Source organism: Pseudophryne corroboree, chromosome 10, assembly GCF_028390025.1.
Source record: "Pseudophryne corroboree isolate aPseCor3 chromosome 10, aPseCor3.hap2, whole genome shotgun sequence".
Lineage (NCBI taxonomy): Eukaryota > Metazoa > Chordata > Amphibia > Anura > Myobatrachidae > Pseudophryne > Pseudophryne corroboree.
The window spans coordinates 85,349,790-85,638,147 of record NC_086453.1 but is presented as its reverse complement, the minus strand read 5'-3'; the positions used below and the strand labels follow the sequence as shown (position 1 = coordinate 85,638,147).

Genomic DNA, 288,358 nt, shown 5'->3' with positions numbered 1-288,358 from the left:
CACCCCTTTCGTGATTGTCACTGACAATAACCCCTTGGCCCACCTATCCACAGCCCGGCTGGGCGCGATGGAGCAGAGATGGTTGTCACGCTTGGCCAACTTCCGCTACACCGTGACATATCGCAGCGGCAAATCCAATGGAAATGCGGACGCCCTGTCCCGTCTGCCCACAGCGGATGTTGAGGAGGAAGAACGAGATGGGGATGAGGACGTCTAGACTCCGGTCTTCAAGGTTCCCAAAACACAGAGACGCATGGTCACCTCCGACCCTGTTGTTGTCACCACAGACCCCTCGCCTGAACCAAGTCTACAAGACGAGAGAGGTTTCGATTGGGAGTCAATCCAGGAAGAAAGTTCGGTGATTCGAAACCTTAAAGCACTTCTCTGCCGGAATGGTCGGCTGACCAGAGTACAGAGAACTAATGCAGAACAAGAGTTAGTCAAACTATTGAGATACTGTGATCGCTTGAGTCTTCGAAGGGGACTCATCATTCGAACAAGTCTTGACCCTGGGACCCATCAGCCCATCCATCAGATCGTGGTACCAAGAGAACAAGCCCGCTCCTTGCTCACCGCTTATCACGACCAGTCCGGCCACTTCGGGACACAGAAAACTGAGGCAACTCTGAGGAGGCGGTACTTCTGGATTAGAATGCGGGCTGATGTAGAAAGATGGTGCCGCGACTGTGCGAGTTGCAACCTGAAGCGCCCGGCCGAAGCCACCCAGAAAGACCCCCTTCACCCAATTCCCAGTAGCCGTCCGGCTGAATTAGTGGTGTTAGACCATGTAAAGTTGGAACCAAGCTCTACCGGTGTCCAATACGCCCTCACGATCATGGATCACTATAGCCGCTTCTTGGTGGTAGTCCCAGCATGCGATCTAACCGCAAAGACGACGGCCGAACTCTTCATGAAGCATTTCGTCCGGCCTTACGGATATCCTGATCGGGTCCTGACGGATCAGGGCCCTGCCTTTGAGTCTCAGCTATGCTCCATGTATGGATGCCGAAAATTGAGGACCACAGCCTATCACCCGCAGGGAAACGGTCTATGCGAGAGAGCCAACCAGACCGTCATAGGGATGCTCCGAAGCCTCTCAGCAGAAGCTAGGGCCCGGTGGCCCACTCTCCTACCAGAAATGGCGTACCTATACAACAACATGGAACACTGTTCAACAGGATTCACGCCATTCTATCTGATGTTTGGAAGGCAAGGCAGACTCCCCAAGGATCTGGAGTTGACTCCAGAGATGGACGAATCCAGTACTCCGCAAAACGGTTGGGTGCAAGAGCACCAACACCGCATCGAGACCGCCAGACAAGTTGTTGAAAAGCGACTGGAAGTCGTACACGCACGGCAAGAGAGAGACTTCAATGCTAACGCACGGCCGGTGCCTCTACAGATAGGCGACAGAGTGTGGAGAAAGAAGAACCGCCGAACCAGTAAACTCGACACCATGTGGGAGGCTGCACCTTACACCATCACAAGAGTCCCGACTGATGACAGATATACTTACCAGATCGAGGGAGAAGATGGTCGACTCAGTACTGTACCACATGACCAACTGAAGTTGTGCACTTCCGAAGAACCTGTACCGCAGAGGGAGAGGAGTCCTGTGGCGGAGGGATGGGAGCCTCAGGGAGGGATACCACTTGATGACCCCATTAAGTTGCTAATGTTTATGGGGAGTGCCATCCCCTACCCCATTGCCCGGAGCACGGCTCCAGAGTCGTCTGATGACGGTCTCACCAGTAACGCCCAATGTTCTCCTTCAGGTGTTTCTGACGCTGAAAGCAAAGCTAATGTAATCGGTGTCAGGAGGTCGGAACGCAACACAAAAGGCGTTCCGCCCTTGCGCTACCGAGAATAGAGTATGTGATGTACTACATGTAAATATGTTCATGACTACGTTGTTCACCTTTTAATTGTTGAAGTTCTTGTCAAGGACTGTTACTCAGGACTGTTGAGTCACTTAAAGAAAATACGTGAGGACACGCATCCTTCCACTAGGGGAACATGTGATACCCTGTGGGGGTATCCCTGCAGCATGTCATGCAGCCCTAACGGCAGCCAGGACTGCCTGAGGGACTTTTACGTGGCAGGCACTTTTAGGGTTAAAACCCCTTCCCTGGTGCCTGTAATAGATGGGACATTAGGACCCAGGGCCGGCCGCCGGATGCCAGAAAGCGGGAAACCCTGGAATCCTGCAGGATTAGCCGCTTATGGCGCGGAAGCAGAGAGGGGAGGACCCATTTAAAAAGAGCAGCGTTGCTGCGCTGCCAGCAGGGCTGGACTGACCTGCGTGCGGAGGGGATCGGAGGGAGCCGCCAGGAAGAGAAGGAGCCCAGCACCGCTGACCGCTGCAGCAGCGAGTGAGGAGAGCCGCTGGCGGGGAGGCAGGACCTGACGCTGCGCACCGCCGCGCTGACAGCGGCTGGAGAGAGAGAGCCGGGACCCGACTACAGCCGCCGGCCTTGCTGCTGCTGGAGAGAGCCGCCGACGTCACGTGGCCGCCGGGAGCCGGGGAGGTCACACTGCCGGGAGCCGAGAGGAGGAGGAAGCAGAGCCGCCAGCCGCAGCTGAGACCCGCGGATCAACTCCGCTTGTCAGCCGTTATCCGCTCACCAGCCGCAGACATTACCCGCGGGCCGGGACCCGCCAAGGGAGAGAGCTACACTGAAGGGAGAGCCCTGCCCGGTCGGACGCTGCAGCCGTAAGTGTGGAGCCACCTGCCTGCCTGAGACTTGGGGTAAGCCAGGGGAGTACCCCACCTACTGACACTCAAGCTAGCTAGGCCCTCATTCCTCACCCATGGGCCCTGATAAGACTGAAAACTTCTGGCATGCCTCATAGTAGCCCATGCAGAAGGGCCTATTTGCATTACCCTCAAGGATAAAGCCAGTATTAGTGCCCTAACTATTACTGAGGCACTTCATATCTCATGCCTCACCCCCTGAGAGGAAACCTACACTAAAGTTATATTGAGGCTGGTACAATCTCACCACGCTGGTCCCCCTGCAGTCGGGTCATTCACATCACATGACTCTTGTAGTCCGCCTAAACAGAGACGCTTAATAGATCTCTCCGGATTGTGTTTCAAGTTAAAGACTGTCTTTTATTCAAGGTTCTATCGCCATCTAGTGGTGTGTTAATATACGGTCTGGACATTCCTGCACCCTCCTAGTTAAAAGGACATTTGGGATTTCTTCTGAGCTTTAGAGAGCGTTTATGCTAATTATGCAACTGATATGTGATAAAGGTTATCTTGATTATGCAAATGATATGTGATCACGTGTATGCTATGATGCAAATGTTATGTGATGCGCCGCAGTGTGCCTTCTGAAGCATGATTGACTCGCTGAACGACACGCGAGGTCATTAAAAGGTGGTTGTCCTTCTTGGTTAAATAAACATGCTGTCACCGCCCATTTGCTTTTCCTTTTATCGGTGGGGTCCTCCTTGGGGTGATCATTCTTCTGCCACAGGCTCCTAGAGAAGAAAACGGGAGAAGTCCCAGAACCGCAGGCGTCGATTGAAGAAAGCAGGTACGATTGCACTCTCACACACAGGGGGTCTATCACACAACCAAGGAATAATAAAGTATTGCTCAGTCTGTAATAGAAAATGTAAGCAACAGGTCTAACAGCAACTGCAGGGTAATTGAGAGAATCAATCCCTACAGTAAGGACTCAATAAAGACAGTGGTCAGGGCAGGCAGCATACAACAGGTCAAAGAATGAAATCCAAGGTCAAATGTATAAGCAGTATGTGGAACTCAAACCAGAAGCACAGGTAAAAACCACAGTAGCAAAAAGAATCACCGTCAAACCAGGTTATTTTTTCATTGACTTCTGAAATTCCAGGACTCAATGAACACATACCCACACTGGGGTGTACAGAGGAGCAAAACAGTGGTTCAGTCATGTGACTAATGTGGTGCAAGAACTACCTGATTTTTATGTTAGTGCCCAAACATTTTCCTAACCAAGGGAACTAGAGAGCAAAAGGACGTAACCGGATGACATTGGCTGTACACAGAAAATACTACACATAAAATGGGGAGATACTTGAAGCAGGGGGCATTATTATACGCAAACTCTGCATGGGAGTTACTCTGATGAAGGACTACTGTCTGACGCGTTAAGCGTAACGCTCTCCCACTTTTACTATCCCGTTGAAAGGCTGTAACCTACTGCTGTTGTGGAGGTCCTGTGCTGGAATCCGGGGCCGGAGCCTGTTTGTCCAGTGAGCCCAGGTCCATTAGGGTGTTTCCAGGACTCCACTATCGGTTGCAGCTATTGCCTGAGGGGATTTTTCTATATGCACTTATGTCTACTATGTTTGTAAGTGTGATGCATTATTAAATCTGTGCATTTTTAAAACAATAATTTGCACTATGGTATTTTTCCTTGTGTACCCCTTTATGAGCTAAAAAGCTCTTATGTACATGAACGGGACACAATTTGTTGCAGATTCTGCTAAAAAGAATTATTGGATTACCAGCTGATGTCTGGACCTTATCTGTGAATGTGAGATACCCGAATACGGTATTTTCTTTATTTTATTATTCACCTTTGTGGTGTGTTGTTACATAGAAACATAGAATGAGACGCCAGATAAGAACTACTTGGCTCATCTAGTCTGCCCCTTTTTTACTGTATTTTTACTAGTGATGAGCGGATTCGGTTTTACTCGGTTTTACTCGGTTCTCAAAACCGAATCTTATTGGCTCACTGATGTCACGTGTTTTGGATAGCCAATAAGATTCGGTTTTGAGAACCGAGTAAAACCGAGTAAAACCGAATCCGCTCATCACTAATTTTTACCTCAAACCTTATTTGATCATTATTTCTTTGTAAGGATATACTTATGTCTATCCCATACATGCTTAAATTGCTCTATTGTCTTAGCCTCTACCACAGTGATTTTCAACCTTTTTTAACTCGCGGCACACCAAACAATATTTTAAAATTGGCAAGGCACACCATCAGTTTCCCATGGAAAAAAAACACACACATTGGCCCTCAGAGTAAAAAATAATCCACACATACATTGGCTTACACATACATTGGAAAAACATTGCCACCCACATAAATCATGTTGCTCCCTACATAAATCCTATTGCTCTCCACAAAAATCAATCACATTGCTCCCCACATAAATCATGTTGCTCCCCACATAAATGAATCACATTGCTCCCCACATAAAGCCTATTGCTCCCTACGTGAATCACATTGTTCCCCCTATAAATCCTTTTGCTCCCCACAGGAGAAATAAAATAACAAATATTGGCCCCTTCCTGTCAGCTGCCCTCCTCCCTGTCTCTCAGGGGCGGGGGTTGTTCATAGTAGAGTGCTGCGAATACTGAGCAGCAGATGGTCGGGCAGGTGTGGATGTGGGTGGACAGGGAAAGTGGTGAACGCGGGAAGGAACTGAAAGATGTGTATGCAGGCGGGTGAGCTGGCTGGGTGGTGAGACGATGCGGCCGTGACCTATGATGTCACACCGCCGCATCTTCAATGCATCGGTCACACCCGGGGCACGACTGATCCTCTAAGAAGAGTCTGGGCCACAGTTTGCTCTGAAGTTGCAGGCAGTGACTCTGACTCCGCGGCACACCTTGCAACTGGTCGCGGCACACTAGTGTGCCACGGCACACTGGTTGAAAAAGCCTGCTCTACCACCTCTGATGGGAGGCTATTCCACTTGTCCACTACCCTTTCTGTGAAATAATTTCTCCTCAAATTTCCCCTGAACCTTCCTCCCTCCAGTCTCAGTGCATGTCCTCGTGTCCTATTGCTTCTCTTCATTTGGAGAATGTTTCCCTCCCAGCAGGGCCGTTTCTTGGGGCAGGCGAGCAGTGCAACCGCACTGGGCGCCCGCCGCGGCACTAACTGTGGCTCCCTGTTTCCCCCTCCTATTTCTCCCCGACTAACCCGCTCGGGGGGCGGAGTTTCACGGAATGACGCGGTTGCGTCGAGGTGGCTTGGGCCTAACGCCCAAACCACCGACTATGAAGAAGACCCCCAACCTCCTATCTGCGCAACAGGCCTAGTGCCTGAATTGTGCCCCCGGGCCTAATGCCCGTCCCTGGTGGTCTAGGGAGGAAAAGGGAGGGGGTGAAAGTTGCCTCACTGAGGCCTCACCTGATCCAGGGATCTCCAGCGCCCTCTTCTGCCGCTGACCCGTCCTGGCCAGCGGCGTCTCCTCCGCGTCCAGCCGCCGCTGGACATCTTCGTTCAGGAGCCCGACGTCTTTTGGCCTCTTCAGCGGCCGCCGTCTTCTTCCTCGTCCACGGCGCCTCGGCTCCCCGACCGGATCCTCCGCGCTCTTCCGCGCGCTTCCTCGCTTCCGCTCCCGCCCGGCGTGTCTTCTCTTCGCGCTCCTGCGCGCGGACCTCTCTTCAGGCTCTCGCCCGGCGTCTGACATCAGACGCCGGGGGCGGGGCCTATGACGCGGCGAGCGCCGATTGGCTCGCCGCGCCCCTCTCCGATTGGCTGCCGCTCTGGGAGCCACGATTGGCTCCCGGAGGGCGCCAACATTCAAATGCCCCCGCAGCCTCTGGTCCGGTGCAGGGAAAAGGGTAATCCCTGCACCGGACACCCGCCGCCACACACTGACAGGCGCTGGGGACAGACAAGCTGTCCCAGCGCTGTCAGCGACGTTGTCCCGCAGGGGACACAGGCTGCCTGGCTGCTGCAGCTGGAATGTGTCCTGTAAAACAGGACACATTCGGCCTTTCGGATCGTATGTGGCATTGTCTCTGTCCTCAGGGTGTGGTACCGACCACCACCCAACAGTGGAATCCTCCGGGGCATCCGTTTCCTCCCGGGCAACAACCACCATCTGTCGCATCCCCTCGTGGGGCATCTCCAAAGGTCCCATGTCTTCCTCTGGAACGGGTCCTCCCACGGCATCTCGATCCTCTCCCCGCACGTCCGTCCATTTCGGCACTTCCGGCAGGTCTTCTTGCTCCAGGACCATCTCCTCCTTTTCACGGAGGGCATTCAACTGGGAGCACGACTCCACCCGATCCTGCCAGTCACTCTCGTCGGCGCTTCCGATGCCAGAGTCGTCCTCCATCTGTTCTTGGAGGGATTCGTCGGCGGACAGCTCACCGTAGTCCTCCTCCTCCTCCGATATCTGGACTGGGGTATTATTTTTCTCCTCAGCGTACTTAGTCTCTTCCGCTGGCACCTCTGCTTCCTCAGCGTACTCCTTCGCTTCCGCTGGCATCTTTACTTCCTCAGCGTACTCCTCTTCCGCTGGCATCTCTAGGTACCCAGGACACACCTGTTCCGCTCGTCCTGGTCGTGGACATTTCCATCGCGGGGAGATTCCGGACGTCTCCGTCACTGGGTCTTCACGCTTTTCTTCGCAGCGTGGTCTCTTCACCTCCCAGTCGTCCACCTCCGCCTGATGCGGGAAAGGATTCTGCCTTACTGGGGTCACTTTCTTGGGACAGAGTAGGTCCGCGGCATCTTCCCAGGGGCACTCACTGGCCGCATGTCCTGGTCGCCGACACTTCCAACAAGGGAGGGCCACTGCCACCTTCTCCAAGACGTGTTCCTTGTCCACCTCCTTCACTGGGGTATCTTCACCCGTTGGTTCCGGCTCAGAGGAAATGGGCACCTGCGAACTAACTTCAAGCAAGTTCTTCCGCTCCATTTCCCTGGTTTCCTCCTCCCATCTCTGGGCACGACCATCCGCAATCATCCGGTCTTCATTCCACGGACAATTGGGAAGCGCATGTCCTCTCGCCTCGCAGAGCGCACACACAGGCTCTGCAGCCACCCGGTTCCAAAGTTGCTGACGAGACTCCGTCATCTGCTTCACCGTGGCCTCGTAGTCCCTCCTGTCTTCAGTCCATGGACATTCCAGGAGCCGATGTCGGGGATCTCCACAGCTTTCACACCAGGAATCAACCTCGTCTTGGCTCAACTCTTCGTCCCAGGGACAACTGTTATGCTCATGCCCGTAGTTTCCGCAGAGCAAACACCAGGACTCCTTCTTCGCTTGGCCCTTCTGACGTGTCACAACTGAGGGCTGGTGCTGACCAGGGGGAAGCCTCAGTTGTAGGGGCTGAGGTATATGTGTACCTGGGAGGCAGTACAGGGTTCTTGGACATGCAGGGAACCTTTAGAACAAATGCCCGAAGGCGTGACCACGACAACAAGGGAAAGTTCAAAGGTTTTATTAAACACAGTTCAGAGGAATACTGATGACTTGGTACCGGTAATAGGAAACACAGTTCAGAGAAATACTTGGGATCGATGACGGAACACCGATGGTGACTTGGAATCGATGATGGAACACCGATGGTTACTTTGGGATTGATGGCGGAACACCGATGGTTACTGGGGATCGATGGCGGAACACCGATGGGGACTTGGGGAACACCGATGGTTACTGGGGATCGATGGCGGAACACCGATGGAGACTTGGGATCGATGGCGGAACACCGATGGAGACTTGGGATAGATGGCGGAACACCGATGGTTACTGGGGATCGATGGCGGAACACCGATGGTGACTTGGGATCGATGGCGGAACACCGATGGTTACTGGCAGGGCAGGGCACCGCTGGAAGCCGGTGTCAGGTAACTGCCAGTCGCAAGGTGCAATGTTGAGACACTGCAGGCTGTACTGCAGAGAAAGTCCATGGAAGGACTGCACACTGGGATCACTGAAGACAATTGAAGCACTGACCTCTTTCCACCCCAGGAACAAGATATTTATACCAGCTGGGAAACAGGGATTGGCTGGCTGATTAAGCAGAGTCTAGAGTGCAGCTGCTGGGTAATTAGGTAGAAACCAGAGTGCAGCTGATAGGCTGAAAAGCAACATGTGATGAAAGCAAACATGGCTGCACCCATGTTTGCTTTTGGAGGGAAAGATTGTTTGTAACTTGCATGTGAGCTTTAACCATGAAGCTGCCAGAATCACAGTGAAGAGTTTTGAGACATTGAGATGCAGCGTGCTGCACGCAGACAGTGCAGATGGAATCCAGGCTTGGAACACTGGGACAGTCTCAGGATGCATTTGGAAGGTAAATACTGATAAGGAATTACCTGGATCGTGACATGACGTCTTCGATCCGCTTCCTGGACCACCTTCTTTGGGGACGTCTCTCGCCAAGTACACTTGTCGGCAAAGTGCCCTGTTTGCCGACATTTCTTGCAGGGCGTCACAGCGGCCTTCTTGCGCCCCTTCTCCCTGCGCTCTTCCTTTTCACGCTGGACCGACCGCTGCACCATCTTCATGAGGTCTGCCCCAGACACCGTCACCCAGTCGCTCTGGTCCGCACGCGTCCGTGGGTGAGTCTGTTCCGGAGCCGTCCGCAGGGAGGTCTTCTTGGTGGCGTTCCACATCGTGTCCGTGATCCGGTATCCTTGATCCTGCCGACTACGCCAAAATGTAAGAGGTGCGGCTGCGGTGCGTGTGGTGGTGCCTGCTGCCGTGCAGGTGTAGAGTCGGTACTCACCAGGCGCCGCTCTCCCTCACCTTCAGGTACCGGAACCTTCGACGGACCTGGCAATCTTCAATCGGATCCGGACACGGCGATTCCCTCTCGGAGCTGACCGACGACCGAGCTGAGGAGAGAATAGTTTACCTTAAAGGGGGTATATCAACCCTTCTTCCACTGGAAAAGGGGATACCCCAGGGGTGACCGCGACCTTCACCGGTTGGGTGAAAGGTCATCACTGGCACAAAGCCTCAGTCACCCAGCATTCACACACTCGCACTCACGCGCGTAGTGTGATGAAGGGGATTATCACGTCCGTGAGCAATCCCTATTCCGGCGCTCGGGGACAGACAAAGGGACAAACGTACACGGATGCTACTCACCGTCACAAGTCTTGCACTCCGATCTTCTCCACTTACAGGTCCCTGTAAGGAGGCAAAGAAACAAACAGCCGTGCAGGGCCAAGAACTACCCTAGTGTGCGTCCGCTACACTAGCTACATAAACAGAGCCCTCAAACTAGCTCGTGTGAGTGGTGCAACACAACTATGCACAACTTAAACAAACAGACACTTTGCCCTGCACGGTAACAACATACATCACAATATCGGAATACAAGATCACACGGTGCTGTCCCTTTAAATCCCTACCTCTGGAAAGGGGGTGGGCGCCGCACGGCCTGCCCACCTCCTGTACACGACCTTCTATGAGGCTCAGGTCCCGTGGACCTGCCTACCTAAACACCTCAGGGTGGCCTGGGCCTAGTGCCCAGTGCCACCTTTACTCACCTCGGGGGGGCACTTATTCCCTGGGCCTAACGCCCCCTAACTGCACACAGGCCGGAGGCCTGACTTCACCCACGGGCCTAGCGCCCGCCTAACTTGTCACCCTTTGGGTGACCTGGGCCTTGTGCCTGTCACCTTATATATACCTACTGCCCAGAATACACTAGGGCCTAACGCCCTCTAATGCCCCACAGGCCTATTGCCTGATCTGCCCCTCCGGCCTAATGCCCGCCTACGGCGCCGTCGAGGTGGCTTGGGCCTAACGCCCAAACCACCGACTATGAAGATGACCCCCAACCTCCTATCTGCGCAACAGGCCTAGTGCCTGAATTGTGCCCCAGGGCCTAATGCCCGTCCCTGGTCGTCTAGGGAGGAAAAGGGAGGGGGTGAAAGTTGCGTCACTGAGGCCTCACCTGATCCAGGGATCTCCAGCGCCCTCTTCTGCCGCTGACCCGTCCTGGCCAGCGGCGTCGCCTCCGCTCCTCCGCGTCCAGCCGCCGCTGGACATCTTCGTTCAGGAGCCCGACGTCTTTTGGCCTCTTCAGCGGCCGCCGTCTTCTTCCTCGTCCACGGCGCCTCGGCTCCCCGTCCGGATCCTCCGCGCTCTTCCGCGCGCTTCCTCGCTTCCGCTCCCGCCCGGCGTGTCTTCTCTTCGCGCTCCTGCGCGCGGACCTCTTCAGGCTCCCGCCCGGCGTCTGACGTCAGACGCCGGGGGCGGGGCCTTAGACGCGGCGAGCGCCGATTGGCTCGCCGCGCCCCTCTCCGATTGGCTGCCGCTCCGGGAGCTGCGATTGGCTCCCGGAGGGCGCCAACATTCAAATGCCCCAGCAGCCTTTGGTCCGGTGCAGGGAAAAGGGTAATCCCTGCACCGGACACCCGCCGCCACACACTGACAGGCGTTGGGACAGACAAGCTGTCCCAGCGCTGTCAGCGACGTTGTCCCGCAGGGGACACAGGCTCCCTGGCTGCTGCAGCTGGAATGTGTCCTGTAAAACAGGACACATTCCCACAGATGGATGGTAAATAGAATCTGATTGGTTGCAATGGGCAACAACTCCACAGTTGAAAGCACTTTGGGCCTATGGGCGGCACTTGTTTTGGGGCGGCACTTGGATACATGTGGTGGTACTGTCAGCCCATAAAGTACCAGTAACTGGTAAATATTTCCACTGTACTGTATCATATGCCATTTTGAATGGAGTGTAAACAGGCAGTACATACTGCCCCTGTAAGCTGTCCTACTTAGTAAATATCTCATATATAATAGCCCAGATCTGTGACTCTGTGCCTGTGTGTATAACGCTGGGTGTGGCTAGGCGCTCTCATTGGGTTAGCAGCAGGTCTATCACACCCAGTCCACAGCTGATTGGGCGAGACACGCCCTCCCACACAGCTTACATCCAATGGGAGGCTCTGCCCTTTGGCTGCTGTGTTTTCCCAGAGCAGGATTAACAATGGGGCTGATGGAGCTGCAGCTACAGGTCCATACCCCAAAATAGACCCACTGCATCTGCAGCAACATACCCTCCAACAATTTACACAGGAAAATTGGTACAAATTCAAAAAGGGGGCGTGGCCATGGGCAAAGTGGCGCTTCCACGCCCCTTTCCTATACTTTCAATGGAAGTCTGGAGAGCCAAAAATCGGTACAGACCATAAAAAAAAGGGACTGTACCTGCCAAAAAGGTGCAGCTGGAGGGTATGCCACTGCATCTGCAGCAAGTCTCTGCGCTGTAGATAGGGGAGAAAAAAACTTTTACTGCAGCATCCTATGTCCTGCTACCAGTCCTCCTGCCCACTCCGGCATCAACAATCCCCACTCCCTAGCCGGGGCACAGGTGGAACAAAAGCTGCTGCGGCCACCGGCATAGATGTGTATGAAAGCGGTGCAGCGGGAGGCTTTCATAGCCCTCCCTGCGCCGCATACTCTCTGAGCCCCGGAGCCTCCTCTGCGCATGATGTCACAGAACTGCCTCCCCGCCACAGCCGTGCCCAGATTCCCAGAGGCCCTGACTCCGCAACACAGCACATGGGCTGCCGGCCTGGAAGCCCCGAGATGGCTAATTTAACGGATAGAGTGGGTGATATCGCGGAGGGTAATGTCTGTACGCTGAATCAATGTAAAAGGTGACAGTGCTGTGCAGTGCAGTGGGTGTGCAGTGTCAGTGTCACTGACACTGCACAGCACTCTCACCTTTTACAATGATTCAGGCAGTCAGTCAGTTCTGCCAGCCAGTCACTATTGTTAACGCTGGTGTCCCAACGCGCCACATTACAGGGAAGTACACGCACTAAATAAACTACAGCTCACAGCAGCCCTTAGCATCGAAACTAGTGCCGTAGTTTATTGAGTGCATCTTCTTCCCTGTAATGTGGCGCGTTGGGATGCCAGCACTAACAATAGTGACTGGCTGCTTGGCTGCTGTTCGAGTATCAGGGAGAGCCACTGCCAAAGGGAGGACAGCTGCTTAGCTGCTTCCAGGAGGAGAAGCATTACCCGCCCCTCCCCCACTCGCAGTACCTCTGGGCCCCATCCATGGCACCCCCACCCCCCCTCCACCACCTGCGGTGGCTCTGAACCCCCTTCCCCACCCACAACACCCATGCACCCGGCCCTCCCCCACCCACCACACCCACCCCTCCCCCACCCGCGGAACCACCACACCCTCCTCTCCCCCACCCGCGGCAACACCGCAACCGCTCCTCCCCCACTCGCGGTGGCTCCGGACCCCGCCCGCTACACCCGCCTCTCCCTCACCCGTGACACCACTGCACCAGCCCCCCCACCCGTGGCACCCCCGCAACCGCCCTCCCCCACTTGCAGCACCCCCGCAACTGCCCCCCCCCCCATCCGCGTCTCCCCCGCAACCGCCACTCCCCCAACCACAGCACCTACTAGCAAGGGGCTACGGCCCCTTAACCATCGCACACCCTTTGTACGTGCAATATTTCACCATTCACACAATTATGATTGGAGGTAATATTCCATATAATACAAATATTGCACGCCACAATGGTGTGAAGATCGCCCGTAGGGCGCGATGAATCACCTAGTGTATACATAATTAAAAATAAAAAAAGTCATAGTTAGTGGATTTTTATTATTATTCTATTAAACTGGCAAAAATCAAATGAGGGCTTATAACCAATCAATAAAACTACTAAAATTAGGCAGGTGGGGGGCACCCTCGCCCCTTAAATGTGCCCCTGGCAATTGGCAAAACCATGTTGCACTGCAGGGAGGACAGAGATAACATGTGCAGAGAGAGTTATATTTGGGTGGGGTGTATTCAAACTGAAATCTAAATTGCAGTGTAAAAATAAAGCAGCCAGTATTTGTCCTGCACAGAAACAAAATAACCCACCCAAATCTAACTCTCTCTGCACATGTTATATCTGCCCTACCTGCAGTGCACATGGTTTTGCCCAACTGCTAAAAAATGTCCTGCTGCGATCAACTTGGAATTACCCCCATGGTTTTGCCCAGTTGCTAACACTTTTGGTTTGCTAACATACCTGAATAGCCACCTAATTTTGTATAAAATATAAAATGCCTTTTTAGACTGAACAAAACGAGAAACAAAATAAGGAGGTAATTCAGACCTGATCGCTGCTGTGCGTTTTCACATAGCGGGCGATCAGATCCGAACCTTGCATGCGTATGCACCGCAATGCGCAGGCGTGACGACGGCTGCACAGGGGATCGGCGGTCAGCGATGGGTTTGAGCGAAGGATCCACTCGCACAGGCGTTCGCAAGGAGATTGACAGGAAGAGGGCGTTTGTGGGTGGCAACTGACCGTTTTCAGGGAGTGTTTGGAAAAACGCAGGTGTGTTCAAGCGTTTGCAGGCGGGTGTCTGACGTCAAATCCGGTCCCAAACAGGCTGATGTGATCGCAGCGGCTGAGTAAGTCCTGGGCTGAGCAGAGACTGCACAAACTCTGTTTGTACAGCTCTGCTACACATGCAATCACACACTTGCACAGCGAAAATACACTCCCCCTGTAGGCGGCGACTATCTGATCGCAGGGCTGAAAAATTAGCTGCCTAGCAATCAGGTCTGAATTACCCCCTAAATTCCTTCTTCAAGCCACAAGTCTCACCAAACATTTGATCGTTCCTATTGCACAATATTAGGGACTGGGAATCCATGTAGCCCATCACAGCTACGGAGATATGCATACCTCCCAACTTTCGGATATAGAAATTCGTGACTCTCGCGTGGGCCGAAAAGGAGGGGTGGTGTCGTGTGGCAGGGGGCATGGCATCTGCAGAGTGGGCATGGCCTTGCGGCACATACCCTTTTTCGACATTTTGGGGTCATGCCCAGCACTCCAGCTGGGCAGCCCCCTACTCACCTCCCAGCACTAAATACATGCAGTGCGGGTGCGCACAGCATGTATTTAGCGACCACTCGCTGCTTTGCGGAGCAAAGCTGTGGGTGATCAAAGGATCCCTCAACTGCAAACTCCCCCCACCAGCGGACACTGCGGCTCACGGACGGGACAGTGTCCAAATAGCAGGGCTGTCCCGCTGCAACCATTAAAGCCACCTTTAAGTCGAACCCGATGGTGTACATACAAATCCCATGGTGGGGGAACTGCACAAGCAGGTTGACATGCTGCGGTATTTGGAGGGCAGAGCAGGTGCGACTGGGACATTCTACAATACGTGGGAGTGTCACCCTGGATGCAGATTTTGAGGACCCAACGGCCAGTCTGAGTAAGCACTCTGATCGCAGATGCTGGCAGGATGCGTTTATTTCCTACAGACGCCTCCTGCAGCATTTTTATTTTAGTTGTTCGGTATTGCACACAGCCACATCCCCGCTTCACTGCAGCTGTGGAATACCCTACAGCTATGAATCAGGCCCTATGAGGATACATGCTCGGATGAGCAAACAGTAAAGGGGGGTACACACGGGCCGATGTGTCCCAGAGATGTGTGCTTAGCGTTCTAGCACAGATCGCTCAGCACTCATCTCAGGACGCTCAGCACACAGCGCTTTGTTGCGCCCCCTCACCAGGCAGCTTTCTGTTGCCGGGATCCGGTGTCAATGGGGGTCATTCCGAGATTTTCGCAATGGAGCGATTAAGGCAAAAATGCGCATGCGCATGGTACGCAGTGCGCATGCGGTTAGTATTTTAGCACAAAACTTAGTAGATTTACTCACGTCCGAACGAAGATTTTTCATCATTGAAGTGATCGCAGTGTGATTGACAGGAAGTGGGTGTTTCTGGGCGGAAACTGACCATTTTCTGGGAGTGTGTGGAAAAACGCAGGCGTGCCAGGATAAAACGCGGGAGTGGCTGGAGAAACAGGGGAGTGGCTGGCCGAACGCAGGGCGTGTTTGTGACGTCAAACCAGGAACGAAACGGCCTGAGCTGATCGCAATCTGTGAGTAGGACTGGAGCTAAGAATTTTCTATTCGCAATTCTGCAAATCTTTCGTTCGCTATTCTGCTAAACTAAGATACACTCCCAGAGGGCGGCGGCCTAGCGTGTGCAATGCTGCTAAAATCTGCTAGCGAGCGAACAACTCGGAATGACCCCCAATATGCGGACCACCGGAATCCCGGCAGCTGGCATTACATACCCAATACATAGGTGACACATGGATGGAGTCCACCATCCTTTTGATTATAGAAAAAAAAAATCTGCTCCTACTGGAGATTAGGATGGGTTTATGAATCATTTCCTAAAGTTTTCAGTGATGTACTCTTTGATAGACTTCAACACTGAAGCCAACAAATGAGACAATCTTCCTTTGTGAAGTTTAAAACTGACTGTAATATCAATCCTAAGGGTGATAAAGAGGTTGTTTATAACAATTACATCCTCAAACCTTTGAAATGTGCTCAGTAGAGGTGTGGATCATTGAGTCGATCATATAAAGGTTGACAGTGTCTAGTCAACCCCACAAGGTCGACACAGAAAAAGGTCAACATGTTTTGTATTTTACTTTTTTGAGTGTCATTTACTCCGTATATGACCGGGAACCCCAATTAGTGCACCGAGGGGGTAATTCCAAGTTGATCGCAGCAGGATATTTTTTAGCAGTTGGGCAAAACCATGTGCACTGCAGGGGGCCAGATATAACATGTGCAGAGAGAGTTAGATTTGGGTGGGTTATTTTGTTTCTGTGCAGGGTAAATACTGGCTGCTTTATTTTTACACTGCAAATTAGATTGCAGATTGAACTCACCACACCCAAATCTATCTCTCTCTGCACATGTTATATCTGCCTGATCTGCAGTGCACATTGGCCCTCATTCCGAGTTGTTCGCTCGGTAAAAATCTTCGCATCGCAGCGATTTTCCGCTTAATGCGCATGCGCAATGTCCGCACTGCGACTGCGCCAAGTAAATTTGCTATGCAGTTAGGATTTTTACTCACGGCTTTTTCATCGTTCTGGCGATCGTAATGTGATTGACAGGAAATGGGTGTTACTGGGCGGAAACAGGCCGTTTTATGGGCGTGTGGGAAAAAACGCTACCGTTTCCGGAAAAAATGCAGGAGTGGCCGGAGAAACGGAGGAGTGTCTGGGCGAACGCTGGGTGTGTTTGTCACGTCAAACCAGGGACGACAAGCACTGAACTGATCGCACAGGCAGAGTAAGTCTGGAGCTACTCAGAAACTGCTACGAGGTGTGTAATCGCAATATTGCGAATACATCGGTCGCATTTTTAAGAAGCTAAGATTCACTCCCAGTAGGCGGCGGCTTAGCGTGAGCAAATCTGCTAAAATCCGCTTGCGAGCGAACAACTCGGAATGAGGGCCATGGTTTTGCCCAACTGCTAAAAATTTCCTGCTGCGATCAACTTGGAATTACCGCCATGTCCCCTCGCTACCGATGCGCTTGGCACAGGTTACTATTCCCAATCGTAGCTCACGTGGATAGTAAAGTATAAAAAAATTTTTACATTTAAAAAATCTGTAAAGAACTAAAAATAAAAAAAGAGAAGTAAACAATACTTTTTTGTGTGATGTTTTATGATGTTTCGCCTGTAGTTTTTTTCGGGCAATCCAATTTGGCTGCCCCCCAAAAAAGACCTTTTCTCCTGAAAACACACAGGTTCACACAGGTTCCTAAGACAGGAGAAACATAATCCCTGATAAGGTGCGGCTTGCGCTGGCAGGGATAAATGGATAGCCATGGGTGAGACAATTACCCCATTATAATGGCAGACAATGGGGGTTGTCCTATGAGGTATATGGGGAATTTGTCTTATTGACCAGGGCATCTTCCTCTAGCTATAACAATTGAACTATTTACTTATGGGGGTCATTCCGAGTTGATCGCTAGCTGCCGTTGTTCGCAGCGCAGCGATCAAACTAAAAAAGGCACTTCTGCACATGTGTATGGTACGCACTGCGCATGCGCAACGTACTTACACAAAAGCCAAAGTAGTTTAACACAAGGTCTAGCGACGCTTTTCAGTCGCACTGCTGATCGTTGAGTGATTGACAGGAAGTGGGTGTTTCTGGGTGGTAACTGACCGTTTTCAGGGAGTGTGCTGAAAAACACAGGCGTGTCAGATAAAAACGCAGGAGTGGCTGGGGAAACGGGGGGAGTGGCTGGCCGAACGCAGGGCGTGTTTGTGACGTCAAAACAGGAACTAAACAGTCTGAAGTAATCGCAAGGTAGGAGTAGGTCTGCAGTTACTCTAAAACTGCACAATTTTTCTCTCTTACGTCCTAGAGGATGCTAGGGAATCCGTAAGGACCATGGGGTATAAACGGGCTCCGCAGGAGACATGGGCACTCTAAGACTTTAGATGGGTGTGAACTGGCTCCTCCCTCTATGCCCCTCCTCCAGACCTCAGTTAGATCCTGTGCCCAGTGGAGACTGGATGTACTGCAGGGGAGCTCTACTGAGTTTCTCTGAAAAGACTTTTGTTAGGTTTTTCATTTTCAGGGAGCACTGCTGGCAACAGGCTCCCTGCTTCGTGGGACTGAGGGGAGAGAAGCAGACCCACTTTCCTGGACTGATGGGCTCTGCTTCTTAGGCTACTGGACACCATTAGCTCCAGAGGGTCGGAATACAGGTGTCGTCCTTGCTGTTCGTCCCAGAGTCGCGCCGCCGTCCTCCTCACAGAGCTGGAAGATAGAAGCCGGGTAAGTATAGGAACCAAGAAGACTTCAAAGGCGGCAGAAGACTTCAGATCTGCATGAGGTACCGCGCAGCGGTCGCGCTGCGCGCCATTGCTCCCACAACACACACAGGAACAGCAAGGGTGCAGGGCGCAGAGGGGGGCACCCTGGGCAGCAATTTTTACCTCACATAAGCCTGGCACAAGTATATAGACACTGCAGGGGCAGTATATAATAAATCCCCTGCCAGTATAAAGAAAAATAGCGGTACCGAAGCCCGCCGTTGAAGGGGCGGAGCTTGATCCCCCAGCACTAACCAGCGCCATTTTCTCCACAGCACGCTGCAGAGAAGCTGCTCCCGGACTCTACCCTGCTGAACAAGTAACAGGGGACAAAAACGAGGGGGGGGGGGGCACATTTATTTGGTGCTAAATTGTGTATATAAAGCGCTGTACAGGCTGGGACTTTGTTTCAGTATCTAGTGGCGCTGGGTGTGTGCTGGCATACTCTCTCTCTCTCTCTCTCTAAAGGCCTTATTGTGGGTCTGTCCCCATATTCATATATCCCAGTGTGTGGGGGGGTGTCAGTACGTGTGTGTCGACATGTCTGAAGCGGAAGGCTCGTCTAGGAAGGATGCTTTGCAGATGGTGGTGGTGTCTCCGGCGGCACAGCCGACACCTGATTGGTTGGACATGTGGAATGTTTTAAATGCTAATGTGGCTTTATTACATAAGAGATTGGACAAAGCAGAGTCCAAGGACAAAGCAGGAAGTCAATCCATGGCTTTGACTGTGTCACAAGACCCTTCAGGGTCCCATAAACGTCCCTTTTCCCAGATAGCAGACACTGATACCGACACGGATTCCGACTCCAGTGTCGACTATGATGATGCAAGGTTGCACCCAAGAGTGGAGTATTTTATATATGATTATTGCAATAAAGGATGTTTTGCATATCACAGAGGACCCCTCGGTCCCTGACACGAGGGTGTGCATGTTTAAGGAAAAGAAACCTGAGGTAACGTTTCCCCCATCTCATGAGCTGAACGCCTTATTTGAAAAGGCTTGGGAAACTCCAGACAAGAGACTGCAGGTTCCCAAGAGTATTATTATGGCGTATCCTTTCCCCTCAAAGGACAGGTTACAGTGGGAATCCTCGCCCACGGTGGACAAGGCCTTGACGCGCTTGTCCAAAAAGGTGGCACTACCGTCCCCGGACACGGCGGCCCTAAAGGATCCTGCGGATCGCAGGCAGGAAACTACCTAAAAATCAATTTATGCGACTACGGGAGCCCTGCTCAGACCTGCAGTAGCGTCGGCATGGGTGGGTAGCGCAATTGCAGCGTGGGCAGATAACTTGTCATCTGACATTGACACCCTAGATAAAGATAGTATTTTGTTGACCTTAGGTCACATCAAGGACGCAGCGTTATATATGAGAGAGGCTGCGACAGATATTGGGCTGTTGGGTTCAAGAGCCAATGCCATGGCAGTTTCTGCTAGAAGGTCCCTATGGACCCGTCAATGGACAGGTGATGCTGATTCAAAGAGACATATGGAGGCTTTGCCTTACAAAGGTGAAGTTTTATTTGGTGATGGTCTCGCGGACCTGGTTTCCACAGCTACGGCGGGTAAGTCTTCTTTTTTGCCTTACATTCCCCCACATCAAAAGAAAACACCTCAATACCAGATGCAGTCCTTTCGGTCGCATAAGTTCAGAAAGGGTCGTGGATCTTCCTTCCTCGCCAGAGATAGAGGTAGAGGGAAAAGAACACCAGCTACGGCTAGTTCCCAGGAACAAAAATCCTCCCCGGCCTCTACAAAATCCACCGCATGACGCTGGGGCTCCGCTACGGGAGTCCGCACCGGTGGGGGCACGTCTTCGACTCTTCAGCCAGGTCTGGGTTCAGTCGGATTTGGATCCTTGGGTGGTAGAAATTGTATCCCAAGGCTACAAACTGGAGTTCGAAGATGTGCCTCCACACCGATTTTTCAAATCGGCCTTGCCAGCTTCTCCCCCAGAGAGGGAAATAGTTTCAGCTGCCATACAAAAGCTGTGTCAACAGCAGGTGATTATCAAGGTTCCCCTAGTGCAACAGGGGAAAGGGTTTTATTCAACCCTATTTGTGGTCCCGAAGCCGGATGGCTCGGTCAGACCAATTCTGAATCTAAAATCCCTAAACCTATATTTGAAAAGGTTCAAATTCAAGATGGAATCTCTCCGGGCAGTGATCTCCAGCCTGGAAGGGGGGGATTTTATGGTGTCACTAGACATAAAGGATGCATACCTTCATGTCCCCATATATCCGCCGCATCAGGCGTACCTGAGATTCGCTGTACAGGATTGTCATTACCAGTTTCAGACGTTGCCGTTTGGGCTTTCCACGGCCCCGAGAATTTTCACCAAGGTAATGGTGGAAATGATGGTGCTCCTGCGCAAGCAGGGCATCACAATTATCCCATACTTCGACGATCTCCTGATAAAGGCAAGATCGAGAGATAAGTTACTAAAAAGCGTGTCTCTCTCCCTGAGACTACTACAACAACACGGCTGGATTCTAAATCTACCAAAGTCACAGTTGGTTCCGACAACTCGGCTGTCATTTTTGGGCATGGTTCTGGACACGGAAAAAAAGAGGGTTTTTCTTCCAATGGAAAAAGCCCAGGAACTCCAAAACATGGTCAAGGACCTGCTGAAACCACAAAGAGTGTCAGTTCATCAATGCACTCGAGTATTGGGAAAGATGGTGGCGGCCTACGAGGCCATTCCGTTCGGCAGGTTCCATGCGAGAACTTTTCAGTGGGACCTTCTGGACAAGTGGTCAGGGTCCCATCTACAAATGCATCGGAGGATAAGACTGTCCCCCACGGCCAGGGTCTCTCTCCTATGGTGGCTCCAGAGTGCTCACCTTCTAGAGGGTCGCAGGTTCGGCATTCAAGATTGGGTTCTTGTGACCACGGACGCGAGCCTCCGAGGATGGGGAGCAGTCACACAAGGTAAAAATTTTCAGGGAATATGGTCAAGCCAGGAGGCTTGTCTACACATCAATGTGCTGGAATTAAGGGCAATATACAATGGCCTGTAACAGGTGGAGAAGCTTCTTCGCAACCTACCCGTTCTGATCCAGTCGGACAACGTCACAGCCGTGGCGCATGTAAACCGCCAGGGCGGGACAAGGAGCAGAGCAGCAATGGCAGTAGCCACCAGGATTCTTCGCTGGGCGGAAAATCATGTAAGCGCTCTGTCAGCGGTCTTCATATCGGGAGTAGACAACTGGGAGGCAGACTTCCTCAGCAGGCACGATCTCCATCCAGGAGAGTGGGGCCTTCATCAAGAGGTGTTTGCAGAGGTAACAAGTCATTGGGGACTTCCTCAAATAGACATGATGGCGTCACGCCTCAACAGAAAGCTTCGGAAGTATTGTTCCAGGTCGAGGGACCCTCGGGTAGTGGCAGTGGACGCCCTGGTGACACCGTGGGTGTTTCAGTCCGTCTATGTGTTCCCTCCACTTCCAGTTATCTCAAAAATATTGAGAATCATAAGACGAACAAGAGTGCAGACAATACTTATTGTTCCAGATTGGCCTCGAAGGGCCTGGTATTCAGATCTTCAGGAAATGATCACAGAAGATCCGTGGCCTCTTCCTCTCAGGGAGGACCTGTTGCAACAGGGGCCCTGTGTGTTCCAAGACTTACCGCGGTTATGTTTGACGGCATGGCGGTTGAACACCGAATCCTAGCTAGGAAAGGTATTCCGGGGGAAGTCATCCCTACTCTAATCAAGGCTAGGAAGGAGGTAACGGCGAAGCATTATCACCGTATCTGGAGGAAATATGTGTCTTGGTGTGAAGCCAAGAATGCTCCTACGGAAGATTTTCAGCTGGGTCGTTTTCTCCATTTTCTACAGACAGGAGTGGATATGGGCCTAAAGTTAGGCTCCATTAAGGTGCAGATTTCGGCCTTATCTATATTCTTTCAGAAGGAATTGGCTTCTCTCCCAGAAGTCCAGACTTTTGTAAAGGGAGTGCTGCACATCCAACCTCCTTTTGTGCCCCCAGTGGTACCGTGGGACCTTAACGTGGTGTTACTGTTCCTTAAATCACACTGGTTTGAACCTCTTCAAACATTTGAATTAAAATTTCTCACTTGGAAGGTGGTCATGTTATTGGCCTTGGCATCTGCGAGGCGGGTGTCCGAATTGGCGGCTTTGTCTCACAAGAGCCCCTATCTGATTTTCCATGTGGATCGGGCAGAGTTGAGGACTCGTCCTCAATTTCTGCCTAAAGTGGTTTAGTCGTTTCATATGAACCAACCTATTGTGGTGCCTATGGCTATGGGTGACTTGGAGGATTCCAAGTCCCTTGATGTAGTCAGGGCCTTAAAAATTTATGTAGCCAGGACAGCTCGGGTTAGGAAAACAGAGGCACTGTTTGTCCTGTATGCAGCCAACAAGGTTGGCGCTCCTGCTTCTAAGCAGACTATTGCTCGCTGGATCTGTAACACGATTCAGCAGGCTCATTCTACGGCTGGATTGCCGTTACCAAATTCAGTAAAGGCCCATTCCACTAGGAAGGTGGGCTCTTCTTGGGCGGCTGCCCGAGGCGTCTCGGCATTGCAGCTTTGCCGAGCAGCTACTTGGTCGGGTTCAAACACTTTTGCAAAATTCTACAAGTTTGATACCCTGGCTGATGAGGACCTCATGTTTGCTCAATCGGTGTTGCAGAGTAATCCGCACTCTCCCGCCCGGTCTGGAGCTTTGGTATAAACCCCATGGTCCTTACGGAGTCCCCAGCATCCTCTAGGACGTAAGAGAAAATAAGATTTTAAACCTGCCGGTAAATCTTTTTCTCCTAGTCCGTAGAGGATGCTGGGTGCCCGTCCCAGTGCGGACAAATTCTGCATGGCTTGTATATAGTTGTTGCTTACATAAGGGTTATGTTACAGTTGAGATCAGTCGCTGGCTGATGCGGTTTTGTTCATGCTGTTAACTGGTTTAGTATATACCATTTTGTACGGTGTGTATGGTGTGGGCTGGTATGTATCTTGCCCTTAGATTAACAAAAATCCTTTCCTCGTACTGTCCGTCTCCTCTGGGCACAGTTCTATAACTGAGGTCTGGAGGAGGGGCATAGAGGGAGGAGCCAGTTCACACCCATCTAAAGTCTTAGAGTGCCCATGTCTCCTGCAGAGCCCGTCTATACCCCATGGTCCTTACGGAGTCCCCAGCATCCTCTACGGACTGGGAGAAAAAGATTTACCAGTAGGTTTAAAATCGTATTTTTTGTGGCAATGCTGCGATCCTTTCGTTCGCACAGAGCCGGCCCTAACCAATATGATGCCCTAGGCAAGATTTTGGCTGGTGCCCCCAAGCACCACCGCTGGTTCTGCCTCTGACCTTGCACCTCTTTCCCAGCACCATCACCACTCACCCATAGCAGTCCTTGTACCCCCTATATTTTAAATAGGAAAAGTTTGCACATTTGATGCACCGCCCAAAAAAGGGGCATCTTCTTGCTGGGAAGGGGCATGGCCACACAATAGTAACCCCAATTCCAATTACGCCACACAGTACTGCAACTTTATTCACATTTTATCTTGCGAGAGTGTCCATAATTCATATTACATCCCACAGTAGTATCACTTTACCTTATAAACATTACTCCTCACAGTAGAGCCCCTTATTCACATTACATCACACTGAATTGCTCCTTATTCACATTACACCACACCTTATTGCTCTTTATTCACATTAGACGACACAGTAGTGCCCTTTCTATATGCAACGCCACATAGTAGAGCACCTTATACACAAAATGCCACACATTAGTAATGCATTTATACACAATTCCACACAGTAATTCCCCTTACACATATGAGACACATTAATGTCCTTATAAACATAATGCGCCTTACACATTATGACAACCTTTATTAATGCCCTTTTACACATAATGTCCCTTACACATATGGTGCACATTAATAATGCCCTTATACACATAATGACACACACAGTGCCCCCTACTCATTTGCTGCACATTATTAGTGCCCATATACACATAAGGACACACATACAGTAGTACCCTGTAACACATATGCCACACATTATTAATGCCCTTATACACATAATGACACATATAGTGTCCCTTACACATATTCCGAACACTACTGCACAACCAACCCACTCACATGCACACAACACTCACACTGCCACTAACACTGTGACCTCTGCCTCTGCTTGGATACAGATGTGTCCTCACAAATCTTGCATCAATGCTAACGTCGGGCACATTTTTTTTAATGAAAATGCAGCTTATTTGCATTGCTATGTGGCTAGGATGCACAAGCAGCTTCTGCTGATTAAAATTATATGCAGTATGCCTATATACTGTGTGAGACTGTGGCTGTATCTGCATATGAAATGCTACACATAGAATATAGACATGCTGCATATCATTTTAATCAGCAGAAGCTGCTGATGCCCCTAGGCATATCAAATGCCCTAGGCAATTGCCTAGTTTGCCTATGCCTATGGCCGGCTCTGCGTTCGCACTTCTGCTAACCTAAAATACACTCCCAGAGGGCGACTTAGCGTTTACACTGCTGCTAAAAGCAGCTAGCTAGCGATCAACTCGGAATGAGGGCCTATGTGCGAAGAGCCTGGGACTCACAGTTCTGTTTGGAATCATTGGAATAATTTTGGCAAGAGTGGTGGGCATAGCTTTCTTCTAGCGTTGAGCAATTACTACTCTAGTAGCTATAAAAATATGGCCTAACATATAGCTATCATGTTTTGCAATATGAGGGGTGCAGAAGGAAGAGAGCTTCTATCAGCAAAGCAGGGTTTCTTAGTAAATTTAGACGTTATAGTAAAGACTTCCTTGCACAGAACTTGAATCATTGGGCAAATGATGTGGACAATATATCCTACCTCTACACAATTCCTCCAGCAAAACTTGGACTGAGAAAGTCCCATTTTATATAGTCTGAATGGCGTAATATATAATCTTCTTATACATTTAACCAACATCTAAGCATGGTTAAGGCTCTTGGTCATTCTATAGACATTTGTAAATATATTTTCCCACTGGTCTAGGGAAATGTTATATATAGATCTGCTTCCCATTTTGTTGGGGTAGGTGACTTCTGCAATTGGTGGGGTTGAGGGTTCTGCTGAAGTCCTGAAAACAAATTGCCTCCTTGTCACCAACCCTTCACTACCCAGGAACACCCAACACATTTTCAATACACTTCTGCCTACGTCTAAAATCGCTACTGCAACTCTGTACGAACACAATCAGGACGCACACGCAGTGACTGTGACACTTAGGGGGTGATTCCGAGTTGTTCGCTCGCTAGCTGCTTTTAGCAGCATTGCACACGCTAAGCCGCCGCCCTCTGGGAGTGTATCTTAGCTTAGCAGAATTGCGAACGAAAGATTAGCAGAATTGCGAATAGAAATTTCTTAGCAGTTTCTGAGTAGCTCGAGACTTACTCACACATAGCGATCAGTTCAGTCAGTTTCGTTCCTGGTTTGACGTCACACACACGCCCAGCGTTCGGCCAGCCACTCCCCCGTTTCTCCAGACACTCCCTCGTTTTTCCCTGACACGCTTGCATTTTTCCGCACACTCCCAGAAAATGGCCAGTTTCCGACCAGAAACACCCACTTCCTGTCAATCACACTCCGATCACTTCAACGATGAAAAATCTTCGTTCGGGCGTGAGTAAATCTACTAAGTTTTGAGTTAAAATACTAACCGCATGCGCACTGCGAACCATGCGCATGCGCACTTTTGCCTTAATCGCTCCGTTGCGAAAATCAGCAATGAGCGAACAACTCGGAATGACCCCCTTAGATGCATGCTCAGTAGGAAAAAATAGCTCAACTGATTCCGACATCAATATAGCGTGCAACCCAGAATCAAGTCCTTAATATGGTAATTCCCTGATGAGACACAGAGGGGGGGGGGGGGCTGATGAGACAGAGGGGGAGACTGATGAGACACGGAAGAGGAGACTGATAAGACACAGATGGGGAGGCTGATGAGAGACAGGGGAGGGGGTGATGCTGTGAGAGACAGAGGGGGAGGCTGTGAGACAGAGGGAGGCGGTGAAGCTGTGAGAGACAGAGGTAGTGTCTGTGAGAAGCAGGGGGTAGCTGTGAGATACAGAGGTGGGGCTTTAGGAGATAGAGGGGGAGGCTGATGAGACACAGGGGAAGGGGGTGAGGTTGTGAGACACAAATGGGGAGGCTGATAAGACACAGGAGGAGGATGTGAGAAACAGACGGGAAGGATGATGAAACACAGCAGGGGAAGCTGATGAGACTCAGAGGGGCAAGCTGATGAGACACAGAGGAGGGGGTGAGGCTGTGAAGCCACAGAGGGAAGAGGTGAGGCTGAGAGACATGGGGGAGGCTGTGAGAGACAGAGAGGATGGCTGTGGGACACATTGGGAGGGGCTGAGGCTGTGACACAGAGGGGGAGCCTGTGAGAGACAGAGGAGGTGGCTGTCAGAGAAAGAGGGGGAGGTTGTGAGAGACAAGGGAGACTGAGATACACAGGTGAGGATGATGAGGTACAAGGCTGGAAAGACTGGAGGCAGGAGACACAGTAAGCAGTAAGCTGGAAAGACAGGCGACTGGTGACCTGAAAGACAGGGTCAGTATGCTGTAAAGACAGGAAGATTAGAGAGACACAAGAGGTAGGAGGTGAAACAGGGAGCACGAGTCTGGTTGAACCTCTGTTGTATTATGGTGACATTAGTTATATTCCAACACAAACAGGCATCTTATTTATTATTTATTTATTAACAGTTTCTTCTATAGTGCAGCAAATTCCGTTGCGCTTTACAATTGGAAATAACAATAACAAACTGGGTGATAACAAACAGTCATAGAGGTAGGAAGGCCCTGCTTGCAAGCTTACAATCTATAGATCTATCTTCCGGACCATGTGATCTCCTACATGAATAGTGAATACTGACTGAAGACACTATCTATCCAGACCCTCCAACATGACCCCTCCCGCCAGGTACAAAATACTCTGCTCCTGGATCTCCCACTTAATTTATGATTGCAGTCACCTGTGTTAAACTAGTTAATTGATGAGAACTATGTTTACGCACAGGTGACTGCAATCATAAATTAAGTTGGATGTCTAGGTCCAGAGCATTGTACATGGTAGAAGGGGTTACAGTGGAGGGCATGTCGATACTGGGAGGATAAGTTTCTTCAGAGGTTCCCCGTTACAGATGTTATGTCCTGATGTACATCTCTTTATTTCAATGAATCATACAGTATGAAGATTATGTATTTTATTTCTTATTGGTAAGTAGTACTTGCATGGTTATAGATAGACATCAACTCCACATGCTGCTCTCCTCCTTACTCTCCTTCTACTTCCTACTTCCTTCTACTTCCTGATCACATGTTCATCTGTGCAGCCAGATTCTTAAAGGTACACTACCTCATCTAGCTAATGCACATAAACTATTTACATAGATACTACATCTCCCCCTTCCTTTCATATATGTAAATTAATATATTTCTTTAAAACACATAAAATTGATTTTACGTTCAACCAATTAAATATACAACAATATGCTGACTGAATTTGAGCATGAACATTAACCCACAATATACAATACACATTAAACTGGAAAAGATTTTTGAACAACAAATTATGAGCTTTAAGATGAAAGCCATATCTGCTCAATAAGCCTTGAAGGAGGTTTAATGACTCTGCCTGCTTTCGTCCGAGTATATGATCCTTCACTCAAAGGAACAGACACAATAGAATCACTTGGTGCTGAGGATGTTATAGGTGGTATGTTGACATCATCTTGACTTGGTGCATCAGAAGATAAGGATGGGAATATCTTCTTGAAATGGGACACATTCCTTGTCACAGTGTGATGGTCATTTCCTGCAACAACCATTGTTCCTTTCCTTTTCACTACAGTCAGTGGACTTGGGTGAAAAGCAGTCATGTCCTTACGTACTACTTTTTGTTTCACCAGAACACGATCTCCTTCTTGTAAGTCCGAAACAATAGCTCTCCTTTTCCGGTCTGCATATTGTTTAGCCTTTTGTTTATTGGCAGAGTCCTTCTGTCTAACCTGATGATCTCTAGATGAAGGAGGCAAATGGATTTCTGGAAGAGTGGATCTGATTACTTTTCTTTGAAACATTAATGTCTGAGGAGGGACATTTGTTGTGGAATGAGGCACTGAGCGATATTGTCTGAGAAATTGATTTAGAGATTGTTGAATTGGAATTCGGGATACTTTACAAATCTTTATTTGCTTTCCCAGATTACGCATGAAACGTTCAACAAGACCATTAGCCTGTGGCCACAGGGGAGTGATTTTTTGATGTCGAATTCCAAAATGTTTTATGTATTTGCTGAAATCATCACCTTGAAATGGCGAACCATTATCAGTCTTTATTGTTCCTGGAATTCCATAAGTAGTAAATATTCTATCCAACACTGGTAAGACAGATGTGGCAGATGTTGAAGATATTATTTCAAGAACAGGATATCTTGAATATTCATCCACAGCCACTAGTACGTATTTACCATTGTATAATGGTCCATAGAAATCAACATCGACATTTTCCCAGACATTGTCAGGTAGATTAGTCATCCGCAATGGTTCACTGCTAGTTTGCGTCGAAAGAAGGGTGCATGTCATACAGTCACGGATTTCCGATTCAACAAGTTGCTCCATGGAGGGAAACCATACCTTTTCACGTAAAAGTTGTTTGGTCTTTACGATTCCTACATGACTGGCATGGGCAATATCAATTACCCTCTTTCTCAAAACAACTGGAATAACAATTTTGTCACCTCTGAGAACTATTGAATCATCGTGTACAGTAAGTTCTTGACAATGTTTATGAAGTGTTCGGAATTCTTGTTCCTCATCAGTTGAAAATAAAAACTGTCCCAGTCGCCAATCATTGGAAATAATGCAGTGTTTTACTGCTGACAAAACTTTATCTGAGGCAGAAGTCTCTTTGATGTTGGCACTAGTAAGTGAATCAGGAATTTAATTGTTAATAATAAAGTTCACATATTCCTCCACTGAAGTAGACTGCGATATGTCAGACGGCAGAGGATGTCTGGACATGTAATCTGAGGGATTGTCAGCACCAGCTCTATGAATGATGGAGAAATTGTATGCCTGCAAACGTAAGCCCCATCGCTGTATCCTAGCTGGTTGTTTGGATTTTGGATTTCCAAAAAGTGTCACTAGGGCTTGATGGTCAGTCTGGATGGTAAAGTCAATGCCGTATAGATAGAGATTAAAGCGTTCACAACCCCAGACTACTGCAAGAGCTTCCCTTTCTGGTTGAGAGTAACGTTTTTCCACCTCTGTCAAACTGCGACTTGCACATGCTACAATATGATGATTCCCATGTGCATTCACCTGAGTCAAGATAGCTCCGAGCCCCACAGGACTGGCATCCACAATAAATTCTGTTTTCCAGTCAGTGTTGTAATATGACATTGTGACACTATCCTGCAGACATCGTTTTATGTCATCAAATGCTTGTGATTGAGAGGAAGTCCATGTGAATTTTGCATTTTTCTTTGTGAGTTCCCTAAGTGGGGCAGTCAGAGTAGCGTAATTTGGAATGAATTGGGAGCAATAGTTAGTCATCCCAATAAACGACGTGACCTCACCAGCATTAGCAGGTTTGGACATATTTGTGATAGCCTGGACTTTTTGTGGATCAGGACCAACTCCATCTTGAGAAAAGATATGCCCAAAAAATTTGAGCTTCTGTTGAAGAAAGACGCATTTATCTTTATTCAGTGTTAAGTTTTTGGCTTGAAGACACTGCAACACTTGACGCAGAGCTACATCATGTTCCTGGCGTGTTGCTCCAAAAACCAGGATATCATCACTGTAATTGATGGCATTTGGAACTGACTGTATAACCTGACGGATAGCATTTTGAAACACCTCTGCTGCAGATACGATTCCAAATGATAGTCGTTTGTATCGTCGTAACCCAACATGAGTTGAGAATGTTGTTATTTGCCGTGACTCTTCATCAAGTTCCAGTTGATGATAACCTTTATTTAAATCCAATTTTGAAAAGAAACTTGCACCTGTGAGTCGATGTATGATATCATCCATAGTAGGAGTTATATGGCGCTCTCTTTTAATGGCAACATTAGGACGACGCATATCAACACATATTCTCACTGCATTTGGTTGACCTGGTTTGGGCACCACCACAATAGGGGATATCCATGGTGTCGGACCAGATACCTTTTCAATTATATCTAAGTCTTCAAGGGCCTGAATTTCTTCTTCCACTTGCTTCCTTATGTTGATAGGAATACGCCGATGTTCTTGAGCAATTGGGATAACTGAGTGATCAATGTGAAGATGAACTTGATGGCATGGCAGTCTTTAAGTTTTCCAATGCCATGAAAAAGATGATCATACTCCCGTAGTAAAACATCCACATCACTTTGTAGTGGTTTTGGGTCATGTAGGACAGGAGTGAGATTGGGAGGGTCATGTAAGACATGAGCGGAATCATGAGTGTGTGCCACAATTTGTATAAGACCCAACTCTGATGCAGTATCCAATCCCAAAAGATTACCTCTTGCATACTTAGTGACATAAAATACAGCTTTTGTCATTTTGTCATTTTTGCGTGCAATTATGTCAAAAGAACCCTTTAGAGGAAGAGGCCGTTTATTATCATAGGTGAATATTTTCACAGATGTTGGATTCAAAATTACTCTGACATGCAGCTTCTTGAAACTGGTAGCATCCATTATATTTACAGAAGCACCGGAATCTATGAGAAAGTCGACAGAAGTGTGTTCTAGAGTGATGGCAGTTTTTGGACTGACCTTGTTTTTTCCAACTTGATGAATCATGTAGATAGATCCACTGTAGAATGTTGATCCACACAACGCACTGTCTTTCGCCTGGATTTAAACTGCTGTGAAGATTGTCTAGGTGTAGACTTGATTTCCTTAGATTTACAAACAGAGGAAAAGTGATTAATTTTGCCACATGCAGTGCAAATTTTACCTGTGGCAGGACAGTCTCCTGAATGTGGATAGGAGCGTCCACACCTGTAACATGATCTAGATTTCCCTGTCTCCGGAATGGTACTTGTGTCAGTGTGTAATTTATTGCACACTTGCAGCTGGGTCATGCCCCTCTCCATGTCTTTAGCATGTGTCTCTGAAAGTTCTAGACTTCTAGCATATTGCTGCAGCTCAGTCAGCGTCATTTCAGATTTAAGAGCACGTCTGCGCAACTTTCCACATGTGCCAAATGCGATTAGCTGCTGCTTCATTTCATCCTCTACATCATGGAACTGACAAGTTTTGGCAAGAATCCGTAATCTAGTAATGTATGCATCAACAGATTCAGTTTGCAGTTGCATAGCTGTCCTGAATAGGTATTTTGAATGTGACAGGCTGCATTTTGGGGCAAAATAAGTCAGAGAGTCCCTGCATTTGTTATAATCCCTGGTGTCTGCCTCTGGCAAAGTATCATACAGTTCATAAATCTTGGAGCCAGCAATGAGAAGAAGCATGATTTTCTTTTTGCTATCAGAAGTAACCCCCATAGCTTCAATATAGTGATCAAACTGGGCAAGCCAGTTTCTCCATAACTCTGCTGCATGAGAGGCATCAGTATGCAGAAACTGAGGGATTAATGCTAGCATGTCAGCCATGGTGACTAAGAGGAATGTACAGTAGCTGAGTGTAAGTAGTTAAAAGTTTATCCTCATCGCCAGTTGTTATGTCCTGATGTACATCTCTTTATTTCAATGAATCATGCAGTATGAAGATTATGTATTCTATTTCTTATTGGTAAGTAGTACTTGCATGGTTATAGATAGACATCAACTCCACATGCTGCTCTCCTCCTTACTCTCCTTCTACTTCCTACTTCCTTCTACTTCCTGATCACATGTTCATCTGTGCAGCCAGATTCTTAAAGGTACACTACCTCATCTAGCTAATGCACATAAACTATTTACATAGATACTACAACAGAGAAACCACCACATTGGCAAGGTGTATTTGGAATGGAATAACATGTGGCCACACCCATCTTCTGTGTGCTTCTACAGCACGCGCTTACATTACCACTGAGAATTCTATTCTAAATGCACCACTGCATCAGCCCATCTGCAAAACACCATGGACTACTCCTCTACAGTTCCAGAGTGACTAGAGAAGTGCCTTTGCGGATGTCACTGTGGGTGATCATAAAACACTCCCAGGGCTGTAAAAATAAAAAAATGAGCTTATAGCAGAAGATGTAGGAAGCAACTCAAATGCCCAGGTCCGAGAATCATCCTGCAAAAGTGATATAAGTATTCTTTGTTGCTCTGTACCAGATACCCTAGGTTTCAAATGAAAATATAATTACAGCAAGCAGAGTGATAGGGGTGGTAGGGCTGTTATCCACATTTATTTCCGAGTATTCAATGTGGCTGCTTTTGGATCCAATCTGGGGGAATCATCCACTTTTCCTCTTGAATTAATTAATTTTTAATTAGCGCATACATATTCTGCAGTGCCCCAGTGTAGTTACCATCTATATACATACACACTAGGGTTAATTTTTGTCAGGAACCAAGTACATCATACTTACTGATATTTTAAAAGTTAGAGAGGTGAAGCAACTAGGGACTTCAGAGGGTGGGGAAGGCGTTCACATCATTTGGCCATGCCCCCATGATGGGTAATCCCGCAAACTTGAGGAAGGGGTGGGGCTAAAACTATAGCGATTTTCATCATTGTAGCGCTTTCCCTTTTTTGATCCGCGATTCCTGGGGTTATCTGCCTATCCGCTCCACTTCCCTAGTGGGCGGGATGCGGGAGGAGTACCCACTCTTAAGCCGCATACACACAGGGCCTAATTCAGACCTGATCGCTCGCTAGTTTTTTTTTTGCACTGCTGCGAGCATATAGTCACCGCCCATAGGGGAGTGTATTTGTGGTTTGCAAGTGTGCGATCGCATGTGCAGCCGAGAGGTACAAACAAGTTTTGTGCAGTTTCTGAGTTGCCCAGAACTTACTCAGCGGCTGCGATCACTTCAGCCTGTCCGGGCCCGTAATTGACGTCAGACACCCGCCCTGCAAACGCTTGGACACGCCTGCATTTTTCCGACCACTCCCAGAAAACGGCATTTGACACCCACAAACACCTTCTTCCTGTAAATCTCCTTGCGATCGGCTGTGCGAATTGATTCTTCGTACAATCCATCGCACAGTAATGATCAGCTTTGTACCCGTGCAACGCGCCTGCGCTTTGCTGTGCATATGCATGCGCAGTTCTGACCTGATCGCAGCGCAGCGAAAAAAACCTAGCGTGCAATCAGGTCTGAATGACTCCAACAGTGCAATGCAGGCTACAGCCGATATTGACTAAGCGATCTGGCCGAAGGCATAAACCTCCGATATAGTTAATATTGGCCTGTCTATTTTACCTTGCGATGCCGACCCCGCGGTACTGTGCATCGGCATCGCAAGATGTATACACATGGGCCCTCATTCCGAGTTGTTCGCTCGCTAGCTGCTTTTAGCAGCATTGCACACGCTAGGCCGCCGCCCTCTGGGAGTGAATCTTAGCTTAGCAGAATAGCGAACGAAAGATTAGCAGAATTGCTACTAAATAATTCTTTGCAGTTTCTGAGTAACTCCAGACCTACTCACAGATTGCGATCACCTCAGTCCGTTTAGTTCCTGGTTTGACGTCACAAACACGCCCTGCATTCGTCCAGCCACTCCCCCGTTTCTCCAGACACTCCCGTGTTTTTCCCTGACACACCTGCGTTTTTTAGCACACTCCCGGAAAATGCTCAGTTACCACCCAGAAACGCCCCTTTCCTGTCAATCATTCACCGATCAGCAGAGCGACTGAAAAGCGCCGCAGGATCCACAGCAAATCTGCTAAGTTTTTAGTTAAATAACTAAGCGCATGCGCCCTGCGTGCCTTGCGCATGCGAAATTAGCAACAAATCGCAGCATAGCGAAAATCGGCAACGAGCGAACAACTCGGAATGAGGGCCATGGTGTGATGCACTTTGTTTTCTACCGATATAGATCAAATACTGTAGTCCATATCGGTAGTTATATCGCACCATGGGCTTTCGAATGTCCTCACAATCTTCATAGTTGATTCAATCCTCAATGGGTCATGATCACATGGAAACAATATAACAAAAACGCCAATGTGTAAAACTGTTTATGAGTCCAACACTAGAATTCCAAATGTGTAAGAAGCAGAAAGGTGATGAGTCCTCTCCCCAGCGTACACCATAGAGATCCCTCAATAGATATTCCACACCCGAGGTGCATGAAAGGTATCAAATCAGTGCTCACATGTATGCTTACATGGATATTGCAGGAACTTGCACATAAAGGTTTCTTTCAAGGTCCCTTTTATGACTGAAGACATCCGATCAACTCCACCATAGGTCTCAAAACAATATACAAGGAAACGTATTTGTAGTTTCCATAAAAGAACAATAATTTTATTGAGAAAAGTAGATTTATGGTAAAAACTTACCTTTGTTAAATCTCTTTCTGCAAGGTACACTGGGTTCCACAGGGAATAACATCGGGGTGTAGAGTTGGATCTTATTCCGATTTCCGAGGCACCAACAAGCTAAAAGCTTTGACTGTTCCCAAGATGCACAGCCGCCTCCTCTATAACCCCGCCCCCGTGCACGGGAGTTCAGTTTTGTTAACCAGTCCAAAGCAGTAGCAGGTAAAAGAGACGACAACCGTTAGTAGCCACATATACCACATTCTCGCGACTGGAGAAGGTACCAGCGGCTAATGCCATACAAACCCAAAGAAGCTAAGTGCGTCAGGGTGGGCGCCCTGTGGAACCCAGTGTACCTTGCAGAAAGAGATTTTATAAAGGTAAGTTCTTACCATAAATCTCCTTTTCTGCAGCGGGGTACACTGGGGTTCCACAGGGAATAACATCGGGGATATCCTAAAGCAGTTCCTCATGGGGGGGATGCACCGTAGCGGGCACAAGAACTCGGCGTCCAAAGGAAGCATCCTGGGAGGCGGAAGTACGAAGGCATAGAACCTTATGAACGTGTTCACTGAGGACCACGTAGCCGCCTTGCACAATTGTTAAAGGGTCGCACCACGTCGGGCCGCCCAAGAAGGGCCAACAGACCAAGTAGAATGGGCTTTGATGGTAGTAGGAGCTGGAAGACCAGCCTGTACATAAGCATTTGCAATCACCATTCTAATTCATCTGGCCAAGGTCTGCTTATTAGCAGGCCAGCCACGTTTGTGAAAACCAAAAAGGACAAAGAGGGAATCAGATCTCCTAAGAGAAGCTGTTCTCTTCACATAAATATGGAAAGCCCGTACCACATCCAAAGACCGCTATTTGGAGGATAAACCTGGAGAGGAAAATGCCGGAACCACAATTTCCTGGTAATGGGGAAAGACGACACCACCTTAGGCAAAAAGCCAGGATGAGTTCTAAGAACCGCCCCGTCACGGTGAAAAATCAGAAAGGGAGACCTACAGGACAAGGCACCCAAGTCTGAAACCCGTCTAGCAGAGGCAATAGCCAGCAAGAACAAGACCTTAAGAGTAAGCCACTTAAGGTCCACAGACTCAAGAGGTTCAAACGGAGACTCTTGTAAGGTGTCCAGAACAACCGACAAATCCCAAGGAGCCACAGGCGGGACATAATGAGGTTGAATCTATAAAATACCCTGAGTGAATGTATGAGTCGCAATTTTTCTCTGAAACCATATTGACAAGGCAGAAATATGAACCTTGAGGGAGGCCAGACGAAGGCCTAAGTCCAGGCCCTGTTACAGGAAAGCCAAAAGCTTGGCAGTACTGAACTTATATGCGTCATAATGGTTCGTCGCACATCAGGTGAAGTAAGAATTCCAGACCCTATAATAAATCAGAGCAGACGCCGGTTTACGGGCCTTCAACATAGTTTGAACGACCGCCTCAGAAAATCCTTTGGCCCTCAGTACGGAAGCTTCAAGAGCCACGCCGTCAAAGCCAGCTGGGCCAAATCCTGGTAGACACAAGGGCTCTGAGCGAGGAGGTCTGGGCGCTGGCAGAGCCGGCCCTAACCAATATGATGCCCTAGGCAAGATTTTGGCTGGTGCCCCCTAGCACCATCGCTGGTTCTGTCTCTGACCTTGCACCTCTTTCCCAGCACCATCACCCCTCACCCATAGCAGTCCTTGTACCCCCTATATTTTAAATAGGAACAGTTCGCACATTTGATGCACAGCCCAAAAAGGGGCATCTTCTTGATGGTAAGGGGCATGGCCACACAATAGTAACCCCAATTCCAATTACACCACACAATACTGCAACTTTATTCACATTTTATCTTGCGATAGTGTCCATAATTCATATTAGATCCCACAGTAGTATCACTTTACCTTATAAACGTTACTCCTCACAGTAGAGCCCCTTATTCACATTACATCACACTGAATTGCTCCTTATTCACATTACACCACACCCTATTGCTCTTTATTCACATTAGACAACACAGTAGTGCCCTTTCTATATGCAACGCTACATAGTAGAGCACCTTATACACATAATGCCACACATTAGTAATGCATTTATACACAATTCCACACAGTAATGCCCCTTACGCATATGAGACACATTAATGTCCTTATAAACATAATGCGCCTTACACATTATGACAACCTTTATTAATGCCCTTTTACACATAATGTCCCTTACACATATGCCACACATTATTAATGCCCTTATACACATAATGACACACATAGTGCACCCTACACATTTGCTGCACATTATTAGTGCCCCTATACACATAATGACACACATACAGTAGTACCCTGTTACACATATGCCGCACATTATTAATGTCCTTATACACATAATGACACACATAGTGCCCTTTACACATATGTTGCACATTATTAATGCATTTTTACATGACACACATAATGCTCCTTACACATATTCCGAACACTACTGCACAACCAACCCACTCACGTGCACACAGCACTCACACTTCCACTAACACTGTGACCTCTGCCTCTGCTTGGATACAGATGTGTCCTCACAAATCTTGCATCAATGCTAACGTCGGGCACCTTTTTTTAATGAAAATGCATCTTATTTGCATTGCTATGTGGCTAGGATGCACAAGCAGCTTCTGCTGATTAAACTGATATATAGCATGCCTATATACTGTGTGAGACTGTGGCTGTATCTGCATATGAAATGCTACATACAGAATATAGGCATGCCGCATATCATTTTAATCAGCAGGATCTGCTGATGCCCCTAGGCATATCAAATGCCCTAGGCAATTGCCTAGATTGCCTATGCCTATGGCCGGCTCTGGGCGCTGGGGAAGTAGAAGAGGATGCACTATCGAGAGACCCTGCAGTTCTGAGAACCAATGCTGTCTGGGCCACGCTGGAGCGATTTCAAGTAGTATTCCTCCTTCTTGCTTGAACTTCCTTATCACCCTTGGCAGAAGTGACACCGGAGGGAACACGTACGGTAGCCGAAAGTTCCATGGAATTGTCAGTGCGTCCACAAACGCTGCTTGAGGATCCCTTGTCCTTGCTCCGAAGACCGAGACCTTGTGATTGTTTCGAGACGCCATCAGGTCTACATCTGGTAGGCCCCACTTGTCCACTTGGAGTTGAAAGACTTTTGGATGAAGGCTCCACTCTCCAGCGTGTATGTCCTGACGACTGAAGAAGTCCGCATCCCAGTTGAGGACTCCCGGAATGAACACCGCCGATATGGCTGGCAGATGGCGTTCCGCCCAACAAAGGATTTTTGACACTTCCATCATTACCATACGGCTTCAAGTGCTGCCTTGATGATTTATGTACGCCACCGTTGTGGCGTTGTCTGACTGTACTTGAACAGGCTTGTTCTGTACTAGAGGCAGGGCTAGTGTCAACACATTGAACACTTCCCGCAATTCCAGAATGTTTATCGGGAGGAGAGATTCCTCCCTGGTCCACCGTCCCTGAAGAGAGTGTTGCTCCAACACCACTCCCCAGCCCCGCGGACTGGCATCCATCGTCAGAAGGACCCAGTTGGAGATCCAGAAGGGACGACCCCTGCTCAGTTGCTGGTTCTGTAGCCACCAGCTCAGTGACAAGCGGACCTCCGGAGTCAAGGAGATCATGTGAGTCTTGATCCGGTGAGGCAGGCCGTCCCACTTGGAGAGTATCAACCACTGCAGAGGGCGGGAATGAAATTGAGCGTACTCTACCATGTCGAAAGCTGACACCATGAGGCCCAGTACTTGCATTGCCGAGTGTACCGACACACGTGGGCGAGAGAGGAAGCATCTTATCTTGTCCTGAAGTTTCAGGACCTTCTCCGGAGACAAAAACAACCGCAACCAGAGAATCCGGCGAGCCAGAATTAACGTGGTAGACACCTTGGCTGCCAGGACACCTGCATCAGATGCCGCCTCCTGTATATAATGAGAGGCTGTAATAATATATCAAAGACACTGTCTAGCATTATCAGGAAAATCCGACGGTAGTTCCGCTTCAACTCCCTGAACCAAGGCTTCAATAGCTTTTGCCGCCCAAGAAGCCACGATAGTGGGCCTATGCACAGCTCCACCAAGAGTGTAAATGAACTTCAAACAACCCTCCATGCGCTTATCCGTCAGTTCCTTCAGTGAGGTGATGGTAGTGACAGGCAGAGCTGAGGACACCACTAGACGCTCGACTTGTGAATCCACCGGCGGAGGTGTTTCCCAATTTTTACTTAACTCTGCAGCGAGAGGATAATGAGCTAGTATCTTTTTAGACAGGGAAAATTTCTATCCTGGATTTTCCCAGGATTCATGACGAATGTCAACCAAGTGGTCAGAATGAGGTAAAACTAATTTAGTAACCTTCTGACGTTTAAACGTATCTGGTTTCTTTGAGGTAGCTGGAGGCTCTTCGTGATCATCAGTTTGAAGAATCAGCCTGATAGCCTCCAAGAGGTCAGGAACATCCACTTGTGTCAGAGATTCCCCATCAGAAGCATCTGCATCAGTGTCTGAAAGGTCAGTGTAAGCGCCATCTTCATCAGACGAGGTATCCAAAACATGTGTGGATTGTGAGGAAGAAATGGCCCGTTTAGATGACCCCTTGGTTTTAGGCGGGCGAGAGTCAGGATTTTGCTTAGCCAGAGACTGATTTAATTGCTGTAATTGAGAGGACAGTGTATCTGCCCATGGCGGATTAACTACAGGGACAATATGTGGCTGTAATGGCACAGGAGGTCCCATAGGGGGCACAAGTCTAGTTACTAGCATAGTCAGTAAATTAGAGAAAGTAGCCCAAGGTGGGTCTTGATTTGCCCCCATTGCTGCAGACTGACCATGGGGTATAGAACCCCCAGCACCTGAACCCTCAGCTGCTATGTTTTCTTCCAAGCAATCTGTGGCCTCAGCACTGCATGGTGCAGGATCAGCCATGGATCTACCACCCTGTTTAGCAGACATTATATGTAAGCGTAACTAAGGGTGAAATAGTACAAAATAAGCAGACAAATTACCTGACAAAAAAACCCCTGTATAATGTGACTGCAAAGCAGAGCACAAACAGAGGATTTAAGAGGTATGTGGGCCCTCATTCCGAGTTGATCGCACCAAGCAACTTTGTGCTGCTGGTGCGATCAACTAATCTCCGCCTATGATCAACTAATCAACTAATCCGTGCTTGTGCAGCCCAGCTATGCTAAAAAAGTTTCCCGCAAAACAAGACCAGGGTAAGAGTTACTTACCCTGTGCGACGGATCCAGCGATGAAGGTCCCGGTCCTGACGTCAGACATCCACCCTCCAAACGCCTCGACACTCCTGTGTTGGACTCACCACGCCTGGAAAATGGTGAGTATCCGCCCCGGAACGCCTCCGGCCTGCCCATCTTCTTACGATCGCCGCTGCGATCACATTTGTCACTGGCGGCGTTGCCCGGCGATGATCGTCGCCAGGCAATGACGCACATGCACAATGCGTCCGCCGTGCATGTGCATTTCCGACCCGTTCACACTGCAGAAAAGAACCGCTGCGTGCGAATGGGTTGGAATGACCCCCCAGGTGGCTGCAAAACACAGAGAAAAAAACCAAGGTAGTATATATATCCTGTGAAACACTATATTATATGATAACCCTGATGCACTTAGCCCCCCTCAGGGTACAGAATATAGGGATAGCAATATGTGTGAGATACACGAAATAGAAATCACACAGCGGCTACTGGCACAAACTCAGTCACATATACAATGCAGAAATGATTACAAACAATAAAAATGCACTGGACTAGCAATACTAAGTACAAACTGTACCACTAAGTAAAGCTATATAGGTATATAGATATAGCAATGCACAGTAAAGACTGGATGTATATCACAGGGTACTTGTACTAACTATCCCTGTAGTAATGCACTTGTTCTTAACTAACACTGTCTAAATCAGCAGTGGCCAACCAGTGGCTCTTGAGCCACATGTAGCTCTTTCTTTATTCAAATGTGGCTCCCAACACTCAAAATCATGTGATCACAACAGATACAGAAACCGCTGCACTCCAGCCAGACACGCAGCAGCACTGCAGGGACTGAAAACTGAAGGAGCCAGATACTAGAGGTGAGACACCCACCAGCAAACAGAGGACACATTAGGGTCTGCTGCAATGGCACGAGTTGGTGGGGGGGCTGTAGTGATACATGAGAGTGTGCTAGAGTGACACATGGCAGAGCTGGCTGGAGAGACATAGGAGGGTCCTGGCAGGAGTGACGTGGGAGGGTGCTGGCAGGAGTGACTCATGGTAAGCTGGCTGGAGTGACATAGGAGGGTGGTAGCAAGAGTGACACATGGGAGAGCTGGCTGGAGCGACACAGCAGGGTCCTGGCAGTAATGACACAAGGGAGAGCTGGCTGGAGCGACACAGCAGGGTCCTGGCAGTAATGACACATGGGAGAGCTGGCTGGAGCGACACAGCAGGGTCCTGGCAGTAATGACACATGGGAGAGCTGGCTGGAGTGACAGCAGAGTGCTGGCAGAAGTGACTCATGGGAAGCTGACAGGAGTGACATAGGAGGGTGTTAGCAGGAGTGACACATGGGGGAGCTGGCTGGAGCGACAGCAGGGTGGTGACTGTAATGACATATGGGAAAGCTGGCTGGAGTGACAGCAGGGTTTTGGCTGGAGTGACACATGGGAAAGCTGGCTGGAGCGACACAGCAGGGTCCTGGCAGTAATGACACATGGGAGAGCTGGCTGGAGTGACAGCAGAGTGCTGGCAGAAGTGACTCATGGGTAGCTGACAGGAGTGACATAGGAGGGTGTTAGCAGGAGTGACACATGGGGGAGCTGGCTGGAGCGACAGCAGGGTGGTGACTGTAATGACACATGGGAAAGCTGGCTGGAGTGACAGCAGGGTTTTGGCTGGAGTGACACATGGGAAAGCTGGCTGGAGCGACACAGCAGGATCCTGGCAGTAATGACACATGGGAGAGCTGGCTGGAGTGACAGCAGGGTCCTGGCAGTAAAGACACATGGGAGAGCAGGCTGGAGTGACACAGGGGGGTGCTGGCAGGAATGACTCATGGGAGATATGGCTGGAGTGACATAGGAGTGTTCCAGCAGGAGTGACACATAGGGGAGCTGGCTGGAGTGACAGCAGGGTGGTGGCTGGAGTGACACATGGGGGAGCTGAAATTTATCATGTGAATCTGGCTTTTTCAATTATTTTATGTGAAAGTGGCTTTTTCAATGGATATGGCTTTAAAAAATGTATTTTATGTCATTCTGGCTTTTTCAATGTATTTTATACCAGGGGCATGGTCTAGCAAGCACAAGGCCACATTCCATTTTTGCATGCGTGCCGTTGGCTCGATGTCGGCTCTTTGACGTACCTAACAAGGTTTATTGGCTCTTTGTCACTGACTGGTTGGCCACCCCTGGTCTAAATGAACAGGATGTGCTCTGCACCAGCTGAATAATTAATATTATCTTGAAGAGGGAACCCCGACTAATGTCCGTCAATGAATCATCTACTGGATATTCGGGGGTGCTACCAGAGACAAATTGTATGGGTATGACATGTAGAATACTTAAGTGTCCTGTAAATACACAGCGCTGATGATGCAGGCGGCTTTACAAAGGAGACAATGGAGGTCATTCCGAGTTGATCGCTCACTAGCAGTTTTTAGCAGCCATGCAAACGGTATGCCGCCGCCCACTGGGGAGTGTATTTTAGCTTAGCAGAAGTGCGAACGCATGTGCATCCGAGCTCTGCAAAAACAGTTTGTGCAGTTTCAAAGTAGCTCTGAACCTACTCAGCGCTTGCGATCACTTCAGCCTATTCGTGTCCGGATTTGACGTCATACACCCGCCCAGCAAACACCCAGCCACGCCTGCGTTTGTTCAGACACGCCTGCGTTTTTGCAAACACTCCCTGAAAACGGTCAGTTGACACCCAGAAACGCCCCCTTTCTGTCAATCTTCTTGCGGCCATCAGTGCGAAGGAAAACTTTGCTAGAACCTGAGCACAACCACAAAGAGCTTTGTATCCGTACGTCGCGCGTGCGCATTGCGGGCCATACGCATGCGCATAAATGCTGTATTTTCACCTGATCGCTGCGCTGCGAAAATCGGCAGTGAGCGATCAACTCGGAATGACCCCCATTGTCCAGCAGTCCCAGAATCAGCTCAGCATGTGTGTAAATGTAACCCCCCCCCCCCCTTTCTACCTATGATACGGGGAGTAAAGGGGTTACGATACTACCTCTTAAGGCGTGCCTCCACCCAAGGATTAAACATCAGCAGGCTTGCTTGGGAACGAAATACAATATGAGAGTGCGCTTTTCAAATCCAATGTAGAATTTATTAATTTTAAAAAATTATTGTATACACACAATTATATATAATCTGCCGGCCGGCTACATAAAAAGCTTATTTCAATTAGATATAAAAGATATTTATATATAATTTGTTAAAACTTCATTTCAATAACAATCCTAAATGCTTATATTCTCATTGTGCTGAGTTTTTATCCAAATACTACAATCACTTTTCCCAAGTCACTCTGCCCAAGTCCATATATTTGTAAGAACATTTAGCAACTTATTGCACCAGTTGTAATTGATAGCAATCTGTTGAGCAAGGCCATACAAATTGAAGCCAAGCAAGTGGTTAGTAACAATGTAAACCACAGCCTTTCTCACGGCTGAGCAGTTCCATTTAGGCAGTTCATAAATTGATTTTGTTACAGCTGTAACTGATTAGAAATACTATGTATCAATTTAAGATTTGTATACCATACAGGATGTCTCTGTTGTCCACCTTGTATACATGCATACGGCGTCCCTCCTGGTTAGTGTTTCTCGTCACTGTCTGTTTTCTCTGGAGGGGAATCAATTTGTATATCACTCGCCGCTCTTATCCTCCCGGCACTTAGCCGCACGGCTGGTATTTTTCCTCGTCAGCCTTACTGGAGGTTCGTGGACTGATGTCGGGCAAAGAAGGCACACGCTTCCCCTCGCCTTCGGGGTGTTTGCGTTCGCCGACCAGCTGATGTGCAAAGTGGTGCTGTCTGTGTGAGAGTATGTGACAGACACATTTCCCCGCCTACTCAAGAGCATCGGCGGCTTCCTCAGTGTCAATATCCTTACTCTCTGCTACCTCCTTTAAATAGCAATGTGAATGATATATGCATGTGCAGTGAGCACATTTCACAAATATTCTTTCTCATTAACCTATGCTTCCCTATTAACCATATGTATTCACTAATAATAAATTATGCATACCTGCAGCAAAACAATTAATTAATTAATTACTTTAGAGTCACAATATTAGAATTACATTTATATAGAAGAACCGTTGTGTATAGGAACCACTATATATAAAAAACTAGAGACACGCATACATGTGATCAGAATCACTATCTCCAAAAATAAATAAATAAATAAATAAACACAATATCGATCACCATTACTATTTATCTGAATCAAGCTTAAATTTTAATTTTCACCATAATTACATAGCGACGCCTAATATGCGTCCCATACTTGTGATCAGAATATTATATATATGTATTCACCTCACATTAAATATATATATATATATATATATGTATAATTAACCACACCATTCATGTAATCAACCATACATATATATAACGATTCCTCATATTCCTCTCATTCCAGATATCATAATATTCTCTGATATTTTCCAAAAATTAAGTACATTTAGAACATAAACATTCATAAGTTCATAAAAATACCTTCTAGACTATGATTATAATGGATTGGCCTACCTACTCATAACCCTCTATTTTACGACAAAATTATGCAAATATATATATATAACAAGAACTCAAACAGATATATAATTATAATATAATATATATTGCATATATTATCATACCATGTATGCCACGTACTAGGTATTCAGATTCCCTATCATGATTTTATAACCTTTATATGTCAACGGACTACAAGACTAACGTATATATTCCTGAAAGGAGACCATATGTATATAACCCTCTCTATACCCCATTTAATTCAACAGTATCGTTGAGGCCCGATGGGACCATGGTGTCCATTCTAAATATCCAATAAGCCTCTCGCCTACGAAGCCTATTGAACCGGTCCCCTCCTCTATTCGTCATTTTTACTTGTTCAATACCTATCATGGTCATATTTTCCCATTTCGCATTTTGGCATTGTATAACGGGGTCTGATAAGGGGTGTTTTGCCCCTTTCATTATATTCCTCCTATGTTCCATATACCTTACATGCAAAGTTCTCGTAGTTCGTCCGACATATTGTTTTCCACATTGACATGAAATTAAATAAATAACGTACGTGGACATACAATTAATAAAATCTTTAATGGCAAAGGACTCCCTTGTTATAAAGGACTGAAAACTAGTACTCTTTCTAGGTATATTGTTACAAGACTGACAATTACTTTTTCAACACTTATGATATCCTAATGGCCTCACAGGAAGCCAGGTGCTAGGTACATCTGAAATAGAGGAGGAAATAGTATTGCTTGAAAAAGGCCTTAATTATGCACCTGCGGCCAGGCCGAACCTGTTCCAATTATTCGTGGATCTAAACCGTTATACCCGCACACTTAGTAGAAAAAGATATTTTGCACTTAAAGGTTTAAAAAAGAACCAAAGTGATGAGGTTCCTATAGTACTTGATGCGGATGATGATCATGTAAGGGGGATCCTCGAGTGCTTGGGACAGGAGGGCGCTATTGATGGAGGTGATCCAGAGTTAGCAATCCCAATATTCGATGTAAGGACAAATAAGTTTAAAAAGAAAACAGATTTTTACCCTTTATCATATAAGGGTCCTTTTGTGGATAGTTTTTACAAATCCACACTTGCTAAATTTAGGGATATCTGTGAGAAGTCGGATGATGGGAAATATTGGGACAACCTGACCCCTGGGGAGCGTAAGGTCATGAAATCACTGCAGGGGGATTCATCAATCATAATAAAATCTGCGGATAAGGGCGGTGGGGTTGTAATCCTAGATACGGAGGATTATATCTCAGAATGCTTTAGACAACTGCTGGATGAAAAATTCTATGTTAAAATGGATGCAAATCCCACCGTCCTGTTCCAAAAACAATACATGGGATTACTTGATCAGGCAATGGAAGATGGCTCTATATCCAAGGAAATATTTGATTTCTTACTTTGTGCACACCCCATTACACCCACATTTTAAGTTTTACCTAAAATTCACAAGACACTTATTAATCCACCGGGGCGACCTATAATTTCTGGTGTGGGGTCACTTACTAACAATTTATCATTTTTTGTCGATCATCATCTGCATGGACACGTGGAGAGTTTGAGATCGCATATAAAGGACACACAGCATTTTTTAAACCTCATAAATAAAATTACATGGAAAAAACATTACTATTTAGTTACGTGCGACGTAGAAGCACTGTATTCAAATATACCACATTTAAAAGGGGTTTCTGTGGTAGACCATTATTTGAAGCAAGGTAATCTCTCGGACTCTCTACGTGTCTTTGTAGTGGAGGCGATAAAATTTATATTATCGCATAATTATTTTATGTTTGACACTCAGTATTATTTACAGACACGTGGTGCGGCTATGGGGGCCAGATTCGCTCCGAGTTTCGCTAACCTATACATGGGAGCCTTTGAGGACGAACATATGTGGGGGGGTGGGCTCGGGGCGGATCTGGTCTACTATGGCCGCTATATAGATGATTTATTTATTGTTTGGGGTGGCACGTTAGAAACACTTCACAGTTTCACTAATAGTTTGAATAATAATAAATATGGACTTAATTTTACATCTCACTATAGTACCACAAGTATCAGTTTTTTGGATATAGAGCTATCTATTGAGAATGACACTTTGGTCACAAAAACTCATATCAAGGAAGTGGATCAAAATAGATATTTAAATTATAAAAGCTCCCATAAGCAGTGTTAGAAGGACAACATCCCCAGGGGTCAGTTTGTCAGATTAAGACGTAATTGTACGTCTGTTCTTTCATATCAGGTTCAAGCAAAAAAACTCATGGAATCATTCTCCGAACAGGGCTACCCACAAAATTTGTTGGATAAAGCCTATTCAGAGGTGGAGAAAATGGAAAGAGCTACATTACTTAGGCCAAAACCGGTAGATGTAAGAAGTGAAAATAAGAAAGATAGAAGTTTAGCCTTTATTACACAATATAACAGTAGTGCACATAGAATCAGTCAGGTTATAAAGAAAAACACTTCATTATTACTTTTGGATGATGTATTAAAACCATATATCAATCCAACAGGGGGTACCATTTTCAGAAAAGCGGATAATTTACGTAAGATCTTAGTGCCCAGCCACTTTGTGAAAGGGAAGAAATCTATTTCAGATGTACCTAGCACCTGGCTTCCTGTGAGGCCATTAGGATATCATAAGTGTGGTAAAAGTAATTGTCAGTCTTGTAACAATATACCTAGAAAGAGTACTAGTTTTCAGTCCTTTATAACAAGGGAGTCCTTTGCCATTAAAGATTTTATTAATTGTATGTCCACGTACGTTATTTATTTAATTTCATGTCAATGTGGAAAACAATATGTCGGACGAACTACGAGAACTTTGCATGTAAGGTATATGGAACATAGGAGGAATATAATGAAAGGGGCAAAACACCCCTTATCAGACCCCGTTATACAATGCCAAAATGCGAAATGGGAAAATATGACCATGATAGGTATTGAACAAGTAAAAATGACGAATAGAGGAGGGGACCGGTTCAATAGGCTTCGTAGGCGAGAGGCTTATTGGATATTTAGAATGGACACCATGGTCCCATCGGGCCTCAACGATACTGTTGAATTAAATGGGGTATAGAGAGGGTTATATACATATGGTCTCCTTTCAGGAATATATACGTTAGTCTTGTAGTCCGTTGACATATAAAGGTTATAAAATCATGATAGGGAATCTGAATACCTAGTACGTGGCATACATGGTATGATAATATATGCAATATATATTATATTATAATTATATATCTGTTTGAGTTCTTGTTATATATATATATTTGCATAATTTTGTCGTAAAATAGAGGGTTATGAGTAGGTAGGCTAATCCATTATAATCATAGTCTAGAAGGTATTTTTATGAACTTATGAATGTTTATGTTCTAAATGTACTTAATTTTTGGAGAATATCAGAGAATATTATGATATCTGGAATGAGAGGAATATGAGGAATCGTTATATATATGTATGGTTGATTACATGAATGGTGTGGTTAATTATACATATATATATATATATATATTTAATGTGAGGTGAATACATATATATAATATTCTGATCACAAGTATGGGACGCATATTAGGCGTCGCTATGTAATTATGGTGAAAATTAAAATTTAAGCTTGATTCAGATAAATAGTAATGGAGATCGATATTGTGTTTATTTATTTATTTATTTATTTTTGGAGATAGTGATTCTGATCACATGTATGCGTGTGTTAGGCGCCGGGGTCCGCTCGTCGGTGCGGCCCGGCGCCTAGCAACCAGGGACGCCGTACGCGTACAGCCGCCAGCTCCCTGGCAACGCTAGACGCCGGGCGCACTGAGCCGCACGGACCCTAGCAACGGGGACGCCACTGGCGGACCGCGTTCCCCGTTGCTGGGTCCAGTTAAAATGATTGTGCACCTGTTTCCTGGCCGTGCAGCAAGGCAGCTGCACGGCATTTGTGTAATCAGCCCTGTCAGCAGCTGATTGGAGGACTCCTGTTTATATGCACTCTCAGGGCTTCTCACAGACGCCGGTAATAGCTTCCTGCATGCTGTCCTTGTTTGCTGAGAGTCTGTTTCCAGTCTTGCTGTATCCGGTCGTTCCAGTCTCCAGTAGTCCTGTACTCGGAAGTTGTCATCTTGTTCCTGGAGTCCTGACTGATCACCGTTTAACATCCAGTGGTGTTCGTGAGTCGCGGCTTTGCCGTGTGTTGCGGCTTGGCCGCTTTACCATTTATTATTTGTGTTTTGGAGCATTTTGCGGAGGGTTCCGCTTCCACAGGTCCACTCTGGTATCCGGCGGTGCTGGGTAGGAGTATTGGACAAGTGGATTTTTGGTTGTCCTTTTCCCTAGCGGTTTTTCCGCACATACTTCAGGTCTTTGCTAGTTAGCTTGTTGCCCCTGGCCTGTTGTCAGTCAGAGGTCCTCTTGTTATCATCCTGCCTCGGATTTCCCTTTGTCTCTCATTAAGACCGGGGGGCACCGGAGTTGGGCAGACATAATCCGCCCTTCAAACGTGGCTGCCAAGGGCTCAAGAAACCATAGTCTCGCAAGGGATTTCCGATAGCACGGGTGAGACAATAGAGTTAGGGCGCCAGGGGCAACTAGTCTTTCCTGCTCCCGTTACCAGCATTCCATTCCAGCGCTCTGGTCATTGTCATAAGATCTCCTCTGGTCAGGAGTGCTGGAATCATAACATTATTACCGGCCACACCAAAACTTAAAATTAAACGGGGTTTCATTTTTTTCTCATTCAGTTTTGTAAGAGTTTATCGGCCTCATGAATCCAACAGGTTTAGGGCCAAATCCTGGTCAGCTCTTAGTCAGCCAGATTCAAGAACTTACTCAGATGGTTCAGGATCTTTCCCTTCGGGTGAAGTCGCAGGAAGATCTTTTGCGAACTTCCCCGAAGGTAGTCCCTGAACCAAAGATGCATTTGCCTGACCGTTTTTCTGGTGATAGGAAAGAGTTGTTTAATTTTAAAGAATCCTGTTAACTTTATTTTCGTTTAAGACCGATCTCCTCGGGTACTGAATCTCAGCGGGTTGGGATTATTATTTCTTTGCTCCAGGGGGACCCTCAGACCTGGGCATTTGGTTTAAAAGCAGAGGATCCGGCCTTGTTGTCAGTAGACGCCTTTTTTGGGTCTTTAGGGCTATTGTATGATGACCCTGATAGAGAGGCATCCGCTGAAGGTCAGTTGCGCGCTCTCAGACAGGGTAGGAATCCTGCAGAGGTTTATTGTACGGAGTTTCGCCGTTGGTCGAACGACTGTGGCTGGAATGACCCAGCCCTGCGCAGTCAGTTTCGCCTCGGCTTATCAGAGTCTATAAAAGACAGTCTCCTTCAGTATCCCGCTCCTGAGACTCTCGATAAACTTATGGAGCTTGCTATTAAGATTGATCGTCGTCTCAGAGAGCGGAGGGCTGAAAAAGGAGCACCTGTCAGGTCAACTCCATGTGTATATTCCATTCCTGAGGACGTAGAGGAACCCATGCAGATGGGTCTCTCCCGGCTGTCTCCTGAAGAAAGAGCCAGAAGGCAAAACTCTGGTCTTTGTTTGTACTGTGGGGGTAAGGGACATTTTGCTCGTAATTGTCCGAACAAGTCGGGAAACGCCTCGACCAGGTGAATTGTGAGGGGGTTCACCTAGGTCTGCAGCTTTTCTCCTCGAATAACTCCCTTTTAGTCCCAGCTAAAGTTTCCTTTGGCAGCCTCAGTTCTTCGGTGTCGGCTTTTGTTGACAGTGGAGCTGCAGGAAACTTTATGGATTTAACTTGGGCTAAGGCCTTAGGCATTCCTCAGTTATCTTTGGGTAGGTGTGTCACCATGCATGGCTTAGATGGGAGTCCACTGTCCAATGGGGTTATTTCCCTCTGTACACCCCCTGTACTACTTACGGTAGGAGCTCTTCATTCTGAAAAAATCGAGTTCTTCCTTACCCATTGCCCAGCAGTTCCAGTGGTTCTGGGTCACCCTTGGCTGGCCTTTCATAATCCCACCATTGATTGGCGGTCGGGGGAGATTTCACAATGGGGTACCTTCTGTGATAAGGAATGTATTACGTTTCCAGTCAGAATAGCAGCTGCCATTCCTGAACTCATTCCCGTGGAATACCAAGAGTTTGCTGATGTGTTCTCCAAGGGCAATGCAGACATTCTGCCTCCACATCGGCCTTATGATTGTGCTATTGAGCTAATTCCTGGTGCCGCATTGCCAAAGGGAAGGTTATATGCTTTATCCGGGCCAGAAACTGCGGCCATGAATGATTATGTTAAGGAGAGCCTAGGGAAAGGATTTATTAGGCCATCAAAATCTCCTTTAAGTGCAGGCTTCTTCTTTGTGGAGAAAAAGGATGGCTCGCTTAGACCTTGCATTGACTTTAGAGCCCTGAATAAAATCTCAGTAAAAAATACTTATCCTCTGCCGCTGATTTCTGTCCTCTTTGATCAGCTGCGTTCGGCTGTGATTTTTTCTAAAATTGACCTAAGAGGAGCGTATAACCTCATCCGAATCAAGTCTGGAGATGAGTGGAAGACGGCCTTCAGTACTCAGTCGGGTCACTACGAGTACCTGGTGATGCCGTTCGGCTTGTCTAACGCTCCAGCAGTTTTCCAGGACCTCATTAACGATGTGCTCCGTGACTTCCTAGGGAAATTCGTGGTCGTTTACTTAGACGACATCCTGATTTATTCTGACTCAATTGAACAACATGTTACCCAGGTGCGTCAGGTTCTTCAAAAGTTACGTGAGAATCATCTATATGCCAAGCTGGAGAAATGTGAGTTTCATGTCACGGAGGTATCTTTTTTAGGGTACATTATTTCCCCTCGGGGATTTTTCATGGAACCTAAGAAGCTCCAGGCCATCCTTAGTTGGGCGCAACCCACCAATTTAAAAGCAATTCAGCGCTTTTTAGGGTTTGCGAATTATTATAGGAGGTTCATTCATTCTTTTTCCGACCTGGTTGCTCCCATTGTGGCTCTGACAAAGAAAGGAGCGGATCCTACCAACTGGTCGCGTGAAGCTGAGTTGTCCTTTCGGGCCCTGAAACAAGCTTTTGTCTCGGCTCCAGTCCTCAGACATCCCAATCCAGAATTGCCCTTCGTTGTGGAGGTTGATGCCTCGGAGGTTGGAGTGGGGGCTATCCTATCTCAAAAGGATCCGGAGTCTCTGGAACTACATCCTTGTGCCTTTATGTCCAGGAAATTCTCCTCCGCTGAATCCAACTATGACGTTGGTAACCGGGAGTTACTGGCAATAAAATGGGCTTTCGAGGAGTGGAGGCATTGGCTGGAGGGAGTAACACATACTATTTCAGTATTGACTGACCATAAAAACCTGCAATACATCGAATCAGCTAAGCGGCTGAATGCCCGGCAGGCTCGTTGGGCTTTATTCTTTACTCGTTTCAAATTTATTATCACTTTCAGGCCAGGTTCCAAGAATACCAAGGCGGATGCCCTGTCACGCAGTTTTCTTCCGGTTCACAATAACAGTCCTGTTACTCCCATACTTCCATCTTCAGTCATTTGGGCAGGCCTCACACAAGATTTATTTACCCAGTTAAAACAGCTTCAACACCAAGCTCCTGGAAATACTCCTGCTGGTCGTCTTTACGTCCCTGAGTTTTTGAGAGCTACTGTTTTGACTGAGTTCCATGATAACAAAGTTTCCGGGCATCCGGGGATCTCTAAGACTTTGGAGTTAGTCTCCCGCTCAGTATGGTGGCCTGGTCTTTCTAAAGACGTTAAGGAGTTTGTTTTTTCATGTCAGGTTTGTGCACAGCATAAGGTTCCCCGTTCCTTGCCTATCGGGCAACTTATGCCCTTAAATGTCCCCTTCAGGCCATGGTCTCATATTTCCATGGATTTTGTGGTAGACCTTCCCCTTTCAGCCGGATTCCGAGTCATATGGGTGGTAGTGGACCGTTTTAGCAAGATGGCTCATTTCATTGCTCTTCCCCGACTGCCATCTGCCCAAGGATTGGCAGTTTTGTTTCTCCGCCATGTTTTCAGACTTCATGGGTTGCCCACTGATATTGTTTCTGATCGGGGTCCACAATTCATTGCACAATTCTGGAAGTGTTTTTGTGCTTCATTAAAGATGAAATTGTCATTAACATCCGGTTACCACCCCCAATCCAACGGGCAAACCGAGCGAGTTAACCAATCATTGAAACAGTATTTGCGTTTGTACTCAGCCAAACTCCAGAATGATTGGTCCGAGTTTCTTCCATTGGCGGAGTTTGCTTACAATAATTCTTGTCATTCCTCCACTAATGTGTCTCCATTCTTTTCAGTTTTTGGTTTTCACCCCAGAGCTAATTCTTTTTTTCAACATTCCTCAGTTTCCTCGCTAACCTTAACCTCCCATCTCAGAGCCATTTGGAAAAAAGTGCACCTTGCTCTCAGAAAAGCGGCCTTTCAAGAGAAAAATTTTTCTGACAGGCTCCGACGTCCTTGCACTTTTAAGGTGGGAGATAGGGTATGGTTGTCGACTCGTAACATTAGAATTCGACAATCCTCGGCTAGATTGGGACCCAAATTTATTGGACCATTTCATATTATTAAAAAAGTCAACCCAGTTGCTTTCCGGTTACGTTTACCAAGATCTCTCCGGATTGGAAATACGTTTCATTGCTCCCTGTTGAAACCATACGTTTCTTCCAGTAGATTTCCTCGGAAGATCTCTCAGGGAAGATCTCCAGTGGATGTACAGGGACAACAGGAGTTCCTGGTGGAGAAGGTTCTCGATTCCAAATTGTCCCGGGGCAGGCTTTATTTTCTGGTTCACTGGAGAGGCTATGGTCCAGAGGAAAGGTCTTGGGTCCTGGATAATTTCGGGAATTTCCTCGGAAGCCTGGATTTAGGGGTTCCTTGACCCCTCCTCAAGGGGGGGGTACTGTTAGGCGCCGGGGTCCGCTCGTCGGTGCGGCCCGGCGCCTAGCAACCAGGGACGCCGTACGCGTACAGCCGCCGGCTCCCTGGCAACGCTAGACGCCGGGCGCACTGAGCCGCACGGACCCTAGCAACGGGGACGCCACTGGCGGACCGCGTTCCCCGTTGCTGGGTCCAGTTAAAATGATTGTGCACCTGTTTCCTGGCCGTGCAGCAAGGCAGCTGCACGGCATTTGTGTAATCAGCCCTGTCAGCAGCTGATTGGAGGACTCCTGTTTATATGCACTCTCAGGGCTTCTCACAGACGCCGGTAATAGCTTCCTGCATGCTGTCCTTGTTTGCTGAGAGTCTGTTTCCAGTCTTGCTGTATCCGGTCGTTCCAGTCTCCAGTAGTCCTGTACTCGGAAGTTGTCATCTTGTTCCTGGAGTCCTGACTGATCACCGTTTAACATCCAGTGGTGTTCGTGAGTCGCGGCTTTGCCGTGTGTTGCGGCTTGGCCGCTTTACCATTTATTATTTGTGTTTTGGAGCATTTTGCGGAGGGTTCCGCTTCCACAGGTCCACTCTGGTATCCGGCGGTGCTGGGTAGGAGTATTGGACAAGTGGATTTTTGGTTGTCCTTTTCCCTGGCGGTTTTTCCACACATACTTCAGGTCTTTGCTAGTTAGCTTGTTGCCCCTGGCCTGTTGTCAGTCAGAGGTCCTCTTGTTATCATCCTGCCTCGGATTTCCCTTTGTCTCTCATTAAGACCTGGGGGCACCGGAGTTGGGCAGACATAATCCGCCCTTCAAACGTGGCTGCCAAGGGCTCAAGAAACCATAGTCTTGCAAGGGATTTCCGATAGCACGGGTGAGACAATAGAGTTAGGGCGCCAGGGGCAACTAGTCTTTCCTGCTCCCGTTACCAGCATTCCATTCCAGCGCTCTGGTCATTGTCATAAGATCTCCTCCGGTCAGGAGTGCTGGAATCATAACATTATTACCGGCCACACCAAAACTTAAAATTAAACGGGGTTTCATTTTTTTCTCATTCAGTTTTGTAAGAGTTTATCGGCCTCATGAATCCAACAGGTTTAGGGCCAAATCCTGGTCAGCTCTTAGTCAGCCAGATTCAAGAACTTACTCAGATGGTTCAGGATCTTTCCCTTCGGGTGAAGTCGCAGGAAGATCTTTTGCGAACTTCCCCGAAGGTAGTCCCTGAACCAAAGATGCATTTGCCTGACCGTTTTTCTGGTGATAGGAAAGAGTTGTTTAATTTTAAAGAATCCTGTAAACTTTATTTTCGTTTAAGACCGATCTCCTCGGGTACTGAATCTCAGCGGGTTGGGATTATTATTTCTTTGCTCCAGGGGGATCCTCAGACCTGGGCATTTGGTTTAAAAGCAGAGGATCCGGCCTTGTTGTCAGTAGACGCCTTTTTTGGGTCTTTAGGGCTATTGTATGATGACCCTGATAGAGAGGCATCCGCTGAAGGTCAGTTGCGCGCTCTCAGACAGGGTAGGAATCCTGCAGAGGTTTATTGTACGGAGTTTCGCCGTTGGTCGAACGACTGTGGCTGGAATGACCCAGCCCTGCGCAGTCAGTTTCGCCTCGGCTTATCAGAGTCTATAAAAGACAGTCTCCTTCAGTATCCCGCTCCTGAGACTCTCGATAAACTCATGGAGCTTGCTATTAAGATTGATCGTCGTCTCAGAGAGCGGAGGGCTGAAAAAGGAGCACCTGTCAGGTCAACTCCATGTGTATATTCCATTCCTGAGGACGTAGAGGAGCCCATGCAGATGGGTCTCTCCCGGCTGTCTCCTGAAGAAAGAGCCAGAAGGCAAAACTCTGGTCTTTGTTTGTACTGTGGGGGTAAGGGACATTTTGCTCGTAATTGTCCGAACAAGTCGGGAAACGCCTCGACCAGGTGAATTGTGAGGGGGTTCACCTAGGTCTGCAGCTTTTCTCCTCGAATAACTCCCTTTTAGTCCCAGCTAAAGTTTCCTTTGGCAGCCTCAGTTCTTCGGTGTCGGCTTTTGTTGACAGTGGAGCTGCAGGAAACTTTATGGATTTAACTTGGGCTAAGGCCTTAGGCATTCCTCAGTTATCTTTGGGTAGGTGTGTCACCATGCATGGCTTAGATGGGAGTCCACTGTCCAATGGGGTTATTTCCCTCTGTACACCCCCTGTACTACTTACGGTAGGAGCTCTTCATTCTGAAAAAATCGAGTTCTTCCTTACCCATTGCCCAGCAGTTCCAGTGGTTCTGGGTCACCCTTGGCTGGCCTTTCATAATCCCACCATTGATTGGCGGTCGGGGGAGATTTCACAATGGGGTACCTTCTGTGATAAGGAATGTATTACGTTTCCAGTCAGAATAGCAGCTGCCATTCCTGAACTCATTCCCGTGGAATACCAAGAGTTTGCTGATGTGTTCTCCAAGGGCAATGCAGACATTCTGCCTCCACATCGGCCTTATGATTGTGCTATTGAGCTAATTCCTGGTGCCGCATTGCCAAAGGGAAGGTTATATGCTTTATCCTGGCCAGAAACTGCGGCCATGAATGATTATGTTAAGGAGAGCCTAGGGAAAGGATTTATTAGGCCATCAAAATCTCCTTTAAGTGCAGGCTTCTTCTTTGTGGAGAAAAAGGATGGCTCGCTTAGACCTTGCATTGACTTTAGAGCCCTGAATAAAATCTCAGTAAAAAATACTTATCCTCTGCCGCTGATTTCTGTCCTCTTTGATCAGCTGCGTTCGGCTGTGATTTTTTCTAAAATTGACCTAAGAGGAGCGTATAACCTCATCCGAATCAAGTCTGGAGATGAGTGGAAGACGGCCTTCAGTACTCAGTCGGGTCACTACGAGTACCTGGTGATGCCGTTCGGCTTGTCTAACGCTCCAGCAGTTTTCCAGGACCTCATTAACGATGTGCTCCGTGACTTCCTAGGGAAATTCGTGGTCGTTTATTTAGACGACATCCTGATTTATTCTGACTCAATTGAACAACATGTTACCCAGGTGCGTCAGGTTCTTCAAAAGTTACGTGAGAATCATCTATATGCCAAGCTGGAGAAATGTGAGTTTCATGTCACGGAGGTATCTTTTTTAGGGTACATTATTTCCCCTCGGGGATTTTTCATGGAACCTAAGAAGCTCCAGGCCATCCTTAGTTGGGCGCAACCCACCAATTTAAAAGCAATTCAGCGCTTTTTAGGGTTTGCGAATTATTATAGGAGGTTCATTCATTCTTTTTCCGACCTGGTTGCTCCCATTGTGGCTCTGACAAAGAAAGGAGCGGATCCTACCAACTGGTCGCGTGAAGCTGAGTTGTCCTTTCGGGCCCTGAAACAAGCTTTTGTCTCGGCTCCAGTCCTCAGACATCCCAATCCAGAATTGCCCTTCGTTGTGGAGGTTGATGCCTCGGAGGTTGGAGTGGGGGCTATCCTATCTCAAAAGGATCCGGAGTCTCTGGAACTACATCCTTGTGCCTTTATGTCCAGGAAATTCTCCTCCGCTGAATCCAACTATGACGTTGGTAACCGGGAGTTACTGGCAATAAAATGGGCTTTCGAGGAGTGGAGGCATTGGCTGGAGGGAGTAACACATACTATTTCAGTATTGACTGACCATAAAAACCTGCAATACATCGAATCAGCTAAGCGGCTGAATGCCCGGCAGGCTCGTTGGGCTTTATTCTTTACTCGTTTCAAATTTATTATCACTTTCAGGCCAGGTTCCAAGAATACCAAGGCGGATGCCCTGTCACGCAGTTTTCTTCCGGTTCACAATAACAGTCCTGTTACTCCCATACTTCCATCTTCAGTCATTTGGGCAGGCCTCACACAAGATTTATTTACCCAGTTAAAACAGCTTCAACACCAAGCTCCTGGAAATACTCCTGCTGGTCGTCTTTACGTCCCTGAGTTTTTGAGAGCTACTGTTTTGACTGAGTTCCATGATAACAAAGTTTCCGGGCATCCGGGGATCTCTAAGACTTTGGAGTTAGTCTCCCGCTCAGTATGGAGGCCTGGTCTTTCTAAAGACGTTAAGGAGTTTGTTTTTTCATGTCAGGTTTGTGCACAGCATAAGGTTCCCCGTTCCTTGCCTATCGGGCAACTTATGCCCTTAAATGTCCCCCTCAGGCCATGGTCTCATATTTCCATGGATTTTGTGGTAGACCTTCCCCTTTCAGCCGGATTCCGAGTCATATGGGTGGTAGTGGACCGTTTTAGCAAGATGGCTCATTTCATTGCTCTTCCCCGACTGCCATCTGCCCAAGGATTGGCAGTTTTGTTTCTCCGCCATGTTTTCAGACTTCATGGGTTGCCCACTGATATTGTTTCTGATCGGGGTCCACAATTCATTGCACAATTCTGGAAGTGTTTTTGTGCTTCATTAAAGATGAAATTGTCATTAACATCCGGTTACCACCCCCAATCCAACGGGCAAACCGAGCGAGTTAACCAATCATTGAAACAGTATTTGCGTTTGTACTCAGCCAAACTCCAGAATGATTGGTCCGAGTTTCTTCCATTGGCGGAGTTTGCTTACAATAATTCTTGTCATTCCTCCACTAATGTGTCTCCATTCTTTTCAGTTTTTGGTTTTCACCCCAGAGCTAATTCTTTTTTTCAACATTCCTCAGTTTCCTCGCTAACCTTAACCTCCCATCTCAGAGCCATTTGGAAAAAAGTGCACCTTGCTCTCAGAAAAGCGGCCTTTCAAGAGAAAAATTTTTCTGACAGGCTCCGACGTCCTTGCACTTTTAAGATGGGAGATAGGGTATGGTTGTCGACTCGTAACATTAGAATTCGACAATCCTCGGCTAGATTGGGACCCAAATTTATTGGACCATTTCATATTATTAAAAAAGTCAACCCAGTTGCTTTCCGGTTACGTTTACCAAGATCTCTCCGGATTGGAAATACGTTTCATTGCTCCCTGTTGAAACCATACGTTTCTTCCAGTAGATTTCCTCGGAAGATCTCTCAGGGAAGATCTCCAGTGGATGTACAGGGACAACAGGAGTTCCTGGTGGAGAAGGTTCTCGATTCCAAATTGTCCCGGGGCAGGCTTTATTTTCTGGTTCACTGGAGAGGCTATGGTCCAGAGGAAAGGTCTTGGGTCCTGGATAATTTCGGGAATTTCCTCGGAAGCCTGGATTTAGGGGTTCCTTGACCCCTCCTCAAGGGGGGGTACTGTTAGGCGCCGGGGTCCGCTCGTCGGTGCGGCCCGGCGCCTAGCAACCAGGGACGCCGTACGCGTACAGCCGCCGGCTCCCTGGCAACGCTAGACGCCGGGCGCACTGAGCCGCACGGACCCTAGCAACGGGGACGCCACTGGCGGACCGCGTTCCCCTTTGCTGGGTCCAGTTAAAATGATTGTGCACCTGTTTCCTGGCCGTGCAGCAAGGCAGCTGCACGGCATTTGTGTAATCAGCCCTGTCAGCAGCTGATTGGAGGACTCCTGTTTATATGCACTCTCAGGGCTTCTCACAGACGCCGGTAATAGCTTCCTGCATGCTGTCCTTGTTTGCTGAGAGTCTGTTTCCAGTCTTGCTGTATCCGGTCGTTCCAGTCTCCAGTAGTCCTGTACTCGGAAGTTGTCATCTTGTTCCTGGAGTCCTGACTGATCACCGTTTAACATCCAGTGGTGTACGTGAGTCGCGGCTTTGCCGTGTGTTGCGGCTTGGCCGCTTTACCATTTATTATTTGTGTTTTGGAGCATTTTGCGGAGGGTTCCGCTTCCACAGGTCCACTCTGGTATCCGGCGGTGCTGGGTAGGAGTATTGGACAAGTGGATTTTTGGTTGTCCTTTTCCCTGGCGGTTTTTCCACACATACTTCAGGTCTTTGCTAGTTAGCTTGTTGCCCCTGGCCTGTTGTCAGTCAGAGGTCCTCTTGTTATCATCCTGCCTCGGATTTCCCTTTGTCTCTCATTAAGACCGGGGGGCACCGGAGTTGGGCAGACATAATCCGCCCTTCAAACGTGGCTGCCAAGGGCTCAAGAAACCATAGTCTCGCAAGGGATTTCCGATAGCACGGGTGAGACAATAGAGTTAGGGCGCCAGGGGCAACTAGTCTTTCCTGCTCCCGTTACCAGCATTCCATTCCAGCGCTCTGGTCATTGTCATAAGATCTACTCTGGTCAGGAGTGCTGGAATCATAACAGCGTGTCTCTAGTTTTTTATATATAGTGGTTCCTATACACAACGGTTCTTCTATATAAATGTAATTCTTATATTGTGACTCTAAAGTAATTAATGAATTAATTTTTTTGCTGCAGGTATGCATAATTTATGATTAGTGAATACATATGGTTAATAGGGAAGCATAGGTTAATGAGAAAGAATATTTGTGAAATGTGCTCACTGCACATGCGTATATCATTCACATTGCTATTTAAAGGAGGTAGCAGAGAGTAAGGATATTGACACTGAGGAAGCCGCCGATGCTCTTGAGTAGGCGGGGAAACACGTCTGTCACATACTCTCACACAGACAGCAGCACTTTGCACATCAGCTGGTCGGCGAACGCAAACACCCCGAAGGCGAGGGGAAGCGTGTGCCTTCTTTGCCCGACATCAGTCCACGAACCTCCAGTAAGGCTGACGAGGAAAAATACCAGCCGTGCGGCTAAGTGCCGGGAGGATAAGAGCGGCGAGTGATATACAAATTGATTCCCCTCCAGAGAAAACGGACAGTGACGGGAAACACTAACCAGGAGGGACGCCGTATGCATGTATACAAGGTGGACAACAGAGACATCCTGTATGGTATACAAATCTTAAATTGATACATAGTATTTCTAATCAGTCACAGCTGTAACAAAATCAATTTATGAACTGCCTAAATGGAACTGCTCAGCCGTGAGAAAGGCTGTGGTTTACATTGTTACTAACCACTTGCTTGGCTTCAATTTGTATGGCCTTGCTCAACAGATTGCTATCAATTACAACTGGTGCAATAAGTTGCTAAATGTTCTTACAAATATATGGACTTGGGCAGAGTGACTTGGGAAAAGTGATTGTAGTATTTGGATAAAAACTCAGCACAATGAGAATATAAGCATTTAGGATTGTTATTGAAATGAAGTTTTAACAAATTATATATAAATATCTTTTATATCTAATTGAAATAAGCTTTTTATGTAGCCGGCCGGCAGATTATATATAATTGTGTGTATACAATAATTTTTTAAAATTAATAAAATTTACATTGGATTTGAAAAGCGCACTCTCATATTGTATTTCTTTTGGTCTATTTTGGGGTAAATGACCTATTACCCCTGAGAGAGCTGCTTTCAAAACCGACAATTGCAGCGCCAGGAATACTGTGTTTGTTGCTTGGGAAAGCCAATAAAGATAGAAGAGTTATACTTCTACGCAAGAATATTACAGGTCCTACTATTAATACCTTTTGATCTTCTGTGTCTTTCAGCTCTTCTCTGGATGAAGTCCCCTGGATCCACCTCCTGGTAAGTATGTGTAAACAATGAAGTAGGACTCTCTCTTAACAGTATAATTCGAGATATCTATTATGATACACGGTTCCGGTATGAATGGTCGACCATGTTATGGTCCACAGTCATTAGGTCGACCACTATTGGTCGACATTGACATGGTCGACATGGACACATGGTCGACACATGAAAATGGTCGACACATGAAAGGCCGACACATGAAAAGGTCGACATGAGTTTTTTAAACTTTTTTTGGTGTCGTTTTTTGCGTAAAGTGACTGGGAACCCCAATTAGTGCACCGCGTTCGCTCGCCATGCTTCGGGCATGGTGCCTTCGCTCCGCTACCGCTTCGCTCGGCACAGATTACCGTTCCAATCGTAGTCCACGTGGATCGTAAAGTATGGAAAAGTTCCCCAAAAGAAAAAAAGGTTAAAAAACGTATGTCGACCTTTTCATGTGTCGACCATCTTCATGTGTCGACCATGTGTCAATGTCGACCATGTCAATGTCGACCAATAGTGGTCGACCTAATGACTGTCGACCATGACATGGTCGACCATCTGAACGGATACCATGATACACATATGCTAAATTAACAATTTAACTTTTGGCCTATACAATTTCATGTGCATGCAGTACAAAAAAATATATATAGTTATACCTTGGTACCAATAAAAAGCTGAGCTCAGTGTTTACTCTTAATATTTAAATCAAGTTACCTTTGGGGGCTGGAAATAGTCTATGTTAATTACCCAGGTAACGTTGAAGTCTTAACTCGTCCTCCTCCGGCAATCAAATGACTCCAGAATATGTCCCACTCCTGTTTTTATCTGCGGTGAACCTCTCTCGTACTTGGGTCGAATTTAGCAGGATGTTATGGATAATCCTCACAAATTAGCTGGCTGGTGTAGAAGCTTGTCGCAAATCGTGCAATGTCTACAACTGTCTACTGCGTTTTGACCCGCTTCCTTAGTCGAACTCTATTTATTCACTTCGGAGATGTCCCGCTATCTTCCACTGAGGCAGTTAACTGATAATATCAGTGACAGTCTTTAGGGTACGTTCCCAAATCAGTCCATAGTGTCAGTAGATAATAAGGGTGATTTAAACTCATGACAGCTTAAGCAAAAGTAGGTAGTCCTGTCATCTCCACTCTCATCTAATTAGACTATTCCAATGTATAGTTAGGTTCCAGACTAAATTATAGCTAAGTTATATATATAGGATGCGAATAGGGTTCAGCAACACTCACCGGCCATACTATAGTCTCTTCAACTAAAGCGTAATACACTGTATCCCACACTTGGTTACTAGTCTTACCCAGTGTTTAGTATGAACTCTTCAGTAGAGGAATGGGTTATAATGGGCACTAGCTCCCTCTTAAATGTCCTCCAAATGTTTTACCACACTGCCCAATATATTGTGGTATTAGAGCTGGGCTTGTGATCCTCAGGTACTCTCCCCCAGCAGCAGGGTGGATTCCGTTAAGAAGGGATTACTCAGCCCCTTCCCCCAAGTCTATGGTACTAATACTGTTGCTTATAAGCGATTAGCGCGGCTCTCCTCTCTATACTGGACAAAGCACCTCACCTCAGCACTCTCCCAATTGACAGTCCTCCTAACTGCTCAGTTATCTTCTCATTTATAGTTGCTCTGATAGTGATATAAAGTAGCAATCCATTACCTACAGCGGAGGCTTTTCCTTTTCATTCAGACAAACTCTCCCGGCTCCTCCCTCGACTATGCCCCCTTGTTAGTTATACGCTATCAATCTACGTGTGATGCTCCCTTCCCTCTGAATGGGAGGGGGACTCAGTCTCTGGGTGGAAGACGCGGCGGCTCTCTCTCTAACCGGGGGCCGGCTTACCGAGGGTCACAGACCGCTGTTTCCGTGTGCGTTGCTATGACGTCTGCAGTTCCACAGCACTGCTCTCGCTGCCGGTGTACCAGCATCACGGAGGGGGCCAAAGCTGCATCCGTAGCCCACGTAAGTCTGCTCACTTCGGCTCCCAGTAATACGCCTCGGGACCCTGGGATCACACCGGGAAACTATCGCTACACTTTATACCGTGCAGCAACTCACGTTGTTCTCTGCTCTCTCTCTCTCTCTGGCTGCTCCGTCTCCTCTCTCTTCTCGTCCGTTATTCTCATGCGTCGGCCCTCCACCCGCACATCCAACAGTTTTTTTTCATTGCCTCGCGGCTTTCACTCTGGCTTTCTATGTCCCCGTGGGCAGAGCACCTGGGTCCCTAGAACCTTCCATCACTAGTTACCATCTCTCCTAGCCACCTATGTTATGGCTGTTATGTCCAATATTTATTTTACCCATAGGGTTACATTCTCCCCCTGGGGATTCCGAAAATGCACCACATCGGTATCACCATCCATATAGTATGAAGATCCTTTATATATACTTGTTCCTCATCACTTCAGATCCCACATCAAAAATAAGGCCACGGTATTATCACCCTAGGATGTATTATCCGGGGTACCTCTGTAGGTAAGCCTAATTTTTCGTATGTAAGTATTCTGGGCGGTTTCCTTGTCCTCTGGGGCCTTGGAAACTGGAGTCCGCCCCCTATTGTATCAATGTTGGTACGGTCTTCATCACTGGTACTGACTTCACTTACACAACCTGTATTATCCTTTTCTGGAACAGTATATTCCTCCCACTCAGATTCCAAGCTACTACCCATATCTTCTATCCCCCAGTCTTGAGTGGTTAAAGGCACTTCTGACGGCTCGTGGTCCAGCTTACTCAACTTACTATGGTCCATACAATCATTCTCCTTATAATACACCCCATGTCCAAACTGTTCCGCTTCCAGCTCTCCTTCACTATCCTCAAGATTGGGAGTCTCAGTCATAGAGGGTGAAAGAGGGATTCTGGATTCTCCCCCGTGATCTCCGAGCGGCTCTGACTCATTCCACCTGATGTCTTGCGCAATGGGCAAAAGGTGCTGTCTATGATAGGTCATTACCGACCCCTCTCTGTTCTCTGGAATTAGCTGATATACAGGAATATCCGGCAGTTGTTTCAATACTATATAAGGTTCATCCTTCCATCTATTCCTGAGTTTCTGCCGTCTAGGTACACCTAGCATTTTAAGCAAAACTCGATCTCCTGGCTGTAAGCAATGCTCGATTACTTTCCGGGCATGCCTTTTTTTATTCCGCTCCCCCATCTTTTCGGCAGTGTTTCGTGCCAAGTTGTAGGCTTCGTGTAATTGCTGTCTGAGTTTCCGCAAGTACTGAGAATGAAAACCCCAGGAAGAAGAGTTAATTTGCGTCGGCAAACATACGTCAATGGGTAACCTGGCTTCTCGGCCAAACATGAGTAGATAAGGTGAATACCCAGTAGCCTCACTCCTGGTGCAATTATAGGCATGAACCAGATAGGTTACATGCTGTCTCCATCTCTGCTTCTGTTGTTTATTCAATGTTCCCAGCATGTTTAACAAGGTGCGGTTAAACCGTTCAGGTTGGGGATCCCCTTGTGGATGATATTGGGTGGTCCGCGATTTTTTTATACCACAGCAGTGACATAATTATTTGATAAGGCGACTTTCAAAGTCTCTTCCTTGATCAGAGTGGATCCGCACTGGTAGCCCGTAATGAATGAAGAATTTCTCCCACAGGGTACGAGCTACAGTCACTGCTCGTTGATTAGCTGTTACATATGCCTGTGCATACCTAGTAAAATGATCGGTGACTACTAATATTTGGCTGTCGCGTCCATCCGGTCCTTCCAGTGATAAGAAATCAATGCATACTAAATCGAAGGGTTCCGAGCTCTTGATGTTGACTAGAGAAGCTGCAGCCCGGGGTATCATTTTCCGCAACACGCAATTTCCACAGGACCTGCAAAAATGCTCCACATCACGATTCATGAATGGCCAAAAGAATCTTTCGGTGACTAGTCCCAGGGTTTTCTCTGGCCCTAAATGACCATGATTATCATGTAATGCCTTTAATACCATTGTCTTGTACTTGGAAGGCAATACAATCTTCCATCTTGTAGTGCCCTCAGGCCTTTTAGTGACGCGATATAGCAATCCTTTCTTTACCCGTAGCTTATTAATCTGTTGGAACAGTACTTTAGTTTCGTAAGAGAGGCTAGAACTGAGGACAGAGGAAGATGGTTTCTCCACATGTTGTAGAATAGGACCAATATGTATATCCTTCCGCTGCTCTTGGGATAATTTATCTGGCCGTACCATTTGCAACCCGTTCAAGGCAGAAGGGTTCAACCAGCAATAGGAGGCAGGGATGGCTTGTACCGAGGCCCTGGTGGTCACTATAGCAGCCACTGGTACCTGAGGGTTTGCTCGAACCTGATGACATAGTCCCCTCACCATAGCAGCAGGGACCTCAATCCATTCATCAAAAGAGGTAGAGACTTCATTATCGGCCCTCCTGGATAGTGCATCCGCGTCCTGGTTGTTCACACCCGCGCTGTATTTGATAGTAAAGTTGTAATTAGAGAGAGTTGCCAACCATCTATGACCCGTGGCATCCAGTTTAGCAGTAGATTGAACATAGGTCAATGGATTATTATCCGTATGTACAGTAAATACAGCGCCATATAGGTAGTCATGAAATTTTTCACTGACGACCCATTTAAGGGCCAAAAATTCCAGTTTATGTATAGGGTAATTCTTCTCGCTACCGGATAGGCCTCGACTGCCATATGCAATAGGTCTAAGTTGTTCCTCCCTCCATTGGTACAGTACTCCCCCAAGGCCCTCAAGAGAAACGTCGATGTGAACTTCATAAGGGAGCTCAGGGTCTGCATACGCTAACACGGGCGATTGAGACAAGCTCTCTTTTAAAGTAATAAATGCCTCCTCACACGCGACATCCCACCTATCTCCAAATGCTTCTCGAGGACAGAAGTATTCTTTTGACTCTGTTGATAGTTGCTTTCTTTTCTGAACAATCGGGGGATACCCTCTGGTCAGGTTGGTTAAAGGTCTAGCCAACTTAGAGTACTATGGCACAAATTTCCTGTAATAGCCGCAAAATCCCAAGAAGGACCGCAGTTCTTTAAGATTTCGGGGTCTGGGCCAATTGCGAACCGTGGCCACTTTGACGGGATCAGTGGCGACCCCCTCTCGGCTGACAATATGTCCTAAGTACTTCACGGTGGATCGACAAAGTTGGCATTTATCTATAGAGAGCTTCAGCCCTCTACATTGAAGTCGCTCCAACACCTTTAAGAGTCTTTCGCTGTGTTCTTCCAGGGTCTTTCCGAATACTATGAGATCATCTAAATAAACGAGGACTTCTCGGTAGCACATATCGCCAACCATCTTCTCCATTGTCCTCTGAAAGGTGGCTGGTGCTCCGGTAATACCCTGCGGCATTTTTAGGAATTCAAAGAATCCGATCGGGCAGATGAAAGCGGTCTTAGCTCTATCCTCGATATTCATAGGGATTTGGTAATAACCGCACCGAAGGTCCAAGACAGAAAACCACTGGCTGCCTTGTAAACAGTCCAATGCTTCTTCAACTTTCGGGACTGTATATTGATCCGACACCGTACGCCTATTTAAGGTCCTATAGTCAATGCATAACCGGATCTCCCCACTCTTCTTTCGGGCCACTACAATGGGAGACGCATATTGACTTTCAGAGTCTGCAATTACTTTGTTCTCTAACAGACTTCGGAGATGTGCTCTCACATCATCGAAATCCGCGGGAGCCAATCTCCGCGACCTCTCCCTGAATGGGGTATCATCGGTTAACTTAATATGATGTTCTACATCCTTGGCCGTTCCTAAATCCCACTCGCTTTGGGAGAATACATCTTCTCTCAACTGTAATTGTTCCAATAACAGACTCTTGCTTCTTGGATCTATGTTGCTACCTTGGAAACATGACTCCAGCTTATCCACCCATGACTCAGAGAGTGGCGCACTAATCTCGGATTTAGCTTCCCCTTGTCTACACTGCGTTGTGTGAATATCTATCTGTAGTTTCAAATCATTAGAGTTTTGTCTATCACACCATTTGCTGAGACTTTTGAACATATTGGTGTTCGTTCCTACAATTACTGGCAGCTCTCCATTATCTCCTGGGGAATCCGGACAAACTAATGCCACAAAAGGGACCATTTCATTGGGGGATATCAACCCAGGATCAAAAGTAATTTGAGTGCTTATATATCCTAAATAGGGGTATTTTTGCTCACTCAGCCCCCAGATGGTAAGACCACTCAGAGGATGGATGGGTACATCAGTTAAATGAGCCTGATACCAAGATTCGAACACAATAGATATTTGTGAGCCACTGTCCAGAAGGACCGTACAAGCATGTCCGTTGATCATGGCCCTTATTCTAGGTGCTTGGCCCATCAGGCTGTCTGGAATTTTGGTGGACCACTGAGCACTCCCCATAGCGTGTACTGTAATTATTGGGGAGTCTGTGAGGGGTTCACAGCGCTCCCATTGGAGTTTTCCGGTGGGGAGGGTCTTCTCCGGTAACCGGGATTATTACCACTTCCTCTCCTGCTGTTTCCATACATTGGACACTCAAATGACCGATGACCCGACTGTCCACAACTATAGCAAATTATGGAGAATCTACTTTCCCTCCTTATTCCCCTCCCGAATTCAGAATTCACCCCTTGACTATAAGGAGGATTAGTCTGGAGCGCTATGAGCTGCTCGATCTTTTTATTTTGCTCCTCTATTAACTTCACCAACCTTTCATCTATAGAGGGTTGCTCAGTAGCCGGCAAAACTACTTTGACCTTTTTTATGGTTCTTTCCCGGTTCTCTATTTGCACCTCCTCCAGCTTCACTTCTCATACCAGCTCATTCATGGAAGGAGGCTGATTAGCATTCATGGTGCATCGAAGCCTTTGCGCTAAAGTACTGCTGGTTAATGCCCCCTTTAGCACCTGGATCAGTCTCCTTTTGTCCACCGCGTCTTTTTCAATACCTCCTTTATCGACAATCTTGTAAATTAACCTATCAACTCTATACACATAATGAGTCAATGTTTCTCCGGGCTCTTGGTAGGTATGGTTGAGTCTCGCCAGTAAGTCACCTACGTCCTCCAGAGTGCCGAAGGAGAAATCTAGTGCCTCTATGTAGTCTTTCAAAGTAGCCGTAGGGTTGCTCCTCCGGGTGGCTTGAATAGCTCCCATAGCCGGCCCTCTGAGACTTTCAACCACCCGCTGCCGTTTAATATGTTCAGGGCATTGCCATTCTTCGGAATGTTGTGTGGCAGGCTCCCTCCACAGCTCGTAGGTCTCTTCTCCAGCTGGCACAGGGATGATTCCCGAGTAGATTCTAAGATGACGATATCCACCCTCGAAGTGCCACCTTTCTATATGACTAACCATCTTGCCCACGACGGTTTCCACCTGATTATCCATAACTTCCTCATTATGGGTGGGTGTCTCCGTGTCATTACTGGTAGTATGGAAACAGCCTCTAGGCTGTGGCTCCCCGGTTCCCTGTTCCTCACTGGCGGGACAATCCTCTTCCCCACTATCTTTCCTTTCGGGACATATCAGATGAACTTTCCACCCCGGAACTCCATCAACTACCACCATGCTTGGGAGCAACGTCGGGTCTAGCGGGTTCTTGTTTGTTATTAAAACAGCCGTAATAGTACCTTTTGACCCTTTCCATCTGTCCACAAGACTTGGCTCACTAACTCCATAAAGAAATTTGACAGCGTTAATTATACCGTCTTCACCGGCGCTGGTCAAATTTCCGCTTAACCCGAAGCTACATTCGACATCTATCTCCTTCTCACTACACCAACGAAAAATATCTTCCTTACTAACCCCCTCCATCATACCCTTCTGTAACAGGAGACCCCCGTTCCCAAATCTCAGCAGTGCCTCCAAATGTAACCCCCCCCTTTTCTACCTATGATACGGGGAGTAATGTGGTTACGACACTACCTCTTAAGGCGTGCCTCCACCCAAGCATTAAACATCAGCAGGCTTGCTTGGGAAAGCCAATAAAGATAGAAGAGTTATACTTCTACGCAAGAATATTACAGGTCCTACTATTAATACCTTTTGATCTTCTGTGTCTTTCAGCTCTTCTCTGGATGAAGTCCCCTGGATCCACCTCCTGGTAAGTATGTGTAAACAATGAAGTAGGACTCTCTCTTAACAGTATAATTCGAGATATATATTATGATACACATATGCTAAATTAACAATTTAACTTTTGGCCTATACAATTTCATGTGCATGCAGTACAAAAAAATATATATAGTTATACCTTGGAACCAATAAAAAGCTGAGCTCAGTGTTTACTCTTAATATTTAAATCAAGTTACCCTTGGGGGCTGGAAATAGTCTATGTTAATTACCCAGGTAACGTTGAAGTCTTAACTCGTCCTCCTCCGGCAATCAAATGACTCCAGAATATGTCCCACTCCTGTTTTTATCTGCAGTGAACCTCTCTCGTACTTGGGTCGAATTTAGCAGGATGTTATGGATAATCCTCACAAATTAGCTGGCTGGTGTAGAAGCTTGTCGCAAATCGTGCAATGTCTACAACTGTCTACTGCGTTCTGACCCGCTTCCTTAGTCGAACTCTATTTATTCACTTCGGAGATATCCCGCTATCTTCCACTGAGGCAGTTAACTGATAATATCAGTGACAGTCTTTAGGGTACGTTCCTAAATCAGTCCATAGTGTCAGTAGATAATAAGGGTGATTTAAACTCATGACAGCTTAAGCAAAAGTAGGTAGTCCTGTCATCTCCACTCTCATCTAATTAGACTATTCCAATGTATAGCTAGGTTCCAGACTAAATTATAGCTAAGTTATATATATAGGATGCGAATAGGGTTCAGCAACACTCACCGGCCATACTATAGTCCAGTGATTTTCAACCTTTTTAAATTTGTGGCACACTAAACAAAATTTTTACATTTCCAAGGCACACCATCAATTTTTTGGGCTTCGCAGTAATAAAACACATTGGCTCCCACTGTAATAAAACAGATTTATATTAATGCCACACACCTACCCAAGAGTAATTTCACTCATTACCCCCCCAGTAATGCCACACACCTGCCCCCCATAGTAATTATACACACATGCCCCATTCTAATTCCACACACCTGCCCCCCCATAGTCAAGCCACACACTTGCCCCCATTGTAATTCCTTACACCTGTCCCACCCATAGTAAATGTACATACCTGCCCCCCATTGTCATTACACACACCCTGCCCCCATAGTAATCATACACATATGCCCCCTATAGTAATTCCACACACCTGACCCCCTTACAGTAATATAACACACACCAGTCCCCCACCATAGTAATTCTTTGCACATACTTATGTGAGTTTTATATATATATATATATATATATATATATATATATATATATGCAGAATGGAGGGGAACGGCGGCACTCAGAGACTTTCACCTGGATGTGAAAGTCTCTGAGTGCCGCCGTTCCCCTCCATTCTGCATATTGGGGCTACCACACCCCTAGGAGGGCACCAGAGCGATACCCCACCGGGGATAACGGAGTGCCGGGCTGTTTCTATGGACTATGTATATATATATATGTATATTTCTAACCTTAAATCTTTTCCTCTCAGTGGGGAGCGCTGGGACAAGGAGCAGCAGTAGCGTTTGAGTGTGCACTGCAGGTGGGGAGATCGGGCCAGCTGATGCGGAAGTGCAGCGCTGCCCGGTGAGCACAGGTACATCTGGCTGGTGGCAGCGGCGGGTCTGTGACACAGAGCTGCCGCTGCCACCAGCCAGATGTACCTGTGCTCGCCGGGCAGCGCTGCTCTGTGTGCGGGAGCTGCTGCAGCGGGTCTGTGTGCAGGCGGCGGCGCCGGGTCAGTGTGCGGGCGGCAGGCGGCAGCAGGACTGTGTGGCAGCAGGCATCTCTGGCTGGCAGCAGTGGCGGCACACCTGGCAACTGCCTGCGGCACACTAGTGTGCCGCGGCACACCTGTTGAAAATGGCTGCTATAGTCTCTTCAACGAAGGCGTAATACACCGTATCCCACACTTGGTCACTAGTCTTATCCAGTGTTTAGTATGAACTCTTCAGTAGAGGAATGGGTTATAATGTCCTCCAAATGTTTTACCACACTGCCCAATATATTTTGGTATTAGAGCTGGGCTTGTGATCCTCAGGTGCTATATAATGGTACTCTCCCCCCAGCAGCAGGGTGGATTCCGTTAAGAAGGGATTACTCAGCCCCTTCCCCCAAGTCTATGGTACTAATACTGTTGCTTATAAGTGATTAGCGCGGCACTCCTCTCTATACTGGACAAAGCACCTCACCTCAGCACTCTCCCAATTGACAGTCCTCCTAACTGCTCAGTTATCTTCTCATTTATAGTTGCTCTGATAGTGATATAAAGTAGAAATCCATTACCTACAGCGGAGGCTTTTCCTTTTCATTCAGACAAACTCTCCCGGCTCCTCCCTCGACTCTGCCCCCTATGTTAGTTATAGGCTATCAATCTACGTGTGATGCTCCCTTCCCTCTGAATGGGAGGGGGACTCAGTCTCTGGGTGGAAGACACGGCGGCTCTCTCTCTAACTGGGGGCCGGCTTACCAAGGGTCACAGACCGCTGTTTCCGTGCGCATTGCTATGACATCGGCGGCTCCACAGCACTGCTCTCACTGCCGGTGTACCAGCATCACGGAGGGGGCCAAAGCTGCATCCGTAGCCCATGTAAGTCTGCTCACTGCGGCTCCCGGTAATACGCCTCGGGACCCTGGGATCACACCGGGAAACTATCGCTACACTTTATACCGTGCAGCAACTCACGTGGTCCTCTGCTCTCTCTCTGGCCGCTCCGTCTCCTCTTTCTTCTCGTCCGTTATTCTCATGCGTCAGCCCTCCACCCGCACATCCAACAGTTTTTTTTCATTGCCTCGCGGCTTTCACTTTAGCTTTCTATGTCCCCGCGGGCAGAGCACCTGGGTCCCTAGAACCTTCCATCAGTAGTTACCATCTCTCCTAGCCACCTATGTTATGGCTGTTATGTCCAATATTTATTTTACCCAAAGGGTTACATAATGGCACCCAAACGCTGACAGGGAGTGAAGGAGACAGAGAGATGCAACTCCAGGGCGGGAACATTTGCAGTAAGTGGCGCCTGGGGCTGGAGGAGGGGCTACAGGTCAGAGCCTTATCCCCTTGCTGGACTTCACCACCAGGTACGGCGGGGCCTATTAAAGTGGATTATGAGGTAATCCGACCTGTGCCCCTTGCCCTGGTGGTCCCGCTTGGGGGACCCTCTTACCTCCTCCCTGTAACACGGCCACGCGATCCTGGAGAGCAGCGGCAAGTGTGTGTGCCTGAAGAGAAACCGGAGCCCTCCGCTGTAAGTACCCAGCAACCAGGGTGCGGGGGTATACTGCGCCGCTGGGGGAGGTGAGGGAGCCGCAGCACGATATGTCAGAATGACATATAGCACTTTTAAGTGCCTGTGCTGCAGCCCTTGAAGTCTTCTGTCTTCTAAAAAAGCTCTTTTCAGGGCTGCCTAGAGCAGCCCTCCCTGTTAGCTGCCTGCACTGCAGGCACCAACTTACAAACTGAGCTACTGTGCACGGAGGCGGGGTTATAGAGGAGGCGTCGCTGTGCATCTTGGGAACAGTCAAAGCTTTTAGCCTGTTGGTGCCTCGGATCAAGATCCAACTCTACACCCCGATGTTATTCCCTGTGGAACCCCAGTGTACCCCGCTGCAGAAAATAAAATAGGAACCATCCCTACCCTGACAACATGTGTGAATGATGGTACCCGGGTTAGATAACACAATGTTGGTGGGGAATGGATGGCGTCTGCACTCTAATACAACGCGTTTTGACGCACTGCAGCGTCTTTGTCAAGTAAAGTGCTAGAAATTGAAACACTCTTGTAAACGCTGACAGCCTTTGTCCAGTCCAGCAGCTTCCTGCTGTGCTGAAAATCAAATCTTGATTTGATTCCCCACCTAGGTTCTTAATAGGTTGTATGATATGATCACCCAGCAATTTTGGCAAAGGGTCAGGAGGGTGTGAGAGTAAAGAAAGACAAAGTATGTGATGTTATGTGTATTGTACAGAGGGGATGTAATTAGATAGGGAAGCATTGAAGGTTTATGCGGGTGGGTCTGGAATTTGATAGGCTTGTCTAAAGAGGTGAGTTTTCAGGGAACGTTTAAAGGTTTGGAGACTAGAGGTGAGTCTTATTGTCATAGGAGGGCATTCCACAGAGTGGGTGAAGCTCAGATTAAGTCCTGTAATTTTGAGTGTGAACAAGTAATGTGTTTGGATGAGAGACGCAGATCTTGTGCAGAGCGAAGAGGTCGGTTAGGAAGATATCTTGAGATGAGTGAAGAGATGTATGTTGGTGCAGTTTGGTTAATAGGCTTGTATGTAAGTAAAAGTATTTTATATTTAATACGGTAGAATATCGGTAACCAATGGAGGGACTGACAGAGCGGATCTGCAGATGATGAACATCTAGCATGGATGATTAGACTCGCAGCTGCATTCAAAATGGATTGTAGTGGTGACAGCCCAGTGTTGGACTGGGGCATGGACGGCCCACCGGGGGAATACAGAGGTAAAGGCCCATGCTTAGGAGTGTGGCCAACTGCCACAGAGGCTTGGCTAACATGGTATGGGCCCCATGATAAATATATATAGTAAATACTGCTAGTGCATGAATGATAATGTACCAGATTAATAACTACAGTACACTGTAGATAATATGTATAATGTACAATTCAAGTGCACAGTCGGGACCTAATCCATAGAGGAGGAAGTGGTCCCCTAGGCAGTGGGGCCCACCGGTGGTTTCCCCTGTACCCCTGAGGGCCAGTCCAACCCTGTGACAGCCTATGTTTGGAAAGACCAGTCATGAGACTATTACAATAATCAAAGTGGGAGATAATGAGAGCATGGATTAGAGTTTTTGCTGTGTCTTGTCTAAGTTATGGTCGTATTTTGGATATGTTTCTTAGATGTATGTAACATGATTTTGAGACAGATTGACACTATTGGCTGGTGGAAATATAATGAATTCTGTTTTGGAAATATTAATTTTGAGGTGGCAAGATGTCATCCAAGCATTCAGTGACATGGCCCAATACAGATGGTGACAAATCTGGGGCGGATAGGTAGATTTGAGTATCATCCGCATACAGATGATACTGAAATCCGAAAGAGTTGATTAGTTTGCCAAGAGATGTGGTATAGATAGAGAAAAGCAGAGGACCTAAGACTGAGCCTTGCGGTAGTCCAACTGAGAGAGGTAGCGAAGGAGGTGGAATCAGAGAAACGAACACTGAAGGAGCGATTACATAAGTAGGATGAGAACCAAGAAAGGGCTGTGTCCTGAATACCTAAGGATTGGATTGTAGTGTTTGTATGAGGACAGAGTGGTCAACAGTGTCAAAGGCAGCAGAGAGATCAAGGAGAATAAGTAGTGAGTAATGGCCTTTAGATTAAGCAGTGACCAAATCATTCACTACCATAGTCAGTGCTGTCTCTGTGGAGTGTTGGGCACGAAATCCTGACTGAAGTGGGTCCAGTAAGCTGTGTGAGTTAAGAAAGTGTGTGAGGCGAGTGTAGGCAAGTCTCTCATGTAGCTTGGAGGGGCATGGGAGCTGAGAGATGGGACGGTAGTTTGAGAAAGTGTTCGGGTCAGAATTTTTTTTTTTTTTTTTTCAGAATGGGAGTAATCACTGCATGCTAGTACAGAGAAGGAAAGATACCATCAGACAGAGAGAGATTACAGATTTTAGTTAAGGTTGGGATGAACACAGCAGACAGAGCTTTACTAATTTGTGAGGGTATAGAATCAAGAGGAGAGGTAGTAGAGTAGGCAGATGAGAAGAGTGCAGATAATTCATCTTCACTTGTGGGATCAAATGAAGAGAAGGTGTTAAGAGGGTTCAGGAAGGGAACTGAGCAGGTCACTGGCTGTGGAAGAGCATACCATTTCATTTCGGATCTTATCAATCTTTTCCTTGAAATAGGATGCAAGATCTTGCGCACTGATAGTGGCTGGTGGGTTGGGTGAGGGAGGGAGGGACAAGAAGTGATTTAAATGTATTAAAGTCGCTTGGGGTTAGAGGCTTGAGCAGAGATGAGGGATTGGAAATATGTTTGGTAGTGTCCAGAACACTACGATAGGAGTGGTACACGGTATTATATGTGAGTCACTTGAACTACGAGATTTACGCCACTGGTGTTCTACTTTACGTGAGAGTTTTTGCAGGTGTCTTGTGTTTTTAGAGTGCCACGGTTGACATCTAAGTCTACGTGGAGTGTAATGGGTAGCAGGAGCTGTGCAGAGATGTGCGCTAATGCCACCACAGCTGTGAATGTGTATGCAGTGACCATTCGAAAATATGCAAATGCTGCAGCCGCCAGGATTTGTATTGAGATGCCAACCATTGGCTGTGTACATGGATGCAACGGCGGTTGCAGAAAATATTCATGCACGCCTGCAATTTTGCCGCCACTCCCTGTAACCGCCCCCGAATTGTCCCCAACTGTCAAACACCAAGTAAACCCATTCAATCATCCAGGATAACAAGAACATCAGCAAAGGGTTGGTTCTATATTGGAGTGGGAGAAGGGACCTTCTGACGTATCTAGGGGAGGAGACACGTCACCAGGGGGAGGAGCTACGGGCGAACAGGGTACCCGAAAAGTACCCTCGCAGGCTCGCTTCGATCGCCACGCTTCGGGCTCGGTGGCTCGTTCCGCTCCGCTCGCCACCTGATTACTAAAGGTAATAGTTGGTGGCGTGGATAGTAGAGGAACTATCCCGCTGGCCTAGCTCCTCCCCCTTGTGTCGTAACTCCTCCCCCTTACGGAAAAGGTCCCTTAGCCCACTTGATTCTAGCATCTACCATCAGCAAAGTCTCTCCATCAGCTGTATAACTTCAAGTACCAGTATGTTCTGGCACGGCATTATACAGATTGTTGCCTCTACACTACAAATCCCAGTATGCCTAACGCACTTTGGCAGTGGCACGTCTCCTTTCCTATCCGCTTTAACGGTTTGCATGATGGGAATAGTAGTACGTTCGCCCCTTAATGGTTCCATTAGACGCCTCGCCCTCTCGTCAACTAGAACTACATCTCCCGGCATGCACTTCGCACGCAGGGTGACTCCGGCTACCACTTTGCACTCTGGGATATGTAGTGTAAAGTCCTGCCGCGGTCCCCCGATCTGCGCAGCGGCCAGCTACGCAACGGGACTACAACGCCCAGCATGCCGCGCATCTGCTAGGAGCCGCTGGAGCAGCGGGGTAAGATGGCGGCCGCTGGAGGGATGGGGAAGCTCCTTTTGTTGTAGAGCCGGGGAATTCCTGTAACTCGCCCCTAGCCGACCTAGGCCGCCCCCAGCGAGACCGACATCCAGTGCCTGGCGCCGGCGTGACTCGGTAAGTGCCGGTGGTGAGCGGTTAGGTGCAGGGGAGAAGGCCGGGGGGCTAGGAGGGGTCTTCCTGCTGGGGGGGCTGGCGGATGGGGCACCGGCTGCACCGTCAGGGGGTATTTCAAGTGCTGGGAACCCTCCATTTGTCCTCGTCATTGTCGCCACTGCTTGCTGGCCTGTGGAGTGGCTCTGGCCTATGCATCTACACATGCATTCTGCATTTCTCCTGATGTATTCGTAAATGACACCCACACTCCCTCCCTATGCACACAATTCACTATGTATATTATTACTATTATATGTAACATCTGTCATTTTCAGCCAGTGTGTGTATATCCCTCAGCAGCCCCCCTGTATGTGTATATCTGTATTGCACAGTTGTGATTTACGTGTGATTAGTTGCATTTGGTACATGACTTTTCTTTTTATTGCAATTTAATAATTATAACTTATGCTGTAGTCTGTGTGTTCTAATGGAGATGTAACACTGAGGCGGTTATTCAGCGGCTTCTTCCGTGACAGGGGGTTCACAGTGGCAAATGCAGGATTTTTAGAGGGGGGTTTCCAAGTGCAATCCACGATCTCCACCTCTGCGGAACATGGAATACCGTATTAATATTTAACACTATAGATTGGCTGTATCACACATTTAAATAATATAAATAAGTGGTCAGGAAAAGGTTAAACATACTGTAATCAATACACAAATATAACAGAACCAGTACTGCACTTTCTAAGCACATATTCTCCCACCTCAGGATTAGGTTCCTGTCTCTTCTTCCTGGTAGCAACTCTCCGGTCCATTGCACTGATTGAGGACTGAGAACCACATGCACTGACAGGGCATGTGCAGCCGCTCTGCTCTGTCCGTTACACTGCATGTAGTGTTCACTCTAGGCTGTTTTAGAAGGCAAAACCCGCCCTGCCCCTTTTGCGGCGCCTGGCTAGAACAGCCTCCCGCTTCCTGCCCTCCCAGTCTGTAAAGATGCCGTGCTCATGCGTGCGGCATCCATTCACGCATTGGGAGAGAGCTGGGGAAGCGTGCTGGGCACGCCCCCAAAAGTGACGTCGCCGGCCACAGACGCCCTCTATAGTAGCGTCTGTGGGCCGCACCGCCCACTAAAATGATGGGGGCGTTGCCACGCCCCATAATTTGCATGGCCGTGCCCACGTTTCGGCGCGCGCCAATGTGCCCCCGAACTCCGACGCCCTGCCCCTGCCTCATCCTAGGGGGAACACTAGCATGACGTGGCAGCAGCTCTAGTAATTGTATTATATACCATTGCTATTGTCCTAATTTGAGCCACTTTCCAAGAGGAGGGGTGTTTCCAGGCAACCGGAACCCTCCCTGCGTTTGCCTATGGTTCATGTGAGCTGCCCACCCCTCACACACAGAGAACCAGGTCAGACAGTGAGTCCCATTGCTGGGCGCTGGAAATTGGCAACTCTGCTATGTCACAAACCTGGTGTCACAGCGCCTTGGCCAAATAAGGAACATGGATTTTCCTGCTGTCTTGTCCAAAGCTGATGCTACACGAGGGCCAGCCATATGGACATGGTTAGGTTATTGCGTTTTAAGGTTAATAAAATAATGCATGTAGTATTGTATTCAGTGACCTCTGGCAGCCAGCAAGATACTAGGTGAGATCAGTCCAGTGGATTTTACGTTGGGTACACGCTTTGCGATACGCAGATCGTTCAGCCAACGGACAACATATCATGTAGGACATCTGTCCATGTGTACAGACAACCTGTGAACAGTGTCGACCCTGCAGCATCGGGAATGACAATATATCTTGCAGATATTTTTGTACATCACGTATGTACGGCCGATTGCCCCATATGCTGGCCGCAGTGACATCACAACTGGGTGGGCAGATTTAAATGCCCACCAAGCTGTGATGTATGGCTAAGCACTACGAGCGGCTGTTCAATATGTGTGTATACTTACTAGAATCGGCTGTTTGGCTAGCGGATCCATGGGTCAACAGGCAAGTCAGTAAAGTGTGTACCCAGAATTGGACAGATGAAGGTTTTCATGTCACTGCCAGGGATTACAATGGATTACTGATATTTGCATCATAATTGTTCAATATGTCAGTGTCATCCTGAGATTGATTTCTACTAGGCGCAGGCTCCAGGTTGCAGTAATGGCAGAAGATCATCAGAAACCTAACCCCAGAAAGCAAGATGGTGATGAGGAGGTAACACTGAGATCAGAGGATGAAAGCGAGGACTGCACCAGTATCTCCGAACATGATCCATCAGAAGCGTTGTGCCTAGAACACATCATTCTGGTAATTCTTCCCAAATCCTAAATAGTGCGGGGAGACATTTAGGAAATCAGATAACTCTTGTAAATAAGGATAGCATATAATATTGAGGAGCCAGTAGAATTGTTTTGTTTTAGTGCCAAGGGCAATGTGTCTATTCCTTGCACCAGTAGAAAAGACTTTTAACAGTTTATGCACCAAAAATGTTTTTTTTTTTTTTTTTTTTTGGCACATTGACTGATGGGGTTTGTCCGGCCCCCACTATAACCTATAGCAACCCATGTGATTCTAGCTGTACCTTTACTTTGTTTCCAATGCATGGCTCAGTCTAATTATGTGTGATTTATTTCATTCTAGAAAGCTTTGCAGCAAGTGGCGAGTGAAAGGAAGAAGACACTGTACAGAGTTACAGGTACTCGGCTCTGCAGAATCCCCTATTTTCCTTACATTGCACTAATTTGCTTATAAAGTATATATTTAGAATGTATGTGTAGGAGATAACTTTCTTATCTGATGAATGTTGGGGTAGCTGTTTATTTGGTATATTGCTGAGTTTTTACCGTGTCAGCCCGGTTTGAGCTGCAATGTGAAAGCGCCATTATGAATTTACAACAACCCGGTATGTCAACCCGTGTAAAAAGAAGGATCCTACATGGTTCGGAACCGGTTCATTTGGCAGTGTTAAAGCCTCAGACCCGGTATATTCAACCCGGGAATCTTAAAAAGGAGGTGATAGGTTGTCTCCATGCATGATGTCCCCAGTCTGGACCTGGAAATAACAGGCAGCAGTCTGTAAAACAGTCTTTATTTATACAGGTTGAGTATCCCATATCCAAATATTCCGAAATACGGAATATTCCGAAATACGGACTTTTTTGAGTAAGAGTGAGATAGTGAAATCTTTGTTTTTTTGATGGCTCAATGTACACAAACTTTGTTTAATACACAAAGTTATTAAAAATATTGTATTAAATGACCCCCAGGCTGTGTGTACAAGGTGTATATGAAACATAAATGAATTGTGTGAATGTAGACACTTTGTTTAATGCACAAAGTTATAAAAAAATATTGGCTAAAATGACCTTCAGGCTGTGTGTATTAGGTGTATATGTAACATAAATGCATTCTGTGCTTAGATTTAGGTCCCATCACCATGATATCTCATTATGGTGTGCAATTATTCCAAAATACGGAAAAATCCGATATCCAAAATACCTCTGGTCCCAAGCATTTTGGATAAGGGATACTCAACCTGGGTACTGCATTCACAGTGCTACAGTGCTTGGACAATATGGCAACCTGGAGTGATGATGAAGTTAGGGAGTTGTTGAGGATAAGAGGGAGGCTGAAATCACCAACCAAATTACAGGGACTGTAAAGGATGCAATAACCTATAAAAACATCACAAAGATGCTTGCAGCCTCTGGTTTCCAGCGTACCTCACAGCAGGTAATCAATAAATTAAAGGGCCTTAAAAGGAATTTCAATAAGGACCACAACTGAAACAGAAGTGGTGCTGCCCATATGGAGTGGCAATATTACGAGCAGTGTGCCACCATATTTGGCCACACAGCACTTACGACACCTGTTAGTTTATCCTCCAGCCACATGTGCTGTGTCGGCCATGATGGCTGCACTACTGAGCACTCTCCAGCCCCTCCTTGTAATACCTTTCAAACCTCATCAGTGTGAGACAGAAAAGTCTATTTAAAATGACATCACACTGTTTTCAATGGGTGAACCGGGTTCAGTGTGAAAGGTACCAACCCGGGAATAACGGCTCCAAAATGCAATGTGAAAGGGGTATAGCGTGTTCAGAACCGGGTCGGAAGCGTGTTCAAAAGCCGGCTCATTACCGGGTTAGCGATGTGAAAGCTGTATCAGTCTTCTGTTACACAGGACAGCTTGTTGAACTAAGTAATAATGACTATGCCCCTGACATGACAGGGAACTAATTAACTACAGTACTATCTGTATCCCACATATTCGTAAATATGCTGCAATATCCACTAGAACAGTAGATTAGAGTTATGGGCTTGTGTGGTCCTAGTTCATCTATGGAAAGTTGGAGTCTAGCTTTAATGTAACTGTGGCACAAATACAGTCATTTACCAACCTTGGATAATATGAGAGACTTTGCATGTCTCCCTTTTGTAAGTTTCCCAAAATAATAATTGGTGGCGCATAATATTACCATTGTGGATCCCTCTGTTCTGAGAAATGACTGGACAATGCTGCAGACTGTGACAGAGGTGACAACAGCTGACCTCCCTCCCGTCCAGGAATTATACCAGTCAATGGTCAGGAAGCGAGCTGAGAAAATCGGGCAGATATGCAGCACTCAGGTCACAAACTGTTTGAACCGCTTCCATCAGGCAGACGCTACAGGTCCATTCCCGCGAAGTCGACCAAATCCATTAAAAGCTTCTTCCCACTAGCTGTCCACCAGCTGAACAATATATATAAAAAGTCTAACATGTATAATATGTCTAATATGTCGAGTCTATCGTACAGTTGCAATGTGCAGTATGAACTCATATGTGCTATGTATGCTACGTTTTCCCCCCTCTTATGCTATGTATTCCCCCTTCATGTTGCTGCTTGGCGATGCATTGTACCGCAAAAAATTCCTAGTGTACATGAGTGCACCTGGCTAATAAAGCTGATTCGGATTCCTCAAAGTAAAGGCAGATTTTGAGCTCAAAGTACCTCACTTTTGGCGTTTTGAGCTACTTTGAGCTCAAACGCGGCTAGTGTGTATGGCTGTGCGGTGAGCGCTAATGCGCGCTCCATGCATCATTGCTGGGCGCCGCCATCCGTCGGGCTGTGTTACCAGCTGAGTGAACCACTTTCCATAGTCTCCTACTGTGGAAAGTGGTTCAGCCCCCGTGAACATCGCTGGGCACAGTGAAATTCGCTCAGTGTGTATGCACTGAGCGTTTTTCCTGTCAGCGATGTTCACATCATCGCTGTGCATACACGCTGGGCAGAAACGCCTAGTCTGTATACACCTTAAGAGAAAGAAAAGACGATTTTTTTTCATTGAGTTTTAGTACACCAGTAGCTACATTTCTGAAGCCATCCCATGAAAATATGGGGCATGTTGTTAGAGTGTAAGCCACTGGCAGGCTGTAAGAACCAGCTTTGTCATTTCATTTTTTCATTGGTTTAAGTCTTCAAACTGCTGTTGATGATGTGCAGTGCGCAGAAAGTTTTACAAAACTCCTTCAGAGCTCGATTTTCACTCATCCAATCTTCCATTTCTGCCTTCACACAATATGCTGTGAGTCTGCCTCTGTGCCTGGCAGCCACATTATTTATTGTGTGTCATCTCTGTGCACTGTGACATCCTCCCCATCTTCACCAGTCTCCCATCACATGGTATGCTGAGAACCTATGGCAGCTGTACTTATTTTCCATCCAGTTAGACAGTTAAAAGGAGATGCTGATGTTTGAGTACAGCTAAGAGCTAAAGCTATCACATGCTTTAAAGGTACTTAACTTGTTACAAACGCACACACATGCTTCATATCATTTAATTGTACTTTCATTTATTTCTGTCAAAAGAACATTTGAAGTTTAAATGAGAAAGATTGTTTAGAGCGGAGGTTCTCAAATGCGGTCGTCAAGGCCCCCCTAACGGTTCCGGTTTTAGGTATATCTATGGTTTAGCACAGATGGTTAAATCAAATAGACTGAGGTGCTTATTAAGGGGGTCATTCAGATCTGATTGCTGGGCTGCTGATTTTGCTGTCCTGTGTTCAGGTAGTCGCTGCCTCCAGGGGGAGTGTATGTTCGCCATGCAACACTGCGATGCTATGTGTACGCTGAACTGCTAAAATCCAGTGTGTGCAGTCTCTGCGCAGCCCAGGGCTTACTCCTACAGTGCGATCACATAAGGTTGATCGGGGCCGGAGCTGACGTCAGACACACTCCCTGAAAACATTTGGGAACGCCTGCGTTTTTCTGGATACTCCTCGTAAAGTTACGACCCACAAACGGTCTCCTGTCAGTCACCTCGCAAACGCCCTCGCGATATGATTTTTTGCACTATGCCGTTGCTGACCAGCGATGCCGGTTGTTAATGGCCGACGCGTGTGCGCATTGTGGTGCATGCGCGGTTAGTACCTGATCGCCCGCTGTGCGAAAATGCACAGCAGCGATCAGATCTGACTGACCCCCAAAGTCGCCTGTGTCCAAGTATGCATAAACCTAAAACCTGGACCGTTGGGGTGCCTTGAAGACTGCGTTTGAGAACCTCTGGTTTAGAGTATAGAACTAATTTGATTGGACCTACAGGTCTATAAACAGTGTGTAACAGCATTGCAGAGTTTATGAATATGTACATGCCTTTTGATACATGCAAGTTCTAGTTAAAGAATGTTTATCTTTTTATGTTCCTAATCCCTGTCAAATAAACACATTGCCACAGTTATCAGTCACACACAGCTGGTATCAAGTAATTGTATAGCTTTGAATTGAAGACCCTGATAATGTGTTAATGGCCTTATCCCCTGTTTCAGGTAAATGTGTACAAGACCCTACAGAGTGCTCTAGATATTCCCAGGGACAGTTGATTGACAAACGCTAAGAGAGCATATATATATATTTAAGGACCTGTTTCCCTAAGTTACGGTACACCTTTATGGCTTCCCAAACTCAGAAACATCTGTACAACAGTGCTGGGGAATACAAAGTCCTATTATTTGGGTTAATATTCTCTGCAGACAGTTTGCACACACTTATTAATTTGTATCTTTGGGGGTCATTCCGAGTTGATCGCTCGCTGTTTTTAGCAGCCGTGCAAACGCTGCGCCGCATGCGCATAAGTGCTGGATTTTCACTTAATCGCAGTGCAGCAAACATTTTCAGCTAGTGATCAACTCGGAATGACCCCCTTTATCTCCTGACCTTAGCAAGTATCCCTGTGTTGATCTACCATCTGTTTAGCACTAACCTCTGTTGTTAGTTTTTGATATGAAGCTCCAGTGACTCAGTAAAGGGAAAAAGTATTTGGATCCTCTTCAAAAGGAAAAGGGCCCCGTCTTTCCCCATCCCCTCTAAGCCAAAAGGCACCAGTGATGGGAAAGAGGAATCTTCAGGTTCCTCTTAGCTGAAGCTTTTAGGGATCCTTTGACGTTCTTGACCTCCGGAGCCAGCTGTTTATGGAGTAAGAGTCTTCAGGCTTTCATCTGCCGAAGGCTCGTAACCCCTTTCTCCTCAGTGGTGGCAGAAGCTTACCTTTGAGGGACCTAATTCTTCAGCTCAACCCAGAATGATAGAGCCTCAGATGACTTGATTAGAGAGCTGCCCATTAAGGCCCCCATACACAGGTGCGATTTGGCCTGTTTTTATCCGATTCCGACGGATCGTTCTCATAAATCGGATGAAAACTGGCCAAATCATCTGTGTTTGACATGAGGTCGGACACGAGAACGCGCATCGGAGCAGACCCTACAGATCCTATGTGCAGCACATAGGATAAATCGGATTTACTGCCATCAGCTGCACATCGCGGGTGCTTTTTCAGCACCTCCGATATATCGCATGCATACCCACACAGGATCAGGAAGTGACGCAGCATCGGCTGCTGCTTTTTAATTCACTGTTAAGCCACCCTCCCTTGCAATGAGGGCCAGCCCATCACGTAAATCTGATGAGATCTATATGATGCAAATCGCATGTAAAAATGGCACATGAAGTGCCAGATCTGATGTAGCCCTCCCAAGCAGCTGCCGGGGAAATCGGGTCAGACTTGTTGCTTAGACAAGTCTGACCTGTGTACGGGGGCCTTTAGGGTCAGCACACAAACCGCCCTAAAAAATGGGAAACCTACACAAAAAATTGCTCAAAAAAAAAGGGGGGAAAAAAAAAAGGTGTGGTGAAGGTGCAAATATGAAAGTGCAAAATAGGTGCCATAAGGGTACTAACCTCTGTAGCCATACTCTGCATACAGTTCCACATTTAATTTCCCTTGCATTCTCCTGACTTCCCTGCTTTATTACAGTGAGAGAGCACCTGCTGTAGCAGAGTTCAGCGCTGTGCTGTACAACATTATAATGAAGAAGGAATTCCCCATTGATGTTTGATCTGTTGTGTCGGCTGTGATAGATGTTACTGGTGCTCAGGATGCCGGTGGTCACATGACTGACACCTGCATCCTGACAATGAGAATGTCGACAAGAGATGGGGTAATTATTTTACCCATCCCCTGTAACCTTCCCTAACCCTAATCTGCCTAGATTGGTGGCTAGGGTTAAGACTCCGGAGACTTGAAGGCCCATACACACTAGACGACGTCGCTCTATGAGCGACGTCGTCTAGTGTTTCCCGAGCCGGGCGGTTGGAGGCTGCCCTTACACACTGAGCGATGTGACTGCTCATATCGGTCAGTGACGTCACGCAGCTGCCAGCTGTGTATGCAGCTCCTGGATGACAGTCCAGATCGAGCTTGTATGCACTGCCGACAGCGACTATCGTTGCCATCCCACGGGGCCGCGCATCGATTGTTGCTGGCGGCATGCACACTGGCCGACAAAATGAGCAATGTCGCTCAGGAAGGGGGGAAAATTAGTGACGTCGCTCATTTTATCGGCAAATGTGTATGGACCTTAATAGTTGGAGGTTGGCAGTTATAACTAACCGCCCTCCCCCCTTGGGCCCTAACCCTAGTGTGGCTATGCTGCAGGTCTGGAAACTGTATGCCACATCTGGTATCACTAGACGGTGAAGTGGAATTAATGATGTACTAACTTGGGGTTTATGATAGTGTCCTTAACCACATAATGCAGGAATCAAGATAAAAGGGATGCATTTGAGCAAAACAATTCTGCCAGTGCTGGTGGGAATAGTGTAGTACTGTCTGTGATTGTGCTTATAGCTTATGAATTTGCACTGGGATCCTAGCTCATCCTGTAATTGCTGGCACAAATAACAAGTCGACCAATTGCTGGTTCTACATTTACCACTGTGCCATACTCCCCTATCTGAGTGTAATTTCCCCTCTCCTTGTTTTGTTAAGTCTGTTTTTTTTTTTTTTTTTATGAATTCATGTCAAGTCAATAAAATGTTATAAATATTAAGGGGTATATTTACTAATTATCTGGTTTTAGAGCCAATAAATTAGCTATTTGTGGCAATAAAAAATTTAACATTCCTCTGCATGTACTAAAAATCACATTCAGCGACAGAGGCTCTTAAAGGAGCCCATCCTGCGTTGGTGACCACAGCGGATATCTGCTGCAGTAATGTCACTTCTCCTAAGGGAGCTGCTGACCATGCATGTGTGGTGGTTATTGCCCTGGCAGCCCGCGCGTGAAAGCCCTGGCAGCCCGCGCGTGAAAGCCCTGGCAGCCCGCGCGTGAAAGCCCTGGCAGCCCGCGCGTGAAAGCCCTGGCAGCCCGCGCGTGAAAGCCCTGGCAGCCCGCGCGTGAAAGCCCTGGCAGCCCGCGCGTGAAAGCCCTGGCAGCCCGCGCGTGAAAGCCCTGGCAGCCCGCGCGTGAAAGCCCTGGCAGCCCGCGCGTGAAAGCCCTGGCAGCCCGCGCGTGAAAGCCCTGGCAGCCCCACACTGGGAGGTGTGATAGATATATATATCTATATCTATAAGTTTTAGAAGCCGCTAACCATATTTCTCTTTCATCCACTAGGGGATACTGGAGATCTCAGACAGCTGGGGTGTGAAGGATGCAGACCGGAGGTGGCACAATCTAATAAAAAAGATGATGCACAGCTGGCTCCTTCAGTTTGAAAAATTGTGCTGGAAGTAGCAGCACAGACAGGAGCTTTTAGCTCCATGAGGAAAATATTTTTCTAAATCTTCTTCCTTCTGTGGCCGATCCAACCTGCTTAAAGGAGGGTGAAGACTCCCATGAACTGTATTAACCACTTAACTGACGATTTTCCCCTAAAAAAACGCTCCGAAATTGTTGGGGTTTTTTGATGAGTGAATTAGGTGAAGAACATGAATATAACCCTATCCAAAATGATTTTAGTTAAATAAAATAAAAATGAAAATCGGCAGCATGGCAATCAGTAGGGGAAAGTGCAGGGAGGCAGAGGGACCTTCCGGTCCCTCTGACAGCAGCAGCGGAGGGAAGTTTTCCTTCATTGCCGCTGCTAACACTGGTTATCTGACTGGTCGCATCCTGTGCGACCAGGTCAGATAAAGCATTTGCAGGCATGGCCGCATCTGATGTTACCATGCCAGGCAAGTGGTTAACAGTTCCAATGAGACAAAGAACCCGTTGGAAGGGATCAGCATCTCACTCAGAAGATTCCTGAAGTAAAGTGAAGTGAGTAATATGATATGGATAGCAGTAGTAATAGCAGCTTTTCTCTCCTAACGGTGCTGTGTATCATTCTCCCTGCGCAGCAGAAATTAGTCACGCTGTATAGACTTACAGGGACCAGGCGGCGGGGCGACGCTTGCAGGGAGGAGGACACTGACAGGGCTCCGGAGTGGCGGTCAGCCTGCGTTTAGTGAGGAAACCCCACAGGGTCTTGCTGGCAAGTGAGCCACATGCGCCAGCGGGAGAGCTGTGGAGCATATAGGCCTGTACCGCAGGCGGCGGAGGACGTCTCGCGGCGGGCCCGCTGAGTTAGTAGCGGACGACACGCGGGGGGAGATGGGGGCTACAATGTGTTGACATTTTCAGTGGCGGACATTTTGATTTTACCAGGTAGACGTGCATTTAGAGCAGGCAGTCCTTTCTTAGAGGGGAGGACTATAGAGAGTATAAGGGCTAAATTTAGGAGTACTCTACTTCAGCATTCTGTCTGGACGCTTCTAGATCCCCAAAAAGTTCAGTTAATTGTCCAATATCCAAGGTTGTCATGTCTAAGTGGGAGGTTCTGCCGATTGTGTATGCCTCCCTGACTAGATTGTCAAAAAAGACAGTTTTAACGATTCCAAACGTGACAACACTAAAGGATGTGCCAGATCGTAAGTTAGATACTGCCTGTCCCAATTTGGAACCCGCACCAAGCCTATTTACGATTTGCAGTGGGTAAGACGCATTATCAGTTCAGAGCTCTCCCGTTCGGCCTATCATCAGCCTGGAGAGTCTTCACAAAGATCATGGCAATAATGGTAGCAAATTTGAGATTGTTAGGGATAACGATTATACCGTATCTGGACGTCCTTCTTATCAAGGCTCCCTCTCAGGACCAGTTGATCCGGGATGCTCAGATCACTCACAAGTTTCTGATTTGACACGGCTGGATCATAAATGTCAAGAAATCCAATCTGCAACCAATGCAGAGGCTTCAGTTCCTGGGCCTCATTTTAGATACGATTCAAATAAGGGCGTTTCTTCCAGAAGACCAGATTTGAGACCTGAAGGAGATGGTACGTCAGGTTCTACAAAACCAGACGGTCTCTCTGCATCTTTGTGTACGCCTTCTAGGGAAAATGGTAGCATCCTTTGAAGCGATCCAATACTGCAGGCTAAACTCCAGACCTTTTTAGCGGAGTCTAATTGCTCAGGGGGCAGGCATGCATTTACTTCTTCACCGAAGGATTCGCCTGTCGCCCCAGGCCAGTACCTTCTTAATTTGTTGGTCGGTCCACAAGAATCTAGCGGCAGGGAAGAGGTTTGGAATCTGGGATTGGAAGATTTTGACAACAGATGACAGTCTCAGAGGTTGGGGAGCTGTATTAGACAGCCATCAGTTTCAGGGAAGATGGTCACCGCAGGAGAGCAGTCTCCCAATAAATGTACTGGAGCGAAGAGCCATTAACAATGTAATTCTGATGGCAGAAGACCTAGTAAGGGCTCAACACATGAGAGTGCAGTCGGACAACGTGACGGCGATAGCTTACATAAACCGTCAGGGAGGAATAAGATGCCATATGGCTTTTAAAGAGGCGACAAAGATTCTGTCTTGGACAGAAAATCGCAACATAATCCTGTCAGCAGTCTTCATTTCAGGAGTGGAAAATTGGGAAGCAGACTACCTCAGTCGTCAAGATATGCACCAGGGGAGTGATGTCTACACCCACAGGTATTCGAGGCAGCAATACGAAGGTGGGGTCTACCGCAGATAGACCTGATGGCCTCTCGGAACAACCATCGGCTGCCAAGATATGTGTCCAGGATGAGGGATCCAGCAGCAGTTGGACGCGCTGATGATTCCCTAGACATACGAACTGGTGTACATCTTTCCGCATTTCCCCTTTTACCAAGAGTGTTGAAAAAGGTGAAACAGGAAAGAGCGTGGGGGATTTTAATAGCACCAGACTGGCCTTGCAGAAGTTGGTACTCGGACCTGAGGGAAGACCTGTTGTCACAAGGCCCGTTCCTTCAGCCAGACCTGAACCGTCTACGTTTGATGGCGTGGTTCTTGAGACCAGAATTCTAAGAGACAGAGGTATCCCGAAATCGGCTATTCCTACCATGTTAGCTGCAAAGAAGCCAGTCACTGCAGCACACTGCTATAGAATATGGAAGAAGTACATAGACTGTTGTCAGCCTAAGGGTTGGAATCCCAGAGAGTTCCGCCTTACTAGACTTTTGAGGTTTCTCCAAAATGGTTTGGAAGGAGGTTTGAGACTGGGATACTTGAAGGTACAAGTCTCGGCCCTCTCTATTCTTTTCCAGCAACGTCTGGCGTCATTGCAGGAGGTCCAGACATTTTTACAGGGTGTGTTGAGGATGCAACCACCTTTTCGTCCTCCCACGGCCCCGTGGGATCTAATTTAGTGCTAGAATTTTTTAAATCAACAGTTTTTGAACCTTTGGAGAAGGCAGATCTGAAACACATGAGCTGGGAAGTAGCCTTGCTCCTAACTTTGGCTTCAGCGAGTAGGGTCTCAGAGTTAGGGGCTCTGTCGTGTAAAACTCCCTTTCTAGTTTTTCATGAATACAGAGCGGAGATCCGTACAAAAGCGGAGTTTTTACCTAAGGTGGTATCCGGTTTCCACATAAACCAGACGATTGTGGTCCCCTCCTTCCAGGGAGATGGGTATTAGCCTTGGATGTGGTCAGATCCTTATGGATGTACTTATAGGCCACAAATTCCATTAGGAAGTCAGACGCTTTTTTTGTTTTGTAAGATGGTCCCAGGAAAGGCTGGCCGGCTTCGAAACAAACTTTGGCCAGATGGATACCATTAGCCATAAAGCAAGCTTATCATTCTAGTGGTAAGAGAGTTCCATCTCGGATAGGTGCTCATACTACCAGATCAGTGGGTGCTTAATGAGCTGCTGCTAAAGGAGCCTCCACTTCCCAACTTTGCAGAGCGGCAACGTGGTCATCAGCACACACGTTTACTCGTTTCTACAAGTTTGATACACTTGCATCTAGAGATGCAAGGTTTGGACAGCACTCCCGCCTATGGAAGTATCAACTGTCTGAGATCTCCTCCAGTGTTCCCTACTGGATGAAAGAGAAAAGAGGATTTTGGTACTTACCGATAAATTCATTTCTCTGAATCCACTCGGGGACACTGGACGCCCACCTCGGTGCTGTCAGCCTGCGTGTATCTTGTTAAATTTAATTCAAACAGTTTGATATTATATTCATAGTTCTTGGTTGCTTTTTGATGTGTTGGTACGGTTTGTTCCTTCCAGTATGGCTTTGATTTTCATGTTCCCTCTTCTCTCCGTAAATTTTTCAAACTGGAGGGATTAGGGGCGTGAAGGGGGAGGAGCCAGCTGTGCATACTTTTTTTATTTAAATTAGTTTGGACTACCTCCAGTCTGCATCCTTCACGCCCCAGCTGTCCGAGATCTCCAGTGTCCCCGAGTGGATTCGTAGAAATGGATTTGTCGGTAAGTACCAAAATCCTCTTTTAAGTTGCTTAAATAGATGGCCTCAACCACCAGGGTTGGGTACAAATTAATGGGAAACTTGTTAAAGTTTATATTTGCCAGTTTTCTAAAATGGAAAACCAAAGCCACACATGCATAAAGAGCGGTGGAGCCTCCTCTTAATCGGAGGGAACGTTTGAAGGCAATTTTTGTTCTACCATTGCCTCGTTATTCCCCTAGCTTTTATAGGCTGCTTTTATACATGTGGATGTTTTGCGGTTTGCTCCCTATGTACGTTATACTTTATTTTTGTTTTGTAGACCTAAAATCGAAGTGTCCTAAGCCAAAAAAGACGTGTAAGAAGAAAGCGGGGAAGAGGCCTGCAGACTTAGAAGAGCCAAGATTCCTCTGTGTGGAGAATGAGAATTCTGTATGTATTGTGACTGCTTACTGATGAGATAGCCTCCTGGTTGTAAGACTGTCCCTGTAGTACTTGCTCATAGACAATACATTGTGTACCTGACATACTCTTTCCAATGCTGTTGAATAATATCCTACTTCTGTAGTTTGTGTGGTTTGGAATACTAATCGTTGTGTTTCCTCTTTAGATTCCTGAAACAACACCAAGTCTGTCGTCTGGTCTGGAGAGTGCACTAGAATATATGGAGAAGACCTATAGTACAATCACACCATGGTCTCGTCTCTGCTCCTTTGTAGAAGATCATTTAGATTTTGGAGACATGTGAGTAATAATGTCTTTTGATATAGGAAACCTTTTCACACACTAGGGCATTGTAGGTGACTCCCAGGTATTGCTGTAACATAGTTTCTGAGGCTGAAAAAAGACAATTTGTCCATCGAGTTCAACCTGTTAATGGTCTCCTACACTGAAATATTACATCATCTTTACTTAGCGTGTCTATGTATGAAAAAGTGTAAATAGGCAACACAAATAGTACTTTACCTGCCGTGGTTACTACTGGGCAGAAACTGATGTCATTTGGGGAATTTTTTCCAAATGGCCAATCTATTTGTTATGTCCTCCTTGTCCCCTAAGTCCTAAGAACTCACCATTCTAGCATGTTACGCTGCAGCTACCTTGCCAGTGATCCTGGCATGGTTTTATGGGACAAATGACAAAGCTGAACACTTCCTCATCCAGCAGCAGGGGGGTGCAGAGAGGATACGTTTACCCATGGTGGCAAGGCTTAGGAAAGCAAGAACTGATTCCACCTACTCGCTATAATTCCCCTGATCCTTTTTTAGTTGACAATATGCACAGCAAGGAGATCATAAATGGGGGGAATAGTCCTATAAACAGAAGACAACATTCATTACTGGGTGGTTTGGTCTGTGTTCCCCTTTGGCCTCAAAGGAATTTAATGGAGATGGCTACTCCACAATCCTTGTTCGATAACTGTCTATGGCATACTGCCCAAGACAACCGGACTACCCTGTTTGAGTGCGCTGCCAGCTCAAATGTTTCTCGTTGATAACCATAAACAGGCCTAGGTAGGAATGAGTGAACCATACTCAAGAAGATCAGCTAGTCCTGATAGGGCAAGACCTGAAAAGTTTATGGAATAAATTACTTGATTGTTTTCCAGATTTCCCTGGAGTATCCAGAGAAATGCTTCTGCTTGTGCAGCATTATCTTAGAATCTGGATTGGCATGGTTATTATGCTGTGAATTGTGGAGCCAGTGCTGTGAATGCCATATCTTAGACAGAAGAGTAGGGTGACTGATGGATAGGTAACATGGGAGTTGTACGGAGTAGGAAGATGCAGTCTTTGCTGTGTTTCTTCTGACACCAACTGATGAGCACACACAGTGACCAGCAGAGAATGTACTGGGATTGACCTACAAAGATTCCTGCAGTGTTTACTCTAGCATCCATAAGGGATATTGGGGGAGACTTAGTACGATGGAGTACAGACGGGGTCCAAAGGAGCCAGTGCACTTTAAATTTTCTTCACTGGGTGTGCTGGCTTCTCCCCTTTATGCCCCCTCCCACAGGCAGTTTAGAAAAAAAGTGCCCTCAGGAGAGGATGCACACCCTGCAGCTCCAGAGAGTTTTCTTCAATCTATTTTTATTGTTTGTTATTTTCGGTATGCTGTTTGGGCAACAGTATACCTGCACCATGGGTGTTGGGGGGGTCACCATCCTTGTGAGGTGCAGAGCCACTTCCTCGCTGAGGGGTTGTTGTTCAGCGGGGCTGTCACAGCCGCAGCACACCGCATACCCCTAACACTGCCTAAAGGTGACGTCTGTGGTGAGTACAAACCGGGGGCCCCGCTAGGGGGGGTCCCCTAGTTCAAAGTGAGGCTGAACGCGGGCGCTGCATAAGGGACACTCCTGGGGGGGGTCCCGCTAGAGCCTCTTGGGTAGACTGGCTATCAATCGCTTGAAATAGCACTTGTGAAATGTTTTTAAGCTGAATGGAGACATTGCCAGTATAAATATTCACTGTAGCGCCGGCGCTATTGGGGAGGGGGGAAACGGAGCTACCGCAGAGCGGGACCAGAGGCATTTTGGTGCCTTCCTCTGCTTAATGCAGCCACACACAGCGCTTCCTGCCTCACAAGACACACTGGAAAACTGGTACAGGGTGTAGCAAAGTGGGAGAGCCGCTATTGTACACTATCTGGGTCCTCTGTAGGACAGAATTTATTAGTGTTTACTGTGAAATAGTTAACTGACAACCTCACTGGGGCTGTGCTGGTGTCCTTCTCTCTCTGTGTCTCCTCTCACATACAGTAAGGCAGGCTTGCTAATATTACTGTCTGTGTGTATGTGTATGTTATTGTGCTTACTGTGAAACATGGGTAAACACAAGCTGTGCAGTGTATGCCACACCAGATTCTCTCCATTACATCTGATTCTGTTTCATGTGAAAAATGTAGCCAATCTTCACAACTCAGTGAAGAGGCTGGGGGAGAGTGTTCAGAGCCCACATGGCTAGGGTCTCTTAAAAGTATGATGCCTGATATGTCATCACAAATCACTGTTAATGTGCAGAAAACTCAGCTACTACAACAGGCTGTTGCAGATTTAGCTGCTAGGGCAGATGTTACACAGCCCCCCTCCTCTCATGCAGGGCCACTAAAGCGTGGTTTGCCTGCTCTACTATTTGACATAGATGACGATGTACAGGAGGATGGGGAGGACTTGGACCCTGTTAGTGGGGATCCTTATTCTGCTCAGGCTATTGAACCCCTGACTCTGGCTATTCGGGACGTGTCAAGCTCCCTCTAGAGAACGCTGCTTCACAGCAGTCGTTTTTCTTTACACAGAACAAGCCTAATGTCACTTTCCCTGATTCTGCATGACCTATTCAAGCTGGCCTGGAAAAATCCAGACAAAAAATTTCAAGTGTCAGAAAAGTTTTTGCACACTTTCCCATTTGCTCCTGAAGGTAAGAAATTTTGGGAGGAACCCCTGGGGGTTGATGTGTTAGTCTCTCGCCTGTCCAAAAAGGCGGTGCTGCCTGCCCCGGGCTCCTTCACCATAAAGGATCCTGGGGATAGGAAAATAGAAACTACGCTCAAATCTATTTAATTGGCAGCGGGTGTCTTGCAAAGACCGCAAAGGTTGCTGGATGACCAATGCCATTTATTCCTGGGCCACTCAAATTCAGAAGGGCCTCTCCGGGGCTATGCCTCTGGTCACTATGGTGACCCTCCTTAAGCACATTCAGGACACTACACGCGTCCTGTGTGATTCGCTTAAGGAGATGGCTAATATTAATGCTAGGACTTCTGCCATGGCAGTGTCGGCGCGCAGGGCCTTGTGGTTGTGTCAGTGGATAGCGGACGTTGAATCCAAATGCAGTGTGGAAACCCTCCCCTTCTCAGGGGAATGGCTCTGGGGCCCGCCGGCGAGACGCTCCTACCCGGGGCCGTCTTTTCGGTCCTTTCGGTCTAAAAGATTTCGATCTAAGACCAAAGGTGCCTCTAATGCGGCTAGTGGCACCAGAGGTAAGTCGAGAAAACCTACCAGCACCAGCTCTCAGGAACAGACCACCAGTTCTGCTTCCTCTAAGGCCTCAGCATGATGGTGCCCACTCACCCCGAGGAGATCTCGAGATGGGAGCTCGACTGCGTCACTTCAGCCGAGTCTGGGAGGCTTCCTGCCAGGATACCTGGTTCAGGGATCTCGTTTCTCAGGGCTACAAGCTGGAGTTCAACAGTTCTCCTCCCCATCGATTTTTCAAATCAAGCTTACCAGCTTTGGAAGATATGCTTGTTACGTTGCAACAGGCCATCCTAAAGTTGGTCCAGTCCCACGTCATTGTTCCAGTACCAATTCCACAACCAGGCAAGGGTTATTACTCCAACCTGTTTGTGGTGCCGAAATTGGACAGTTCGTTAAGGCCCATTTTGAATCTAAAGGCCTTGAATCCTTACCTGAAGGTGTTCAAGTTCAAAATGGAATCCTTGCGAGCAGTGATTGCGGGCCTGGAAGACCAGGAATTCATGGTTTCCTTGGATATCAAGGATGCCTATATCCATACTCCGATTTTGCCGCCTCTTAAGGCGTACCTGAGGTTTGCCCTGCTTGACAATCACTACCAATTCCATGCACTACCTTCGGCCTGTCCACAGCTCCGAGGGTGTTCACGAAGGTGTTGGCGGATATGATGTTCCAGCTCCGGGTCCAGGGAGTCCATATTGTTCCTTACCTGGACGATCTTCTGATCAAAGCAAGATACAGGGAGCTTTTGTTGCTCCATATCGACCGCACTATCCAACTTCTGTCACGCCATGGTTGGATCCTCAACTTCCAGAAGTCCCACCTGGAGCCGTCTCAGCGGCTTCTGTTCCTGGGGATGTTGCTGGATACTGTGGCCCAGAACGTATTCCTACCAGAGGACAAGGTGAGAGCACTTCAGGAGATGGTCCGCATGGTGCTCCGACCTACTCGAGTGTCCATCCATCTTTGCATAAGATTGTTGGGAAAGATGGTCGCCTCGTACGAGGCGATCCAATATGGGAGGTTCCATGCTAGGACTTTTCAGCTGGATCTCCTGAGCAAATGGTCCAGATCACATCTTCAGATGCACCGGATGATGCGGCTGTTGCCTCAAGCCAGGATTTCCCTCCTGTGGTGGCTGCAATCCTCCAATCTCCTGGAAGGCCGGAGTTTCGGGATTCAGGATTGGATCCTCCTCACAACGGATGCGAGTCTGAGAGGATGGTGAGCTGTCACCCAAGGGGCGCAGTTCCAGGGAAGGTGGTAAGCCCACGAAGCCCTCCTTCCGATCAACATTCTGGAACTTGGGGCGATCTACAAAACTCTGCTTCAGGCCTCTCCTCTGCTCAAGGATTGCGCAATCCAAGTACAGTAGGACAGCAGTGGCGTACATCAATCGACAAGGTGGAACAAAAAGCAGAGCCTACATACGAGAGGTGTCAAAAATACTCCTCTCGGCGGAAATAAATGCAAGAGCAACGTCGGCAGTCTTCACTCTGGGAGTGGACAACTGAGAAGCGCATTTCCTGAGTCGTCACGATCTCCACCCGGGGGAGTGGGGTCTCTGCCAGCAGGTGTTCCAACAGATCGTCCACCGGTGGGGCTGCCCACAGAGAGACATGATGGCTTCTCATCTCAACAAGAAGCTTCATTGGTGCTCAAGAACCCTCTCAGGCGAGGGCAGTATATGCACTGACGTCGCCTTGGCCTTACTGGCTGGTCTACCTGTTTCTTCCGATTCCGTTGCTCCCAAAGGTGCTCAAGCACATCAGACATCAGGGAGTCCAGGCAATTCTGTCCCGGATTGGCCTCGGAGGGCGTGGCTTTTCTGGACATGTCCGTAGAAGACACTTGACCTCTACCTCTCAGAAGAGATCTCCTTCAACAGGGACCGTTCGTTTAACCGGACTTACGGCGACTTCGTTTGACGGCATGGAGGTTGAGCGGAACATCCTAGCTCACAAGGGCCTTTCCAAGAAGGTTATTGCTACCATGGTTCAGGCCAGGAAACTTGTGACGTCAAAACACTATCATCATATCTGGAGAAGATATGTCTCTTGGTGCGAGGAATGCACGTATCTGCCTGCGGAGTTCCAGTTGGGACGTTTCTTATGTTTCCTGCAGGCTGATGTGGATAAGGGCTTACGTCTGGGTTCCTTTAAGGTCCAGATTTCATCTCTCTCCATTTTCTTCCAGAAGAAATTGGCAGTGTTGCCAGAAGTTTAGACCTTCTTGCAAGGGGTACTGCACATACAACCTCTTTTTGTGCCGCCTATGGCACCCTGGGATTTGAATGTAGTGTTGACATTTTTACAGTCTTCCTGGTTTGAACCTCTGCTGACGGTAGAAGATAAGTACCTCACGTGGAAGATGGTGATGTTACTGGCCCTGGCTTCTGCTCGTCGTGTCTCAGAATTGGGGGCCTTATAGTGTAAAAGTCCGTACTTAGTCTTTTATGAGGACAGAGCTGAGCTCCGGATTAGACAGCAGTTCCTGCCGAAGGTTGTCTCCTCGTTTCAGCTGAATCAACCTATTGTGGTTCCGTCCAGTTTTGATACTTCTGCTCCTTCAGAGGAATTGGATGCTGTGCGTTCCTTGAAAATTTATGTCAAGCAAACAGCTCATATCAGAAAGACTGATTCCTTGTTCGTGCTCTATGATGCGCAAATATAGGTTGTCCTGCTTCGAAGCAGTTTATTGCTCGTTGGATTAGGCTTACTATCCAAAAGGCCTATGTGTCGGCAGCCTTTCCTGTTCCTAAGTCTCTGAAAGCCCACTCTACGAGATCAGTGGGCTCTTCCTGGGCGGCTGCCCGTGGAGTCTCGGCCGTGCAACTGTACCGAGCTGCTACCTGGCCGGGGAAGCACACTTTTGTTAAGTTCTACATGTTTGACACCCTGGCCAAAGAGGATACTCAGTTTAAGCAGGCAGTGTTGCAGCAGTCTCTGCACGTTCCCGCCCATTCTGGAAGCTTTGGGACGTCCCCATCTTACTAAGGGGGTAATTCAGAGTTGATTGAAGCAGCAAATTTGTTAGCAGTTGGGCAAAACCATGTGCACCGCGGGGGTGCAGATATAACATTTGCAGAGAGAGTTGGGTGGTTTATTTCGTTTCTGTGCAGGGTAAATACTGGCTGCTTTATTTTTACACTGCAATTTAGATTTAAGTTTGAACACACCCCACCCAAATCTAACTCTCCCTGCACATGTTATATATGCCCCCCCCCCGCAGTGCACATGGTTTTGCCCAACTGCTAACAAATTTGCTGCTGCGATCAACTTTGAATTACCACCTAAGTCTCCCCCTCCTCCCTTATGGATGCTAGCGAAAATAGGATTTTTATACCAGTAAATCCTTTTCTCGTAGTCCAGAAGGGATATTGGGCGCTCGCCTCAGTGCGGTGACTTTTCTGCAGGTTCTCTTTTCTGTGGTTACCTGCTCAGCTGTTGCTGTAGTTGTTACCAGCTGTTGCTGGTCGTTATATGTTCATGGTGTGCTGGCATATCAATCTCACCACTCTTTGTTCTCATATTTCCTTCTCTCATATATGTCCTTTCTCCTTCTGGCACATTTTTACCTATAACTGCCTGTGGGAGGGGGCATAGAGGGGAGGAGCCAGCACACCCAGTGAAGAAAATTTAAAGTGCACTGGCTCCTTTGGACCCCATCTATACCCTATCATACTAAGTCTCCCCAATATCCCTTATGGACTGCGAGAAAAGATTTTACCAGCAGGTAACTAAAATCCTATTATTGTTTACTGGGCCACCTTCAGTCTCTCACTGAAGATGAGATCTATTGCTCTAGACTTAATAGCACTTCCTGTGTTTGCTCGCGTAGTCTCTCTGACAGCAGTTGCAAGAGCTGGAGCTTGGCGCAAATGTGGGGCAGGACGTGCTGTACCAATCTTGGCAGGAACAGTCTCGCCCCAAGGTGGTTACTACTGTTTACAGGTTTACTAATTGTGCAAACATGGGGAGGCATTTACACATACATTATACATAACATAAACGGTTGAACGTGGCTGTTTATTGGAAGGCAATAGGATCTCATTTGGTTCCTTTATTGAATATGTCTGGTACCCACCTCTTGTTGAATCTAAAGGGGGCAAGAGGAGTAAAAAGTGCTCTGACCAAACTTCATAAAAGTGCTTATTTATTACCCATAAATTAAATGTGCACAGTGTATTGAGTTTGGATGGGATGGTGACTTAGATCCTCATGCTCATTTTCCTTCATTGATATTTTGGGTTTAACGGTGTTATCAATAATATTATACTTTTTTCTTCTTCTTCTTTTATCTCCAAGGCCCGTGGAGGATATGGAAGAACTTGAACTTGTGGCAGAAGTTCAGGTTGGGGACATTGGAGAGCTTTGCAGTGTGCAGTCAGGAATGTACAGAAGAGACAGACACTGGAGATTCCAGAAATCAGGTGAGCAGTGCAGGCAGTCTGGTTTCTGGTAGACTATCATTGTGTGCGTATAGTTCCTTTTTTTGTGTTAGTTTTTTTTCTTTAAAAAAAAAAAAGGAATTGCTGCTGTCACCTTAAGATGACTTTAGTTTACTGGCCTATTTTGTCTTAAATCCTGCAGCGTACCTTGTTTTTGTCAGTCTTCCCTTCTTTGTGCCATAACTTTAAATGATCAGTCAGCGTCTTTATTATATTTTGGTATTGTATCCAGTACAATAAATAAGTTATCTGAAGCTCCTTTTAATTCTTATTACCAAGTGAATAGATTTTAGTTGCACTGGTTAATAATGCTTCTGTAACACACATGCTTGTCTCCAGGGGGAATGCAATGAATTGGTCACATGTTCCATTAGTTTGGCTTTCCCATCCTCCCTACATCCTTTTGCTGTGTGTTGTTGTACTGTAAGAGTGTTCAGCAAGCAGTCAACTACCTAAACAGTTTATATACCGTTGACCCTTTATGGCATAGAGAGTAATTTATATGCTGATTTTCCTCTATACACTTGGTGTAATTGAATCACACATAGGGGAGCATAAGGCACTTGCAGTCCTTGGTGGAGCTCTGTTCCCTCTGTACAGGTGTTTAGCATGCCAGTACTTCTTGTGCTTCTTGCATACGTTAGGTAACAAAGTAGCTGTGAATGAACATATGAGCGTGGGCTTCCATAGAGTTGTACCTAGGGTGCAGAGGCTGTTTAGAGAGATGCAGGTTTGTTTAGTCTTTCTGCTACAGTATATAACAAGGTGAAAGCTCTGGGACCTACCACAGCTCACGCAAAGGCTACTCCAAGGTGTGTTAAAGTACTTATGAATGTTTAATTTCAAGCTGTTTCTTGTACAGTCATAGGCATGGCACAGAGCATAGTTTGTGTGCTTAGTTCTGGTCTGAGCGCCATGCAGTATAGCCCCAAAGTATACTATTCTTCCATAACCATATTCAAAAGGGCAGCGGTCAGTCTATTTGTCAGAATAGACTCCTTCCCCGATATGCTTAGTTCAGTTACCTGCGCACACGTTTTTCGAAGTCCTCTGCGTAAGAGAGTGTGTATATGTGTGTATGTGTATATATATATATATATATATATATATATATTAGTGATGTGCACCGGAAATTTTTCGGGTTTTGGATTCGGTTCCGCGGCCGTGTTTTGGAATCGGACGCGTTTTGGCAAAACCTCCCTGAAATTTTTTTGTCGGATTCGGGTGTGTTTTGGATTCGGGTGTTTTTTTACAAAAAAAACTCAAAAACAGCTTAAATCATAGAATTTAGGGGTCATTTTGATCCCATAGTATTATTAACCTCAATAACCATAATTTCCACTCATTTTCAGTCTATTCTGAACACCTCACAATATTATTTTTAGTCCTAAAATTTGCACCGAGGTCGCTGGATGACTAAGCTAAGCGACCCAAGTGGCCGACACAAACACCTGGCCCATCTAGGAGTGGCACTGCAGTGTCACGCAGGATGGCCCTTCCAAAAAACACTCCCCAAACAGCACATGACGCAAAGAAAAAAAGAGGCGCAATGAGGTAGCTGTGTGAGTAAGCTAAGCGACCCTAGTGGCCGACACAAACACCTGGCCCATCTAGGAGTGGCACTGCAGTGTCACGCAGGATGGCCCTTCCAAAAAACACTCCCCAAACAGCACATGACGCAAAGAAAAAAAGAGGCGCAATGAGGTAGCTGTGTGAGTAAGCTAAGCGACCCTAGTGGCCGACACAAACACCTGGCCCATCTAGGAGTGGCACTGCAGTGTCACGCAGGATGGCCCTTCCAAAAAACACTCCCCAAACAGCACATGACGCAAAGAAAAAAAGAGGCGCAATGAGGTAGCTGTGTGAGTAAGATAAGCGACCCTAGTGGCCGACACAAACACCTGGCCCATCTAGGAGTGGCACTGCAGTGTCACGCAGGATGGCCCTTCCAAAAAACACTCCCCAAACAGCACATGACGCAAAGAAAAAAAGAGGCGCAATGAGGTAGCTGTGTGAGTAAGCTAAGCGACCCTAGTGGCCGACACAAACACCTGGCCCATCTAGGAGTGGCACTGCAGTGTCACGCAGGATGGCACTTCAAAAAAATAGCCCCCAAACAGCACATGATGCAAAGAAAAATGAAAGAAAAATGAGGTGCAAGATGGAATTGTCCTTGGGCCCTCCCACCCACCCTTACGTTGTATAAACAGGACATGTACACTTTAACGAACCCATCATTTCAGCGACAGAGTCTGCCACACGACTGTGACTGAAATGACTGGTTGGTTTGGGCCTTGCACAAACTGGCTCTACAGAGGCAAGATGTCCACCTCCTCCTCATCGTCCGATTCCTCACCCCTTTCACTGTGTACATCCCCCTCCTCACAGATTATTAATTCGTCCCCACTGGAATCCACCATCTCAGGTCCCTGTGTACTTTCTGGAGGCAATTGCTGCTGGTGAATGTCTCCACGGAGGAATTGATTATAATTCATTTTGATGAACATCATCTTCTCCACATTTTCTGGAAGAAACCTCGTACGCCGATTGCTGACAGGGTGAGCGGCTGCACTAAACACTCTTTCGGAGTACACACTGGAGGGAGGGCAACTTAGGTAGAATAAAGCCAGTTTGTGCAAGGGCCTCCAAATTGCCTCTTTTTCCTGCCAGTATACGTACGGACTGTCTGACGTGCCTACTTGGATGCGGTCACTCATATAATCCTCCACCATTCTTTCAATGGTGACAGAATCATATGCAGTGACAGTAGACGACATGTCCGTAATCGTTGGCAGGTCCTTCAGTCCGGACCAGATGTCAGCACTCGCTCCAGACTGCCCTGCATCACCGCCAGCGGGTGGGCTCGGAATTCTTAGCCTTTTCCTCGCACCCCCAGTTGCGGGAGAATGTGAAGGAGGAGCTGTTGACGGGTCACGTTCCGCTTGACTTGACAATTTTCTCACCAGCAGGTCTTTGAACCTCTGCAGACTTGTGTCTGCCGGAAAGAGAGATCCAAGGTAGGTTTTAAATCTAGGATCGAGCACGGTGGCCAAAATGTAGTGCTCTGATTTCAACAGATTGACCACCCGTGAATCCTGGTTAAGCGATTTAAGGGCTCCATCCACAAGTCCCACATGCCTAGCGGAATCGCTCTGTTTTAGCTCCTCCTTCAATGTCTCCAGCTTCTTCTGCAAAAGCCTGATGAGGGGAATGACCTGACTCAGGCTGGCAGTGTCTGAACTGACTTCACGTGTGGCAAGTTCAAAGGGTTGCAAAACCTTGCACAACGTTGAAATCATTCTCCACTGCGCTTGAGTCAGGTGCATTCCCCCTCCTTTGCCTATATCGTAGGCAGATGTATAGGCTTGAATGGGCTTTTGCTGCTCCTCCATCCTCTGAAGCATATAGAGGGTTGAATTCCACCTCGTTACCACCTCTTGCTTCAGATGATGGCAGGGCAGGTTCAGGACTGTTTGCTGGTGCTCCAGTCTTCGGCACGCGGTGGCTGAATGCCGAAAGTGGCCCGCAATTCTTCGGGCCACCGACAGCATCTCTTGCACGCCCCTGTCGTTTTTTAAATAATTCTGCACCACCAAATTCAATGTATGTGCAAAACATGGGACGTGCTGGAATTTGCCCAGATGTAATGCACGCACAATATTGGTGGCGTTGTCCGATGTCACAAATCCCCAGGAAAGTCCAATTGGGGTAAGCCATTCTGCGATGATGTTCCTCAGTTTCCGTAAGAGGTTGTCAGCTGTGTGCCTCTTATGGAAAGCGGTGATACAAAGCGTAGCCTGCCTAGGAACGAGTTGGCGTTTGCGAGATGCTGCTACTGGTGCCGCCGCTGCTGTTCTTGCTGCGGGAGGCAATACATCTACCCAGTGGGCTGTCACAGTCATATAATCCTGAGTCTGCCCTGCTACACTTGTCCACATGTCCGTGGTTAAGTGGACATTGGGTACAACTGCATTTTTTAGGACACTGGTGAGTCTTTTTCTGAGGTCTGTGTACATTTTCGGTATCGCCTGCCTAGAGAAATGGAACCTAGATGGTATTTGGTACCGGGGACACAGTACCTCAATCAAGTCTCTAGTTGCTTGTGAATTAACGGTGGATACCGGAAACACGTTTCTCACCACCCAGGCTGCCAAGGCCTGAGTTATCCGCTTTGCAGCAGGATCACTGCTGTGATATTTCATCTTCCTCGCAAAGGACTGTTGGACAGTCAATTGCTTACTGGAAGTAGTACAAGTGGTCTTCCGACTTCCCCTCTGGGATGACGATCGACTCCCAGCAGCAACAACAGCAGCGCCAGCAGCAGTAGGCGTTACACTCAAGGATGCATCGGAGGAATCCCAGGCAGGAGAGGACTCGTCAGACTTGACAGTGACATGGCCTGCAGGACTATTGGCTTTCCTGTGTAAGGAGGAAATTGACACTGAGGGAGTTGGTGGTGTGGTTTGCAGGAGCTTGGTTACAAGAGGAAGGGATTTAGTGGTCAGTGGACTGCTTCCGCTGTCATCCAAAGTTTTTGAACTTGTCACTGACTTCTGATGAATGCGGTCCAGGTGACGTATAAGGGAAGATGTTCCTAGGTGGTTAACGTCCTTACCCCTACTTATTACAGCTTGACAAAGGCAACACACCGCTTGACACCAGTTGTCCGCATTTCTGTTGAAATAATTCCACACCGAAGAAGTGATTTTTTTTTTTGTATTTTGACCAGGCATGTCAATGGCCATATTCGTCCTACGGACAACAGGTGTCTCCCCGGGTGCCTGACTAAAACAAACCACCTCACCATCAGAATCCTTGTCAATTTCCTCCCCAGCGCCAGCAACACCCATATCCTCATCCTGGTGTACTTCAACAGTGACATCTTCAATTTGACTATCAGGAACTGGACTGCGGGTGCTCCTTCCAGCACTTGCAGGGGGCGTGCAAATGGTGGAAGGCGCAACCTCTTCCCGTCCAGTGTTGGGAAGGTCAGGCATCGCAACCGAAACAATTGGACTCTCCTTGGGGATTTGTGATTTAGAAGAACGCACAGTTCTTTGCTGTGCTTTTGCCATCTCAACTCTTTTAAGTTTTCTAGCAGGAGGATGAGTGCTTCCATCCTCAGGTGAAGCTGAACCACTAGCCTTGAACATAGGCCAGGGCCTCAGCCGTTCCTTGCCACTCCGTGTCGTAAATGGCACATTGGCAAGTTTACGCTTCTCCTCAGACGATTTAGATTTAGATTTTTGGGTCATTTTACTGAGCTTTATTTTTTTTGATTTTACATGCTCTCTACTATGACATTGTGCATCGGCCTTGGCAGACGACGTTGATGGCATTTCATCGTCTCGGCCATGACTGGTGGCAGCAGCTTCAGCACGAGGTGGAAGTGGATCTTGATCTTTCCCTATTATACCCTCCACATTTTTGTTCTCCATTTTTTAATGTGTGGAATTATATGCCAGTAATAGATCAACATATAATACTGGTGGTCACTGGTCAGCAAAACTCTGCACTGTACTCCTCCTATATAATACTACTGGTCCCCAGTCCCCACAATAAAGCAGTGTGAGCACAGATATATGCAGCACACTGACTGAGCACAGATAATGAGCGTTTTTCAGGCAGACAACGTATAATACTGGTGGTCACTGGTCAGCAAAACTCTGCACTGTACTCCACCTATATAATACTGCTGGTCCCCAGTCCCCACAATAAAGCAGTGTGAGCACAGATATATGCAGCACACTGAGCACAGATATGGAGCGTTTTTCAGGCAGACAACGTATACTGGTGGTCACTGGTCTGTAAAACTCTGCACTGTACTCCTCCTATATAATACTGCTGGTCCCCAGTCCCCACAATAAAGCAGTGTGAGCACAGATATATGCAGCACACTGAGCACAGATATGGAGCGTTTTTCAGGCAGACAACGTATACTGGTGGTCACTGGTCAGCAAAACTCTGCACCGTACTCCTCCTATATAATACTGCTGGTCCCCAGTCCCCACAATAAAGCAGTGTGAGCACAGATATATGCAGCACACTGAGCACAGATATGGAGTGTTTTTCAGGCAGACAACGTATACTGGTGGTCACTGGTCAGCAAAACTCTGCACTGTACTCCTCCTATATAATACTGCTGGTCCCCAGTCCCCACAATAAAGCAGTGTGAGCACAGATATATGCAGCACACTGAGCACAGATATGGAGCGTTTTTCAGGCAGACAACGTATACTGGTGGTCACTGTCAGCAAAACTCTGCACTGTACTCCTCCTATATAATACTGCTGGTCCCCAGTCCCCACAATAAAGCAGTGTGAGCACAGATATATGCAGCACACTGAGCACAGATATGGAGCGTTTTTCAGGCAGACAACGTATACTGGTGGTCACTGGTCAGCAAAACTCTGCACTGTACTCCTCCTATAATACTGCTGGTCCCCAGAATAAAATAAGAATTTACTTACCGATAATTCTATTTCTCGTAGTCCGTAGTGGATGCTGGGGACTCCGTAAGGATGCTGGGGAATAGCGGCTCCGCAGGAGACTGGGCACAAAAGTAAAGCTTTAGAACTACCTGGTGTGCACTGGCTCCTCACCCTATGACCCTCCTCCAAGCCTCAGTTAGGATACTGTGCCCGGACGAGCGTACACAATAAGGAAGGATTTTGAATCCCGGGTAAGACTCATACCAGCCACACCAATCACACCATATAACTTGTGATCTAAACCCAGTTAACAGCATGATAACAGAGGAGCCTCTAGAAAAGATGGCTCACTACAGCAATAACCCGATTTTTTTTTTTTTTGGTAACAATAACTATGTACCAGTATTGCAGACAATCCGCACTTGGGATGGGCGCCCAGCATCCACTACGGACTACGAGAAATAGAATTATCGGTAAGTAAATTCTTATTTTCTCTGACGTCCTAGTGGATGCTGGGGACTCCGTAAGGACCATGGGGATTATACCAAAGCTCCCAAACGGGCGGGAGAGTGCGGATGACTCTGCAGCACCAAATGAGAGAACTCCAGGTCCTCCTCAGCCAGGGTATCAAATTTGTAGAATTTTACAAACGTATTTGCTCCTGACCAAGTAGCTGCTCGGCAAAGTTGTAAAGCCGAGACCCCTCGGGCAGCCACCCAAGATGAGCCCACCTTCCTTGTGGAATGGGCTTTTACAGATTTTGTCTGTGGCAGGCCTGCCACAGAATGTGCAAGCTGAATTGTACTACAAATCCAACGAGCAATAGTCTGCTTAGAAGCAGGAGCACCCAGCTTGTTGGGTGCATACAGAATAAACAACGAGTCAGATTTTCTGACTCCAGCCTTCCTGGAAACCTATATTTCCAGGGCCCTGACAACGTCTAGCAACTTGGAGTCCTCCAAGTCCCTAGTAGCCGCAGGCACCACAATAGGTTGATTCAGGTGAAAACGCTGAAAACCACCTTAGGGAGAAACTGAGGACAAGTCCTCAATTCCGCCCTGTCCGAATGGAAAATCAGATGAGGGCTTTTACAAGATAAAGCCGCCAATTCTGACACGCACCTGGCCCAGGCCAGGGCCAACAGCATGACCACTTTCCATGTGAGATATTTTAACTCCACATATTTAAGTGGTTCAAACCAATGTGACCTTTGGAACCCAAAAACTACATTTAGATCCCAAGGTGCCACTGGAGGCACAAAAGGAGGCTGTATATACAGTACCCCTTTCACAAACGTCTGAACTTCAGGGACTGAAGCTAGTTCTTTTTGGAAGAAAATTGACAGGGCCGAAATTTGAACCTTAATGGACCCCCATTTCAGGCCCATAGACACTCCTGTTTGCAGGAAATGTAGGCATCGACCTAGTTGAAAATTCCTCCGTCGGGGCCTTACTGGCCTCGCACCACGCAACATATTTTCGCCAAATGCGGTGATAATGTTTTGCGGTTATATCTTTCCTGGCTTTGATCAGGATAGGAATGACTTCATCCGGAATGCCTTTCTCCTTCAGGATCCGGCGTTCAACCGCCATGCCGTCAAACGCAGTCGCGGTAAGTCTTGGAACAGACAGGGTCCTTGCTGGAGCAGGTCCCTTCTTAGAGGTAGAGGTCACGGATCCTCCGTGAGCATCTCTTGAAGTTCCGGTTACCAAGTCCTTCTTGGCCAATCCGGAGCCCGAATATAGTGCTTACTCCTCTCCATCTTATAATTCTCAGTACCTTGGGTATGAGAGGCAGAGGAGGGAACACATACACTGACTGGTACACCCACTGTGTTACCAGAGCGTCTACAGCTATTGCCGGAGGGTCCCTTGACCCGGCGCAATACTTGTCGAGTTTTATAAACATGTGGAAGACTTCTGGGTGAAGTCCCCACTTGCTGACAGTGCTATCACATGATTTTCCGCCCAGCGAAGAATCCTTGCAGCTTCTGCCATTGCCCTCCTGCTTCTTGTGTCACCCTGTCTGTTTACGTGGGTGACTGCCGTGATGTTGTCCGAATGGATCAACTCCGGGTGACCTTGAAGCAGAGGTCTTGCTGAGCTTAGAGCATTGTAAATGGCCCTTAGCTTCAGGATATTTATGTGAAGTGATGTCTCCAGGCTTGACCATAAGCTCTGGAAATTCCTTCCCTGTGTGACTGCTCCCCAGCCTCGCAGGCTGGCATCCGTGGTCACCAGGACCCAGTCCTGAATGTCGAATCTGCAGCCCTCTAGAAGATGAGCACTCTGCAACCACCACAGGAGAGACACCCTTGTGCTTGGTGACAGGGTTATCCGCTGATGCATCTGAAGATGCGACCCGGACCATTTGTCCAGCAGGTCCCACTGGAAAGTTCTTGCGTGGAATCTGCCGAATGGGATTGCTTCGTAGGAAGCCACCATTTTTCCCAGACCCCTTTCATTGATGTACTGAGACTTGGCTCGGTTATAGGAGGTTCCCGACTAGCTCGGATAACTCCCTGACTTTCTCCTCCGGGAGAAACACCTTTTTCTGGACTGTGTCCAGGATCATCCCTAGGAACAGACGACGAGTCGTCGGAATCAGCTGCGATTTTGGAATATTGAGAATCCAATCGTGCTGCCGCAACACTACCTGAGATAGTGCTACACCGACCTCCAACTGTTCCCTGGATCTTACCCTTATCAGGGAATCGTCCAAGTAAGGGATAACTAAAATTCCCTTCCTTCGAAGGAGTATCATCATTTCGGCCATTACCTTGGTAAAGACCCGGGGTGCCGTGGACCATCCATACGGCAGCGTCTGAAACTGATAGTGACAGTTCTGTACCATAAACCTGAGGTACCCTTGGTGAGAAGGGTAAATTGGGACATGAAGGTAAGCATCCTTGATGTCCCGAGACATCATGTAGTCCCCTTCTTCCAGGTTCGCAATCACTGCTCTGAGTGACTCAATCTTGAATTTGAACCTCCGTATGTAAGTGTTCAAGATTTTAGATTTAGAATCGGTCTCACCGAGCCGTCCGGCTTCGGTACCACAACAGTGTGGAATAATACCCCGTTCCCTGTTGCAGGAGGGGTACCTTGATTATCACCTGCTGGGAATACAGCTTGTGAATGGCTTCCAAAACTGCCTCCCTGTCAGAAGGAGACATCGGTAAAGCCGACTTTAGGAAACGGCGAGGGGGAGACGTCTCGAATTCCAATTTGTACCCCTGAGATATCACCTGAAGGATCCAGGGGTCTACTTGCGAGTGAGCCCACTGCGCGCTGAAATTCATTGAGACGGGCCCCCACCGTGCCTGATTCTGCTTGTAAAGCCCCAGCGTCATACTGAGGGCTTGGCAGAGGCGGGAGAGGGCTTCTGTTCCTGGGAACTGGCTGATTTCTGCAGCCTTTCTCCTCTCCCTCTGTCACGGGGCAGAAATGAGGAACCTTTTGCCCGCTTGCCCACGAAAAGACTGCGCCTGATAATACGGCGTCTTCTTATGTTGAGAGGCGACCTGGGGTACAAACGTGGATTTCCCAGCTGTTGCCGTGGCCACCAGGTCTGAAAGACCGACCCCAAATAACTCCTCCCCTTAATAAGGCAGTACTTCCAAATGCCGTTTGGAATCCGCATCACCTGACCACTGTCGTGTCCATAACCCTCTACTGGCAGAAATGGACAACGCACTTAGACTTGATGCCAGTCGACAAATATTCCGCTGTGCATCACGCATATATAGAAATGCATCTTTTAAATGCTCTATAGGCAATAATATACTGTCCCTATCTAGGGTATCAATATTTTCAGTCAGGGAATCCGACCACGCCAACCCAGCACTGCACATCCAGGCTGAGGCGATTGCTGGTCGCAGTATAACACCAGTATGTGTGTAAATACATTTTAGGATACCCTCCTGCTTTCTATCAGCAGGATCCTTAAGGGCGGCCATCTCAGGAGAGGGTAGAGCCCTTGTTCTTACAAGCGTGTGAGCGCTTTATCCACCCTAGGGGGTGTTTCCCAACGCACCCTAACCTCTGGCGGGAAAGGATATAATGCCAATAACATTTTAGAAATTATCAGTTGTTATCGGGGGAAACCCACGCATCATCACACATCTCATTTAATTTCTCAGATTCAGGAAAACTACAGGTAGTTTTTCCTCACCGAACATAATACCCCTTTTTGGTGGTACTCGTATTATCAGAAATGTGTAAAACATTTTTCATTGCCTCAATCATGTAACGTGTGGCCCTACTGGAAGTCACATTTGTCTCTTCACCGTCGACACTGGAGTCAGTAACCGTGTCGGCGTCTATATCTGCCATCTGAGGTAACGGGCGCTTTAGAGCCCCTGACGGCCTATGAGACGTCTGGACAGGCACAAGCTGAGTAGCCGGCTGTCTCATGTCAACCACTGTCTTTTATACAGAGCTGACACTGTCACGTAATTCCTTCCAACAGTTCATCCACTCAGGTGTCGACCCCCTAGGGGGTGACATCACTATTACAGGCAATCTGCTCCGTCTCCACATCATTTTTCTCCTCATACATGTCGACACAAACGTACCGACACACAGCACACACACAGGGAATGCTCTGATAGAGGACAGGACCCCACTAGCCCTTTGGGGAGACAGAGGGAGAGTTTGCCAGCACACACCAGAGCGCTATATATATACAGGGATAACCTTATATAAGTGTTTTTCCCCTTATAGCTGCTGTATTTTTAATACTGCGCGTAATTAGTGCCCCCCTCTCTTTTTTAACCCTTTCTGTAGTGTAGTGACTGCAGGGGAGAGCCAGGGAGCTTCCCTCCAACGGAGCTGTGAGGGAAAATGGCGCCAGTGTGCTGAGGAGATAGGCTCCGCCCCCTTCTCGGCGGCCTTATCTCCCGTTTTTCTGTGTATTCTGGCAGGGGTTAAATTCATCCATATAGCCCAGGAGCTATATGTGATGCATTTTTTGCCATCCAAGGTGTTTTTATTGCGTCTCAGGGCGCCCCCCCCCCAGCGCCCTGCACCCTCAGTGACCGGAGTGTGAAGTGTGCTGAGAGCAATGGCGCACAGCTGCAGTGCTGTGCGCTACCTTGTTGAAGACGGGACGTCTTCTGCCGCCGATTTTCCGGACCTCTTCTGTCTTCTGGCTCTGTAAGGGGGCCGGCGGCGCGGCTCTGGGACCTATCCATGGCTGGGCCTGTGATCGGTCCCTCTGGAGCTAATGTCCAGTAGCCTAAGAAGCCCAATTCACTCTGCACGCAGGTGAGTTCGCTTCTTCTCCCCTTAGTCCCTCGATGCAGTGAGCCTGTTGCCAGCAGGTCTCACTGAACATAAAAAACCTAAAACTAAACTTTTCACTAAGCAGCTCAGGAGAGCCACCTAGTGTGCACCCTTCTCGTTCGGGCACAAAAATCTAACTGAGGCTTGGAGGAGGGTCATAGGGGGAGGAGCCAGTGCACACCAGGAAGTTCTAAAGCTTTACTTTTGTGCCCAGTCTCCTGCGGAGCCGCTATTCCCCATGGTCCTTACGGAGTCCCCAGCATCCACTAGGACGTCAGAGAAAGATATTTGCACTGCAGCCCCCTGAAACAAAGTGAGAGGACGCCAGCCACGTCCTCTCACTATCATTTCCAATGCACGAGTGAAAAATGGCGGCGACGCGCGGCTTTATATAGAATCCGAATCTCACGAGAATCCGACAGCAGGATGATGACGTTCGGGCGCGCTCGGGTTAACCGAGCAAGGCGGGAAGATTTGAATCTGCCTCGGAACCGTGTAAAAAGGGTAAAGTTCGGGGGGGTTCGGATTCCGACGAACCGAACCCGCTCATCACTAATATATATATATATATATATATATATACACACACACACACACATCCTAAATGCTTGGGACCACATTTATTTTGGATATTGGATTTTCTCTTACATCCTAGAGGATACTGGGGTCCACATTAGTACCATGAGGTATAGACTGATCCACTAGGAGCCATGGGCACTTTAAGAAATCAATAGTGTGGGCTGGCTCGTCCCTCTATGCCCCTCCTACCAGACTCTCTGCTGACAGGACACTGAGCTCCTGAGGGAGCCATTCGCAAGCCTCACCCCGGCGCAGCGTACCCCCCCCGCAGCACGCCGCCACCCCCTAACAAAGACTGAAGACAGAAGAGTGGTGAGCGCCGGCGTCCCGGTTAGCGGGTCACCGGCGGGAATGGCGGCACAAGTGTGGGAGCGCAGCTCTGAATACAGGCTGCGCTCCAGGGGGCTCAGAAGGCACACACTGCAGTGTGTCCCGCTGTGATGGGCGCGCTGAGCCGCCATTGATACCATCACTGGCCACAACTATCTAACAAGGGTTTTAACCCTTGGTTGGACATTATATTACCTCAGGCCAGTATAATAAATGCGAGAAGCCGCCCGCCATTACAGGGGGCGAGGCTTCACTCAGAGCGGATCCTACAGCTCTCCGATGCCATTTTCCCTCTGCAGCTCATACAGGCAGCATTCACGGAAGCGTAGCTCCTCCAAAAGGACTCCAAGTCTCCTCAGCGGTACCAGGGGATCTTAGTGAAGGAGGGGGGGGGAGCAGTGTTAAGATTATAAGCACTACTGAGATGTTAGTTCTTGCGACCCAGCTGAGTTTCACTTTTGCTAAAGGGGCGCTGTGTGGCTGGCTCTGACTTCTGTGTCTCTCTGAAGACCCTGCCTACATATACTGTGTTTTCACCTGGTGTGTGTGTGTGTGTTGTGTGTGTGTGTGTTGTGTGTGTGTGTGTTGTGTGTGTGTGTGTGTGTGTGTGTGTGTAGGTGTCTCTTCACAATCATGTCCAGGGACTGTGTTTCTTGTACAGCGGAATGTCTCTCATCCCCTGGGGACTCGCTACCCTGTACCCAGGATAGTGCTCACTCTCAGTCCAGTGGGGCTGAACCCCCATGGTTAGCTTCCATAAAAGAGATGACTTCTAATATTTCCACTAAACTGTCTCATAATGAGAAGGAGACGCAATTCTTACGGCAGTCTATGGATGACCTGATAAAATAGGATTTTAATACCTACCGGTAAATCCTTTTCTCCTAGTCCGTAGAGGATGCTGGGGACTCCAGAAGGACCATGGGGTATAGACGGGATCCACAGGAGACATGGGCACACTAAAAGACTTTGACTGGGTGTGAACTGGCTCCTCCCTCTATGCCCCTCCTCCAGACCTCAGTTATAGGAACTGTGCCCAGGGGAGACGGACATTTCGAGGAAAGGATTTTTGTTAAACTAAGGGCGAGACATACCAGCTCACACCACAAACACACCGTACAACTGGATTAGCAGGAATACCAGATAACAGTATGAACTAACGACAGCAACAAGCTGAATATAACTGATACACAACCTTCGTGTAACCGAAATAACAAGTATCAATACAATTGCAAGTAACAGTCCGCACTGGGATGGGCGCCCAGCATCCTCTACAGACTAGGAGAAAAGGATTTACCGGTAGGTATTAAAATCCTATTTCTCTAACGTCCTAGTGGATGCTGGGGACTCCGTAAGGACCATGGGGAATAGTCGGGCTCCGCAGGAGACAGGGCACTTTAAGAAAGAATTAGGATACTGGTGTGCACTGGCTCCTCCCTCTATGTCCCTCCTCCAGACCTCAGTTTGAATCTGTGCCCGGACAAGCTGGGTGCACCTTTAGTGAGCTCTCCTGAGCTTGCTAAAAAAGAAAGTATTTTGTTAGGATTTTTTATTTTCAGAGAGATCTGCTGGCAACAGACTCTCTGCTACGTGGGACTGAGGGGAGAGAAGCAGCCCTACTCACTAGAAGATAGGTCCTGCTTCTTAGGCTACTGGACACCATTAGTTCCAGGGGGATCGTACACCGGAACGCACCCTTGGTCGTCCGATCCCGGAGCCGCGCCGCCGTCCCCCTCGCAGAGCCAGAAGACAGAAGCCGGCGTGAGAAGCAAGAAGACTTCGAAATCGGCGGCAGAAGACTCCAGTCTTCATATGAGGTAGCGCACAGCACTGCAGCTGTGCGCCATTGCTCCCACACTAAACCCACACACTCCGGTCACTGTAGGGTGCAGGGGGGGGGGGGGGGTGCCCTGGGCAGCAATTGGGTACCTCTTGGCAAAAAGCAGCATATATACAGTTGGGCACTGTATATATGCATGAGCCCCCGCCATTATTTTACACACAAAACGCGGGACAGAAGCCCGCCGCTGAGGGGGCGGGGCTTCTTCCTCAGCACTGAGAGGAAGCTCCCCAGGCTCTCCCCTGCAGAATCACGGTAGAAAGAGGCTAAAAAGAGAGGGGGGGGGCACATAAATTTGGCGCAAAAACAGTATATACAGCAGCTACTGGGTAAACACTAAGTACTGTGTGACTCCTGGGTAATATAATAATAATAATAATAATAATAATTTTATTTATATAGCGCTCTTTCTCCAACAGGACTCAAGGCGCTTTACAGACATCAAAAACAATGCACATGATACAGAGGATTTGAGTAATACAACAATTGACAAGCAACAGACATAAAAGAAAACCTTAAGCCCACAGAAAGCATAACGCAGGATTGGTGCAGGCATTTTGGGTAATAACTTCCAAGGGTTGTGTATTCCACCCTCACAAGGTACCAGGTGCAGCAGCCATCTTAGGCGCTCGGCGTAGGATTACCCAGGGTGGGATAGTCCACCCCTAGAAGTGATGACACAAAATGGGGGTGATTTCAGAGTCCTACAGTTCAGAGTAGGGTTCCATCTAAACCATCAGGCCTATGTATTTTTCATCCCATCCACAAGTGTACCATATGGGGCAGCCATGTTGGGCGCACTTTGGAGGTTACACTGTGGGAGGTGAGCCATACAAGGGCCAAGTCATATATGGGAAAACTGATGCTTATGTAGTAGTATGATGTACCCTGCATGTAGGGCACAATGGAAAGGTGTGCAATCAGTGGAGGTAAACATTACAGGAAAAACACATGGTGGGGTGGAAGCGATCAATGGAGGAAAAAAAATAAAAAATAGCAGGTAACTAGTAGCAGAGTAGGATTGGGCTAACATTTTGATCAGATCTTAGTACGGGTGGGTAGGAGAATGTGGGGGGCATACTCAGTACTCAGAAGCAATGGGGATGTCCCTGCTGAACCTGGTCCTGTGCCCCACAGTTCCCTGTTCATCTTGGGGGTTAGGCCCGGGGGCAGGCTTGATGTTCTCAGCCAGAGAGGTGCTAAGCCTGGTCTTGGTGTTCTCATGTTTGATGCGAGGAGAGGCCACATAAAGTTCCTGCGTTTTGTGGTTGTGATGCAGTCCTTCTGTTATCTTGTTAGTTTGTTTGCCTTCTGTTTTCCTTCGGTTTAACACAGGTATAACACTGCTGTTTTGTGCTGCCACTTTATAACTAGCCACTTCATAAAATAGCCACTGCAGCGTCCTAATAGGCCTGGCGTCCTATGCTTTACTGACTAAATAGGTCTACAAACATATGTCCTGATTACAACCCCCTCCCCCACACAACAACCCTCCCACCAATAGGTGTTAATCAGCTAACAAATGTGAGGTTTGAAAACCCCAATCACTATAAGTTTTTGCACACTACAGATATTAAACCACTTAAAACAATTTTATAAACATACAATGTAATGTGCAATGTTCTGCAAATAATTACCAGCAAGATTTTTACTAAGAGAGTAGCAATGTTCTGCAAATAATTACCAGCAAGATTTTTACTAAGAGAGTAGCAATGTTCTGCAAATAATTACCAGCAAGATTTTTACTAAGAGAGTAGCAATGTTCTGCAAATAATTACCAGCAAGATTTTTACTAAGAGAGTAGCAATGTTCTGCAAATAATTACCAGCAAGATTTTTACTAAGAGAGTAGCAATGTTCTGCAAATAATTACCTGTTGACAGGAAGGAGAGACAGGAGTCAATTTTGAATATCAGTTGAAGACGTAACTAATGAAACACAGGTATAACACTGCTGTTTTGTGCTGCCACTTTATAACTAGCCACTTCATAAAATAGCCACTGCAGCGTCCTAATAGGCCTGGCGTCCTATGCTTTACTGGGTGTGTGCTGGCATACTCTCTCTCTGTCTCTCCAAAAGGCCTTGTGGGGGAACTGTCTTCAAATAGAGCATTCCCTGTGTGTGTGGTGTGTCGGTACGCCTGTGTCGACATGTTTGACGAGGAAGGCTATGTGGAAACAGAGCGGGTACAAATGAATGTGGGGTCGCCGCCGACGGCGCCGACACCCGATTGGATGGATATGTGGAAGGTTTTAAATGATAATGTTAATTCCTTGCATAAAAGGTCGGATAAAGCTGAAGCCTTGGGACAGTCAGGGTCTCAACCCATGCCTGATCCTACAGCGCAGAGGCCATCAGGGTCTCAGAAGCGCCCACTATCCCAAGTTGTTGACACAGATATCAACACGGATTCTGACTCCAGTGTCGATGGCGATGATGCAAAGTTGCAGCCTAAAATGGCTAAAGCCATCCGCTACATGATTATAGCAATGAAAGATGTGTTACACATCACAGAGGAAACCCCAGTCCCTGACAAGAGGGTTTATATGTATGGGGAAAAAAGGCAAGAGGGGACCTTTCCCCTTCACATGAGTTAAATGAGTTATGTGAAAAGGCTTGGGAATCTCCAGATAGAAAACTGCAGATTTCCAAACGGATGCTTATGGCGTATCCTTTCCCGCCAACGGACAGGTTACGCTGGGAATCCTTCCCTAGGGTAGACAAAGCTTTAACACGCTTATCCAAGAGGGTAGCCCTGCCGTCACAGGATACGGCCACCCTAAAAGATGCTGCGGATAGAAAGCAGGAGGGTATCCTGAAGTCCATTTATACACATTCAGGTACCCTACTAAGGCCGGCAATTGCGTCGGCCTGGATGTGTAGTGCTGTAGCAGCATGGACAGATACCTTATCTGAGGAACTTGATACCTTGGACAAGGATACTATAGTACTGAGCCTGGGGCATATAAAAGACGCTGTCCTATATATGAGAGATGCCCAAAGAGACATTAGCCTACTGGGCTCTAGAATAAATGCAATGTCGATTTCCGCCAGAAGGGTCCTGTGGACTCGGCAATGGACAGGCGATGCCGACTCAAAAAGGCACATGGAGGTTTTACCTTACAGGGGTGAGGAATTGTTTGGAGACGGTCTCTCGGACCTGGTCTCCACAGCTACGGCTAGAAAGTCAAATTTTTTGCCATATATTCCCTCACAACCTAAGAAAGCACCGTACTATCAAATGCAGTCCTTTCTCTGGCTGGGTCCACAGGATTATCCACAGGATAACATTGGGATACTGTCGAGCGACAGCGAAAATGGCACCAACACGGTCACGAGCTTTCTGGCCTCCCAGGATGCATTGGGGCCTCCACTATATAGTCCCGCCCACTGACTCAGATCAGTTTTTTGCTTGGTGCGGCAGGAAGCCGCATGGTCACAGGGCTGCTGTGAAAGCAGCCTCAAGTTTTCATTACTTTATTTTTATAGACTTACTATATTTTTAGAGCAACTTCTTTTAACAGCGTCTTAAACGCATATTAGAAAGAGTCGCTCCAACAACTCCCCACCGGGTCGCAACAACGCTTACCTCCGCGGTACAGTACTGTCTCGACGGGCGTCTGTGTCGGATGTTCTAGCAGGTCCAGCAGACGTTACCAGGCTGTGGCCGGAGCATGGGGAGACGGTGAGTCTATGGACTTCCTCTTACTAGAGGGGTCAGGACAGAGCTACACTGATTTGGTGGAGACTACAAACAGTGTGTTGATGCGCCGAACATCCCGGTGTGACAGCGCTACGCTCTGGGGATCATAGGCGCCAGGACTAGGTGAGGCCGCGATCCTGGGAGTTTAAGTCAACAGGGGGTTTCAGACGCTCTCCTGGCCGTCCCTCCTCCGAGTTCATGGCCAGTTCCCGCGTGTCTCTCGTTTCATGAACTGAATGACCTCACTTCCTGCTCAGACGCTACCACGAGGGTACTCGGTCGCAGCTTAGACGCTGCGGTTGTGTACACTGGATATAAACCCGCCCAGACCGAGTCGCAGGCCTTTAGCGTCTGCATGCACGTGGAGTCGCTCAGCGTCCGTGTCCGTTGGTGAGCGTCCGTGTCCGATGTCAGTTACCAAGAGCGGCAGTGTACACCAGTAGCGTCTGAATCCACTCAGCGTCTTACGAGTGTCTTTGCTTGGATATGGAAGTGTGGTGAGTCTCCCTGTATCCCGCTCTCTGGAGGCAGGGTATACAGTACTAAAAATTCCTTTCTACTCCTTAGTATGCATTGTTAATTTTTAGTACCTATTGCATATGAGACCTGTATATTACTGTGTTTTCTGCATGTTATGTTGAAAAAAGAACCAGTTAAACAGAAGTACAATTTTCCTACTTATGTTTAAGTTATTATGGAGGTTGTATTCTCATATGACAATGTCTAATGCTTTAACATGTGACTGACTGCTAGTATGCGTGCTGACTTTTCTGTGTAATGTCAGTCCTGTTCTGACCCTCAAATCAGGTGCACTGTGGTCAGATTGATCTCACCTCTATATACTGATTATAGGGTGCTTTTCAGTCACAAAATTGTGTAGTCAATATCAGATAAAATGTCTGTGAGCGGCAAAAGTGATGAGGAGAATTTGTCAAGCACTCCCATAGCCCTAACATGCTTATCTTGTAAGTCAGGGGTAATTGATATGAATCAATTGGTCACTTATGAGGGTTTGTGTGCAAACTGTTTCGCTTTTCAGCGAAGTAAAAAACAGGAGTTAGTTCAGCCTCCAGTAGAGCCATTATGGAATATGTTCGCAAAGACTCTGTCTTCAATAGCGGACAGGTTAGCTCCGGTAGCACCACCTCAAGGGTTAGGTTACACTATGAACCCATACATGCAGCTCCCTTCCTATGGTTTGGTTCCAGTAGCTTCTACAAGCAACCAAGGGGCAGGTAAGACTAAGACAGATACGTCTGTATGGCAGACTACACAAGATGATACATCGGATGATGATGCGGAAACAATAGAGTCAACTCCGTATGATGATCAGTCGCAGAGCTTTAGTTCAGATGATGTAGCTGAACTCATTAATGCAGTGAAGGCTGTGCTTTCTCTGGAAGAACCAGCCAAGACAGCGTTAAAAGCAAAAGCACCTGTATTCAAACGAACAAAGTCAGTGAAGGCTGAATTTCCAGCGTCAGATGAGTGGACGGAAATGATGGATGAGTCTTGGGCAGCGCCCAGTAAAAACTATAAGATTCCTAAGAGATGGGATTCTTATTATCCATTTCCTGCTGGAGATTGTTCGAAGAGAGAAGTTCCTCCAAAAGTAGATGCACATGTTCTGCGACTCGTGCATAAATCTGCTTTACCACTGTCATCTACCTCTTTGAATGATGTCACAGACAGAAGGGTAGAGAGCCTATTGAAAAATATTTTTTCTCTTGTAGGTGCAGTGGTAAGACCTGCTATGGCTTCGGCCTGGGTAGCAAAGGCAATGGGCGAATGGATAGAGGAACTAGAGAATGACATCCCCTCTCCTACTAGGGAGCAAGAGGATCGTCTTTGCCGTTTAAGACAATCTGCCCAGTATTTAGAAGAAGCAGCTATTGATGTTGGCACTGTTGCTTCTAAAGCTTCAGCCCTGGCACTAGTCGCTCGCAGAGCAGTTTGGCTACGGACCTGGAAGGCAGATGCGGAGTCCAAGAAAGAATTGGATGCATTGCCTTTCGTGGGTAATATATTATTTGGAAAACCCTCAGAGGCTGAATCGAAAAAGGTTAGATTTCCGGCTACCTATAACCCTAAGTCCAAGGGTTTAAAATTTCGCTCATTTCGCTGGCAAAGCAAAGCGAAAGCTAAAGAGGAGCCTAAACAACCCCAGTTTAAATCCAGGGGTAGGAAGCAGTGGGCTAGCAAGAGGCCAGCTTCCAAACCTGAACAGAAACCCTCAGCCTGAAGAGACGGGCCTCCGCCTGGAGGATTCCAGGGTTGGGGGCCGACTCCTGCAATTTGCACACATATGGCAACAGTCAACAACAGATTCCTGGGTGCAGAAGGTAGTATCTCAGGGGTATGGGTTCCCATTCAGGAGGCAGCCTCCTCAAAGATTTCTTTGCACCAGCCCGTCTCGTATAGAGTCGAAGGCCAATGCCCTGCAAGAAGCAGTCCAAAAATTACTGCAGTCAGGGGTGATTGTCCCAGTACCTCCATCACAAAGGGGACAGGGGTATTACTCCAATCTGTTTCTAATCAAGAAACCAAATGGGTAATATCAACCAATTCTAAATCTGAAGATGTTGAACAACTACATATGGATCCCGAAGTTCCACATGGAGACGTTACGCTCCATAATGTTGGCTATGGAACCTGGAGACTATATGGTATCTGGATGTACGGGATGCTTACCTACATGTACCTATAGCACTATCACATCAGTGTTACCTCAGGTTTGCCATCCTCAAGGAACACTTCCAGTTCCAAGCTCTGCCCTTCGGGCTAGCTACAGCACCCAGGGTGTTTACCAAGATCATGGTGGTTATGGCAGCTTGTCTGCGCAAGCAAGGGATAAGAATATTCCCATACCTAGACGACCTATTAATCTTAACACAGTCGCAAGATTTACTGTTGAGCCATCTCCAACAGACGATAGTTTGTTTACAGAGACACGGGTGGCTCATAAATTGGGAGAAGTCGTCCCTGAATCCGTCACAGCGGATGGTTCATTTGGGAGCCATATTGGATTCAGACCTACAGAGAGTTCTCTTACCAGAGAAAAAAATAGTAGGTCATAGCTCAGGAAGCGTTGCAAGCCCAGACAATGTCAGTCCATGCAGCAATGCGACTGTTGGGTCTGATGGTATCAACGTTCGACATGGTGGAATATGCGCAATTCCACTCCAGACCGTTGCAGCATCTCATTTTGACCAAATGGAACGGAAATCATCAAACGATAAAAAAGCAGATGATAAAGATTCCAGTAAATGTGAAAAGGTCTCTAGCATGGTGGCTACAGACAGACCATTTAAACAAGGGGAGACCCTTTTGGATAAAAGAGTGGCAAGTCCTGACGACAGATGCAAGCCTGCAAGGCTGGGCGGCGGTACTCGGAAGCCTATGGTTCCAGGGAAAATGGACCGCAAGGGAAAGTCGCCTGCTGATAAATCTGTTAGAAATAAGAGCCATTTACTTGGCCCTAGTTCAGGCAAAGGACAATCTACTAGGAAGACCAGTCCAGATCTGCTCAGACAATGCGACAGCAGTAGCATACCTCAATCATCAAGGAGGAACTCACAGCAAGAGTCTGATGGAGGAAGTAACTCCCATTCTAAAATGGGCGGAACTCCATCTCCCGGCATTGTCAGCAGTATTTGTCCCGGGTGTACTAAATTGGGAAGCAGATTTTCTCAGTCGGCACACCATTCAGGAAACCGAATGGGCACTACACCCAGAAGTGTTTCAGACACTGGTGAACAGATGGGGAGATAGACCTTATGGCGTCTAGTCTAAACAACGAAGTTCCGAGGTACGGATCAAGAACAAGGGACCCAGGAGCGGTCCTGGTAGACGCACTGTCAGTAGAATGGAGGTTTCAGCTGGCATATCTGTTCCCTCCAATATCTCTGTTACCCAGAGTAGTGAGAAAGATAAAACAGGCAAAAGGAGCAATCATTCTAATAGCTCCAGCTTGGCCAAGAAGGCATTGGTACACAGATCTGTTGAGAATGTCCGTGGAAGCACCAATATTGCTCCCTCAACGTCCGGATCTGTTAATGCAGGGTCCTTGTTGTCACAGTCATCTGGATCGCCTGTCTTTGACGGCGTGGCTGTTGAAACCTCTATCCTAGAGGCTAAAGGTTTTTCGAAACAAGTAATCGAAACCATGCTTAGAGCAAGAAAGCCTTCTTCGGCTCGTGTGTATCATAGAATATGGCAAGCCTATATTCACTTGTGTTCTGGAAAAATTACAATCCGAGATCCTTTAAAGTAGCTAAAATTTTGGATTTCCTGCTGGCAGGATTGGATAAGGGGTTGAAGGTTGCTTCCTTGAGGGTGCAAGTCTCAGCATTGACTGTATGGTTTCAGCAGAAGATTGCTGACCTACAGGATGTACGTACGTTTTTCCAAGGAGTAGTACATATTCAACCTCCATTTGTTCCTCCTGCAGCTCCCTGGGATTTGAATTTAGTTCTTAAATTTCTCCAGGGTCCTTTGTTTGAACCACTTGAGAGAGCGGATCTTAAGTGGTTAACGGTTAAAGTTCTTTTTTTACTGGCAATGGCGTCAGCCAGAAGAGTGTCAGATTTGGGAGCATTATCATGTAAGTCTCCTTTCCTAAGTTTTTTTCCAGACAGAGCAGTTCTCAGAACGAGATCTAGCTATCTTCCAAAGGTGGTATCAAAATTTCACCTGAATGAAGAGATTGTAGTCCCCGCTTTTCAGATATCGGGAGGAGCGTCGCTGGACGTGGTCCGGGCTTTAAAAATCTACATAGATCGTACTAGTGCCATCAGGAAAACAGATTCCCTCTTCATCCTCTACGGATTCCATAGAAGAGGATGGCCTGCTAGTAAACAGACGCTGGCGAGATGGCTCCGAATGGTAATATCGGAAGCTTATTCTCATGCAGATCTCCCTATTCCGGCTAATGTCTCTGCACACTCTACACGTAAGGTAGGTCCTTCTTGGGCAGCTCTTGATTTCTCTTATGTCCACAGGGATCCACAGGGATCCCACCCTGACGCATCTGATTTGAGGATCTAGTCAATCACTAAACCTCTTCCTTCTTGTATGGAAGGGTGTGCATGTGTGTTCTTATCGCCTGTACAGGTCTCTACCTAATGTTCCTGCCTAAAATCGCTGTGGAAAGAACTGATCTGACTGAGTCAGTGGGCGGGACTATATAGTGGAGGCCCCAATGCATCCTGGGAGGCCAGAAAGCTCGTGACCGTGTTGGTGCCATTTTCGCTGTCGCTCGACAATATCCCAATGTTATCCTGTGGATACCTGTGGACATAAGAGAAATCACGTTATCAACGGTAAGTTCTTACCATAACGTTCATTTCGATCACATAGAGACAAGAAAGTCCGAGGTGCGTCCTTTCTTGGCAGGGGTAGAGGAAAGAAGCTGCACAATACAGCTAGTTCCCAGGAACAGAAGTCCTCCCCGGCTTCCACTAAATCCACCGCATGACGCTGGGGCTCCACAGGCGGAGCCAGGGCCGGTGGGGGCGCGTCTCCGAAATTTCAGCCACAAGTGGGTTCACTCACAGGTGGATCGCTGGGCTATAGAGATTGTGTCTCAGGGATACAAGCTGGAATTCGAAGTGATGCCCCCTCACCGTTACCTCAAATCGGCCCTGCCAGCTTCCCCCATAGAGAGGGAAATAGTGTTAGCTGCAATTCACAAATTGTATCTCTAGCAGGTGGTGGTAAAGGTTCCCCTCCTTCAACAGGGAAGGGGGTTACTATTCGACAATGTTTGTGGTACCGAAACCGGACGGTTCGGTCAGACCCATATTGAATTTAAAATCCCTGAACATATACCTGAAAAGGTTCGAGTTCAAGAATCGCTCAGAGCGGTCATCGCAAGTCTGGAGGAAGGGGATTTTATGGTGTCTCTGGACATAAAGGATGCTTACCTTCATGTCCCCATTTATCCACCTCATCAGGAGTACCTCAGATTTGTGGTACAGGATTGTCATTACCAATTCCAGACGTTGCCGTTTGGTCTGTCCACGGCACCGAGAATATTTACCAAGGTAATGGCAGAAATGATGGTGCTCCTGCGAAAGCAAGGAGTCACAATTATCCCATATTTGGACGATCTCCTCATAAAGGCGAGGTCCAGAGAGCAGTTGGTGATCAGCGTAGCACGCTCTCGGGAAGTGTTACAACAGCATGGCTGGATTCTGAATATTCCAAAGTCGCAGCTGATTCCTACGACGCGTCTGCCCTTCCTGGGCATGATTCTGGACACAGACCAGAAAAAGGTTTTTCTCCCGACGGAGAAGGCTCAGGAACTCATGACACTGGTCAGAGACCTCTTAAAACCAAAACAGGTGTCGGTGCATCACTGCACATGAGTCCTGGGAAAGATGGTGGCGTCATACGAGGCCATTCCCTTCGGCAGGTTCCATGCGAGGACCTTTCAATGGGATCTGTTGGACAAGTGGTCCGGATCGCATCTACAGATGCATCGGCTGATCACCCTATCCCCCAGGGCCAGGGTGTCTCTTCTGTGGTGGCTGCAGAGTGCTCACCTTCTCGAGGGCCGCAGATTCGGCATTCAGGACTGGGTTCTGGTGACCACGGATGCAAGCCTCCGAGGGTGGGGGGCAGTCACACAGGGAAGAAATTTCCAGGGTCTGTGGTCAAGTCAGGAGACTTGCCTTCATATCAATATCCTGGAACTAAGGGCCATATACAACGCCCTAAGTCAAGCGGAGACCCTGCTTCGCAACCAATCGGTGCTGATTCAATCAGACAACATCACCGCAGTGGCTCATGTAAACCGCCAAGGTGGCACAAGGAGCAGGGTGGCGATGGCGGAAGCCACCAGAATTCTTCGATGGGCGGAGAATCACGTACGAGCACTGTCAGCAGTGTTCATTCCGGGAGTGGACAACTGGGAAGCAGACTTCCTCAGCAGGCACGACCTCCACCCGGGAGAGTGGGGACTTCATCAGGAAGTCTTCACGCAGATTGCAAGGCGATGGGAACTGCCACAGGTGGACATGATGGCATCCCGCCTCAACAAAAAGCTACAGAGGTATTACGCCAGGTCAAGAGACCCTCAGGCGATAGCTGTAGACGCACTAGTGACACCGTGGGTGTTCCAGTCGGTTTATGTGTTTCCTCCTCTTCCTCTCATACCCAAGGTGCTGAGAATCATAAGAAAAAGAGGAGTGAGAACAATACTCATTGTTCCGGATTGGCCAAGAAGGACTTGGTATCCAGAGCTGCAAGAAATGCTCACAGAGGACCCATGGCCACTGCCTCTAAGACAGGATCTGTTGCAACAGGGGCCCTGTCTGTTCCAAGACTTACCGCGGCTGCGTTTGACGGCATGGCGGTTGAACGCCGGATCCTAGCAGAGAAAGGCATTCCGGATGAGGTTATTCCTACGCTGATAAAGGCTAGGAAGGACGTGACGGCTAAACATTATCACCGTATATGGCGAAAATATGTTGCTTGGTGTGAGGCCAGGAATGCCCCTACAGAGGAATTCCAGCTGGGCCGTTTCCTTCACTTCCTACAGTCGGGAGTGACTTTGGGCCTAAAATTGGTGTCCATTAGTAGTGTTCACTCTAGGAGTGAAAAGGGGCAGGGCGCCGGACTCCGGGGGCACATGTGCGCGCGCGGCCGAAATGGGGGCGCGGCCACGCAAATTAGGGGGCGTGGCCACACCTCCGTCATTTTAGGGGGCGGTGCGGCCCACAGACGCTACTATAGAGAGCGTCTGTTGCTGGCGACGTCACTGTTGGGGGGCGTGCCCAGCACCTCCGTCGGTGCTGGGCTTCCCCCAGCCCTCTCCCAGTGCGTGAATGGATGCCGCGCGCATGCGCACGGCATCTATACACGCCGGGAGGGCAGGGAGCGGGCGGCTGTTCTAGCAGGGCGCCGCAAAAGGGGCAGGGCGGGTTTTGCCTGTTAAAAAACGGGCAGGGCAGGGCGCGGCGCGGCGCCATGCTAAAACAGCCTAGAGTGAACACTACATTAGGGTCCAGATTTCGGCCCTATCCATTTTCTTTCAAAAAGAACTGGCTTCTCTTCCTGAAGTTCAGACATTTGTAAAGGGAGTGCTGCATATTCAGCCCCCGTTTGTGCCTCCAGTGGCACCTTGGGATCTTAACGTGGTGTTGAGTTTCCTGAAATCACACTGGTTTGAGCCACTTAAAACTGTGGAGTTAAAATATCTCACGTGGAAGTTGGTCATGCTATTAGCCTTGGCTTCGGCTAGGCGTGTGTCAGAATTGGCGGCTTTGTCACATAAAAGCCCCTATCTGGTTTTCCATATGGACAGGGCAGAATTGCGGACTCGTCCGCAATTTCTGCCAAAAGTGGTGTCATCTTTTCATATGAACCAACCTATTGTGGTGCCTGTGGCTACTCGTGACTTGGAGGATTCCGAGTTACTAGATGTAGTCAGGGCTTTAAAGGTTTATGTAGCCAGAACGGCTAGAGTCAGGAAAACTGAGTCGCTGTTTATCCTGTATGCATCCAACAAGCTGGGTGCTCCTGCTTCAAAGCAAACTATTGCTCGCTGGATCTGTAACACGATTCAGCAGGCTCATTCTGCGGCTGGATTGCCGCTTCCAAAATCAGTAAAAGCCCACTCCACAAGTAAGGTGGGCTCTTCTTGGGCGGCTGCCCGAGGGGTCTCGGCATTACAGCTTTGCCGAGCGACTACTTGGTCAGGTTCAAACACTTTTGCAAAGTTCTACAAGTTTGATACCCTGGCTGAGGAGGACCTTGTGTTTGCTCATTCGGTGCTGCAGAGTCATCTGCACTCTCCCGCCCGTTTGGGAGCTTTGGTATAATCCCCATGGTCCTTACGGAATCCCCAGCATCCACTAGGACGTTAGAGAAAATAAGATTTTACTTACCGGTAAATCTATTTCTCGTAGTCCGTAGTGGATGCTGGGCGCCCGTCCCAAGTGCGGACTTCTTCTGCAATACTTGTATATAGTTATTGCTTAAATAAGGGTTATGTTATGGTTGCATCAGGGTTATCTGATGCTCTGTTGTTGTTCATACTGTTAACTGGGTAAGTTTATCACGAGTTATACGGTGTGATTGGTGTGGCTGGTATGAGTCTTACCCTGGATTCCAAAATCCTTTCCTTGTACTGTCAGCTCTTCCGGGCACAGTTTCCTTAACTGAGGTCTGGAGGAGGGGCATAGAGGGAGGAGCCAGTGCACACCAGTATCCTAATTCTTTCTTAAAGTGCCCAGTCTCCTGCGGAGCCCTTCTATTCCCCATGGTCCTTACGGAGTCCCCAGCATCCACTACGGACTACGAGAAATAGATTTACCGGTAAGTAAAATCTTATTTTTAGGCCGTGTTAGTTAAGAACAAGTGTACTGCTATCTGAATATTTTAGTACAAGTATTCTGTGATATACATCCAGTATCTACTGTGCATTGTTATATCTATACTCATACATATTTATATGTAGTTTTACTAGTCCAGTGCAGTTTTATTGTTTATATGTAATAACTTCTGCATTGTACATGTGACAGTGTGCGCCTGTAGCTGTTGGGTGGGATTCCATTATCCTGTATCACATATTGCTGTCACTATATTCTGTCCCATATATATCTATATATCTCTTGATGAAGTATTAAAGGACGAAACGCGTTGGATTCTCCTTTGACCTTCATTTTGACACTAAGATAAGTCCGATACTATACCTGCGCTAATTTTATAATAAGTCTTTCCTTCACTTGTTTTTTTATTATATACTATCTACTGCTATTTTCATAGTATTTTTTATCCAGTATTTATATTAAAATTGTTCTATTTTTACTCTTATATTGTTTTTGGCTTTTATGAAAGGTTTTCTAATACTATAGTGTATAATTTTGTATTTTATCAACACTAGTCGCCGATACCCCTATCCTTTGTATCCTACACATACCACAGTATTATACCTGTAGTGTATATTTAGGGGTTGGCTGACACCCGTATGCTTTTTTGGGGGGGTGTATATAGGGTATTCTAGTACTACAGACTATTTTCATAGATCTTTTTATTACTGGGATTATATCCCACAAGTGGCCATGTATCCCATCTTACACACACACACACACACACACACACACACACACACACACACACACACACACACACACACACACACACACACAATATAGTGTTACACAGAATATGCAATTTGGCATTTTTACTGTGTGTTTCAGTCACCTCATACCGCTTAAATCCTCTGTTTTGTGTCATGTGTTTACTGTCACATAACATAGGGGGTTATTTGCAGGTATTGTGTTTGTCTGGCTATATTGTACTGTTACGCCCTAAGGCTACATTCCTTATAATGTCTTCCACGCAGGGCGGGAAATCCGCGGACGCTTCTGCATCTTGCAGTACTGGCACCGCAGATTTTCCTGAGGAAGAAGTTTTAGCTGCTGGTTCAGGCGCTGAGTGCTATACACCCAGTCTGCAGCATCTGTGGCCAATCAGGACTCACCTTGGGCAGCGTACTCAAGTATGCTGACTGCACTGGTGACACGTCTTACGCCCCCTGTGGGACCTCCTGTGCCATTGCAGCCACATATTGTCCCTGTAATTAATCCGCCCTGGGTATTGTCCCTGTAATTAATCCGCCCTGGGCGGATACTCTGTCTACCCAGTTACAACAACTAAATCAATCTTTTGTTAGATAAAAGTCTACCTGATGCCCCTCTGGGGCCAAGGGGTCATCTAAATGGGCCATTTCTTCCTCACAATCCACTAATATTTCAGATAATTCTTCCGATGCGGATGGGGAATATACTGATCCGTCAGACACTGATACAGTTGCTTCTGATGTGGAATCTACAACCCAGGTTGATCCTGACGTAGTGGAGGCTATTAAGCTGATTCTTCAAATAGATGATGACATTGAGCCTACTACTGCGTCTAAGAATCCTGATAAGTTCAAATGTCAGAAGGCTGCTAAAGTAGTCTTACCACATTCTGACTATTTAATTGACGTACGTCAGGTATCCTGGTTGTCTCCAGGAAATACATTTTCCCTGTCTAAAAAGATGCTAGCTCGTTATCCTATCCCTGCGGAGTTGAGTAACAAGTGGAAACTCCACCGCCGGTGGATTCTCATGTCGCCCGTCTTGTGGCGTAATCTACTCTGCCTGTCACCACTGTCACTTCACTGAAGGAACCGACGGATAAGCGCGTGGAGGGATGCCTGAAGTCTATTTACTCTTACTGGTGCTGTACATAGACCCACTATGGCAGCCTCCTGGGCTGCGAAAGGAATTGAAGCATATGGGTTCAGGCAGTTGAGGATGAGTTGCCTCAGGATTTTTTTTGACACTACCAGACAATATCTGTCTTATATTACCACAGCCTCCCACTATATTCAGGAGGCGGCCTCTGATGCAGATGTAATGGCGACCAAGGCATCTACTACGTCTATCCTGGCTCGTCGAATTATGTGGTTGAGGTCCTGGAAGGTGGACCTGGACTCCAAAAAGACCTTGGAGGTGCTCCCTTTTAAAGGAGACATTCTGTTTGGGGAGGATCTGAACAAGATTGTAATTGACTTGGCTACTGCCAAGACTGCGTGTCTCCCAAATACTAATCTTTCTGCTCCGAAGGCTAAGAGTACCACCTTTCGTTCCTTTCGACCTCCAGGGAAAGCAAAGGGTAAAGCGTATCAGCGTCGGGCTCATGCTTCCAAAACCACTAAGCCTAAATCTAAACATTCCTGGGCCAACTGTCAGCCTGCTTCCAAACAAGACAAGCCTGCTGCATGACTGGGCGGGCCTCCCTCTGGGGGACCCCGGGGTGAGAGGTCGACTTCTGCAGTTCGCCCAGGCCTGGTTAAAGACCACTTCGGACGCCTGGGTGTGGGAAGTTGTCTCTCATGGGTACGCAATCTCTTTCAAGAGACGTCCCGCTCGCCAGATTTGCACAATGGTTATACCTGCGGATCCGTTAAAAGCGCAAGCTCTACACTTGGTTGTACAATCCCTGTCTCAGAAAGGCAGGGGATGGGGCGTGGCCACGGCAGCAACGGAGTAGGGAGCGGATCTCGGGAGCTCCCCGAACAAACTTCTCCTGTCACCCATCCTGACCCTCCTGGTGAGCCTGCCCGGGCTGCATACCTCCCCTGTGCTGCCGTGCGCTGCGGGAGGCCGTTTGTCGCGGTCTCCGGGACTCGAGGGACGGTGCTGGCTGATTTCCGGCCCTGCGGCCTAGGCCTCCTCCGGATCCCCGGCCTCGATTTCGGCGCCCTCGGCCGCGGAAAAACCGGAGCTAGAGCGACGGGAAGATTACATCCGCAAACACCCTAAGAAGGCTGGGGGGTGGAAGCTGCCTCTCCTCTCCCAGTTTGGCTGCGGCCCGGAGCCCTAACACCCAGAGAAGAGGAGAAAAATAAAAGGTACCTCTGGGGAAGGGGAAGAGACACTGCGGCCATTTTGTGAGAAGGGAAACTGATCTCCATGCTTGGAAGGGCTGCTCTCATCTCTGCTGCCCAGTGATCTATTTATGCACACAGGAACTTTTTTCATACATTCTGATATCTCCTTCTACTACTCTCCTAATAACTATGCTAATACCTACCTGAGATTGGAGACAAAGCCAGCTATTTATATTGCACGGCCCTCCCAATATAACATCAGGAACTGCACATAGATCAGATCTGCCTACATTGCTGTGCTGCATCAGCCTCCCACAGTGTACTACGTACCATCATCCTACTTTATTCCTCTGACATATTGACTGGACGATTGATTCCCGCCACTGATTATACGTGGCCTGGCTGCGCCCGTCATCTAGCTACAACCCTATACTATAGCCTTACTCTGGGAAGAGTGTGACTGCTCCCGCTCAACATGGTGGGGGGCGGCCGGAGTGCGGCCGCGGCCAAACTTGAAAAATTTACCAGACAACCCAACCCTAGGGCTGCACCGGCTCCTTCTCGTGAAGCCTCTCCAATACATTCGACCTCCCCTCCTGAGACAGCGGTTAATTCCCCGGAAGCAGTGGGGGCGCCGTCTATTCAACAAGTGCTGGAGGCTATAGCCGGCAGTGAACAACGTCTCTCCGATAAGATGGAAAAGGTGCAGTGTGATCTCTCCTTGCTCCGCCAAGATGTACAACGTATCCGAGAGCGAGTGGGTGAGGCGGAGACACGGGTCTCCAACCTGGAAGATTTATGTGGCCCCCTTAAGCAGTCCGTATCCACGGTGACCCAGCAGGTCTCCTCACTTCAAACCAAGCTCTTAGACATGGAGGGACGGCTGCGTAGGAACAACGTCAGATTCGTAGGCCTGCCTGAAAAAGAAGAGGGTTCGCAGCCGGAGGAATTCCTTGAATCCTGGCTTAAAGAAATGTATGGCGCTGAGTCCTTTACGGCCCAGTTTACGGTGGAGCGAGCACATAGGATACCATCTCGGCCTTTACCCCCAGGAGCCCCTCCTCGCACCTTCATCGCTAAATTCCTGCACTATAAGGACCGTGACTCGGTTCTCCGCTTAGGTCGCACGAAGGGCCCACTGGTCCGCAATGGAGTCAAGGTGTCGGCCTTCCCGGACTTTGCCGCAGATGTCCAGAAGGATCGTGCCCAGTTTATGCCCATCAAAAGACGACTGCGAGACCTTAACATTTCATATTCCATGCTGTTTCCCTCAAGGCTCCGAGTCGTGGCGGATGGGGAGACCAAGTTTTTCAACTCCCCTAGAGAGGCGGCCCAGTGGCTGGACAGATTTGCACCGGGTGCTCGGCAACTGGCTCCGGACTGATCTCCTATGAGAGCAGCCCGGGACCTGGTCTGCCGGAGGCTTGATCATGGTTCGGGGAGCCCCCCCTCTTTGCATTGGTGGCTCAAGACTTGCACGGCCAAGCGGCATTGGTCAGAGAAGGTTGGAGGTTCAGCTAAGAATCTAGCCTTCCTAGCGCTTGGTAGTTAGCTTGATTGTTCGGGATATAAGTATGCCGAAGTTCGGGGTGGTATACGGGGTGGGAAAGGTTAATTGGGAAGCTGCTAGTTGCGCCTCCCTTTGCTGTTTTTGGGGTTTTATTTTTTTCTTTAGTTTGTTATTTTTCTTATTCAAGTATTTACTGAGGCAAGGATGTTTTATATTCAGATGCTATGGCTTACAATGCAGGGCTCATATACGTCATGTTTTGTGGGTGTTGATAATGCTTATACTCAAAATGTATTCTGGGAGAGGTCCATCCGGAAGGTGTTTAGAGCATATAGGGGGTCATGATTAATCTGAAAATTCTGGCATGGAATGTTCGAGGTCTGAATAACAACATCAAACGTTCTTTGATACTTAATATGATTAAGAAATATGACCCGGATATTGCATGCCTCAGTGAGACCCACTTGGAGGGACATAGGTTACTGTCCTTACGACGGGCCTGGGTGGGCTGGGCATATCATGCCTCCCACTCCTCCTTTTCTAGAGGTGTCTCCGTTCTGATTAAAAAGACAGTGCAGTTCGAGTTGATATCGATTAAAACTGACCCGTATGGAAGATATGTATTTATAGAGTGTAAGCTGAACTCCCAGCCATATTACATCTTAGCAGTGTATGTCCCCCCTCCGTTCTCATATAATGTGCTGCAACAAGCTGCGTCCTTCATAGCTCCCTCCCCTAATACCCCAGTGATTTGCTTGGGGGATTTTAATAACGTCCTGGATATGTCTATGGACCGATGGCACTCCCCACAGGCTGCGCTGGTGGGAGGTGGTCCTACCAAGTTTGCGGATTTTTTGAATAGTTTGCAATGGGTAGATGTGTGGCGACTTCGTCATCCCGCGGCTCGTCAGTTCTCCTGCTTCTCCAGCACTCATGGCTCCTTCTCCAGAATTGACCTGATGCTGGTGTCCCCCACCCTCGTCCCTAGGATAATTGACGTTCACTACGAGGCTCGAGGGGTTTCCGACCACTCCCCTCTGATGATGACTCTTGCTGTGGAAAGTCAGAGGGGGCACTCCTATTGGAAATTGCACCCCTCTTGGCTGACCCAGCTGGGGAACTGCGGTGACTTGGAGACTCAATGGGAGGGGTACTTTGGCGACAATGTAGGGTCTGCCCCGGGTACAGTAGTTTGGGACTCGTTTAAGGCGTTCTTGAGAGGATCATATATTGGACGAATAGCGGCTCATAAAATGGCCTCTAGGGAGAGAGAACAGGCCCTTGAAAAAGATGCTAGGGACCTAGAGTCCCAATATCTATCTGACAGCGCCCCCGCGACAAAGACAAGATGGCTGATGGCTCAGTCAGTTTGGTTGGCCCACCTGTCTGATAGAAACTCTCGCTCCCTTCTTTTTAAAGCTACTAATATATATATGCAGGCTGATAGAACGGGAGGCCTCCTGGCCCGTCTTATACATTACGATCGTCCTGGGACCACAATCACCCAAATGTCCGGAGCGGATGGCTCTCTTGTCGACACCACACCGGACATTGCGCTGTTATTCCGTTCTTACTTCTCTGAGGTTTATAATTCACAGTTGCAGCGCTCTGCTTCAGATCTGTCATGCTACATGGGGGGTGTTCCGCTGCCCGCGCTCTCCTCTGAGGCCCGAGAGCTGCTGGAGGCGCCTTTGACGTTGGAGGAGGTGACTGCGGCCATTGGTATGTCCCCTAATGGCAAGGCTCCGGGATGTGACGGAATCCCCTCCGAGGTATACAAGAATCATATTGATTTTTTTGGCCCCAAGCTGCATGCCCTGTACTTAGATATATTTGCCAGTAACGATCTCCCCCCCTCCATGTCAGAGGCAATTATAATAGTGATTCCAAAACCCGGTAAAGACCCTAAATCTCTGGACTCCTATAGACCGATTTCCCTGATTCCCACCGATGCCAAGATCCTGGCAAAGATATTGGCAATACGGCTCAACTCAGTGATAACCTCCCTAATTCATCCGGACCAGACCGGCTTCATGCCAGGAAAGTCCACGTCTATCAATTTACGTAGACTATATACCATTTTACAGCTCCCGCATGAATCCCCCTCTGACTCGGCTGTGGTCTCGTTGGACGCGGCCAAGGCCTTTGACAGCATTGAGTGGGCTTATTTATGGGAGGTGTTGGCTCGTATGGGATTTGGACCCAATTATATAAAATGGATTAAACTATTGTATCAACATCCGACTGCCAGGATCTTGGTGAACGGTTATGTGTCCCCATCTTTTCAATTGACCCGAGGCACTAGGCAGGGTTGCCCCCTGTCCCCTACGCTGTTTGCCTTGGCCATCGAGCCCCTGGCATGCTTGATTAGATCGCACCCGGATATTGTGGGAATATGTACAGGTTCACGTGAGGATAGGATAGCTCTATATGCCGATGACATGTTGATGTTTTTGCAGGATTACACCAGGTCAATGCCCAGCCTGCTGAGTGTGATAGAAGGCTTTGGAGATCATTCGGGCCTTAGAATTAACTGGCCTAAATCATACATTATGCCAGTTATAGGCCCCCCTCCTACTGTTTCCAGAATCCCCCTGCCTTTGAGTTGGACGGTACAATTTAAGTACCTTGGAATCCAAATAACTAATGACCCTTCTGATTTTGTCCCCCTGAATCTAGATCCGACCACTCAGTGGGTCATGGGCAAATCTAAGACTTGGTGTAAGCTTCCACTAACGGTCTCTGGCAGGGTTAATCTCATTAAAATGATTATACTCCCCAAGCTCCTGTATATTATTCTCCAATCCCCGGTGTATATCTATCCAATATTCTTTAGAAAATTGAATAGCGTTCTGTCCTCACTGATCTGGGCTAATAAAAGACCTAGGATACAGCTAAATACCCTTACCAGACAGAGATCTGACGGCGGCCTGGCTCTACCTAACTTTCAGATATATTACTTCGCTGCTCAGCTGACTCATATCACTATATGGGCACAAAACTCGGGGACTGACTCTTTGCATTGTGAGTTTATCCGTTGTTACTTTCCCTACCTCTCTCCTATGCAGGTGTTACTAAGTGGGAGCATAGCTAGATTTCTTCCCCCTATCATTTTTCAGGCCCTAAAGATTTGGCGGGCCCTGAGAGACCTTTTGAGATATGACGACCTAGACCCGGATACCCCCTTGTGGTACTCTGACTGGCTCCCTGAACTGCATGCACTTGAGGGGCGGGAGGTGTGGGCCCCTAGATCGGTGATATCTGTCTCTCAACTTTATCTAGATAATACATTAAAATCCTTTCAACAACTGAGGGATGAGTTTGACCTACCCAATTCCTACTTCTTCAGATACCTCCAGCTTCGGCATGCCCTCCAGACCCAATTTGCTGAATCACCTCCGCGAATCCTCCCATTTCCCATCAAGACATTTGTGACCACTTTGGGTCAGGCTAAGATGGTCTCACTTGCGTATGGATATCTTCTTACCAAGCTCCATACGGACCCTTTGACGCGTCTCCGTGGAAGGTGGGAGGAGGATTTGGGTCTAATAAATGAGGAGGACTGGGCCCTCGCTTTAGAATACCCTGCTAAGGTTACCAAGTCCCTTAGATATCAGCAGATTCAATTCTTCATCTTACACAGAACATATATGACTCCAGCTAGGCTGGCTACGTTCGGGACGGGCAGATCTAATCTCTGTCCTAAGTGTGGGGGGGCGGTGGGAACATTCTGGCATCTGGTGTGGGATTGCCCGAGGTTGAGGGTGTTCTGGTCGGGGGTCGGGTCAATTCTGGAGAGTACGGGAGTGCCTGGCGGACTGCTTACCCCACAATTCTGTATCTTGGGAATGGGGTGCCTTGCTCCTGGGTCAGTTTCAAGGGGTCTCTATGCTCTAAATGTATGTGCCTTGGCTAAGGTTTGCATTGCAAGAATGTGGATGGCCCCCAAAGGACCGTTAATATCTGCACTTAAGGCCTTAATTAATGACACTATAATTAAGGAAAGATATGTTTACATGAAGCAAAGTGCATCAGCTAAGTTTGAAAGAGTTTGGTCTCCATGGCTAGATTCCCCCCACTCTCGTCTTGTTCCCCAAATATAGTAGACACTGAAGTGCAAGCTTGTCAATAACCTAATGCGCCTGATGTGTACTGAGATGATGACGGCTGGGCCCTGCGAGCCCTCTTACTTACTTATGTGTATGACTAGTGGAGCCCTGAATCTAACTCTCCTTCTTAAATTGCCTCCCTTGCCCTTTCTTTAGTTGTTTGTTATTTTCTTATAGTTTAGGTTGCGGGTTTAAATATAAAAATTAATGAAGACTAATATAGATGGTTGCGGACTTCGTAGATCATGAGAGTCTGAACATTGGGAAATCCTAGTATACATCTTTATTGAAAATATTCTGATATCCTATTGATGTAGGATATGTGTAAAACATGGCTTTGATTCAACATGAATGGATGTAATGTTTGAGATATGATTATGATATGCAATGTCTGTACCTTAAATCTCCAGACTATTGAATAAAAATTACTTTATTAAAAAAGAAAGGCAGGGGATACTATTCGACTCTGTTTCTAGTTCCGAAGCCAAATGGGTCCTTCCAGCCTATAATCAACCTCAAATCATTGAAGTTTGTGTAAAAATAGTCAGATTGTGTATGGATATTCTGCGCTCTATAGAGCTGGCCATGGAACCTGAAGACTATGTGGTTTCCCTGGACATACAGGATGCTTGCCTGCACATGCCTATTGCGATGTCGCATCAGCAATATCTGCGGTTTGCGATTAGCAACCTACATTATCAATTCCAGGCACTTTTGGATTGGCCATGGCCCCTCAGATCTTCACCAAGGTCATGGCCATGATGACGGCTCTTCTCCGTCGTCAGGGTATCAGGATCCTGCTGTATCTGGACTACTTGCTCATCCTGGCGAACTCCCAAGAGGTTCTCCTCAGTCACCTGTATCTGACGGTCCAATTCCTACTAGTCCACTCATCAACTGGAAAAAGTCCTCGCAGGTCCCTGCTCGGAGCATGGTGCACCTGGGGGCACTACTGGACACACACAGCCGATTGTTTTTGTCTCCTGAGAAAGTCCTGAAACAGGATCAGATATTTCTCTAACGTCCTTGAGGATGCTGGGATTCCGTAAGGACCATGGGGAATAGACGGGCTCCGCAGGAGATAGGGCACTTTAAGAAAGCTTTGGACTCTGGGTGTGCACTGGCTCCTCCCTTTTTGCCCCTCCTCCAGACCTCAGTTTTACACTGTGCCCAGAGCAGGATGGGTGCACTGCATAGAGCTCTCCTGAGTTCTCTGCCTAAAAGCATTTTTGTTTGGATTTTTTCTCTACTTTTTCTACTGTTTCACAGGGAGCACTGCTGGCAACAGGCTCGCTGCATCGAGGGACTGAGGAGAGAGGAGCAGACCTTCTTGTCTAAGATAGGCTCTGCTTCCTCGGCTACTGGACACCATTGGCTCCAGAGGGGGTGAGCGCAGGTTCTTACTGGGCGTCCACCCCCGGAGCCGCGCCGCCGTTCTCATCACAGAGCTAGAAGAACAGAAGACAGAAGTCGTCAGGCGGCAGAAGCCTTCAGCTTCACGGAGGTAACACACAGCACTGCAGCTGTGCGTCATTGCTCCCATACACCTCACACACTCCGGTCACTGTAAGGGTGCAGGGCGCAGGGGGAGGGGGGCGGGGGGGGGGGGCGCCCTGGGCAGCAATATAAACACCTCTTATGGCAAAAGACAATATACATGTACAGGTGGGCACTGTACATGTATATAAAAGAGCCCCCGCCATATTTTTGTAAGTTTGAGCGGGACAGAAGCCCTCCGTCGAGGGGGCGGGGCTTCTCCCTCAGCACTCACCAGCGCCATTTTCTCTCCACAGCACCGCTGAGAGGAAGCTCCCCGGACTCTCCCCTGCTTACACACGGTGAAGGGGTGTTTAAAAGAGAGGGGGGCACATAATTGGTGGATAACATATTATACAGCGCTGCTGGGGAAAAACATTTTGTGTTGGTCTCCAGGATCATTGCGCTGGGGGGTGTGCTGGCATACTCTCTCTCTGTCTCTCCAAAGGGCCTTGACAGGGATACTGTCTTCAGGAAAGGGGTTCCCTGTGTGTGTGAAGTGTGTCAGTACGCGTGTGTCGACATGTTTGACGAGGAAGGCTCGCTTAATGTGGAGGGGGAGTGCTTGAATGGTAAGTCGAATTACTTAACTTATGTCCCCCCGTAGCATACAAAAAAGGCACCTCATTATCAAATGCAGTCCTTTCGTTCCAATAAAAACAAAAAGGTACGTGGATCATCCTTTGTTGCCAGAGGGAAAGGCAGGGGAAAGAAGCTGCACACAGCTAGTTCCCAAGAGCAAAAGTGCTCCCCTGCCTCTGCAAAGTCCACCGCATGACGCTGGGGCTTCCCGGGGGGACGCAGATCTAGTGGGGGCTCGTCTTCGGTTTTTCAGCCACGTCTGGGTTCACTCGCAGGTGGATCCCTGGGCATTAGAGATTGTTTCTCAGGGATACAGGCTGGAATTCGAAAACTTGCCTCCTCGCCGGTTTTTCAAATCGGCTCTGCCGGCTTCCCCGTCAGAGAGGGAGCTAGTGTTGGCGGCAATCCAAAAATTGTATATTCAACAGGTGATTGTCACAGTTCCTCATCTCTAGCAAGGAGAGAGGGATATTACTCAACCCTGTTTGTGGTTCCGAAACCGGACGGTTCGGTCAGACCCATTTTAAACCTATAATCTCTGAACCTGTACTTGAAGAGGTTCAAGTTCAAGATGGAATCACTCAGGGCGGTGTCCCTGGACATAAAGGATGCATACCTTCATGTTCCGATATTCCCCCCTCATCAGGCGTTCCTGAGATTTGCAGTGCAGGACTGTCACTACCAATTTCAGACGTTGCCGTTTGGGCTTTCCACAGCCCCGAGGATTTTCACCAAGGTAATGGCGGAAATGATGGTGCTCCTGTGCAGGCAGGGGGTCACAATTATCCCATACTTGGACGATCTCCTCATAAAGGCGAGATCTCGGGAGAAGTTGCTGGACAGCGTGTCTCTGTCCATGAAGACGTTGCAGATACACGGCTGGATTCTCAATATACCGAAGTCCCAGCTAGTCCCTACAACGCGTCTAACCTTTTTGGGGCTGATTCTAGACACAGACCAGAAAAAGGTTTTTCTTCCGATCGAAAAGGTTCAGGAGCTCATAGCCATGGTCAGGAACCTATTAAAACCAAAAAAGGTTTCAGTGCATCATTGCACGCAGGTCCTGGGGAAGATGGTGGCTTCGTACGAGGCCATCCCTTTCGTCAGGTTCCATCTGAGGACCTTTCAATGGGACCTCTTGGACAAGTGGTCCGGGTCCCATTTACGAATGCATCAAAGGATCACCCTGTCTCCCAGGACCAGGGTATCTCTCCTGTGGTGGCTGAACAGTGCTCACCTGCTAGAGGGTCGCAGGTTCGGCATTCAGGACTGGGTCCTGGTGACCACGGACGCAAGCCTCCGAGGCTGGGGAGCAGTGACACTGGGAAGAAATTTCCAAGGTCTCTGGTCAAACCTAGAGACTTGTCTCCACATCAACGTCCTGGAGTTGAGGGCCATATACAACGCCCTGTGTCAAGCGGAGGAATTGCTTCGGAGAAAACCGGTCCTGATTCAGTCGGACAACGTCACGGCAGTGGCTCATATAAACCGGCAAGGCGGAACAAGGAGCAGAGTGGCCATGGCAGACGCGACCAGGATTCTACGCTGGGCGGAAGGCCATGTAAGCGTGCTATCAGCAGTGTTCATCCCGGGGGTGGACAACTGGGAGGCGGACTTCCTCAGCAGGCACGACCTGCATCCGGGAGAGTGGGGACTTCATCAAGAAGTCTTCGCACAGATCACGGATCGATGGGGCCTGCCTCAAATCGACATGATGGCATCCCGTCTCTACAAAAAGCTAAAGCGGTATTGCGCCAGGTCAATGGACCCTCAGGCGGTAGCGGTAGACGCTCTGGTGACACCTTGGGTGTTCAGATAGGTCTATGTGTTTCCTCCTCTTCCTCTCATACCCAAGGTGTTGAGAATAATAAGAATGAGCAGTGTCAGAACAATCCTCATTGTTCCAGATTGGCCACGGAGGACTTGGTATCCGGAGCTGCAAGAGTTGCTCACAGAAGATCCGTGGCCTCTTCCTCTAAGGCAGGACCTGCTGCGGCAGGGGCCCTGTCTGTTCCAGGACTTACCGCGGCTGCATTTGACGGCATGGCGGTTGAACGCCGGATCCTAGCGGAAAAAGGAATTCCGGAGGAAGTCATTCCTACCCTGATCAAGTTAAAACATTATCACCGTATATGGCGGAAATATGTTTCTTGGTGTGAGGCCAGAGCTGCTCCTACGGAGGAGTTCCATTTGTGCCGTCTGCTTCACTTCCTTCAAACAGGAGTGACTTTGGGCCTAAAATTAGGGTCCATAAAGGTCCAGATTTCGGCCTTATTCATTTTCTTTCAAAGAAAATTAGCCTCTCTTCCTGAAGTACAGACTTTTGTGAAGGGGTGCTGCATATTCAGCCTCCCTTTGTGCCTCCGGTGGCGCCTTGGGATCTTAACGTGGTGTTACGTTTCCTCAAGTCACCTTGGTTTGAACCACTCAAAACTGTGGAGTTGAAATACCTCACGTGGAAAGTGGTCATGTTGTTGGCATTAGCTTCGGCTAGACGTGTTTCGGAATTGGCGGCTTTATCACATAAAAGCCCATACTTGGTTTTTCACGTGGATAGGGCAGAGTTGAGGACTCGTCCTCAATTTCTGCCAAAGGTGGTCTCCTCTTTTCATATGAACCAACCTATTGTCGTGCCTGTGGCTACACGGGACTTGGAGGATTCCGAGTCCCTGGATGTGGTCAGGGCTTTGAAGATTTATGTGACCAGAACGGCTAGAATCAGGAAGACTGAAGCTTTGTTTGTTCTGTATGCGGCCAACAAGGTTGGCGCCCCTGCTTCAAAGCAGACTATTGCTCGCTGGATCTGTAACACGATTCAGCAGGCGCATTGTACGGCAGGATTGCCGTTACCAAAATCGGTTAAGGCCCATTCCACTAGGAAAGTGGGCTCTTCTTGGGCGGCTGCCCGAGGGGTCTCTGCATTACAGTTGTGCCGAGCAGCTACTTGGTCGGGGTCTAACACCTTTGCAAAGTTCTATAAGTTTGATACCCTGGCTGAGGAGGACCTCCTGTTTGCTCAATCTGTGCTGCAGAGTCATCCGCACTCTCCCGCCCGTTTGGGAGCTTTGGTATAATCCCCATGGTCCTTACGGAGTCCCAGCATCCTCAAGGACGTTAGAGAAAATAAGATTTTACTTACCGGTAAATCTATTTCTCGTAGTCCGTAGAGGATGCTGGGCGCCCGTCCCAAGTGCGGACTTCTTCTGCAAGACTTGTATATAGTTATTGCTTACATAAGGGTTATGTTATAGTTTATCGGTTGAACCGTGGCTATGTTGTTGTTCATACTGTTAACTGGGTAGTTTATCACAAGTTATACGGTGTGATTGGTGTGGCTGGTATGGATCTCGCCCTTCGATTTACAGAAATCCTTCCTCGTACTGTCCATCTCCTCTGGGCACAGTTTCCCTAACTGAGGTCCGGAGGAGGGGCATAGAGTAAGGAGCCAGTGCACACCGATAGTCCAAAGCTTTCTTAAAGTACCCTATCTCCTGCGGAGCCCGTCTGTTCCCCATGGTCCTTACGGAGTCCCAGCATCCTCTACGGACTACGAGAAATAGATTTACCGGTAAGTAAAATCTTATTTTTCTCTCTCGCCCAAGAGTGTCGATACATTCGGCGATGCAAGTACTAGGCCTCATGGTGTCGGCTTTCGACATTGTAGAGTATGCTCAATTTCATTCCCGCCCTCTACAGAGGTTATTCCTTTCCAAGTGGGACTACCTACCTCATCGGATCAGGTCTCAAATGATCTCCTTGACTCCGGAGGTTTGTCTGTCACTAAGCTGGTGGCTACAGGACCAACAGTTGAGCAGGGGCCGTTCCTTCTGGATCTCCAACTGGGTCCTCCTGACAACGGATGCCAGTTTGCGGGGTTGGGGCGCGATGTTGGAGCAACACTCTCTCCAGGGTCAGTGGACCAAGGAGGAATCTTTCCTCCCGATAAACATTCTGGAATTGCGGGCAGTGTTCAATGCTTTGACACTGGCCCTGCCTCTGGTACAGAACAGGCCTGTTCAAGTACAATAAGACAACGCCACCACGGTGGCATACGTAAATCATCAAGGAGGTACTCTAAGTATCAAAAATCCTCCGTTGGGCGGAATGTCATCTGCCCGCAATATCGGCAGTGTTCATCCCCGAAGTCCTTAACTGGGAAGCGGATTTCCTCAGTCGTCAGGGCGTTCACGCCAGAGAGTGGAGTCTTCATCCGGAAGTCTTTCAACTCCTAGTGGACAAGTGGGGCCTACCAGATGTACACCTGATGGCGTCTCTACACAATCACAAGGCTCCGGTATTTGGATCAAGTACAAGGGATCCTCAAGCAGCGTTCGTGGACGCACTGGCAATTCCATGGAACTTTTGGCTGCCATACGTGTTCCCTCCGGTGTCACTCCTGCCCAGGGTACTACGGAAGTTCAAGCAAGAAAGAGCAATACTACTACTAGTCGCTCCAGCGTGGCCCAGACGGCATTGGTTCTCAGACCTGCAGGGTCTATCGATAGAGCGTCCTCTTCTAATTCCTCGACGCCCAGACCACCTCGTTCAGGGCCCTTGTGTCTATCCGAACCTGGCCACACTGGCTTTGACGGCGTGGCTCTTGAAGCTTCACTCCTGAGGGCCAAGGGATTCTCCGAGGCGGTTATTCAAACTAAGTTGAAGGCCCGCAAACCGGCTTCTGCACGGATTTATGACAGGGTCTGAAACTCTTACTTCACATGGTATGCTGCTAAGAATTATGATGCCTATTCGTTCAGAACTTCTAGGCTTTTTGCCTTTTTGCAACTGGGCCTAGATTTCGGCCTTCGTCTGGCCTCCCTAAAGGTTCATACATCTGCCTTGTTGTTGTGGTTTCAGAGGAAAATTGCGTCTATTCCTGACGTTAATATTTTCACTCAGCGCGGTTTACGGATTCAGCCCCCTTATGTCCCTCCTGTGGCTCCATGCCCTACAAGTGTCTCCATTTGAACCTCTTAAGTCTGTGGATCTTAAATGTCTTACACTTAAGGCTGTTTTTTTACTGGCTATTGCCTCTGCTACGAGGGTGTCAGACTTAGGCGCCTTGTCCTGTCGTCCACCCTTTCTCATTTTTCACCGTGACCATGCAGTTCTTCAAACTCGCCCTGGTTATCTACCTAAGGTGGTATCTTTTGATCTTAACCAAAAGATTGTGGTTCCAGCCTTTATCTCTTCTGGTTTGTCCTCCAAAGAGTGGTCTTTGGATGTGGTACGGGCTCTCCGTATTTACGTAGAGAGGACTGCCTCCCTGAGGAGGTCAGATACCCTTTTTGTACTTTTCGGTTTTCAAAAACGTGGCTGGCTTGCGAATAAGCAAACCTTGGCCAGATGGATTAGAATGGTGATTGCACAAGCTTATGAACAGGCTGGTCTTCTAGCTCCTGCTGCTGTCAAAGCCCATTCTACCCGGTCTGTTGGGCTTTCTTGGGCGGCCTGCTGAGGCGCGTCCGCTGAACAATTGTGTCCTCTGTGAACACTTTCATCAGGTTTTATGCCTTTGATACTTCCGTCTCCCAGGATGCTTCCTTTGGACGCCGGGTTCTTGTACCCGCTACAGTGCATCCTCTTCCATGAGAAGATGCTTTAGGACATCTCTGATGTTATTTCCTGTGGAATACCAGTGTACCCCGCTGCAGAAGAGATTTATGGTAGACTTACAGTACCATAGTTAAATCTCTTTCTGTGAGGTACACTGGATTCCACAGGGCGCCTACCCTGACGCACTTAGCTTCTTTTGGTTTGTATGGCATTAGCTGCTAGTCCCTTCTCCTGTCGTGAGACTGTGGTTCTATATGACTAACATCTACTGTCTCTTTTACCTGCTACTGCATTGGACTGGTTAACGAAACTGAGTTCCAGTGCCTGAGGCAGAGTTTTAGAGGAGGCGGTGCAGTGCATCCTGGGAACAGTGAAAGCTTTAGCCTGTTGGTGCATATGATCAAGATCCAACTCTACACCTTGATGTTATTCCCTGTGGAATCCAGTGTACTTCGCAGAAAGATTTAACTATGGTATGTCTGCCATAAATCTCCTTTTCTCCCCTCTGGGGCCCCGCCGGCGAGACGCTCCTACCCGAGGCCATCTGTACAGTCCTTTCGGTCTCACATATTTCGATCTAAGGCCATAGGTGCTTCCAATGCGACTAGAGGCACTAGAGGTAAGTCAAGAAAGCCTGCAAGCACCAGCTCCGGAAAAGGCCACCAGTTCTGCTTCCATTAAGGCCTCCGCATGACGGTGCCCACCCTCCCCAACGATTTTTAAAATCAAGCTTACCAGCTTTGGAAGACATGCAGGTTACGTTGCAGCAGGCCATTCTAAAGTTGGTCCAGTCCCACGTCATTGTTCCTGTACCAATACCACAACGAGGCATAGGTTATTACTCCAACCTGTTTGTGGTACCGAAACCGGACTGTTTGGTAAGTCCCATTTTGAACCTAAAGTCCTTGAATTCTTACCTGAAGGTGTGCAAGTTCAAAATGGAATCCTTACGAGCAGTGATTGCGGTCATGGAAGAACAGGAATTCATGGTTACCTTGGATATCAAGGTCGCTTACCTCCATATTCCGATTTGGCCACCTCATCAGGCGTACCTGAGGTTTGCCCTGCTGGACAATCACTACCAATTCCAGGCACTGCCCTTCGGCCTATCCACAGCTCCGAGGGTGTTCACAAAGGTGATGGCGGAGATGATGTTCCAGCTTCCCGGTTCAGGGAGTCAATATTGACCCTTACCTGGACTATCTTCTGATCAAAGCAAGATCTAGGGAGCTTTTGTTGCTCCATATCGACCGCACTATCCAACTTCTGTCACCCATGGGGGGATCCTCAACTTCCAGAAGTCCCACCTGGAGCCGTCTCAGCGGCTCCTGTTCCTGGGAATGTTGCTGGATACTGTAGCCCAGAAGGTGTTCCTACCAGAGGACAAGTTGAGAACACTTCAGCAGATGGTCCGCATGGTGCTTCCACCTACTCGAGTGTCCATCCATCTTTGCAGATTGTTGGGAAAGATAGTCACCTTGTACGAGGTGATCCAATATGAGAGGTTCCATGCCAGGACTTTTCAGCTGGATCTCCTGAGCAAATGGTCCGGATCACGTCTTCAGATGCACCGAATGGTACGGCTGTCACCTCAAACCAGGATTTCCCTCCTGTGGTGGCTGCAATCCTTCAATCTCCTGGAAGGCCGGAGTGTCGGGATTCAGGATTGGATCCTCCTCACAACGGATGCGAGTCTGAGAGAATGGGGAGCTGTCACCCAAGGGGTGCAGTTCTAGGGCAGGTGGTCAGCACACGAAGCCCTCCTTCCGATCAGCATTCTGGAACTTCGGGTGACCTACAATGCTCTGCTTCAGGCCTCTCCTCTGCTCAATGATCGCGCAATCCAAGTACAGTCGGACAACGCCACAGCAGTGGCGTACATCAATCGACAAGGAGGAACAAAAAGCAGAGCCTGCATACGAGAGGTGTCAAAAATACTCCTCTGGGGGGAAAGAAATGCAAGAGCAATGTTGGCAATCTTCTTTCCGGGTGTGGACAACTGGGAGGCGTATTTCCTGGCGTATTGGGGGGTCATTCCGAGTTGATCGCTAGCTGCCATTGTTCGCTGCGCAGCGATCAGTGAAAAAACGGCTAATCTGCGCTTGCGTATGCACGCAATGCTCACGCGCGTCGTACGGGTACGAAGTCAATTGTGGTTTTTCACTGGTTCTAGTGACGATTCCAATCGCACAGCTGAACGCAAGGAGATTGACAGAAAGAGGGCGTTTAGGGGTGTCAACTGACCGTTTTCTGGGAGTGTTTGGAAAAACACAGGCGTGGCCGGGCGTTTGCTGGGCCGGTATCTGACGTCATTACCGTGTCACTCGTCGCAGCAATCATCGCACAGGATACGTAACTACATGGCTGGTCTTGTTTTGTACAAAATATGTTTGCAGGCGCTCTGCTGCACAGGCGTTCGCACTCCTGCAAAGCGAAAATACACTCCCCCGTGGGCGGCGACTATACGTCAGCACGGATGCTAAAAGTAGCTAGCGAGCGATCACCTCGGAATAACCCCCATTGGGCGCCCGCCACAGTGCGTTGACTTTTCTGCAGGTTCTCTTTTATGTGGTTACCTGTACAGCTGTTGCTGTTGTTGTTTCCAGTCTTTGTATGTTAGTGGTGTGCTGGTTTATAAATCTCACCACTCTTTGTTGTCATGTTTCCTTCTCTCATATATGTCCTTTCTCCTTCGGGCATGTTTTTGCCTATAACTACCTGTGGGAGGGGGGCATAGAGGGGAGGAGCAAGCACACCCAGTGAAGAAATTTAAAGTGCACCGGCTCCTTTGGACCCCGTCTATACCCCATCGTACTAAGTCTCTCCAATATTCCTTATGGACTACGAGAAAAGGATTTACCGGTAGGTAATTAAAATCCTATTTTTTTGCGCAAGGGCGGGGATATGGCTGGCTAACATAGTGGTTGGCACCTTTAGTGAATCCTTGTATCAGATATAGTGAATCCTACATAAGCAGCAGGTGTGTAATAGAGAGAGCTGTTACTGTACACAAACATTGCATTAGGTGTCTTGGCTGTTCTGTAGGTCTGCTTCAGTATAGTCCTAAGACCAGCTTAAATTCACCTTTTCTTATATTCACTGTTCAAAGATTTTGCTATTCAATTTTCCCTTTTCTCTATTTATTTGGTGACTAATGTGTGAAAAACAGGATGCGGTTACATTGCCGGCAGTCGGGATCCCGGCGGTAAGGATACCGACGCCGGAATCCTGATCACTAAAAATGCCGCCAGCCGGAATCCCGGCTAACGGGCTATTCCCACTCATGGGTGTCCGTGGCGAGTGCAGCGAGCCCGCATGTGGTTTCATTGTGCTTGCACCACTGCCGGCATTCTAGCGGCCGGGATCCCAGCATCGTTATGCTGACTGCCGGGATCCCAGCCGCCGGCTTCCCATACCCAACGCGTGAAAAACAATCTTTGATACATCTCCGACAGATAGTAAATGAGGATGGAAATTTTAATTTGAATTGTTGGCTAGTTGAAACTTTATCTTTTTGTAGCACAGATGAAATCATCAGTGAAAACAACGAGCTCTAGAAATAGCACAGGAACATCCTGGATTAATCATGATGTTTTTGTGAACTAGGGAATGGCTCTATTTTTGTCATTTTCTGATGTGCTTTTGCTTAATTCATCTCCTTGTGATATGTAGGCTGTAGGAAAATCTTTTAAAGAATTGGTTGTCCTGTGAATTCAAGGTGTCAACTATGCCGAGTGATGTGCAATTATTACTATATTACTGATATTACTGCATAGTATTGTCTTACAGCTTAGGTCTTGAGTGCATGTTCACTTATTCTTTCCTCTTTACTTTTTTGTAGCGTGCCTAAGTACCTCAGGGTTGCAGCTCACAGGAGGACAATCAACAGTTCATAACGACACAGTGTTTAGACCCTCAAGACTCGAGCGATACCCGGGATCTGCTTGTACTTTGAACATAAAACCACATACACCCAGGACACTGCACAGAACTCAAATGAGCACAAAGTGTAGTGCAGTACAGAAGCCACATGTTCACCACAAAGCTTCAGACAAAACTTTACTGCAGGCAAGTCCTTTAACAGCTACTGTAGTACCTGGACTTCCCTGGACTGCTAAAGGCCCAATGGGTGCTTTTTCTATCTCTAGGGTACAAGACGCCCTCTGCTTAGTCAGGACTAGTCTTATAAATGGCAGTGCTCATTCTTTTATTAAAAATAAACCCGATGGTTTAGTGTCCTATGGACTGGCTTTGGGAAATGGAACTGGGGTATCGAGTGGTCAGCAAAGACCTCTTGGTGGAGAAGGCACCACATCAAATAACCAACATTCGCAGCCTCCAGGTTCTTCAGAAAAAACAGATTCAAGCTCCTCCTCTTCTTCCTATTCCTCACAGAACCCTGTGCTTTCCACTGGCGGCAGTGGAGCACAGTCCAGTCGGTCACAGGACTTAGATATTTATGACCCCTTTCACCCAACAGATGAGGAGAATGTGAATGGAGATTATATTTATTCAGACTCCCCAGAGAAGGAAGCAGATGAACAAGAAGATCAAAAATATGATCCGTTTGACCCCACCGGCTCGAATCCTAGTTCTTCCGAGCGCAGCCCATCTCCTTATGAGGATGATGACGATGATGAAATAGGGAGCGAATCTCATCCTGAAGGTCGGATCTCCGAAGCTTTGGCTGGTATCTATGATGAACACAGCTTGAGCCAAGATTTCCCAGGCACTGAGAAAGCTAATGAAAGCTTTAAACCTGGTGAATCTGATCAAATTAAAGGGATTGAAGAGCTTGATAGCAATATTGAATTTGACAGTAATAAAACGGAACCAAGAACTTCCAAAGATCTTTCAGATTCTGCTTCTAAGGACATTTCAAAGCTGGATTTTGAACCGTATAGTCCTAGCTCCAGCATAGACCTGGATACGACAGATGAGGTTGAGGTAGAAGAAGTTTCTAGAGAAGTGTCTGAAGAAAAGTGTGTTAAAGAAGCACCGGTGGCTGATTCAACACTAAACGAAGCTAGTACATCAGATGCATCACCGGAGCCTATAAGACGTGTCTTCACAGTAGATGTTGGAAAGGACTATAGTCGGAAATCAGACTTTACATCTGAAGCCGATTCTAAGTCTAAAATTGAGATAAAAGTTTCCTTAGAGTCTATAGCAAAACCAGACATGAAATCCTATTTACGGTTAGAAAAAATTGCCAAACTTGGAAGTGAGTCGAGATCACGGCACAAGCGCAGACATTCCTCTGAAAGGAGGGATCGTGGTGATGACTCGGATCGCAAATATGATTCTGAAATTGAAGAAGGTGAGATTGTCCAGCCCGATGAAGATTGTTTTAGCCCTTTGCCTTTGTTCCGGAGCCGGTGTCGTGTTATGGAGAGGCCTCTTAGAATAGTTGAAGGAGATGACTTTCTTTCTTTGCATGCAGATTCGGATGAGGAAGGAGCTTTACAGATTGATTTTGGAGATAATCAGATGGATAGCAGATGGAAAGGATTGGACTTGAGGCGGAAGATCACAAACCAGCGAAGAGAGAGGTATCGTAAAAAATCTGAATCCCCTGCAAAATCAAAAAAACATTCAAAATCTCGTTCTCCTTCCAGCTCACATAGTCGTAAAAAATCTAAACGGGAACGAAAGAGGTCCAGGGAACGAAAGAAATCAAAAGAACCACAGACCTCAACAACTACGTGGTCCAGTACAAAAAAACTGAAGGATTATAAGGACTACAAACGTTCTAGGTCTCGATCTTACAATAAGGATAGTAAGATTTCACGTTCCCATTCTAGAGACCATAGGAAATCACGCTCTTGGTCTCCTTCAATAAGTACCAGCTTATCCGCTGTAGAGTCTTCTCGTACGTCTGCTGAAAGGAGAAAAAGCCGCAGATCAAAATCGCAGGAGAAGAGACCTCGCTGGTCACATTCTGCCAGTACGGACCGGTCTCGAAAAGACAAACACAAGGAGAAACACCGGACAGAAGGGAAGAAAAAGAAGAAAAGATCACGTTCTAAATCCAGGGAAAGAGAACGAGACCGGAGGTCTTCACGGCACTCCAGTGATAGAAGAGAGAAAGAGAAAACTAGACCAAGGCACTCTTTAGACGAACCTAAGGTAGAAAACCAAACACTGTTGGAGAGGAAGCGGCGAGACAGTAGGTCAGTAGTGCCTCCATCAATACAAGATCTTAATAATGCAGATCTTTTTACTATTAAGAGAACTATTACTGTGAATCCAGAAGAGAAATTGGATCGGGAGGAATTTGTTCGCAGTCCTGAGCTTTCTGGAAAAAGAGAAGTTCTTTATGATTCAGAAGGATTAAGCTTTGAAACCTATTCTGATCGTGAAACTCTTGATGATAGGGATGGAAAATGTAACCGGGTATTTGACCGGCATATTGGGAAGTCTGATTCCAGCAAGAGAAGGATGCCCATTGAATATGATACGAAGCGTCTAGAGGAAGATAGAGAGAGTCGTCAGAAAATCTCTAAAGATCGTGATAGAAAGAGAACTTACACAGATGACTGCCGTGAGAGGTATAAAAAGCGTTTTAAAGATCCACCAGAACCAGAGGCCATGAAGTTAGATAGAGATAAAATTCGCTTAGAAAAAGATAAGACTCCCAAAAAATTTAAGGCAAGTCATAAAGATGGCAAAGGAAGCTCAACCAGGAAAGTTAAACTTCAGTCTAAAGTGGCTGTTTTGATTCGTGAAGGTGTTAGTAGTACCACCTCTGTTAAAGAAGCTGGTTCAATTGGGGTTAAATTTAGCCGTGACCGAGAGAGCCGTTCCCCGTTCCTTAAATCTGAAGAAAAGCTACCAGATCCCAAGATCAGTCGACCTAAACTTGAAATTGATAACTTAAAGGAGCCACTTCTAAGGCCTAAGAAGATGAAAGGCTTAAAAACAAAGATTGGTGTTAAGAAAATAAAGCCTGCTGGGGCTACGGGGATTCATGTGAAACCCAAGGGGACACTGGAGAAGAAAAAGAAGAAGCTAAAAACAAAGGCCTCACTAAAGAAGTCTAAAGCAGATAGCTGCAGTCAGGAGATACTAAGCCCAATTGAAGCCAAAGATGAACCAATATGGTCTGATACGGAGAAAACAGAGATTAAAGTGAAACCGCCCAGCCCTCCCAAGCTAGCCAATGAGCAGGAACTCACTCCTGATTCACAAACTGTAGACAGTAGCTGCAAGACTCCAGATGTGTCATTCTTGCCCGAGGAACTTCCTCCAGACCCAGAGAGGAGTACTGACTTGGAAGTGGACAGCATTTCTGAGCCTAAAGAAGAAACCCCCCGTCCTCTTCCTCCACCACCACCGCCTCCTGCACCAATGTCATGGAACCTCCAGTCAGGAGTTGACTGTGCCACAAGTGGTGTGTTAGCATGTAAGTCTCTTTTTTTTGTTTTTTTTGTTTGTCTTTTCATTGCGTGTTTTCTCTTAAAGGTTAAATTCAATGACTAACATTTACCAGCCCTTCCATATATAACAGTGACCCCATATACATATGGGATAATTTCCCGTAAGGGAAAGTGCATTCGAACGGTTGTGCAAATTCTCTCAACTAGGTTACACTGCGTAACCAGTGTTCTTGGCTAGCTCAAATATTGCTCCGGCTTCATAGCAGTTATATTTTCTTACATACATCGCACAAGATGAAACAGCTGAGAAACTGGACATTGAATTAAATTTTTTATGTAGTGTTACTTCATGTTGGCAACTTCCCTTGCACTCATCACGTGAGCTCATGTATCACGCAGAGCGCTCCAATTGAAATACATTATAGTTGATCAGACCTTGTACTGCAGAGAATTTTGAGGGCTCATTATAAGTTGAAGATGTAAAAGTGTGCTGCACTTTTTCAGCTGCAGTAACGGGGCAGAAGGACAAACCACACTTCAATAATAATGCAGTACACGTTTTTTTGCAACTTTATAATTTGGCCACTAGTTGGTGCACTTTTTACTTTACATCTTATACAAGCTTTGGCAGTGTAAGCGTATTGCTGGTTAAACAACACAAACAGTAATTGTACTAAAACAGATGCAGATAGAGGGCAATATCTAGACTATTGCATGTAAAATGCAATCTGATCGCTATCCTCGTGCGCCAAATGTAAAAGCCAGCGATATGCGGGATCTCACACGAACTTGCCTGATAGTCACTAGATTTAAAGCGGCAATCAGTTTATACAGAAAATCAGGTTGATCGGTCATGCATACCATATATATATATATATATATCCAGGAGATCGGCGACACTCAGCAGACTTGTCACGCAGTTTAAAGGTTGCCTTTATTTACCTACGTTTCGGGCTTACACCCGTCGTCAGGGCAGGACTCACATACAATGGAATACAATACACATATATGTGTATGCTCCTCCAGCAAAACGCAATTAAAACACAAGTGCACTCACCTGCTCGGCGGCGCTAGGTCCACGTGTCTGACATCACGGAGCCCCGCCGTGCAGAGCAAGCCCTTAGTTACACTGATTAAAATCAGGATTGGATACACAGAATATAATTTGTAGCAAAATAGAGATGATGGAATAGAAACACTGTAATGTATTTTTTGCTGCTTCAGTCAGATGTTAAATATGTGAGTCCATGATAATTATGGATCCGCACAGGATACATTAATATACACAACAAATATAATTAAGGAGCATGAAAGCCAATCTGCTTATTCCGTAATAGTGTACATTCAAACCAATATGTCACTATATTCACAGATTACTTTATAAACGGGCTCTAAAGGAGCTGGCGCACTTTACATTTTTTCTACTGGGTGTGCTGGCTTCTCCCCTCTATGCCCCCTCCCACAAGCAGTTTATAAAAATGTGCCCTCAGGAGAGGATGCACATCTCTTAAGCTCCAGAGAGTTTTCTTCAGTTTATTTTAAAACTTTTTTTATTTTCGGTATGCTGTTTGGGCAACAGCATACCTGCACCGTGGGAGTTGGAGGACGGTTACTGGTCTCTTCAGGCGTCAGAGCCGCTTCCCCACTGCAGGTCCACCATCCTGAGAGGTTGTTGTACAACGGGGCACTGCGCCTTAGCGGTCCGTAATCGCAGCACGCCGCACACCCCAACATTGCCTGAATGTGAGAAGAGTGGTGAGTATAAACTGGGGGCCCTGCTAGGGTGGCCCCCCGGTTCTTGGTGCGGCACAAACGCAAGGGCGGCATACGAAACCCTTCCTGGGGGGATCCGATCTAACCCCCCTGTGTACACTGGCAGCGGTATTGAAAACTAGCATTTCTCTGACGTCCTAGTGGATGCTGGGAACTCCGTAAGGACCATGGGGAATAGCGGGCTCCGAAGGAGGCTGGGCACTCTAGAAAGATTTATGACTACCTTGTGTGCACTGGCTCCTCCCACTATGACCCTCCTCCAAGCCTCAGTTAGATTTTGTGCCCGGCCGAGGTTGGATGCACACTAGGGGCTCTCCTGAGCCTTTAGAAAGAAAGATAGAAATTAGGTTTTTTATTTTCAGTGAGACCTGCTGGCAACAGGCTCACTGCAGCGAGGGACTAAGGGGAGAAGAAGCGAACCTGCCTGCTTGCAGCCAGCTTGGGCTTCTTAGGCTACTGGACACCATTAGCTCCAGAGGGATCGCCCGCAGGCCCAGTCCTTGGTGTTCGGTCCCGGAGCCGCGCCGCCGTCCCCCTTACAGAGCCAGAAGCAAGAAGAGGTCCGGAAAATCGGCGGCAGAAGACATCAGTCTTCACCAAGGTAGCGCACAGCACTGCAGCTGTGCGCCATTGCTCCTCACACACACTTCACACTCCGGTCACTGAGGGTGCAGGGCGCTGGGGGGCGCCCTGAGAAGCAATAATAACACCTTGGCTGGCAAAAATACCACAATATATAGCCCCAGAGGCTATATATGTGGAAAATACCCCTGCCAGAATATAGGAAAAAGCGGGAGAATAGTCCGCAGAAAAGGGGCGGAGCTATCTCCCTCAGCACACTGGCGCCATTTCTCCTTCACAGATCCGCTGGAAGGAAGCTCCCTGGCTCTCCCCTGCAGTCTACACTACAGAAAAGGGTAAAAAAGAGAGGGGGGGCACTAAATTTAGGCGCAGTATACAATTATATAGAAAAAGCAGCTATAGGGGACATAACTCAGTTAGTCCCTGCATTATATAGCGCTCTGGTGTGTGCTGGCATACTCTCACTCTGTCCCCCCAAAGGGCTTTTGTGGGTCCTGTCCTCTGTTGGAGCATTCCCTGTGTGTGTGCGGTGTGTCGGTACGGCTGTGTCGACATGTTTGATGAGGATAATGATGTGGAGACGGAGCAGATGCCTTTAGAAGGGATGTCACCCCCTGCGGGGCAGACACCTGAGTGGTTGAGCTTATGGAAAGAAATGAGTGCACGTATAGACTCCTTACATAAGAAATTTGACGACATGCCAAATGTGGGACAGCCGACTTCTCAGCTCGTGCCTGTCCAGGCGTCGCACAGGTCATCAGGGGCTCTAAAACGCCCGCTACCTCAGACCGCAGACCCAGATGTCGACACTGATACTGACACCAGTGTCGACGACGATGAGTCTAACCTGATGCCCACTAAGGCCATTCACTGCATGATTGAGGCAATGAAAGAGGTGTTACACATTTCTGATATAAATACAGGTACCACTAAAAAGGGTATTATGTTTGGGGAGAAAAAACTACCCGTAGTTTTTCCCCCATCAGATGAATTAAATGAAGTATGTGAAGAAGCGTGGGCTTTCCCTGATAAAAAATTGGTAATTCCTAAGAAGGTACTAATGGCGTTCCCTTTCCCGCCAGAGGATAGGTCACGTTGGGAAACACCTCCTAAGGTGGATAAAGCGCTCACACGTTTGTCTAAAAAGGTGGCACTACCATCTCCGGATACGGCCGCCCTCAAGGAACCTGCTGATAGAAAGCAGGAGGCGATCCTGAAGTCTGTATATACACACTCAGGCATTATACTTAGGCCAGCTATTGCGTCAGCTTGGATGTGCAGTGCTGCCGCTGCGTGGTTAGATAAACTGTCAGAAAATATTGACACATTAGACATGGACACGATCCTGCTAACCATAGACCATATCAAAGACTCAGTCTTATATATGAGAGATGCACAGAGGGAAATCTGCCGACTGGCATCTAAAGTAAGTGCATTGTCCATTTCTGCTAGGAGAGGCTTATGGACTCGCCAGTGGACAGGAGATGCAGATTCTAGAAGGCACATGGAAGTGTTGCCATATAAGGGTGAGGAATTATTTGGGGATGGTCTCTCGGACCTAGTTTCCACAGCAACGTCTGGGAAGTCAGCATTTTTACCCCATGTCCCCTCACAGCCTAAGAAGGCGCCGTTTTATCAGGTTCAGTCCTTTCGGACCCAGAAAAACAGGCGTGGAAAAGGCGGGTCTTTTCTGTCCAGAGGCAGAGGTAGGGGAAAAAGGCTGCAACAAACAGCAGGTTCCCAGGAGCAAAAGTCCTCCCCCGCTTCTTCTTCCAAGTCCGCCGCATGACGGTGGGGCTCCACAGGCGGAGCCAGGTACGGTGGGGGGCCGCCTCAAGAATTTCAGCGATCAGTGGGCTCGCTCACAGGTGGATCCCTGGATCCTTCAGATAGTATCTCAGGGGTACAAACTGGAATTCGAGGCGTCTCCACCCCACCGGTTCCTAAAATCTGCCTTGCCAATTGCTCCCTCAGACAGGGAGGCGGTGCTAGCGGCAATTCACAAGCTGTATTCTCAGCAGGTGATAATCAAGGTACCCCTACTTCAACAAGGCCGGGGTTACTATTCCACACTATTTGTGGTACCGAAACCGGACGGTTCGGTGAGACCCATTTTAAATTTGAAATCCTTGAACACATACATAAAAAAATTCAAGTTCAAGATGGAATCGCTCAGGGCGGTTATTGCAAGCCTGGACGAGGGGGATTACATGGTATCCCTGGACATCAAGGATGCTTACTTGCATGTCCCCATTTACCATCCTCACCAGGAGTACCTCAGATTTGTGGTACAGGATTGCCATTACCAATTCCAGACGCTGCCGTTTGGACTGTCCACGGCACCGAGGGTATTTACCAAGGTTATGGCGGAAATGATGATACTCCTTCGAAAAAAGGGAGTTTTAATCATCCCGTACTTGGACGATCTCCTAATAAAAGCGAGGTCCAAGGAACAGTTGTTGGTGGGAGTAGCACTATCTCAGGAGGTGCTGCACCAGCACGGCTGGATTCTGAATATCCCAAAGTCACAGCTGGTTCTGACGACACGGCTACTGTTCCTGGGTATGATTCTGGATACAGTCCAGAAAAAAGTGTTTCTCCCGGAGGAGAAAGCCAGGGAGTTGTCATCTCTAGTCAGAGACCTCCTGAAACCAAAACAGGTATCAGTGCATCGCTGCACGCGGGTCCTGGGAAAGATGGTGGCTTCTTACGAAGCAATTCCCTTCGGCAGGTTCCATGCCAGAATCTTTCAGTGGGACCTGTTGGACCAGTGGTCCGGATCGCATCTTCAGATGCATCGCTTAATAACCCTGTCTCCAAGAACCAGGGTGTCTCTACTGTGGTGGCTGCAGAGTGCCCATCTTCTAGAGGGCCGCAGGTTCGGCATACAGGACTGGGTCCTGGTGACCACGGATGCCAGCCTTCGAGGCTGGGGGGCAGTCACAAAGGGAAGAAACTTCCAAGGACTATGGTCGAGTCAGGAGACTTCCCTTCACATAAATATTCTGGAACTAAGGGCCATCTACAATGCCCTAAGTCAAGCAAAATCCCTGCTCCTGCACCAGCCGGTGCTGATCCAGTCAGACAACATCACGGCAGTCGCCCATGTAAATCGACAGGGCGGCACAAGAAGCAGGATGGCGATGGCAGAAGCCACAAGAATTCTCCGATGGGCGGAGAATCATGTACTAGCACTGTCAGCAGTGTTCATTCCGGGAGTGGACAACTGGGAAGCAGATTTCCTCAGCAGACACGACCTCCACCCGGGAGAGTGGGGACTTCATCCAGAAGTCTTCCAGATGCTGGTAAACCGTTGGGAAAAACCACAGGTGGACATGATGGCGTCCCGCCTCAACAAAAAGTTAAAAAGATATTGCGCCAGGTCAAGGGACCCTCAGGCGATAGCTGTGGACTCTCTAGTGACACCGTGGGTGTACCAGTCGGTTTATGTGTTCCCTCCTCTTCCTCTCATACCAAAGGTATTGAGAATAATAAGAAAGCGGGGAGTAAACACAATTCTCGTGGTTCCGGATTGGCCAAGACGTGCGTGGTACCCGGAACTTCTAGAGATGCTCTCAGAGGACCCCTGGCCTCTGCCTCTCAGACAGGACCTGCTACAGCAGGGGCCCTGTCTGTTCCAAGACTTACCGCGGCTGCGTTTGACGGCATGGCGGTTGAACACCGGATCCTGAAGGAAAAGGGTATTCCGGAAGAAGTCATTCCTACGCTTATTAAGGCCAGGAAAGATGTTACGGCAAAGCATTATCACCGCATATGGCGGAAATATGTTGCATGGTGCGAGGCAAAAAAGGCCCCAACAGAGGAATTTCACCTGGGTCGATTTCTGCATTTCCTGCAAGCAGGAGTGAATATGGGCCTAAAGCTAGGCTCCATTAAAGTACAGATCTCGGCTCTGTCGATTTTCTTTCAAAAAGAACTAGCTTCAGTACCTGAAGTTCAGACATTTGTGAAAGGAGTGCTGCATATTCAGCCCCCGTTTGTGCCCCCTGTGGCACCTTGGGATCTCAACGTGGTGTTGAGTTTCTTAAAATCACATTGGTTTGAGCCACTTAAAACCGTGGATCTAAAATATCTCACGTGGAAAGTGGTCATGTTATTGGCCTTGGCTTCAGCCAGGCGAGTGTCTGAATTGGCGGCTTTATCATGTAAAAGCCCTTATCTGATTTTCCATATGGATAGGGCAGAATTGAGGACTCGTCCCCAGTTTCTACCTAAGGTGGTGTCAGCGTTTCACCTGAACCAGCCTATTGTGGTGCCTGCGGCTACTAAGGATTTGGAGGACTCCAAGTTGCTAGACGTTGTCAGGGCCCTGAAAATATATGTTTCCAGGACGGCTGGAGTCAGAAAATCTGACTCGCTGTTTATCCTGTATGCACCCAACAAGCTGGGTGCTCCTGCTTCTAAGCAGACTATTGCTCGCTGGATTTGTAGTACAATTCAGCTTGCACATTCTGTGGCAGGCCTGCCACAGCCAAAATCTGTAAATGCCCATTCCACAAGGAAAGTGGGCTCATCTTGGGCGGCTGCCCGAGGGGTCTCGGCTTTACAACTTTGCCGAGCAGCTACTTGGTCAGGGGCAAACACGTTTGCTAAATTCTTCAAATTTGATACCCTTGCTGAGGAGGACCTAGAGTTCTCTCATTCGGTGCTGCAGAGTCATCCGCACTCTCCCGCCCGTTTGGGAGCTTTGGTATAATCCCCATGGTCCTTACGGAGTTCCCAGCATCCACTACGACGTCAGAGAAAATAAGAATTTACTCACCGGTAATTCTATTTCTCGTAGTCCGTAGTGGATGCTGGGCGCCCATCCCAAGTGCGGATTGTCTGCAATACTTGTAAATAGTTATTGTTAACTAAAGGGTTATTGTTGAGCCATCTGTTGAGAGGCTCAGTTGTTTTTCATACTGTCAAACTGGATATAGTATCACGAGTTGTACAGTGTGATTGGTGTGGCTGGTATGAGTCTTACCCGGGATTCAAAATCCTTCCTTATTATGTCAGCTCGTCCGGGCACAGTGTCCTAACTGAGGCTTGGAGGAGGGTCATAGTGGGAGGAGCCAGTGCACACCAGGTAGTCATAAATCTTTCTAGAGTGCCCAGCCTCCTTCGGAGCCCGCTATTCCCCATGGTCCTTACGGAGTTCCCAGCATCCACTACGGACTACGAGAAATAGAATTACCAGTGAGTAAATTCTTATTTTCTGTGATGTTTTACACTTATATGGAGACTTTGCCAGTATAAATATCTATAGAGCTCCAGCGCCATTACAGGGAGCGGAGCTTCCTCAGAGCGGGACCAGTGGCATTTTGGAGCCTTCCTCTGCTTACAGCTGCAGCAGCAGGCGCACACAGCACCTCCAGACACTCAGGATACGCAGGAAAACTGGTACAGGGGTGTAGCAAAGGGGGAGAGCTGCTATTGTACACAATCTGTGTCCTGAAAAGGACAAAAACTCAGGTGTTTCACCGTGAAATAACAGCTTGCAGTCTCACTGGGGCTGCTTAGCTTGGGTGTGCTGTTCCTTCCTCTGTGTCTCTGTCTCACATACAGTAAGGGCAGGCTTGCTGTCATATTACTTGTCTGTGTGTATGTGTATATTAGTGTTGTTTACTGTAAACATGGTAAAACACCAGTTATGCAGTGTATGTCACGCCAGATTCTCTCCCTCTATATCTGGTTCCATATCACGTGAACAATGCAGCCAGTCCTCACAACTCGGTGAGGGGGCTGGGGGTGGATCAATCCTTCCTGGCTAGGTGCCAAAAAATCCATGATGTCAGACATTTCATCTCAGCTCACTGCTAATACTCAAGACACAACAACTGCAGCAGGCTGTTGCAGACCTAGCTGCAAGGGCAGATGATAAACATCCCCCCTCTCTAGATCAGGGACACTAAAACCTGGGTTACCTGCTTTTCTCTCAGATTCTGATGAGGAGATACAGGGGGAGGGGGAGGAATCGGATCCTGTTACTGGGGATTCCTCTTCTGCTCAGGTTATTGAGCCCCTCATACTTGCGATAAGGGACGTGTTAAAACTCCCTCTAGAGGACGCTGCCGCTCAGTAGTCTTTTTACTTAGCACAGATCAAACTCAGTGTCACTTTCCCTGATTCTGCAGAACTGGATGACCTGTTTAAGTTAGCCTGGAAAAATCCAGATAAGAAATACAAAGTGACAAAACGATTTTTCTTTAGCATCCATAAGGGATATTGGGGACACAGAAGTATGCTGGGGTATAGACAAGGTACAAAGGAGCCAGTGCACTTTACATTTATTCAACTGGGTGTGCTGGCTCCTCCTCTCTATGCCCCCTCCCACTGTCAGTTTATAAAAATGTGCCCTCAGGAGAGGATGCACACTCTGGAGCTCCAGAGAGATTTCTTAAATTTATTTTAAAAGTTTATTATATTTGGTATGTTGTTTGGGCAACAGCATTCCTGTGCCATTGGAGTTAGGGGGGACAGTCACCGGCCTCGTGAGGTGCAGAGCTGGTTCCCCGCTGCAGGACCACCGTCCTGAGGGGCTGTTTGTTCAGCGGGGCACTGCGCCTTAGCTGTCGCAGCATGCCGCACACCCCTAACGCTGCCTGAAGGTGATCGTCAGTGGTAAGTACACCCGGCAAAAGCGTGGGTGAGGCATAAAGGTACCTCCTCGGGTGGACCCGCTGTAGCCCCTGCGTGATACTGGCTGACATTAGCTGTACTTAACATTTATGTGACACTACAGCGCATTTAGGAGACAGCCAGTATAAATATGTAACAGTAGCTCCGGCGCCATTACGAGGGGGCTCAGCGGCATTTTGGCGCCTTCCTCTGCATAAGCAGCAGCCTCACACAGCTCCTCCGGTCTGTCACATGCTGTATCACTGGTACATATTGTTTGAGTAGGGGGAGAGCCGCTATTTGTGCACAATATTCATCTAGGGGAATCCTAGTTAGAAACAGTTTTAACTGATATATCTATATAAAAAACGCTGGCAGCCTCACTGGGGATCTGCAGCGTTGGTGTGCTAGTGTCCTCTCTTACTATTTGTCTCCTCTCACATGCAATAGGGCAGGCTTGTTTGTAACTCAGTCTGTGTTGTATGTGTTATTGTGTGTTACTCCATAATAGTGACACAAAAATTATGCAGTGTATGTAATGCCAGATTCTCCCCTCCCTCATCTGGCTCCTTATCATGTGAGCAGTGTAGTCAGCCATCACAAAATGCTGACAATGTGGGGTAGAGTCACGCGCCCTCCTTGTTGGGGGCTATCAAAAATATGATGTCTGATATGTCATCTCAATTAACTGCTACTGCCAATAAAACACAAGAACTGCAACAAGCAGTAGCAAGTCTAGCTGTCAGGGCTGATGCCCCCCATCCCCCACTGTCTACTACAGGTGCACATAAACGTTCTTTATCTGCACTCCTATCAGATACCGATGATGATATACAGGATGATGGGAATGATGTGGAACCCATAAGTGGGGACTCCCCCCTGCACAGGGTATTGAACCCCTTATTTTGGCTATAAGGGATGTGCTAAAGCTCCCCCTGGACGATGCTACAAATCAGCAGTCATTTTTCCTCCCACAAGACAAATTGACAGTCACTTTTCCTGATACAAGGAATTAGATGATTTGTTTAAATTAGCCTGGAAAACTCCAGATAAAAAATATCAGGTGTCAAAACGATTTTTGCATACCTTTCCCTTTGCCCCTGAAGGCAGAAAGTTCTTGGAAGAATCTCCAGCTGTAGATGTCTCTGTCTCTCGCCTTTCCAAAAAGGCAGTACTCCCTGCCCCAGGATCCTTTACGGTAAAGGACCCGGGGGATAAGAAAATTGAGGCCACACTGAAATCTATCTACTCTACTGCGGGTGTATCTCAAAGACCAGTTTTTGCAGGTTGCTGGATGACACATGCAATTCATTCCTGGGTTACTCAAATTCAGGAGGGTCTCTCGGGGGATATGACCCTGGTTACTACAGTTACTTTCCGCAAACGCATTCAGGACACGTCTAGAGTCCTCGTGACTCCCTAAAAGAGATTGGCAATATTTAATGCTAGAACCACGGCTATGGCTGTATCTGCACACAGAGCCATATGGTTGCGTCAGTGGATTGCAGATGCTGACTGCAAATGCAAAGTGGAATCACTTCACTTTACAGGTGAATTGGACGCACGGATCTCCAAGGCTACTGCTGGAAAATCCACGTTTCTTCCCTCAGGGGCTCCCCCAGCTAGACGTTCCTACCCGGGACCGTCTAGCTAGTCCTTTCGGTCCACCAGATTTCAATCTATAACCAGGGGTGCCTCCAACGCAGCTAGAGGCACCAGAGGTAAGCCTAAGAAACCAGCCATTGCTGGCTCTCAGGAACAGAGCATCAGTTCAGCTTCCGCAAAAGCTTCAGCAAGACGGTGCCCGCCCACCACGAGATGATCTCGTGGTGGGAGCTTGGTTACGTCTCTTCAGCCACATCTGGGAAGGTTTCTGCCAGGATGTCTGGGTAAGAGACCTCATCTCTCAGGGTTACAAGCTGGAGTTCGAGGGTGCTCCTCTCCCAACGATTTTTCAAATCAAGCTTACCAGCTTTGGAAAATATGTGCATTACGCTGCTATTGGCCATCACAAAGTTGGTCCAGTCCCAGGTTATTGTTCCAGTGCCTCGGCATCAACAGGGACAAGGTTACTACTCCAGCCTATTCGCAGTACCAAAATCAGACGGGTCTGTGAGACCCATTTTGAATCTGAAGTCCCTGAATCCTTTCCTGAATGTTTTAAAATTCAAGATGGAATCTTTAAGAGCACTGATTGCAGGCCTGGAACCACAGGAATTCCTGGTATCCCTGGATATCAAGGACGCCTACCTCCATATCCTGATTTGGTCTCCTCATCAGGCCTAGCTGAGGTTCACCCTGCTGAACGATCACTACCAGTTCCAGGCGCTACCCTTCGGACTGTCCACAGATCCGAAGGCTTTCACGAAGGTAATGGCGAAGATAATGTTCTAGTTCCGAGTCCAGGGGGTCAGTATTGTCCCTTACCTAGACGATCTCTTGATAAAGGCGAGCTTCTATTGCTCAGTATAGCCCGCACTATTCAGCTTCTGTCACAACATGGGTGGATTCTCAGTTTGCAGAAGTCCCACCGGGAGCCTACTCAGTGGCTCCTGTTCCTGGGAATGTTTCTGGACACAGTAGCTCAAAGCATTCCTCCCGGACGACAAAGCGATGATGCTTCAGGAAATGGTCAGAGCGGTCCTACAGCCGACTTGGTTATCCGTCCATCTTTGCATGAGATAGTTGGGTAAGATGGTAGCCTCATACGAGGCGATCCGGTACAGAAGGTTCCATGCCAGAACATTTCAATTGGATCTCCTGAGCAAGTGGTCCGGATCACATCTACCGATGCATTGGATTATACATTTCTCACCTCAGGCCAAGAGTTCCCTCTCATGGTGGCTACAGTCCTCAAGCCTACTGGAAGGTCGGAGTTTTGGGATTCAGGATTGGATCATCCTCCCGACAGATGCGAGTCTGTGGGGATGGGGAGCTGTCACCCAAGGGCTCATTTCCAGGGCAGGTGGTCAGCCCATGAAGCCCTACTTCCAATCAACATTCTGTAAGTTTGGACGATCTACAACGGTCTGCTTCAGGACTCTCCTCTGCTCCGGGATCGAGCTGTTCAGGTTCAGGCGGACAACGCCACGGCCATGGCTCATATCAATCAACAACAAGGAGGGGCAAAAAGCAGAGCCTGCATGCGAGAGGTATCATGGATACTCCTCTGGGCGGAAAGAAATGCAAGAGCCATGTCAGCTGTCTTCATTCCGGGGGTGGACAACTGGGAGGAGGACTTCCTCAGTCATCACGATCTCCACCCGGGGGAGTGGGGCCTACACCAGCAGGTGTTTCAACAAATCATCAATCTGTGGGGCTGTCCACAGATAGACATGATGGCATCTCGTCTCAACAAGAACCTTCCATGGTATTGTTCGAGAACCAGAGACCCTCAGGCGAGAGCAGTAGATGCACTGACGACGCCTTAGCCTTACCGGCTGATCTACCTGTTTCCTCCGATTCTTCTGCTCCCAAGAGTGCTAAAGCGAATCAGAAATTAGAGTCCAGGCAATTGTGATTGCACCAGATTGGCCTCGAAGGGTGTGGTATGCAGATCTTCTGGACATGTCGTAAAAGACCCTTGGCCTCTGCCAATGAGGAGAGATCTTCTTCAACAAGGACCGTTCGTCTTCGTTTGACAGCATGGAGGTTGAGCGGAACATCCTAGCTCTCAAAGGCCTTTCTAAAAAGGTTTTTGCAACTATGGTCAGGCCAGAAAGCCTGTGACGTCAAAACACTATCATCATATCTGGAAACGATATGTCTCTTGGTGCAAGGAGCGCAAATATCCCCCTGCGGAATTCAGCCTGGGACGTTTCTTACGTTTCCTGCAGGCTGGTGTGGATATGGGCTTTACGTCTGGGCTCCCTTAAGGTCCAGATTTCAGCCCTCTGTTTTCTTCCAGAAGAAGTTGGCAATGTTGCCAGAAGTTCAGACCTTCTTGCAAGGAGTGCTCCACATACAGCCTCCTTTGTTCCACCAACGGCACCCTGGGATTTGCATGTGGTTTTGGATTTTCTACAAGCCTCCTGGTTTGAACCACTGATGAAAGTAGAAGTCAAGTACCTTACATGGGAGACGGTAATGTAATTGGCCCTGGCTTCTGCTAGACGTGTCTCAGAATTGGTGGCCTTATTGTGTAAAAGTCATTACTTGGTCTTTTACGAAGACCGAGCAGAGCTCAGGACTCGGCAGCAGTTCCTGCCAAAAGTTGCCTCTGCATTCCATTTAAACCAACCTATTATGGTTCTGTCTAGTTCTGGCTCTTCTGATTCCTCGGAGGCTTTGGACGCTGTACAAGCCTTAAAGATCTATGTCAAGAGGACGGCTCGGATCAGAAAGACGGATTCCCTGTTTGTGCTATATGATGCACAGGAAAAGGGTTGTCCTGCTTCTAAGCAGTCTATTGCTTAAGTTGACTATCCAACAGGCCTATGTGTTGGCAGCCTTACCTATTCCACAATCTCTGAAGGCCCACTCTACAAGATCAGTGGGATCTTCCTGGGCGGCTGCTCATGGAGTCTCGGCCTTGCAACTATGCCGAGCTGCTACCTGGTCTGGGAAGAACACCTTTGTGAAGTTCTACAAGATTGATACCCTGGCCAAAGAGGATATCCAGTTTGGGCAGGCAGTGCTGCAGATATCTCTGCACGTTCCCGCCTGTTCTGGAAGCTTTGGGACGTCCCCATCGTACTAATTCCCCAGAATCCCTTATGGATGCTAGAGAAAATAGGATTTTAAATGCCTACCGGTAAATCCTTTTCTCGTAGTCCATAAGGGATACTGGGCTCCCTTAAGGCTCCGCCTCAGTGCGTTGGCTTTCTGCAGATTTGTTTCTTATAAGTTTACCTGTTCAGCTGTTGCTGTTTGTTTGCCAGACGTTGCTGGTCAGTTTATGTTGTGGAGGTTGCAGCAGAAAGATAGGATCCACAACCAGACCTCCTAGGAAATAGAACATCTAGTATTCAATTTATCATCTGCACCCCTTACGGACACTGAGACCAAGATATTATCTAAAGGATTGACTTTTGTACCCTCTGTGAGAATGGATCCATTCCAATGGAAATTGGATACATATCGTCTTAATCGCTCATTGGGCCTAAGGACCATTTCTCCAGAGCACCAAATAAAAAGGGTGTTGTAAATGATGATATACCTCAACAACTGAACAAAAAATATTACCCAGGTCCAAATTTGATCCGTCAACTCAAAATTCATTAATTAAAACATTCACAAGAGTATTGGGAAACAAAGGATTTAAGGCGGCCAAACAAAGTATATTATGACAATGTGTCACAGGAAGAACGTAAAGCCATGGAATCCTTAGCCAAACGCACGGACATAATTATTCGGCCCATGGATTAAGGCACAGTGCCCCGCTGAACAAACAGCCTCTCAGGATGGTGGTCCTGCAGTGGAGAAGCAGCTCAGACACCTCCTAAGGCCAGTGACGGTCCCTCCCCAACTCCCACAGAGCAGGTATGCTGTTGCCCAAACAGCATACTGAAAATAATAAAGTTTAAAAATAAACGGAAGAAAACTCTATGGAGCTGCAGAGATGTGAATCCTCTCCTGAGGGCACTTTTTTCTAAACTGCCTGTGGGAGGGGGCATAGAGGGGGGGAGCCAGCACACTAAGTTGGAGAAATTTTAAGTGCACTGGCTCCTTTGGACCCCGTCTATACCCCATAGTACTAACGTGTCCCTAATATCCCTTATGGATGCTAGAGAAACACAAAGTGATGGACATGTCTAGAGAGATGCTTTTAATACCAAAGCCAAGCAGTGGTGGCCAACGGCCAATACAGATAAAGATCTTCCCCTGTTAAAAGATACACGTGTGATGCCTAGCTATATGAGAAACAAAAACTTAAAAGAGATAGTGGTCAAATTGGATATTACGGGCATAGATAGTAACCGCCCCACTCACTTTTTAAGTAGGAAACCAGGGTGCTTCAGGTGCCTGGGCTGCACCACTTGCAGCTCAAAGGTGGCCAGTTGTACATTCAATCATCCCCACACTGGGAAAAAATATCAGATTAAGGGGTCTATTTACTAAGCTTTGGATGTAGATAAAGTCGCTGGAGATAAAGTACCAGCCAATCTGCTCCTAACTGCCATGCCACAGGCTGTGTTTGAAAAATGACAGGAGCCGATTGGCTGGTACTTTATCTCCATCCAAGGCTTAGTAAATAGACCCCTAAATATCCAGTCACGTGTACTACCACCCATATGGTTTACAGTTGCAAGAAAAAGTATGTGAACCCTTTGGACTTTCCTGGATTCGTGCATAAATTGGTCATAAAATGTGTTCTGATCTTCATCTAAGTCACAACAATAGACAAACACAGTCTGCTGAAACTAATACCACACAAACAATTAAATGTTCTCATGTTTTTATTAAACACACCATGTAAACATTCACAGTTCAGGGTGGACAAAGTATGTGAGCCCTTGGATTTAATAACTGGTTGACCCTCCTTTGGCAGCAATAACCTCAACCAAATGTTTCCTATAGTTGCATATCAGACCTGCACAGTGGTCAGGGGGAATTTTGGACCATTCCTTTTTACAAAACTGTTTCATTTCAGCAATATTCTTTGGTTGTCTGGTGTGAATTGCTCTCTTGAGGTCATGCCACAATATCTCAATCGGGTTGAGGTCAGGACTCTGACTGGGCCACTCCAGAAGGCGTATTTTCTTCTGTTGAAGCCATTCTGTTGTTGATCTACTTCTGTGCTTTGGGTTGTTATCCTGTTGCATCACCCATCTTCTGTTGAGCTTCAGTTGGTGGACAGATGGCCTTAAGTTCTCCTGCAAAATGTGTTGATAAACGTGGGAATTAATTTTCCGGCGATGATAGCAATCTCTCCAGGCCTTGAGGCAGCAAAGCAGCTCCAAACCATGCCCCCTCCACCATACTTCACACTTAGGATGAGGTTTTGATGTTGGTGTGCTGTGCCTTTTTTTCTCCACACATATTGTTGTGAGTTCCTTCCAAACAACTCAACTTTGGTTTTATCTGTCGACAGAATATTTTGCCAGTAGTGCTGTAGAACATTCAGGTCCTCTTTTGCAAACTTCGAACGTGCAGCAATGTGGTTTTTTGGACAGCAGTGGCTTCCTCCGTGGTATCCTCCCATGAACTCCATTCTTGTTCAGTGTTTTACATATGGTAGATTCGTCAACAGAGATGTTAGCATGTGCCAGAGATTTCTGTAAGTCTTTAGCTGACACACTAGGATTCTTCTTCACCTCATTGAGCATTCTGCGTTATGCTCTTGCAGTCACCTTTACAGGACGCCCACTCCTAAGGAGAGTAGCAACAGTGTTGAACTTCCTCCATTTATAGACAATTTGTCTTACTGTGGACTGATAAACATCAAGGCTTTTAGAGATACTTTTATAACCCTTTCCAGCTATATGCAAGTCAACAATTCCTAATCGTAGATCTTCTGAGAGCTCTTTTCTGCGAGGCATGGTTCACATCAGGCAATGCTTCTTGAAAATTGCAAACTCAAAACTGGTGTGTGTGGTTTTTTTTTCTTTTTAGGGCAGGGCAGCTTTAATCAACACCTCCAATCTCGTCTCATTGATTGGACTCCAGGTTGGCTGACTCCTGATTCAAATTAGCTCTTGGAGAAGTCATTAGACTAGGGGTTCACATACTTTGTCCACCCTGCACTGTGAGTGTTTACATGGTGTGTTCAATAAAAACATGAGAACATATAATTGTGTGGTATTAGTTTCAGCAGACTGTTTGTCTATTGTTGAGACTTAGATGAAGATCAGAACACATTTTCTGACCAATTTATGCACAAATCCAGGAAATTCCAAAGGGTTCACATACTTTTTCTTGCAACTGTATGTGTTGTCATGCCCTTGCGGACTATCCTATGTAGGTAAGACCCAGCGCCAAATCCAGGAACGGATGGCCATGCATACGATGGCCATTAGGCATTGAAATCAGGCAGGAGAGAGACATTTTGTTTTGGCCAAGCATAGCGTAGCCATGCTAAGTACCATCATTATTGATCATGTACCGATCCCTATGAGAGGTGGAGATAGGGGTAGAATGTTATTAAACATGAGAGCCAGTGGATTTTTATGCTGGATACAATAGCCCCAAGAGGATTAAATGAAACGATGGGGCTACAGTGTTACTTGTAATGTTATGTGGTAATGACTATTGTTGCTCATTTTGGTTCATTTAATTTAAGGTTTCTTGATATACTGGTATCTGTGTACTTACCTGCATTATAAAGTAAACTGTGAATATAGTGACATATTTGTTTGACTGTACACTATTACGGAATAAGCCGATTGGCTTTCATACTCCTTAATTATATACGTTGTGTATATTAATGTATCCTGTGCGGATCCATAAGTATCATGGACTCAAATTTAATATCTGACTGAAGCAGCAAAAAATACATTACAGTGTTTCTAATCCATCATCTCTATTTTCCTACAAATGATATTCTGTGTATCCAATCTTGATTTTTAATCAGTATCGATGTTTTTTCTTTTTTGTGTATGGTAACAGTGTAACTACTGACACACTCCAGCCACATGAGGTCTAGCATTGTCTTGCATTAGGAGGAACCCAGGGCCAACGTGCGGTTGCACGTGGCATATGCAGCATATGGTCTCACAAGGGGTCTGAGGATCTCATCTCGGTACCTAATGGCAGTCAGGCTACCTCTGGCGAGCACATGGAGGGCTGTGCGGCCCCCCAAAGAAATGCCACACCACACCATTACTGACCCACTGCCAAACCAGTCATGCTGGAGGATGTTGCAGACAGCAGAACGTTCTCCTTGGCGTCTCCAGACTGTCACGAGCTCAGTGAGAACCTGCTTTCATCTGTGAAGAGCACAGGGCGCCAGTGGCGAATTTGCCAATCTTGGTGTTCTCTGGCAAATGCCAAACGTCCTGCACGGTGTTGGGCTGTAAGCACAACCCCCACCCTCATGGAGTCTGATCATTTGAGTAGACACATGCACATTTGTGGCTTGCTGGAGGTCATTTTGCAGGGCTCTGGCAGTGCTCCTCCTGTTCTTCCTTGCACAAAGGCGGAGGTAACGAATTAAGGTTTATCCTGCACCAGACTAGATGTAAATAATTGATTAATTAATGATAACCAACTAGACAAAGAAAAATTAGGCCCCAATAGGCAACTGTTCTTATGTTGGAGGTGCTCCCAGGAATTATGTAACGGATACACATTTATTTGGTGGGTGTGGAAGAACCCACAAATCACCAAAAGAAAAGAAATTCCTTTGTTTGGAGCACTCTTTTTTTGATATGTATGTATTCGTAGTTTATTTATTTAAAACATAACTTTTATTATTCAGTACTTGACTAAAAATTGAAAGGGGGTATACTTTGAATAACATTTGGTGAATCCCCTTTTGAACAGTGGTAAAAATATATATGAGCAGATACTGTCTTCTTGAAATTCTGTATCTTGCTCAAAAAATAATAAAAAGACAATGATAGTAATCTATCAGACTTTTAGCAAACAGCAATAGTTATATTTTTTGAAACGTATTTAATCAGACAACACATTGGTATCTAATATAGAAACTTGAATGTCTCATACATAAAATCCAAACCAATAATGTGTCTGGATTACAACAAGCGGCATGAATCGTGCTCAATACCTTCTTAGGATCGACTTATCCCCATAAATAGATAAACACTTGTGCATTGATGGCTGATCCCTCTTCCATAAAGGTGATTCAAAATTACTGTACATGTCTTTATTTGCTGAATAAAGAATACATGGTTGCTATTTGAAAATACTGGGCACCTCATCTGCATTATAGTTCATATGTATCCTTTTGTATAATCTTGAGCATGATCCTGACAATTTGATAATATGTATCAAATTATATTTGTAACAGATGCAGGTGCCTAAACAGCAGCCACTCCATCTAGACCAAATTCTAGTCACGATTCAGCAAGCCACGTAACTGCCATTAGACCTGTACAAAAATATGTGAAATACACAAGGTGGAAAGCTGCTCAATCAGATTGTAATGTCACTCAGGTGCTAAAAGGGGAGGGGTAATTCTGTGTAGGGGAAAAAAACAAAAAAACAAAACTGTGTTCCCCAATGCACACCGAGTGAATAATATTACTATATAATAATAGTCAGATAATACGGAGATCTTAGTTGCGTATATCTGCAGATATAGGGTTAAGCCCCCAGGCCGATCGACAAGGCTTCTCCGTCACTGGGGGTCCCTAATACTAGGTATGGGCCTGGGGTGCAGGACCCCACAATGTCGGCACAGGCCGGCCACCCCAGGTCAGCACACAGGTGAAAATTAATAGGGGTTAATAAGAAGCACAGAAGTGCTATGTAAGTGGTGTGATTAAAATAATATATACAAAGTGATAGGAAAAATAATAAGTGTTAATAAAGTGTTAGGGTGTGCCGACCTGCAGCAGCCCACCCATACCGACACAGGGGCCACTGCACCCCACACCCACCCCATAAATAATTACATATATATTTCTCTGACGTCCTAAGTGGATGCTGGGGACTCCGTCAGGACCATGGGGAATAGCGGCTCCGCAGGAGACAGGGCACAAAAGTAAAAGCTTTAGGATCAGGTGGTGTGCACTGGCTCCTCCCCCTATGACCCTCCTCCAAGCCTCAGTTAGATCTTTGTGCCCGGCCGAGAAGGGTGCAATCTAGGTGGCTCTCCTAAAGAGCTGCTTAGAGTAAAAGTTTTGTTAGGTTTTTTATTTTCAGTGAGTCCTGCTGGCAACAGGCTCACTGCATCGAGGGACTTAGGGGAGAAGGAGTGAACTCACCTGCGTGCGGGATGGATTGGCTTCTTAGGCTACTGGACACTAGCTCCAGAGGGACGATCACAGGTACAGCCTGGATGGGTCACCGGAGCCGCGCCGCCGACCCCCTTGCAGATGCTGAAGAGAGAAGAGGTCCAGAAATCGGCGGCTGAAGACTTCCCAGTCTTCTTAAGGTAGCGCACAGCACTGCAGCTGTGCGCCATTGCTCTCAGCACACTTCACACCAACGGTCACTGAGGGTGCAGGGCGCTCGGGGGGGGCGCCCTGGGCAGCAATGAAAGTACCTATGCTGGCTAAAAATACATCACATATAGCCCCTGGGGCTATATGGATGTATTTAACCCCTGCCAGGTTGTCAGAAAAACAGGAGAAGAAGCCCGCCGAAAAGGGGGCGGGGCCTATTCTCCTCAGCACACAGCGCCATTTTCCCTCACAGAACTGCTGGTGGGAAGGCTCCCAGGCTCTCCCCTGCACTGCACTACAGAAACAGGGTTAAAACAGAGAGGGGGGGCATTTTTGTGGCGATATTATTACATATTAAGATGCTATAAGGGAAAACACTTATATAAGGTTGTCCCTGTAAAATTATAGCGTTTTGGTGTGTGCTGGCAAACTCTCCCTCTGTCTCCCCAAAGGGCTAGTGGGGTCCTGTCCTCTATCAGAGCATTCCCTGTGTGTGTGCTGTGTGTCGGTACGTGTGTGTCGACATGTATGAGGACGATGTTGGTGAGGAGACGGAGCAATTGCCTGTAATGGTGATGTCACTCTCTAGGGAGTCGACACCGGAATGGATGGCTTATTTAGGGAATTACGTGATAATGTCAACAAGCTGCTAGGTCGGTTGACGACATGAGACGGCCGGCAAACCAATTAGTACCTGTCCAGGCGTCTCAAACACCGTCAGGGGCTTTAAAACGCCCATTACCTCAGTCGGTCGACACAGACACGGACACTGACTCCAGTGTTGACGGTGAAGAAACAAACGTATTTTCCATTAGGGCCACACGTTACATGTTAAGGGCAATGAAGGAGGTGTTACATATTTCTGATACTACAAATACCACAAAAAAGGGTATTATGTGAGGTGTGAATAAACTGCCTGTAGTTTTTCCTGAATCAGATAAATTAATTGAAGTGTGTGATGATGCGTGGGTTTCCCCCGATAGAAAATTAAAGGCGCTCACACGCTTATCAAAACAAGTGGCGTTACCGTCTCCAGATACGGCCGCCCTCAAGGAGCCAGCTAATAGGAGGCTGGAAAATATCCTAAAAAGTATATACACACATACTGGTGTTATACTGCGACCAGCGATCGCCTCAGCCTGGATGTGCAGCGCTGGGGTGGCTTGGTCGGATTCCCTGACTGAAAATATTGATACCCTTGACAGGGACAGTATTTTATTGACTATAGAGCATTTCTATATATACGAGATGCACAGAGGGATATTTGCACTCTGGCATCATGAGTAAGTGCGATGTCCATGTCTGCCAGAAGATGTTTATGGACACGACAGTGGTCAGGTGATGCAGATTCCAAACGGCACATGGAAATATTGCCGTATAAAGGGGAGGAGTTATTTGGGGTCGGTCCATCGGACCTGGTGGCCACGGCAACAGCTGGAAAATCCACCTTTTTACCCCAAGTCACATCTCAGCAGAAAAAGACACCGTCTTTTCAGCCTCAGTCCTTTCGTCCCCCTAAGGGCAAGCGGGCAAAAGGCCAGTCATATCTGCCCAGGGGTAGAGGAACGGAAGAAGACTGCAGCAGGCAGCCCCTTCCCAGGAACAGAAGCCCTCCACCGCTTCTGCCAAGTCCTCACCATGACGCTGGGGCCGTACAAGCGGACTCAGGTGCGGTGGGGGGGGTCGTCTCAAGAGTTTCAGCGCGCAGTGGGCTCACTCGCAAGTGGACCCCTGGATCCTACAAGTAGTATCCCAGGGGTACAGATTGGAAATTCGAGACGTCTCCCCCTCGCAGGTTCCTGAAATCTGCTTTACCAACGTCTCCCTCCGACAGGGAGGCATTATTGGAAACAATTCACAAGCTTTATTCCCAGCAGGTGATAATCAAAGTACCCCTCCTACAACAAGGAAAAGGGTATTATTCCACACTATTTGTGGTACTGAAGCCAGACGGCTCGGTGAGATCTATTCTAAATCTGAAATCTTTGAACACTTACATACAAAGGTTCAAATCAAGATGGAGTCACTCAGAGCAGTGATAGCGAACCAGGAAGAAGGGGACTATATGGTGTCCCTGGACATCAAGGATGCTTACCTCCTTGTCCCAAATTGCCCTTCTCACCAAGGGTACCTCAGGTTCGTGGTACAGAACTGTCACTATCAGTATCAGACGCTGCCGTTTGGATTGTCCACGGCACCCCGGGTCTTTACCAAGGTAATGGCCGAAATGATGATTCTTCTTCAAAGAAAAGGCGTCTTAATTATCCCTTACTTGGACGATCTCCTGATAAGGGCAAGGTCCAGAGAACAGTTGGAGGTCGGAGTAGCACTATCTCAAGTAGTTCTACGACAGCACGGGTGGATTCTAAATATTCCAAAATCGCAGCTGATTCCGACGACACGTCTGCTGTTACTAGGGATGATTCTGGACACAGTCCAGAAAAAGGTGTTTCTCCCGGAGGAGAAAGCCTGGGAGTTATCTGAGCTAGTTAGGAACCTCCTAGAACCAGGCCAAGTGTCAGTGCATCAATGCACAAGAGTCCTGAGAAAAATGGTGGCTTCTTACGAAGCGATTCCATTCGGCAGATTTCACGAAATAATTTTTCAGTGGGATCTGCTGGACGAATGGTCCGGATCGCATCTTCAGATGCATCAGCGGATAATCCTGTCTCCAAGGACAAGGGTGTCTCTTCTGTGGTGGCTGCAGAGTGCTCATCTACTAGAGGGCAGCAGATTCGGCATTCAGGACTGGGTCCTGGTGACCACGGATGCCAGCCTGAGAGGCTGGGGAGCAGTCACACAGGGAAGAAATTTCCAAGGAGTGTGGTCAAGTCTGGAGACTTCTCTCCACATAAATATACTGGAGCTAAGGGCAATTTACAATGCTCTGAGCCTAGGAAGACCTCTGCTTCAAAGTCAACCGGTGCTGATCCAGTCGGACAACATCACGGCAGTCGCCCACGTAAACAGACAGGGCGGCACAAGAAGCAGGAGGGCAATGGCAGCAAGGATTCTTCGCTGGGCGAAAAATCATGTGATAACACTGTTAGCGGTGTTCATTCCGGGAGTGGACAACTGGGAAGCAGACTTCCTCAGCAGGCACGACCTCCACCCGGGAGAGTGGAGACTTCATCTGGAAGTCTTCCACATGATTGTGAACCGTTGGGAAAGACCAAAGGTGGACATGATGGCGTCCCGTCTGAACAAAAAACTGGACAGGTATTGCGCCAGGTCAAGAGACCCTCAGGCAATAGCTGGGACGCTCTGGTAACACCGTGGGTGTACCAGTCGGTGTATGTGTTCCCTCCTCTGCCTCTCATACCCAAGGTACTGAGAATTATAAGAAGGAGAGGAGTAAGAACTATACTCGTGGCTCCGGATTGGCCAAGAAGGACTTGGTACCCGGAACTTCAAGAGATACTAAGAAGGGACTTGCTTCAGCAAGGATCATGTCTGTTCCAAGACTTACCGCGGCTGCGTTTGACGGCATGGCGGTTGAACGCCGGATCCTAAGGGAAAAAGGCATTCCGGAAGAGGTCATCCCTACCCTGGTCAGAGCCAGGAAGGAGGTGACCACACAACATTATCACCGCATTTGGCGAAAATATGTTGCATGGTGTGAGGCCAGGAAGGCCCCCGCGGAGGAATTTCAACTCGGTCGATTCCTACATTTCCTGCAAACAGGAGTGTCTATGTGCCTCAAATTGGGGTCCATTAAGGTTCAAATTTCGGCCCTGTCGAATTTCTTCAAGAAAGAATTGGCTTCAGTTCCTGAAGTCCAGAAGTTTGTCAAGGGAGTACTGCATATACAACCCCCTTTTGTGCCTCCAGTGGCACTGTGGGATCTCAACGTAGTTCTGGGATTCCTCAAATCACATTGGTTTAAACCGCTCAAATCTGTGGATTTGAAATATCTCACAGGGAAAGTGACCATGCTGTTGGCCCTGGCCTCGGCCAGGCGAGTGTCAGAATTGGCGGCTTTGTCTCACAAAAGCCCATATCTGATTGTCCATTCGGACAGGGCAGAGCTGCGGACTCGTCCCCAGTTTCTCCCTAAGGTGGTGTCAGCGTTTCACCTGAACCAGCTTATTGTGGTACCTGCGGATACTAGGGACTTGGAGGACTCCAAGTTGCTAGATGTTGTCAGGGCCCTGAAAATATAGGTTTCCAGGACGGCTGGAGTCAGGAAAACTGACTTGCTGTTATCCTGTATGCACCCAACAAACTGGGTGCTCTTGCTTCTAAGCAGACGATTGCTAGTTGGATGTGTAGTACAATTCAGCTTGCACATTCTGTGGCAGGCCTGCCACAGCCAAAATATGTAAATGCCCATTCCACAAGGAAGGTGGGCTCATCTTGGGCGGCTGCCCGAGGGGTCTCGGCTTTACAACTTTGCCGAGCTGCTACTTGGTCAGGGGCACACCCTGGCTGAGGAGGACCTGGAGTTCTCTCACTCGGTGCTGCAGAGTCATCCGCACTCTCCCGCCCGTTTGGGAGCTTTGGTATAATCCCCATGGTCCTGACGGAGTCCCCAGCATCCACTTAGGACGTCAGAGAAAATAAGAATTTACTTACCGATAATTCTATTTCTCGTAGTCCGTAGTGGATGCTGGGCGCCCATCCCAAGTGCGGATTGTCTGCAATACTTGTACATAGTAATTGTTACAAAAATCGGGTTATTGTTGTTGTGAGCCATCTTTTCAGAGGCTCCGCTGTTATCATGCTGTTAACTGGGTTCAGATCACAGGTTGTACAGTGTGATTGGTGTGGCTGGTATGAGTCTTACCCGGGATTCAAAATCCTTCCTTATTGTGTACGCTCGTCCGGGCACAGTATCCTAACTGAGGCTTGGAGGAGGGTCATAGGGGGAGGAGCCAGTGCACACCACCTGATCCTAAAGCTTTTACTTTTGTGCCCTGTCTCCTGCGGAGCCGCTATTCCCCATGGTCCTGACGGAGTCCCCAGCATCCACTACGGACTACGAGAAATAGAATTATCGGTAAGTAAATTCTTATTATCTGGGTTAAATTCCCAGTGTAAGGCCACATGGTAATGGCACCTACAGCATCTGAGAGCCAGCTTACCTGGGGATACCCATGGCTTCCCCTATGGCACTACTAGAGTCAGCAATCCCTCCTAATGCTGACCCATTTGTGCCTGGCAATTTAACCCAGATATATATATGTAATTATTTATGGGGTGGGTGTGGGGTGCAGTGGCCCTTGTGTCGGTATGGGTGGGCTGCTGCAGGTCGGCACACCCTAACACTTTATTAACACTTATTATTTTTCCTATCACTTTGTATATATTATTTTAATCACACCACTTACATAGCACTTCTGTGCTTCTTATTAACCCCTATTAATTTTCACCTGTGTGCTGACCTGGGGTGGCCGGCCTGTGCCGACATTGTGGGGTCCTGCACCCCAGGCCCATAACCAAAAATATGTGAACACAGTATCCCCCTAAGATCATATGGGAATAGTGGTTATTCAAGAGGTACGATCAAAAATTAAAAAAAAAACCAAAAGAAACCCTAAGCATATCTTGATAAAAGGCATCAAGATGTATTACAAATCCTATACATATGGGCAGATGTCTGTATGCCGGAATCACTTAGATGCATATAGGGTTTACTAACAAAAAATTGTGTTATAATATAAAATGGACAGTGAAAAGGACAGATGTAGACACTCTAGTAAACGAATCCCATCTGCTGTCAGACCTCATCCATGAGCGGAGGAAAGATGAGAGTAGGACCGTCGACTGTGCCGTAGAGATGAGAAAAGAAGGAACACTGGCTGGGGACCCCGTTGTGGTGTTAGATGGGCCCTTGTGCTTAAAAGGCCTTACATGGTCTAAATGCGCCACTAGGGCCTGAGCCAGAGTCCGAAATGAAAGAGGGAAAACAGAGAGAAGGATCAAAATAAAATTGATTTGATAATGCTATCAATTACCACAGTATAAGGGACATGAGATCGATATGTCTCTCTGTGAGTAGTCCCTGGCATGTAGTCCCCAGGGCAAAAATAAATGTTAGACACACAAGTAATAATACCTCCTTATCCTTGGAATAAACAGTTTTTATTTATACTGCAGTTTCCCACACCAAAGTTACTTTTAATGGATATTGTTACTATAAAGAATGGTTATAATATGTATCTTTGTGGGCACAGACTAAATGATATCTCAAGCATTAATATATGCACAATGGTTGGGCTTTGATCGTTGCCATATTGCTTTGAGAGGTTGATACCTGTTCAATAGAAAGCATACAAGGACAATACCTATTAGGTATAGAACTGTAATAAAGCAGTAGGCACTCCAGTTCACTGGTCCCATCTGCTGTCTGACCTCATCAAATGAGCGGAGGACAGATGAGAGTAGGATCGTGGGCTGTGCCGTAGAGTAAAAGAAAAGAAGGACGGCAACTTGTTAGGCGGACCCTGGTGCTTATAGCCTTGCAGGGTCCGGATGCGCCACCAGAGACCAAGTGTCCGTCCGTGGAGGGGAAGAAAAGGGGGAGAAGGTTAAGGGAATACCGGGTTGTTTAGTCCAAACCGCAGGTCGCTGTATATCACCGCTGCTGACCGCGGTATCCCCGGATTCAGTCGATCCTAGCCGCTCGATCACTGTAAATTGCTGCTGCTAATCACGGCTCCCCCTGCAGTGAGGAGTCCGTGCGTCAGGCCGTTGCTAGACGTACGTTTCACCACCTGGGCTTGCTCACCTAGCACCAGTGTGGATGGATATGTGGAAGGTATTAACCAACAGTGTCAACTCCTTACATAAAAGGTTTGATGACATAACAGCTGTGGGACAGCCGGCTTCTCAGCCTGTGCCTGCCCAGGCGTCTCAAAGGCCATCAGGGACTCAAAAACGCCCGCTACCTCAGATGGCAGACACAGATGTCGACACGGAGTCTGACTCCAGTGTCGACGACGACGAGACAAATGTACATTCCACTAAGGCTATCCGTTGTATGATTGCGGCAATGAAAAATGTGTTGGACATTTCTGACATTAACCCAGGTACCACTAAAAAGGGTATTATGTTTGGGGAGAAAAAGCAACCAGTGGTTTTTCCCCCTTAGAATGAGTTAAATGAAGTGTGTGAAGAAGCGTGGACATCCCCTGATAAAAAATTAGTGATTTCTAAAAAGTTACTAATGGCGTACCCTTTCCCGCCAGAGGACAGGGTACGTTGGGAGACATCCCCGAGGGTGGATAAAGCGCTCACACGCTTATCAAAAAAGGTGGCACTACCGTCTCAGGATACGGCCGCCTTAAAGGAGCCTGCGGATAGAAAGCAGGAGGCTATCCTGAAGTCTCTATATACACACTCAGGTACTATACTGAGACCTGCTATTGCTTCAGCATGGATGTGCAGTGCTGCAGCAGCGTGGTCTGATTCCCTGTCTGATAATATTGATTCCCTTGACAGGGACACTATATTGCTAACCATAGAGCATATTAAAGACGTAGTCTTATACATGAGAGATGCACAGAGGGATATTTGCCGGCTGGCATGTAGAATAAATGCAATGTCCATTTCTGCCAGGAGAGTATTATGGACTCGGCAGTGGACAGGTGATGCGGATTCTAAAAGGCACATGGAGGTTTTGCCTTACAAGGGTGAGGAATTGTTTGGGGATGGTCTCTCGGACCTCGTTTCCACAGCGACAGCTGGGAAGTCGACATTTTTACCCCAGGTTCCCTCACAGCCAAAGAAAGCACCGTATTATCAGGTACAGTCCTTTCGGCCCCAGAAAGGCAAGCGGGTTAAAGGCGCGTCCTTTCTGCCCAGAGGCAGGGGTAGAGGGAAAAAGCTGCACCATACAGCCAGTTCCCAAGAGCAGAAATCCTCCCCTGCTTCCACTAAATCCACCGCATGACGCTGGGGCTCCACTGGTGGAGCCAGGTGCGGTGGGGGCCCGTCTCCGGAACTTCAGCGACCGGTGGGTTCGCTCACAGGTGGATCCCTGGGTTCTACGAGTGGTATCTCGAGACGTCTCCCCCTCGCCGTTACCTCAAATCAGCCTTGCCAGCTACTCCCCCGGACAGGGAGGTAGTGCTGGCGGCAATTCACAAGCTGTTCCTCCAGCAGGTGATAAAAAAAGTTCCCCTCCTTCAACAGGGACGGGGTTACTATTCCACAATGTTTGTGGTACCGAAACCAGACGGTTCGGTAAGACCCATTCTAAATTTAAAATCCTTGAACACTTATATAAGAAGGTTCAAGTTCAAAATTGAATCGCTCAGGGCGGTTATTGCAAGCCTGGAAGAAGGGGATTACATGGTATCACTGGACATCAAGGATGCGTACCTGCATGTCCCCATTTACCCTCCTCACCAGGTGTACCTCCGTTTTGTGGTACAAGATTGCCATTACCAATTCCAGAAGTTGCCATTTGGTCTGTCCACGGCACCGAGGGTATTTACCAAGGTAATGGCCGAAATGATGATAGTCCTTCGAAAGAAGGGAGTTATAATTATCCAATACTTGGACGATCTCCTTATAAAGGCGAGGTCCAGGGAGCAGTTGTTGGTCGGAGTAGCACTATTTCAGGAAGTGCTTCAACAGCACGGCTGGATTCTGAATATTCCAAAGTCGCAGCTGGTTCCTACGACGCGTCTGCTGTTTCTGGGTATGGTTCTGGACACAGAACAGAAGAAGGTGTTTCTCCCGGAGGAGAAGGCCAAGGAGTTGTCATCTCTGGTCAGAGACCTCCTGAAACCAAAACAGGTGTCGGTGCATCACTGCACGCGAGTCCTGGGAAAGATGGTAGCTTCTTTCGAGGCAATTCCATTCGGCAGGTTCCATGCAAGGATCTTTCAGTGGGATCTGTTAGACAAGTGGTCCGGATCGCATCTTCAGATGCATCGGCTGATCACCCTGTCCCCGAGGGCCAGGGTGTCTCTGCTGTGGTGGCTGCAGAGTGCTCATCTTCTAGAGGGCATACAGGACTGGGTCCTGGTGACCACGGATGCAAGCCTCCGAGGTTGGGGGGCAGTCGCACAGGGAAGAAACTTCCAAGGACAATGGTCGAGTCAGGAGGCTTCCCTACACATAAATATTCTGGAACTAAGGGCCATTTACAATGCCCTAAGTCAGGCAAGACCCCTGCTTCAAAACCAGCCGGTGCTGATTCAGTCAGACAACATCACGGCGGTCGCCCATGTAAACCGACAGGGCGGCACAAGAAGCAGGATGGTGATGGCAGAAGCCACAAGGATTCTCCGATGGGCGGAAAATCAATTGATAGCACTGTCAGCAGTGTTCATTCCGGGAGTGGACAACTGGGAAGCAGACTTCCTCAGCAGGCACGACCTCCACCCGGGAGAGTGGGGACTTCATCCAGAAGTCTTCCAACTGATTGTAAACCGTTGGGAAAGGCCACAGGTGGACATGATGGCGTCCCGCCTAAACAAAAAGCTAAAAAGATATTGCGCCAGGTCAAGGGACCCTCAGGCGATAGCTGTGGACGCTCTAGTGACACCGTGGGTGTATCAGTCGGTTTATGTGTTCCCTCCTCTTCCTCTCATACCAAAGGTGCTGAGGATAATAAGAAAGAGAGGAGTAAGAACTATACTCATCGTTCCGGATTGGCCAAGAAGGACTTGGTACCCGGAACTGCAAGAAATTATCTCAGAGGACCCTTGGCCTCTGCCTCTCAGACAGGACCTGCTACAGCAGGGGCCCTGTCTGTTCCAAGACTTACCGCGGCTGCGTTTGACGGCATGGCGGTTGAACGCCGGATCCTGATGGGAAAGGGCATTCCGGTTGAAGTCATTCCTACGCTGATAAAAGCTAGGAAAGATGTGACAGCAAAACATTATCACCGCATATGGCGAAAATATGTTGATTGGTGTGAGGCTATGAAGGCCCCACAGAAGAATTTCAGCTGGGTCGTTTTCTGCCCTTCCACAAGTCAGGAGTGATTATGGGCCTTAAATTAGGTTCCATTAAAGTCCAGATTTCGGCCCTGTCTATTTTCTTTCAAAAAGAACTGGCTTCACTGCCTGAAGTTCGGACGTTTGTTAAGGGAGTGCTGCATATTCAGCCCCCTTTTGTGCCCCCAGTGGCACCTTGGGATCTCAACGTTTGTTGGATTTCCTAAAATCACATTGGTTTGAGCCACTTCAGACCGTGGAGTTAAAATATCTCTCGTGGAAAGTGGTCATGCTTTTGGCCTTGGCTTCGGCTAGGCGGGTGTCAGAATTGGCGGCTTTGTCCTGTAAAAGCCCCTATCTGATCTTCCATATGGACAGAGCAGAATTGAGGACGCGTCCCCAATTCCTCCCTAAGGTGGTATCAGCGTTTTATTTGAACCAACCTATTGTGGTGCCTGCGGCTACTCGGGACTTGGAGGCCTCCAAGTTGCTGGACGTAGTCCTGGCCCTGAAAATCTATGTTTCCAGGACGGCTGGAGTCAGAAAATTGACTCTCTGTTTATCCTGCATGCACCCAACAAGCTGGGTGCTCCTGCTTCTAAGCAGACTATTGCTCGCTGGATCTGCTCCACGATTCAACTTGCACATTCTGCGGCTGGACTGCCGCATCCTAAATCAGTAAAGGCCCATTCCACAAGGAAGGTGGGCTCTTCTTGGGTCTCGGCTTTACAACTTTGCCGAGCTGCTACCTGGTCGGGATCAAACACGTTTGCAAAATTCTACAAGTTTGATACCCTGGCTGAGGAGGACCTTGAGTTTGCTCATTCGGTGCTGCAGAGTCATCCGCACTCTCCCGCCCGTTTGGGAGCTTTGGTATAATCCCCATGGTCCTTACGGAGTTCCCAGCATCCACTAGGACGTCAGAGAAAATAAGAATTTACTCGCCGGTAATTCTATTTCTCGTAGTCCGTAGTGGATGCTGGGCGCCCATCCCACGTGCGGATTGTCTGCAATACTTGTATATAGTTATTGCCTAACTAAAGGGTTATTGTTATGAGCCATCTGTTCGTGAGGCTCACTTGTTATTCATACTGTTAACTGGGTATGGTTTCACGAGTTGTACGGTGTGATTGGTGTGGCTGGTATGAGTCTTACCCGGGATTCCAAATCCTTTCCTTATTGTGTCAGCTCTTCCGGGCACAGTTTCCTTAACTGAGGTCTGGAGGAGGGGCATAGAGGGAGGAGCCAGTGCACACCAGATAGTACCTAATCTTTCTTTTAGAGTGCCCAGTCTCCTGCGGAGCCCGTCTATTCCCATGGTCCTTACGGAGTTCCCAGCATCCACTACGGACTACGAGAAATAGAATTACCGGTGAGTAAATTCTTATTTTATAGTAACAATATCCATTAAAAGTAACTTTGGTGTGGGAAACTGCAGTATAAATAAAAACTGTTTATTCCAAGGATAAGGAGGTATTATTACTTGTGTGTCTAACATTTATTTTTGCCCTGGGGACTACATGCCAGGGACTACTCACAGAGAGACATATCGATCTCATGTCCCTTATACTGTGGTAATTGATAGCATTATCAAATCAATTTTATTTTGATCCTTCTCTCTGTTTTCCCTCTTTCATTTCGGACTCTGGCTCAGGCCCTAGTGGCGCATTTAGACCCTGTAAGGGCCCATCTAACACCACAACGGGGTCCCCAGCCAGTGTTCCTTCTTTTCTCATCTCTACGGCACAGTTGACGGTCCTATTCTCATCTTTCCTCCGCTCATGGATGAGGTCTGACAGCAGATGGGATTCGTTTACTAGAGTGTCTACATCTGTCTTTTTCACTGTCCATTTTATATTATAACACAATTTTTTGTTATTAAACCCTATATGCATCTAAATGATTCCGGCATGCAGACATCTGCCCATATGTATAGGATTTGTAATACATCTTGATGCCTTTTATCAAGATATGCTTAGGGTTTCTTTTGGGTTTTTTTAGAATTTTTGATCGTACCTCTTGAATAACCACTATTCCCATATGATCTTAGGGGGATACTGTGTTCACATATTTTTGTACAGGTCTAATGGCAGTTACGTGGCTTGCTGAATCGTGACTAGAATTTGGTCTAGATGGAGTGGCTGCTGTTTAGGCACCTGCATCTGTTACAAATATAATTTGATACATATTATCAAATTGTCAGGATCATGCTCAAGATTATACAAAAGGATACATATGAACTATAATGCAGATGAGGTGCCTAGTATTTTCAAATAGCAACCATGTATTCTTTATTCAGCAAACAAAGACATGTACAGTAATTTTGAATCACCTTTATGGAAGAGGGATCAGCCATCAATGCACAAGTGTATCTATTTATGGGGATAAGTCGATCCTAAGAAGGTATTGAGCACGATTCATGCCGCTTGTTGTAATCCAGACACATTATTGGTTTGGATTTTATGTATGAGACATTCAAGTTTCAATATTAGATACCAATGTGTTGTCTGACTAAATACGTTTCAAAAAATATAACTATTGCTGTTTGCTAAAAGTCTGATAGATTACTATCATTGTCTTTTTATTATTTTTTGAGCAAGATACAGAATTTCAAGAAGACAGTATCTGCTCATATATATTTTTACCACTGTTCAAAAAGGGATTCACCAAATGTTATTCAAAGTATACCCCTTTCATTTTTTTTTTTTTTTTTTTAATGTAATATTTTTATTGAAAAGAAGTCGAATATGCTGATACAAGACAAACAGGAGATGATGACTCCAAAGAAATATCCAAAATCACATACAAGCTATCCCGTGGGGAATAACCAAATGTAACAACAACACGGATGCACATCATCAATATATTGTATGTAAATATCTGTCGACAACAATTTTTTACGTTTAAACAAAAAATAAGAGAAGAATAGGGGAGAAGAGACAAAGAAGAAGAGGAGAAGAGAGGGGGAGAGAAAGGGAAAGGGTGGGTGGGAGAAAGGGAGATCATCATAGGAGCATACAAGGTAGAGGCCGGGCGCAGGAGGGGAGACCTCCCAACTGTAAACTTTACATCCTGGTAGACGAGGGTTTAGTATAGGTGAACCAAGGGTCCCAGATCCTCCTAAATTTCTCTGACCTATCCCGTAAGGAGGCCGTGATGTTCTCCATCATGGAGATATGCCAAATTTTGGCTATTAACATGCTCCTAGGGGGGGGAGTAGTTTTTTTCCAATTTTTAGCTATCACACATCTGGCAGCGTGTAGGATCTGGAGTACCAGGTTGCTCTCCTGGGAGTCTAGATTGGACAAAGGTAGGCCCAGAAGGGCCGACCAGGGACATAACGTTACTTGCGAGGAGAAAATGGAGCTAATGAGGGTTTCCACCTGAGACCAGAACGTGCAAATTTTGGGGCATGACCACCAGATGTGCAAAAAGTCTCCAATTTGACCACATCCACGCCAACACAATGGTGATGACCCAGGAAAAAACTTATGTAGTGTAGCAGGGACCCGATACCATCTAGTATAGACTTTATAGGAATTTTCCTTCACTAAGGAGGAAATTGAGGACTGAGCTACCTTTTGCCTAATAATTTCCCATGAGTCCTCTGCTGGGGGTGGGCCAAGGTCCTGTTCCCATTTACGCTCATGGGGAAGTATGTTCGCTGCCTTCAGAGAACGTAGTAAGCCATAAAGTATAGAAATAATACCCTGCCGCATGGGAGAATAAATACACAAACGTTCTAAGGGAGTAAGTTGACGTATGACTTGGGATTTTGAAAGGGAACTTAAGAAAGAACGAATTTGTAAATACTCATAAGATACAGGTTGGGGGATATTATATTTGTCACGTAGGGACTGAAGGGAGCGCCAGGAGGAGCCCTCTATGAAATCAAACACCAGTCCCGGACGTGGGCTCAAATGGAACCACAGGTGGGACCGTAAGGTGGAGCCAGGGGGGAAATCCTGATTGTCCCAAATGGAAGTGATGGGCGAAGGGAAAGTGGATAAACCGTAATGCCGAATGCAGAAACACCATAGGGAGCAGGTAAATTTAGTGGGAGAGGTGCACGCTTTCATTATCTGGGTTGGTCTGGTCGGCGCAAGTAGGGAAACCAAAGTGGAGACCCCGGCCGCCAGACGCTCGATACGGATCCAGGGTAGATGGGGCGCTGGGGAAAACCAGGCGACAGCCTGGCTCAGGTGAGTTGCGTGGTAGTATTTACGAATATCCGGCAGACCTCTGCCTCCAGATAGTGGATCACGTACTAGAGTAGAGATCCTAATTCTAGGAGGCTTACCAGACCATATAAATTTTAGGAAGAGTTTCTGCATTCGGCCCAGGGCCTCAGCGGGGATGCGTACGGGAATTGTTTGAATCAGATATAAGAGCCTGGGTAGGATGTTCATCTTTACTGAGACTATCCGTCCGAACCAGGCTATAATCTGCTTGTCCCAGACCCTGAGGTCCGACTCTATACACTTGAATAAAGCTGGGAAGTTCTCAGAGTATAGGGAGTCGTAGGAGTTCGTGATGAACACGCCTAGGTATTTAATTTTCTTGGGGCGCCAAGCAAAATTAAAGTTAGCAGCTAGGAGAGATCTGGTGTCCTCACCGAGATGTAGAGGGAGGGCCTCCGATTTGGAATAGTTAATACGATATCCCGAATAATGAGAATATGATGATAGGGTTTTAAATAGATTGGGGATAGAAATATTAGGTGAAGACAGAGTTAACAGAACATCATCTGCAAATAATGACAATTTGAACTCCTCGTTGCCAACACTAATGCCCTTAATATCAGGGTTAGCCCTAATCATGCACGCCAATGGTTCGATGGTCATAGCAAAGATTAATGGAGACAGAGGGCACCCCTGACGTGTACCGTTATTGATGTGAAAGAGGGGCGAGTCCTTACCATTAACCCTAACTCTGGCAGAGGGGTTGGAGTAGAGTGCCTGAATACCCTGAAGTAGGCTTCCTCCCAGGCCGAACCTACGTAAAGTGGCGAACATGAATGGCCACAATATTTTATCAAAAGCCTTCTCCGCGTCAAGCGAGAGAAGGACAGAGGGTAATTTATCTTTATTGATAAGATGGACCAAATCAATGGTTCTACGGGTATTGTCTCTAGCTTGTCGGCCTGGGATGAAGCCCACCTGGTCAGCGTGTATCAAACGTGGAAGAACTGGGTTTAGTCTTAGGGCGAGAATTTTGGCAAAGAGTTTGATGTCATTATTTAGTAACGAGATGGGGCGGTAGCTAGCACAGGAATTGGGGTCTTTCCCAGGTTTATGAATTAAAACTATCCTTGCCTCTAGTGCCCGGGGTGACATAGGATTACCTCTAAGGAAACCGTTGAAGAGTCTACAGAGATGGGGTAATAGGATCCCTTTAAATTTCTTGTAGTACATAATTGACATCCCGTCGGGGCCAGGGGCTTTACCAGATTTCTGAGTTTTAAGCGCACTATCTAACTCTTCCAAAGTTATCTCTGAGCTTAACTGAGAGACTGTCGTGCTACTTAGTGACGGTAGGTCACACTTATCTAAAAGGGATTCAATCCCCTCATGGAATCTCAGTGAAGACGACGGAGGGCCCGCCTCCGCGTTATATAATAGTTTATAGAATTCCTCGAATTCACCCAGGATGCGGTCAGGGTCATGTGTTAGTGTTCCCTGTTTGGTGCGAATAGATAGAATATTTTTTGAGGAGATCTGAGCCCTCAGTTTCCTGGCCAAAATTTTATCTGCTTTATCCCCTTTTTCGTAATAAATCTGGTTAAGGCGTCTAAGGCATTGTTCAGTCTTATGAGATAGCAATATATTAAGTTCACCCCTGACTTTAAGTAGTTTATCTAAATCGGCCGGGTTTAGAGAAGATTTATGGGCCTCCTCCAGATGGTGGAGTTGGTCAGAGAGTTCAGATATCTTTTGGGAGCGTTGTTTGGTGAGTCTGGCCGCAATTTGAATAAAATGGCCTCTAAGGACCGCTTTATGCGCCTCCCACAGGGTCATGTCTGATATACCAGGGGTTTGGTTTTCATTAAAGTAATCTTTCAAAGCCTGAGTGATTTGTTGCGGCACCTCGAACTGTTGAAGAAGGGCATCATTAAGAGACCAAGAGGGAGGGGAGAGGGTGCGTGCCAGTCCAGACAAAGATAAGGATATTGGGGCATGGTCGGACCATGTGATTGGGTGGATACAGCATTTCTGGATTCGGGAGGTGAGGTCTCTACTTACCATGATCATATCAATTCTGGTGTATAGATTATGCACTGGGGAATAGAATGTGTAATCTTTAACTAAGGGGTCAACAACCCTCCAGGAGTCGAATAGTAAGTGATTTTTAAGTAGGGACTGCAGGGCTCGGGAATTGCGGGTATGTGTCCGGGCCTGGGACGCTGGTAGGGAACTAGAGCGATCAAGGCTATGATGGAGTATAGTGTTGAAATCTCCTGCCATTAAAATGTCGCCTTTCCTACACTGAGTGATTTTAGAGTCTAGAGAGGCGAAAAACGAGGCTTGATTAACATTGGGAGCGTAGATATTGACCAGGGTGATGGGGACACTATTAAGCTTGCCTACTATAATGAGGAACCTTCCGCGCTTGTCCCTAACAATTTTTTCTGATTCTAAATGTAGATGGGCGGGGATCAATATGGCAACCCCTCTTTTCTTCTGAGAGTGGTCACAGGCATGTATGGCAACAGGATGGCGTCTAGAACGTAGTTCAGGGTGGGACGTTCCTCTAAAATGTGTCTCCTGGAGGAACACCAGATCTCCCCCTACTTGTTTCAAAAAGAGAAATAATTTGGTCCTCTTTTGGGGGCTATTGAGACCCTTCACATTATAGGATATTACGCTAACAGACATGACCGTACAGGTAGAAGCAAAACTCTAATGGCCCTAAGGGCCCATTGATGATCTCCCTGGGGGAAGGGGGGAGGAGGAAAAATAAGAGGTAGAGAAAGAGGAAGAACAAAGAAGGGTAGTAACATAAAGAACAATGCAAAATGAAAAGCAATGAACATGTATAATATACCGAGCCAATGACCCATTGTACGCATTGTACGGGTCTGAAGGTTTGAGCTCCCGTATGGGGTATTAAGGGAGAGGGGTTCTCCCCTATGCTCAAAACTGACTATAATGGCTCGGTGGGGGGTATGGCTCCGAGTATCAGGGGGCCCACCGGCCAATCAGGTGGGGGGGGGGCGACCAGGGGGGTCACAACCTCAAATAAACTTAATAAACCATTTTTGAATCTTATGAACACAGAGAACATATGCTCAGTTATATGAGCACAGTGGAACAAAGGAACCCGTAAACCTCTAAGTTAATATGCATAACAGTGGAAAATGACATGTAGTAACCCGATCTTGCAGCTGTGAAGAAATGTTCACGGAGGGTCGTGTCTCGCGGAAGTTTTTGTCGGGACTGTCAGCCACAGGCGTCGGGGCGCCCGCTGTGGGAGAGGTGAGACTGGAGAGCATTGAAGAGCTGGAGCTTCCCGCGGGGAGACAGGTTTATCCGACTCCGGGGGAGAGAGGTTAAGTCTCAACAGAAGCCGGTGGGCCTCCTCCTTAGAACGTGCCAGCAGATTCTTCCCATCACGTTGCACAATGAGAGCAAAAGGGAAACCCCATCTGTAACGGATTTGGTTGTCCCTGAGGATTTGGGTGTACTCCCGCAAGTCGAAGCGCCTCTTAAGAGTGGTAGGGGATAGGTCCTGAAACACCATTAACTTATGCGTGTCGAACAAACACAAGTCTCTATTCCGGGCCGCTGTTAGGATTTTTTCCTTGGTTTTAAAGTAGTGACACCGTAAGACTACGTCTCTTGGAGGGGACGAAGTCGGGGGTTTTTGGCGCAAGGCCCGGTGAGCCCTGTCCAGAAGGAACTGCTCGCGCGGGACGTCCGGGAGGAGGTGTTGGAAAAATCTGAGGAGGAAATCCTCCAATTGTGCTGGCTCCACCGACTCCGGTATGCATTTAATACGTAGGTTATTACGTCGTGCGCGATTATCTGCGTCTTCCTGTTGGTCTTGGAGCCGGTAAATATCTTCCTGCATAACGTGGACTGAATGTTCCAATTCTTGCTGGAAGGAAATGACTTCATCAATTTTTTGTTCAGTATCGTTAGTACGGGCCCCGAGATCAGATATCTCCGCCTTGAGCCCCGAGATGGCGTTATGGATCTCCGAATGAAAAGCTTGTTTCAGTGATTTCATCTCCGCCAGGATAGAGGAAATGCCATCTTTCATGGAGGGGTCTGGGGCAGATGAGTCTTCCTCCGATTCCGAAACCGGGGCGGGAGTAGGGGCGGCCGGTACTTTAGTGGAACTGGATTTCATCTTCGAAATAAAGGAGGAGATTTCCGCAGAGGACGTATTTTTCTTGGATTTAGACTTAGACATGGTGTGTGACAGACCCGGAGCTAGGAGAGGTCATAGGGCATAGCTGAGTAATAGCATAAATAGTTACTGATCCATCATGAGGTAGAGGTTGAGAATTCACAAGGAAAAGACCCCCGTGGCCGCACCCATAGGCATTCAGCAGCACATTTCTCTGCTAGATAGCAACATAGTAGGCTGGAGTATAAAGTATAAAGCAGGTGCAGTTGCAGGGAGAGGTCAGGAGATGGCGCTCCCGGGCTTGTAAAAATGTAAAACAGAAAAATCCAGCACAGAAGGGAAGTATCAGGTAGCTTCAGTAAATGATATGAAAATTTAATGCTGGGGGGGGGTGTTATAACATATATAGGACCCCTATATGGTGAGAGGGTGGTACTCTTCTTTGGCCTAGTTGCACCTTAAGGCAATGGGGGGGGGGAGAGAGCAGACGCCCCTATCCGTGCGGGTAGTCGAGCAGGGCTCCCCAGCGGCCGAGCGTAATTGATAATGATAATGCCCCCGAGAAGGGTTATTTGAGCGCAGGCTTGGGGCTGAGGGTCAGACCCAGAGAGAGGCCGACGTGGGAGCCGTGGCGCTGCTGTGCTGTGTCACCCTCCGGCACCCAGCTCGGAGAGTCCAGCCGTGGGCGCCCGCCGGCGTCAGGCGCGGGCAATGGTGGGGGAGAGAGTGCGATGGGGGATCAGCTCACCTCTGTGTGCGGTGGAGGTCGCCGGGTCCCGAGTCCCCAGCTCCGTCACCGGGACCGAGATCTAAAATGGCCGCCGCCTCCGGAGCGTCGTATCCCCGGCGTCTGCTCTCCGGCTCGCTCTCCGCTCCTCCGCAGCCTCCCCTGTCCCGCTGGTATGAGGGAGTGTGTGTCAGCTCCCAGGGGATCCACGTCCGGGCACTTTGGGGACGGGGCTGAAGCTCCGTAAGGTCCGCCGCCAGAGGATCCGAAATTTAGGCCCCGGCTTTTAGGTGGAGGGTAGGCCGCAACCCGCAGGAGCCGGTAAACCGGCACCCCGATTCCGCAGCACTACCCCACCAACGATGAGTGTTCCCTCTGTCAGGGGGAACACGTTTAGAGGGCTCTTCCCGGGCAGGGATTGGATTTTAGGGGCAAAAACTCCTTAAACTCAGGGGAGCTCATAGAATGTGCTGCCTATCCGTTCAGCCTCCAGGCCACGCCCCTACCCCTTTCATTTTTTAGTCAAGTACTGAATAATAAAAGTTATGTTTTAAATAAATAAACTACGAATACATACATATCAAAAAAAGAGTGCTCCAAACAAAGGAATTTCTTTTCTTTTGGGGATTTGTGGGTTCTTCCACACGCACCAAATAAATGTGTATCTGCTACAAAGGCGGAGGTAGCGGTCCTGCTGCTGGGTTGTTGCCCCCCTACGTCTCCTGATGTACTGGCCTATCTCCTGGTAGCGCCTCCATGCTCTGGACACTACGCTGACAGACACAGCAAACCTTCTTGCCACAGCTCGCATTGATGTGCCATCCTGGATGAGCTGCACTACCTGAGCCACTTGTGTGGGTTGTAGACTCCGTCTCATGCTACCACTAGAGTGAAAGCACCGCCAGCTTTCAAAAGTGACCAAAACATCAGCCAGAAAGCATAGGAGCTGAGAAGTGGTCTGTGGTCACCACCTGCAGAACAACTCCTTTATTGGGGGTGTCTTGCTAATTGCCTATAATTTCCACCTGTTGTCTATTCCATTTGCACAACAGCATGTGAAATTGATTGTCAATCAGTGTTGCTTCCTAAGTGGACAGTTTGATTTCACAGAAGTGTGATTGACTTGCAGTTACATTGTGTTGTTTAAGTGTTCCCTTTATTTTTTTGAGCAGTGTACATTGCCCGGCATATCGGCATGTTATCTTTTAGATAGCAGTGCCGATATAGACAGGGGCGCACAGTGCCTTTGTCATGCAGCACACACCAGCACAATAATACAATGGGGGGGAGCAGTTTCAGCGCTGATACCTCCTTTCCTCCCCATATCGACCCTTCATACATATACGATAGCTGCAGCTATTAATTTGGACAGCCTCAGTTGTCGTTCCCCATTCACCACAGCAGGGACAGCTCTGTTCCTGACTAGGGCGGCTTCCAGCTTGGCTACATGGAAGATCTTGCGTGTGTCCAATGAGACGGCTGTGTGTGTGTGAGACAGTGCATCAGCACTAGGCTGATGGGCTGGGTTTTGTCTGGCAGGGAATACTGAAAGGGGCACTCCAGTAGCCGAGATGTTCATAAATCTCGACGCTAATGCTTACTGCGAGGCGAAGCAAGGTGAGCTATAGTACGTCTACCTCCTTATCCCTTATATTCCAGGGCCTTTGTCTATGTAAGAGATGTCACTTCCTGACAATATCCAGGTATTCTTTAGAGTCAGGCCTATAAAGTGTAACTGTGTCTTTATAATGGATGTCGCATAATTCATTGAGGAGGAACTAGGAATCATTTGGCCATTCAAGAGGGCAGGTCATGATCTCCCAACCATATATAGTGGGGCAAAAAAGTATTTGGACAGCCACTTATTGTGCAAGTTGACCCACTTATAAAGATGAGAGGTCTGTAATCTCCATCATAGGTACACTTCAACTGTGAGAGACAGAATCTGAAAAAAATAAACAGGAAATCACATTGTATGATTTTTAAACAATTTATTTGTATATTCTTGCGGAAAATAAATATTTGGACAATCAAAAAGTTTAACTCAATACTTTCATCTTTTTAAGTGGGTCAACTTGCACTCAGTGGCTGTCCAAATACTTTTTTGCCCCACTGTAGCTGTCATTCAGGAGTGGACATCTGTGTAGCAGACTTCCTTAGACTTACCATCTTTTCAGCCAGACATTTTTAGCCAGAGCTCGACATGATGGCTGCTCGGCTAACCCACAAATTGCATAGCTATTGTGCAAGAACTCCATACCCAGCAGCGTTATTAAAAGATGCCATGATAGTCACTGGGAACCACATCCTAGTTTCAGGGGCAGCTGCCACTCAGAAATGGCCTGCTATATTGAGGCCTGTTCTTCCATCAGGACTTGTCTATATTTGACGGCATGGCTGTTGGAGCCATGATCTTGCTAACAAAATGGTTTTCTTAGATCATTCAGACTATGCTCTAGGTTTGCAAACCAACTTCTTCTAGATAAGCCCAGTGTGTGGAAGGCATACTGTGTCTTGCATGGTTTGTAAAGAAGGGTGTTGCCAATTCTTCTTTTTTTTTTTTTTTTTATAAACACATTTTATTGGATGGATCATGAAATAAGTACAATGATAACATAACAGAACACCCGAACATCTTGGGTGCTTAAAGAACAGATGTAATTACAGTAAATTGTTACAACAACAAAGTAGATCCTTTTTTGTTTTTGTGTTTTCCCATGTTTAGAGATTCAAGTCTAAGCATAAGAGGTGGGAAACTCTCGGCAACGGAGTGGCCTTCCGTCAGAGAGAGTCAGCAGAGGAAATGAGAGGAAGAGAGTGCTCAGAAAGTGAGCAGGAGGGAACAGAAAAGCATAGGAGGCTGGGCACCTCCGATTGTAGAGAAGAGAAGGGGGAGTAGAGAGAGGGTTGTAGGGTGGGGGGGCAGCCTTCGGGGGCAGGAGCTGAATAGGGCCTTGGCATGCCGTGTCAGGTTATAAATGGAGAGGTAGCCTGTTGTAGGTTTAGCCAAGGGGACCATACTTTATCAAATCGCTTCGAAGTGTTACGAATGACAGCGGTCATGTATTCCATTTTGTGGACATACCATATCCGAGAAATTATCACCGGCATTGGGGAGGGGGTCGGGTTCTTCCAGTCTGTGGCGATTTGGCATGTCATTGCCGAAACTATATGTCGGAATAGTTTGTTTTGATGTCTATTGAGGGTGGGAAGAGTCATGGGGAGCAAAAAGTATTGGGGGTCGGGGGGGATGGAGGTGTCAAATAGGCGCGAGAGCAGGGTAATGAGTTCACCCCATATTTTGTAAATTTTGGGGCAAGCCCACCATATGTGTAAGAACGAACCAACATCCGTACAGCCCCTCCAACATCCATCTGGAGTGTCGGGGAACATAGTATGCAGACGGGAAGGGACATAGTACCATCGGTAGAGTAATTTATAGATATTTTCTTTAATTCTCACACATATGGAGCTGGCAGCCGCATTGTCCCATATGTCTACCCAGTCCTCATTGTCTATAGTAACTCCCAGTTCCTTTTCCCATGCTGATTCGTGAGGGGCCCGGAATGTTGTGGGGAGGTCGTCCAGGAGGGCGTAGATATCTGATATGAGGCCTTTAGTGTTGGTGCGTTTCCAGCTAATGTATTCGAAAGGGGATAGAGGTCTGTGGAGAAGGGTAGTGGTAATGGTGGAGTGGAAATGTCTAATTTGCAGATAGCGAAAGAAGTCCGATGAAGGGATTACTGTTCCTTCACGGATATCTGCGAATTGTGGGAAAGTAGCTGTGGAGGTGATATCATTGATATATAGTATACCACTCGAGCGCCAAGATGTATGCGTGGCTCTATTCATACCTGGCGGAAAGGCTGGGTTGTGAAATAACGGAATTAGCGGGGACGGGTATGGGGCCAGGCTGAACCGTCTATTTGTCAGGTCCCAAATCGCTAGGGAGCGACTTACTACAGGGTGCGATAGGGCCGCGCGGGGACGCCGGTTCCGGTGGAGCCACAATAGGGAGGATAGCATGGCTAGGCCCGTCTCCTCCGCCTCTATCCCCACCCAGACCTTCCGTGTCCCGCCCTCGTTGCACCATTGTGCACATTGAGCGAGTTGCGCGGCATAAAAGTATTTCTTAAAGTCCGGGATACCCAGGCCGCCGCCTCTGGAGGGGCGTTGGAGCAGTTTAAGTCTGACTCGGGGACGTTTATGATTCCAAATAAAAAGGGAGGATTGGCGTTGTAGGGTCTTGAAGACGTAGGTAGGGACGTAAATCGGGAGGGTCTGAAATAAGTACAGGAGTCGGGGGAGCACGCTCATCTTGACGGAGTTAATTCTGCCTATCCATGATATGAAATAACTGGACCAGTCCACCAGGTCCTCCTTAATTGTCTGTAATAAACGGGGATAATTTGCTTGGAAAAGTTGGTGGTGATGGTGGGTCAGGTACACACCAAGGTATTTAATTTTCTTGGTGTGCCAGTTGCAGGGGAGGGTAGTTTGAAGGCCTTGTTTAAGAGCTGCCGGGATATGAAAGTTGAGGACCTCTGTTTTGTTCACATTTATTTTATAGCCAGAGAGCTGTGAGTATGAGTTAATCTCAGATAGAAGAGCGGGGAGAGATTGGGCTGGGTCAGTGAGGGAAATCAGGACGTCGTCGGCATATAACGCTATCTTGTGTTCGGAAAGGCCTGTGGATATTCCATGGATAGCACTGTTATTACGGATCCTTGCTGCTAGGGGCTCCATGACTAGCGCAAAGATTAAAGGGGAGAGGGGCATCCCTGCCTGGTACCATTGGTGATTCCAAAACTGGAGGAGGAGACACCGTTAACCATAACCTGGGCCGACGGGGAGCGGTAGAGTGCTTTGATTCCCTCTAGAAAGTTTCCGGAGAATCCCATTTTGTCAAGGACTGCAAAGGCAAAAGACCACGATATGCGGTCGAAGGCCTTCTCCGCGTCGAGCGCCAAAATGAGAGAGGGAAGTTTCCGTTTTTGGATTGAGTATATTAGATCTATTGCCCTTCTGGTATTGTCAGACGCCTGGCGTCCAGGGATGAAGCCGACCTGGTCCGGGTGGACCAGGCCGGGCATCAAGGGACCCAGACGATTAGCTAGTATTTTCGCGTATATCTTCAAGTCAACATTCAGTAATGAGATTGGTCTGTAGTTTAAGCAGCTAGTCGGGTCTTTGTCAGGCTTTGGGATTACCACTATGTCGGCCCGGGTCGTCTCCGGTAGAAAGGAGGCTCCCTCGAGGATACCGTTAAATAGGGAGGCTAGGTGTGGTGCCAGTTCCTTCGCGAAGAGTTTATAATATTGGGCTGTGAAACCGTCCGGCCCCGGAGCAGCCGACGAGCGCATAGATCGTATGGCGGCTATTGTCTCCTCCTCCGAGATTCTGCTATTAAGGGCTTCCAGTTGATTGTCAGATAGGGTTGGGAGGGGGGTATCAGATAGGTATGAGTGCACTCCCCCAGATCCGTCAGGAGACAGCAGGGGCGGGTCAGGTAGGTTATAAAGGGAGCTATAAAACAGGCGAAAATCTTCAGCCATCAGTTCAGGGTCGTATGTATAGGTTCCCCTTTGTGACGAGTACAATTTATCTATTGCGCCCAGCGCCTGCTTACGACGAAGTTTGTTGGCTAGTAGGGTATCTATTTTATCCATCTTGTCGTAAAAGCGTTGTTGCAGTCTCCGAAGAATTAGTGCCGCGCGGTTGGAGAGGAGGGTGTTTAGTTGTCCCCGGAGGGAGTCTATCTGAGTGAGTAAAGAGGGGTCGGGGGATACTTTATGTTTGGATAGTAAGGTGGCTATTTCTGATTCAAGGGAGGCTATCTCTTGTGCAGCTTTTTTCTTAATTGCCGACGATTTTGCTAACAAGGTGCCGCGAATCGTGGCTTTGTGGGCTTCCCAAAGGATATTAAGTGGGATGTCAGGAGACATATTTTCGGTGAAATAGTGTGTGATCGCTTGTCTAGTTTCCTCTAGTGCAGAGGGGTGTTGTAGAAGCGAGTCGTTAAGACGCCATTTGTATTTCCTATGAGGTGCTCTGTATATATCTATGAGGAGGTAGACCCCAGCGTGGTCCGTCCAAGTCAGTGGTGTAATGCCCGTATCCGAGATCAATGGCACTAGGGCAGAAGAGATGTGGATCATGTCAATCCTGGAGTAGTGTTGATGTGGAGCTGAGAAGTGCGTAAAATCTTTGATGTGGGGGTGTTGGGAACGCCAAGTGTCACAGAGACCGTGGAGTTTCATGGTGGCGGTAAGTGTGCGGGAAGCCCGGGGGAGAGTCGCCATAGAAGCGTGAGGTGGAGGGCTGGATCTATCTAGCAAGGGGTCAATTATGGTATTAAAGTCGCCACCCATGACAATGCTTCCCTGTGCTTCTCGTGATAGGCGTTTAGAGAGAGAATCGAAAAACAAAGATTGGTCTTGGTTGGGGGCGTAGACGGAGACCAAAGTGAGAGCCTTAGAACGGAGGGTACCCATTACCATAAGGAACCGTCCATCTGGGTCTATCACTGTCCTGGAATGGATAAACGGGATATTACGATGAACTAAGATGGCCACACCCCGTTTTTTACAGTCTGCTGAGGCAAAATAGGACTGGGAGAACCATTTGCCCTTAAGCCGGGTGTGGGGACCGGTGAGGTGTGTTTCCTGAAGGAATGCTATGTCAACTTTCTCACGTCTGCAAGCACTCAGGAACACAGTACGCTTCCTAGGGGAGTTCAGGCCATTTACATTGACCGAAAATATTTTAAGAGACATGATTATTTACGTGGGGAAGTATGGCGTGTTGCCAGGTATAGTCCAGCAAAGTACAATTTGTGCCAGGCGAAGGCCACCCCTCTGAGACAAGCGAGGGAAGGAGCGGGAAGGTCAAGCAGAGGCCACAAGAAAAGAAAGAAAGGGAAGAACATAGAGAAGAAGAAGAAGAAATACCCCATACGGGGAAACATCCCTGAGTTTGTGGGTCCTGTTCAGGGGCCGCACGGAAAAAGCATCGAATAAGTAACATTATAAGCAACAGTAAGGGATTATGGGGGGGTAACTGAGCTACCATGTGAGCGGGTGTGAGTCACCCGGGCCGCGAGGGCCGAGATTGGCTACAACCATTGTACATTTATAGCAGACATAATATAAGATAGGACTCTGAGAACTGTGTCCAGACAACAAAAATGCAAACATAAAATCAAAAATAGGGAGAGGGAGGGGAGGGGAGGGGGGGGGGGGGTTTGGCAGGAAAAAAAAAGGGGGGGGGGGTGAAGAAAAGGGAGGGGGGGAGGGGGGGGGGGAAGTACCACAGGGGTGCAAACAGTCATAACTTGATTATAACATCATTAACCGAGGATAGTTACGATACTGGTATTTGAGCTGAGGTCGAATTCTCCACTGCTCTCACTCATTCCGAGTCGTGGAGGCGTTGCATCGACAGTTCGTGCCCTATACACATCGGGGGGTTTCCCCAGGTCAGGGAGGATCCTTGTCCACATTGCGCTGTCGGGTCACCCGTGTCCAGTCAGGAAGAGGGGGCTGAGGGTGTGGCGGTTTAGATGATGAGGCCGCCATGTCATCTTCAGCTGATGCTGGGAGGAGATCTAGTTTTGCCAGCAATTCCTGTCCTTGGGTTAGGGTCTTGACTGAGTGAACAGAGTTATTAACCGATACGTGTAAGTGGAAGGGGAATCCCCATCTGTATCTGATCTGGTGTTGTCGCAGGATCCGGGTGACCGGCTGGAGGTCTCGCCGTTTTTGGATAGTGGAGGGTGCCAAGTCCTGAAAGATCTGCAGTTGCGTGCCTTTAAACAGGATCTCCGATGAATCTCGAACGGAGGACAAAATTTTCTCCTTCGAGCGGAAGTAATGTAAACGGACAATAACATCCCTGGGTGGTTGGGCGGGAGATGGTTTTGCCCGGAGTGCTCTATGTGCCCTATCGCAGAGGCATTCTTCGACCGTAAGGTCCGGTACCAAGTGTGTGAAGAATTCTCTCAAGAATGTTGGTAGCGATGGGCCGAGGACCGATTCTGGAACGCCGCGTATGCGCAGATTATTTCTACGCGAGCGATTTTCTTGGTCCTCTTGCCGCTCCTTGAGGGTCTCCATTTCCTCGTGCAGTCTAGCGAGTTCACTGTCAATGCGGTGTTGGGAGCGGCAGAGATCGTCTGTCTTTGTCTCCAATGCGTCCGTCCGGTTACCGAGATCTGTAAGGTCCGATTTAAATTCAGCTATAGCGTTCGAGAGTTCCTGCTTAAACGCAGACTGCACTCCCTCCAGTAGGCTCGACATGACCGCCTGTATCTGGGGATCGATACCCGCTTCCGACAAACACGGAGAGGGGGGGGAGCTTGCGGCCATGATGGGGTTCTGTGAGCCCTTAGTCTTTGAGCCAAAAAAGTTAGTCGGAGCTTGCGTTGCTTTTTTGTTTTTGGACATAGTGGTATGTATCAAAAAAGGAGGGTAGGGGTGGGGGTAAAAAAGAAAAGGGAAAGAAAAATTATTGATGGGAGGACACAGGCCAAAGTCCGTTTAATGAGTAGGCAATCCGGTCAGGTCCGATCCTCCAACCGCGTGGTTGGGGGTAGGGTGCCAGAGAGTTATATATGGAGTCTGACCATTTAGCTATGGCACATGTAATATATTATTATTTTGCGTTAAATCATCTTGCGAGTCATCTTAAGGATAGGTCTGAGATGCATGGATCCGGGTGTCATAACGCTGAGACCGTGTCTCTTCCAGGCGCCAACTCCGCTATCGGGGCAGGTCGCAGTCCAACCCCCTACTCAGTGGCCCGGGCACTCATGGTTGGTATTAAAGCACTTCCATATCCGTCGCCAGTGCCGGCGGTGGTGTAAACAGAATCTGGACTCCTGCAGAGGTGAGGAGTGTGTGGTATAGTGCGGCTTTTCTTTACCCTGTCTGGGTGCCAGAAAGTAAAATGGCGACTCTGGGCTCCTGTCGTGGGCTTCTATGGAGCAGGGGTGCAAATAAGAAATAGGTGCTGTGTCGACAGCAGGTTCTCACAATTTTCATGTTGGCTGGGTGCTGAAGGCAATGCAGCCTTTTTTGGCTGTGTTGTAGAGACTTCTAGGGCTGCAGGTGTGCACAGCCTTTTCCAGTTAAAGCTCCAGGATTTCAAGATGGCCGCCGCAGCATTTACAAAGCTGCTTCTCTCCTCTCTTTCACCCCCTGTGGGGCTGCCTATGGCACAGAGGTTCCTTGGGGATGCTGTGGGGCGTCCAGCAACGCATACAGGGAGGATCCGGGGTCTCAGGGAGCCGTTCGCGGCCGCGCTCCGCTCCCGGAGCTCACGGCCGGGTCGTCCCCGAACTCGAGGCCCCGGCTGTAGGGCGCGTGATGGGCCGCGGCGGCCGGAGGTAGCAGGGGGGCCTCAGACCCGTTTCAGCAGCCGCACAGTGCCGCCGGAGGGATCCACCGAGGGGGTAAGGCCACCGTAGGCCGTTACCAACGGTCAGGGAGGGGGGAGATGAGAGTCCCGCGGACGGCTCCGGAGCCCGGCCCCGCGACGTGCCAAAATCGAGGCCCCGGCTTCACGGGAGGGGGAAGGCCGCAATCCGCAAGGGCAGCCAAGGCCGCCCTCCGACTCCGCAGCACGTTTCCCCTGGCCAGGTTGATGTAAACAGAGGCAATGGGGTAAGTGCAGGGGACACCAGAGGACCACAAGGGGTATTTTTAGGGTTTATATTGGCCAGTTAGCAGGAGCCCATGGGAAATGCTTCCTCTCCCATTGCCAGCCAGGCCACACCGTGAGAGGTCATGTAGTTTATCCGCCAATTCTTCTTTTTGGTGGACATGTCACTTCACAAAGATGGAGCTGTTTCTCACCCCAAACCCTCATTGTCAACCCAAAGTTCTATTTCATCTCTACCAGAAAATTGTATTTCTGGCCTATTTGCCACCGTTCACCAAGCCTGTGTTTCTGAAGGTGTTATGTTCAGGATCAGCTTATTCCCACCAGGTTGGTGAGTGCTTTCTGGCTGGCGTGGCATGAAACCTTACTGGAACCGAGCTACAGTTTAGACTTTTCATACCGTTATGGAATTGTCCAAGTTCAACGTCTTTGTATCTGAGGATGCTGATTATGGGTGAAAAGTTCTGCACATAGCAATTGTTGAGTGTGCCCAGATTGTGAACGTCCCCAAGGTTCAGCAGTGTCCTCTGAAATATGGATGAAAATTAAAATAGTATTTCTTTTACGTCCTAGTGGATACTGGGGATCTGTACTTTAGTACCATGGGGTATAGATCGGGTACAGTGGAGCCTGGCACTTTAAAACCTTTAGTGTGTGTATGTGTGTGCTGGCCCCTCCCCTCTATGCCCCTCCTACCAGACTCAGTTTAGAAAAATCTGCCCAAGGAGCCGGGTGCATTTCTCTGGATCTCGAGAGAGTTTCCTTTATTTTCTCTAACGTCCTAGTGGATGCTGGGGACTCCGTAAGGACCATGGGGAATAGCGGGCTCCGCAGGAGACTGGGCACTCTAAAGAAATATTTAATACTATTTGGTGTGCACTGGCTCCTCCCTCTATGCCCCTCCTCCAGACCTCAGTTAGAATCTGTGCCCGGCCGAGCTGGGTGCTCCTAGTGGGCTCTCCTGAGCTTGCTAGATAAGAAAGTATTTTGTTAGGTTTTTTGTTTTCAGAGAGCTTCTGCTGGCAACAAACTCTCTGCTACGAGGGACTGAGGGGAGAGAAGCAAACCTACTCACGGCAGCTAGGTAGCGCTTCTTAGGCTACTGGACACCATTAGCTCCAGAGGGATCGAACACAGGTACCTAACCTTGATCGTCCATTCCCGGAGCCGCGCCGCCGTCCCCCTCGCAGAGCCAGAAGAACAGAAGCAGCAGAAGCATGAAGACATCGAAATCGGCGGCTGAAGACTCCTGTCTTCACTTAAGGTAGCGCACAGCACTGCAGCTGTGCGCCATTGCTCCCACAGCACACCGCACACTCCGGTCACTGTAGGGTGCAGGGCGCAGGAGGGGGGGGGGGGGGGGGGCGCGCGCCCTGGGCAGCAATTAAATACCTTTTTTGGCAAAAAGAGACATATATACAGTCTGGGACTGTATATATGCCAGAGCCCCCGCCATTTTTTATACATTTAAGCGGGACAGAAGCCCGCCGCTGAGGGGGCGGGGCCTTCTTCCTCAGCACACCAGCGCCTTTTTCTCTTCACAGCTCCGCTGGAAGGACGCTCCCCAGGCTCTGCCCTGCAGTATTCAGGTGCATTAGAGGGTAAAAAAGAGAGGGGGGGGGGCACATAAATTTAGGCGCAGTATATATACATATATTAACAGCAGCTACAGGGTAAACACTAAGGTACTGTGTAATCCCTGGGTTATATAGCGCTGGGGTGTGTGCTGGCATACTCTCTCTCTGTCTCCCCAAAAGCCTTTTGTGGGGTCCTGTCCTCAGTCAGAGCATTCCCTGTGTGTGTGCTGTGTGTCGGTACGCCTGTGTCGACATGTTTGATGAGGAAGGATACGTGGAGGCAGAACAAGTGCAGCTGAGTGTGGTGTCGCCGCCGACGGTGCCGACACCTGATTGGATGGATATGTGGAAGGTGTTAAATGATAATGTGAACTCCTTGCATAACAGGTTGGATAAAACTGTAACCGGGGGACAGGCAGGGTCTCAACCCATGCCTGCTCCTGCAGCGCAGAGGCCCTCAGGGTCCCAAAAGCGCACACTATCCCAGATAGTTGACACAGATGTCGACACGGAGTCTGACTCCAGTGTCGATGACGATGAGGCAAAGTTGCAGCCTAAAATGACTAAAGCCATCCGCTACATGATTGTAGCTATGAAGGATGTATTACACATTTCTGAGGAAAATCCTGTCCCTGACAAGATGATTATTATGTATGGGGAGAAAAAGCATGAAGTGACCTTCCCATGAATTAAATGAATTATGTGAAAAAGCATGGGATTCCCCTGACAGGAAGGTGATAGTTTCCAAGAGATTACTCATGGTGTATCCTTTCCCGCCAACGGACAGGTTACGCTGGGAATCCTCCCCTAGGGTAGACAAGGCTTTGACACGCTTGTCTAAAAAGGTGGCCCTGCCGTCTCCGGATACGGCCGCCCTAAAGGATCCTGCTGATAGAAAGCAGGAAGCTATCCTGAAGTCAGTTTATACATATTCTGGCACACTGCTGAGGCCAGCAATTGCTTCGGCCTGGATGTGTAGTGCAGTAGCTGCATGGACGGATTCTCTGTCTGAAGAGTTAGATACCCTGGACAGGGACACTGTTCTACTGACCCTGGCACATATCAAGGACGCGGTCCTATATATGCGGGATGCCCAGAGGGACATTTGCCTGCTGGGCTCTAGAGTTAACGCTATGTCCATTTCTGCCAGAAGGGTCCTGTGGACTCGGCAATGGACAGGGGATACCGACTCTAAAAAACACATGGAGGTTTTACCTTATAAGGGTGAGGAATTGTTTGGGGACGGTCTCTCGGACCTCGTTTCCACAGCTACGGCTGGGAAGTCAAATTTCTTGCCTTATGTCCCTCCACAACCTAAGAAAGCACCGTATTACCAAATGCAGTCCTTTCGTCCTCAGAGGAGCAAGAAGGTCAGAGGTGCGTCCTTTCTTGCCAGAGGCAGGGGTAGAGGAAAAAAGCTGCACCATGCAGTTAGTTCCCAGGAACAAAAGTCTTCCCCCGCTTCCACTAAGTCCACCGCATGACGCTGGGGCTCCACAGGCGGAGCCGTGGGGGCGCGTCTCCGACTTTTCAGCCACCAGTGGGTTCGCTCACAGGTGGATCCTTGGGCTATACAAATTGTGTCTCAGGGATACAGGCTGGAATTCGAGGTGATGCCCCCTCACCGTTACCTAAAATCGGCCTTACCAACTTCCCCCATGGAAAGGGAGATAGTGTTGGAGGCAATTCACAAACTTTTTCTCCAGCAGGTGGTGGTAGAGGTCCCCCCCCTTCAAAGGGGAAGTGGCTACTATTCCACTATGTTTGTGGTACCGAAACCGGACGGTTCGGTCAGACCCATTTTAAATTTAAAATCCCTGAACATTTATCTGAAGAAATTCAAGTTCAAAATGGAATCGCTCAGAGCGGTCATTGCAAGCCTGGAGGAAGGGGATTTATGGTGTCTCTGGACATCAAGGATGCTTACTTGCACGTCCCCATTTATCCGCCTCATCAGGAGTACCTCAGGTTTGTGGTACGGGACTGTCATTACCAATTCCAGACGTTGCCGTTTGGCCTGTCCACGGCACCGAGAGTTTTTACCAAAGTGATGGCGGAAATGATGGTGCTCCTTCGGAAGCAAGGGGTTACAATTATCCCATACTTGGACGATCTCCTCATAAAGGCGAGGTCCAGGGAGCAGTTGCTGATCAGCGTAGCACACTCTCAGGAAGTGTTGCGTCAGCACGGCTGGATTCTGAACATTCCAAAGTCGCAGCTGATTCCTGCGACGCGTCTGCCCTTCCTGGGCATGATTCTGGACACAGACCAGAAGAAGGTGTTTCTCCCGGAGGAGAAGGCTCAGGAGCTCGTGACTCTGGTCAGAGACCTCCTAAAGCCAAAACAGGTGTCGGTGCATCGCTGCACGCGAGTCCTGGGAAAGATGGTGGCGTCATACGAAGCCATTCCCTTCGGCAGGTTCCATGCGAGGATCTTTCAGTGGGATCTGCTGGACAAGTGGTCCGGATCGCATCTTCAGATGCATCGGATGATCACCCTGTCCCCCAGGGCCAGGGTGTCTCTTCTGTGGTGGCTACAAGGTGCTCCCCTCCTCGAGGGCCGCAGATTCGGCATACAGGACTGGGTCCTGGTGACCACGGATGCAAGCCTCCGAGGGTGGGGGGCAGTCACTCAAGGAAGAAACTTCCAAGGGTTGTGGTCAAGTCAGGAGACTTGTCTGCACATCAATATCCTGGAACTAAGGGCCATATACAACGCCCTGAGTCAAGCGGAGCCTCTGCTTCGAAACCAACCGGTGCTGATTCAGTCAGACAACATCACGGCAGTGGCCCATGTAAACCGCCCGGGCGGCACAAGAAGCAGGGTGGCAATGGCAGAAGACACCAGGATTCTTCGGTGGGCGGAGAATCACGTACTAGCACTGTCAGCAGTGTTCATTCCGGGAGTGGACAACTGGGAAGCAGACTTCCTCAGCAGACACGACCTCCACCCGGGAGAGTGGGGACTTCATCAAGAAGTCTTCACGCAGATTGCAAATCGATGGGAACTGCCACAGGTGGACATGATGGCGTCCCGTCTCAACAAAAAGCTAAAAAGATATTGCGCCAGGTCAAGGGACCCTCAGGCGATAGCTGCGGACGCACTAGTAACACCGTGGGTGTTCCAGTCGGTCTACGTGTTTCCTCCTCTTCCTCTCATACCAAAGGTGCTGAGAATTGTAAGAAAAAGAGGAGTGAGAACAATACTCATTGTTCCGGATTGGCCAAGAAGGACTTGGTACCCGGAATTGCAATAAATGCTCACAGAGGACCCATGGCCTCTGCCTCTCAGACAGGACCTGTTACAACAAGGGCCCTGTCTGTTCCAAGACTTACCGCGGCTGCGTTTGACGGCATGGTTGTTAAACACCGGATCCTAGCAGAAAGGGGCATTCCAGAAGCAGTTATTCCTACGCTGATAAAGGCTAGGAAGGACGTGACAGCAAAACATTATCACCGTATATGGCGAAAATATGTTGCTTGGGGGGTGAGGCCCTTTCCTAGCAGAAAAGGGCATTCCAGAAGCAGTTATTCCTACGCTGATAAAGGCTAGGAAGGACGTGACAGCAAAACATTATCACCGTATATGGCGAAAATATGTTGCTGGGTCGATTCCTGCACTTCCTACAGTCAGGTGTGACTATGGGCCTAAAATTAGGGTCCATAAAGGTCCAGATTTTGGCCCTATCCATTTTCTTTCAAAAAGAACTGGCTTCACTGCCTGAGGTTCAGACGTTTGTTAAGGGAGTGCTGCATATTCAGCCTCCTTTTGTGCCACCAGTGGCACCTTGGGATCTTAACGTGATCTTGGCTTTCCTGAAATCCCACTGGTTTGAGCCACTTAAGACGGTGGAGCTAAAGTATCTCACGTGGAAAGTGGTCATGCTGTTGGCCCTAGCCTCAGCTAGGCGTGTGTCAGAATAGGCGGCTTTGTCATGTAAAAGCCCCTATCTGGTTTTCCATATGGACAGGGCAGAATTGCGAACTCGTCCGCAGTTTCTGCCAAAGGTGGTGTCATCTTTTCATCTGAACCAACCCATTGTGGTGCCTGTGGCTACTCGTGACTTGGAGGATTCCAAGTTGCTTGATGTAGTCAGGGCTTTGAAGATCTGTGTTGCCAGGACGGCTGGAGTCAGGAAGACTGACTCGCTGTTTATCCTGTATGCATCCAACAAGCTGGGTGCTCCTGCTTCAAAGCAAACCATTGCTCGCTGGATCTGTAACACGATTCAGCAGGCTCATTCTGCGGCTGGATTGCCGCATCCAAAATCAGTAAAAGCCCATTCCACAAGGAAGGTGGGCTCTTCTTGGGCGGCTGCCCGAGGGGTCTCGGCTTTACAGCTTTGCCGAGCTGCTACTTGGTCGGGTTCAAACACATTTGCAAAGTTCTACAAGTTTGATACCCTGGCTGAGGAGGACTTGGTGTTTGCCCATTCGGTGCTGCAGAGTCATCCGCACTCTCCCGCCCGTTTGGGAGCTTTGGTATAATCCCCATGGTCCTTACGGAGTCCCCAGCATCCACTAGGACGTTAGAGAAAATAAGAATTTACTTACCGGTAATTCTATTTCTCGTAGTCCGTAGTGGATGCTGGGCGCCCGTCCCAAGTGCGGACTTTCTGCAATATGTGTATATAGTTATTGCTTAATAAAGGGTTATGTTATGTTGGCATCCATTGGTTGATGCTCTGTTGGTTATTCATACTGTTAACTGGGTAAGTTTATCACAAGTTATACGGTGTGATTGGTGTGGCTGGTATGAGTCTTACCCGGGATTCCAAAATCCTTTCCTTGTAATGTCAGCTCTTCCGGGCACAGTTTCCTTAACTGAGGTCTGGAGGAGGGGCATAGAGGGAGGAGCCAGTGCACACCAGATAGTATTAAATCTTTCTTTAGAGTGTCCAGTCTCCTGCGGAGCCCGCTATTCCCCATGGTCCTTACGGAGTCCCCAGCATCCACTACGGACTACGAGAAATAGAATTACCGGTAAGTAAATTCTTATTTTTTATTTTAGTTTATTATTTTCAGGTAGTACTGGTTGGCAACCAGTCTACCTGCTTCGTAGGATTTAGAGGGGGGACCGAACCAACCTCCTGAGGATTAATGGTTCGTAATCCCAGCTGAGAGGACACAGCTCCTGAGGTTCTATTCACACACCGTTAGTGTGTGTGCCCTCTCCAGCAGCTAGCCGCCACCCTCTAACAGATGCCGGAGGTCGATAGGTGAGGTGATTGTTAACACCGTCTCCCCACCTAAAAATCCTCCTGCCGTGGGGTGACGGTGTGGAAACCTTTCCATGTCATTTGGACAGCCGGTTCCAGGGACGCCTGTGTTTGACATCTAACCTATGCTGTTTTGTCTGCTCATGTGGTAGACCATTTCTATTGGTGAGAGACCATTTCATATCCCCCAGATTCTGTTTTAAAGTCTATTTTAAAGTAATAAAACGGTGTTGCACTATCAGAATCTTTTTCTTTTTTTGGTATGGATATAATCCGTAAGGAGACGCTGATAGAAGAGAGTCCAGACTGGTGATATCCAGCTCCTATGAAAAGTGTGTTTGTCTACCTGTAAAACGGTAGACCAATCTGTGGGGTACGAGTAATTACTTATATACACTTCATTGGATTATATATGAAAAATAGAGTACACTATGTTTGTTCTTTTCTTTTCTTTTTGTGTATGAGCGCCCGTGGACTCAATTGGGAATTTTTGTGACGGTCTCTGTGAACAGTGCTCCTTCTCTCCTCAGGCACTTCACAGGCACCTTCTCTCTTCACAGGCACCTGACTGGTTAGATAGTTTTAACAGCATGATTCAGAACGTAAATTCAGAATTGGCTGCAGTGAAGAAGGAGAGACAGGTGTTAAAACAGTCTATTGATTGCATGGCTAAAGCAATCAATACCTGAGACCGAAGATCTGAGTCACTTTTCCTGTGTCTAAAGAACTAAACTCCCTGGCCAAAGGGGCATGGTTAAACCCTGATAAAAAAAATTTAAAATTCCTCAGAGGTTTTTAGCTACTATTCCCCTCCCAGCTAGGACAGGAAGGTATGGGAAAAACCCCCGTCAGTCGATACGCCTGTATCCAGACTGTCTAAGAAATTGGTACTGCCGGTGCCAGAGGCTGTATCCCTAAAAGAGCCTGCTGACCGTAAGATTGAGGCCACTCCCAAGGCAATATATACGGCAGCAGGCGTAGCAGAGCTCCCCACTATTTTTTGTGGGTGGATTTACAAGGCAGTAAAGTGGTCCGATAATATTATTAATGGATCAGACTCTCTGCCCCAGGATGAGGTCATTACTCTACTGCAACACATACAGGATGCTGCAAATTTATGAGCGAGGCTATTAAGGAATTGTGTAAGATAAAGGGCCGCACTACTGCTATGGCTGTTTCTGCACGCAGAGCTCTGTGGTTACGTCAATGGTCAGCAGATGCTGATTCCAAAAAGGGTGTAGAAAATCTTCCCTTTACAGGTGATGCCTTGTTTGGGGACAAATTAAATAAATAGATCTCCCAGGCAACAGCGGGTAAGTCTACCTATCTGCCGTCTGCTGCGCCACCTGCTAGACGTTCTTACACAGGACCCTTCTTGCAGTCATTTTGTGTGGCAAGATTAAGAGGCAGTGGCCGGGGAGCCTCCACCACTCTGAGAGGATCTTGTGGTGAGTCCTATAAACCTGCAACTGCTGCATCCCTGGACCAGACCACCGGATCCCCTGCCATTAAGCCTTCCGCGTGACGGTTGGCCCCAGCAGCAAGGCGACTTTCAGGGAGGTGCTCGCCTTCAACACTTCGCCCACGTGTTGGCGAAGTACTGCCATGATCCTTGGGTGAGGGACTTCATTTCCAAGTGATACCGGCTGGAATTTTAAACACTTCCTCCTCACAGATTTTCCAAATCGGGCTTACCAGTTTTGCCCGCAGCAAAAGTTACCTTGCAAAAGACCATTCAAAAACTTTTGCGGACAGCGGTGGTGGTTCCAGTACCTCCTCCGTTACACAACAGGGGTTTTTACTCCAGTCTTTGTTGTTGCGAAACTAGACGGTTCGGTGCGACCCATCTTAAACCTGAAGTCTCTAAACCCATATCTGCGGGTGTTCAAATTCAACATGGAATCCCTGCGGGCAGTGGTGACCAGTCTGGAGGAGGGGGGATTCCTGGTATCCCTAGATGACAAGGATGCTTACCTACACATTCCCATGTGGCCCCCTCATCAGGCTTACCTCAAGTTCGCCATCTTGGACGACCATTTCCAGTTTCAGGCCTTGCCCTTTGGCCTGTCCACAGCCCCGAGGGTCTTCACCAAGGTCATGGTGGAGATGATGCTGCAAGTGCGCATGATGGGAGTCAACATAGTCCCCTATTTGGACGATGTCCTGATAAAGGCTATGTCCAGGGAGCATTTATTGCAGATGACTCGCCTCCTTACGGATCATGGGTGGATCCTAAATTTCCAGAAATCTCACCTGGAACCGACCCAACATCTTCAGTTCCTGGGAATGATACTGGATACAGTGTCTCAAAAGGTGTTTCTTCCGATGGACAAGGTCATGGCTATCCAGGCTATGGTCCGCTCAGTGCTCCGTCCTCGCAAGGTGTCCATACATCTTTACATACGCTTGTTGGGCAGGATGGTTGCTGCTTATGAAGGTGATCCAATATGGCAGATTTCATGCCTAGCCATTTCAGCTGTATCTGCTAGACAAATGGTCGGGGTCTCACCTTCACATGCATTAGGACGTGACCTTACCTCCAAAAGCCCGGATTTCTCTATTATGGTGGCTATAAGTTCCTCACCTGGTAGAAGGCAGGAATTTCAATATCCACTCGTGGATTCAACTCACAACGGATGCCGACAAGGGGGAAGAAGAAGCAGAGCGGCGATGCGAGAAGTGTCAAGAATACTCGTCTGGGCGGAGGCCAACGCAAGGGCCATCTCAGCCGTATTCATTCCAGGAGTCGACAATTGGGAAGCGGACTTCCTCAGCAAACACGACCTCCATCCGGGGGAATGGGGCCTACATCCCCAGGTGTTTCAACAGTTAATTCACTGGTGGGGCTGTCCGCAGATAGATCTGATGGCTTCTCGTCTCAACAAGAAGCTTTGCTGTTACTGTTCCAGGACGAGGGATCCGCAGGCTGTAGCAGCGGATGCGCTGACGACACCTTGGTTGTTCCAGTTTGTGTTCCTGTTCCCTCCTCTACCGCTAATCCCAAGGGTTCTAAAAAGAAAGCGTTCAAGCAATTCTAATTGCCCCGGATTGGCCTCGACGGGCGTGGAACTCAGACCTCCTCACCTTAGCTCTGGAGGATCCCTGGCCTCTGCCGCTCCAAAAGGATCTTCTTCAACAAGGTCCGTTCGTCTATCCAGACTTACAGCGGCTACGTTTGATGGCTTGGAAGTTGAGAGGGAGATTCTAGCAAGTAATTGTCTTCCCCCCCCAGTTTATTTCCACCATAGTCCAAGCCAGGAAGATGGTTACGTCAAAACATTATCATCGTATCTGGAAAAAGTATGTTTCCTGGTGTGAAAGTAGAAAGGTTTCTCCCGTCGAATTTAGAATTGGTAGTTTTCTACTTTTCCTGCAAGCGGGAGTGGATATGGGCCTACGTTTGGGCTCCATCAGTCCAGATTTCGGCGCTCTCTATTTTCTTCCAGAAACAACTAGCCATGTTGCCTGAAGTACAAACTGGAGTTCTTCATATGCAACCGCCCTTCGTACCTCTCACGGCTCTGTGGGATCTCAATGTGGTTCTGTCCTTTCTTCAATCGGACTGTTTTGAACTCTTACATAGGGTGGAGTTGAAATTTCTCACCTGTAAGACAGTGATGTTATTAGAATTGGCGTCTGCCAGACGTGTCTCTGAATTGGGGGCCTTATCCTGTAAGAGCCCTTATTTGATATTTCATGCTGACAGGGCGGAACTCAGGACCCGGCCTTCGTTTTTGGCAAAAGTGGTGTCAGCTTTTCACGTGAATCGACCCTTTGTGGTTCCAGTGTTGTCTGACGCTTCTGTTGGCCCAGAGTCCTTGGATGTTGTGAGGGCTTTGAAGATTTATGTCAAAAGGACTGCTCGTCATCGGAAATCTGATTCGCTATTTGTCCTTTATGATGCCACCAAGGTTGGTCGGACGGCTTCTAAGCAATCTATGGCTTGTTGGCTGAGGTTCACCATTCAACAAGCCTATACTTCAGTGGCTTTGCCGACGTCTATTCAGGCGCACTTGACGAGATCTGTGGGTTCTCCCTGGGCGGCTGCCCGTGGTCTCTCGGCCTTACAGTTTTGCCGAGCTGCTACTTGGTCTGGTTCGAACACTTTTGGAAAATTCTATTGATTCAACACCTTGGCATAGGATAACCTTCAGTTTGGTCAGGCGGTTTTACAGGGGTCTCAGTACTCTCCCAACCGTTTGGGAGCTTTGGGACTTCTCCATGGTACTAAAGTACAGATCCCCAGTTTCCACTAGGACGTAAGAGAAAATGGGAATTTAATACCTACCGGTAATTCCTTTTTTCTAGCATCCATAAGGGATATTGGGGAGACTTTGTACGATGGGGCATAGACAGGGTCCAAAGCAGCCGGTGCACTTTAAATTTCTTCACTGGTTCTGCTGGCTCCTCCCCTCTATGCCCCCTCCCACAGGTAGTTTAGAAAAAAGTGCCCTCAGGAGAGGATGCACATCACTGCAACTCCAGAGAGTTTTCAATTTATTTAAAACTTTTATTATTTTTGGTATGCTGTTTGGACAACAGCATACCTGCGCCGTGGGAGTTGGGCAGGGGGGGGGGGGGGGGGGTCGCCGGCCTTGCGAGGTGCAGAGCCAATTCCACGCTGCAGGACCACCATCCTGAGAGGTTGTTTGTTCAGTGGCACACTGCGCCTTGGCTGTCACAATCACAGCCTCTGACATGCCGGAATGTGACGTCTGTGATGAGTATAAGTTGGGGGCGGTGGTCCCCTGGTTCATGGTGCGGCTGATCGCGGGCGCGGCATACGAGACCCTCCTGGGGGGGACTTGCTGGAGCCCCATGTAAACTGGCTCAAGATGGCCTAAACTAGCACTTGTGTGAAGTTTTTAAGCATGATAGAGCCGCTGTTGTACACAATCAGTGTCCTCTGCAGGACAGAAATTACTAGTGTTTTACTGTGATTAGTTAGGTGACAGCCTCACTGGGGCTGTGCATCTAGGGGTGTGCTGGTGTCTTTCTCTGTGTCTCCTCTCACATACAGTAAGGGCAGGCTTGATCAGTATTACTGTATGTGTATTGTCATTGTGCTTACTGTAAACATGGGTAAACACACAATCTGTAGTGTATGCCACACCAGATTCTCTCCCTTATCTACTGATTGTTTCATGTGAACAATGTAGCCAATATTCACAGATCAATGAAGGGGTTGGGGGAGAGGGTCCAGAGCCCTCCTGGCTAGGGGCTCTTAAAACTATGATGTCTGATATGTCATCACAACTCATTGCTAATGTTCAGAAAACTCAGCTCCTAGAACAGACTGTTGCAGACTTAGCTGCTGGGGCAGATGTTACACAGCCCTCCATCTCTCATGCAGGTCCACAGAAACGTGGTTTACCTGCCCTACTCTCTTATTCAGATGAGGATATAAAGGAGGATGGGGAGGACTTGGATCCCATTAGTGGGGATTCCGATTCTGCTCAGGTTATTGAACCCCTCATTCTTGCTATATGGGACGTGTTAAAGCTCCCTTTAGAGGACGCTGCGTCACAGCAGTCGTTTTTCTTTACACAAAACAAGCCTAATGTCACTTTCCCTAATTCTGCAGAGTTAGATGACCTATTCAAGTTAGCCTGGAAAAATCCAGACAAAAACTTCCAGGTGTCAAAAAAGTTTTTGCACACTTTCCCTTTTGCTCCTGAAGGTAGGAAATTCTGGGAAGAACTCCCGGGGGTTGACATATCAGTCTCTCGACTGTCCAAAAAAGGCAGTGCTGCATGCCCCGGGATCCTTTACCATAAAGGACCCTGGGGACAGAAAAATGGAAACTACACTCATTTATTATCATCTATTTACATGGCAGCAGTTGTATAGCAAAGGCCGGTCATAGCTGGTTGCTGGATGACCAATGCCATTCATACGTGGGCTACTCAGATTCAGGAGGGCCTCTCCTGGGCTATGCCTCTGGTCACTATGGTGACTCTCCTCAAGCACATTCAGGACTCTACACGCGTCCTGTGTGACTCGCTCAAGGAGATGGGGAATAGTAGTGCTAGGACTTCTACCATGGCAGTGTCGGCGCACAGGGCTTTGTGGTTGCGTCAGTGGATAGCGGACGCAGAATCAAAGCGTAGTGTGGAATTCCTCCCCTTTTCTGGGGAATGGCTCTTTGGGGCTGAGTTGCATACGTGGATTTCCAAAGTCACTGCTGGGAAATCCACGTTTCTCCCCTCTGGGGCCCCGCCATTTAGGAGTTCCTATCCGGGGCCACCTGTTCAGTCCTTTCGGTCTAGGGCTGGAGGTGCCTCCAATGCGAATAGAGGCTCCAGAGGTAAGTCAAAAAGACCTGCGACCACCGGTTCTCAGGAACAGAGCACCAGTTCTCCTTCCACTAAGTCTTCAGCATGACGGTGCCCACCCACTCCGAGGGGATCTCAAGGTGGAGCTCGACTGCGTCACTTCAGCCGCATCTGGGAAAGCTCCTGCCAGGATACCTGGGTAAGGGACCTCAATTCTCAGGGCTACAAGCTGGAGCTCGAAAGGTGCTCCTCCCCAACAATTTTTCAAATCAAGCTTGCCAGCTTTGGAGGATATGCAAGTTACGTTGCAACAGGCCATCCAAAAGTTGGTCTGGTCCCAAGTCATTGTTCCAGTACCGATACCACAGCGGGGCAGGGGTTATTACTCCAACCTGTTTGTGGTACCAAAGCCGGAACTGCCAGTTCCAGGCACTACCCTTTGGACTGTTCACAAAGGTGATGGCTGAGATGATGTTCCAACTCCGGGTCCAGGGGGTCAATGTTGTCCCTTACCGGGAGGATCTTCTGATAAAAGCAAGATCCAGGGAGCTTTTATTGCTTCATATCGACCACACTATCCAACTTCTGTCAGTGGATTCTCAATCTACAGAAGTCCCACCTGGAGCCGACTCAATGGCTCCAGTTCCTAGGGATGTTACTGGATACGGTGGCCCAGAAGGTATTCCTCCCAGAGGACAAAGCGAGAACACTTCAGGAGATGGTCCACATGGTGCTCCGACCGGCTCGAGTATCCATCCATCTTTGCATCAAATTGTTGGGGAAGATGGTTGCCTCATACATTTCAATTGGATCTCCTGAGCAAGTGGTCTGGTTCACATCTACAGATGTACCGGATGATTCGACTGTCACCTCAGGCCAGAATTTCCCTCCTATGGTGTCTGCAGTACTCCAACCTACTGGAAGGCCGGAGTTTCGGGATTCAGGATTGGACCCTCCTGACGACGGATGCGAGGATGGGGTGCTGTCAACCAAGGGGCACAGTTCCAGGGCAGGTGTTCAGCCCTCGAAGCCCTCCTTCCGTTCAACATTCTGGAACTTCGGGCGATCTACAATGCTCTGCTTCAGGTCTCTCCTCTGCTCACTGATCACGCGATCCAAGTTCAGTCAGACAAAGCCGCAGCAGTGGCGTACATCAATCGGCAAGGAGGGACAAAAAGCAGAGCCTGCATGTGAGATGTGTCAAAGATACTCCTCTGGGAGGAAAGAAATGCAAGAGCAATGTCAGAAATCTTCATTCCGGGTGTGGACTAGTGGGAAGCGGACTTCCTGAGTCATCACGATCTCTATCCGGGAGAGTGGGGACTCCACCATCAGGTGTTCCAGCAGATCATCCACCGGTGGGGCTTCCCACAGATCGACATGATGGCTTCTCTACTCAACAAGAAGCTTCACTGGTATTGCTCTCGAACCAGGGACCCTCAGGCAAGGGCAGTGGATGCACTGACGTCGCCTTGGCCTAACTGGCCTTTTATACCAGTTTCCTCCGATTCTGCTGCTCCCCAGGGTGCTCAAGCGAATCGGAAATCAATGAGTCCAGGCAATTCTGATTGCCCCGGATTGGCCTCTGAGGGCGTGGTACGCGGATCTTCTGGACGTGTCAGTCGCAGACCCTTGGCCTCTACCACTAAGAAGCAATCTTCTTCAACAAGGACTGTTCGTCTACCCGGACTTACGGCGGCGTCGTTTGACGGCGTGGAGGTTGAGCGGAACATCTTTCCAACAAGGTCATTGCTACCGTGGTTCAGGCCAGGAAACCTGTGACGACAAAACACTATCATCATATCTGGAGGAGATATGTTTCTTGGTGCGAGTAATGCACGTATCCACCTGCAGAGTTCAACTTGGGGCATTTCTCACGTTTTCTGCAGGCTGGTGTGGATAAGGGCTTACGTCTGGGTTCCAGATTTCAGCTCTCTCCATTTTCTTCCAGAAGAAATTGGCAATGCTGCCAGATGTTCAGACCTTCTTGCAACTCCACATGCAACCTCCTTTTGTGCCGCCTGCGGCACCCTGGGATTTAAATGTAGTGTTGGAATTTCTGCAGTCCTCCTGGTTTGAACCTCTGATGATGGTGGAAGACAAGTACCTCACGTGGAAGACGGTGATGTTACTGGCCCTGGCTTCTATTAGATGTCTCAGAATTGGGGTCCTTATTGTGTAGAACTCCATACTTGGTCTTGTTCGAGGACAGATTGTAGCTCAGGACTAGGCAACAATTCCTGCCAAACGTTGTCTCGGCGTTTCACCTGAATTAACCTATTGTGGTTCCGTCCAGTTCTGACACTTCTGCTCCTTCGGAGGCTTTGGATGCTGTGTGAGCCTTGAAGATCTATGTCAAGCGTATAGCTCGGATCACAAAGACTGATTCCTTGTTCGTGCTCTATAATGCACAGAAAAAAGGTTGTCCTGCTTCGAAGCAGTCCATTGCTCGTTTGTTTAGGCTTACTATCCAACAGGCCTATGTGTCGGCAGCCTTACCTGTTCCTAAGTCTCTGAAGGCCCACTCTACAAGATCGGTGGGCTCTTCATGGGAGGCTGCCCGTGGAGTCTCGGCCTTGCAACTATGCCGAACTGCTACCTGGTTGGGGAAGAACACTTTTGTTAAGTTCTACAAGTTTGATACCCTGGCCAAAGAGGATACCCAGTTTGGGCAGGCGGTGCTGCAGCAGTCTCCGCACGTTCCCGCCCATTCTGGAAGATTTGGGACGTCCCCATCATACTTAGTCTCCCCAATATCCCTTATAGATGGTAGAGATAATAGGATTTTAATTACCTACCGGTAAATCCTTTTCTCGTTATCAATAAGGGATATTGGGCTCCCGCCTCAGTGCGTTGACTTCTGCAGGTTGTCTCTTCTTTGGTTACCTGTTCAGCTGTTGTTGGTTGTTGTATGTTAGTGGTGTATGAATCTCACCACTCCTTGTTGTTATGTCCTTCTCTCATATATGTCCTTTCTTCTTCGGGCACTGTTTTACCTATAACTGCTTGTGGGAGGGGGCATAGAGGGGAGGAGCCAGCACACCCAGTGAAAAAATTGAAACTGCACCAGCTCCTTTGGACCCCGTCTATAGCCCATCGTACTAAGTCTCCCCAATATCCCTTATGGACTACGAGAAAAGGATCTACCGGTAGGTAACTAAAATCCTATTTTCTTGTTGTCCGTAGTGCATACTGGGCGCCCGCCTTAGTGCTTCGATTCCTGCTAACCTAAGTAAGTAAGTGGTTGGCCCGCCGTTGCGGTCCCATTATGTTTTTGGGATAGCTGTGCTATCCTGGTTAGGTTGGTGTTGCTATCCTCTGTTCTGGTTAGCGCCCTCCTTTCGTTTATGGTTGTGTGTTGGCTTAGTGCCTCACCGCTGTTGTACCTGTTTCTTCTCTCGTGGTATGTCCATCTCCTCGGGCACAGTTTCCTAGACTGAGTCTGGTAGGAGGGGTATAGAGGGGAGGAGCCAGCACACACACACACACACACACACACACACACACACACGCTAAAGGTTTTAAAGTGCAGGCTCCAGTGGACCCGATCTATACCCCATGGTACTAAAGTACAGATCCCCAGTATCCACTAGGGACTATGAGAAAAGGAATTACCGGTAGGTATTAAATTCCTATTTTCTCTACTTACTGTAAAAAATCTGTTTATCTGAATCCATCTGCGGGACACTGCGATCCCTCCCCAGATTCTTTAATATTATTTGGGTCGTGTTGTTTTTGTTTAATGAGTTGTCTAGTCCTTCACATAAGTTTGGCTTGTAAATGAATGATGTGTTACCAGGGGAGGAACATAGAGGGGATGGAGAGAAGTTAGAAAGCAACAAGTATGTGATGTAGTGGTTCCCTGATGTGGGCGCTCCTTGTACACCTGTGGCCTTGTAAATGCCGTACCATTTATGCCGTACCATTTATGCTATGTAGATAAATGATGGGTGGCCAGGTAAATTTCACAGCATCCAGCGCTCATCATTAATCCGTTTTTGACTGCAACTACGCATTATCTTTGGTACATAGTTTATTAACATGTTTAACGTAGTATAATATCTTCATGTTTTTCTACTAGGAAATTCAGGTTCAGACCGATGTGAGGAGAACACTGACAGTTTATGTGTCTACATGTCCATCTACTTGTATGTTTGTTTTTGTTTTGTTTTTTGTCTGAGTGGTAAAGAGCATTTTCCAAGACTTAAGCACTTTTGCAGTGTGCAATGTTAGTGCCCGTATGTCTGAGCCCTAACTGTGTTGTGTTTTTTTTTTTTTCTTCTTTTTGTTGGTTTATGATAGTCACTATCCTTAATATCTGAGTTCTGTTCCAGCAAGAATCTGTTTAAAGCAGTACTTGTCTAACACTTTATGTGTAAATTGTTCCTCTATAAATTGTGTTACAGTGACTGCTCTGCTATTCAAGATGGAGGAAGCGAATATGGCAAGCCGAGCCAAGGCACAGGAGCTAATCCAAGCTACTAACCAGGTATGGATTTTGGAAATTGTTCTGTCTCAGCTAATTGCTCTGAATTTAGATGATTTTCCTGCCGGATATTGGGAGTGGGAGGCCAAGGTGTTTCAATGCCAGGCTTCTCTTACAGCACCAATAAACATGGTTTGATGGGTTCGGTATGTAATACCGGCAGTCGGGATACCAGCGGCCACATGACTGTCAGCTGCATCCCGACACCGGATGGGATAAGTATTTTAACCCTACACACTCCCTTATCCTAACCCTCCGAACGTGGCGACTATGTCTAAGCCTCCCTGGGTGACGTCTACGGCTAACACTCGGGTGACGGCTATAAGTAAGCCCTAGTTCCTATCCCTAAGAACCCCCTCCACCACCACCACCAGAGGCTAACCCTACTGACCCTAACCCGCACCCCAATACCTACCTTCCGGATGTCAGCTGTCTGTGTTCCAGCACCAGTCTCCTGAGTGGTGTTGAGATTCCGGCGTCGATCATATGACGGACGCATCCCGGTTTCATTTTGCAGGTATAGCTTATGTGTCCACTATAAATACATTAAAGGGTAATGCTTATTTCTGCTGCGGGGTACACTGGGCTCCACAAGGATTCACATTGGGGTGTAGAGTAGGATCTTGATCCGAGGCACCAACAGGCTCAAAGCTTTGACTGTTCCCAAGATGCACAATGCCGCCTCCTCTATAACCCCGCCTCCGTGCACAGGAGCTCAGTTTCTAAGTTGGTGCCATGCAGTAAGCAGGCACATAACAGGAGGGCTGCCTTTTGCATCCTATTGATAGCTTTTTTTTTAAGAAATCTGAAGAAGAATACTTTTACAAGACTTCAGGGCTGCAGCGTGTAAAGTCACATAGACTTTTCTGACTGCAGCTTCATCACCCCCAGCGTCGCTGTATACTCCCGCGCCCTGGTTGCCGGGTCACTGCAGCGGAGGCTCCGGTTCTTTCCAGCGTCAGTCACACACACACTGCTGTCCTCCTGGATCGCATGGCCGCAGGTACGGGTGAGGTAAGGGGTCTCTTTGGCCACACTTTACCGCGATCCAGCGCGGCCATGGGAGGCGGGCCGCACGCACGTGCTGGCGTGGACACTGTTATTGGGCAGCCGCTCCACTAGCCACCAGTGACATTGGGTACAGGTCTGGGGTTTTCTACTCTCATTTAACTCGTTTTCAAAGCCCGCAGTGCCCGGTGGGGATGCCAGCAGGGGGAGCAGGCCTGACCTGTAGCCCCTTCCCCAGCCCCAGGGCGCCATTTCTGTAAATGTTCCCGCCCAGGAGCTGCATTTCTCTCCCTCACTCCCTGTCAGCAGCCATCACAGACGGAGCTGAGCTGTTCCTGGGACTGCTGGGGCAAATCCTCTGTAAAGCCGCCTGATCGCCAGCACTGTGCATTTTACAGGACACTTAAGTATTCTATCTGTCACTGGGACAGTGTTAGTTAAGAAAGAGCGCATACATTCAGGGTTGTGTGGTACAAACACCCTGTGATATACATCCAGTATCTACTGTGCTTTGTTATATCTATTGTTGACACATATAGCCATACTGAGTATTACTTTATATTGCTACTCCAGTGCAGTTTTATGGTGCATAATTTCTGCATGGTACGCTTGTGACTATATATGTGAGTGCGCATGTAGCTGCTGCTTATTGGGTTTTTCACTCAGGGTGCTACTCCTATATTCCTATACCTGAGGGGGCTAAGTGTATAAGGTTTTTTACGTATAATATAAGATTTGTTTCACAAGATATACTTGCTGTGTATTTCTCTGACGTCCTAGTGGATGCTGGGAACTCCGAAAGGAACATGGGGAATAGCGGGCTCCGAAGGAGGCTGGGCACTCTAGAAAGATTTATGACTATCTGGTGTGCACTGGCCCCTCCCACTATGACCCTCCTCCAAGCCTCAGTTAGATCTTGTGCCCGGCCGAGGTTGGATGCACACTAGGGGCTCTCCTGAGCCTCTAGAAAGAAAGTATAGAATTAGGTTTTTTATTTTCAGTGAGACCTGCTGGCAACAGGCTCACTGCAGCGAGGGACTAAGGGGAGAAGAAGCGAACTCGCCTGCTTGCAGCCGGATTGGGCTTCTTAGGCTACTGGACACCATTAGCTCCAGAGGGATCGACCGCAGGCCCAGTCCTTGGTGTTCGGTCCCGGAGCTGCGCCGCCGTCCCCCTTACAGAGCCAGAAGCAAGAAGAGGTCCGGAAAATCGGCGGCAGAAGACATCAGTCTTCACCAAGGTAGCGCACAGCACTGCAGCTGTGCGCCATTGCTCCTCATGCACACTTCACACTCCGGTCACTGAGGGTGCAGGGCGCTTGGGGGGGGGGGGCGCCCTGAGCAGCAATAAAAACACCTTGGCTGGCAAAAATACCACAATATATAGCCCCAGAGGCTATGTATGTGGTAAATACCCCTGCCAGAATCCAGAAAAAAGCGGGAGAATAGGCCGCGAAAAAGGGGCGGAGCTATCTCCCTCAGACACAATGGCGCCATTTTCTCTTCACAGTGCAGCTGGAAGAAAGCTCCCCAGGCTCTCCCCTGTAGTTTTTAGGCTCAAAGGGTTAAAAAGAGAGGGGGGGCACTAAATTTAGGCGCAATATTATATATACAAGCAGCTATTGGGGAAAATTCACTCAGTTATAGTGTTAATCCCCACATTATATGGCGCTCTGGTGTGTGCTGGCATACTCTCTCTCTGTCTCCCCAAAGGGCTTTGTGGGGTCCTGTCCTCAGTCAGAATATTCCCTGTGTGTGTGCGGTGTGTCGGTACAGCTGTGTCGACATGTTTGAGGAGGAGGCTTATATAGTGACGGAGCAGATGCCGATAAATGTGATGTCGCCCCCTGTGGGGCCGACACCAGAGTGGATGGTTAGGTGAAAGGTATTAACCGACAGTGTCAACTCCTTACATAAAAGGGTGGATGACGTAACAGCTGTGGGACTGCCGGCTTCTCAGCCCGCGCCTGCCCAGGCGTCTCAAAGGCCATCAGGGGCTCAAAAACGCCCGCTCATTCAGATGGCAGACACAGATGTCGACACGGAGTCTGACTCCAGTGTCGACAAGGTTGAGACATATACACAATCCACTAGGAACATCCGTGACTTGATCCCGGCAATAAAAAATGTGTTACACATTTCTGACATTAACCTCTAAAAATGGGTTTTTTATGTTTGGGGAGAAAAAGCAGGCAGTGTTTTGTTCCCCCATCAGATGAATGAATGAAGTGTGTGAGAAGCGTGGGTTCCCCCTGATAAGAAACTGGTAATTTCAAAAAAGTTACTGATGGCGTACCTTTTCCCGCCAGAGGATAAGTTACGCTGGGAGATATCCCCTAGGGTGGATAAGGCGCTCACACGGTTGTCAAAATAGGTGGCACTGCCGTTTTAGGAACGGCCACTTTGAAGGTACCTGTTGATAAAAAGCAGGAGGCTATCCTGAAGTCTGTTTTTACACACTCAGGTACTAGACTGAAACCTGCAGAGCGTGCTGCTGCAGCGTGGTCGGTGACCCTGTCAAACATACTAGTTTGCTAACATGAGAACATATTAAAGACGTCGTCTTATATATGAGGGATGCACAGAGGGATATTTTGCCGGCTGGCATCCAAAATGAATGTAATGTCCATTCTGTCAGGAGGGTATTAGAGACCTGTCACTGGACAGGTGATGCTGACTTTAAAAGACGCATAGAGATTCTGCCTTATAAGGGTGAGGAATTATTTGGGGATGGTCTCTGGGACCTCGTATCCGCAGCAACAGCTGGGAAGAAATATTTTTACCTCAGTTTTCCTCACAGACTAAGAAAGCACTGTATTATCAGGTACAGTCCTTTCGGCTTCAGAAAAGCAAGCGGGTCAAAGGCGCTTCCTTTCTGTACAGAGACAAGGGAAGAGGGAAAAAGCTGCACCAGTCAGCCTGTTCCCAGAATCATAATTCTTCTCTCGCTTCCTCTGAGTCCACAGCATGACGCGGGGGCTCCACAGGTGTAGCCAGGTACGGTGGGGGACCGTCTCAAAAATTTCAGCGATCAGTGGGCTCGCTCACAGGTGGATCCCTGTTTCATTCAAGTAGTATTTCAAGGGTACAAGCTGGAATTCGAGATGTATTCCCCCCGCCGTTTCCTCAAATATGCCTTGCCGACAACTCCCTCAGGCAGGGAGGCTGTGCTAGAGGCAATTAATAAGCTGTATTCCCATCAGGTAATACTTAAGGTGCCCCTACTTCAACAAGGACGGGGTTACTATTCCACACGGTTTGGGGTACCGAAACCGCATGGTTCGGTGTGACCTTTTTTTATATTTAAAATCCTTGAACACATACATAAAAAAATTCAAGTTCAAGATGGAATCGCTCAGGGCGGTTATTGCAAGCCTGGACGAGGGGGATTACATGGTATCCCGGGACATCAAGGATGCTTACCTGCATGTCCCCATTTACTATCCTCGCCAGGAGTACCTCAGATTTGTGGTACAGGATTACCATTACCAAGTCCAGACTCTGCCGTTTGGACTGTACATGGCACCGAGGGTGTTACCAAGGTAATGGCCGGAATGATGATACTCCTTCGAAAAAGGGGAGTTTTTAATGATCCCGTACTTGGACAATCTCCTTATAAGGGCGAGGTCCAAGGAGCAGTTGCTAGTCGGGGTAGCACTATTTTGGAAAGTGCTACAACAGCACGGTTGGATTCTAAACAGTCCAAAGACACAGCTGTTTCCTACGACACGTCTACTGTTCCTGGGGATGGTTCTGGACACAGACCAGAAATAGGTGTTTCTCCCGGAGGAGAAAGCCAAGGAGCTGTCATCTCTAGTCAGAGACCTCCTGAAGCCAAAACAGTTATCGGTGCATCATTGCACGCGAGTCCTGGGAAAAATGATAGCTTCCTACGAAGCAATCCCATTCGGCAGGTTCCATGCAAGAACTTTTCAGGGGGACCTGTTAGACAAGTGGTCCGGATCACATCTTCAGATGCATCGGCTGATAACCCTGTCTCCAAGGACCAGGGTATCTCTACTGTAGTGGCTGCAGAGTGCCCATCTTCAAGAGGGCCGCAGGTTCGACATACAGGACTAGGTCCTAGTGACCATGGATGCCAGCCTTTGAGGCTGGGGGGCAGTCACACATGGAAGAAGCTTCCAGGGACTTTGGTCAAGTCAGGTGACTTCCCTACATAAATATTCTGGAACTGAGGGCCATTTACAATGCCCTGAGTCAGGCAAGGCCTATGCTTCAAAAGGCCGGTCCTGATCCAATCAGACAACATCACGGCAGTCGCCCATGTAAACCAACAGGGCGGCACAAGAAGCAGGATGGCGATGGCAGAAGCCACAAGGATTCTCCGATGGGCGGAAAATCATGTGTTAGCACTGTCAGCAGTGTTCATTCCCGGAGTGGACAACTGGGAAGCAGATCTTCTCAGCAAACACGACTTCCACACTTCATCCAGAAGTCTTCCAAAGGATTGTACACCATTGGGAAAGGCCACAGGTGGACATGAAGGCGTCCCGCCTCAACAAAAAGCTATAAAAGATATTGCGCCAGGTCAAGGGACCTTAAGGCGATAGCTGTGGACGCTCTGGTAACACCGTGGGTGTACCAGTCGGTTTATGTGTTCCCCCCTCTGCCTCTCATACCAAAGTTACTGAGAATAATAAGAAGGCGAGGAGTAAGAACGATACTCGTGGTTCCGGATTGGCCAAGAAGAGCCTGGTACCCAGAACTTCAAGAAATTATATCAGAGGACCCATGGCCTCTGCCGCTCAGACAGGACCTGCTGCAGCAGGGGCCCTGTCTGTTCCAAGACTTACCGCGGCTACGTTTTGATGGCATGGCGGTTGAACGCCGGATCCTAAAGGAAAAGGGCATTCCGGAGGAAGTCATTCCTACGCTGATTCAAGCCAGGAAAGATGTAACTGCAAAACATTATCACCGCATATGGCGGAAATATGTTGCTTGGTGTGAGGCCACAAAAGGCCCCAACAGAGGAATTTCAACTAGGTCGATTTCTGCATTTCCTACAAGCAGGAGTGTCTATGGGCCTAAAATTAGGCTCCATTAAGATACAGATCTCGGCTCTGTCGATTTTCTTCCAGAAAGAATTTACTTCAGTACCTGAAGTTCAGACATTGTAAAAGGAGTGCTGCATATTCAGCCCCCGGTTGTGCCTCCAGTGGCACCTTGGGATCTCAACGTGGTGTTGAGTTTTCTTAAAATCACATTGGTTTGAACCACTAAAAACCGTGGATCTAAAATATCTCACGCGGAAAGTGGTCATGTTATTGACCTTGGCTTCGGCCAGGCGTGTATCAGAATTGGCGGCTTTGTCATATAAAAGTCCTTATCTGATTTTCCATATGGAGAGGGCAGAATTGAGGACTCGTCCCCAGTTTCTCCCTAAGGTGGTATCAGTTTTTCACTTGAACCAACCTATTGTGGTGCCTGCGGCTACTAGGGACTTGGAGGATTCCAAGTTACTGGACGTAGTCAGGGCCTTGAAAGGACGACTAGAGTAAAAAAAAAAAAAAAAAATTGACTCGCTATTTATCCTGTATGCACCCAACAGGCTGGGTGCTCCTGCTTCTAAGCAGACTATCGCTCGCTGGATCTGTGACACGATTCAGCAGGCGCATTCTGCGGCTGGACTGCCGCATCCTAAATCAGTGAAAGCCCATTCCACAGGGAAGGTGGGCTCATCTTGGGCGGCTGCCCGAGAGGTCTCGGCTTTACAACTTTGCCGAGCTGTTACTTGGTCAGGGGCAAACATGTTTGCAAAATTCTACAAATTTGATACCCTGGCTGAGGAGGACCTTGAGTTCTCTCATTCGGTGCTGCAGAGTCATCCGCACTCTCCCGCCCGTTTGGGAGCTTTGGTATAATCCCCATGGTCCTTTCGGAGTTCCCAGCATCCACTAGGACGTCAGAGAAAATAAGATTTAACTCACCGGTAAATCTATTTCTCGTAGTCCGTAGTGGATGCTGGGCGCCCATCCCAAGTGCGGATTGTCTGCAATACTTGTAAATAGTTATTGCTAACTAAAGGGTTATTGTTGAGCCATCTGTTGAGAGGCTCAGTTGTTTTCATACTGTCAAACTGGATATAGTATCACGAGTTGTACGGTGTGATTGGTGTGGCTGGTATGAGTCTTACCCGGGATTCAAAATCCTTCCTTATTATGTCAGCTCGTCCGGGCACAGTGTCCTAACTGAGGCTTGGAGGAGGGTCATAGTGGGAGGGGCCAGTGCACACCAGGTAGTCATAAATCTTTCTAGAGTGCCCAGCCTCCTTCGGAGCCCGCTATTCCCCATGGTCCTTTCGGAGTTCCCAGCATCCACTACTGATTACGAGAAATAGATTTACCGGTGAGTAAAATCTTATTTTTTACTTGTGATTTATAGTCACCCTATATATAAATATATATATATATATATATATATATATATATATATATATATATATATATATATATATATATATATATATATATACAGGAACAGAATGGGCGGCACTCAGAGTCTTGAGATTAGTGAAAAAAGTGCAGCGACTTTATTTGTCAACTAGACATGATCGTTTCGGGGTCGCAGCCCCGTCGTCAGGATAAGTGACAGTGACAGCTAGTGATGTATAAATACCTTAGTCATAGGATGACTCCTCCCGCCAGCTCAGCCATCGCCGCCCGGATTCCGTCCGCGTCGCTCCGGAAGTGACGCAGCGCCAGTCCTTCCAGCTGACGCTGTGAACAAGGTTGCCATAGTTACTTGTAAACAGTGATATTAAGTGAAGCAGGAAAACATTCAATCCTGTAAAGCGTGTAACAGTATAACATATTCTGTAACAACCTGAAAGTGCAAAGTGCCAAATAAGAAACAAATACACAGTGAGAAAACATGTAAAAGCAAACGTGTCATATACAGAATATCATTATTGCTAAAATCGTGTTATTACTAAAATAGAACCAAGTTCATGTGAATCCTACCACTTCAATGTTAAACCTTATACAAAAGATAGATATCCCTCCTTAAAGACCTAATAGGGTATATACTAGATGCGAGACTACACTTTCTAATAATTAAATAATTTCTGTACATTACAAGTGTCAACATGTGAAACTGGAAAAAAGTGTCACTCTCTTAAATGATTTACAGAAAGCATCTCAAGTTGAAGGAATCATTGAGACCATTAGGGTGGATGGTATTTAGTCTATAAATCCATCTTGTCTCTAGCTGTAACAGTTTTTTTGACCTATCCCCTCCCCTTAGTGACTTGGGCACGTGATCGATTATTTTATATCTGAGTATGGCCATGCTATGTTTGGCCTTAGCAAAGTGCCTAGCCACCGGTTGCTCACTGTCCCCTCTCTTAATGGCCTCTCGTATGGCATATCTATGTTGTGCCATGCGTGTCTTGAAGGCACAGTCCGTCTTGCCCACGTAAGATAGTCCGCACGGACATGTGAGGAGATGTATGACAAATTTAGAATCACAGGATAAAGGGTATAATATATTAAATGTTTTACCTGTGTGTGGATGTCTAAATTTGTCACCTTGGGTGAGGTAACTGCATGTAGTGCAACCACTACACCGGAAACATCCCCGTTTCTTGCTCAGAAAGTGCATTTTAGGCTTCTCAAACTCAGAGATATTAGTTTTGACAACATAATCTCTAATGCTCCTGTTTCTAGTGTGACTCACTAACAGTTAGAATTAAATACCTTACCTAGCTCTTTGTCCGAGGCCACTATGGGCCACAGTTGTTTCGCCCTATTAGATAGATACGTACTACTCGAGTTGTATTGAGTGACCCATGGGAACCTACCATCAAGAGGTTTTTTATTATTGGGTCTCAGTAATTGTTCCCGTGTAGATTTAAGGGCTTTAATTTTGGCTTTATGTAGATCTCCTATAGGATAGCCTCGTTCCAAAATTTTTTTTGTCATTTTGGTCAACTCTAGGTCCCTAGTGTCAGGATCACTGTTGATCCGACACACCCTGAAATATTGGGAATATGGTAAACTTGAGATAGTTGCCCGTGGGTGGAAGCTATCGAATTTAAGGAGATTATTTCTATCTGTCGGTTTGACATAAAGTGATGTATTAATAACTCGTGCTAGTATGGGAATTTTTACATCAAGAAAGTTAATAGCAAAGGTATCCATCGTGGCTGTAAATTTGACTGGGCTAGAAGATTGATTATGGCCTTCTATGATATCTTGTCATTGACCCTGTGACCCAGTCCATAGGATAAGTATGTCATCTATGTATCTAAGATATACTCCTAGATGGCAAGCTATTAAACTATTTTGCAAAAACAGATCTTTTTCCACTTCCCACATGTATGTGTTCGCGAACGATAGGGCCACAGCGGACCCCATCGCACACCCAGTGCGTTGAATGTAATACTTTTTGTCATAAAGGAAAAAATTATGCGTCAAAGTAAATTGTAACAATTCCAGAAAAAATTCAATATGTGGACCTTTGTATAACGGGTTGTTAGTAATGAGGCTTCCACTCCAGCCGCGTGTGGTATACACGTATACAGGCTGGTTACATCTATTGAAGCCAAGATAGTGTGCGGAGGAAATACTCCCAATGCATCCAGTTTTCTTAGGAGCATGGAAGTATCTTTGAGATGAGTACTCGTATGTTGGATACAAGGTTGCAAATATGTGTCACAATAGACTGCCAATGGTTCACATAAGGACCCCCGGGTCGATATAATGGGCCTACCTGGGGGATTATGTGGATCTTTGTGCAGTTTAGGAATGCAATAAAAGATGGGTACCACTGGACAATCTCTAGAAAGAGATTTGGACAGAGGCAGAAATAATACCTTCAGTTACTGCCCTGGTTAACAATAAATCAAGTTCTTCTTTGAAGGCATTAGTAGGATCAGATTGTAAACAACCGTAGGTCTCTTGATCAGAAAGTAGCCTTTCACATTCCTTTTTATATTGAGCTATGTCTAACACTACTATGCCTCCCCCCCTTATCCCCTTATCGGCATTCCTAATAATAATGTCCCGTCTTTTGCCCAGATCCTTAAGGGCCTTGAATTCTTCCCTGGACATATTAGGATGTGGCTTAGCACAGGGTTTTTTATCCGTTTCCATCATCCTGTTAAATGTCCTTATAGACAGATTGAGTGAGCTAGGCTCAAATGTAGATTTGCTCAATTGACTCACCTGAGCGGGTGTGTCTGAAGCAAATGATGCACTTTGTCCTGGTGGTATTTTGTGGAAATATTCTTTAAGTTTGAGAGATCGTGTCAATTTAAATGTCTCTATCTTCCATTGCATTGGGTCAAGAGAGTTGGTGGGTATAAACCCTAAACCCTTACTTAGCACTTTATTCTCCATTGGTGTCAAGTCCTTTGAAGAGAGATTGAATATTAATTGCGACCCCTCCTTGGTGGTTTGGAGTTTGCTCTGGGACCTCGCCTTCCTCCTCGACTGTCCCCCTCGCCTCGTGAACGCTTTCCTCTTCCAGCGGCTATGGCCCTGGTACGCACCCCTAAAGGGACTTCTTCCATTTGTTGATTATGTCCCGGGGTGATGTTATCCACCTCACTTGCCGAGGTGCTTGAGTATGTTGGACGTTGCTCTCGTCGTCTGGTAAATTGTTGGTGCCCTGGGGTCTGTCTCACAGTGCTATTGGATAACCAGGAGTAGACTCTGTGCTGAGAGTAGTCCTGTTGTACCCGTATCAGCTTCTGCTTCTTGAACTTGATTAGGTTGGTTTTGTATTGTTCCAATTCTACTTCCAATTTGGCAAGCCATTCAGGGGGCGAGGATGCTGAAATACGTTGTCCCGCTGTGAATGTCTCTATTTTCTGCGTGGTGCAATTCATTTCACGTGTCGCTTCTTCTATGACTAGCAGTAGGAGATCCATTGAGCACCTATTTAGCACGGATATCCATTTTCTGCAAAATGACACGTCATACCTCCCAATAGTGGGCATGTTATGTATGCGGAAACCCCTCGGAATTTGTTTAGCCCTGAAATAGTCCGATAAAGTCATGCCGTGATATTGGTAGTCAATTTCTCGTTTGCGCAATTTCAATAGATCTTTGTAGAGATCTTCATTAGTAGCAGCACAATCTGATTCAAATACTGAAGTCTTAAACAGAATATTTTCCGCCTCAGCCTCTGAGAAGCTTGTCACACTGTAAAAAATGTGTAGCTCCTTCTATAGCCCTTTCTTCCATTGTGGTCATCTTTGACTGTGGAAGGTGTGCAAAACTTGCTGATGAAAAAGTGCTGTGTGCTTGTGCAAATTAGTGCTACCGCCCTGTGAAATGTGATGCGGATGGAAATTGTCCTGAATAAACGGTAGGGATGTCGCGGTGCCTTGGTCCAAAATTAGGAATCCTCTGCCAGGATCCAATTTGTATATGTAATCCAGAATGACCTGGCACTCACACGCCCTTTAGAAGCTGTAATTTGCTCACGGTGCCTTCCCTCCGGGTAGCAGCCCAGGGACATACAGGAACAGAATGGGCGGCACTCAGAGTCTTGAGATTAGTGAAAAAAGTGCAGCGACTTTATTTGTCAACTAGACATGATCAACGTTTCGGGGTCGCAGCCCCGTCGTCAGGATAAGTGACAGTTAGTGATGTATAAATACCTTAGTAATAGGATGACTCCTCCCGCCAGCTCAGCCATCGCCGCCCGGATTCCGACCGCGACGCTCCGGAAGTGACGCAGCGCCGGTCCGTCCAGCTGACGCTGTGAACAAGGTTGCCATAGTTACTTGTAAACAGTGATATTAAGTGAAGCAGGAAAACATTCAATCCTGTAAAGCGTGTAACAGTATAACATATTCTGTACCAGGGCCATAGCCGCTGGAAGAGGAGGGCGTTCACAAGGCGAGGGGGACAGACGAGGAGGAAGGCAAGGTCTCAGAGCAAACTCCAAACCGCCAAGGAGGGGTCGCAATTAATATTCAATCTATCTTCAAAGGACTTGACACCAATGGAGAATAAAGTGCTAAGTAAGGGTTTAGGGTTTATACCCACCAACTCTCTTGACCCAATGCAATGGAAGATAGAGACATTTAAATTGACACGAGCTCTCAAACTTAAAGAATATTTCCACAAAATACCACCAGGACAAAGTGCATCATTTGCTTCAGACACCCCCGCTCAGGTGAGTCAATTAAGCAAATCTACATTTGAGCCTAGCTCACTCAATCCATCTATAAGGACATTTAACAGGATGATGGAAACGTTGGATAAAGAACCTTGTGCTAAGCCACATCCTAATATGTCCAGGGAAGAATTCAAGGCCCTTAAGGATCTGGGCAAAAGACGGGACATTATTATTAGGAATGCCGATAAGGGGGGAGGCATAGTAGTGTTAGACATAGCTCAATATAAAAAGGAATGTGAAAGGCTACTTTCTGATCAAGAGACCTACGGTTGTTTACAATCTGATCCTACTAATGCCTTCAAAGAAGAACTTGATTTATTGTTAACCAGGGCAGTAACTGAAGGTATTATTTCTGCCTCTTTGTCCAAATCTCTTTCTAGAGATTGTCCAGTGGTACCCATCTTTTATTGCATTCCTAAACTGCACAAGGATCCACATAATCCCCCAGGTAGGCCCATTGTATCGGCCCAGGGGTCCTTATGTGAACCATTGGCAGTCTATTGTGACACATATTTGCAACCTTGTATCCAACATACGAGTACTCATCTCAAAGATACTTCCATGCTCCTAAGAAAACTGGATGCATTGGGAGTATTTCCTCCACACACTATCTTGGCTTCAACAGATGTAACCAGCCTGTATACGTGTATACCACACGCGGCTGGAGTGGAAGCAGTGAGACGCCTCATTACTAACAACCCGTTATAGAAAGGTCCACATATTGAATTTTTTCTGGAATTGTTACAATTTACTTTGATGCATAATTTTTTCCTTTATGACAAAAGGTATTACATTCAACGCACTGGGTGTGCGATGGGGTCCGCTGTGGCCCCATCGTTCGCGAACACATACATGTGGGAAGTGGAAAAAGATCTGTTTTTGCAAGATAGCTTAATAGCTTGCCATCTAGGAGTATATCTTAGATACATAGATGACATACTTATCCTGTGGACTGGGTCACAGGGTCAATTACAAGATATCATAGAAGGCCATAATCAATCTTCTAGCCCAGTCAAATTTACAGCCACAATGGATACCTTTGCTATTAACTTTCTTGATGTAAAAATTCCCATACTAGCACGAGTTATTAATACATCACTTTATGTCAAACCGACAGACAGAAATAATCTCCTTAAATTCGATAGCTTCCACCCACGGGCAACTATCTCAAGTTTACCATATTCCCAATATTTAAGGGTGTGTCGGATCAACAGTGATCCTGACACTAGGGACCTAGAGTTGACCAAAATGACCAAAAAAAATTTGGAACGAGGCTATCCTATAGGAGATCTACATAAAGCCAAAATTAAAGCCCTCAAATCTACACGGGAACAATTACTGAGACCCAATAATAAAAAACTTCTTGATGGTAGGTTCCCATGGGTCACTCAATACAACTCGAGTAGTACGTATCTATCTAAAAGGGCGAAACAACTGTGGCCCATAGTGGCCTCGGATAAAGAGCTAGGTGAAGTATTTAATTCTAAACTGTTAGTGAGACACACTAGAAACAGGAGCATTAGAGATTATGTTGTCAAAACTAATATCTCTGAGTTTGAGAAGCCTAAAATGCACTATCTGAGCAAGAAACAGGGATGTTTCCGGTGTAGTGGTTGCACTACATGCAGTTACCTCACCCAAGGTGACAAATTTAGACATCCACACATAGGTAAAACATTTAATATATTATACCCTTTATCCTGTGATTCTAAATTTGTCATATATCTCCTCACATGTCCGTGCGGACTATCTAACGTGGGCAAGACGGACTGTGCCTTCAAGACACGCATGGCACAACATAGATATGCCATACGAGAGGCCATTAAGAGAGGGGACAGTGAGCAACCGGTGGCTAGGCACTTTGCTAAGGCCAAACATAGCATGGCCACACTCAGATATAAAATAATCGATCACGTGCCCAAGTCACTAAGGGGAGGGGATAGGTAAAAAAAAAACCTGTTACAGCTAGAGACAAGATGGATTTATAGACTAAATACCATCCACCCCAATGGTCTCAATGATTCCCTCAACTTGAGATGCTTTCTGTAAATCATTTAAGAGAGTGACACTTTTTTCCAGTTTCACATGTTGACACTTGTAATGTACAGAAATTATTTGATTATTAGCAAGTGTAGTCTCGCATCTAGTATATACCCTATTAGGTCTTTAAGGAGGGATATCTATCTTTTGTATAAGGTTTAACATTGAAGTGGAAGGATTCACATGAACTTGGTTCTATTTTAGTAATAACACGATTTTAGCAATAATGATATTCTGTATATGACACGTTTGCTTTTACATGTTTTCTCACTGTGTATTTGTTTTGTATTTGGCACTTTTCACTTTCAGGTTGTTACAGAATATGTTATACTGTTACACGCTTTACAGGATTGAATGTTTTCCTGCTTCACTTAATATCACTGTTTACAAGTAACTATGGCAACCTTGTTCACAGCGTCAGCTGGACGGACCGGCGCTGCGTCACTTCCGGAGCGATGCGGCCGGAATCCAGGCGGCGATGGCTGAGCTGGCGGGAGGAGTCATCCTATGACTAAGGTATTTATACATCACAAACTGTCACTGTCACTTATCCTGACGACGGGGCTGCGACCCCGAAACGTTGATCATGTCTAGTTGACAAATAAAGTCGCTGCACTTTTTTCACTAATCTCAAGACTCTGAGTGCCGCCCATTCTGTTCCTGTATGTCCCTGGGCTGCTACCTGGAGGGAAGGCACCGTGAGCAAATTACAGCTTCTAAAGGGCGTGTGAGTGCCAGGTCATTCTGGATTACATATATATATATATATATATATATATATATATATATATATATATATATATATATATATATATAAAATCTCGAACTCCCGGTTTGTGTTGACACAGTCACACTGCACTGAGAGTATTTGCTAGGTATATAGCTGCTAAGTCTTGTACCAGGTTGCCCGATATTGTGCACATCAGTATGTCAGCTACACGTGGCAACGGAGCTGGGGCTTCTCCCACATTGCGTGGTGGTGATGTCGCAGACGTGTTGGAGGAAAATATGGCAGCTGAGAGTTCAGGTTCAGGAGGTTCCTTACCCCCCAGTGGGTCTGTAGCATCGGGGGCATCACAGGAGCCACCTTGGGCTACCTTTTCCACGCTGTTAAATACGCTTGTAACTAAATTGGCACCCCCTGTGGGACCACCTGTGCCAATGCAGCAGTTTATGGTCCCTGCTATTAATCCGCCATGGGCAGATCAAATCTCCACTCAGTTACAGCATTTGAACCGGTCATTGACTAAATCTAAGTGTCACTCTCGCCCGCCTAAGACTAAGTCGTCTTCTAAAAGGGCCATTATCTCCACCCAATCCACTGCTATCCCAGACACGTCCTCTGAGGAGGATGGTGCATATACTGATCCCACAGACACTGACTCAGATGTTTCTGATGGGGAAGGGAAATCATTGGTGGATGTCCCGGATTTGATTGAGGCATGTAGGCTCATCCTTCCGGTGTCTGATGAGCCTGAGGCTGTCTCTAGGTTTAAACGTAAGAAGGTGGTTAAACAAGTTTTACCTCATTCTGAACACCTGGTTGACATACGTCAGGAATCCTGGGAAAATCCGGGGACAAAATTCACACCAAATAAGAGACTGTTGGCTCGCTATCCTCTCTCTGCGGAGATATGTAAGAATTGGGAAACTCCTCCACCTGTAGATTCTCATGTGGCGCGCATGGTAGTTTCCTCTGCTCTGCCAGTAACTACCATCACCTCTCTGAAGGAACCGACTGATAGACGTGTGGAGGGTTGTTTAAAAGCGGTTTACACCCTAACGGGGGCTGTGCATAGGCCAAACATTGCAGCGACATGGGCTGCTGAAGCTGTTGAGGCGTGGGCTCAGGAGCTTGAGGCAGAACTGCCTTCCAACACATCTGAGCATGCTCGACAATGTCTCTCGAATATTACCGCGGCTTCTCTGTACCTTAAGGAGGCGGCCTCCGATGCCGGGATACTGGCGGCCAAGGCTGCTACTACGTCCGTCTTGACCAGACGTATACTTTGGTTGAGATCCTGGTCGGTGGATATGGATTCCAAGAAAACCCTGGAGGTGCTTCCTTTCAAGGTAGACGTTCTCTTTGGAGAAGACCTCAATAAGATTGTGGCTGATCTGGCTACTGCTAAAACAGCTTGCCTACCTAGTACGGCTCCTTCCGCACAGAAGGCTAAAAGTACTTTCCCTCTGCCCTTTCGTCCTCCAGGTAAAGCAAAAGGTCAGGCGTACCCAAAACAAGCTCGTGCTTCCAGACCTGCAAAGCCCAGACCAAAGCATGCCCGGGCTGCCCGTCAGCCTGCTTCCAAAACTGACAAGCCTGCCGCATGACAGGGCGGGCCTCCCTCTGGGGGATCACAGGGTGGGGGGGCCAACTTCTAGGTTTTGCCCAGGAATGGTTGAAGACCACTTCAGATACTTGGGTAAGAGAAGTCGTCACTCGAGGTTACGCCATACCCTTCAAGAATTGTCCCCCTCATCGATTTTGCCTGATAGATGTGCCTCTGGATCCGGCAAAAGCAAACACTTTGCACTTGATGGTACATTCCCTCCTGACTACAGGAGTGGTGGTACAGGTGCCTCTAGCTCAGAGAGGCAAGGGGTACTATTCACCGCTGTTCCTTGTCCCGAAACCGAACGGGTCCTCGCGGCCCATTCTCAATCTGAAGTCCTTGAACAAGCATGTGCGGGTCTCCAAGTTTCTTATGGAAACTCTGCGCTCTATTGTTCTGGCCTTGGAGCCTGGGGACTTTAGGGTCTCCCTGGACATACAGGATGCCTACCTGCATATTCCTATTGCTGTGTCTCATCAGCAGTACCTCAGGTTTGCGGTGGGCAACCTCCATTACCAATTTTGGGCGTTACCCTTTGGTTTGACAACGGCTTCCCGAGTTTTCACCAAAGTAATAGCGGTCATGACGGCTACACTCCGCCGTCAAGTGTTCAGGATCCCACCGTACTTGGACGATTTGTTGATCCTGGCAAATTCCCCAGAACTTCTCCTGTGTCATCTCGATCTGACGGTCCAGTGCATGAAAGCCCACGGGTGGCTGATCAACTGGAAGAAATCCTCCCTGGTTCCTGCTCGGTGCATGTTACATCTGGGAGCGTTATTGGACACTCACAACCAACGGTTGTTCTTGAATAGTCTAGGTATGATTCGTGGAACTACACACCCCAGCAAGTTGTACTGCATTTGCTGATTATGTCAAATGAATATCATGATTAAATAGTCTAGGTATGATTCGTGGAACTACACATCCCAGCAAGTTGTACTGCATTTGCTGATTATGTCAAATGAATATCATGATTGAACAGTCTAGGTATGATTCGTGGAACTACACATCCCTGCAAGTTGTACTGCATTTGCTGATTATGTCAAATGAATATCATGATTGAATAGTCTAGGTATGATTCGTGGAACTACACATCCCAGCAAGTTGTACTGCATTTGCTGATTATGTCAAATGAATATCATGATTGAATAGTCTAGGTATGATACGTGGAACTACACATCCCAGCAAGTTGTACTGCATTTGCTGATTATGTCAAATGAATATCATGATTGAATAGTCTAGGTATGATTCGTGGAACTACACATCCCAGCAAGTTGTACTGCATTTGCTGATTGTCAAATGAATATCATGATTAAATAGTCTAGGTATGATTCGTGGAACTACACATCCCAGCAAGTTGTACTGCATTTGCTGATTATGTCAAATGAATATCATGATTGAATAGTCTAGGTATGATTCGTGGAACTACACATCCCAGCAAGTTGTACTGCATTTGCTGATTATGTCAAATGAATATCATGATTGAATAGTCTAGGTATGATTCGTGGAACTACACATCCCAGCAAGTTGTACTGCATTTGCTGATTATGTCAAATGAATATCATGATTGAATAGTCTAGGTATGATTCGTGGAACTACACATCCCAGCAAGTTGTACTGCATTTGCTGATTATGTCAAATGAATATCATGATTGAATAGTCTAGGTATATTGAAAAAGCTAGTTTTTTTTGTTTTGTTTGTTTTTCTCTTTGTAAAGATATAGTTGGCTGCCTTATTGGTATGTAATGTCTGTTTTTCTAAGCTAATTTATGGCCTTAGCTTAAAGGGGGGATGTATTGGGTGGAGTTTGCAATCATTGCATTCACATGGATATTGTTCCTATTTGAAGTCTAGTATACGGCTGGATAGCCATCGGCTGGTCGTACTTACATAGAAGTGCTGACATAAAAGTGTTATTATAAAAATAGCGTTATACCTGCGTTAAACCGAAGGAAAACAGAAGGGAAACATCAACACACCAACACTACCACAAAAGGACTGCTTTAATGCCTCAAAAGTATGTAATTCATCTTATGCATATTATCTGTTTTTACAAACCTATGAAAAGGCATCCCCAATCTGCTCACTACAGTTCTCTCTTAGGCAAACTTATGTATGTTTCTTGATGTAATGATTTCTTATAAATGTCATTGCATGTGTGGGGAAGTTGCTCGGTGAAACATTTTATTATTGCATACTGACTGGTGTTTACCTCCTTTGAACATTTACCATTGTGGTCAGGTGTACTATATCTTTATATTTAGTAAGGTGTAGTCATGGTGTAAAGGACAGAATATGATTACTGATTAGTAAAAGAAAACAAATACTGAGCAACATCCCCAAACAGGTAATTTCAACTTTAAACTTGTCATTTATTTTGTACGCTCTGGACATGGCTACTAATAACAAATGCACAGACAAAATTCTTAAAGCTATGTGTGCAAATGCTAGGAGCTTAGGATACAAAATTCCAGAGCTAATTGCAATAATGACAAGGGATAACCTGGATTTTGTGGCAATTACAGAGTCTTGGTGCAGTGAGAATCATGACTGGGACTTAGCTATACCAGGATACAATTTATTTAGGAAAGAAAGAATAGGAAGAATAGGAGGAGGGGTAGCAATGTATGTGAAAAAAAAGCATAAATGCTACTTTAATACAAAATATTGAAGCCAAAACTGAGGCCCTTTGGGTCACCATAGAAACTGGGAAGAAGGACATTATTCGCATTGGGGTGATCTATAGACCACCAGGCCAGGGGCAGGATTTGGACAGGAACCTATTGTTGGACATCTCTAAAATGGCTTTTAAGGGAGAAGTCATAATCACGGGAGACTTTAATTTACCTGATGTAAATTGGGAGGGGTCTTTTGCAAGTTCAGCTACAAGTGGCAAATTTTTACATTCCTTACAGGGAGCATCTCTCAAGCAATTGGTGAGGGAGCCCACTCGCAAAGACTCAATATTAGATCTAATTCTTACAAATGGTGATAGGATATCTGATATATATGTGGGTGAGCACCTGGGATCCAGTGATCATCAAGCAGTATGGTTTAGTATAAAGACAGGATCCAACTCCTGTCACACAAAAACAAAGGTGTTGGATTTCAGAAATGCTGACTTTGCAAAAATGGGGAGATGTTTAAGTGATTCATTGGCAGACTGGAGGAACTTGGAAGGAGTGCAGGAGAGGTGGAAAAAACTGAAAAGTGCAATGCTAAGTGCAACAGACCTTTGTATCAAAATGGTTAGGAAAAGCACCAGGAAAAGGAAGCCAGTGTGGTTCACAAAAGAAGTATCAACTAGTGTGAAAGCAAAAAATATGGCTTTTAGGAAATACAAACAGACTCAAAATAATAACGACAAAGAGGTGCATCTGGACAGACGTAAGGATGCTAAGAAAGTGATCAGACGTGCAAAGGCAGAAGCTGAGGAGAAAATGGCCCAGTCAGTAGATAAAGGGGGCAAAACTTTTTTTTAAGTATATAAGTGAAAGGAGAAAATCAAATGGAGGAATAATAAGACTTAAGACAGAGAGTGGGCATTTGGTGGAGGGAGACAAGTCAATAGCAGATCACCTAAATAATTATTTTTGCTCAGTATTTACTACAGAAGAAGGGATGGGGCCACAGTTAAGTTGCAAGGACATTCATAAAAATAAGGTAGATGAAAATACATTTACAGAGCAGAAGGTCCTAACAGAACTTTCAAAACTAAAAGTGGATAAATCAATGGGACCAGATGGGATACACCCAAGGATACTCAAAGAGCTAAAAGATGTTCTGGTTACACCTTTAACAGAATTATTTAACCAGTCACTAAATACAGGTGCTATTCCAGAGGACTGGAAAAGAGCAAATGTAGTTCCACTGCACAAAAGTGGAAGCAAGGAAGAAGCAAGTAACTACAGACCAGTAAGCCTTACATCAGTAGTAGGGAAAGTAATGGAAAAACTATTAAAAGAAAGAGTAGTGGAATATCTTAAATCAAACAACTTACAGGATCCAAAACAGCATGGATTTACTGGTGGGAGATCATGCCAAACAAATCTTATTGACTTTTTTGACTCTGTGATGAAAATAATAGATCAAGGGGGAGCTGTAGATGTAGCATATCTAGACTTTAGTAAGGCATTTGACACTGTCCCACATCGCAGACTGCTAAATAAACTTGAAAGCCTGGGGGTGGATTATAAATCAGTTAAATGGATAAGAACCTGGTTGCAGGATAGGAAACAGACAGTCGTAGTTAATGGAGTGCAATCTATGGAGGGAAATGTTACCAGTGGAGTACCCCAGGGATCTGTACTTGGTCCAGTTCTCTTTAATATCTTTGTTGGTGACATTGCAGATGGTATTGAAGGGAAGATATGCCTTTTTGCAGATGATACAAAGATATGCAACAGGGTAGACACACCGGGAGGGGTCAAACAAATGATTAATGACCTAGGTAGGCTTGAGAAATGGTCAAGAACGTGGCAACTACAGTTTAATGCTAAAAAATGCAAAATCATGCACTTGGGTCTCAAAAACCCAAAGGCTAAGTATAGTATCAAGGGTACTATAATGGAAACTACTGAGGAGGAAAGAGATTTAGGAGTCACTATTTCAAGTGACTTGAAGGCAGGAAAGCAATGCAACAAAGCAATGAGAAAGGCAAGTCAGATGCTTGGTTGCATAGGGAGAGGAATCAGTAGCAGGAAAAAAGAAGTGATAATGCCACTGTATAGGTCATTGGTACGGCCCCATCTGGAATACTGTGTCCAGTTCTTGAGACCCTATCTCCAGAAGGATATAAATACATTAGAGAGTGTACAAAGAATGGCAACTAAAATGGTGCATGGCCTACATCACAATACTTACCCGGAAAGGCTAAACATGTATAGTTTGGAGGAGAGAAGGGAAAGGGGGGACATGATAGAAACTTTCAAATATATCAAGGGTCTTAACAAAGTTCAGGAGGGAAACATTCTTCACAGGAAAAGAAGTATTAGAACTCGAGGGCATACATTGAGACTGGAGGGGGGGAGGTTCAGGGGAAATTTAAGGAAAAATTACTTCACAGAAAGGGTAGTGGATAAGTGGAATAGCCTCCCATCAGAGGTGGTAGAGGCTAAGACTGTAGGGCAATTTAAACATGCTTGGGACAGGCATATGAATATCCTTACAAAGAATTAAGGTTAAAAAAGGGTTGAGATTGCCTAAAGGATAAAATAAAAAAGGGGCAGACTAGATGGGCCAAGTGGTTCTTATCTGCCGTCAAATTCTATGTTTCTTGTCTCAGGAGAAAGTCCTGAAGCTTCAGGACAGGATTCGATGCTTCTTATCTCGTCCGCAAGTGTCGATACATTCGGCTATGCAAGTACTAGGTCTCATGGTGTCGGCTTTCGACATGGTGGAGTATGCTCAATTCCATTCTTGCCCTCTGCAGAAGTTAGTTCTGACCAAGTGAGACGGCCTGACTCACCAGATCAGATCTCACATGATCTCCTTGTCTCCGGAGGTCTGCCTGTCGCTGAGCTGGTGGCTTCAGGACCAACGATTGAGCAGGGGCCGTCCCTTCTGGATATCCAACTGGGTCCTTCTGACGACGGATGCTAGTCTAAGGGGTTGGGGCGCGGTGTTGGAACAACACTCTCTTCAGGGTCGGTGGACCAAAGTGGAGTCTCTACTCCCGATAAATATTCTGGAACTGCTGGCAGTGTTCAATGCGTTGACAATGGCCCAGCATCTAATACAGAACAGCCCTGTTCAAGTACAATCGGACAACGCCACCACGGTGGCGTACATAAACCATCAAGGCGGCACTCGAAGCCGCATGGCAATGAGGGAAGTATCGCGGATTCTTCAGTGGGCAGAACGCCATCTGCCGGCCATATCCGCAGTGTTCATTCCGGGGGTCCTCAACTGGGAAGCGGACTTTCTCAGTCGTCAGGACATACACGCCGGAGAATGGAGCCTCCATCCAGAGGTGTTTCAACTTCTCGTGGACACGTGGGGCCTTCCAGATGTGGACCTGATGGCGTCTCGACACAATCACAAGGTTCCGGTCTTCGGAGCAAGGACAAGGGATCCTCAAGCAGCGTTCGTGGATGCTCTGTTAATTACATGGAACTTTCGGTTGCCGTACATGTTCCCTCCGGTGTCACTCCTGCCCAGGGTAATACGGAAGTTCAAGCAAGAAGGAGGAAGCCAACTTCTGCTCGCTCCGGCGTGGCCCAGATGGCACTGGTTCTTCGATCTTCAGGGCCTCTCGCTAGTTCGTCCCCTTCTACTTCCACAACGACCAGACCCCCTTGTTCAGGGCCCTTGTGTTTACCAGGATTTGGCCCGTCTGGCTTTGACGGCATGGCTCTTGAAGCTTCCGTCCTGAGGGCCAAGGGTTTTTCTGAGGCGGACGTTCAAACTATGTTGAAGGCCCGTAAGCCGGCTTCTGCTCGGATTTACCACAGGGTCTGGAATGCTTACTTGACTTGGTGTGCGTCTCACAATCATGACGTTTTCAAGTTTAGCACGGCCAAGCTGTTGGCCTTCCTGCAACAGGGCCTGGATTTAGGCCTTCGTCTGGCCTTCCTCAAGGTTCACATTTCTGCCTTGTCTGTTTGGTTTCAGAGAAAGATTGCTACCCTTCCGGATGGTCATACATTCACTCAGGGCGTGTTGCGGATTCAGCCTCCTTATGTACCTCCTGTGGCCCCTTGGTACTGGAGGCCTTGCAAGAGTATCCATTTGAACCTCTGCTGACCTAAAGTGGCTCTCACTTAAGGTGTTATTCTTGCTGGCTATTGCTTCAGCTAGAAGGGTCTCGGACTTGGGTGCCTTATCCTGTAAGTCTCCCCATTTGATTTTTCATCGTGACTGGACGGTTCTTAGAACACAGCCAGGTTATTTACCCAAGGTGGTGTCTTCCTTCCACCTTAACCAGGAGATTTTGGTTCCGGCCTTTAATTCTCCTGAGTTGTCTACCAAAGAGCGGTCTTTGGATGTAGTACAAGCTCTCCGTATCTATGTGAAGAGAACTTCCTCCATTAGGAAATCTGATTCTCTTTTCATGTTGTTTGGTTTTCACAAACGTGGCTGGCCTGCTTCCAAGCAGACTCTTGCCAGATGGATTAGAATGGTGATTGCACATGCTTATGTACAGGCTGGTCATCTGGTTCCTGCTACCATTAAGCCCATTCTACTCGGTCGGTTGGACCTTCTTGGGCGGCCCATCGTGGTGTGACCCTTGAACAATTGTGCAAGGCGGCTACGTGGTCTTCTGGGAACACGTTCATTATGTTCTATGCCTTCGATACTTCCGCCTCAAAGGATGCTTCCTTTGGACGCCGGGTTCTTGTGCCCGCTACAGTGCATCCCCTCCCATAAGGAACTGCTTTAGGACATCCCCGATGTGAATCCTTGTGGAGCCCAGTGTACCCCGCAGCAGAAAATGAGATTTATGGTAAGAACTTATCGTTGTTAAATCTCTTTCTGCGAGGTACACTGGGCTCCACAAGGCACCCACCCTGACGCACTTAGCTTCTTTGGGTTGGTATGGCATAGTCGCTGACACCCTCTCCTGTGGTGAGTGTGTGGTGTACTTGGCTACGAGCGATTGTCGTCTCTGGTACCTGCTACTGCATTGCGCTGGTTAACGAAACTGAGCTCCTGCGCACGGAGGCGGGGTTATAGAGTAGGCGGCGCTGTGCATCTTGGGAACAGTCAAAGCTTTGAGCCTGTTGGTGCCTCGGATCAAGATCCTACTCTACACCCCGATTGAATCCTTGTGGATCCCAGTGTACCTCGCAGAAAGAGATTTAACAACGGTAAGTTCTTACCGTAAATCTTGTTTTTCCTGATAAGCCATTGGCCTGGTTTAGGTGGGAGAAAGGAACCACTATTTAGCAAGGGTTGAAATATTTAGTCTAATGAAAAACCGTTGTATGGGTGTGCCTGTGTTTTGTTTTGGGTTTTTTTAGAAACGTAGGGGCATTTTAATTAGTTTAAGAACGTATATAGTGTTAGGAATTTACATTGTTCTATTTTCCCCAACAGATCCTCAGTCAAAGCCAGCCTTCTACCTCATTGGTTAGCCAACCTCCACCACCTAGCGTTTTATCGTCTATTGGCCATTCACTTCCCTCATACCATCTTCATGGTAGTCTACCCCTCAGCAGCAACTCAAGCCCCCCTACTCCAACTGGACAGGCTCTCCCCGGTCCCACATCCAGCTCGTTCTTCAACACTATATCTCTTGCCGATCTGGGTAAACGGGATGGCAGCACAAGTTCCGACGGAAGAGGAGACACTGACAAGGTATCCGTGACGATTTCATAATTGCTAACAATTTACAATTGTTTTGAGGGTTCATTTACTAACGTTTCATTTCAGTGCAAAATGTGCTCTGATCTATAGCAACCAGATATTTGCTTTCATTGTCTAATTAACCTTAGGTCAGTAAAAGCTAATGGCTTATGTGGTTGCCGTGGCTTAGAATTTATTAAATAATCCTCATTGGTTGAAAGTCTGAAAGCACTATTGGCTGCTTTGTTATTTTCATCACCATGGCAGCATGAAGAACTGATGACGTAAGCTGTTCCAATGGTTCTCCAGAGATCACTAGTTCTATTGGCATCACTATGTTCTATGAGCATTTTGCAATGTATTTTTCTTTTGTTTATAGTACCTGAAAAAGCTGCACACACAGGAGAGAGCTGTAGAGGAAGTGAAACTGGCAATTAAACCGTATTATCAGAGGAAAGAGATCACCAAGGAAGATTATAAAGATATACTGCGAAAGGCTGTCCATAAGGTGAGTTGGTCTATGTACAGTCCCATGTACATATTAACCTGGGACAGAGTTCTGGGTAATATAATGTAATTTGGCCTGTGTTGTGCTAGAACACAGGCCTCAAGCGAACACACAGAGGCCTTTTAGCACTGTCCATCGTTCCAGTACACGTCTCTTATTGAACTTTAATAGGGACCATTCACTTCAAAATAAATGCAGTGTCTACATACATAAACATTACAGTAATTGGTTGCAATAACAGGGTTCTAATACACTTCAGTCCCTTTGGAAAAGCCAAATACGTAGTAATGGGCAGGGCCATCGTAATGGATAGGCACACTGGGCAGATACCCAGGACCCCACAATTTTAAGGACCTTCAAGCTGAGTCGGCGGGCATCTTTCCCCTGGACTGGTGCCCCCGTAGCTTCTTGGGAGGCAGATAGAGAATGCTGTCCGGCCACTCTCTCTGTGAATACATACTATCAGAGTGGCCAGGCAGCATACTCTACCTCCTCCCAGCCTGCAGCCAGACTGTGAGTAACTGTTAGCATGCTGATTGGTGAATGGCTGGAGCTATCCACCAATCAGAGTGTTGACAGCTATTCACTGTATGAAAGCATGTGGGGAGACAGAGCAGGACTGCAGGAGGGTCATGTTCTTTATTTGTTCCTGTGAATGGGTGTGTAGGGGCCCCAGTACTTTGCTTTTCCAAGGGCCTACAGTACTGTTAAGATGGCCCTAGTAATGGTGTCTGTCCACATGGGCTGTGTCCAGATTTGTTTGTTCAAATAACAGAAGCGGTCTCTGGATGTTGTGCCAATGTGCCTACAACCACTGGCATCTGTGGGAGGGGTTACTAGTTACACAGGCCCAGGCTTGCCGGAGGGGCCTGGATCCACGCCAGCCCCCCCCCTCCCCCCCCCCAGTGAACTTTAGGGAAGTTTGGCAACTTTGGGAAGATGGCACTTCACAGTGGGAAGATGGCACCGACTGAGGAGGAACACACTTCCCAGATCAAGCAATGTAAAATGCCCCTCATTCCCCACCTATTAGGCCCTGCAATACATTTTTCTCCTTCATCCACTAGGGGCCACTGGAGTGCAGATACAATGGGGAGATATAGTAGGCAGTAACTGGGAGCTGGCACTTTAAATTTATAACCATGTGACTAGCTCCTCCCCTACTATGTCCCCCCTCCAAGCCAGTCTTAGTTTAGTGCCCAAGGGAGCTGGTTCACTCTTTGGACTGCTCTGGTGAATTTTTATTTTTTTATTTTTCTTTCTTGCACTCACAGACTGGCAGCTCTGCCACTGCCAGTCTGCACCGCGGGAGGCTGCCGGCGGGGTCCCATCGCAGCTGCGTACTGCTCGGGATGGGCCCCGGCTGAAGGAGACACTAAGCTCTCCGGAGACTGGCCGGACACCGCGGCGCGTGTCGGAGCCGCTCCGTCGGCAGAAGATTCCGGCAGCACGGCAGCGGTGAGTATGAGTGGCCGGACACCGCTGCGTGTGGCGCATGTCGGGGCCACTCCGTCGGCAGAGGCTGGACACCGCTGCATGCGGCCACTCCATCGGGATCCTGCAAGCAGCGGTGAGTACAAACGCGCCCCCCCCCCCCCCCCCCCGCGCGCCTCTCCCGCTCTCAGCCGTTCCCGGCCGCAGCTCACAGGCCAGCACGGGGATACCACTCAGATAAGGGCCCCAGCGTACACCTGTGGTCAGTGTGATTATCTGATCTTGCTGAATATGAGAACGTCCCCATGGTGCACTGTAGTACATAGTATAGGTGTCCACAGAGGAATGCCATGCATCTGTATATGGCAGAATGCTTGTATGCATCTTGGGGACCTGTTTTTTGTTTATGCTGGGAAGAAATGCCCAGGTATCTCTCCAATACGGTTTAATCTGAGTGTTGCCTGTCTCCCTCTCTCTCTCTCCTCCTCCCCCAGCGCCTTGGCAGTTTTAGAACAGCGGGCTCAGCACTCTCCTGAGCTAGTTAAGTTTAAGTATTGGCGCCATGACGGGAGGGAACGGAGCTTGCTCCCGCTCTGTATGACTGGCTCCCCGGCCGCGGCTGGCGGAGTTTGGGGGGGTGCGGTGCACTCCCCGCTGTATTTACTTGAATTTGAGTGGGGGCGCTATGGCAGGAGGGGGCGGAGCTTGCTCCCGCTTTGCGCAGCGGGCTCCCCGCTCCCCGGCTGGCGTTGCCGGGGGGATGCGGGGCGCTCTCCGCTGCATTTGCTCTGCCCTGGTTGAAGTTGAATATGGAAAGGGGGCGGAGCCTGGTCCCGGCCGCGGCTCGCATTGCTGGAGATGCAGGGCGCTCCCCTCTCCGTTTGTAGAAGCTGGTGATGTTTAAAATTGGGCGCCAGAACGGGGGGGCGGAGCTTTCTCCCGACAAGGGCTTCAATCTCTGGCTGCTCCTGCTGCTCTGCACGCGCTGGCGGCCATTTGCTCACTGCAGGGGAAACCTCTGCCCAGACTCTGCTGTTTGCGGGGAAAGTCGGGGTCATCACAGCGGTGAGTAGATTTTTCAGTGATTACAAGGCCCCTGGTTATAGAGTATGGAGCCAGCTCAGCACTAATAGGCTCGCTGAATATTTACTGTTAAAATACCATATAGAGTGGTTAGAACCACAGACTTCCACTGTAATTTATTATAATAACGCCTCGCCACATAAGATTTCCCCCCGGCGTTTCTCATAGGCTGACCGCCTTTTTGGGCAACCAGCGGAGCTTCAGATAAACATGTATTGCACCTGTTCTTCTTAATTTAGCAATACACTACATACACGGTGTTGCCTTCCCTTTTATCATTCCCTTGTTTCACTTGGTACTAATGCTGTTTGTAGTTTGGGGAATGTGTGTGGCATTAGACAAATAGCCGCTGTGGCTCAGTACGCTAGTAGCGGGGACATCTGACGACAGAGAAGGGAAACGTGTCTGTCACTGCACGTTATAGTGCAGGGATTACATAGGGCTACACTTCTTTAACCCTCCTTTTCTCTTTTTGTTTTACTAAACGTAACACCCGGGAAAGTCAGAGAATTCCCTGTTATATGAGGATTGTGCGGTGGAGCCATCTGCTTAGCCCTCAACGCAGCTGCAGCGCACTCCTGTTTGAACAGCTCGGCTTATGCAGGTAAGGTCATTGTTGACCAGAGACCCCGTCCGTCATTTCTACTCTACAGGCCTCTATAAGGAGGTTGCTAACCTCAATGTTACATGAGAAGCCTCTCTTGGAGGAGGCGAGGGATTTCCAGGATACTGATGACGTCGGTTTTCTGTGGAGTCTGAACCTGTATCTCATGGCATTGAAGCGCGTTGTACAGCAGTTCATCTGGTGCTGCAGGTAAAGGAGTCGGAATTAGACACTTCCCGTTCCTCGGGGTTCGGTGCCAATGAAGAAATGACAGCGACTCTTCCAGTTTCAGATGAGCTGGATATGCTCCGGTCGGCGGCCTAGAGACATCCGGAGGCACATTTTCAGGTATCAAACCATGTTTGTTTTTCTATCCTTTACCCGCAGACAGCAGGAAACAATATCAGACCTCTCCAATTGTATACCCCTCGTTATATCGCTGTCCAAGAAACTGCCAGTTCCTGGTGCAATCTTGCTGATGGAGCCGTCTCAGAGAAATAGGCGGCAGCACGGGTTCTACCTTGTCCGGCACAGGTAGGTTGTGGAACAATTGTCCTCTGGGTTACAGGACGGTTTGCATCAGGATCAGCTGATACCTTGGGCAGATCATATTCTAGAATCTGCTTTATATTCTTTTGTGGTCTCCAAGAACGTCTGTATACTCGGAGCCGGAATTTCCGCTTGGGCTGTCTTAACCCGACGACCTTTGGGGCTGCGACAGTGACAGGCGGCGATTGAATCCTAAGGCGCAGCAGGTTCATTACGGGCCTGGTCGGGAAGGATTTTCCTGCCTGGACTTCTCAGGCTATTGGGGGTAAGTCCACTTTTCTTTCCTCTACTGCTGCTCCAGCTCCAAGACGGACCTATACCGGTCTTTCCTTTAGATCTTTCCGTGCCCTTTCCAGGTTTCGAGTCTATGACAAGGGCGGTATCTCCGTCACCAAGGGATCTCAAAGTAAGAGGTCGAGGCAGAAGTTCAGCATCCTTGAACCAATCTGATTGTAGGTTCTCCAACACACCCACCGCAGATCAGACCTCCCTCCCGCCTGGGAGATCCCAGGGTGGACGCATGTCTGTGGTTTTTCTGTGCCGAAGCCAGATGGCTCGGCCAGGCCTATTCTGAACTTAGAATCCTTTCAGTCTGTAGTTCCTCATCGGGTTTTTCTCTGATTCGTAGTACAAGATACTCATTTCCACTGTCAGACCTTTCCGTTTGGTCTCTCTTCCGCTCCCAACGTTTTCATGAATGTCACAGGATGGCCCTACTTCAAAGGTAGGGAGTGACGTGTGTTCCCTAACTGGACAATCTACTGCTGGAAACCCACTCTGCATATTAGGTTGCTTCTGAATATCCGGAGGATCCAGGATCTTCTGATTCAACACGGGTCCCATTTATGCTCCTCGTACTGTTTTTTCTGTGTTTAGGGATGGTTCTCAACTCGGTCCGTCAGAGGATTTTTCCTTTCTTGGGACCAGTTCCCCTCTCTCTCTTCAGCCAAGTTGCGGCGCTGAGAGAAGTCGCCTACATTCTCCTTGGAGCAGAGGACGACATTCTTCATTCCAGGTCAAGCCGCCAGGTCACGCACCCGGGTGACTCGACATTCCCCGGTGTTTTGTCAGCTGGTCCGCTGTGGGCGGAGAACTCGGATCGACCTCAGGGCGTTCCGACTGATCTTCATCCCTTTACTACTCTCGGACGTGAGCTCTGGCGGCAGTAGCCGAGGATTCCCTTAGGGCTCCTTGGAGCTTCTGGTTAGTCTATCTTTCCTCCTTTTCTGTTTCTACCTCACTTTCTGCAACACATAAAGGGAGAATGCGCGCTAGTCCTCCCGGTGACTCCAGTTTGGCCGCGCATGACTTGAAAATCCACCCTGCACCTGTTGTCAATAGACGAGCCTTGGCTCCTACCTCTGTGGGAATGTCTACTTCAACAGTGTCCTTTTCTTTGTTCAGTCTTATACAGCGTGGCTGTTCACGAGACTTTCTCAGAAGTAAGGAGTTCCCTAGTTCTGTTATACCAACTGGGCCCCGATTTCGGAAGTCGGTTTCCTCGTCTCACTTTTGCCAATTTTGGAAACTTTATGTGGCCTGGTGTGGATGACGAGGGTTTTTCCCTTCGGTTTTTTTCATTTAGCCGCCTTTGGCTTCTCCGGGTGGTTTGCTCGGCTGCGTTTTGACTAGGTTGACCTGAATTTTCAGGTCTCTGCTCTTTCGGTTTTCTTCCAAAGGAAATTAGCCTGGCTGCCGGAAGTTCGGGCTCTCTTGCAGGGAGTACTCTACCGGCAACCCCCCTTTCGAATAAGGTTACGGCTGAGCTTCATACTCAGCTGTAGTTTCTTCTAGGGGTGATGTCCGGTTTTCATATAAATCTGACACTTGTGTTTTCGGCCCTTTTTGGATGTTGTCAGGGCTCGCCGACTCTCTCCATAGAGGTCTTCGGCTATTTGACAAATGTATTTCTTCTTTGTTCTGTACGATGCCCCTGTCCTAAATGGCCGGGGTCCCAGCAGACGTTGGGCCATTGGATACGTCTGACCATCAGACAGTCTTATTTGGCGGTTGCTCGAGAGCCTCCGTTTTCTATTTTGGCGCACTCCACGCGCTCTGGGGGACCTTAGGGGGCGGCCGCCCACGGGGTGCCCATGAATGCTTTTATGTGGCACTGCCGCTTAGTCGGGACATCATACGTTGATCACGTTTTATGGATTTGACATTTTTGCGGCCTCTGTCACAGGTTGGCAGAGCGGTTTTGCAGGACTCTCGGCACTCTCCCTCCCGTCTTGGGAGCTCTGGGACGTCCCCATTGCATCTGCACTCCAGTGGCCCCTAGTGGATGAAGGAGAAATCAGGATTTTGGTACTTACCGATAAATCCCTTTCTCCGATTCCACAGGGGCCACTGGACGCCCACCCAGCGCTGTTTCGTCCTTCTACGCTTATCGGGTTGCAGGTCACTGTGTGCCTGCTCGTTTTGTTCCTATTACCCTATCACTATGTTTCCAGGTTTCCTGGGTATTATCTTGTTTTAGTTGACTTAGCGAACCTCCTCTACTTTACCGTTGGTCTTTTCCAGCTCTCCTCGGGCACAGTTTTAACTAGACTGGCTTGGAGGGGGGACATAGTAGGGGAGGAGCTAGTCACATGGTTATAAATTTAAAGTGCCAGCTCCCAGTTACTGCCTACTATATCCCCCCCATTGTATTTGCACTCCAGTGGCCCCTGTGGAATCAGAGAAAGGGATTTATCGGTAAGTACCAAAATCCTGATTTTTTTCCTCCGAGGGTATGTGGACATGCCTCCTATATAGGCCACACCCCCATTCAGTACCGGAACCAGGCACTGCTCTCTACAGTCCTGTCTCCATCATTCCACCTTTTCCCAATTTTTTTTACATATGTTACAGATTCTGGGCCTGAGGCAGAGTTAAGAGCAAAAACAAAAAACTAAAATAACACCAGTAAGTTTTGCCTTGGTCAAAACATCGCGCATTACAGGTGGGCAAATTTAAAATGTGCAGAGACTTAGAAGTGCGAATGGGTGTAGCCCAGATTATTTCTGAATGTCAGTGTAAAATGAAAGCTGCCCAGTAATTGCTTTATGCAGTAGCAGACAGTATTTCCCCTGCATCTGCACAGTACAGGCTTCTGCACCTCTTTTGTTGCAGCATGGTTTATTCCAGGAGCGAATTGTTTGGGGGTTTGTTTTTTCACCTTATAGCTTTAAATCTATTCGCTGTCTCGTGGTTAGGTGCATGGTTTCTATTTCTTAGAACCTTTTTTTACACTTGTACACATCTGCTGGTTTATAGGAAGATTGCCTTAAAAATGTATTTTCTGCATCGGGGTACACTGTGATTCCACAGGGAATACATTGGGGTGTAGAGTTGGATCTTGATCTGAGGCACCAACAGGCTAAAGCTTTGACTGTTCCCAGGATGCACTGCAACGCCGCCTCTATAACCCCGCCTCCGGGCACTGGAGCTCAGTTTATAAGTTGGTGCCTGCAGAGCAGGCAGCTTACAGGTGGGGCTGCGCTAGGCAGCCCTGAAAAGAGCTTTTTAAGAAGACTTCAAGGGCCGCAGCACTTTTTTATGTCATTCTGACATACTGTGCTGCGGCTCCATCACCTCCCCAGCAGCGCTGCATACTCCCGCTGCCGGGTTCCTGGGTACTTGCAGCGGAGGCGCATCGGTCTTCAGGCACACCACCGCTGACGCTCTCCAGGATCGCGTGGCTGCACGTTAAGTAGGAGGTAAGAGGGTCCACCAGGTGGGACCCGCCAGTAAATCGCGGTCCCAGGACACGGGCCGTGCCGCTGGCGTGGACACTGTATTGCACAGGGACCCCACTATATACACAAGGGCAGGGAGCACAGGTCAGATTTACTAAAACTGTTTTACAGAGTACCCGGTGATGAGGACCAGCATAGGGGTGTTAGTGGGAATTTGGAATCAGGTTTCATATAGTACTGGCCACGTGCACTGCATTTCGGCCATATATATATATATAAATTGTTACTAAGGTGTGTCTAATATATATATATATATATATATATATATATATATTAGACACACCTTAGTAACAATTTTACTGAGTCGTGCAAGTTGTCTGTATTTGTATATTGTGTTGTCTGTCTGCATAATGAGTAAGGCACCAGCAAAAACTAAAAAGCTGTTTCACTGCAATGTCTCTAAGAGTGTGTTACCTGATGGTTCTAACACATGTACAGTATGTTTTGTAAATTCAGCTACAAATACAATTTCCGCTCCGGCTTCGAAGCCGGTTTCATCCCCGGACCCTCCATGGGCAATGCTAGCAGATGTAATGGCTGGGTTGCAATCAGAATTGGCCGCCGCTCGACACGAGCGGGAAGCGACAAGATCTGAGTCTAAGGTGAGACCGCCAAAACTACCGGAGGGGTCTCAGCCTTTGCAAAGGTCCAAGTCCACTTTGGGTAGAAGGGATAATTTTCATTTGTCTTATGATTTACCTGTTTCTACTATGTTGCATTCTGACGATTCTATGCCTGACCTCACTGCGCAAGATGAGGGTGAGGAGGGCGAATTAGACCAGCAGTCAGATAGTGAAGATTTTGACAGCCCAGGCATTTATAATCTCATCAGGGCGGTGCGTCAGTCTCTGAAGTTTACGGAGACTGAGGAGCCTCTCACAAATGATGAGGTGGTCTTTACTAAACGACACAGATCTCCCATGTGTTTTCCTGTTTCGGAATCTCTTAATAAGATGTTAGTAGAAACACGGAAGAATCCAGATAAACGGTTTTCTATACCTCGCCGATTTAAGTCTAGTTACCCGTTCCCAGAGTCTGTGACGTCTACATGGGAAAATCCGCCAATGGTGGATTCGTCTGTGTCAAAACTTACAAAAAAATTAACCATACCAGTACCAACTGCTACTACGCTTAAAGACCCTTCAGACCGTAAACTAGAAGCTATGCTAAAGTCCATGTATATAGCAGCAGGAGTGTTGCTTAGACCTGGGTTGGTTGGCATTTGGGTAACTAAGGCGTTAATTGTATGGATAACAGAACTCAAGTCTGGCCTACATGACGATTACCTTATACTTCTCGCTGATCAAATCTGTGAAGCTGCTGAGTATCTATGTACAGCTTCTACTGACGTCTGTCAGCTCACTTCTCGCCTTTCATCGTCGCTAGTTACGGCACGACGAGCACTCTGGCTGCGGTCTTGGCAAGCGGAGGCAGAGGTTAAGAGAGGTATAGAGGCGTTACCTTACGGTGGCGAGAAGTTGTTTGGTCCTGAATTTGACAAATGGATTTCTGAGGCCACGGGAGGGAAGTCTGTTTTCCTACCATTGCCTCCAACGGAAATACTGCCTCCAGACGGAAATACTCTGGGCCGGCGTTCAAATCCTTTAGACCTCAGCCCTTTCGAGGCCGTGGTAGAGGAACAGCCACGCCTGGTAGACGAGGTCGAGGACGTGGTTTTCAACAAACCACACCAGTCGTCAGGACACTAAGGTCACCGACAAGCCAGTGGCATGACGGGCTCCCAGCCCATCTCGGATCTCCAGTCCATATCCCAAGAGTACTCCAGTGCCCCAAGAGTACTCCAGTGCCCCCTATGGATTCAAAGAAAAGGATTTACCTGGTAAGTACCAAAATCCTATTTCTCTGACATCCTAGTGGATGCTGGGTACTCCGTAAGGACCATGGGGAATAGACGGGCTCCGCAGGAGACTGGGCACTCTAAAGAAAAGATTAGGTACTATATCTGGTGTGCACTGGCTCCTCCCTCTATGCCCCTCCTCCAGACCTCAGTTAGAATCTGTGCCCGGCCAGAGCTGGATGCACTCTAGGGGCTCTCCTGAGCTTCCTATAAAGAAAAGTATTTGTTAGGTTTTTTATTTTCAGTGAGATCTGCTGGCAACAGACTCACTGCTACGTGGGACTTAGGGGAGAGAAGCAAACCTACCTGCTTGCAGCTAGCTTGTGCTTCTAGGCAACTGGACACCATTAGCTCCAGAGGGATCGAACACAGGGCCCGGCCTCGATCGTCCGTTCCCGGAGCCGCGCCGCCGTCCCCCTTGCAGAGCCAGAAGACGGAAGAAACCGGAGGAAATCGGCAGCTGAAGACTTCGGTCTTCATTAAGGTAGCGCACAGCACTGCAGCTGTGCGCCGTTGCTCCCTATGCACACCACACACTCCGGTCACTGATGGGTGCAGGGCGCTGGGGGGGGCGCCCTGGGCAGCAATTAGAGTACCTTACATGGCTAATTGACACATAATACAGCTTTTAAGCTGTATATGTGCATAATCCCCCGCCATTATACAGATAAAAAAGCGGGAGAAGTCCGCCGAGAAGGGGGCGGGGCTATCTTCCTCAGCACACCGGCGCCATTTTCTCTTCACAGCTCCGCTGGAAGACAGCTCCCCAGGCTCTCCCCTGCAGTTTCCAGACATCAAGGGTAAAAAAGAGAGGGGGGGGCACTAAATTTAGGCGCAAAAGTATATATAAAAGCAGCTATAGGGAAAATCGCTTTTGTTAGTGTAAATACCTGATTATATAGCGCTGTGGTGTGTGCTGGCATACTCTCTCTCTGTCTCCCCAAAGGACTTTGTGGGGTCCTGTCCTCAGTCAGAGCATTCCCTGTGTGTGTGTGTGTGTGTGTGTGTGTGTGTGTGTGTGTGTGTGCGCGGTGTGTCGGTACGGCTGTGTCGACATGTTTGATGAGGACGCTTACGTGGAGGCGGAGCAGGTGCCGATAAGTGTGATGTCGCCCCCTGCGGGGCCGACACCTGAGTGGATGGATATGTGGAAGGTATTAACCGACAGTGTCAACTCCTTACATAAAAGGTTCGATGACGCAGCTTTGGGACAGCCGGCATCTCAGCCCGCGCCTGCCCAGGCATCTCAGAGGCCGTCAGGGGCTCAAAAACGCCCGCTACATCAGATGGCAGACACAGATGTCGACACGGAGTCTGACTTCAGTGTCGACGAGGATGAGACAAATATACAATCCACTAGGGCCATCCGATGCATGATTACGGCAATGAAAAATGTGTTGCACATTTCTGACATTAACCCGGTTACCACAAAAAAGGGTATTATGTTTGGGGAGAAAAAGCAGCCAGTGACTTTTCCCCCATCTGATGAGTTAAATGAATTGTGTGAAGAAGCGTTCCCCAGATAAGAAACTAGTAATTTCTAAGCGGTTACTAATGGCGTACCCTTTCCCGCCAACGGATAGGTTACGCTGGGAGACATCCCCTAAGGTGGACAAGGCGCTCACACGCTTATCAAAAAAGGTGGCACTGCCTTCTCAGGATACGGCCGCCTTAAAGGAGCCTGCAGATAGAAAGCAGGAGGCTATCCTGAAGTCTGTGTATACACACTCAGATACTATACTGAGACCTGCTATTGCTTCAGCATGGATGTGTAGTGCTGCAGCAACGTGGTCTGATTCCCTGTCTGATAACATTGATTCCCTGGACAGGGACACTATATTGCTAACCATAGAGCATATTAAAGACGTAGTCTTATACATGAGAGATGCACAGAGGGACATTTGCCAGCTGGCATCTAGAATTAATGCAATGTCCATTTCTCTGACGTCCTAGTGGATGTTGGGTACTCCATAAGGACCATGGGGAATAGTTGGGCTCCGCAGGAGACTGGGCACTCTAAAAGAAAGATTAGGTACTATCTGGTGTGCACTGGCTACTCCATCTATGCCCCTCCTCCAGACCTCAGTTAGAATCTGTGCCCGGCTCGAGCTGGTTGCACACTAGGGGCTCTCCTGAGCCTCTAGTAAAGAAAGTATTTATTAGGTTTTTTATTTTCAGTGAGATCTGCTGGCAACAGACTCACTGCTACGAGGGACTTAGGGGAGAGAAGCGAACCTACCTGCTTGCAGCTAGCTTGGGCTTCTAGGCTACTGGACACCATTAGCTCCAGAGGGATCGAACACAGGCCCAGCCTCGGTCGTCCGGTCCCGGAGCCGCGCCGCCGTCCCCCTTGCAGAGCCAGAAGCAAGAAGAACATCCTGGAAATCGGCGGCTGAAGACTCCGGTCTTCATTAAGGTAGCGCACAGCACTGCAGCTGTGCGCCATTGCTCCCTATGCACACCACATACTCCGGACACTGATGGGTGCAGGGCGCTGGGGGGGGCGCCCTGGGCTGCAATTAGAGTACCTTAAATTGGCAAAACAACACATAATATAGTCTAATAAACTATATTTCTCTATCGTCCTAGTGGATGCTGGGGTTCCTGAAAGGACCATGGGGAATAGCGGCTCCGCAGGAGACAGGGCACAAAAAGTAAAGCTTTTCCAGATCAGGTGGTGTGCACTGGCTCCTCCCCCTATGACCCTCCTCCAGACTCCAGTTAGATTTTTGTGCCCGGCCGAGAAGGGTGCAATCTAGGTGGCTCTCCTAAAGAGCTGCTTAGAAAAAGTTTAGCTTAGGTTTTTTATTTTACAGTGAGTCCTGCTGGCAACAGGATCACTGCAACGAGGGACTGAGGGGAGAAGAAGTGAACTCACCTGCGTGCAGGATGGATTGGCTTCTTGGCTACTGGACATCAGCTCCAGAGGGACGATCACAGGTACAGCCTGGATGGTCACCGGAGCCGCGCCGCCGGCCCCCTTGCAGATGCTGAAGTCAGAAGAGGTCCAGAATCGGCGGCTGAAGACTCCTGCAGTCTTCTAAAGGTAGCGCACAGCACTGCAGCTGTGCGCCATTTTCCTCTCAGCACACTTCACACGCAGTCACTGAGGGTGCAGGGCGCTGGGGGGGGGCGCCCTGGGAGGCAAATGTAACCTATATAAAGGCTAAAAATACCTCACATATAGCCCCCAGAGGCTATATGGAGATATTTAACCCCTGCCTGGATTCACTAAATAGCGGGAGACGAGCCCGCCGGAAAAGGGGCGGGGCCCATCTCCTCAGCACACGGCGCCATTTCCTCTCACAGCTCCGCTGGTCAGGACGGCTCCCAGGTCTCTCCCCTGCACTGCACTACAGAAACAGGGTAAAACAGAGAGGGGGGGCAAATTTATGGCGATATTTTGATATATATAAAGCAGCTATAAGGGAGCACTTATTATAAGGCTATCCCTGTTATATATAGCGCTTTTGGTGTGTGCTGGCAAACTCTCCCTCTGTCTCCCCAAAGGGCTAGTGGGTCCTGTCTTCGTTAGGAGCATTCCCTGTGTGTCTGCTGTGTGTCGGTACGTGTGTGTCGACATGTATGAGGACGATATTGGTGTGGAGGCGGAGCAATTGCCAAATATGAGGATGTCACCCCCTAGGGAGTCGACACCAGAATGGATGCCTTTATTTATGGAACTACGGGATAGTGTCAACACGCTAAAGCAGTCGTTTGACGACATGAGACGGCCGGACAATCAATTAGTGCCTGTCCAGGCGACTCAAACACCGTCAGGGGCTGTGAAACGCCCTTTGCCTCAGTCGGTCGACACAGACCCAGACACAGGCACTGACTCCAGTGGTGACGGTGACGAATCAACCGTATTTTCCAGTAGGGCCACACGTTATATGATTTTGGCAATGAAGGAGGCGTTACATTTAGCTGATACTACAGGTACCACTAAACAGGGTATTATGTGGGGTGTGAAAAAACTACCTATAGTTTTTCCTGAATCAGAAGAATTAAATGACGTGTGTAATGAAGCGTGGGTTGCCCCTGATAAAAAGCTGATAATTTCAAAGAAATTATTGGCATTATACCCTTTCCCGCCAGAGGTTAGGGAGCGCTGGGAAACACCTCCTAGGGTGGACAAGGCGCTAACACGCTTATCTAAACAAGTGGCGTTACCCTCTCCTGAGACGGCCGCACTTAAAGATCCATCAGATAGGAGGATGGAAAATATCCAAAAAAGTATATACACACATGCAGGTGTTATACTACGACCAGCTATAGCGACTGCCTGGATGTGCAGTGCTGGGGTAGTTTGGTCAGAGTCCCTGATTGAAAATATTGATACCCTGGACAGGGACAATATTTTACTGTCGTTAGAACAAATAAAGGATGCATTTCTTTATATGCGTGATGCACAGAGGGATATCTGCACACTGGCATCACGGGTAAGTGCTATGTCCATTTCGGCCAGAAGAGCTTTATGGACGCGACAGTGGACAGGCGATGCGGATTCAAAACGACATATGGAAGTTTTGCCGTATAAAGGGGAGGAGTTATTTGGAGTCGGTCTATCAGATTTGGTGGCCACGGCTACAGCCGGGAAATCCACCTTTTTACCTCAAGTCACTCCCCAACAGAAAAAGGCACCGACTTTTCAACCGCAGCCCTTTCGTTCCTTTAAAAATAAGAGAGCAAAGGGATATTCATATCTGCCACGAGGCAGAAGTCGAGGGAAGAGACAGCAACAGGCAGCTCCTTCCCAGGAACAGAAGCCTTCCCCGGCTTCTACAAAAGCCTCAGCATGACGCTGGGGCTTCTCAAGCGGACTCGGGGACGGTGGGTGGTCGTCTCAAAAATTACAGCGCGCAGTGGGCTCACTCGCAGGTAGATCCCTGGATCCTGCAGATAATATCTCAGGGGTACAGGTTGGAATTAGAGACAGATCCACCTCGCCGTTTCCTGAAGTCTGCTTTACCAACGTCCCCCTCCGAAAGGGAGACGGTTTTGGAAGCCATTCACAAGCTGTACTCTCAGCAGGTGATAGTCAAGGTACCTCTTCTACAACAAGGGAAGGGGTATTATTCCACTCTTTTTGTGGTACCGAAGCCGGATGGCTCGGTAAGGCCTATTCTAAATCTGAAGTCCTTGAACCTGTACATAAAGAAGTTCAAGTTCAAGATGGAGTCACTCAGAGCAGTGATAGCGAACCTGGAAGAGGGGGACTTTATGGTATCCTTGGACATCAAGGATGCGTATCTCCACGTTCCAATTTACCCCTCACACCAGGGGTACCTCAGGTTCGTTGTACAAAACTGTCACTATCAGTTTCAGACGCTGCCGTTTGGATTGTCCACGGCACCTCGGGTCTTTACAAAGGTAATGGCCGAGATGATGATTCTTCTTCGAAGAAAAGGCATATTAATTATCCCATACTTGGACGATCTCCTAATAAGGGCAAGGTCCAGAGAACAGCTAGAGATGGGATTAGCACTGTCGCAAGAAGTGCTAAAACAGCACGGGTGGATTCTGAATATTCCAAAATCCCAGTTAATGCCGACAACTCGTCTGCTGTTCCTAGGGATGATTCTGGACACGGTTCAGAAAAAGGTTTTTCTCCCGGAGGAAAAAGCCAAGGAGTTATCCGAGCTTGTCAGGAACCTCCTAAAACCAGGAAAGGTGTCTGTACATCAATGCACAAGAGTCCTGGGAAAAATGGTGGCTTCTTACGAAGCAATTCCATTCGGCAGATTCCACGCAAGAATTTTCCAAAGGGATCTGTTGGACAAATGGTCAGGGTCGCATCTTCAGATGCACCTGCGGATAACCCTGTCTCCAAGGACAAGGGTGTCTCTTCTGTGGTGGTTGCAGAGTGCTCATCTATTGGAGGGCCGCAGATTCGGCATACAGGATTGGATCCTGGTGACCACGGACGCCAGCCTGAGAGGCTGGGGAGCAGTCACACAAGGAAGAAACTTCCAGGGAGTATGGACGAGCCTGGAAACGTCTCTTCACATAAACATTCTGGAACTAAGAGCAATATACAATGCTCTAAGCCAGGCAGAACCTCTGCTTCAGGGAAAACCGGTGTTGATCCAGTCGGACAACATCACGGCAGTCGCCCATGTGAACAGACAGGGCGGCACAAGAAGCAGGAGTGCAATGGCAGAAGCTGCAAGGATTCTTCGCTGGGCAGAGAATCATGTGATAGCACTGTCAGCAGTGTTCATCCCGGGAGTGGACAACTGGGAAGCAGACTTCCTCAGCAGACACGATCTTCACCCGGGAGAGTGGGGACTTCATCCAGAAGTCTTCCACTTGCTGGTAACCCGTTGGGAAAGACCAATGGTGGACATGATGGCGTCTCGCCTCAACAAAAAACTGGAGGTAACGCCTTGGGTGTACCAGTCGGTGTATGTGTTTCCTCCTCTGCCTCTCATACCAAAAGTATTGAGAATTATACGGCAAAGAGGCGTAAGGACGATACTAGTGGTTCCGGATTGGCCAAGAAGGACTTGGTACCCGGAACTTCAAGAGATGATCACGGAAGATCCGTGGCCTCTACCTCTAAGGAGGGACTTGCTTCAGCAGGGTCCCTGTCTGTTTCAAGACTTACCGCGGCTGCGTTTGACGGCATGGCGGTTGAACGCCGGATCCTAAAGGAAAAAGGCATGCCGGAAGAAGTCATTCCTACTTTGATTAAATGAAGGAAGGAAGTAACCGTGCAACATTATCACCGAATTTGGCGAAAATATGTTGCGTGGTGCGAAGATCGGAGTGCTCCGACGGAGGAATTTCAACTGGGTCGATTCCTACATTTCCTGCAATCAGGATTGTCTATGGGTCTCAAATTGGGATCTATTAAGGTTCAAATTTCGGCCCTGTCGATTTTCTTTCAAAAAGAATTGGCTTCAGTCCCTGAAGTCCAGACCTTTGTTAAGGGAGTGCTACATATACAGCCTCCTGTGGTGCCTCCAGTGGCACCGTGGGATCTCAATGTGGTTTTGGACTTTCTAAAATCTCATTGGTTTGAACCACTAAAGAAGGTGGATTTGAAATATCTCACATGGAAAGTGACCATGCTTCTAGCCCTGGCTTCGGCCAGGAGAGTGTCAGAACTGGCAGCTTTATCTTACAAAAGCCCATATCTGATTTTCCATTCGGACAGGGCAGAACTGCGGACTCGTCCGCATTTTCTCCCTAAGGTGGTGTCAGCATTTCATCTGAACCAGCCTATTGTAGTGCCTGCGGCTACAAGTGACTTGGAGGACTCCAAGTTACTGGACGTTGTCAGAGCATTAAAAATATATATTGCAAGGACAGCTGGAGTCAGAAAATCTGACTCGTTGTTTATATTGTATGCACCCAACAAGATGGGTGCTCCTGCGTCTAAGCAGACGATTGCTCGTTGGATCTGTAGCACAATCCAACTTGCACATTCTGTGGCAGGCCTGCCACAGCCTAAATCTGTAAAGGCCCACTCCACAAGGAAGGTGGGCTCATCTTGGGCGGCTGCCCGAGGGGTCTCGGCATTACAACTTTGCCGAGCAGCTACGTGGTCAGGGGAGAACACGTTTGTAAAATTTTACAAATTTGATACTCTGGCTAAGGAGGACCTGGAGTTCTCTCATTCGGTGCTGCAGAGTCATCCGCACTCTCCCGCCCGTTTGGGAGCTTTGGTATAATCCCCATGGTCCTTTCAGGAACCCCAGCATCCACTAGGACGATAGAGAAAATAAGATTTTACTTACCGATAAATCTATTTCTCGGAGTCCGTAGTGGATGCTGGGCGCCCATCCCAAGTGCGGATTATCTGCAATAATTGTACATAGTTATTGTTAACTAATTCGGGTTATTGTTGAAGGAAGCCATCTTTCAGAGGCTCCGCTGTTATCATACTGTTAACTGGGTTTAGATCACAAGTTGTACGGTGTGATTGGTGTGGCTGGTATGAGTCTTACCCGGGATTCAAAATCCTCCCTTATTGTGTACGCTCGTCCGGGCACAGTACCTAACTGGAGTCTGGAGGAGGGTCATAGGGGGAGGAGCCAGTGCACACCACCTGATCTGGAAAAGCTTTACTTTTTGTGCCCTGTCTCCTGCGGAGCCGCTATTCCCCATGGTCCTTTCAGGAACCCCAGCATCCACTACGGACTCCGAGAAATAGATTTATCGGTAAGTAAAATCTTATTATGTGTAAAAATCCCCTGCCATAATATTAATAAAAGAGCGGGAGAAGCCCGCCGAACAAGGGGCGGGGATATCTCCCTCAGCACACTGGCGCCATTTCCTCTTCACAGCTCCGCTGGAAGACAGCTCCCCAGGCTCTCCCCTGCAGTTTCCAGGCTCAAAGGGTAGAAAAAGAGAGGGGGGCACTAAATTTAGGCGCAAAACTGTATTGTATAGCTGCTATAGGGAAAATCACTTTCTGTAATAGTGTAAATCCCTGTTTATATAGCGCTGTGGTGTGTGCTGGCATACTCTCTCTCTGTCTCCCCAAAGGACCTTGTGGGGTCCTGTCCTCAGTCAGAGCATTCCCTGTGTGTGTGCGGTGTGTCGGTACGACTGTGTCGACATGTTTGATGAGGAGGCTTATGTGGAGGCGGAGCAGGTGGCGATAAGTGTGATGTCACCCCCTGCGGGGTCAACACCAGAGTGGATGGATATGTGGAAGGTATTAACCGACAGTGTCAACTCCTTACATAAAAGGCTGGATGACGTAACAGCCGTGGGACAGCCGGCTTCTCAGCCCGTGCCTGCCCAGGCGTCTCAAAGACCATCAGGGGCTCACAAACGCCCGCTACCTCAGATGGCAGACACAGATGTCGACACGGAGTCTGACTCCAGTGTCGACGAGGATGAGACATATACACAATCCACAAGGGGCATCCGTTGCATGATTACGGCAATGAAAAATGTGTTACACATTTCTGACATTAACCCAGGTACCACCAAAAAGGGTATTATGTTTGGGGAGAAAAAGCAGCCAGTGTTTTTTCCCCCATCAGATGAGTTGAATGAAGTGTGTGAAGAAGCGTGGGGTTCCCCCGATAAGAAACTGGTCATTTCTAAAAAGTTACTGATGGCGTACCCTTTCCCGCCAGAGGATAGGTCACGTTGGGAGATATCTCCTAGGGTGGATAAGGCGCTCACACGCTTGTCAAAAAGGTGGCACTGCCGTCTCAGGATACGGCCGCCTTGAAGGAGCCTGCTGATAGAAAGCAGGAGGCTATCCTGAAGTCTGTATATACACACTCAGGTACTATACTGAGACCTGCAATTGCTTCAGCATGGATGTGTAGTGCTGCTGCAGCGTGGTCTGATACCCTGTCAGATAATATTGATACCCTCGACAGGGATACTATTTTGCTAACATAGAGCATATTAAAGACGTTGTCTTATATATGAGGGATGCACAGAGGGATATTTGCCGGCTGGCATCTAGAATTAATGCAATGTCCATTTCTGCCAGGAGGGTATTATGGACCCGGCAGTGGACAGGTGATGCTGATTCTAAAAGGCACATGGAGGTTTTGCCTTATAAGGGTGAGGAATTGTTTGGGGATGGTCTCTCGGACCTCGTATCCACAGCAACAGCTGGGAAATCGACATTTTTACCTCAGGCTCCCTCACAACCTAAGAAAGCACCGTACTATCAGGTACAGTCCTTTCGGCCTCAGAAAAGCAAGCGGATCAAAGGTGCTTCCTTTCTGCCCAGAGGCAGGGGGAGAGGAAAAAAGCTGCACCAGACAGCCAGTTCCCAGGAACAAAATCCTCCCCTGCTTCTACTAAGTCCACCGCATGACACTGGGGCTCCACAGACGGAGCCAGGTGCGGTGGGGGCGCGTCTCCGGAACTTCAGCGACCAGTGGGTTCGCTCACAGGTGGATCTCTGGGTTCTACAAGTGGTATCTCAGGGATACAAGCTGGAATTCGAGGCGTCTCCCCCTCGCCGTTACCTCAAATCAGCCTTGCCAGCTACTCCCCAGGACAGGGAGGTAGTACTGGCGGCAATTCACAAGCTGTACCTCCAGCAGGTGATAATAAAAGTTCCCCTCCTTCAACAGGGACGGGGTTACTATTCCACAATGTTTGTGGTACCGAAACCAGACGGTTCGGTGAGACCCATTCTAAATTTGAAATCCTTGAACACTTATATAAGGAAGTTCAAGTTCAAAATGGAATCGCTCAGGGCGGTTATTGCAAGCCTGGAAGAGGGGGATTACATGGTATCACTGGACATCATGGATGCTTACCTACATGTCCCCATTTACCCACCTCACCAGGAGTACCTCAAGGTTGTGGTACAGAACTGCCATTACCAATTCCAGACGTTGCCGTTTGGTCTGTCCACGGCACCGAGGGTGTGTTCCAAGGTAATGGCCAAAATGATGATACTCCTTCGAAAGAAGGGAGTTATAATTATCCCGTACTTGCACGATCTCCTTATAAAGGCGAGGTCCAAGGAGCAGTCGTTGATCGGAGTAACACTATCTCAGGAAGTGCTACAACAGCACGGCTGGATTCTGAATATCCCAAAGTCGCAGCTGGTTCCTACGACGCGTCTGCTGATATTGGGCATGTTGTCATCTCTGGTCAGAGACCTCCTAAAACCAAAACAGGTGTCGGTGCATCATTGTACGCGAGTCCTGGAAAAGATGGTAGCTTCTTACGAAGCAATTCCCTTCGGCAGGTTCCATGCAAGGAACTTTCAGTGGGACCTGTTAGACAAGTGAGGATCGCATCGTCAGATGCATCGGCTGATCACCCTGTCCCCGAGGGCCAGGGTGTCTCTGCTGTGGTGGCTGCAGAGTGCTCATCTTCTCGAGGGCCGCAGATTCGGCATTCAGGACCGGGTCCTGGTGACCACGGATGAAGCCTCCGAGGTTGGGGAGCAGTCACTCAGGGAAGAAATTTCCAAGGACAATGGTCGAGTCAGGAGACTTCCCTACACATAAATATTCTGGACCTAAGGGCCATTTACAATGCCCTAAGGCAAGCAGAACCCCTGCTTCAAAACCAGCCGGTGCTGATTCAGTCAGACAACATCACGGCGGTCGCCCATGTAAACCGACAAGGCGGCACAAGAAGCAGGATGGCGTTGGCAGAAGCCACAAGGATTCTCCGATGGGCGGAGTATCACGTGCTAACACTGTCAGCAGTGTTCATTCCGGGTGTGGAAAACTAGGAAGCAGACTTCCTCAGCAGGCACGACCTCCACCCGGGAGAGTGGGGACTTCATCCAGAAGTCTTCACGCAGATTGTGAACCATTGGGAACGGCCACAGGTGGACATGATGGCGTCCCGCCTCAACAAAAAGCTAAAAAAGTATTGCGCCAGGTCAAGAGACCCTCAGGCGATAGCTGTGGACGCACTAGTGACACCGTGGGTGTACCAGTCGGTTGATGTGTTCCCTCCTCTTCCTCTCATACCCAAGGTACTGAGGATAGTACGTAAAAGAGGAGTAAGAACTATACTCGTAGTTCCGGATTGGCCAAGAAGAACTTGGTACCAAGAACTACAAGAAATGATCTCTGAGGACCCATGGCCTCTGTCTCTCAGACAGGACCTGTTACTGCAGGGGCCCTGTCTGTTCCAAGACTTGCCGCGTTTGAAGGTTTGGCGGTTGAACGCCGGATCCTAACGGAAAAGGGCGTTCCAGATGAAGTGATTCCTACGCTGTTAAAGGCTAGGAAAGACGCTGCCTGAAGTTCAGACGTTGTTAAGGGAGTGCTGCATATTCAGCCCCCTTTTGTGCCTCCAGTGGCACCTTGGGATCTCAACGTAGTGTTGGATTTCCTAAAATCACATTGTTTTGTGCCACTTCAGAACGTGGAGTTGAAGTATCTCACGTGGAAAGTGGTCATATGTATATTTGGCCTTGGCTTCGGCTAGGCGTGTGTCAGAATTGGCGGCTTTGTCATGTGAAAACCCTTATCTGATCTTCCATAGGGACGGGACAGAATTGAGGATTAGTCCCCAATTTCTCCCTACGGTGGTATCAGCGTTTTCATTTGAACCAACCTATTGTGGTGCCTGCAGCTACTCGGCACTTGGAGGCCTCCAAGTTGCTGGACGTAGTCCGGGCCCTGAAAATCTATGTTTCCAGGACGGCTAGAGTCAGAATTTCTGACTCGCTGTTATCCTGCATGCACCCAACAAGCTGGGTGCTCCTGCTTCTAAGCAGACTATTGCTCGCTGGATCTGTAGCACGATTCAACTTGCACATTCTGCGGCTGGACTGCCGCATCCTAAATCAGTAAAAGCCCATTCCACGAGGAAGGGGGCTCTTCTTGGGCGGCTGCCCAAGGGGTCTCGGCATTACAACTTTGCCGAGCTGCTACCTGGTCGGGGTCAAACACGTTTGCAAAATTCTACAAGTTTGATACCCTGGCTGAGGAGGACCTTGAGTTTGCTCATGCGGTGCTGCAGAGTCATCCGCACTCTCCCGCCCGTTTGAGAGCTTTGGTATAATCCCCATGGTCCTTACGGAGTACCCAGCATCCACTAGGACGTCAGAGAAAATAAGAATTTACTCACCGGTAATTCTATTTCTCGTAGTCCGTAGTGGATGCTGGGAGCCCGTCCCAAGTGCGGACTCTCTGCAATACGTGTATATAGTTATTGCTTAACTAAAGGGTTTTGTTATGAGCCATCTGTTAGTGAGGCTCATTTGTTGTTCATACTGTTAACTGGGTATAGTTATCACAAGTTGTATGGTGTGATTGGTGTGGCTGGTATGAGTCTTACCCTGGATTCCAAATCCTTTCCTTGTAGTGTCAGCTCTTCCGGGCACAGTTTCCCTAACTGAGGTCTAGAGGAGGGGCATAGAGGGAGGAGCCAGTGCACACCAGATAGTACCTAATCTTTCTTTTAGAGTGCCCAGTCTCCTGCGGAGCCCGTCTATTCCCCATGGTCCTTACGGAGTACCCAGCATCCATTACGGACTACGAGAAATAGAATTACCGGTGAGTAAATTCTTATTTTCTGCCAGGAGAGTATTATGGACTCGGCAGTGGACAGGGGATGCTGATTCTAAAAGGCACATGGAAATTTTGCCTTATAAGGGTGAGGAATTGTTTGGGGACGGTCTTTCGGACCTCGTATCCACAACAAAAGCTGGGAAGTCGACTTTTTTACCTCAGGTTCCCTCACAACCTAAAAAAAGAACCGTATTATCAAGTACAGTCCTTTCGGCCTCAGAAAGGCAAGCGGGTTAGAGGCGCGTCCTTTCTGCCCAGAGGCAGGGGTAGAGGGAAAAAGCTGCACCATACAGCCAGTTCCCAAGAACAAAAATCCTCCCCTCCTTCCACTAAGTCCACCGCATGACGCTGGGGCTCCACATGTGGAGCCAGGTGCGGTGGGGGCCCGTCTCCGGACCTTCAGCGACCAGTGGGTTCGCTCACAGGTGGATCTCTGGGTTCTACAAGTGGTATCTCAGGGATACAAGCTGGAGTTCGAGACGTCTCCCCCTCGCCGTTACCTCAAATCAGCCTTGCCAGCTACTCCCCAGGACAGGGAGGTAGTACTGGCGGCAATTCACAAGCTGTACCTCCAGCAGGTGATAATCAAAGTTCCCCTCCTTCAACAGGGACGGGGTTACTATTCCACAATGTTTGTGGTACCGAAACCAGACGGTTCGGTGAGACCCATTCTAAATTTAAAATCCTTGAACACTTATATAAGGAAGTTCAAGTTCAAAATGGAATCGCTCAGGGCGGTTATTGCAAGCCTGGAAGAGGGGGATTACATGGTATCACTGGACATCAAGGATGCTTACCTACATGTCCCCATTTACCCACCTCACCAGGTGTACCTCCGTTTTGTGGTACAGGACTGCCATTACCAATTCCAGACGTTGCCGTTTGGTCTGTCCACGGCACCGAGGGTATTTGCCAAAGTAATGGCCGAAATGATGATACTCCTTCGGAAGAAGGGAGTTATAATTATCCCGTACTTGGACGATCTCCTTATAAAGGCGAGGTCCAGGGAGCAGTTGTTGGTCGGAGTAGCACTATCTCAGGAAGTGCTACAACAGCACGGCTGGATTCTGAATATCCCAAAGTCGCAGCTGGTTCCTACGACGCGTCTGCTGTTCCTGGGTATGATTCTGGACACAGAACAGAAGAAGGTGTTTCTCCCGGAGGAGAAGGCCAAGGAGTTGTCATCTCTGGTCAGAGACCTCCTAAAACCAAAACAGGTGTCGGTGCATCACTGCACGCGAGTCCTGGGAAAGATGGTAGCTTCTTACGAGGCAATTCCATTCGGCAGGTTCCATGCAAGGATCTTTCAGTGGGATCTGTTAGACAAGTGGTCCGGATCGCATCTTCAGATGCATCGGCTGATCACCCTGTCCCCGAGGGCCAGGGTGTCTCTGCTGTGGTGGCTGTAGAGTGCTCATCTTCTCGAAGGCCGCAGATTCGGCATACAGGACTGGGTCCTCCACGGATGCAAGCCTCCGAGGTTGGGGGGCAGTCACTCAGGGAAGAAACTTCCAAGGACAATGGTCGAGTCAGGAGGCTTCCCTACACATAAATATTCTGGAACTAAGGGCCATTTCCAATGCCCTAAGTCAGGCAAAACCCCTGCTTCAAAACCAGCCGGTGCTGATTCAGTCAGACCACATCACGGCGGTCGCCCATGTCAACCGACAGGGCGGCACAAGAAGCAGGATGGCGATGGCAGAAGCCACAAGGATTCTCCGATGGGCGGAGTATCACGTGCTAGCACTGTCAGCAGTGTTCATTCCGGGAGTGGACAACTGGAAAGCAGAATTCCTCAGCAGGCACGACCTCCACCCGGGAGAGTGGGGACTTCATCCTGAAGTCTTCCAGCTGATTGTAAATCGTTGGTAAAGGCCACAGGTGGACATGATGGCGTCCCGCCTCAACAAAAAGCTAAAAAGATATTGCGCCAGGTCAAGGGACCCTCAGGCGATAGCTGTGGACGCTCTAGTGACACCGTGGGTGTACCAGTCGGTTTATGTGTTCCCTCCTCTTCCTCTCATACCAAAGGTACTGAGGATAATAAGAAAGAGAGGAGTAAGAACGATACTCATCGTTCCGGATTGGCCAAGAAGGACTTGGTACCCGGAACTACAAGAAATTATCTCAGAGGACCCTTGGCCTCTGCCTCTCAGACAGGACCTGTTACAGCAGGGGTCCTGTCTGTTCCAAGACTTACCGCGGCTGCGTTTGACGGCATGGCGGTTGAACGCCGGATCCTGATGGAAAAGGGCATTCCGGTTGAAGTCATTCCTACGCTGATAAAAGCTAGGAAGGATGTGACAGCAAAACATTATCACCGCATATGGCGAAAATATGTTGCTTGGTGTAAGGCTATGAAGGCCCCAACAGAAGAATTTCAGCTGGGTCGATTTCTGCACTTCCTACAGTCAGGAGTGACTATGGGCCTAAAATTGGGATCCATAAAAGTCCAGATTTCGGCCCTGTCTATTTTCTTTCAAAAAGAACTGGCTTCACTGCCTGAAGTTCAGATGTTTGTCAAGGGAGTGCTGCATATTCAGCCCCCTTTTGTACCTCCAGTGGCACCTTGGGATCTCAACGTTGTGTTGGATTTCCTAAAATCACATTGGTTTGAGCCACTTCAGACCGTGGAGCTAAAATATCTCCCGTGGAAAGTGGTCATGCTATTGGCCTTAGCTTCGGCTAGGTGTGTGTCAGAATTGGCGGCTTTGTCATGTAAAAGCCCCTATCTGATCTTCCATATGGACATGGCAGAATTGAGGACTCGTCCCCAATTTCTCCCTAAGGTGGTATCAGCGTTTCATTTGAACCAACCTATTGTGGTGCCTGCGGCTACTCGGGACTTGGAGGATTCCAAGTTGCTGGACGTAGTCCGGGCCCTGAAAATCTATGTTTCCAGGACGGCTAGAGTCAGAAAAACTGACTCACTGTTTATCCTGCATGCACCCAACAAGCTGGGTGCTCCTGCTTCTAAGCAGACTATTGCTCGCTGGATCTGTAGCACGATTCAGCAGGCTCATTCTGCGGCTGGACTGCCGCATCCTAAATCTGTTTAAGCCCATTCCACGAGGAAGGTGGGCTCTTCTTGGGCGGCTGCCCGAGGGGTCTCGGCTTTACAACTTTGCCGAGCTGCTACCTGGTCGGGATCAAACACGTTTGCAAAATTCTACAAGTTTGATACCCTGGCTGAGGAGGAACTTGAGTTTGCTCATTCGGTGCTGCAGAGTCATCCGCACTCCCCGGCCCGTTTGGGAGCTTTGGTATAATCCCCATGGTCCTTACGGAGTACCCAGCATCCATTAGGACGTCAGAGAAAATAAGATTTTACTCACCGGTAAATCTATTTCTCGTAGTCCGTAGTGGATGCTGGGAGCCCGTCCCAAGTGCGGAATTCTGCAATACTTGTATATAGTTATTGCTTAACTATAGGGTTTTTTGTTCTGAGCCATCAGTTTAATGAGGCTCAGTTGTTGTTCATACTGTTAACTGGGTATAGTTATCACAAGTTGTACGGTGTGATTGGTGTGGCTGGTATGAGTCTTACCCTGGATTCCAAATCCTTTTCTTGTAATGTCAGCTCTTCCGGGCACAGTTTCCCTAACTGAGGTCTGGAGGAGGGGCATAGAGGGAGGAGCCAGTGCACACCAGATATAGTACCTAATCTTTTCTTTAGAGTGCCCAGTCTCCTGCGGAGCCCGTCTATTCCCCATGGTCCTTACGGAGTACCCAGCATCCACTACGGACTACGAGAAATAGATTTACCGGTGAGTAAAATCTTATTTTTTACTGTGTATTTCAGTCACCTCATACCGCTTAAATCCCTCTATGCCCTCCTACCAGACTCAGTTTTGAAAATGTGCCCGGAGGAGCCTGTCACGCTTATGTAAGCTCCTGAAGAGTTTTCTGCATTTATTTTATATGTTTGTTATGTTCAGGCAGGGCTGGTTGGCACCAGCCTGCCTACTTCATGGGACTTAGGAGGGGAACGGCCCAACCCCTTGAAGGGTTAATGGTCCCGTTGCCCGCTGACAGGAAACTGAGCTCCTGAGGGAACTATTCGCAAGCCCCACCATGGCAAGCGTACATTCCCGCAGCACACCGCAACCCCTAACAGAGCCAGAAGAATGAAGAGTGGTGAGTACTAAGTCGGCGTCCCGACTAGCGGGTCGCCGGCCATTATGGCGGCATGAGGGTACGGAGACGCACGGCTTCTAACCGGGGTAGAATGCGTCTCCAGACATAGTACACAGCTGCGTCTCAGTACACTGTACACAGTTCCCACACTGGCAAAAAAAAGCCTTAAAACAGTTTTCTCTCCATTTTAAGCAACAGATTACCTCAGCCAGTATAAAAAAAGCGTGAAGACCGCGTGCCATTGAAGGGGTGGGCCTTCACTATGAGAGGATCCAGCAGCTCACCAGCGCCATTTTCCCTCTGCAGTGGACACAGACGCTGACTGACAGGGACGCGCAGCTCCTCCGGTGTGACTCCAGATTACGTAAGCGGTACCAGGAGGTCATAACAAGGGGGGAGCGATTTATTAGTGTACTAAGTCTCCTATCAGAGTACTTAGTCTGCGACCCGGTTAAGCTTGGCATTAGCGATAAGGGCGCGGTGGGGGCTGGCTCCAGATAACTTTGTGTCTCCCTGAAGGGCTCTTTGTAGGTTAATTGTACTTAACCTTTTCCTGTGTGAGTGTGTGCTGTCACATTTATATTCTCTCAGGCAAAGAGTGGGTTTCTTGTACTGCGGAGTGTTCCTCTTCACCAGGGGGCTCACTACTGGGTACTCAGGGCAGTGCACCTTCCCGGAATAGCGTGGCTGAACCGGAATGGGTTAATTCCATCAAGGGAATGATCTCGAGTATTTCCACAAAACTATCCCGCAATCAGAAAGAGACGCAATACTTAAGACAGACTGTGGATGAGTTTATGAATAGAGTCTCAGTCTACAAACCAGCATCTCAATCCCCTCCCATTTGTCCTCAAAAACGATCTCTGGTCCATATCCTGCAGTCTGACTCTTGACGGGTCAGACATGGAGGAGGGTGAGGTGGATTTGTAGGGGGGGATGCTACTTTGTCACAGGGAATGGAGGCTCATATAGAGGCTATCAGAGATGTTCTGCATATTCCTGATAAGGTGTCAGAGGAGTGTGAGGAATATTATTTTAATGTAAAAAAAAAGTCCCCAGTCACTTCCTGCGTCAAAGAAATTGAATACCCTGTTTGAAGAACCGTGGGTTAATCCTGATAAGAAATTTAAAATCCCTAAAGGGTTGCTCTCATCTTTTCCTTTTCCTCTGGAGGATAGGAGAAAATGGGAAAATCCACTGATAGTGGACGCAACAGTCTCTAGGCTGTCAAGAAAAATTGTATTGCCTGTCCCTGGTGCAGCCTCCCTAAAAGATACGGCTGATCGTAAAATTGAGACTACACTCAAATCATTGTACACAGCTGCTGGGGTGGCCCAGAGACCCACTATTGCATGTGCGTGGATCACTAAAGCCATTGCTTAATGGTCAGGTAACCTAATTGAGGGGTTAGATTCCTTGTCTAGGGGGGGATGTTGTTTTACTCGTGCAGCATATACAGGACTCTGCGAACTTTATGGTGGAAGCCATAAAAGAGATTGCTTTACTTAATGCACGCACCACCGCTATGGCTGTGTCAGCACGCAGGGGCTTTGGTTACGCCAATCGACAGCTGATGCGGACTCCAGGAAAGGCGTGGAAGGCCTACTGTTCACAGAAGAGGCCTTGTTTGGGGTCGAACTAGACAAATGGATCTCCAAAGCTACTGCGGGTAAGTCTATGTATCTTCCTTCTGCAGCTCCTCCAGCCAGGAAAGCTTATTCAGCTTCAAATTTAAAGTCCTATCGGGCAGCCAAGTTTAAGGGTAAATCTAGAGGTGCTTCTACGGCCTCCAGAGGCGCACCACGCAAACCAGCAACTGCAGGTGTTCAGGAACAGAGCGCAGGTCCTACTTCCTCAAAGCCTTCAGCATGGCGGTGGACCGCGAGGCCTGGAGGACTGTCAGGTGGAAACCCGACTTAAATTCTTCAGTCACATTTGTTAAGTTCGTGCTGGGATTCCTGGGTAATAGATCTTATTTCCCAGGGCTACAGACTGGAGTTCCAAGAGCTCCCACCTCACAGATTCTTCAAATCAGGCTTACCAGCTTCACAAGAGGCAATATAACTTTACAGCAGGCCATCCAAAAACTGGTACAGACTCAAGTCATTATTCCAGTTCCACCTCATCTACACAACAAGGGGTACTATTCTAACTTGTTTGTAGTGCCAAAACCGGACTGTTCGGTTCGATCAATTCTGAACCTTAAATCCTTGAACCCGTTCTTAAGAGTGTTCAAGTTAAAGATGGAGTCTCTGAGAGCGGTGATCTCAGATCTGGAGTAAGGCGTATTCCTAGTTTCTCTGGATATCAAGGATGCGTACCTTCAGATTCTGATTTGGCCACCTCATCAGGCTTATCTACGGTTTGCACTACAGGACTGTCACTGCCATCTGGTCTCTCCACGGCACCGAGGGTGTTTACCAAAGTGATGGCAGATATGAGGTTTATACTCTGCAAGCAGGGAGTGAACATAATTTGTACCTGGACGATCTTCTGATAAAGGCGCAATCCAGGGAGAGGTTGCTGGACAGCATTGGCCTCTCAAGCAAACCTCCAGGATCACGGGTGGATTCTGAACTTTCCGAAATCTCACCTAGAGCCAACACGGAGGCTCCCATTCCTGGGAATGATACTGGTCATGGAGTCGCAGAAAGTGTTTCTTCCGTTGGAAAAGGCATTGGTAATCCAGTTGATGGTTCGAGATGTCCTTCAGCCAATGCAGGTATAGGTGCATCTATGTATTCGACTTCTGGGAAAAATGGTGGCCTCTTACGAGGTGCTTCAATACGGAAGGTTTCATGCAAGACCTTTCCATCTCGATCTGTTGGACAAATGGTCCGGATCGCATCTTCACATGCACCAGAGGATTCGTCTGTCACCAAAAGCCAAGATCTCCCTTCTATGGTGGCTACAGATCTCTCACCTCGTCGAGGGTCGGAGTTTCGGAATTCAGGACTGGATCCTGTTAACCACGGACGATAGCCTCCGAGGTTGGGGAGCAGTCACCCAGGGGGTGCAGTTTCAAGGAAAATAGTCAAGTCAGGAAGTCATCCTTCCAATCAACATTCTGGAACTCAGGGCCATATACAACGCCCTTCTGCAGGCCTCTTATCTTCTTCAGGATTGGGCCATTCAAATCCAGTCTGACAATGTAACGGCAGTGACATACATAAACCGACAGGGCGGAACGAGAAGCAGCGCAGCAATGTCAGAGGTGTCAAGAATTCTCCTCTGGCAGAAAAAAAACGCTGTGGCGTTGTCAGTGGTCTTCAATCCGGGAGTAGACAACTGGGAAGCAGACTCCCTCAGCAGATACGACCTGCACCCGGGGGAATGGGGCCTTCACCCGGAAGCGTTCAGGTGCTTGACACGGTGGGGATATCCACAAATCGACATGATGGCCTCTCGTCTCAACAAGAAGCTGAAGCGGTATTGTTCCAGGTCGAGAAACCCACAGGCAGTGGCGGTAGACGCTCTGACGAGTCCATGGGTCTATCAGATGGTGTACGTGTTTCCTCCACCTCCTCTGATCCCAAGAATTCTCAAAAGAATAATAAAAGAAAAGGTTCAAGCAATACTCATTGCGTCGGACTGGCCAAGAAGGGCCTGGTACGCGGACCTTCTGGAGATGCTCCTCGAGGATCTGTGGCCTCTACCGCTTTGCGAGGATCTCCTGCAACAGGGCCCGTTCATCTACCAGGACTTACCGCGGCTATATTTGTCTCACAAGAGCCCCTATTTAATTTTCCATTAGGACAGAGCTGAGCTCAGAACTCGTGAGCAATTTCTTCCGAAAGTGGTGTCAGCATTTCACATCAACCAACCTATTGTGGTTCCGGTTATCACCGACACTTCCACTACTTCAAAGTCTTTGGATGTTGTGAGGGCTTTGAAGGTATACGTAAAGCGGACAGCTCGTCACAGGAAATCCGACTCTCTGTTCATCCTATATGACCCTATGAGGCCTACTTTACTATGTCGGTGGGTTCTTCCTGGGCGGCTGCCTGGGGTGTCTCGGCTTTACAGCTCTACCAAGCAGCTACTTTTTCAGTTTTGAACACGTTTGCTAAGTTCTACAAGTTCGATACTTTGGCCTCTGAGGACCTTCAATTTGGTCAGTTAGTTCTGTAGGAACCTCAGCACTCTCCCACCCGGTTTGGGAGCTTTGATACATCCCCATGGTACTAAATTGAACCCCAGTATTCTCTAGGATGTAAGAGAAAATAGGATTATAATTACCTACCGGTACATCCTTTTCTTGTAGTCCGTAGAGGATACTGGGCTCCCGCCCGGTGCTTCGTTCTTCCTGCACTGTTACTTGGTTAAGTATTGTTGGAACAGCTGTTCCTGTTTAAAGTTGGGTTAGCTTAGCTTTCCTCTGTTTGTGTGTGCTGGTCGGAATCTCGCCACTAACTTATCCTTCTCTCAAAGTATGTCCGTCTCCTCGGGCACAGTTTCCTAGACTGAGTCTGGTAAGGGGGGCATAGAGGGAGTAGCCGGCCCACACTATCAAATTCTTACAGTGCCCATGGCTCCTAGTGGACCGTTCTATACCCCATGGTACTAAATGGAACCCCAGTATTCTCTACGGACTACGAGAAAAGGAATTACCGATAGATAATTAAAATCCTATCCACGGCCGCTTCTGCATCATGCAGTGCTGGCATCACGGATTTACCTGAGGGGGAAGTTTTAACTGATAGTTCAGGCACTGGATGCCATACACCTCCCAGTCAACCCACAGCACCTGTGGCCAATCAGGATCCACCTTGGGCAGCGTTCTCAAATATGCTGAATACGCTTGTGACACGTCTTATGCCCCCCGTGGGACCTTCTGTGCCATTACAGCCACATATTGTCCCTGTAGTTAATCTGCCTTGGGTTGACACTCTGTCTACCCAGTTACAACAACTAAATCAATCTTTGGTTAGACAAAAGTCTACCCCATGCCCCTCTGGGGCCAAGGGGTCATCTAAGGTAGCCATTTCTTCCTCACAATCCACTAATATTTCGGATGATTCTTCTGATGTGGATGGGGAGTATACTGATCCATCAGACACCGATACAGCCAATTCTGATGAAGAATCTACAACCCAGGTTAATGTTCCTTACCTTGTGGAGGCTATTAAGCTGATTCTCCAAATAGATGATGAGATCGAGCCTGCTACTGCGTCTAAGAAACCTGATAAGTTGAAACGTCAGTAGGTTACTAAAGTAGTTTTCTCTATCGTCCTAAGTGGATGCTGGGGTTCCTGAAAGGACCATGGGGAATAGCGGCTCCGCAGGAGACAGGGCACAAAAGTAAAGCTTTTACAGGTCAGGTGGTGTGTACTGGCTCCTCCCCCTATGACCCTCCTCCAGACTCCAGTTAGATTTTTGTGCCCGGCCGAGAAGGGTGCAATTCTAGGTGGCTCTCATAAAGAGCTGCTTAGAGAGTTTAGCTTAGGTTTTTTTTATTTTACAGTGATTCCTGCTGGCAACAGGATCACTGCAACGAGGGACAGAGGGGAGAAGAAGTGAACTCACCTGCGTGCAGGATGGATTGGCTTCTTGGCTACTGGACATGAAGCTCCAGAGGGACGATCACAGGTACAGCCTGGATGGTCACCGGAGCCACGCCGCCGGCCCCCTCACAGATGCTGAAGCAAGAAGAGGTCCAGAATCGGCGGCTGAAGACTCCTGCAGTCTTCTTAAGGTAGCGCACAGCACTGCAGCTGTGCGCCATTTTCCTCTCAGCACACTTCACACGGCAGTCACTGAGGGTGCAGGGCGCTGGGGGGGGGGCGCCCTGGGAGGCAAATGAAAACCTTTAAAAAGGCTAAAAATACCTCACATATAGCCCCAGAGGCTATATGGAGATATTTACCCCTGCCTAAATGTACTAAATAGCGGGAGACGAGCCCGCCGAAAAAGGGGCGGGGCCTATCTCCTCAGCACACGGCGCCATTTTCTGTCACAGCTCCGCTGGTCAGGAAGGCTCCCAGGTCTCTCCCCTGCACTGCACTACAGAAACAGGGTATAACAGAGAGGGGGGGCAGAATAAATGGCAATATATTAATATAAAAGCAGCTATAAGGGAGCACTTAATCATAAGGCTATCCCTGTCATATATAGCGTTTTTTGGTGTGTGCTGGCAGACTCTCCCTCTGTCTCCCCAAAGGGCTAGTGGGTCCTGTCTTCGTATAGAGCATTCCCTGTGTGTCTGCTGTGTGTCGGTACGTGTGTGTCGACATGTATGAGGACGTTATTGGTGTGGAGGCGGAGCAATTGCCAAATATGAGGATGTCACCTCCTAGGGGGTCGACACCAGAATGGATGCCTTTATTTGTGGAATTACGGGATAGCGTCAACTCGCTTAAGCAGTCGTTTGCCGACATGAGGCGGCCGGACACTCAATTAGTGTCTGTCCAGGCGCCTCAAACACCGTCAGGGGCTGTAAAACGTCCCTTGCCTCAGTCGGTCGACACAGACCCAGACACAGGCACTGATTCCGGTGGTGAAGGTGACGAATCAACCGTATTTTCCAGTAGGGCCACACGTTATATGATTTTGGCAATAAAGGAGATGTTACATTTAGCTGATACTACAGGTACCACTAAACAGGGTATTATGTGGGGTGTGAAAAAACTACCAGTAGTTTTTACCGAATCAGAAGAATTAAATGACGTGTGTGATGAAGCGTGGGGTGCCCCGATAAAAAACTGCTAATTTCAAAGAAGTTATTGGCTTTATACCCTTTCCCGCCAGAGGTTAGGGAGCGCTGGGAAACACCTCCTAGGGTGGACAAAGCGCTAACACGCTTATCAAAACATGTGGCGTTACCCTCTCCTGAGACGGACGCACTTAAAGATCCATCAGATAGGAGGATGGAAAATATCCAAAAAGGTATATACACACATGCAGGTGTTATACTACGACCAGCTATTGCGACTGCCTGGATGTGCAGTGCTGGGGTAGTTTGGTCAGAGTCCCTGATCGAAAATATTGATACCCTGGACAGGGACAATATTTTACTGTCGTTAGAACAAATAAAGGATGCATTTCTTTATATACGTGATGCACAGAGAGATATCTGCACACTGGCATCACGGGTAAGTGCTATGTCCATTTCGGCCAGAAGAACTTTATGGACACGACAGTGGACAGGCGATGCGTAGAGGAGTTATTTGAGGTCGGTCTATCGGATTTGGTGGCCACGGCTACGGCCGGGAAATCCACCTTTCTACCTCAAGTCACTCCCCAACAGAAAAAGGCACCGACCTTTCAACCGCAGCCCTTTCGTTCCTTTAAAAATAAGAGAGCAAAGGGCTATTCATATCTGCCACGAGGCAGAGGACGAGGGAAGAGACAGCAACAGGCAGCTCCTTCCCAGGAACAGAAGCCCTCCCCGGCTTCTACAAAAGCCTCAGCATGACGCTGGGGCTTCGCAAGCGGACTCGGGGGCGGTAGGCGGTCGTCTCAAAAATTACAGCGCGCAGTGGGCTCACTCGCAGGTAAATCCCTGGATCCTGCAGATAATATCTCAGGGGTACAGGTTGAAATTAGAGACAGAGCCACCTCGCCGTTTCCTGAAGTCTGCTTTACCAACGTCCCCCTCAGAAAGGGAGACGGTTTTGGAAGCCATTCACAAGCTGTATTCTCAGCAGGTGATAGTCAAGGTACCTCTTCTACAACAAGGGAAGGGGTATTATTCCACTCTATTTGTGGTACCGAAGCCGGATGGCTCGGTAAGGCCTATTCTAAATCTGAAGTCCTTGAACCTATACATAAAGAAGTTCAAGTTCAAGATGGAGTCACTCAGAGCAGTGATAGCGAACCTGGAAGAAGGGGACTTTATGGTATCCTTGGACATCAAGGATGCGTATCTCCACGTTCCAATTACCCCTCACACCAGGGGTACCTCAGGTTCGTTGTACAAAACTGTCACTATCAGTTTCAGACGCTGCCGTTTGGTTTGTCCACGGCACCTCGGGTCTTTACAAAGGTAATGGCCGAGATAATATTTCTTCTTCGAAGAAAAGGCGTATTAATTATCCCATACTTGGACGATCTCCTAATAAGGGCAAGGTCCAGAGAACAGCTAGAGATGGGTTTAGCACTATCTCAAGAGGTGCTAAAGCAGCACGGATGGATTCTGAATATTCCAAAATCCCAATTAATGCCGACAACTCGTCTGCTGTTCCTGGGGATGATTCTGGACACAGTTCAGAAAAAGGTTTTTCTTCCCGAAGAAAAAGCCAAGGAGTTATCTGACCTGGTCAGTAACCTCCTAAAACCAGGAAAGGTGTCTGTACATCAATGCACAAGAGTCCTGGGAAAAAAAATGGTAGCTTCTTACGAAGCAATCCCTTTCGGCAGATTCCATGCAAAGGGATCTGTTGGACAAATGGTCAGGGTCGCATCTTCAGATGCACCTGCGGATAACCCTGTCGCCGAGGACAAGGGTATCCCTTCTGTGGTGGTTGCAGGAGGCTCATCTATTGGAGGGCCGCAGATTCGGCATACAGGATTGGATCCTGGTGACCACGGATGCCAGCCTGAGAGGCTGGGGAGCAGTCACACAGGGAAGAAATTTCCAGGGAGTGTGGTCGAGCCTGAAAAAGTCTCTTCACATAAGCATTCTGGAACTAAGAGCAATCTACAATGCTCTAAGCCAGGCGGAACCTCTGCTTCAAGGAAGACCGGTGTTGATCCAGTCAGACAACATCACGGCAGTCGCCCATGTAAACAGACAGGGCGGCACAAGAAGCAGGAGGGCAATGGCAGAAGCTGCCAGGATCCTTCGCTGGGCGGAGAATCACGTGATAGCACTGTCAGCAGTATTCATCCCGGGCGTGGACAACTGGGAAGCAGACTTCCTCAGCAGACACGACCTTCACCCGGGAGAGTGGGGACTTCATCCAGAAGTTTTCCACATGCTATTAAACCGTTGGGTAAAACCAATGGTGGACATGATGGCGTCTCGCCTCAACAAAACACTGGACAGGTATTGCGCCAGGTCAAGAGATCCGCAGGCAATAGCTGTGGACGCGCTGGTAACACCTTGGGTGTACCAGTCGGTATATGTGTTTCCTCCTCTGCCTCTCATACCAAAGGTATTGAGGATTATACGGCAAAGAGGAGTAAGACTAGTGGCTCCGGATTGGCCAAGAAGGACTTGGTACCCGGAACTTCAAGAGATGGTCACGGACGATCCGTGGCCTCTACTTCTGAGAAGGGACCTGCTTCAGCAGGGTCCTTGTCTTTTTCAAGACTTACCGCGGCTGCGTTTGACGGCATGGCGTTGAATGCCAGATCCTAAAAGGAAAAGGCATTCCAGAAGAAGTCATTCCTACCTTGATAAAGGCAAGGAAGGAAGTCACCGCGAAGCATTATCGCCGTATTTGGCGAAAATATGTTGCGTGGTGCGAGCAGCGGAGTGCTCCGATGGAGGAATTTCAACTGGGTCGTTTTCCTACATTTCCTGCAATCAGGATTGTCTATGGGTCTCAAATTGGGATCTATTAAGGTTCAAATTTCGGCCCTATCAATATTCTTCCACAAAGAATTGGCCTCAGTCCCTGAGGTCCAGATTTTTATCAAAGGAGTACTGCATATACAGCCTCCTGTGGTGCCTAAGGTGGCACCGTGGGATCTAAATGTAGTTTTAGATTTCCTCAAATCCAATTGGTTTGAACCACTAAAGAATGTGGATTTGAAATATCTCACATGGAAAGTGACTATGTTACTGGCCCTGGCTTCGGCCGGGAGAGTATCTGAACTGGCGGCTTTGTCTTATAAAAGCCCTTATTTAATTTTCCATTCGACATAGGGCAGAGCTGCGGACGCGTCCGCATTTTCTCCCTAAGGTGGTATCAGCGTTTCACCTGAACCAGCCTATTGTAGTGCCTGCGGCTACAGACGACTTGAAGGACTCCAAGTTGTTGGACGTTGTCAGAGCCTTAGAAATATGCATTTAAAGGACGGCTGGAGTCAGAAAATCTGACTCGCTGTTTATACTGTATGCACCCAACAAGTTGGGTGCACCTGCTTCTAAGCAGTCGATTGCTCGTTGGTTTTGTAACAAAATTCAACTTGTACATTCTGTGGCAGGCCTGCCACAGCCTAAATCTGTTAAGGCCCATTCCGCAAGGAAGGTGGGCTCATCTTGGGCGGCTGCCCGAGGGGTCTCGGCATTACAACTCTGCCGAGCAGCTACGTGGTCAGGGGAGAACACGTTTGTAAATTTTTACAAATTTGATACCCTGGCAAAGGAGGACCTGGAGTTCTCTCATTCGGTGCTGCAGAGTCATCCGCACTCTCCCGCCCGTTTGGGAGCTTTGGTATAATCCCCATGGTCCTTTCAGGAACCCCAGCATCCACTTAGGACGATAGAGAAAATAAGAATTTACTTACCGATAATTCTATTTCTCGGAGTCCGTAGTGGATGCTGGGCGCCCATCCCAAGTGCGGATTATCTGCAATACTTGTACATAGTTATTGTTAACTAATTCGGGTTATTGTTTAGGAAGCCATCTTTCAGAGGCTCCTCTGTTATCATACTGTTAACTGGGTTTAGATCACAAGTTGTACGGTGTGATTGGTGTGGCTGGTATGAGTCTTACCCGGGATTCAAAATCCTCCCTTATTGTGTACGCTCGTCCGGGCACAGTACCTAACTGGAGTCTGGAGGAGGGTCATAGGGGGAGGAGCCAGTACACACCACCTGACCTGTAAAAGCTTTACTTTTGTGCCCTGTCTCCTGCGGAGCCGCTATTCCCCATGGTCCTTTCAGGAACCCCAGCATCCACTACGGACTCCGAGAAATAGAATTATCGGTAAGTAAATTCTTATTTTACCACATTCTGACCATTTGATTGACATACGTCAGGAATCCTGGTCGTCTACAGGAAATAAATTTTCCCTGTCTAAAAAGGTGCTAGCTTGTTATCCTATTCCTGCGGAGTTGAGTAACAAGTGGGAAACGCCACCGCCGGTGGACTCTCATGTCGCGTGTCTTGTGGTGTCATCTACTCTACCTGTCACCACTGTCAACTCACTGAAGGTACCGACAGATAAGCGCGTGGAGGGTTGCCTGAAGTCTATTTACTCACTTACAGGTGCTGTACATAGACCCACTATGGCAGCCTCCTGGGCTGTGAAAGGAATTGAAGCATGGGTTCAGGCAATTGAAAATGAGCTGCCTCAGGATTTTCTGACGCTGCCAGACAATATCTGTCTTACATTACCACAGCCTCCCACTATATTCAGGAGGGGCGGCCTCTGATGCAGGTGTTATGGCAGCCAAGGCACCTACTACGTCTATCCTGGCTCGCCAAATTCTGTGGGTAAGGTTCTGAAATGTGGACCTGGACTCCAAAAAAAAAAAACCTTGGATGTACCCCCTTTTAAGGGAGACTTCTTTTTTGGGGAGGATCTGAACAAGATTGTGACTTACTTGGCGACTGCTTAGACTGCGTTTCTCCCAGCTACTAATCCTTCTGCTCCGAAAGGCTAAGAGTACCACTTTTCGTTCCTTTTGACCTCCAGGGAAAGCAAAGGGCCAGGCGTACCCGTGACAGGCTCGTGCTTCCAAAACCACTGAGTCCAAACCTAAACAATCCTGGGCCGCCCGTCAGCCTGCTTCCAAACAAGACAAGCCTGCTGCATGACGGGGGCGGGCCTCCCCCTGGGAGGCAGACTTCTGCAGTTTGCCCAGGCCTGGTTAAAGACCACTTCGGACGCCTGGGTGCGGGAAGTTGTCTCTCACGGGTACGCAATCTCTTTCAAGAACCGTCCCCCTCTCCAGTTCTGCTCAATGGTTATCCCTTCGGATCCGTTTAAAGCGCAAGCTCTACACTTGGTTGTGCAATCACTCCTGGACACAGGAGTGGTAGTGCCGGTAGCTGGTTACTATTCGACCCTGTTTCTAGTTCCGAAGCCAAATGGGTCCTTCCAGCCTATACTCAACCTCAAATCATTGAACAAATTTGTGAGTGTGTCCAATTTCCTTATGGAAACTCTGCGCTCTGTTGTACTGGCAATGGAACCCGAAGACTATATGGTATCCCTAGACATACAGGATGCTTGCCTGCATATACCTATTGCTTTAATACATCAGCAATATATGCGGTTTGCTATTGGCAACCTACATTATCAATTCCAGGCTCTGCCATATGGACTGGCCACGGCCCCTCGGATCTTCACCAAGGTCATGGCTGTGATGACGGTCCTTCTCCGCCATCAGGGTATCAGGATTCTGCCGTATCTGGACGACTTGCTGATCCTGGCGAGCTCCCAAGATGTTCTCAGTCATCTGGAACTGACGGTCCAATTCCTACAAGCCCATGGGTGGCTCATCAACTGGAAAAAGTCCTCGCTGGTCCCTGCTCGGAGCATGGTGCACCTGGGGCCACTGCTGGACACTCACAGCCAGATTGTCTGTCTCCAGAGAAAGTCCTGAAACTTCAGGACAGCATCGGATACTTCCTCTCTCGCCCAAGAGTGTTGATACACTCGGCAATGCAAGTACTAGGCCTCATGGTGTCTGCTTTCGACATGGTAGAGTACGCTCAATTTCATTCCCGCACCTCTAGAGAGGTTAATTCTTTCCAAGTGGGACGGCCTGTCTCATCGGATCAGGTCTCAAATGATCTCCTTGACTCCTGGTGGCTACAGGACCAACAGTTGAGCAGGGGCCGGGCCTTTTGGAACTCTAACTGGGTCCTCCTGACAATGGACGCCAGTCTGCGAGGTTGGGGCGCGGTGTTGGAGCAACACTCTCTCCAGGGTCGGTGGACCAGGGAGGAATCTCTCCTCCCGATAAACATTCTGGAATTGTGGGCAGTGTTCAATGCTTTGACGCTTGCCCTGCCTCTGGTACAGAACAGGCCTGTTCAAGTACAATCAGACAACGCCACCAAGGTGGCATACATAAATCATCAAGGCGGCACTCGAAGCCGCATGGCAATGCTGGAAGTGAAAGAACTTTTACATATGATAATAGCGCTCACCCAGTGACATGTAAAAGTGAACAAATAACTGGTAGACAATGCATTCACCCTTAAAAGTTATTCCTCGTTGATGTATTGAATGGAGGAAGAAGGTTCACTTTAGGGGATCCTCGTATCAAGCAATAACATTCAGAAATGGAACAGATGGATTCCCAAAAATCTGAAAGATAAGTGCCTCTTTCCCAATTGTATATGGGTTTAAACAAGAGGCACCATTAAACACAGACCATAGTGCAGTATTTTTGTTAAAAGCACGCACAGTTTTTAATGCACAGATTAAACTTACAAGAAGTTAAAAGAACAAAAGCATATCATGATAGACTTCATGGGATAACACAGATGTTATATCACCCAGCGATTTCTTGCAGCCACGGCAGATGGTATTGGAAAGTGTGCACAGTCTCTCCAGGTGTCCAGCAGCATGCAGAATAGCAGAGGGTAAATGTGTCCAAATGTCCCAGGGTCAGTCACAGGTTAAAAGCAAGAAGCCACGCTTAACGCGTATCGGACAGAACGTCCTTCATCAGAAGCGTGGATTAGTGGCTCCAAACTGGTGTTTTTATACCATCCTGGATGAGGGTCTCAGCTGTCTCCGATCATCAATCGCTCGTTGCGCTCCGTCCAGCGCACATGCGCGATGACAGCCGGAAACCGGAAATCGTCGGTGCGTGTCACTTGCGCTCCACAGACCCGGAAGACCTCCAAACGGCTCTCCTTCACTTTGTTACATGGATAACCATGCTGTTGGTATGCGTTTCACTGACCAGGAAATGCACACAGAACCGTCATCCATTCATTCCCTTATATAGGGTTGTCACAACAAATATAACATGAAGTCCCGGATTAATATACGACCATATAAAAATAAAAAAGAAGAAATAGCAGCAATTCCCAAATAATACGGACACATATCCAAATCAGGAGACACATCAGAAATTAAACACTAGGATGGACAAAAAAGGGGGGGATTAAGTCAAGAAACATTTTAACTCAAAATCCCCGTTCAGACCACCCGGGTTCAGGGTGCCTAGACGATGTATTAACCTCATCTCTGTTTGCGAGAGTCTTTTATCCAAATCCCTTGTTCTCCATTTCTGTTGTATCACCTGCACACCCCAAAAGTTCCTAAGTGCACTTGTATTGGAATTGTGTACCCTTTTAAAGTGTGCTGAGACATTATGCGATTCAAGACCTTTTCGGATATTATATATATGCTCGGCCCACCTCACCTTCCCACTTCTTCCTGTTTTACCAACATAGGCAAGGCCGCAAGTGCATTCGAGCACATATATAATATTTTTTGTATGACATGTGATGAAATCCCGAATGGGATATCTGTGGCCATTAACAATGTATTCCGTGAATTTCCTCACTGGAACCTTAACAGTCTTGCACATGAGGCAGTCACCACAACGGTGAAAGCCTTTTGTCCTCACGCTTTGTCTCAATTCCATATCGAGGCTACTCCTCACAAGATGGTTCTTAAGTGATTGAGCCTTCCTATAGATGAATACGGGTCTATCTGGCAACAAATCACCGATCACTATATCTTGTTTTAAAATATTCCAGTTATTAATAAAAACTTTTTCTATATTCTTAAAAGAACTACTATATTGGCTGACGAAGGCCCATTTGAATCTATCATCAGAGATGTCCTTGAGTCTGCCAGAACAAGGGTAGATAAGGTGAATAGATCCCAACTACTGGCAATAAAAGAAAAATCCACCATCTCTGATGATAGATTCAAATGGGCCTTCGTCAGCCAATATAGTAGTTCTTTTAAGAATATAGAAAAAGTTTTTATTAATAACTGGAATATTTTAAAACAAGATATAGTGATCGGTGATTTGTTGCCAGATAGACCCGTATTCATCTATAGGAAGGCTCAATCACTTAAGAACCATCTTGTGAGGAGTAGCCTCGATATGGAATTGAGACAAAGCGTGAGGACAAAAGGCTTTCACCGTTGTGGTGACTGCCTCATGTGCAAGACTGTTAAGGTTCCAGTGAGGAAATTCACGGAATACATTGTTAATGGCCACAGATATCCCATTCGGGATTTCATCACATGTCATACAAAAAATATTATATATGTGCTCGAATGCACTTGCGGCCTTGCCTATGTTGGTAAAACAGGAAGAAGTGGGAAGGTGAGGTGGGCCGAGCATATATATAATATCCGAAAAGGTCTTGAATCGCATAATGTCTCAGCACACTTTAAAAGGGTACACAATTCCAATACAAGTGCACTTAGGAACTTTTGGGGTGTGCAGGTGATACAACAGAAATGGAGAACAAGGGATTTGGATAAAAGACTCTCGCAAACAGAGATGAGGTTAATACATCGTCTAGGCACCCTGAACCCGGGTGGTCTGAACGGGGATTTTGAGTTAAAATGTTTCTTGACTTAATCCCCCCCTTTTTTGTCCATCCTAGTGTTTAATTTCTGATGTGTCTCCTGATTTGGATATGTGTCCGTATTATTTGGTAATTGCTGCTATTTCTTCTTTTTTATTTTTATATGGTCGTATATTAATCCGGGACTTCATGTTATATTTGTTGTGACAACCCTATATAAGGGAATGAATGGATGACGGTTCTGTGTGCATTTCCTGGTCAGTGAAACGCATACCAACAGCATGGTTATCCATGTAACAAAGTGAAGGAGAGCCGTTTGGAGGTCTTCCGGGTCTGTGGAGCGCAAGTGACACGCACCGACGATTTCCGGTTTCCGGCTGTCATCGCGCATGTGCGCTGGACGGAGCGCAACGAGCGATTGATGATCGGAGACAGCTGAGACCCTCATCCAGGATGGTATAAAAACACCAGTTTGGAGCCACTAATCCACGCTTCTGATGAAGGACGTTCTGTCCGATACGCGTTAAGCGTGGCTTCTTGCTTTTAACCTGTGACTGACCCTGGGACATTTGGACACATTTACCCTCTGCTATTCTGCATGCTGCTGGACACCTGGAGAGACTGTGCACACTTTCCAATACCATCTGCCGTGGCTGCAAGAAATCGCTGGGTGATATAACATCTGTGTTATCCCATGAAGTCTATCATGATATGCTTTTGTTCTTTTAACTTCTTGTAAGTTTAATCTGTGCATTAAAAACTGTGCGTGCTTTTAACAAAAATACTGCACTATGGTCTGTGTTTAATGGTGCCTCTTGTTTAAACCCATATACAATTGGGAAAGAGGCACTTATCTTTCAGATTTTTGGGAATCCATCTGTTCCATTTCTGAATGTTATTGCTTGATACGAGGATCCCCTAAAGTGAATCTTCTTCCTCCATTCAATACATCAACGAGGAATAACTTTTAAGGGTGAATGCATTGTCTACCAGTTATTTGTTCACTTTTACATGTCACTGGGTGAGCGCTATTATCATATGTAAAAGTTCTTTCTTTCTATTGTTATATCTTTTGAAGTGTGGGATACACCTCTTTTTGCACTTGATTTAGCTGCACTCCCAGTTAATTGCGCATACTTTTGGAAACACCCATTGTATCGCAATGCTGGAAGTGACAAAAATCCTTTGTTGGGCGGAACGCCATCTGCCAGCAATATCGGCAGTGTTCATTCTGGGAGCCCTCGACTGGGAAGCGGATTTCCTCAGTTGTCAGGACGTGCACGCTGGAGAGTGAAGTCTTCATCCGGAAGTCTTTCAACTCCTAGTGGACAAGTGGGACCTACCAGACTTAGACCTGATGGCGTCTCGACACAATCACAAGGTTCCGGTCTTCGGATGAAGGACAAGGGATCCTCAAGCAGCGTTCGTGGACGCACTGGCAATTCCATGGAACATTTGGCTGCCATACGTTTTCCCTGCAGTGTCACTCCTGCCCAGGGTAATATGGAAGTTCAATCAAGAAGGAGGAATACTACTTCTAGTCGTTCCAATGTGGTCCAGATGGCATTGGTTCTCAGACCTGCAGGGTCTATTGAGCGAGCGTCCTCTTCTACTTCCCCAACGCCCAGACCACCTCGTTCAGGGCCCTTGTGTCTGCCCGGACCTGGCCAGACTGGCTTTGACGGCGTGGCTCTTGAGGTTTCACTCCTGAAGGCCTAAGGATTCTCCAAGGCGGTTATTCAATCTATGTTGAAGGCCCAAAAACCAGCTTCTGCACGGATTTATTACAGGGTCTGGAATTCTTACTTCACCTAGTGTGCTGCTAAGAATTATGATGCATACACGTACAGAACTTCCAGACTTTTGGCTTTTCTGCAACAAGGCTTCGACTTAGGCCTTCGTCTGGCCTCCCTCAAGGTCCATATATCTGCCTTGTCTGTGTGGTTTCAGAGAAAAATTGCCTCTATTCCTAACGTTCATACTTTCACTCAGGGTGTTTTACTGATTCTGCTTCCCTATGTCCCTCCTGTGGCTCCATGGGATTGGTCTGTTTTTTTGAATGCCCTACAAGAGTTTCCATTTGAACCTCTTGAGTCTGTGGACCTTAAATGCCTTACGCTTAAGGTTGTGTTTCTGCTGGCTATTGCCTCTGCTAGGAGGGTGTCGGACTTAGGCACTTTGTCCTGTCGTCTACCATTTTTTATTTTCCACAGTGACCGGGCAGTTCTTATAACTCGCCCCGGTTATCTGCCTAAAGTGGTGTCATCTTTCCATCTTAACCAAGAGATTGTGGTTCCGGCTTTTATCTCTTCTGGTTTGTCCTCCAAAGAGCGGTCTTTGGATGTGGTACGGGCTCTCCGTATTTACATGGAGAGGACTGCCTCTATCAGGAGGTCAGATACCCTTTTTGTACTTTTTGGTTTTTCGCAAGCGTGGCTGGCCTGCGAATAAGCAAATCTTGGTCAGATGGATTAGAATGGTGATTGCACAAGCCTATACGCTGAACAATTGTGCAAGGCGGCTACGTGGTCCTCAGTGAACATGTTCATTACGTTTTATGCCTTTGATACTTCCGCCTCCCAGGATGCTTCCTTTGTACGCCGGGTTCTTGTGCCCGCTACAGTGCGTCCCCTCCCATGAGGAACTGCTTTAGGACATCCCCGATGTATTCCCTGTGGCAGAAAAGGAGATTTATGGTAGACTTACCATAGTTAAATCTCTTTCTGCGAGGTACACTGGATTCCACAGGGCGCCCACCCTGACGCACCTAGCTTCTTTGTGTTTGTTGGCATTAGCCGCTGGTCCCTTCTCCTGTCATGAGAATGTTGTTCTATGTGACTAACATCTGTTGTCTCTTTTACCTGCTACTGCATTGGACTGGTTAACGAAACTGAGCTACAGTGCCCAGAGGCGGTGCAGTGCATCCTGGGAACTGTCAAAGCTTTAATCTGTTAGTGCCTTGGATCAAGATCCAACTCTACACCCTGATGTATTCCTTGTGGAATCCAGTGTACCTCGCAGAAAGAGATTTAACTATGGTAAGTCTACCATAAATCTCCTTTTTTAAAGCAGAACTTTCTATTTTACCATTATCATTTGTATGTGTATATGTCCTAACGTCAGGTTTCACTTGCAGTAATCACTTGCCCAATCAGCTGCCTTCTCTCTCTACACACTAGAAAGGCCCAACCATTAGCAGACCTGCGTGCCTTTACTTGATATATGTATGACCCTATAAATAGCGTCCAATTTCTTCTGGACAAAAAATAAATAATTGGTTCCTTTTCTTCCATGTATCACACAGATCTGCCACAGCAAGAGTGGAGAAATTAACCCCGTTAAAGTGAATAATTTGGTGAAAGCCTATGTCCAGCGCTACAAGTATTTCCGGAAACACGGCAAGAAAATGGAGGATGACGAGTGCAATTACCGCAGTGGGAAAGAGTCAGGGTCTATGGAGAAAGGAATACCCCCTTTACCATTAATTTGAGCTGAAGTGGACTATATACCCATTCACATGATTTGTCAATTTGAATTAAAAAAAAATTGCTAGTGAAAAGAGAGGGGGGGGGGGGGGGGGGGAGAGATTTAATGCTAATTATGTTGGACTTTAGAGAAACCTACCTTTAGCATTGACATATATGTGACACCTAACAGTCCCCTCGCTCTGCGTGTGCTGTTGTCGGACAGAGCTGAAAGCCGCTAGATAGAGCCGCACAGGCCTCGTGCCCTGTGCAGTCTCATTTTAAATAGTCGTCTCTTGTAAATATATTTTTGCTTCACAAATTTGCAGCTTTATTATCCATATCTTCTACCATATTTTAATTCTTACATGAACATTATCCCCTCCCCCATTATTTTATTTTGCATGATTTGACACCACCACAGTATCCTTCCCAGGGTCGCAGGTTCTTGTTATAAACTCCTACTGTTAGCTGTATTAAATTGCCATCCTGTAATCCTCTCTCCCTGTTTGGGTTGTCTTTGTCAGAAGATGTTTTTGTGCCCTGTGTACTGTCCTCTTACTAGACCAGACACTTGTAAAGTACGTTTTGGTTCTGTTTAAATACAACTTTTAATATATTCTTCATTATAAAGAGGAGCTGACTTGTCGGCACTTGTACATTTATTTTTATTTTATTTTATACACTTTTCCAAGGTACGATTTAAAATAAGCTGTGTATAATTTAATTAAAGTTTAACGAGTTTCCTCTTTAGTATATGTCTAGTGTGTTTTCATCAGCTTTCTACACTTCGCAATATACTAAAGAGGAACATAACACCAAATGTACACATTCTTTTAAAGCCTCTGTTCTGTAGATGGTGCTCAAACAGTGTGTAGTAGGGTATGCCGGCGTCCGGGCTCCCGGCGGTCAGCATACCGGTGCCGGAATCCCGACCACCGGCATACCGACAGCTGGGCGAGCGAAAATGAGCCCCTTGCAGGCTCGCTGCTCTCGTCACGCTGCGGGTACGGTGGCGCGCCTCGCTATCTATTCTCCCTCCAGGGGGGTCGTGGACCCCCAAGAGAAAGAAAAAGTGTCGGTATGACGGCTGTCGGGATTCCGGCGCCGGTATACTGTGCGCCGGGATCCCGACAGTCGGCAAACTGAAGACCACCCGCTCAAACATTGGGGAAGTTATAGACCTATAGATATTGAACATGTGGCCCTCCAGCTACTGTGTAATTACACATCCCAACATTCCTTGCCATGGTTTTGCTGTTAAGGCATGCTGAAACTGTGAAAGACATGCTGGGATATGCAGTTCCACAGCAACTAGAAGCCTGCATGTTGAATACACCCCTGCTGTAGATTATTGGACCAGAGCAAAGGTCAATTGCTGCTTCCTCCCCAGTATAATGATTAGTGCAGGGGTTCACAAATGGTATTCCTTGGCACCCAGCGGTGCCTCGAGGTAATTGCAGGGGTACCCTGAGTTGGTGGTCCAGGAACAATTTTAATTATTTATGGTCGGTGTAATAGGCAATCATAGAATATGTGGACAAACAGAAGCGAATCTTGTCCCTCACCACACATTTGAACCTAAGG

General features: G+C 47.8%; 1 protein-coding gene across 2 annotated transcripts; it reads left to right on the top strand.

Moving 5' to 3' along the window:
- Nucleotides 1-76,144: 76,144 nt before the first annotated feature.
- On the top strand, nucleotides 76,145-286,883 carry SCAF1 (SR-related CTD associated factor 1). 2 transcript variants are annotated; one of them, XM_063942567.1, is made up of 11 exons: nucleotides 76,145-76,272; nucleotides 78,529-78,697; nucleotides 79,031-79,085; nucleotides 90,743-90,852; nucleotides 91,031-91,164; nucleotides 98,704-98,828; nucleotides 146,533-150,096; nucleotides 216,167-216,249; nucleotides 240,819-241,079; nucleotides 241,447-241,575; nucleotides 286,612-286,883. In XM_063942567.1, exons 2-11 carry the CDS (start codon nucleotides 78,551-78,553, stop codon nucleotides 286,795-286,797), a joined length of 4,794 nt encoding a protein of 1,597 aa, XP_063798637.1. In that variant the 5' UTR covers nucleotides 76,145-76,272; nucleotides 78,529-78,550; the 3' UTR covers nucleotides 286,798-286,883. The 2 variants fall into 2 exon arrangements, with proteins under 2 accessions (XP_063798637.1, XP_063798636.1); XM_063942566.1 differs by having other exon boundaries at nucleotides 76,146-76,407.
- The last annotated feature ends 1,475 nt before the right edge of the window (nucleotides 286,884-288,358 follow it).

Bases quoted from the DNA above. Each gene is read 5' to 3' on its own strand.
- SCAF1 (XM_063942567.1), top strand. From the start codon at position 78,551: ATGGCAGAAGATCATCAGAAACCTAACCCCAGAAAGCAAGATGGTGAT. The intron at 78,698-79,030 runs GTAATTCTTCCC...ATTTCATTCTAG, and splicing joins GCCTAGAACACATCATTCTG to AAAGCTTTGCAGCAAGTGGC. The intron at 90,853-91,030 runs GTATGTATTGTG...TTTCCTCTTTAG, and splicing joins GTGTGGAGAATGAGAATTCT to ATTCCTGAAACAACACCAAG.